General features: G+C 44.6%; 5 protein-coding genes across 12 annotated transcripts in view; all 5 read left to right on the forward strand.

Annotated features, from left to right (window-relative positions):
• The first annotated feature begins 2,592 nt into the window (after window positions 1–2,592).
• Window positions 2,593–10,316, forward strand: LOC121630868. Its single transcript, XM_041971381.1, has 5 exons — window positions 2,593–2,890; window positions 4,839–5,086; window positions 7,269–7,352; window positions 8,576–8,689; window positions 8,978–10,316. Exons 1-5 carry the CDS (start codon window positions 2,593–2,595, stop codon window positions 9,320–9,322), a joined length of 1,089 nt encoding a protein of 362 aa, XP_041827315.1. The 3' UTR covers window positions 9,323–10,316.
• Window positions 10,317–34,159: 23,843 nt separating this feature from the next.
• Window positions 34,160–58,214, forward strand: sgpp1b (sphingosine-1-phosphate phosphatase 1b). Of its 2 annotated transcripts, XR_006008704.1 has the most exons (4): window positions 34,160–35,444; window positions 48,363–48,452; window positions 54,427–56,795; window positions 56,977–58,214. XR_006008704.1 is itself a non-coding variant. In XM_041971938.1 (3 exons), the coding sequence occupies exons 1-3, from the start codon at window positions 34,578–34,580 to the stop codon at window positions 54,976–54,978; spliced, it is 1,509 nt and encodes a 502-aa protein (XP_041827872.1). In that variant the 5' UTR covers window positions 34,160–34,577; the 3' UTR covers window positions 54,979–58,214. The 2 variants fall into 2 exon arrangements, 1 of the variants encoding a protein (XP_041827872.1); XM_041971938.1 differs by having other exon boundaries at window positions 54,427–58,214.
• Window positions 58,215–59,820: 1,606 nt separating this feature from the next.
• Window positions 59,821–61,518, forward strand: wdr89 (WD repeat domain 89). Of its 2 annotated transcripts, XM_041971946.1 has the most exons (3): window positions 59,821–59,907; window positions 60,025–60,050; window positions 60,136–61,518. In XM_041971946.1, exon 3 carries the CDS (start codon window positions 60,170–60,172, stop codon window positions 61,313–61,315), a length of 1,146 nt encoding a protein of 381 aa, XP_041827880.1. In that variant the 5' UTR covers window positions 59,821–59,907; window positions 60,025–60,050; window positions 60,136–60,169; the 3' UTR covers window positions 61,316–61,518. The 2 variants fall into 2 exon arrangements, with proteins under 2 accessions (XP_041827880.1, XP_041827881.1); XM_041971947.1 differs by lacking the exon at window positions 60,025–60,050 and having other exon boundaries at window positions 59,827–59,907.
• Window positions 59,829–183,553, forward strand: ppp2r5eb (protein phosphatase 2, regulatory subunit B', epsilon). 6 transcript variants are annotated; one of them, XM_041971942.1, is made up of 14 exons: window positions 59,829–59,907; window positions 79,133–79,296; window positions 168,579–168,775; window positions 170,243–170,344; window positions 173,903–173,995; window positions 174,091–174,221; window positions 174,650–174,709; window positions 178,236–178,344; window positions 179,737–179,790; window positions 179,995–180,045; window positions 180,129–180,248; window positions 180,340–180,467; window positions 181,191–181,292; window positions 181,635–183,553. In XM_041971942.1, the coding sequence occupies exons 2-14, from the start codon at window positions 79,140–79,142 to the stop codon at window positions 181,732–181,734; spliced, it is 1,404 nt and encodes a 467-aa protein (XP_041827876.1). In that variant the 5' UTR covers window positions 59,829–59,907; window positions 79,133–79,139; the 3' UTR covers window positions 181,735–183,553. The 6 variants fall into 6 exon arrangements, with proteins under 6 accessions (XP_041827876.1, XP_041827874.1, XP_041827875.1 ...); XM_041971940.1 differs by lacking the exon at window positions 59,829–59,907 and adding an exon at window positions 65,494–66,080; XM_041971941.1 differs by lacking the exon at window positions 59,829–59,907 and adding an exon at window positions 65,494–66,080 and having other exon boundaries at window positions 79,136–79,296.
• Window positions 183,554–193,265: 9,712 nt separating this feature from the next.
• kcnh5b (potassium voltage-gated channel, subfamily H (eag-related), member 5b) overlaps window positions 193,266–271,230 on the forward strand; it is a 319,850-nt gene continuing 241,885 nt past the window's right edge. Inside the window, exons 1-4 of the mRNA XM_041971541.1 lie at window positions 193,266–193,338; window positions 226,268–226,391; window positions 234,108–234,214; window positions 256,017–256,145. Of these exons, the coding sequence (XP_041827475.1) occupies window positions 193,266–193,338; window positions 226,268–226,391; window positions 234,108–234,214; window positions 256,017–256,145 (433 nt within the window). The remainder of the gene's footprint in view (window positions 193,339–226,267; window positions 226,392–234,107; window positions 234,215–256,016; window positions 256,146–271,230) is intronic.

Consider the following 271,230-nt stretch of genomic DNA (forward strand, 5'->3'; position numbering starts at 1 on the left):
ATCCATCCATCCATCCATCCATCCATCACCCATCCATCCATCCATCCATCCATCACCCATCCACCCATCCACCCATCCATCCATCCATCCATCCATTCATCCATCCATCCACCCATCCATCCATCCGTCCATCCATCCATCCATCATCCATCCATGCGGAGAAAACTCATTTTGGCCGCTTGTATTCGCGATCTTGTTCTTTTGGTCCTCCGTGGTTTACTCTTCAACTGTCTGATCTACTAAGAGAAAGGGGTCCTGTCTGGGTCAAAGCCAGAAAAACTAAAGCTGAAGCAGATTTTTAAACAGCTCAGAAATCGTTTTGCTTTATTAGAAACATTAAGTCTGATTTTTATTTAGCCAAAACAACCACCAACCCCAATGGTCCAGGAAGTTCAGGAAAGTAATAAAATCTTCAAATGGGACTGAAACTATAACAGATCTGCAAGCCTGCATCTTGACAGATTCCTGGACCGTACTGACAAATCGGAGACTGTTAAGCCTTGAGATGAACATTATTTCATCAGTTTACATGTAAACTCAGTACAGCAGAAGAACAGGGCTCGTCAGCCAACCCAGATGTTGCATTTAGTTTTTACTCCTCTGGATATGATGGATGTTCTAGAGCTTTAAAGCTTATGGAAGCTAACAAGTCAGCGGGTGCAGACATGCCTGATCCTTACTTTACTAAGCTTGCAGCAGACTTGATAGCAGAAGCAGTAACACTTTCTCATGTCCTTCCTGCTGTTTGGAAGTTTGTTCTTCCTGTGCTGAAAGGAGGGACCCCTCAGTTCGTAATAAGTACAGGCCCATTTCTAAATGAGCAAAAGTCCTTGAGAAGCTTATCAGTGAGCAACTCAAAGAGCTTTTAGACACTAACAGTATTCTGTCTCCACATCAGTCTGCTTTTGGAAAGCAGCTGCTTTTAAGGTTTTAAATGACATCATTGAAGCACTGAACTTTTGATTTTTCTAAAGCATTTGACACAGCAGACCATGTCATGTGACAAAGACTCTGTGAGACTGGCTCATCTGAACATGCTGTGGGTTGGTTTTCTAACTGCTTGTCAGCTAGAACCCAGTGTGTCCAGTCTGCTGGGTCTTCTTTTTCCATCCTTCCTGTGTCAAAGGGAGTCCCCCAAGGCTTCATTTTGGGACCATTGTTTTTTTCTATGTATATAAATAATCTCTGTCTGAACCTATCCAATGCTGACTATTATTTCTATGCAGATGATACAGTTATTTATTTTTTCTCGTCTTCAGAATTCAGATCTATGGAATACCTCCTGTCTGCCTTTCATGTTATTCAGATTCACTTGACCCAACTTAAGCTGCTGCAAAATGCAGCGAAATTCAAATATATGGTGTTTTCAAATGGCAAAGGGCAGCCATCTGATCGTCCTAAGCTTTAATCAGTGATGGGAATAACGGAGTTAAAATAAACGCCGTTACTAACGCCGTTGCCTTTTTTAGTAACGAGTAATCTAATTAATTACTTTTTCTATCGTTACAACGCCGTTACCATTACCAAAATGCCGTTACTACAAGTTACTGAGTGAAGCTACGAAGTGGTCGTCCCACTTGGTTTAACGCTAGCTTGGCTCACAGACACAGGAGCTCCAAATGTGTGTGTGTTTTCCCCTGTAGTGAAAACAGGGGTAAGCGATTAAGTAATGATGATTGGAGGAAAATTTTATAAGCCAATCAGAGACACCAGGTGGGCGGATGTTTACACACAAACCCAGCACATAGAAGCACACACACAAAAAATCAGAGATGGCGAGTCCGGAGTCTCAGGGAAAGACGGCGTTTTCGAGGTGGAAATGATGAAGAAAATTCTTGAAGTACAGTTGTACCAGTTGTGGTCTTTTGAGGTGCAATAAATATTAAAACCTCTGTTCAGGTACCAGTCTTTGCTGTTCTACTCTATGCACCTGGCCTGTGAAACCTCTTCTGAAAAAAATCAAACTTCTTTGACATTTTTAAACTTTAAAAAAGTAATGAAATAGTTACTTTCCCTGGTAACTAGTTATTTTTATAGTGGAGTAACTCAGTTACTAACTCAGTTACTTTTTGGGAGAAGTAACTAGTAACTGTAACTAATTACTTTTTCAAAGTAACGTGCCCAACACTGGCTTTAATGGACTGAACTGGAATTAGTTTCATCCTATAAGTATTTATCACCGCTGATCAGAATCTGTCATTAAAGACACACACTGAAAACCTCAAAGCTAAAAGTGGCGTACTGTTACCTCTGCTGGACGATGGTGATCTGTTAGCTTCTAATGCCCCTGGTCAGCAGCTTCAGAAACAAGATCCTGGTTCTCAGTGAGCTCCATGTTTCATTACTGGCTGTGGAAATCGCACCTTCATACGCTGCAGCTACATGCAGCTCTACGTACGCAGGCTTTCACATCGGCTAATTTTTTCCTTTATACCTCCTACATGTCCAAGAACCAGGCTCAGTATAGCCTTCACTGTCATTCTGGTCCACAGATGGCGGTTCTGGTCTACAGACGGCGGTTCTGGTCCAAATACAGCAGTTCTGGTCCACAGACGATGGTTCTGGTCTACAGACTGCAGTTCTGGTCTACAGATGGCGATTCTGGTCAACATACGATGGTTTAGGTCCACAGACGGCAGTTCTGGTCTACAGACGGCGGTTCTGGTCCACAGACGGCGGTTCTGGTCCAAAGGCGGCGGTTCTGGTCCACAGACGATGGTTCAGATCCACAGACGATGGTTCTGGTCTACAGGCGACGGTTCTGGTCCACAGACGGCGGTTCTGGTCTGGTCCACAGATGACAGTTCTGGTCTACAGACGGATGTTCTGGTCCACAGACGGCGGTTCTGGTCCACAGACGACAGTTCTGGTCAACAGATTGCGGCCCCGAGTGAGAACAGAACTTTTAAATATGCTTTCCTTCCACTTGGAATAACTTTCAAACTGGTTTGACATGAACAAGACGGATCTCTCTGGGAGGGTTAAGTCGATTCTAAGGGCTCGAGAAGGAAAATCTCTGTAAATGAATGTTGTTAAACCTGCTTGTATTCTCCCGCGCTGTTGGCTGCAGCCTTTATGGACTTTGTTTTACTTCTCGTGTTTTGAAAGTTGATCTCTCTTACATGGTTAATTGTGTTCTTGTGGTTCTGCTGCCTTCTTGGCCAGGCCACTCTTGGAAAAGAGATTTATTTTCTTAATGAGTTTTTATCTGGTTAAATAAAGGAGAAATAAATAAAAGGTATGTAGGTTCCTTAAATTAAGTTTAGTATGAGTAAATAAAATTTAAATGCTACAACACATAACAGTGCTGTACAGACTGTTTACATTTTCTGTTGCCATAGCAACCTGATTGACACCCACAGTACTGAACAGACAACTTTTTATCAGCGAAGTCTCTTCCAGAAACACGTGGCATGTATCAGTCTGAGATTATTGTGTTTGTTTGTTTTTCTGAATTAATTTCATTTTACATGAAAACTTGAAAAAGAAGCAAATTTCCTTTTTCCTGCCTCAGCTCGGACCCCATCAAACCAGAGCCGCCGGACTGTTTTTAATGTTGATGTTTCACAAATTTCACAAAGAAAGACAGCTTGAAATAGTAATGTGTGGGCGAAGGAGCCGGCTCTGAGAGCCGATGCTTGGTAGTGCATCAGGAGAGCCGGCTCCCTTTTTTTAATTCCCTTTTGCAGTGTGCTTAGCCCCACTCTGCCCACGGCACTGTTGGATCAGCCATCTTATTTTTCTGAATGCCAACCTGAGGACATTAATGAATGAAATGAATGAAATGAATGAAAAATACTTTATTAATCCCAAAGGGAAATTCAATATTGTAGTAGTAGTAATTTTTTAGTAAAACAATCACATTAATTAATTAAGGGCTTTGTTCTTCAGCCTGATAGCTGCTGGAAGGAAGGATCTTCTGTATCTCTCTGTCTTGCATCGGACTTGAACAAGCCTCCCACTGAACACACTCTGTTGTTTCGTCACGGCGTTGTGTAGAGGGTGTGAAGGATCTTCCATTATCTTCGTCAGCTTGTACAGAATTCTTTTTTTGATGATCAACTCCAGCGGCTCCAGAGTTACTCCAAGCACAGAACCGGCTTTCTTGATCAGTTTGTTAATTCTTTTCAAGTCTCTGGTTCTGATGCCGCTGCCCCAGCAGATTGCTGCAAAGCTGATTGCACTTTCAACAACAGACCTGTAGAACATTTGCAACATTTTGGTGCAGACGTTAAAAGATCTCAGCTTCCTTAAGAAGTAGAGTCTGCTCTGACCTTTCTTGTAAATGTACTCAGTGTTGCTTTTCCACTCAAGTCTGTTGTCCAGCTGAACTCCAAGGTACTTGTATTCCTCCACCACCTCCACCTCCTCTCCCATGATGGAAACACTTCTATGTGTGTTCTTTTACTACAATTGCTGCTGCCACCTAGCGGCGCATTCTAGAAAAAATGCTGCTTTTTTCAGTTTGGTTCTCGCTCTGTTTTGTGGATTTGTTTGCTGTTTTTTGTTCATTTATGCAATATAAGATTTTGTTGAAATATTAAACAAAAGAAGTGGTTTCGTATCAGAATAAATACAGGAAAGGAGGTAAATATAAGCCTTCTCATTAAAAAAAAAAGCTGAACACAAAAGGGTTTTCAAAACACAATTCATTCATTTTTGACAACTTAATGTAAATTATGCGGCTGAAAAAGATGCTAAATTAAGAGCCGTTTGGGAGCCAAAAGAGCCGGCTCTTCTTTGGGAGCCGAGCCAAAAGATCCGGCTCTCTGAAAAGAGCCAACGTCATCGCCGTCTCCTAGCAACGGGAAACATCTGCCTGCGCGAGCGCCAATGAGATGGCGCGCGTGTGTCTTGTTGCTGTGAACGGGATATTTTAGGAGCGTTCGGAGCTCTCCGCCCGTCTGTAGGTGTTTACTTCAGGAACCGACGCGGACTCGAACCTGCGACCCGGGAGGAGGGTCGAAATATCGGACGCTGGAGAGGACGAGGTCAAATACAGCAAGAAGAGCGCTGTTTCACCTGTGTCACCTGTTTTACTGGATTTACTGGTTTTACTGGTTTTACTGCACAGGGACGAGTGAAGGTAAGAGGCACATTTACTGGATTTACTGGTGAAGTTTTCTGCAGGAGGGAAACATCAGCTCAGGTCTGCTGAGGAAAGAAAACTAATAACAAAGATTTTCTAAAAACAAAAAACGTTTAAATATAAAGTTGAAGCAGGTGACGACTCGTCTGCTTTCTTCAGTAAAAAGTCAGCTTCAGCTTTAAGAGGAGACGCGCGGAAAACCTGATCTACCCTTTTTATTCTCTCAATGAAAATGTTGCTGCCAAGGATATTTAGTCTGCAGTGCACGCACACACGCATCTCACACACATCTGCACATGCCTCCATCAGCGTGCACAGATGTGAGTCAGAGCAGCTTACAGTCCATGTCATCTCCTCACGGATCATTCATTTAATCAAGCGGGTAAAATGAGCTTTTTCTTCTTCTTGTATTTTTCTGATTTTTTGATCTTTATTGTTGAATGTTCTCCATTTCTGGACCCATTTTCTGAGATAAAAACAAACTGCACCGTTTTACTTTATTTACATTTCTTTATTTGAGTGAACTCTTTTTATTTCCTCCTTTTAACTTTTCTCATTTTCTCCTTTTTCATTATGATAAAATGCTGAAACGTAGTCAGTTTAAGTTAAATCCTCTGCCTCTCGTCTCTTGGTTTTTATTTGACCCACTTGTAAGTCGTGGTCAGAGTCAACTCAGAATTCTTGCAAAAGTCCAGCATTTCCATTTTCCAGACTTTAACATCAGATCAGTGCAGACGTTCAGCTTTTTAAATCATTAAAAACACCTTTTCTTGCTGGCTTTCCCTCCAGCTTGAGCATTTTAATTGAGTTTTATTGTTCTTGTGGTTTTATGTTATTTTATTCTTGTATTTTGTTTTATGGGATATTTTTGTTTATTTTATCTTATTGATGGTCCAGGGTTTTTTTGGCCAGCTGAGGTTGTTTTTAAATGTGCTTTATAAATTAACTTGACTTATTTAATCTGCACCTGAGTCCTGCAGCAGCTTCTACCAGGTCTGGGCCAGTCCCTCATGCTCGGTTTGCAGGCGGTCCGGATGCAGCTGCCTGCAGGTTACTTGGCACTGCAAGACCACATCACACCAGGTTTAGCGTCTTTGCTCCGGCTCCCTGTTAGTTTTGGATGAAGGCTTTAAACGGGCTGGTCCTTCTTCTTTCTCTTTTAACCCCAAGCTTCCTCTGCTGACCACTCACTTCTAAGAGGGGGTGGAGCTTTTTCTGTTGCCCCCAAATTTTTATTTTATCACTCTTAGTCAGCACTTTGGACCACATGCTGCTTTTAAATAAAGTTGACTTGACTTTCAACTCAGACGTTTAATCATGATTATTATCAGACTTTCCTGTCTTCCTTTGCTGCTGGAATGTGCGTGATCAGCTGCGTGATCAGCTGCTGATCAGCTGCGTGATCAGCTGCGTGATCAGCTGCTTGATCAGCTGCTGATCAGCTGCGTGATCAGCTGCTTGATCAGCTGCTGATCAGCTGCTGATCAGCTGCGTGATCAGCTGCGTGATCAGCTGCGTGATCAGCTGCCTGATCAGCTGCCTGATCAGCTGTTTGATCAGCTGCGTGATCAGCTGCGTGATCAGCTGCGTGATCAGCTGCTTGATCAGCTGCCTGATCAGCTGTTTGATCAGCTGCTTGCTGGACGTATAAGTGATGATTCAACCTCCATGTAGAAATTTGGAGCTATATCTTATAAAATAATCTATTCTATAACAGCTGATTAGCTCAGCCGGTAGTGATCAGTGTCCTGAGCGGGAGACCAGAGTTCGATTCCCCCCAGCGATGAGTCGGGTCCTCAGGCTAGACCTGAAGAGTCTGCCTGACCACTGGAAGTCGCTTTGGATGAAAGTGTCTGCTACATGACCGTGATGTAGTCGGTTCATATAGTTTAGTGTAATATTATTTAAAAGGAATTTTTTAAAAGTTTTTAACAAATGTATGAAATATATCGAAATGATCCGTCTGAAAACTCCGTCATTTCATCTTCAGAGAAGTACGTTTCTCTCCGGCTTCCCTGCAACCCTGAACTGGACGAAGAGTTATAGATAATGGATGTTCTCATTCAAATGTTACATAACACATGGTAAAAAAGAAAAGGCAATTATTTTTTTCGTCAGCTCTCTCCTCATCTTCCTCATCCTCCTCATCCTCATTGCTTTCTGTTTAATGTCCCTGCAGCAGCCTGAGGGTGATGAAGAGGCTCAGATTAACGCCGATCTAAACTCACAAAGCTCAGCGTCAGCTTCTGAACACCAGCAGCAGGTAAGCAGCACCTTCTGATTCTGTTTGTCTGAAGAAGGAACCCAAAATTTTACCTGGATGATGAGGATGATGAAGATGATGATCCATGATTAGGCATATTTAGTAGGTGGACATTTTACATGCAACAGAAAAAATGCACAACTACTGGAGAACTCCAATTCCCCAAAAGTTGGGACATCAGGTCACATTTTATCCCCCGTAGAAGAAAACCAACATGTCAGAGGATGAAACAGAGACATTTACACAGTGGAAAAAGTAGTTCCTCCGGGTTTTACTCTGGGTTCTCTCCGGCTTCTCTCCGGCTTCTCTCCGGCTTCTGTCCGGCTTCTCTCCGGGTTTTACTCTGGGTTCTCTCCGGCTTCTCTCCGGCTTCTCTCTGGCTTCTCTCCGGGTTTTACTCCGGGTTCTCTCCGGCTTCTCTCTGGGTTCTCTCCGGGTTTTACTCTGGGTTCTCTCCGGCTTCTCTCCGGCTTCTCTCCGGGTTCTCTCCGGGTTTTACTCCGGGTTCTCTCCGGCTTCTCTCCGGGTTTTACTCTGGGTTCTCTCCGGCTTCTCTCCGGGTTTTACTCTGGGTTCTCTCCGGCTTCTCTCCGGCTTCTCTCCGGCTTCTGTCCGGCTTCTCTCCGGGTTTTACTCTGGGTTCTCTCCGGCTTCTCTCCGGCTTCTCTCTGGCTTCTCTCCGGGTTTTACTCCGGGTTCTCTCCGGCTTCTCTCTGGGTTCTCTCCGGGTTTTACTCTGGGTTCTCTCCGGCTTCTCTCCGGCTTCTCTCCGGGTTCTCTCCGGGTTTTACTCCGGGTTCTCTCCGGCTTCTCTCCGGGTTTTACTCTGGGTTCTCTCCGGCTTCTCTCCGGGTTTTACTCTGGGTTCTCTCCGGCTTCTCTCCGGCTTCTCTCTGGCTTCTCTCCGGGTTTTACTCCGGGTTCTCTCCGGCTTCTCTCTGGGTTCTCTCCGGGTTTTACTCTGGGTTCTCTCCGGCTTCTCTCCGGCTTCTCTCCGGGTTCTCTCCGGCTTCTCTTCGGGTTTTACTCTGGGTTCTCTCCGGCTTCTCTCCGGCGTCCTCCCACCGTCCAGCATGCTGTTAGATTACCTGGTTGCTGTAAACGCTCTCCAGGAGTGAGCGTTTTGTCTGTCTGTGAGGTGTAAAGTTAGACCTCAGCATGTTTACTGGTGCTGATGAGGGTAATGATCCTCCAGCCTAAGCTGTGTGCCCTAATCCCAACAGCTCCTTCCCGGTGAGAGACCTCACCATTCAACAACGTCGAAAGTTGCCTACTTCAAGAGGAAATATGCGGAGGAGGAGGATCTGCACGGAGGTCTACATGGATATTTTCAAAAAGTACAAACGTCCTGTTTCCTTCTTTCTCAGAGCTGAACATCTCTTTTATCCTCCTGCTTTAGCTGTTTACATTTCTCTCTTCTTTCTCTTGCCTTTCCACATTTTACATTGTTTCTTTGTGTGCTCGACCTTTGTTATCCCTTCTATCACATTCAGTTTCATATCAGACCTCCACTTTTCTTTATGGAAACGATGCACGCTGTAAAAACATTCAAGCAAATATTTCTATTAAAAATGAGGTGAATTGCATGACTGTGTGGATGCTTCCTTTGTGCTTGTCGATGGCAGCACTTGATACTGCAGGAGGACCGGAGTTGCATCCTGAAGCTGTCCCTGGAGAAGCTGAGGTTCCTGGAGGACTCCGAGGCTTACCTGAGGCGCTCCGTCCTCATTAACAATCTGTTGAGGAAGATCCACCATGAGGAGGAGGAGCTGGAGACAGAGGAGGAAGAGGTGGAGAGGCGGTACCCGGACAGGAAGAGGGTGAAGGTGCTAGTGACGGACTGCTGCTCCCCAGCCTTCAGCCTGGAGGAGATGCAGCGTTACCGGCTGGTGCCCTGCTACCCACCAGCCACCTGCTTCTACAGCATCTCCCCGAACCACCAGGTCCTCCTGCTGGAGGACAACGACTGACTGCCATGCCTCTTCTCAACACAGAGAAACCCAGTGAGGTTCACAGTCAGCTGTACCAGAAACAGAAGCTGTGATGCCTCCTTTTAACCCTCCAGTGGTGGAGAAACGAGGCCCGTGTGCCCCGCTTGGCGCTTCAGCAGGACGCCACTTCTTGTCAACCTTCTAGGAGGAAGCAGAGGATGAAAGAAGGATTCTTCTGCCTCAGGATTTCTGCTGACTGTCTGTGTGGGAACTGAAGCTTTTCTTTTTATTGAGCTCGTATTCATTTTTATTGTTGCTCATGTGACTGGTGAGCATATCAGGGATTTACGGCCCGGAGGCTGCTTTCAGAGCACCTTGGGCTTGTGAGAGGAACATTCACTGCTTCTGTGATCTTTTTAAGCTGAAATGTTTAGTGTGACATTCCTGGATCTGTGAATTTCATGCTGTGAAGAGACAGCACTTTGCTGCCCTCTGCTGGAGGAAAACAGGCCTTCCTGTGGCAGCTTTGGTTACTGAAACAGAAGAAAACGCCTTCAATTTTAACCTCAATTTAGCATTTTTAAATGATGTGATGAATACCTTTATTTTAAATACATCCTGTGAGGAGATATGCTGTATGGTCCCATCAGTGTATTTGTCTTATCCTGCCATTTTATACACATATTTAAGATAAATAAAAAAGACACTACTCTCATACAAATGGTACAATATATGCTAATTGTTCATGAAGTGGCATTAAGCAGCATCATATTTGATCACACTCAGTACTGTTTCTCCCATAAAAAACAAAATATTTTTATCATTAAAGCTCTGCCCTTTTTTTCAAGCTTAATTTCAGTGAAGAAAATGAGGCCCAGTGGCTGATATATTTCACTGTTTGATGTAGTAAAATGTTCTTTATGGAGCTGTGTGACTCGCTCTTCTTTCAGTCTGTTGTTGCTCCCTTTGACTGTTTACAGACTTACGTCACTAAATATCTGCACTGAAAATAAAAAGAAAAGCAGCTGTTAAAGCGGATCTTGATATTTTAAATGTAGTATTTATATTTTTAGTAAAATGTCATTTTTAAGATGAGCTGTTTAAAAAAAGGGCATAAAACCAGCTGATTGGTTATCAGATAAATTAGTCATGATGTTTTTCATGTTGCTACTGATGCGTTCAGCTGCAGGTCCTCTAACTCAGCAGAAAGGACGTCTGGTTCCAGTCCTGCAGATTTTAGAGGTTTCCTTGTCTCAACACCTGATCCAAATGCAATGGATCTCCCCAGTGACAGGTAAGAAGACTGACCCTGGAGGACTGGGACTGAGGGTCTGCCGGGACCTCTTACGCACCATTAGGAAGGAGCGCACCCTCTTTAAGGTTTTGATTATAATCTTTTTCTTTTTTATGACGCTGATGTGTAAACAGCCTCAGATGAAGAGCTACACATCATTTATGACACCATTTAAAATGTTTATTTACCAGAACACAAAAACTGGAAATGAGTTTACTCATGGGGATGTTTTCTCTTTACCACCTGCTGCATGAAGCGAACGGATGCAGCTCTCTTTCTGTGTTCACTGAATGAATGAGTCAATAGATTCAATCCAACTTTATTTATAAACCACTTTAAAACAGCCACAGGGGACCAACGTGCTATACAGAAGAAGAAATGCGTGACTGAATGAATGAATTAAACCGTTAATTAATAAATTAAAACATTAAATAATTACATTTACATTAATTGATTAAATTAAATACAGAGGTATTCTTCTTTCCTGTCTCAAAACAATGTCGGTCCACAGGGCGCTGTATTCTTTTTTCAACCTTGTCCTGAGCACCAACCCAAGCCCCCCCACCATGAAGACCACCCCGGACCCACCCAAAGGGCAGCAGAGGAAGGGCCCAGCCAGAGCCCCTCGTGGTCATGGGACCAGCCAGGATCAGCAGCCGTTGACCCCACCAGGCACCGGCCACCCAGCCATAAAGACTTATCTTATGTTCTACATTTTTGGCATGGATTCCTTTAATCTCTTTATTTTGTCTTATGGCAGCAGCTAGGGGTTCAATAAAAATAGCAAAGAGTGATGGAGAAAGCGGGCAGCCCTGTCTGGTGCCTCTCTGCAAACAGAAGCTTGGAGAGGTTTGATCATTGGTCTTCACACATGCATTTGGGTTGTTATATAATATTTTTATCCAATCTATGAAAGATGACCCAAACCCAAATTTGTTTAACGTTGCAAATAAAAATTTCCAGTTTACTCGGTCAAACGCTTTTTCTGCGTCTAAAGAAATGACTGTGGATTCCAGGTTATGTAGAGCAGAATAATCTATGATGTTAATTAATCTACGCATGTTAGTAGAGGAATGTCTGCCTTTAATAAAGCCTGTTTGGTCAGGATGTATTATTAGAGGGGTTATTTTTTCTATTCTTCTGGCCAAAGCTTTGCTAAATTTTGAGATCTACATTTATTAATGAAATTGGACAGTAACTGGATGGAAGTGTCGGGTCTTTACCTGGTTTTAATAGTAGAGTAATATTGGCTAGGTTCATATTTGAAGATATTTTTGTTTTTCCTTTATTTCTAATATCATATTGTAGAAAGTGGGTGCCAGCTAGAGAGAGCAAGAGACCTGCTGTGAGCCAGTTATTTTGCTTCTATCCTGATGATATCTGACGATTTTTGCTCTGCACCACGAGGTTTCCATACCAGCCAGTACTACAGAACAGTAAAACAGACTCAATGAAACATCAGTGTCCGGTCTACATTAAGTGTTTAGTCTTTGTAGGCCTTTTTGCAGATTGCAGACATGTTGAGCTCAAAATTCAGGTCTTTGTAGCGCTCTTCAACCTGTGAGCACTTACTAGTGATTGGAAGGGAAGAGGTTCTCCTAAAGTGGCTGGCAGACCTCTCCTCGTCACTGTATTTGCTCCTATAGTCATTGGTAGAGAGAATATGGAATAAAGGGGACAGGGCGCCCCCCTGTGGTGACCCTGGGGATGAAAGTTGCTTCTGGGAAAATACACCATCAGCTCTGAATCCCTGCGGGCCACAAGTTAAAAAATTCAACGTCCATTTCACCAGTACAGCATCAAGATTCAAATCTGACAGTAGTTTAACTAAAACTTGTGGCTGGGTTGGATGAAAAGCTGAGGAGAAATCTGAGAATAAAAGTGCTGTGAGTTTTTTGTACTTTCAAGATGCTTCTACAGGTAACTGAGCAGAGTGCTGGTAGCATCATCTACCTCTCTACAGGCCTCATATGCAGAGCGCACTGGGTCTAGCTGGTTCTCTACCTTCTCCACTAGAATTAGATGGAGCAGTCGCTGTAAGGTCTTCATCACTACTAAAGTCAGGGCCACGGGAACTTTAACAGACTCTGTCCATGGCTTTGGGACCTTGTGGTGAAAAAGCAACAGGTTAAAAAGAAAAATGTCCCATAGCTGATCTGCACAGACTCTCAGAGGTTTACCAGGGATCATGTCGGGCTCTTTCTACCACCGATGCCGCTGACCTCAGGCTGCAAGTTGGCAGGGATCGTCAGTAAAATCATGGTCACCATTAAAAAGTAAGAAGAAATCATTCAAAGCATTTGTCCTGAATTTAAGTCAAAACCACCCAAGATTCTTCTTATCTCGGCCTGTCAGGCCTTCGTACCATCCCACGCTGCCTTCAGGTCATTACTGTGAAACTTTTTTCTCTATTTTACTTTTGTACTGTAGTTCCGCCTTCTTAATTTCAAATCTGACTCCGTTTTTAGCTTCTATCCTGTTCTTGCCATCACATGATGAAAAGCTTAGTGTTTCCTTTACTGTTTTTTTAACCAGGCTTTGTTATTTGGAAACACCTTGACCTGTGTAGTAGGGATGATTGAGTTTTTCAAATAAGAAATAAGCTTCATTCAAAGCTCATTCAGACCACCAGACCCACGGTTTTCAGGGGGAGGACCACCAGTAGCAGTGGTCTCTGACGTTGTCTTGGTCTCTACAGAGCAACATGTTTACAGCTCAACATGTTTAGAACAAACATTTCTTCAAAGACACCTCCCACTCTGAGACATGTTCTGGTTCTTTATTTCCACCTGCTGCAGGTTCGCTTTGCTGGTAAGATGCTGCTGCTGGTGGAACAGAGTTAATGTAGCTCACACACACACACACACACACACACACACACACACACACACACACACACACACACACACAATAATATATTCACAAAATATGATGATGCATATTGATTATGGGGTTATTAATAAACCGAGCAGGGCCAGAACATCTTATACAGAGACATTCAGCTGCTTTATGTAAACAGATTTATAACAAAAGGAGAAATAAATAAGCCAGTACGGTGAATCAACAATTACAATGGAACTCGTATAACTTACATATTTAATCTGTCAGCAGCTGTTTGCTGCTTCCCTCGCTTTATTAATCACAGCTGCATCACCTTTTCTGGTGGATTTAAAGTCCTCATGCATCTCCATCAGTGACGTGCGGTCAGGAAAGGCAAGAAAAAAGATTTTAAAAAGTACATGAAATAAATATTATTATTTTCCATTGATCTGTGTTACAAATACATTTTCAGTAGGACTCTACACAAAAATCTCTGAATGTGAGGATTTCTCGATCAGATCCAGGTCAGAAATCCCTGGTGAGGCCGTGGCGAGCTGGGCCTCCTCTGACTGGTGATCCAGTACAAACTGGGTTCATGACTCATTTCTGTTCCTCAGCATATCCAGCATGAACGTTACAGAAATATGTGTTATACACCATGACTCTCCACCATCTGTGTAATGTCTTTAATGTGTGTGTGAGAGAATTATTCCTGCTGATCTACAATAAAATGCAGAGAAAAGGGGGCGTAGTTGCATGCTGTTGGATTAATACTGAAATAAGAATGTCAACAAAAAGCCCAAACAGAGGTTATCAAGAACCTGTACATTGGTGAAAATCCCACTGAAATGTTTCTACCAGCTTTCTCTCCACCACCCCTCCCCGGCCTTCAGCTGATGAGCTTGTGGATCATTTCAGTGGTAAAATTGCAGCATTATTAATCCCACAAGGTAAAAATGATCGCTGCCAAAAAGAGAGCTCCATGGAAAAATGCCACGCTGGTAAGAGCTAGAAAACCAGAAAGTGGAAAAGCTGAACGCAGGTGGTGGAAAACAAAGCTGCAGGTTCGCTATGAGATCTATGAAGAGAGGCTGAGGATTTCTAACCTGGAGCTGAGAAATTCAGACCATCTTTCTTTCTGACATCATTGCTAAGAACAGCAATAAAACTCAAGCCTTGTTCGTTACTATTAACAGGATAACTGATCCTCCTGGATCAGTAACCCAGAACTTCTAACCAACCGGGCCTGGAATGAGTTTGCTTCTTTCTTTACTGACTACATCCAGAAAACCAGGCAGTCAGTCAGTGCTTCCATGCCAGGGGAGGACATGTGTCCCTGAGTCCACTCAGAGACATGAACACCAGGACACACTTTTCTCCGGTCAGTCCTAAAAACCTGGATGAGATCCTTGTCCATCTGAAAACCACCACTTGCTGCCTTGATGTCCTGCCAACCTGTTTTTTTTTTTTTTTGTTGTTTTTTTTCAGGTCTGGGTGATTCTTTATTTCCATATATATGTTTTTTTTCTCTCATTCTATTTATTGATTTTCTTATTAACAATAAACTGCTATAGTTACACCTATCTTGAAAAAACCTGGCTTGGACCCCACTAATTTCAATAACCTTCGTCCGATTTCCAATTTACCCTTCATTTCCAAAATCCTCGAAAAGTCTGTTGCTTCTCAACTTCATAACCATCTTATCACCAACAATATTTATGAGCAGTTTCAATCCGGTTTCCATCCCCTCCACAGTACTGAAACAGCATTCCTCAAAATCTCCAACGACCTTCTCATAGCTTCAGATTCAGGTTTACTATCCATTCTCATCCTTCTTGACCTCACCGCAGCATTCAACACCATCTCTCACAGCATTCTCCTTGACAGACTATCATCCATCGGCATCACTCACACTCCCCTCGCCTGGTTCACTTCTTACCTTTCTGGCCTCACACAATTCATTCGACTAAAATCCCATGAATCAAACTCTTACCGTGTCTCTGCTGGTGTGCCCCAGGGCTCAGTCCTGGGGCCCCTCCTTTTCATTATCTACATTCTTCCACTTGGTTACATCCTTCGCAGACACAATATTAATTTTCACTGCTACGCGGACGACACCCAGCTCTACCTCTCTACCAAACCATCCTCTTCACTTCCACCAACCTCCCTCACCACCTGTTGACAAGAAATTTGTTAGCAGAATCTAATAATAGCGCAGTGTTCAAAGTGATGAAAAACACAGTACTCCATCAGGCCCATGAGTTAGAGTGGGAGCCCGCACCTGTGGGCACACCCTGTTTTATTAATTGTTGCACGTGTGGAGGATTCCCTCATTAGCCGTGTCAGAAAACAAATACAGGGGCATCATTCATGATGTCAAAACAAAGCAGGTAAAACAAAATGAGAACATATTTCTTAACATTTCTTAACAAAATTCATTCTTGGTTTTCATCCAACTTCCTCAAACTCAACAGTTCTAAAACAGAAGTCCTCTTGGTAGCCACGCCCCCCACTCTCTCCAAATCTAACAGTTTTCTAATTTCCATAAACAATTCAACTGTCCTTCCCTCCCCTCAGGTAAAGAGTGTGGGTGTCATCCTCGACAGCACTCTTTCCTTTCACTCCCACATCATCTCCATCTCCATCCCAGTCATCTCCATCTGGCCTCAGTGATTACCGTCCAGTTGCCCTTACATCACATGTGTTGAAGGTGCTGGAGAGGCTGGTGTTGGCCCACCTGAGGCCGCTGGTGAAACCTCTCGACCCTCTGCAGTTTGCCTACCGGCCACGTGTGGGGGTGGATGATGCTGTCATCTATCTGCTGCAGCGAGCTCACTCACACCTGGATGGTAGTGGAGGCATTGTGAGAGTCACATTCTTTGATTTCTCCAGTGCCTGCAACACCATCCAGCCTTCTTTACTGAGTGGGAAGCTGCGGCTGATGGGTGTCGGGGGGTCCTCTGTCTCCTGGATCGCTGATTACCTGACAGACAGGCCGCAGTTTGTCCGGCTGGGCGGTGTCCTGTCTGATGTGGTGATGAGTGATGTAGGAGCCCCGCAGGGCACTGTGCTCTCTCCATTCCTGTTCACCTTATACACCACAGACTTTCAGTACCACTCAGAGTCATGTCACCTTCAGAAATTTTCTGACGACTCTGCAGTTGTTGGGTGTATAAGTGGTGGACGGGACGAGGAGTACAGGGGGCTGGTGGACGGATTTGTGGAGTGGGCAGGTAAGAATCACCTGCTGCTTAATGTGGACAAGACCAAAGAGATGGTGTTAGACTTCAGGAAGAAGGGATCAGCTCCACAGCCCCTCTGCATCCTGGGTAGTGATGTGGACACGGTTGAGGAATATAAATACCTGGGAGTGACTATCGATAACAGACTGAGTTGGAAGACCAACAGCACAGCTGTGTACAAGAAGGCCTGCAGCAGACTCTACTTCCTGAGGAAGCTGCGGTCGTTCAACGTGTGCAGCAAGATGCTGGAAATCTTTTACCAGTCTGTTGTGGCCGGTGCCCTGTTCTCATCTGTGGTCTGCTGGGGGGGCAGCATTGCAGCCAGTGACACCAACAGACTGAACAAACTGATCAGGAAGGCTGGCTCTGTCATTGGCTGCAGACAGGACACTTTAGAAGCAGTGGTGGAGAGGAGGACACTGAACAAACTGTTATCTATCTTGGATAACCTGGACCACCCTCTCCACCCTGTGCTGGACAGACAGCGGAGCTCCTTTTCCAAAAGGCTCAGACAGCTTCGCTGTCTCAAGGACCGCTTCAGGAAATCTTTCTTGCCACACGCAATAAGACTGTTTAACTCATCATCATTGTGTCAGAGATAACAATGTGAGTGACTGTTGTAACTGGTGAATTTTTGCACTGACTGGATCAACCTTGCACAGCTAAACTCCTCATCTTGTGTCATTGAAAACAACTGTCAAGTATGTAACTGGGTAATTTTGTGTGTAACTGGTTAATTTTGCACAGACAAGCTCAATTTCGCACACCACACTACTAATCATTGCACTGGACTATATTATTTGCTGGCTATTCTCACTTCTTATTGTGTATAGCTAAATACCTCCTTGTATAAGTCTTTGTAGATATTAAAAAAATTTTATACTGTTTTTATTTTGCTACCTTTAGAAGCACAACTGCTAAATGACTGTACCACTGCAACACCTAAATTTCCCAGCTTGGGATGAAGAAAGTACTTCTATCTATCTAGAATAGAATAGAATAGAATAGAATGCCTTTTATTGTCATTATACACATATACAATGAGATTAAGCCATCCCCAATGTCAGTGCAAAGAGAGCAGTATAGAAGATAAATAAATAAATAAAAGATCTAAGGTATAAAATATTTACAGAAATAAACAGATGTGCACACTCTAGTTATTTGCAGATATAAGTATGATGTATATACCTGTATACTATACATGTATATAGTGTTCGAGCTGAAATATATAAATTACACTGAAACATATTCAAGTCAGAAAATATATTGCACATTCAGAGTATTTGTTGCACGTATCATGATATGTTGTATATTTCACATGACAGAAAGTATTTCACATATGTCGTTAGTGTCCAGAGTATTTCAGATTTGAATTCCTACAGGAGTTTAGGGCAGTTATTGCTTTTGGAAAGAAACTGTTTTTGAGTCTGTTTGTTTTAGTCCTGATGCACCTGTAGCGCCTCCCAGAAGGCAGCAGGGCAAACAGATCAGAGCCAGGGTGGGAGCTGTCATTTATGATGTTTCTGGCTCTGCTGAGGCAGCGGGAGGTGTAAATGTCCAACAGGGAGGGGAGAGGACAGCCAATGATCTTCTGTGCTGTCTTTACAACTCTCTGTAGCCTCTCCCTGTCTGCTACAGTGCAGCTGCCGTACCATACTGTGATGCAGTATGTCAGCAGGCTCTCGATGGATGAGCGGTAGAAGGTCAGCATCAGGTTGGAGTTTAGTTTGTGCTTCCTGAGGACTCTCAGGAAGCGTAGCCGCTGCTGAGGCTTCTTGGTGATTGACGTGATATTCTCTGACCAGGAGATGTCGGCTGAGATGATGACGCAAAGAAACCTGATGGTGTGGACCCTCTCCACACACTCGCCGTTTATGTAGAGGGGGGCTGGGTCTGTGCTGAACCTCCTGAAGTCGATGATAATCTCCCTGGTTTTCTTGGTGTTGAGAGCGAGGTTGTTCTCAGAACACCAAGCAGCCAGCTTCAGGATCTCCTCCCTGTAGGCAGCCTCATCGCCCCTGGAGATGAGTCCAACCACTGTAGTGTCGTCAGCGAACTTGACGATGAGGTTGTCATTGTGGGCCGGCCTGCAGTCGTGGGTGTAGAGGCAGTACAGGAGGGGGCTCAGCACACAGCCCTGTGGGAAGCTGATGCTCAGCGTGCGGGTGGAGGAGAGGTGGGGACCTAGTCTCACAGTCTGGGGTCGGTCTGTTAGAAAGTCCTTTATCCAGGCACATGTGAGAGGGGGGAGGCCAACAGTGTCCAGTTTTGTGCATAATCTGTCCGGGATTATTGTGTTGAACGCAGAACTGTAATTCACAAAGAGCATCCGGACGTAGCTCTGCTGCTGCTCCAGGTGGTTCAGCGCAGAGTGTAGAGCTACAGCCATGGCGTCCTCAGTGGATCTGTTCGCGCGGTATGCAAACTGGTGGGAGTCGAAGTCTGGGGGGAGATGGTCCTTGATGTGCTGAAGAACAAGTCTCTCAAAGCACTTCATGATTACCGGAGTGAGGGCCACCGGTCGGTAATCGTTCAGGCTGGTGGTGGGAGACTATCTATCTATCTATCTATTACCAGTATCACCCAGTCTGCATATTTTCACTTGAGAAACATTTCTCGTCTCCGTCCCTCTCTCACCCCCCACACCACTGCCATCCTCGTCCACAGTCTTGTTACTTCCCGGATTGACTATTGCAACTCTCTTCTCTTTGGTCTCCTCAATAAATCCCTCCAGAAGCTGCAGCTCCTCCAAAACTCTGCAGCACGCATCATTACACGGACCCCTACTACTCACCACATCACCCCCATCTTACAACAACTTCACTGGCTCCCCATAAAACAAAGAAATAACTTTAAAATTCTCCTCATTACATTCAAAGCACTCCACAATCTGGCCCCTCCATATATATCTGATCTCCTGCACATTGCAACTCCGATCCGTTCACTTCGCTCCTCCTCTTCTCTCCAGCTTCTTGTCCCCCCTGCCCGCCTCGTCACTATGGGGAGCCGAGCATTCAGCCGCTCTGCTCCCCATCTCTGGAACTCTCTTCCCCCTGACATCCGTACCATAGACTCTCTTCCTCTCTTCAAATCACAACTCAAAACACATTTGTTCAGACAGTCCTATGCCATCTAGTCATTCTCCATCTTTCTGTTGTCCTCCATTCCGTTTAGTTTTGTACTTATTGTTTTTAACTGTTTTAATGTTTGTATATTGGTTTTTAAAGTATTTTAATGTTCCTTTGTACAGTGTACTTGGGTGTTTTGAAAGGTGCTTTTAAATAAAATGTATTATTATCATAAAAATCATACATACAGTATGTTATATAATTATCAACATACAACCATTGTCATACAAATATTTTGGTATACATAAGAGAAAAAACAAACAAACAAACCTGAACACTACACCTGCACAGACGTGTACATAAAAAATACAAATACGGGAGGAGGCCATCTGTCACAATTTATTATTAAAGTGGTCTATAAAGGGTTGCCAAATTGAGTAGAACAGATTTATATTATCTCTTAAAGAAAATCTGATTTTCTCCAATTGTAAATGGTGCATTACATCCCTTAATAGAGCAGAATGAGTTTTTTTATTTTTCCAGTTTAAAAGGATAAGCGTCTTGCTAACAGTGTCACAAAGCTCAAAACATTTAATTGTTTTTACTTAAGTCTTTAGCTGTAGATACATCAAAGAGGGCCATTGTCGGGTCCAGGAGGAGCTGCTTTCCAAAAACGTCAGACAATGTCTTGAATATTTTAGACCAATAGGTGGCAATATGGTGCATGCCCAAAACTTATGTGATAATGAAGCAGAAGCCTGGCCACAACGATCACATTTTGAGTCCACTCCAGGAAACATCTTGGACAGCTTCAGTTTAGACAAGTGTAGCCTGTGTAAGACTTTGAATTGTATTAGTCCATGTCTTGATCAGACGGAAGTGGAATGAACAGGTTTCTGCGCTTTAGTCCATTGGTCCTCGGTCATATCGATGCCCAATTCATCACACCAAGCATCTTTCAGGTGGTCCAATGTGGTTGTACAGTCTATTTGCGAGAAATTATTGTATATCTTGGAAATGGCTCCTTTCTTTAGTGGGTCTGTCAAAAATAAATCATCTGAAGGAAGTCTTTGTGGTTCATTGGGAAAGGATGGAAATGTCTCTAACAAAATTACGAATTTGTAAATACTTAAAAAAATCTTTGTTATCTATGGTAAATTTTTGTTGGAGCTGTTGAAATGTAGGAAAGATATTATCAATAAACAGATCCTTAGTCATGTATACCCTTTTGGAAGTCCATTGCTGAAACGCTGCTCCTGAAAATAATGTGTGTGCTTGATTATGAAATAATGGTGTAAAAATTGAACATTGGCGCCAATGAAAGTGTCTTCTGATCTGAGACCAAATTTTGAGTGAGTTAGATACTACAGGGTTTTTACATTTATATTTACCAAGATCTGAATTTGAATGAACCAATGATTTTAGTGTGTTAGGAAAAAAAGTTTGACTTTCCATCTGTTCCCAATCAGGTCTATGTGCTCCATCCCAAAAGGACATACAACGTATATTACAGGCCCAGTAATAGAGCTGAAAGCAGGGCAATCCCATTCCACCCATGATCTTAGGTCTTTGAAGAAATGCCTTCTTAATTCTGGGTGTCTTCTTATTTCAGATAAATTGAGAAATTAATGAGTCTAATTTTTAAAAAAATATTTTAGTAATTAATATAGGGATGCATTGGAACAGAAATAGGAATTTAGGTAAAGTGGTCATCCTGACAATATTTATTCGACCAACCAGCGAGATGGGTACTTTTGACAATTTTTTAAAGTTCTGTTCGGTTTGTTGATATAAACTTGTAATATTGTGTTTGAACAGGCCAGAAAACTCACGGGTCACATTTATTCCAAGATATCTAAAGCTATTTGAAATGGTGAAAGGAAAGGGAGTCAATGTAGCTCTATTTAGTTTTTCAGTGGAACTAATTGGGAATAATATGCTTTTTGTTAGGTTGACTTTATATCCAGAAACTTTTCCAAATTCTATTAAAGATGCCATAATTTTTGGCAAGAAAGTAGTAGGGTCTGAGATAAATAGCAGCAGATCATCTGCATAAAGAGATACCTTATGCTCCACACCGGCTCTTATTATTCCTTTATAATCATACATAGAACGTGATAAAATGGCAAGGGGTTCTATAACAAGTGAGAATAGCAGCGGGGACAAAGGACACCCTGTCTCGTGGAACGATGGAGAAGAAACGGACTGGAATTTATGCTGTTTGTCTGAACTGAAGCTTGAGGCATAGCATAAAGCAACTTAACAAGAGATATATAATTAGGACCAATAGCAAACCTTGACAGGGTCGAGAATAGGAAATCCCACTCGACCCTGCCGAAGGCCTTCTCAGCATCCAGCGAGAGCAATATTTCAGATTTGTCATTGATATCATGCGTATAAATAATATTAAACAGCCTTCTAATGTTGACAAATAGTTGCCTATCTTTCACAAATCTGGTTTGGTCCTGGGACGCAACTGTAGGAAGAACTGTTTCTAAACGTATAGCCAGGATCTTCGCTAGTATTTTATTATCTACATTCAATAGGCTTATTGGTCTGTAGGAACCAGGTTCTAAAGGGTCCTTGCCGGATTTATGTATTAAAGAGATAGTAGCCTCGTACATAGTTGATGATAAACATCCTGTAGTTAGTGCCTCGTTGTATACATTTAAGAGTAGGTGTGAAATTTGTTCACTGAAGGTTTTATAAAACTTTGCACTATACCCATCCGGGCTGGGGCTTTTTGAGCATTGCATATTTTGAATAGCCAGCTTTATTTCCCCTAATGTTACTTGTTGCTCTAGCAATGTTTTATGTTCAGTACTTATAGACGAAATTTGAAGATTATCAAAAAAACTATTAATTATAACTGGATCATTTTTTGACTCTGAAGAGTAAAGCGTTGTGTAATATTCCCGAAATACATCATTAATTCTCTTTGGATCAGTGGTTGTCTGTCCTGCACTAGTTCTTATTTCTGTAATTAATCTTGATGCTGCAGCTTCTTTAATTTGCCTTGCTAACAATCTACCTGTTTTTTCTCCATGTTCATAATATTTGTGTTGAAGTTGTGTCAATAATTTCGATTTGGCTACTGATCTCTGTGATGATCTGTCAAGACTTGGATCCAAGACAAGATTGAAATCTCCGCCAATTATTAATTTATGGGAATCCATATTAGGTAAAAAAGATATAAATGATGTAATAAAACATTCATCATCAACATTAGGGGCATAAATATTTGCTGGTGTAACCGGATTATTATAAAGTTGTCCTGTCACTATAATATATCGTCCTCGAGGGTCAGACAAGATTGTTGATGCTATAAAGAGAATCCCTTTTCTGATTTTAATGGCTGCGCCTCTGCTTTTTGCTGTAAAATTTGAATGATAGACCTGTTCAATCCATCTGGTATGCAGTCTCTGATGGTCCTGATCTCTCAGATGGGTTTCCTGTAAGAATCCTATATCTGTCCTTCATTTTTTAAGATATGCTAAAATATTGCCCCGCTTAACAGCTCCATTGAGTCCTTTACAGTTCCATGAAACAAAATTCACTAGATTTTGTGACTTATTACTAAGCATTACTGTACTTGTAGGTAAATATTTGCAACACAGTCCTTAATTATATTAAAAGATGGCCTCCAAAGAAATTACAAACGAAAGTGCAGGTAAGAACACAAACAGAAACCCCTACTGAACCAGTCCCTGTTCCCTCTCTGTTCCTATCTGAACAAAACATTCCAATGTAACCTGGACAGAGAAAGTACTTAACACAAAAAAAGGTATTTAACTTCAGCTCAGAGAGATATGTGAACATTTGACTCACCATTAAGCTCCTTAAAAGTTATTTCAAGCATATCTAGACTAATTTTAGACAGGTAGACTCACTGTATCAACATACTCAAGCTTGGTTATTATCGTTAATCATTATTTAGATGGTTTAAACGTGAAAGAAAGAAAAAGTAATAATAATAATAGTAAAAAAAAAGTCTATTAATGCTAATAAAGTGAGAATTATCACATGTAGCATTTTTCACAAGTGAACATATATTAACCTTTTATTTTTCCCTTCCCCAAAGTTTTTCTTTCTCTCAATAAAGCTAGTTTACCTGAGCAAGAGCATATCAGTTCAGTTTGTAAGTATTACCATCCAGTAGTATCTGTTTTGATAAACTACGCCAGTGACAACTATTCCGTTCCTTCCTCCGGTGCGGTCAACGTGTCATCCTCCGGTGTGATCAGCGCGTTGGTCTGGATAAATCTTTCCGCCGCTTGTGGGTTGATAAACGTGTGCCTGGAGCCGTTCACCGTGATCACAAGCTTTGCTGGGTAATATAAGCTATACGGGACACCAGCGCTGCGGAGTTTCTGCTCCTCCTGATTGAAGGCCGCTCGTTGCCGCCCGACTTCAGGGCTCATGTCGGGAAAAATATAAACTGGAGATCCACCAAAATGTAAGCGGCCTTTATTGTGGGACAGTCTCAGGATCTTCTCTTTATCTGAGTAGTAGTGCAGTCGGATGATGATGGCCCTCGGACGCTCTCCGTTGCGTGGTTTAGGAACAAGGCTTCTGTGAGTGCGGTCGATAACTATAGGTGAGTTGAAGTTGCCTTCCCCGAGCTCCTCCTCAAGAAACCTAGCAGCAAAGTCCGTGATGTTGTTAGCCTCTGCTCCTTCTACAATGCCAATTATTCGGATGTTCTGTCTGCGGCTTCTGTTTTCTAAATCAGTACACTTTTCTTGCAGCCTCTTGTGATCCACTATTAAAGATGTGTACGACTTTTCCAGTGCTGTTAGTCTATCCGATGCATTGCTCAGGGACTTCTCCATCTCCTTCTGTGTGTTCGCTGCCTCTGCTTGCATAGTAAACAGCCGTTCGACTTTTCCCATTAGTTCGTCTCGGGTAGCTTTGATATCTGCTTTAGCTTCTTCTCGCAGCACAGATATTTCACTGCTGATCCCTTTGTGCATACCAGCGAGCTGGGTTTTAATGCCGTTCAAACTGTCCTCATACGATTTTAATCCTGCTCGGCTCTCTGCACGCAGTGTTCCCACAGATATAAGGGCTTCTTCCTCCGTCCCCGCGCTAGCATTAGCTTTAGCTGTAGCTGTTTTGCCCCGTTCCCCGGCCGGGGTGGGGGGATCAATATCTATAGTCTTTTGTGTGTATTTTTTGCCTTTCTCAGTTTCCATTATGGTGTTATAGCTGGCGTAGAGCAATTATTCAAAATAAAATAGTCTGGAAAATGCAATATATTAAAATAATAAGCGGAGCTGGACACACATGCAACTTCACTCCATGCTGCCGGAAGTGGAAGTCCCAACCTGTTTTTAAGAATGTTTCAGGATGCATGGCCTTAGATATCTTCCAGGTTGTAAACACGTCTCTGCTTTCAGGCGTCTTCCCTCAGACCTAGAAACATCCGTCATCAAGCCACTACTGAAAAAGAAAAACCTGGACTCGTCCCTCATGAGCAGTTACAGGCTGATATTAGACAGGGACTACTTTGTGTCTATAGGTACCTATAAACCTGAGCGAACCTAAAAACCTGTGGAGTTCCCCAAGGCTCCATGCTGGAGCCACTGCTGTTCAATATCTACATGTTGCCACTCGCTCACATTATGGAAACAACTAAATATGTTACCGCAGTTATGCTGATGACACACACATCTACATAACCATCTCACCAGGAGACTACAGTCCAATCCAGACTTCAGTTAAATGAAGACTAAACTGAAATAATAGGTTTTGGAGCCAAAGAAGAAAAATTAAAAGTCAGTTCTCAGCTTCAAACAGCAAAGTTCAAAACTACCAACCAAGCCAGAAACCTGGGAGTAGTCCTGGACTCAGACCTGGTAGCAGGTCTGGACTCAGACCAGGAAAGTAGATCCTAGAACTCCAGTCCTCACTAAGACCAGGAAAGTAGATCCTAGACCTCCAGCCCTCAGATCTTTACACTGGCTTCCTGCTGTTAGTTTACATAGACCTGAATGGTTTAGGACCAGACTCCATTGAGGATCTTCTGGTTCTTATGAAGCAACCAGATCCCTCAGGTCATCAGGGTCAGGTCTACTTTCTGTTCCCAGAGTCAGAACTAAATGTGGAGAGGCAGCATTCAACTTTATGCTCCTCACATGTGGAACAAACTCCCAGAAACCTGCAGGTCTGCTGACTCAGCAATTTTACATCAGAGTTAAAACTTTTCTATTTGCTGCCTTTTCTCAGGGCAGCTGCTAATTCCCCACACTGGAACTTTATTTCTGTTTTATCTATTTTATTTTAGCTTCTATCTGTTTTATTTAATTTCCTTTATTTCTTGTAAAGTTTGTTTTTAATGCTCGTGTTACTGCTTCCTGCTCTCCACTGTGATGCTGTTAATGTTTTATGTAAAGCACTTTGACTCATCTTCTACATGAAATCTGCTGTAGAAATAAATTTGCCTCGCCTTGTAGGCATTGTTCACTGTGCCATAGCATTAGTTAGGGCTGGGCGATTAATCGATTAAATCGATAAATCGAATTTTGCATTTCTGGAGATTCATTTTTATGAAAATCGGGATTTTTTTTTCTTTTTTTTTTTTTTTTTAAACTTGTCCTGTCCTGGGATTTTTTTTTTTCCATAGTTAGCAGCAGACTTAGCCTTCCCTCCACACCAGAACGGTGTTTGTCTGACAGACCATTCACACCTGGGAATTAGTTGTGCGTAAACCTACAGTGAGAAATGCTGCTCTCTATGAGATGCAGAAGTAGGGCTGGGCACTATGTCGAGATTTTCAAATATATCGAGACTTAATCAGACGCAATATAGAAGAAGGAAATATCGTTTATATCGAGATAGCTTGTTTTGAGTTAGAAACATCTTTTCTTTTGCATTTTGCACAGCTGTATTTTTGTTATGATCATTGAAAAGTGTTTTTCATTCATTTTGTTTTAGCAGCATTTAATTTAATGTAACGCTACTTTAATTTCAGTCAGCTGTTTTAATGCACATGTGCTGAAAATCCTTAATAAAATTGTATTTAGCACTGAAGGCTGTAAATTAGAACTGTCTCTTTATTACTTGACAAAGAAAAATATATTGAGATATATATTGTATATCATGATTCAGGTAAAAAATATCGAGATATAAGATTTGGTTCATATCGCCCAGCCATATGCAGAAGTCAACTTAACCCACAAACCCTAGTTAAGAGACAACCTTCATCAGGGGAATTATTTCTGCAGTGGATCCTGTATGATAAGGATCCAGATGGAAAGAGATCACGGATGCATTGTGTCACATTTTTCTATGTAAGATATGAAGTCATTTATATGATGGAAAAGCTATGACATTATATGCATTATTTTTGCTGGCATTCATCTATATAAACAAGTAAATGTTTTTAATAAGTTTATGTTTGTAAAAGAAAAGAAAAAAAATCGATTTAAATCGGAAATCGGATTTGGTTATAAAAAATCGGAGATTTTATTTTTAGGCCATATCGCCCGGCCCTAGCATTAGTCCATCCATCCATCTATTTTCTGCTGTTTATCCGGGGTCGGGTCACGGGGGCAGCTGCCTAAGCAGGGAAACCCAGACTTCCCTCTCCCCAGCCACATTCACCAGCTCATCCGGAGGGATCCCAAGGTGTTCCCAGGCCAGCCGAGAGATGTAGTCCATCCAGCGTGTCCTGGGTCTTCCTCGGGGCCTCCACTCTAGGGATGTGGAATGTCACCTCTCTGGCGGGGAAGGAGCCTGAGCTGGTGCGCAAGGTTGAGCGGTTCCGGCTAGATATAGTTGGACTCACCTTGACGCACGGCTTGGGCTCTGGAACCACTGTCCTTCAGAGGGGCTAGACCCTTTTCCATTCTGGAGTTGCTCCCGGTGAGAGACGCCGAGCAGGTGTGGGCATGCTCATTGCTCCCCGACTTGGCGCCCGTACGTTGGGGTTTACCCCGGTGGACGAAAGGGTAGCCTCCCTCTGCCTTCGGGTGGGGGGACGGGTCCTGATTGTTGTTTGTGCTTATGAACCAAGCAGCAGTTCAGAGTACCCAGTACCCAGAAGTCCCAGTCTTTTTGGAATCCTTGGAGGGGGTGTTGGAGAGCACTCCTTCCGGGGACTCCCTTGTTCTGCTGGGGGACTTCAATGCTCACATGGGCAATGACAGTGAGACCTGGAGGGGCGTGATTGGGAGGAACGGCCCCCCTGATCTGAATCCAGGTGGTGTTTTGTTGCTGGACTTCTGTGCTCGTCATGGACTGTCCATAATGAACACCTTGTTCAGGCATAAGAGTGTCCACATGTGCACTTTGTAACGGTTGTTTCAGGAAGACCCGGAAATTCAGCCCACACACGATGAACAGTTGGTACAATTTATTAATGCTGGGATGGTTGGAGGCAGCAAGGCAGTCGCTTGGTCCAGGCAGAGGGATTAGGCGGAGATCGGTGGTCGGTACAGAAAAGGGATCTAGAACAAGACAGTAATTTAGAACAGGATCTCACACAATGATAGCAGGTGACCATCTGGTGGGGAAGCATAGACTGGGAAGGGATTAAATAGGGAGCAGAGCAGGTGAGGAGAGTGAGAACTAATGAGGCCCAGGTGGAGCAGATGAGTCTGATTATGGGAGCTGCAGGAAATGCAGACCAGCCCTCATGACACTTGGCACCAGGACACTCTAGGCCGCAGTTCGATGATCGACTTTGTAGTCGTGTCGTCAGACTTGCGGCCGCATGTTCTGGACACTCGGGTGAAGAGGGGGGCAAAGCCCTGGATTTACCGGTCGATCTACGTTCCTACCCTCACCTATGGTCATGAGCTGTGGGTAGTGACCGAAAGAACGAGATCGCGAATACAAGTGGCCAAAATGAGTTTTCTCTGCAGGGTGGCCGGGCTCTCCCTTAGAGATAGGGTGAGAAGCTCGGTGATCTGGGAGGGGCTCAGAGTAGAGCCGCTGCTCCTCCACATCGAGAGAAGCCAGATGAGGTGGCTCGGGCATCTGGTTAGGATGCCTCCTGGACGCCTCCCTGGTGAGGTGTTCTGGGCACTTCCCACCAGAAAGGGTGCAGTGTGAGCTGGACGGCTGCCAGAGGCGGGGACCCTGGTGGTCTGATCCTCGGCTGCAAAAGCTAGAATTAGTCAGTAGTTCTATTAAATCTTGTGGTGGAGGAAACATACTAATAGAAGTTGCTCATCGGTTTCAGATTACAGTGATTAAAATAACTATGAATAAAGCAAGGAGTATCTGGTGAGAAGGATGGGGGCTTTTGTGCTACATTTTGTTGTTACAGCAATTTTTTCCATTGGTTTTGGGATGTATGGATACAACAGTAAGAAATATTTGGTGAAATTCATGGGGGAGATGATAGTGCCGCAAAAATACGACACCAGTGGCCTCATGTCTAAACCTGAGCCTAGTAAAGCAGACTACAGGTGGCGTATGCAGGGAAAAAAGGAAACTTCCAGATTTATAAAAGCATGCACACGCACGTCCCACGCATGTTTCTGTTGGGGTTAGGGTTAATGCACATGAGGGAGCGCCTTGCTCCGCCCACATGGTGGCTATAAAGGTTCTGCACCGCAGCAGCCGTGTCCTCAGAGGAATTCCTGCAGGTGCAGAGCAACTCGATCACCGGTATTAACCATGTGGAAAAGGAGCTGCAGGAAATAAAGGCATCTGGAGGGAAACTGGGACACCACTAAAAAAGCTTTGTGTAAACATAAAAAAAGAGAACTCCTCCTCTGTGTTTCCTAAGCATTACATCACTTCTAGACCTCCAGCCTTTAGTCTGGTCCCGCTCTGCTGGGTCTGAGAATAAAGGACTGGAGCTACTCTTCATTTGAAACTTCATTTCATCTCTCCTGGTTCGTCCTGCAGCCTTAGAGCATCAGCAGCAGTGATTCCATCAGGGAAACCAGAGTATGCTACAAACTGCATTGTTGTGTTTCCTGTTCTCCCCCAGTGTAGGAAAGTTCATGTAACGTTGGAACTAACTGATGATGCCGTCTAACACGTCTGAAGGTCGGCTGTGAGATCCCCGACCTGGCAGCCGGGTCCCTCTGGAAGGTGCCGGTTGCCAGAAAACCCAGTTAGCACCTGCAGAGGGACTGGTGCGGCCTGGTTTCTCCTGGTACGGCCTGGTTTCTCCTGGTACGGCCTGGTTTCTCCTGGTGCGGCCTGGTTTCTCCTGGTGCGGCCTGGTTTCTCCTGGTACGGCCTGGTTTCTCCTGGTGCGGCCTGGTTTCTCCTGGTGCGGCCTGGTTTCTCCTGGTACGGCCTGGTTTCTCCTGGTACGGCTTGGTTCCTCCTGGCATGGCCAGTAAAAATCCAGCAGGACAGACCGAACATGGCTTTATACTTTAAATGTGGGTTTTCTCATTTCACAAGACCAATCACAAATAAGATAATAATAATATTATTAATAATAATAATAATAATAATAATATCAGCTGGAACTAACATTAGTTAGTTAAGTGGTGCTTAAAGATGCGCCACAGGTACTGCTGGCTCCTGTAACTGTTGATGTTGAAGTAAAAGTGTGAGTGAAGGTTCTGACCAAGCAAACATTTTTAAAAGATATTTTAGCTCTTATAGAATAGATTAGAATAGAATAGAAATACTTCATTAATCCCTTTGGAGAGTCCTCAGGGAAATTTGGGTACCAGTAGCAAAACAACACCAACAGTAAAGCAGGATAAGCACAAGATATAATATATACAGGTATAAAGTAAAATAGAGGCAATAAGGTGCAAGAAAAGTATAAATAGAATGCAATAAATAACAATAAGATAAGTTAAATAAAACAATATAAACAAGCATTGCACACAGTAGAGGTGGTACAGATTCCCAGTTCACTATTGCACGTATAAGTTATAGCAACTGTTTGTATGGGTTATTGTGCATGTGTTGTATCAGACGGACTGCACACCTCCCTCTCCCCCCTCCTTCTCCCCCTCCCTCTCCCCCCTCCTTCTCCCCCTCCTGCCTAATGCAGAGTTGTACAGTTTGATGGCTCGGGGGACAAAGGAGTCTCTGAGCCGGTTGGTCCTACTCTTGGGGAGGAGCAGCCTGTTACTGGTCAGGCTTCTCTGTGCACTGATGACAGTGTGCAGAGGGTGACTGGCATCATTCACAATAGCCAGTAGTTTTTTTAGTGTTCTCCTTTCTGCCACTGTCACCAGGGAGTCCAGCTTCATGCCAACCACAGAGCCCGCCCGCCTGATGAGTTTTTCCAGCCTGTTAGTACACCTTTTTGTCATGTTACCCCCCCAGCAGACAACAGCATAAAAAAGCGTACTAGCTACCACAGACTGATAGAACATCCACAGGAGTTTCCTGCAGATGTTAAAAGATCTCAGTCTTCGCAGTAAGTACAGACGGCTTTGGCCCTTCTTGTACAGGTGATCTGTACAGCATGTCCAGTCCAGCTTGTTATCCAGCCACAACCCGAGGTACCTGTAGTTGTCTACAATCTCCACCTTGTCGTCCCTGATGGTCACTGGACGTGGTTGTGGGCTGGACTTCCTGAAGTCAATAACCAGCTCCTTAGTCTTTGAGGTGTTAAGCTGGAGATGGTTCATCTGACTCCAGGTGACAAAGTCACTGACCAGATTCCTGTACTCGTCCTCTCCATCATCCCTGATACACCCCACGATGGCTGTGTCATCTGCAAACTTCTGGATGTGACACAGCTCTGAGTTGTAACAGAAGTCTGAGGTGTAGAGTGTGAAGAGGAGGGGGGCCAGCACCGTCCCCTGGGGTGCTCCTGTGCTGCTAATAACAGTGTCAGATGTGATGTCCTTTAGCCTGACGTACTGCGGTCTCTCTGTGAGGTAGTTACCAATCCAGGACACCAAGCAGGGGTCCACCTGCATCTCCCTCAGTTTGTCCAGAAGCATCAGGGGCTGGATTGTGTTGAAGGCACTTGAAAAATCCAAGAAGAGGATCCTCACTGTGCCCCTCCCCTTATCCAGATGAACTTGGACACGGTGTAGGAGGTAGAGAATAGCATCCTCCACACCCACACCTGCGCGATAGGCAAACTGTAGGGGGTCCTGGGCCGGTTGCACTCGGGGCTTGAGGAGATTGAGGATGAGCCGCTCCATCGTCTTCATCAGCTGGGATGTAAGTGCCACCGGTCTGTAATCGTTCAGCTCACCAGGACGTTTTTTCTTTGGAACTGGAACAATACAGGATGTTTTCCACAGGGCAGGCACTTTCCCCAGCTGTAGGCTGTGGTTGAAGACATGCTGGAGTGGTTCCCCCAGTTCAGCAGCACAGGTCCTAAGCAGACGAGGAGGCACTCTGTCAGGGCCAGCTGCTTTCCATGGGTGGAGCTTCCTCAGTTCTCCCCTCACCTGTTCTGCTGTTATGTGTGGAGGGTGTTGAGATGGGGGGAGGGGTAAAGGTTGGCAGGGGGGCTGCACAGGGGATGAAGTCAGGGAGGATGAGTACTGCAGTGGGGGAGGGGGGACAGTGGGCTGGTCAAAGCGGTTAAAGAAGATGTTCAGCCTGTTTGCTGTTTGTGTTGACACCATCCCAGACCTCCTTCATATGGCTCTCACTCAGTTTATCCTCCACCTTCCTTCTGTAGGTGTCCCTCGCCACCTTCAGGCATTGTTTCACCTCCCGCTGTGCTAATTGCGTTGCCTCCCTGTCATGGTTTATGAAAGCCACCTTCTTCCTGTTGAGGGCAGCTTTGACATCTTGTGTTATCCTAGGTTTGTTATTTGGATAACAACGGACAGTCTTATTGGGGAGACTACGTCCAGCGAGAAGTTGATGTAGTCCGTCAGACAGGGAGTCTGCTCCTCTATGTCCTCACCATGTTGTCTCAGCAGTACATCCCAATCAGTGATGTCAAAGCAGTCTCTCAGAGCATCCTCTGCCTCAGGTGACCACTTCCTGATCGAGCGTGTGGTTTTAGACATCCTTTTGACCAGGGGGGTGTACTGTGGCTGTAGGTGAACCAGGTTGTGGTCAGACTTTCCAAGGGGGTGGCTCTGTAGGCATCCTTCACATTGGAGTACAGCAGGTCTATTGTTCTGTTGTTCCTTGTGGGACAGTCTACAGCCTGGTAGAAGGAGGCCAAGGTAGAGTCCAGGGAAGCATGATTAAAATCCCCAGATATGACCATAAATGCCTCGGGGTGCTTTGTCTGCAGCCTTGCTGTTACTGTGTGTATCTTCTCACAGGCAGCTGATGCATCCGCGCTGGGCAGGATGTAAACACAGAGCACGATCACATGACTAAGCCCCCTCGGGAAGTAATATGGCCGCAGACTAACGGCAAACAGTTCCAAGTCCTGGCAACACAATTCCTTTTTCACTGAGACATGTCCTGGGCAACACCAACGTTTGTTCACATATATGATGAGCCCCCCACTTCTGCTCTTACCGCAGGCGTTCATGTCTCTGTCAGCTCTCACAGCAGTGAAAGCTGGTAGATCCACGTTACTATCCGGTATCGCATCAGTGAGCCATGTCTCTGTGAAGATGTATAAGCTGTATAAGAAAGAAACACTTGGGTGCGTAAGAGACACTGGTAAGGCAGCCGTCTCCTACAGTGCCGTTAAAAAAAAAAATGTCCCCAGCTCTGACATTTTAATCCATTTTTTTCTACTTTTTCTTTCCTTTTCTTGGTGACCATTGTCTGTGTTGTGGCTGGTGGGATGACGTTTTACAATGATTTGTTTTAGTCCATTTCTTTTAATTCTGGTGTCTTTTTCTCACTCGTCTATTGATGCATTTTGCACCATTTGCTGACCATCCTGGCCAAAACGTTAGCACACAAAACTGTTATAAAAATGATTGTACATCAGTTTTTTTTTTTTTTTTTTTTAGCTTTTGTTCCATAACTAACTTTAAGAACTCCTCTTTATTACTACCAAACATTCAATGTATGTTACTTTTATTTATTTATAATTACCAAAAACAACAACCATAATAAACGAACAAACAAGCACAAAACACAATAACAGAATTATTTTCCACATAATAAACTTTAGGGGAATGAGTCTTTGGTGGAGAGTCTTGGTCGTCAAAGGTCAGCAACAAAATTTGATTTCATTAATATTTAATGTGGAGCCAGGCACTCTGCTGACCTTCCTGGCAAAAAAGAAGAAAGAATTAATCATGTGACATTTGAGGAGAACCAACGTGATTATTAAAGCTGTTGCTTAAGATAAGTTGTTTGGGGGCAGTTATTAAACCCGGAGACATCTGGGCCTTTCTTGTGTACTAAGACATGTTGATGGAGAGAAGATGAAAGGCTGGAAAAAGAGAATAATTCATAATCTTTGTGAGAAGATATCGCTGGACTTCCCAATAACCGCAGAGCGGCGGGGACAGGGGCCCCTGTGGAGCATTCAGGTCGTTTTACTGTAGGAAATTTAACACACATAGAAACGACATGCAAGATGAGATCGATTGTTTTATTGTTAGAAAGATACAAGAATTTCTATTTTCCTTGCTCAATCTTTCGCTCTACAATCAAGTAGATTGGTGGCGATGACGCGCCTCTGAGCGGTTTACCAACCGCCATAAAAACACCAAAGAAGAAGAGTATTTTCCAAATTTCCGACAGACCCAGAAGGCAACGGGCAGAGCTCGTGCTGACTGCTCCTGTCAGCTGGTTCAGTTGATAGCTGCGTCCGTGAGAGCGTGACCTGTCCAACAAGACCCCGGCTCGGTACAGTCATAACGATTTAAACGGTCACTTTATTCGTGTTTTTAAAGAATACACGTCGCTGTCTAGAAACGTCCGGGGTTCATCTCTGAACGCCTCTCTGGGAAGATGCACGCGCTAGCCCGCAGACGTTAGCCGGTGAGCTAGCATCCACCGCTTCGGGAAAGTAGCCAAGTCCGCGTTCTGTAACCCAGCTCAACATGGAGGAAATTAAGAAGCAGCTCCGCTATCTTCAGGATCCCCACCTTGTTGCTCGCTTTCAGGGCATCTGCGGGGTACGGGGCACGTTTACGAGCAGCGTGTCTGCCGGCAGTCGGAGCTCCGGCAGCAGGGCAGCGGACCGCGCTCACTCCTGCAACAACGGGGCTTGCCATCGCTTCAGCGGGGAGACGGAGAGTGGACATTCGCCTGCTATGGGAGCCGGGGAAGGGGAGAATATACAGACAGCCCCGGGGGTTAGGAGGAAGAAAGCGGATCTGAAAGTGATGAAGACTCTCGGGCGTGAAAGCGAGAATCCTTCCCAAAACGGGACAACGGTGTCCGCGGCGACTGCAGGGGGAGAAACGGTCGGTTTGGACGGAACCGTCGGCGTGGATCCAGCCACAGCTCGGGGCTGTCACGGGGTAGCCGGGTCGGGGTCGTCTGATTCAGAGGGACGGGGAGCGGAGGACAGCAGCAGAGCCCGGGGCAGCACGGTGAAACCTATCCGCAAAAACTCCCTGACAGGCGAATCTGGACAGGAGTTCGTGATCGAGAACCGGTTCTTATTCTACTTGTTCACTTTCGGAACCGAGTTGGGTAACGAGTTTTTCTACATCACCTTCTTCCCCTTCATCATGTGGAACCTGGACGCGTGGGTGAGCAGGCGGCTGATCATGGTGTGGGTCTGGGTCATGTACCTGGGACAGTGCACCAAGGACGTGATCGGCTGGTCCCGGCCCGCTTCTCCACCTGTTGTCAAAGTGGAGATGTTTTACAACTCAGAGTATAGCATGCCGTCCACACACGCCATGTCAGGGACGGCCATCCCCTTCTCCCTGTTCCTGCTGACCTACGGCCGCTGGGAGGTAAGCACCACCTCTCCTCGCGCTGTTGTAAAAAGCAGAAATGGTCACGAGTACAGGGAAGTGAGGCGGACATCTTTCACCAGCTGTGCAGTGACTCAGCCTCCTGTAACCAGAAACCCTCACAAGTAGGAAGACCTTGTTCTCATGGGCAAAGGGATTTATTTCATGTGTACTAGTTTACTCTTAACAAAATACATCTGTTTTAAGATTACACAACAAAACAATACGCTCAGGCCTGTAATTACTAGGGATGTTCCCATACCCTCTTTTCAGGTTAATACTGATTCTGATACCAGAGGTTTCGGTATCTGCCGATAACGAGTACCAATCCTGTACCTGTGTCATTTTGTTAAGAGGTCTGTTAAACTCATAATTTAAATTATATTTATTATAGACTTTGATGTATGATGTGGTTACTGTCACCGAATGGCCTTGCATAGGTTAAACTATTAAACATTCAATTTGTCATATTAATCACAGTTTATACAGTAAGAAATCCTGATTAATCAGGATTAATCATGATTAATCATGATTAATCAACACCTTAAATAAAAGGTCTCATGTGTGCCCCCTTTTCCTGGTCAGTGCTCCTGCCTGGGCCCCCTCAGAGCTTTTCTAGACCCGGCCCTGCATAGCTGAAGTATAAACCCTGTCTACCACCAGCAGCTACTGTGTTAGAGAAGGTCCTGCTCTGGTTGTATCTCAGAACCTGGTCATAGTGTCTCTCACCACATTCAGGACTAAATGATCAGAGTCTCCAGCATCTGCACAGCAGCAGTGATTCAGAGAAGACGTCTCCTTGCTTCCTTTGCTGTTTCACCCTCTAGATATCTGACCCTGATCTATCTGGTAGATTTACAGCTGTGTCTCTAGCAAACCTCATTATTACTGACAAGTTATAGGAAATAAAGACAAACAACATGTAACTGGAGCAGGCTGCAGTTATGAGCATGTTTCATTCCTCAGCTTCTCATAGTGACGTGGGTCCGACTGACATGAGGCTGATAGATGTAGCTTACTTTAGCTAGCGCGTCCAGTAACAATACTTTGGGTTGATATGAGATGAACCAGGAGCGCTGGCTTCCTCCTTCTCAGATGGACCATAAACAAGAGCAACAAGAGAGAAAAGCCGATCAGCTGATCATCGACAGCCAGTCACAGAACAGCAGGAGAGGGAGGAGGAGGAAGAGGAGGAGGAGGAATATTAGAACAGAACTTTAGGAACGTATTTTTCTTTTCTTGTTTAGGGGCCGTTCCCACGACACCGACCTGCAGTAAAAGTGCTAAAGTATTTTATCAATTCGCCTTTCATCCCAGCGAAGCCAGGGATGAGCCTCCATGAACCCGATCATGTCTGAAACCAGGTACCAGGTGGATGGCGAGACCTCCACCGTCTGGTGCTGTGAGGACAGCGTAGCTAGAGGGCATGATGTCGGTGTGATGAGCTCCACACACGACTGTCACGGCGTCGGTGACCGGCTGTGTGGTCCTGGCTCGTCCTGGTAAACCTGCTGGCATTCATGTCGCCTCTGGAAACTTCAGCCCTGCATACGAGGCGTTTTCTCCCAGAATTCATTGCGCACAAGATGATGGTGAATCAGCAACCAAGCTCAGAAGTACTTTTTAAATGTATTTTTTAACCACACTTTAGTAGAAACATGACAAAACCAAGCACGTCAGAGACACGTTTGTTAATCGGTGGCGTTAAAATTCAGTAATATTTGATATTCGTGTATTTTTAAGGGGTTAATGGAGAGTGGACGGGCTGGACAAAAACATTATCACTCGGTCCATGTTGACTTTCACTAACGTGTCCTGTCTATGCAAACGTCCTTACAGTAGGACCAGAAACTAAGGAGGAGGATGGAGGTTTGTGTTCTTTCTTCTTGGTGGTGCTTCTTAACACCATTTTTTTCCCGTGTCCTGTCCAGCATGGTGGCGGCAGAATGATGGTCTGGTGGCTGTTGGGTCGGTTAGATTGGTACCCCAGAGGAAGGGTCCCAACAAAGTAGGTCAGGTTAGGGTTCCCGTTACATTGTGTGTCCATTATTCATTCACACTGATGGCGGAAGCTACAAGGCACTAACCGTGACCCATTAGGAGCAATTTGGGGTTCGGTGTCTTGCTCCCGGACTCCGGCTGGGGATCGAACCGGCAACCCTTGGGGTTCAGGATGACCACTCTACCCACTGAGCCATGCCACCCCAAACCACCAGATGTGACGACTGAAGTCAGTACTGCTTAAGAACATCTAATAAAACTGGACAAAAAGGTAAAAAAAACTTTGGCGATGGGAGAAAAAATGCGGAAAATAAAAAAATAAATGGCTGACGGCTGAACGCAGACCTGCCACTCGACCACAGACATCATTTAACCGTGACCATGCAAGCGACCAAACTGGAGCGTCGGCGTCCTCCCAGGGCGCAGTAAGCTCTGTGGCGTAGACCCTGCAAAGCGAGGAGGACCAAAGAGTTCTGGTCTGAGGTTAGTAGTGGCAATCCCAGATGGAAAACCGAGCCTCAGGTTTAGATCCTCCACTAACCTCCAGACTCGTGCCCCTTCCAGCTGGCCGGAGTCTGGGTTTGGTTTGCTCTCCACCTCCACAGATGAGCTCTCTGGCTGGTGACTGTGGGATGATGATGATGGTGGAGGTAACGCTTTGATGTGCATCTGTCTGCTCTCCAGCATAGGATTTTCCAGCACCTGGTTGTGCCATCAGGTGTAGGGACCTTGGAGGTGCTTCCAGCGCTCCTTGCCTGCCCACCTCGTAGCCTCCTGCCTTCCTCCGTGACAAGGCCTCGGTGCTGTGTTGGATTGGCCTTGATCCAGGAAGGTCTGCACTCACCAGGCCAAGGCGTCTTCGGCCCTGATGCACAAAAGAATTTATCAATTTTATTATTAATTTTCAGGATGTGTCTGGAAATGGGTTTAAATTAGTTGTGTCCAGCTCATCGTCATCTGTAACAGACTACAGAAACATGTCTGTTCCTCTATGATGGGCTGCACAAACACACCAGATACAAAGCGTTCACAGTGAGGCCATGCTTTCTTGTCTTCATGAATATTCATCTCGCTCTCTGGGAATGTAGACACACCAATCCACTGCTCATTTTTGATTAGCTGACTGTCCGGTTGACTGGTGTTCCTGGTGTGTGTTGGATACACACACTCAGAGACTCCATTATACGTTTCCATCTGGGAAAGGATGAAAGTCCCCAGTTGCTGCCAACCGGGGGAGTAAGCAAAGTTAAAGCTTCATCTCAACCTGGTGCAGGTTTACAAGGAGTTATAAACTCTGTCATAACTGGAATTAATCTGTGTTCAGTTGTAGGAAAAAGACTTTTGCTTTGTGTTGTGCAATTTGAAGCATAGATACAGCGTTCCATCTCAATATTTTATATTTTTACAACACTGTAAACCAAAGTTATGAAATCCTTTGAGAGGAGATAGGATATCTCCAGCTCCAGTGTGGTCCACCCCATGTTGCTATGAGATCTCAGGAGGGTCTTAGTTACAGTTATGTTTAGTTAGACTCAGAGGAAGCTTACGTCTGGGACACTACTGCAGAGGAAGAGTAAAGTAACACAAGTCTGAGTCCAGCTGCATCTCCTCTCCTGTGTAAAGAATAAATACATTAACTCTGGATTTCTCTCAGATTAAAAGGCTACAGGACCTCTACCTGGACCCGGGAGGCTTCTTTCTGTACACCACGTTCTAAAATTCAACCCGAGTAGAGTTTTGAAACCAAGAGAACATGCAGCTAGCTTTGGCTTCCAGCTGTCCTTTAGCTGCTGCTGTTTGTTTGGGACAGAAATAAAACTACAATAAAGATGTATATCTGCAATTAGATGATGTTTCTTCTACAGACTGACTATTTCACACCGACAACCTCTTGCCGGATTGATTATGTTTGAATACCAAAACTATCCGTCACAAAAGACGTATTTGTTTCTTGTTCTCATCTGTATAACGAAACGTTTAGTGAACGCATCACATCACACAACCCAAGTCAGACATGATTATAAAACAGTAGCTGACAGGATAACATCCTAATGCCTCGTTAGATAACCATTAGCGTCATTTATCCCAATTATTTTGCATTTAGCTTTACTGTAGCATAAAAAGCCGCTGGTTATCCTGCAGGTGGTGAAATGGATGTATTTCCTTCATTCTCTGCAACCTTTTACAGCAGTGGTCAGCACCTGTATCTGGCCTGCCACTGATTAAAAGAAACCCCTGATTGTTATGTCTCAGTGTGAAGAGATACTGTGGTATTTACAGCGCTGTGTTAAAAGAACAACGTCGCCCCTTTAAGAGCTGAAAAAGAGGAAAGATGCACAGGGGAGGGGAGGAAGTCGCTGTGAGAAACTTCCTGTTTAGTGATGAATGTTTTTGCTACTAGCTTTAGCAGTAAACACCACACAGCTCTGCAAGTTCCGTTGAAGTGAAAGGAGCTGACCCTAAATAAATAAATAAATATATATATATATATATATATATATATATGTATGTATGTATATATATATATATACACGCACATTTTGTTCTGCTGCCAGCTGGTGAAACAGTGTTCTGGGAAGGGCTGATGAAAGCCAGTGTGTGGTTTGTTTAATTGCTGTGACTAAGAAACTTTTTCCATTGCTCCCTCACAGCAAAGTGTTTCGGTAGATTACAAAAGCTAATATGATCTTTCTTCCAAGTCTGAGCAGGTGGCGGAGGGGGCGGGGCTTCGTGACAGCCAGTCTGTCTGAGCCTGCCTTTTATGGTCTGACTTCAGTTTACAGCAATTTGAACACAGAAATTCTCAGAAATGCAATTTTGAGCTTAGTTTTCTCAAGATATGTCCTCTAGCGTCAGAAACATGAAAAACATCATTTTCATCTGAGTGGGTCTTTAATCACGATCATATGATTGCCTACCGTTATTTCACAATCAATGTGAAACTTGGTCCGTGGCAGGGCGGGGTTGTGCCCGCGGCAGTGTCTGTGTCTTTAATGCCAAACCTGGTGTAAACATAATCCTACTTTCTCAGCACCTCCATCAGCTGTTCATTAAATAAGTCCATAGAAAGACTAGTGGGGGAGAGAAAGAGGAGGCAGAGCAGCAGGAAGCTGTGGCCGACAGCAGAACATGGAGGCCTTCGTTCATCCCAGAGGGGAAGGTTCAGTTCCAGCAGCATTTCACATGACGGACACAAAGACTCAAGTTAAGCTGTAACATGCAAATATACAATATACAGGACAAGGGCTGCAGATAACGACTATTCTGATGGTCAGTTAGTCACCGACTATTCAAACGAGTAGTCGACCAATCAGATTTTGTATCTTCCGGTTATTATATGGATCTTATTTCACTTTCAGCTTTGAAATCTTGCATGAGGTTGTTATGTAAGTCTGATGTTTCTCCTCTTTAGATGTTTGAGTGTTGCAGACGTCCTTCCGTGGTACAGAAGGTCTGAGGTGGTGCATTAACAAAAGAAAGAGAAAAGCCCCCCTCACAGTTTAAAAAGGTCCTGGAGAAATCCCTGTACGGGGGCATCAGTTGTCTCAAAAACCTGTGAAAACAGTTGCAAAGTGATTATTTGTCTTGAAGAAAGGTTGAATATTACAAGACTCAAAGGTAGACCAGAGTCCAGGTCCACCTCTGCACCAGGGAAGGGCCTTGAATATACAAGGAAGAGGAAGGGTTGGTTCTTTACCTTCTATTGTACTCTGGTTTTTGCTGCTTTGTGAAGCTTCCTGCTGACCTGCCTGAGCAAAGCAGGAATGTTTGGATTTGGACGGGCTGTAAGAGCGCGTCGTCCTCCCGTCCCGCCGCCCTCATCTAGCATGCAGTAACACGATCCAGATGTTACCCAGTGGATGATGCTGGTAGAAGATGAGGGTGTAGACCAGAGACAGGACAGAAGGTAGATGAAGAAACCAGTGGGACGGTCGCTGAGGGCAGGTTTCTACAGAAAAATGAAAGAAGGGAAGAAAAACTGACTGAAGAGCAAAACGAGGCTGATGGGTTGAGTGAGAAAAGGTGACAGAGAGCAAGAGAGGTAAAAGGTGGAGTAAGTTATGTGTGTGTGACGTGTTTTCCAGCTGAGCCAGAACAGAAAACCATCTGTAAACAGGCTTTGTGTCAGACTTTAGCAGGAACCTAATGTGGGACTCCGCAACTTCTGCTGTAAGCACAAACGGGTTTGTTGCTCTTTTACTTTTTCTTAAAAGTAGATTTCTTACAGCTGCAAAGCAAATTTTTATGGAAAGAAGCAGATTGTACCCATCTGCTGTGAAAATGTGTAACTTGAGGATCCCAAGTCCACATGAAGTCCAGAAATAATAATCAAAAGCAGGAGCATCTTGAGGGGAACTTTAATCTAGTTTTTTTTCCAGATGAAGCCTTGTCCTCTGGTGTGTTGGAATGATCCCTGCTGCTGAGGAAAAGTAGAAAAGAAAAAAAAGAAAACAGTGCAGGTCCAGCCAGTACTCTGCCCTGATTGTAATCTGAACACAGTAGCAGTGAAACTGTTGATCTCCAGAAAACTAAAAGGTTTACTCACATTTATTAGTATGATAAAAGACTAGAGATGCACCATCCTCTTTTTATCAGGTTCCGATCCATTTCCAATATCTGAAATTTGGATGTCTGCCAATACCAATATTTCCTGATAGATCAGTTTACGAGAACATCGTTGTGATTCTGATCTTTATTGCTGCTGTTACTGTGTAAAGGGGTCATTAGGCTGTAGTAAACCACACATCACCAAGACATCAACTGATCAGCTTCATTAATCCAATTTAAATGTTTTCCAAACTCATTTATGAGAAAAACCTTCAAAGACAAAGACGTCTAACTGCAGACGTTATTCTGCAGTCATGTAGCAGACGCTTTTCTCCAAAGCGACTTACATCTGAGAGGAAGAACAGCACCAGCAGAAACCAACCAGTAGGGACGTCGTCATTAAGTGGTAGTCAGACTGCCGGGAGTAGATGGTTCCACCACCGGGGAACAACAGAGGAGAAGAGTCTAGCTACTGATGTGGCGCCACCTTGTGGTGGGAGCACTAGGCGTCTTTCACTGGCAGAGCGTAACTGTGGAGAGGGAGTGTAGCTCTGGATTAAGGAGTGAAGGTAGACCGGAGCCGTTTGGGTTATTGTTTTGTCAGCCAGAAGCAGAGCTTTAAATTTGATGTGCTGCAACTGGAAGCCAGTGGAGAGCGATTAGCAGCAGAGTGACACGAGCTCTTTTGGGCTGGTTGAAGACCAGACGTGCTGCTGCGTTCTGGATCATCTGCAGAGGTTTAACTGAGCATGCAGGCAGGCCAGCCAGTAAGGAGTTGCAGTAGTCAATGCGTGAAATGACCAGAGCCTGGACCAGGAGCTGGGTCGTGTGTTCAGTCAGGTAGGGTCTGATCCTCCTGATGCTGTAGAGAGCAAATCGGCAAGACCGGGAAACCGAGGCAACATGGTCCTTAAAGGTCAGCTGGTTGTCTACCATGACACCAAGATTCCTGGTAGAAGACGTAGGCACAAGCGTGATGGAGTCAAGCTGCACGCTTATCTGTGGCGGTAAGGAAGGATTGGCTGGAAAGACAATAAGCTCGGTCTTGGACAGATTTAGCTGAAGGTGGTGATCCTTCATCTATGTGGAGATATCAGCAACATGCTGATATTCACATTGAGACGTTGTGTCGTCAGGTAGGAAAGAAAGAAAAAGCTGAGTGTCATCTGCATAGCAGTGGTAGGAGAAACCATGAGAGCTAATGATGCACCGAGTGAGGAGGTGTATAGTGAAAAGAGAAGAGGGCCAAGCACCGAGCCCTGAGGCACCCCTGTTGTCAGACCATGTGATCTGGACACGCCCCCTCGCCAAGATACTCTGAAGGATCTCCCTGTGAGGTAGGACGTAAACCATGAGAGGACAGATCCTGAGATGCCAAGCTCCAAGAGTGTGGAGAACAGTATCTGATGGTTGACCGTGTCAAAGGCAGCAGACAGGTCCAGCAGTATAAGGACTGAGGATTGACCAGCGGATCTGGCAAACCGTAGGGAATCAGTAACTGACAGGAGAGCAGTTTCAGTAGAGTGACCCTGCCTATAGCCAGACTGATATGGATCAAACAGGTTGTTGTCTTGGAGGAACTGTGAGACCTGACTGAAGACGGCACGCTCTAGTAGTTTAGACATGAATGGAAGCAGTGAGACCGGCCGGTAGGGCTGCTCGATTATGGGAAAATTGATAATCACGATTATTTTGATTGAAATTGAGATCTCGATTATTTAACAGGATTATAGATAAGAGGTTTGGGGGGGGGGGGGTGACATTTGAAGTGTTTACTGTGGTAATGCCGACTAGTTTCTTTCCACCAGGTCGCCATAGCTATTGTTTGTCTCAGACCAGCAGCTATGTTCCGCCTGGTGTGATCTGGAAAAAAATAGTCTGGAGACATTTCGTTTTCACGTTGAAATCCTCGTCAATAAAATGTAGCGCGACATTTCTCTACGGCTCTGGTGCGGCTTGACCACAGGTCCGTAGCGGTGGCGAAACCTCGGACTGTAACCACGTCTTTCACACACCCTCACTACACTCATCATACAGAGAAGAAAGAGACAGTCCACTAACATGGTGGTGAGATGGCAGTGATGCCGTTTGTCCAAAGTGTTGATGAGTTTCTTAAATCCCGGATTGTTCACTGTGATAATTGAGAAAAAAGTTCTGTTTGTTTATAACGTTTGTCTCTCTGTGACTCTGGGAGCTGGTGGATTATTTAGTTGCGACTCACAAAAATTGAACATTTTTCTATTTTTTTGTGTTGCGTCGCAAGCCCCCGTGTGCACGTCTGTGTGCACGAACGCAACATTTTACATGCACGACTGTCGCTTGGCTGGAGGAGGGCAACGATTTTCGCTTCCTTGCACAAGTTTACATAGAAAATGATGGAGAAGGAGTGACGCTGCCTCCCGTGTGTCCTGTTGTCTGCAACTCGTTCTGAATAAAACTAAAGCGGTCGGGGCTGTGGGAGGAGTCTGCAGCAGTGGGAGGAGTCTGCAGCAAAGCGCTGCAATGACAGCTGCGCTCGATTTGAAAACAGCACAAATTGAAGGACAAAAAAATAATCGGACCATTTCATTTTTATGATCGTTCAAAACCCAGATCGTAATCGCGATTAAAATTCGATTAATTGCCCAGCCCTACCGGCCGGTAGTTTCCAACCTGGGCTAGGTTGAGTGTGGGTTTCTTCAGCAGCGGGGGAACCCGAGCTTGGTTAAAGGCAGAGGGAAAGACACCGGATTTAAGAGAGGAGGTGATAATGAGTTACTGCAGGTTTGATTGTAGGTAAAATGCTCTGCAGGATGTCAGAGGGAACAGGATCAAGAGGACAGGTCGTGGGTTTAGAGGTGACTAGAAGTTTAGAGACTTGGTCTGAAAGCGTAGCAGGATGTACGTGAACAATAATCTTCTCTAAGAAAGTAGCCGTGGAAAAGATTTCAGCTATGCAGGTCTGGGTCTTGAAAAGTTCTGATGGGGGGCCAGGAGCACTGACCAGGAAAAGGGGGACACAAATGAGACCTTTTTTAGGTCTAGATTTTTTTTAAATATTTAACTGATTATTACAGCTAAAGTGACCATCTAATGTAAGAAATGAATAAAAACTAGTAAAACAAGCAGATACTGGTGTATTTTACCAGCAGGTGTTACTTTGGGTGAAGCTGCTGTAAGACTTTTATCACTGTTGCACAAACACACTTCAACGATAAAAGAAAAAAGCTGTTTTTATCCAGATCATCAGTTTTTTCAGAGTTTCTTCATCAATGTCGGCTGTTTAACTTCAGTCGCCAAATCTGCTGGTTTATTTTTATAATTAATTAAAAACTTTTAATTCTGATATGATAGAGATGTTTTAGAACAACACACATAACAGCATAACATAACATGCTGCATTTACAGACCATTGGACATCTGACGTTTACCCAAGAGAAGCTCGGTTAACAGTAAATATTTGTAGCATCGGCTCGTTCTGGTGATACGATGCAGTAGAAACAGGTAGATTTCAGGCATAGTTGCTAATGGTGATTAATTCATTTCAAAGCTGGGATTAATTTGATTAAAATTTTAATCATTTGACAGCCCTAATACATAGCAAAAAAGAAATATGTATCTCTCTCTCTTTCTATATATATATATATATATATATATATTTAAATTCATCCTGCTGACTTTTTACCTTTTAGTTAGTAAATATGTGATTTTATATATGAAGAAATATTTTAACTGTTTAAAGAGAAAACTGCTGCTAAACCTGTTTATGTGTTTAGTGCAGGGGTCTGCAGCCTTTCCAATCCAAAGAGACATTTTTCCCTCAGCCAGATAAATAAAACTCCTTTAGAGACGCAAAAAGGAAACTTAATATATATTTTTAATGAAGAGCCACCATAGGATGTTTGTTGTTTTTAAAGAACCACATTTTTATTTCCATTTTTAAGGTTTTAAAATAAAGAAAATCATAAAACCTTTATAAAAAGAGGATAAACAGACTTTCTTCTAACGGATGTAGATATTTGTAAAGTAAAAAAAAAAAAAAAGTCCCTGGTTTCCAACCTAATGACAAGAAAGAGATTTAAAAAAATATTTAGCCACGTGTTTAGAGGCATTGTGGAAGGTCCAGAGTCCTGATGTCGTGTTAGTAAACCAAAATTTACTGTATTTTCTGTATATAACTGTAGGAAAGAGTCATTTTATTTAGGGCCACACAGAGGCCGCAGCCTGCCAGCCAGCCAGCCCGTAGACTGGCCACCTGTCCAGGTGTGCCGGCCTCTTGCCTGCTAGTTGATGGGATAAGCTCCAGCTTCCCCGCGACCCTGACGTGGACCAAGCGGTATAGAAAATGAATGAACAAGCAGCAAACAAGCTGCTTCTTATTTAGGACGGGAAGTGATGCGTTAAACCTGACTTTTTATTTTTTCTTGTTCTCTTGTTGAAGTTTAATCGACCATTTACTGTAATGGATGAAATGGAATGATTCAGTTTTAAGTTTCAGCCCTAGTTTTCATCATCAAATGTGCACTAGTTCAGAGCGTGTCTGACACCTGGAAGAGCCTCGGAAATGCATCTCCGACCTTTTCCTGTCCAGCCTCTCAGGTCCTGCTGACTTTCACGCTTCTTAAAGCCGTGGAGCAGAACTCTAAGCTGGTGGACTAAAAACGCTTTTTATTTGAACTGTTGAATAGGGCTGCAACTAATGACTATTCTGATGGTCGATTAGTCACCGACTATTAAAACGACTAGTCGACCAATCGGATTCTGTATCTCATGATTATTAAATGGATCTTATTTCACTTTCAGCTTTGAAATCTTGCATGAGGTTGTTATGTAAGTCCGACGTGCCTCCTCTTTAAATGTTCCAGCATTGCAGACGTACTTCTGTGGTACACAAGGTCCGCTTTACAAACCTCACATGTATTTAATTTATTTTTTAAGTTTAACGTGAGGTTATATCAGACTTTTAACGTTCTCCACCATGGTTTTCCTCCCTGGTCCGACACCATATTTTTCCACTGGCGGACTTTATTGTGCATGTGCAACTCTCAGCAGAGATAGAATTAGAAAACGATGTCTCACTCTGTAGTTTTTTTTTTTTTTGCCAACAATAGTCAACGGCTAAATTCGTTGTCGACTATTTTTATTGTCGACTATTGTCGACAACGTCGAGTAATCGTTGCAGCCCTACTGTTGAATGTATGTTCAAGCCCAGCACTTCGGTTGGGTGAGAAGTTGGGAATCATGATGCTGTCATGCTAGCAGGGTAAACATTTTAACAGCTGTAAAATACCTGTACAGGTGTGATTTCCTAACTCACACCACTTTGTTTCTTCTCAGCCGGTGTGTACACACACACACACATGTGTACATACTGGCTTGTCTGGCTTCCTCTGGAAAGAAATCTGCTTTTCTGTTGGTACTTCAGGCCGTCATGTGAAACTCCTCTGCTGCCCTGTTTTAAAGACCATTCAGTGAAGCTTATTGAAACTTGACACAGACCACGTTAACATGGAAGGCGAGATGAAGCTGAAACTGCGCTGTGGGTTTGGTGGTTAATTATTAACGTGTAACCGTTGTAATGGACATTAATGGATCATAATCTAAAGAATAGACGGCTGTTTTTTCCTGTCCATGTTTTCTGATATTGAATCTGCTGGACTAAAATATACTGTAGAGGTGACAAATATCAGCCGACATGCAGGCGATGGGTTTAACGCTGTTAGAGGCGTTTACTGAAAACACAGAGGAGCCCGGGCTGCCAGGTCCATTTAAAATAAAGCGGTGTGAGCCCTTGTCTCATTTCTTACTGTGTTCCTGTCTCAGACTTAAGGACGGACCTGAATTCCTCCTGCTCGCTGCATGACGTGGCCTTTTGGTGGCGAATTACATGTTAGGTTGTATGTTCACATGACCCAGATATAAACAGTGAAACTTAGGTCAGCTTTTAGTAGCTTACGCAGTAGAACCAATAATCTGAGTCGCATGAGGAACTGAAATCTGCATGGTGAACCCAGCTTCAGTCTTTCAGGTTTAACCCATGAATGAAATCTCGTTCAGCCTCCATGTGAACACGCTGTGGTTATTAAAGGGGATGTAGGAGTAAAGTGGACTCCTCCGGCTGGGCTGCAGCCTCGTGCACCTGACAGATAGATTTATAAGGTCGTTGGAGCCCAGCAGACATTAGCAGATAATCATGTCCTCTGACATTTTACTGAGGACTTTTTAAGCCATGAACCAAACAGACTGTCGGTGTTGTTGATGAGTTATTGGTAAGGAACAGTCAACATGAGCTGATTTTCACATGAAATTTTCTGCGATGCTTTGCCGTTTCTTCTGCTCGGGGAGAAGCGGCCGTCACTAAGCTCTCCTTGTCTCTTGTCACCTCCACAGTACCCCTACATCCTGGGCTTCAGCTTGGCTCTCTGCTGGTGTGTGCTGGTGTGTTCCAGCCGGATCTACATGGGAATGCATTCAGTTCTGGTAAGTGGACCGGCTCGGTGCTGCTTCAGCACCAGTCTGCTGAACGCGAAGCTAGAAACTGGAACAACAGTCACTTTTAGGATAAATATTCTTTTTTATCTGTCTGCTGAACATGTTTTACCTTGTTACTGTTTTCATTAAAAATCTGACTTCTACTTGGATTTCATTAAAACAGGATTTGGAAAAGGACTGTATGATCCCAGATTTCCTTCATTACATGTCAGTGATGACGTCCTGGCTGTTCTCACACTGCTGGTGGCTGCAAGGTGTCTGTGGTGGGTTAATGTTAGAAAAACATGCAGTGTTTCATGTTTTCTTCCTTTCAGCTTTACAGAACTTTGCTTTGGGTTCATTGTTTAGCTGTTTGGTCTGAAATGAAAAGGACATAAAAAGTCGAGGGTGATAGCAAGGAAGGAGAGTTTGTGGCTGAGCAGGTCTCTGTTAAAAGATGGAAGTCTAGCAGGATAGCTTTGATCCGGAGCTGCAAGCTGACCGTTTCTGACCCATCCAGGCCATGTTAGCATCCCTTTCCTACCCAGTGTAACATTAGCATCAAATCCTCACTAGTAGAATAATAACAAGACATAAATATTATGAAAAGATCAATAAGTAATGATCCTGATGATGCTTTACGTTATTGAATAGTTTCTATTTGATTGCCAGGATGGCTGGTTTTTACTTTGACCCAGCTCTGGATGGGAGTTCTAGCTGGTTTATGTACGCTGAAACCATAGAAACCAACTTCATGTCTTTCTATTTCTTGATGTCCTTGTCGTTGTCCAGCCCTGAAAAACTGCCCACAGACAAACTTCCACTTTATCTCCTCTTCATCAAGGCTGAGGAGTCCAGGGTTCAGTGGACAGGCTGCAGGGAAACGTCAAGCAAAGTCTTGGGTCTGAATAGTTTGAAATGGGAAAAGCAGCCTTGGATAAGGGAAATCTGCCAGATGAATCCTTGTGTTGCATGTTTCTTTTTTACAGCTGTGTGTTAGTTGTTCACTGAATCAACCTCGTCAGTATCTGAGTGGATCATCCTCAAAAATCACAAAAGTGGCTAAGATGTGAACCGAACAGAATTAAACCATGCTGGATATAACTGATGAGGGGAGTCCGGCTTTTACCTTGTGCTTTCTACCTGCTCTCAGGCCTTGTACTTCTGTCTTCTGTCTGCATGCCACTACCCTTACATCTCCGTTAATCTGGAGCAGTCATCCACATGCTTCCACCTGCATCTGTCAGAATTCAGTGGAGCACTTCAGATATTTGTGCATGTTCAAACCCACGTCCCTTTGGTCACGTTATCTTCAGTCTTTTCTAGGGGAACCATCATTTTTATCCAGGCCTGTTTCATGAGTTTATTTTTTTAAATAATTCTGTTGAAACATGGTTGAAAAGCAACGTCTGACTTTCAGTGGTTAAATTTCATAGAATTTTTATTTATTACTTTTGTCAGATTTAAGTTATTTCTGTGACTATTGTGAGTTTTTCTTTCATTAACCGAAGGGGACCAACACTTTTGTCCACGTCTATAACATGACTAAGAGGTTCTCAGGAGGCCTGCAGAGCTTACCTGCTGGACTAAATACAGCAGTACTTTCACTTAAATGCAGTTTTCTTTTAAACAGCAGATATCTGTACCACTGATAATATTTACATCTGCAGCACGACTGGCTGCTTTCCAAAGTTACCACATCTTTATGTAAACACACAGCTTCATGTGGTAATAAAACTTCCACACGTTTCTTTGCTTTTATAGAGCTCTTTTTACCACATTCTCCTCCAGGGTCATGACTGACATTATATTCTCCATATTTCACATCTGGTGGAGCAATTTACGGGGAAAACAGTGGAAAATGTTGATCTGTGATGTTTTTGGGACATTTTGTTCTCTAATGAACCAAAAGGCCAGTAAATCGAAGCGATCCACAGAATCTGATTTATCATTAGTCTCTCATTAAAGACGTATTTCTAACGAATACATCTTGTGGCAAATCATTCTTTGAGTAATATGCATGTAGCCTCATTTCTGTTTTCGGAGCATGAACATACTGAGGTTTGTCACTGGGAATGTGCGTGGAGCTGGGACAAGGGAAAAGAGGTTAAATATTTTCAGTCGGCTGCAGGAGATGCAGGCAGACATCGTCCTCTTACAGGAAACTCAACAATAGATCTTCTCTCAACAACCCAGTTTCCACACGTGTATTCAGCTTGTTATAATTCTAGGCAGAGAGGAGTAGCAACTCTTATTAATAGAAGGTTAAATTTTGACATAGATAATACAATCATAGATCCAGAAGGCAGATTTATAATAGTTACATTATCTATTAAAAATGTTAAGTTATGTATTGTAAATATATCTGGTCCAAATGTAGATGATCCTCCTTCTTTCACTCCCTCTTCACCTCTATGGTCACTCAGATAACACACTAATTATAGGAGGTGATTTTAACATTATACTGGACAAACAAAGTACCACAGCAGCTCATCGAGTCTGGAAATCCTCAGAAACTGTAAAACATGAAGGATTTTGGTCTCTGTGATGCTTGGCGCTCTCACCATCCCACACTAAGAGAATACACCTTCTTCTCTTCAGTCCACCATTCCTATTCTAGATTAGATTATTTCTTAACTAGCAGCTCGCTGATGAATGACATGTCAGAAATCAGAATCCATCCTATTAGCATTAGTGATCACGCACCAGTATCATTCACTCTGAGAAGTAAGAGCAATAAACCAGCAACTAGAAACTGGAGATTTAATACGTCATTACTTAAAGATCCTGAGTTTATCAGCTACTTTAAAAGAGAATGGTCCTTATATCTAGAAAACAACCATCTCCCCTGTCAGAGATCCAGAAGGAAACTTGAGCCATGACCCTGACAAGATAAATAACGCTTTCAAAGAATTCTATAAAACTTTATTTAAATCACAACTAAACACAACAGATGACAATGTTGGTTCTTTCTTACTAACATCAATCTTCCAGAAAACATGAAAATAAAACGGCCTTGGATTCACCAGATGTTCCTGGTCCAGATGTTCCTGGTCCAGATGGTCCAGGTCCAGATGGTTATCCAGGCGAATTCTACAAAGAATTCTGGACAATGCTGGCACCCACTTTCTACAATATAATATTAGAAATAAGGGAAAAACAAAAAATACCTTCAAATATGAACCTAGCAAATATTACTCTACTATTAAAACCAGGTAAAGACCCGACACTTCCATCCAGTTACCGTCCAATTTCATTAATAAATAAGTAAGTAGTAATAAACAGGAAGACTTCAGCATATCAGTTGTGTAAGTTTGATGGATTAGCTCTTCGTACCCAGCGCTTCGAGTTCAAGGTCATTCATGCTTCGAAGTGGCACTGATAACATTTAGCTGTCACTCATCCAGTCGAGGCGTCTCCCAGCTGACTGCACCATGTTGTTTCTTCAGGATTGTGAGAAGTCCTCGTTTTGGAGGTTTTTATTCCAAGCTGTACATATTTAAGTTTCCTGTGTCATTGGAGCAGAAAATTACAGATGGCTGAAAGAAAGCCTTCAGTGTGTGTGGTCCATGTTGTTAAAGACTGAGCTGATAAAAGCTGCAGTGGCAGCAATAAAGTCACAGATCCCAGTTATCAGAGAGATTTCCCTGTTTGTTATCTAACTGCTGAGTGTAGTAAGAAAGTTGAGACGATAGCAGGCGGCCAGCTGGACCGTTGCTGATGACCCATGAGCGGAGAATGACGCCAGCTCTTCAGCTGAAACGGCTAATGATTGACTGGAAGATCAGGTTTAAATCTACCGTCACGTGTTTCAGCAGCCAGAGGGGTATTTACTCTGTAACTGGACTTTTGTTTGCTTCATTGTGACTGTTCAAAGTGAAATGGCTGCTGAATAAAAAGTGTTCAGTAACCACCACTGATTTCTTCTGAGAAAACAGACGGTGATTTTTAATCTGTCCAAGCAAAGTAGATGGACGTTATTGGCCCTGAGAGGGAGATTATTCCCTTAACTGAATTCCCTCATCCAGCTCTGCAGAGGCCGGCAACGAGACATTCATTTCATCCAGGTGTGTTAGAGACGGGACGCATCTAAACGTTGCAGGATAGTTGCTCTCGAGGACCGGACTTGGGCACTCCTGTTTTACAGATTCTCTTGATGTTCATTGATAATAAAGCACCTTCAGTATCTTGTTCCATCTCCTGCCACCTTGTAAAATAGCCTCTAGACACCCAGAGAAGAAGAGTTTTCCACGTGAACGCGCCTCATGATGAGCTCAGCTGGAGTTCTCGCTGGGATTCATTGTTTTAAATGTTGTAGATGAAGGAAGTAAACCATCAGTTATCTCTGCTTCCTGTTTTCCTGGTAGAAAACTCTGGTATCCAGACGCCATAAGCTCACTTGGCAGAGCATCCGTCTCCCATGCAGGACACCAGATTTTGATTCCGCTGTACGAATATTAACACCTTCCAGCTGGATGTTGAGGCCCTCGACGCTGCTGTCTGACCACTCTAAGTTACTTTGGATAAGAGCTGGATCTGTACTCCTCAGCTTCCTGTTCCCTTCACAAGGAATCACACCAGCGTAGTAGAAACCTGGCCACTGTGGGCTGAATGGTCTTCTTCGGTCTCCTGGCTGTGTGGACGTTGTCCAGCTCTTTACAGGATACCAGTCTGCTCAGCCAGGATCCCCATCACCTCTGGGGATAAAGTCAGACGTTACAACGAGACAGGGCTCCTATTAAATCTGTTTTCCCAAATTCACAGTTTTTCACATATTTTCCTGAATTCTGATGTCTTTTGGCTCTAGAGGCATTTATTGGACAGCCAATGTAAAAAGAGGGTTTTATTATCATTTTATTAATTTATTTATATAGACTAGAGTTTTTTTCTGGTGGATGTTCTCCAGGACCGCCTCCAGGGTGAGTCTGACGGAGGCTGATGCTGCACCAGAAACAGACGCAGCTTTTTCATGTTCTCCAGAGATGCAGAACGTAGCGCTCGTGTTTCTGTCGACCTCTTAGCCACCGCTGAGCTTCTGGGGAGACCTGACCCCCAAAAGTTCAGGTAACGTCACCCAGACCAGGTCTTCCAGCTGATCCCACCCAGCTGCAGCTTTTCCTCATCAGATGTAAGTCGCTTTGGGGAAAAGCGTCTGCTAAATGACTGTAGAATAGAGTAGAGTAGAATAGAGTAGAGTAGAATAGAGTAGAGTAAAATAGAATAGAGTAGAATAGAGTAGAGTAGAATAGAATTGAGTAGAGTAGAATAGAGTAGAGTAAAATAGAATTGAGTAGAGTAGAATTGAGTAGAGTAGAATAGAATTGAGTAGAATAGAATTGAGTAGAGTAGAATTGAGTAGAGTAGAATTGAGTAGAGTAGAATTGAGTAGAGTAGAGTAGAATTGAGTAGAGTAGAGTAGAATTGAGTAGAGTAGAATAGAATTGAGTAGAGTAGAATTGAGTAGAGTAGAATTGAGTAGAGTAGAATTGAGTAGAGTAGAGTAGAGTAGAATAGAGTAGAGTAGAATTGAGTAGAATAGAATTGAGTAGAGTAGAGTAGAATAGAGTAGAGTAGAATAGAGTAGAGTAGAATAGAGTAGAGTAGAATAGAATAGAGTAGAGTAGAATAGAGTAGAATTGAGTAGAGTAGAATTGAGTAGAGTAGAGTAGAATAGAGTAGAGTAGAATAGAGTAGAGTAGAATTGAGTAGAGTAGAGTAGAATTGAGTAGAATAGAATTGAGTAGAGTAGAGTAGAATAGAATTGAGTAGAGTAGAGTAGAATAGAATTGAGTAGAGTAGAATAGAATTGTGTAGAGTAGAATTGAGTAGAGTAGAATTGAGTAGAGTCGAATTGAGTAGAGTCGAATTGAGTAGAGTCGAATAGATTTTTAGTCTGATTCCGTGTTTCCGGATGGTGGGAATCGTGGAGCCGTACTGAGTTCTGGAGTTGTTGTTGATTCATTTCTGTCTCTGTCTCCTCCAGGACGTCATCGCCGGCGTCCTCTACAGCGTCCTCATCCTCATCTTCTTCCTGCCCGTCCTGGACCTGATTGACGGCTTCAACCTGACTTGCCGCTACGCTCCGCTCATCATCATATCCCTCCACGCGGGCCTGGGCCTCTTCTCCTTCACGCTGGACACCTGGAGTACTTCACGGGGCGACACTGCTCAGATCCTGGGCACCGGAGCCGGCGTGGCCCTGGCGTCCCACGTCAACCACCTCTTGGGGCTGATGCCGGATATGACGCCAGACCAGCTGCCCCTGACTCTGCCTGCCTTCAGCGCCAGCCTGGTGGGCACAGCCATGCTGCGGCAGATCCTGGGGGTTCTGGTTCTGGTGGCCACGCGGGCCCTTATGAAGGCCCTTACCATCCCGCTGGTGTGCCGGGTGTTCGGGGTGCCCGGCGGGGACGTGAGGAAGGCTCGGCAGCACATGGAGGTGGAGCTGCCCTACCGCTACATTGTTTACGGGACAGTGGGCTTCAACGTCCTCTTCCTGGTCCCACTGCTCTTTGTCTTCCTGCAGCTCTCATGACTGGATTCTGGACCAGTACCAGAGGCGTCCAGAGGTAGTTGAGAAGAGGACTGGAGAAGGACGCAGACTTTGTCCTTCTCCTGTTGGCTCAGGTTAGCTTTGAGCTCTGATTCACAAGTGCTCTGCGTTTTGTTTTTAAAGGCCTCGACTTCTCAGGTCAACCTGTGGAAAGAGATCTTCTTCTGTGGTTCCTTACATTTGTTTTTATAGACGGCCTACTTACACATCCACTCCTACCACATTCATCTATTTACGTTCTCAGAAGGACTGAAAATTAAACCTGTTGGCAACTGAAAGACTTCATTGATGGTTATGTAAATGTTAGAATTTACATTTTTATTAATGCTGTCATGAAGAACGTGGACCTGAAGGCTTGTAGCACACAGCAGCATCAGCTTTAAACCAGCACAGATGTCTCATTTCATCAGTCACACTTAAATAAAACAGAGATGCTCTCCGGTGAGGTGGAGCCGCTCCAGGCGATGATTGCTGATCTTCTCCTAGTCTTAGTCAAGTCTCCCGTTCCTTTAAATCAGCCGTCACAGGAAGCAGGAATATCCCCAAGATCTGAAATCGGTCCTGGAACGTCATCCTGATGCAGGGGAGTTGATTCTTAACCCCAACCTGAAGCGTCCAGACACAAACGCGTCAAAAGATGCAGAATTTTGTTTCATGCTGCACTGAAATCCAGAAAAATGGAATTAGGTTTGAATGCACATGCACGTCCCACCAGTTCAGACCCTGATCTCCGCCACCGTGACCCGTTTCCACCAGCAGGTCCGACTGAAGTTACGATTCTTTCCACCAATTAGAGGGCGCAGCATGTCAGGCTCCACCCTTCAGAGTCGAATCAGAAAGGTTGGGACCCTAACGGAAGGGTCTCGGAACAGGACGGCTCTGATCGGATCTTCTGGAAACGGAAAAATACGTACTGATCCAGACCCGTTGGTGGAAACGGGTTCATACCGGACCAGATGGAAGGAGGGGTCACGCTTGTTGGGAAATGTACAGGGTTCATGATGAAGAAAGGAAACCAGATGTTTGTATCACTGAGCTGAGACCGGATCTTTGTGGGAGTTTTCCAGCATATTTTCCTTCTCAGGTTTAATATAAAACTAAATATATGTAGAAAAAATGGGAGCAGTTTGAGTTCCGTCAGTTGTAGCATGAAGAAAATATCTAGAAAGGCAATAAAATGTTCCCAATCTCCTCCTGCGTCCAGCTGGCCGTCGGCTAAACACCGAATGATTACTTCTCTGCTTGTTTGGGAACATCGGGATTCTTGGATCCTGCTCCAGGGCTGAATCCTACAAGTTTTACACAACAGTTTTTATGGATAGAACTGGTTAAAGAAGAGTTGACTGTTTTCACCGAAGTGCTGTAGACGAGAAACATCAGTGGACCGGTCCTCCAGGCCCGTTATGATCCAGATGGGTTGGTTCACTTTGATCCTGTAAAAACTCTTAAAAGTCCTTAAGTCTGCGTTCACACTGCAGGAACGTTGGCTCCAAGTCTTTTTTCCTCATGTGCATCGACTCTTTATGCCCGTCTGAGCAGCACAAACCGGATGTTGATTCCATGAGATCCACATCTGAAGCGGCACAAAGGACTTTAAGTTTTTCCTTCACTGCAGATCATAAAACCTGAACCATGACCAGAGCTGCTGCTGAGACCGAAACCAGCCTGCCGATACATCACCGCTATGTCTGATCCGTTCACAGGGAGCCTGTGTTCCATGTCATGGTCTGAAACCGCGGTTTGACAAACCTGAGCCTGTTAGTTGTTAACGGCACAACCGAAGATCCAGCCCAACCAGGGTCCAGCCCAACCAGGGTCCAGCCCAACCGAAGATCCAGCCCAACCAGGGTCCAGCCCAACCAGGGTCCAGCCCAACCGAAGATCCAGCCCAACCAGGGTCCAGCCCAACCGAAGATCCAGCCCAACCAGGGTCCAGCCCAACCGAAGATCCAGCCCAACCAGGGTCCAGCCCAACCGAAGATCCAGCCCAACCAGGGTCCAGCCCATGAGGACTGATGAGTGACGTGGCCTCTGAAACAGACTGCCTGACCTGAATCTGGGACCAGATATTCGCCGGCTTCTGTAGCAATGACATGAGGTGAAAGTTGGGTTCAGTTTGTTCCAGCTGGGAAGGAGAGCGGATCAGACTGGGATTACTGGGAATGCTATGTACTGCAGCTACTGGACCTTCTGCTGATGCCTTCCAAAGCCACGTTTCAGTCCTGATCTGGTAGCAAAAGAAAAGATGTCTCTCTGCTGCCTGGAGAACCTCTGGAAGGAGGCGCCTTGTTGATGGAGAGATTTCCAGGTTTTCCAGGCTGATGTCCGGCGTGTGAAGTCTTTAATGCTGCTGGAGTTGCAGGTGGTACTGTTCTACGATGAATGCACTGTTCCCCCTCCGAGCCGGACACAGAGGGTCCTAAATGTTCACCTGAGCTCATAAAATGTAGAATTCAGGTTTTACTTCTGCCTGCAGGCAGAGGACAGTTTTAGAAACTGGTTGCACATCATTTCTCCTTAGACTGGTTGTTCTGTTGTGTCCTGATTATTTCTACATTTATACTTGTATATATGAACAGAATGGATATATATTCTTCATAAATATATCATTTATAAGTACCTCCCCTGGCATCCGGTTTGAACCGGTTCAGTTTTTCTTTTACAGGATCAGAAAAGCAGATTAAGATTTATTAATGAACTGATTTTACTCTCCGATGAAAACCAGTCTGACTGGACTGTTGGTGGATTTCTCTTTCTGATCCACCTGTTTGGCTTTTATTGCTGCTCATGAAATCTGACCTCAGTTTTTATTCAAAAATAAAGGTTTCAGACGGCCGGGTTTTGTAATCCTAGTAAACTGAGTGGGTTCGGATTGTTAAAACTGAAGCAAACTGTACATCCTCCTTCCTGAGCAGCTCTTCCCAGACTTCCTTCCTGCTCCGGATTGGCTGCTTTCATGCTCCCTCTGAACGTGGGCAGAGACACTTCCTGGTTAAAATAAAGATCCTCCACTGTCTCCTTCATCACTGAGTTCTCCTGTCCCAAAACATGGCTGAAGAAAAGCTGAATTCCTCCTGAACATCAGGCCAAGACTTCAACCTTTTTATGTGTTTCACTGTATTTTTGATACAAACTTTTTACAGGATTTTCCAGTAAAATCTGAAAGTTTTTATTTCTGCTTGTTTCAAATGAACTAAATAAAATAAGATCAACTCTTACTGCTGTTATTGTTTCTAAACAAGCCATTAATTACACTTTACTACCAGGTCACATCCACCTTTCCCTACGGATGGAGGCATGGATTTAAATAATTATACAATTTCAGAAAAATACTTACAAATGTGTCAAACACAAGCTGAGGTTATTTTTCTATCTCGATCAATGGATGGATGGATGGAGAGTTATAAACTGCTTTCACGGGTGGAGGAACATCCACATGGAGAGGTGGATGTTACATGGTCATGATGGAGAGACGAAACCCGGGATCTGAGCCGGAGGTAACGAGCTGGAGCACCCCTGGAAGAAGTGGATCTCCCTTTTTAAGAGTTTACTGGAACAACATGGTCGACGTCCTGCTGTCTGCTCGGTAATAAACCTGTACAACAGCAACCTCCCACCGTCCGAACGGAAGATTGTGATTGGTTGTTCCAGCACACCTGGTATCAGAAGGAAGCAGTCAGGAGTCAAGAAGCCTCCTGTTCTTTGGTCATGTGCTAAACTGCTACGCTTTGATACCTGCAGCCATTTACCTCTTCAACATTTTCATACTTGCACACAGGAAGGCTGTTAGGACTGGCTGACCTGTGACCCTCCGAGCTACCGTCACCTGTTCTCTCAGGACCAAAGCACAGAGAACTCTTCATGAGACCAGATTAATAACCAGGTGATACGGATGAATAAATGAACAGTCAGATGAAGGAGTCATGAGGCTCTGGGTCCGAAGCCAGTAGACAACGCTGCTGCTGCCCCCTGCTGGACGACCCTGGTACAGCTCAGGGTCACCAAAATAATACACACAAAGACTTTATGGAAAAACTCAGAATTTTTTAGATTTTTCTAAATTCACTAGACAGAAAAAAACATTTGAAATAAATTGCTTCCATACAGATTACAAACATTCAGCTCAAGAAAAACAAAGCAAAACACACACACGTGTGTGTGTGTGTTCCTAATAGTTCTGGACGCTTTTAGGTATTTTCCCCTCCAGTTGTTAAGCAGCTTATCCGTCCTGGTCATGTGTTAAAAATGATAAATCCGGTTCAGGAACATTCTGCAGGATTATTATTAGGAAATAAAGAGCATCCTGATTATTTTATTTTGATTTTAAACGAACTCATTTTTTATGTTTTTTTTTCAAGAGACTTCCGTTTGGAAACGGAACAAAAACTGTGCGGAACTGTTCTTTGAATAGAAGGTTCCGTACGGTCTATAAATACTAAGACACGCAGAGACTCCGCGCGCGTGTGTGACGGACGGAGCTTTTTAATTTTTTTTTGTTTTTGTCCAGAACTTTGACCGGAAACGTTTATTTACAGCTTTCTGTTGACCGGAAGTAGGCAGGTAAACCCACCTGTTCACGTTTTACCGCCAAATGTTTGCTTTATTAGAAGAATTAGATCACATACAATAAGAAATAAATGATGAAATGGGGAAACTCTTCATGTGTGACAGGAAATGCGTGTTTTACATGCTAACTGGATGAAAGTCTGAATGATCCCACAAACATTTAATTTTAAAAACGGTGAAATAAAAGTAGAAAAATCTTCATGAAGATTAGAAAGTTTTGGGGTTAATTGTTTGTGTTTCCACATTTTATTTGAGCAGGAGGATCCTTAGAGCTGATGCTGGTTTACAGAGAGGTCCAGAGACGACAGGAAAACCCATATCCAGCTGGGACTCGAGCTTCCGCAGGTTTGTTATCAGGAGCTTCTTACGATGGAAAAGGTTTTATTCTGTTTTACTGAATCCACACACACACCAGCAATACTTTGATAAAAGTAAGAAACATATTCATTCTGTTTCTGACAGCTTCACTCGTGAGTGTAAATTAGTCGGTAAGTTACAGGTGTAGGTCAGAATTTGATGGAACGGGAACACCATGCAGGTCTCTGATGTGCCATCCATCTTCTTCCCGTCCAGACACAGCGCCGTCGTCTCTTCCGACTCGCCTTCCATGGAAAGTTTGGAGGAAAAGCTCGGCGGTCTGTCGGTGGCCCGGCGGTCCCGTCCGGAGGAGCCCACCTACCTGCTGCACGTTGCCCTGCAGCCGTCCGGCCTGCTGGCGGCGTCCTGCTCCAGCTTCACCCTCCACCTGCACGACAGGGACACTCTGAGCCCGCTGGGGGAGTACCGGGGCCACGGGGCCCCGCTCTGCGGCCTTACCTTTGCTCACGCCTCCGCTCACCTGCTGTACTCCAGCTCTGCAGACGGGACGGTGCGGGCGTGGGACGCGCGGCGCCCGGGAACGGATGCCGTCCAGATGTTTCGGAGCGATGCTTCACACAGTTTCTGCAGCTTTGACCTGAACTGCAGCGACACGCTGCTCTGCGCCGGCACCGAGCAGGTCGACGATGAAGACAGCTTTCTGGTCTTCTGGGATGCAAGAAAAGCAGGTGGAGGGCTTCTGGGGGTCTATTCCGAGTCCCACAGTGATGACATCACCCAGGTGTGCTTCCACCCGCGGGATAAAGACCGGCTGGCGTCCGGCTCCACAGACGGGCTTGTTAACATTTTCGACTTGAGCCGGGGGGGGGAGGAGGACGCGCTGCTGCTGACATGTAACAGTGACTCGTCTGCAGGCTCCGTGTGCTGGTCCGGTCCGGGTTACACCCAGCTGCTGTGCCTGAGCCACGACGAGGGGCTGCAGCTGTGGGACCTGGGCCAGCTGGACACGGATGAGCCTCTCACCGTCTTCAGCAGCTCAGATGCCCGGAGCCTGACGCCGCTCGCTGGTGGGAGGAGCTTGGATTACTTGGTGGGCGGGCAGTGGCTGGAGGAGGCCCAGAAGCTGGTGGTGGTGGGGGGGACGAACAGCGGGGACCTCCACCTGATGGAGTGTGATAACAGGGGGCTTGGTCTGCTCAGGAGTCTGGAGGGCGGCCATGCCGCCACGGTGCGCTGCTTCCTGTGGGACGGAGCAGGGCAGGCCCTGGTCACCGGGGGAGAGGATGCTCAGCTGTTACTATGGAAACCAGGAAGGAAGCAGCTCACCTCAGAAAAAACAGAGCCGATGAAAAGCGAATCGGCTTTGAAGCTCCAGTCCAGACCTCATAAAAAACACAGATACCACAGAGAGAAGAAGGGAGGAAAGAACGACTGAGTCCGGAGGAAAATTCTTCATCTGAAGCGGTTCTGGTCTGAAGTTCATGTGGATGCATCAGAAGCACGAGAAGCTGAGAGGATGCTGACAGAGACAAATTCACTCAAGAATTAAAATAATAATAATGAAGTCTTATTTATTTACCAGCCACTTTATTGGGCACACCTTACCTGTATAATCGGCCAATCACATGGCAGGAGCTGTCATAGAAACACGATCAGCTGACAGGAAGTGAGGCACGGTTACAAAGCAGAAACACTAATAAGTTCATTCGTTGAGGCAAAACAGGTTTATTTCTTCGTCACCTTTCATGTAGAAGACGAGTCAAAGTGCTTTAAATAAAACATCAGCAGCATCCCAGCGGGAGTGGGAAGCATGTCCGGCCTCGCATGTCCGGCCTCGCATGTTCGGCCTCGCCAGCCGCTCAGATCTCTTTTTTTAATGTTTGATTTGGGTTTTAGAAAGGTTTAACAGTGGCTAATGTTTTTATTTTCTTCACAGCTCAGCTTGTTTTTGTGCTGTTTTATATTTTATTTTAAGACTTTCTAGTTCCTCAGTTATTCCGTTAAGGTGACCAAGCCAGGTGTTGGTTCCTGTGCTGCCTCTGGCTTTTCGGGTAAAGACTTGGTATGTTTACGTCGTGTTTGTGTGTGTGTAGGGGAGGGTAATTTTCCTCTTGCAGACCACCCAGAGCCGGTACAATCTGAATTCATGGTGATTCTATTGAGATTATTGTTATTTTTATTTACTTCTTGTTCCTCGGTGTTTATAATAAACACTTTGCTGGAGGCCACGTCTCCGCGCTCATCATTCCACCCTGTAAGGATCCTTCCTACAGGCCTGGAGGTTTAAGCTTGAACTGGAGTGAACCGGTATGCTCCGGCTACCGACCATGCTAAAGGCACCGCCCGATTTGTTCTCTCGTTGTCCAGGCTCGTTCAGCAGTTCCCATGGCAACGGCGTCTGGAGCAGAAAAAGCTAACATCGTTCTGCATCTTCACCTGAAATTGTCCCAAATTACTGAAACTTTCCGGCGCAGCTAGAGCGCTGCAGGCAGGTACGGCATGGGAGTTTCCACATCTTCACACAACTTGTTGCTATGGCGACTACAGCGGGCTGAGCAGGTGACTTCAGGCATGGAGGAGGGGCTGGCTTATTCAAATAACCTCCTGGGATGATGAATCCCAGGAGCAGATTAAAATCCTGCATTAGCGAGCTTCCCTAGTTGGCCCTGACGGAAACCCCACCGTCTTTAAAAGAAAGGCTTTCAGGGAGGTAACGCTTCGGTCCAGCAGCAGCACACATGCTTTAACTTGAAAAAGTTTCCGGGTGATGCTCCGTTAAGAATTAAGCTGTTCCGGTCTGGTAATAAAATGTTTGAATGCATTTCTCCCCTCTTGCTTTAGTTATAGTGGTCCACGAGCCAACCCTAACAAATGTGACTCACTGGTGAATCCTTGTGTTCTGTCTGTATCGAACCGTCTTTTTCTTCGAGGATTTCTGAAGTTCTTCGTTGACCTGGTTTCCGCCCTCAGACCCCGTGCCCCCGTCTACCCACGACCCCTCGGCTGCTTTAGAGAGCTCAGCGGTCCTTTCAGCCTGTTTCTCTCTCCCAACTCACTGAAATAAAGATCTTCGCCCTGCTAGCTTCCGGCCGACAGCTTCCCTTCCGTCTGTTTAAACACGGCTTCTTCTGTGTTTATAAACCTGTCTTAGCTCTAGATGTGTTCCCCTCTGCTTCAAGCCTGTATGGCCCACCGTGAGCCAAACAAGTCTTTTATGGAGCCTGGAGCACTGTGTCGGCTTAAAGCCGCTGCCTTAAAGTGGCTTTAATCCTGCCTCACGGACAGATCCTTCTCTGTTCAAGCAGTTTTCTTCCTCAGTGGCCCCTCTGACCTGCGGAGTTCTCCAGGGGTCGGTTTTGGGTCTGCTGTTCTGTCTTCATATGCTACCCTGGGTGGATATGTAGGAAGCATGGTGTTTCTGTTGCTTTGCGGATGACGAGCAGATGTATCTGCCACTGAAGGCTCCTTCCAAAGACTCCCTTCAGGCTGACATTTCTTCAAATTAAATGAGAACAAAACGGAGGTGGTCTTGTTTGGTCGCCCTGAGCTGGTCCAGGTCCTTGCTAATCCCCTTGGGCCACTAGCAGCTCACAGAGGATCCCATGCCAGGGTCTTGGTGTGGTTATGGACGGTGGACCAACAGGTTAGCTCGGTGGTGAAATCTAGCTTCTTCCAGCTGAGACTTATTACCAAAGTCAAGACTTATCTAAGCAAGAGAGACCTTGAAAAAGTCATCCATGTGTTTATTTCTTCTCACTTAGACCACTGTAACTCCCTGTATGTGGGAATCAAACAGTCGGAACTTCACCGCCAGCAGCCGTCCGCCTCCTCGCTGGGACAAAACTCTGGTTCACTCTTCACTGGCTTCCAATAAATTACAGGATCGATTTAAAGATTCTTTTATTAGGCTGTAAGTGTGAACGGGCCCAGAATCCCCGTCTGGTCTCAGTGGACTGCATCAGCCCTCCAGAGCACTTCCTCCAGTCACTCAGATGGTCCTGGAAGGTCCTGAAAAACTAGAGACCAAGCCTTTGCAGTTGTGCCGTCCACTCTGTGGAATGCTTTGCTTTAACTGCGGTGTGCAGACGGTCTGTCAGCTCTGAATCTTTGCGTCAGACACACCGGGTTGCCTTCGGCTGGATGCAGTTTGGAGTTTTATGTGTTTTCATATTTTACTGGTTTGTATAAAGCAGTTTGGAGGCTTTGGCTGTATAAATATATAGAAATAAACTTGACATTGGAATCAGATCTATTATCTGTTCGTCTGTCTGGATTCATTTCTGATACATGAAATTTTTCTGGTTTTTATAAAAGGAAAAGAGCGAAGTCTGAATACACTGGTTCATTCTTTTAATACATCTGGTTTCAGCTAAAGGAGTAAAAATATGAGGAAATATGTATTTATTACCAAAACTATAGAAAATACCCCTAATCTGGACATGATGTGAGACAAATGAGCAGCAAAACTGCTCATTTGTCCCTGCAGGACCACCAAAAATGGTTGACAGTATCCATCCACCAATGAAGGAGGTGATTCTGTCCTCTCACCTGTCCTGCTTGAGGAAAACGGTGCAGGTTAGTCCATGCAACACATGGAAACCTAAACTGATGATTACACTGACACGCAGGCAGGAACTGGACACTTACATTTACTTGAACAGCGGTATGTTCTCTCTCTGTGGAAGAATAGAAGTCAGAAACTAGCAGATCTACACCAGAAAAGCTCACATCCCTTCATGTGCGTTGGTGGGCGTGGCTTCAAGGCGAGGCCCCGCCTATCTGCATCTGGAGGGAGGGGCTGTGAGATTGTAAAAATTTTCTCGTGACAGAGCAGCACCAAGGACGGGTCTACATGACGAAAAACAAACCTGGTTTTACCCTGTAGGGGGCGCTATGAGCCATTGTTTTACCCACAAAATCCAGTTTTTCAACAGTATAGCTGGTTTTCATCACAGTTTTGCTGAGAAACATTTCCAGTGATCAATACGCTGTCAGATGAAAACATATTCAGTTCTTACTATTGTAAATCTTACTCAGTCAGAGCCTCACCAGCAGGAACCTCTCCACACCTCACCGGTTGCGTCGCGCATTAACCTTTTTAAAAATGTTTCCATAACCGTAGACAAATATCACATTTTTGTCACATGTTTATATTATATTTTTTTATATGTATTTTTTTATAAAGCGGTTTAAGTCAGCAGAAGTAAAAACTGGGAAAATTACGTTATTCAACGCGTCATGCTATCTTTTTGTCCAAAATTAAACACATTTACCGCATATGTGCTGCGGTGAATTTGTATACAATCAGAAATTTATAGTAAAAAAATTAAAAATGGTGCAGTGGAAGTGAGAGGTGAGAGCGGCAGTGCAGGGTTGGGCCTCGGACTACTTTAGCCTCATTCCAGCACGCTGTGCGGCGGAGACTGCGCGCGCACACTGTCCCGATCTCTTCTCTTGTCCCTTCTTCTCCACCTAACCAACGGTTTTAGAGCCTCATTTCCCCCACTGGTGATTGACATGTGTGTTGGTCCAATCACAAACGTTTATTTGGCTCCCAGCACCCAATCATCGTTTTACGTCGGTCTGAAGCCGCCTAGCACGCTACGGTGCGTTTCTGTTATGTGTGCCATGGTCTCGACCCAGCAGTGTTGACAATAGGCTGAAAAGAAGCAGCCCCGAATCAAAAACGAGCAACGGAAAGCACGAAAATTCAAGGGGTTGTGTAAGACGAACAGTTAATTCAAACAGGAATGTAAATGCGTGTGCGTAATATTTTTTATATAGTCGTGTTTTGTTCTTAATGGGAGTTTGAGGGTTATTCCGTTGGAAGGAGAGGTGCTCGTGGGTTTGGCTGGTTCAGGCCGAGATTTTGCTGCTGTTCCGTCGCTGCTGGGGAGAGGCTGTTCGCACCGAGCTGGAGGCAGCCGAACCGTTAGCTCAGATAGGTAACCAAACATAGGAGAACTCCTCGTCGCCGTCTCCGTTGCGAACTGCAGAGGATCAAGGTAAAGTACAACGACTGGAGAGCTCACAACCACTCGGTGGGCTGCACCTTGTCGGGCTCAGGTCGGGACTCGGGACGGTGTGTCTCTCCCAGCCCAGTCGGTCTGTCAGTCTGTGAGCATTAGCTAACAGTAGCAGCATTAGCACTGTCCTGTATTTACATCTGGGATGATGGGTGATCGTCCAAGCCCGCCCAGGTAATGTTATCTCATTAGAACACAGTAAAATATAAATGGAATCAAATAAATGTTTAAGATAAGTTTTTTTTGTGTGTTTTTTGCAGGATGTACCGAAAGCTAGCTGCTGGCGGCTGCTAAGCTAAGGCTGTACGTTTAACTTGAGCTAGCTCGCGATAGCCGTAGCGCTAACGTTAGCTAGCTGTCTAAAATGCCATTTTCTGATATAAAGCTTGGAAACATTTTTTTATTTGGTGAAAATGATCTATATTAGCTATGACTGAAATATTAGTTTTGTGTACTAAGAGAAGACTGCTAACTAACGTCACGTGACGCGTTGTAAGGATTCATTTGGAAGCTAACGTGCTAGCTAATAAACGTAAGGAAGGCTATCGCGATGTCAAGTTGGTTGCTGACAGGCCCAACAGCCAAGCTGACAGTAGCTCTCTAAACGACTTGATTTATGTTTTTTAAATTAAAAAAAAAAAAAACTTACTTTGTTGCTATAGCTGATAACGGCACATCTACAACACTTTGCAAGTTTTTTGTGCTAATCATGCTTTTCGTTGGCTTAGTACTGATGTTTCTGGACAAAGCTGATCTCAAAGAAGCATTCGGTCATAGCCAGGTCTGCAGAAGGTATATGCTGCTGTTTAATCCAAATGAGATGAAATAGCCCTGTGAATCTGATCTGAGTCAAGTTTAGCTTTCCTGTCAAGTGAATCCAACTTTCAAATGTGAGGTGATAATCCAGTATGAACTTTGAATGACTTAGCACGAAATACAGTGTCTCGGTTTGTCTCCCAACCTCCCTAAACCTACTGGTCTGTCATGCTCTTTTGCATAGACCAGCATTGTTTCAACGTGTTGGATAGTGTGTGTACAACCACAGACCACCATCACTACTGTTGATAATGTCTGAGCATAGATTACAGTAACAGATAAGGGGTTAGTGGATGGGTTTTGCTGGATTGAGCAACCAAAAATTCTCATAACTTCAGATGTTTACTTTTATTTGCTTCTGGCCTCCTTTCTGTTAGCCCTGTAAGTGTAGGATTGGGAATAGCACATAGTGGCATTTGCACAGCCTGTGTATTTATGTTTTTTGAAAGCACACTAGTTTTGCTGTTTTGGTGCTTGATGATCTTAAAGGTTTCGAAGTGGCACACTACGCTGAAGGCAGTCCCCGTAGCAAAATGATAACCTAGCATCCAAAGTCTGCTGTGTTTATGGTGACACTGGTGTAGTAACTGCCTCCTTATCAGCTCTGTATGGAGGAGATTGTGAGTTCAAAAGTTGCTGAGTTCATATGTACTTGACGATGTGAGCATAATTATCCCATGAATGATTGTTGGCAATTAGACATGCTGTCAAATTACAGCATTCAGGAATAGTAGCAACAGGATACTTTATGAGTATTCTAAGGAACTGGAATGAACATGAGAAACATTATAAACTGATAATGCATTAAAATATGAGAAATGAAAAGTAGTAACATTTCATGTGTTATCATGAAAGATATATTTTAGCTTTTCTTTGGCAATGAATGTAAACAGTTAGGGCTGTTCGATAAATCGAGTTTTAATCTCAGTTATGACCTGGGTTTTCAACGATCATAAAAATGAAATGATCCGATGTTTTGCTCCTTCTCAGTTTACTCTTGTGTTGTTTCCCACTGCAAATCGAGCACCGCTGGCATTACAACGATCTGCTGCATACTCCTCCCACAGCGTTCTGCTGCAGACTCCTCCAACAGCGCTCTGCTGCAGACTCCTCCCACAGCGCTCTGCTGCAGACTCCTCCCACAGGGTTCTTCTGCAGACTCCTCCCACAGCGCTCTGCTGCAGACTCCTCCCACAGCGTTCTTCTGCAGACTCCTCCCACAGCGCTCTGCTGCAGACTCCTCCCACAGCGCTCTGCTGCAGACTCCTCCCACAGCGCTCTGCTGCAGACTCCTCCCACAGGGTTCTTCTGCAGACTCCTCCCACAGCGCTCTGCTGCAGACTCCTCCCACAGGGTTCTTCTGCAGACTCCTCCCACAGCGTTCTGCTGCAGACTCCTCCCACAGGGTTCTGCTGCAGACTCCTCCCACAGCGTTCTGCTGCAGACTCCTCCCACAACGTTCTGCTGCAGACTCCTCCCACAACGTTCTGCTGCAGACTCCTCCCACAGCGTTCTGCTGCAGACTCCTCCCACAACGATCTGCTGCAGACTCCTCCCTCATCGTTCTGCAGCAGACTCCTCCCACAACGATCTGCAGCAGACTCCTCCCACAACGATCTGCAGCAGACTCCTCCCACAACGATCTGCTGCAGACTCCTCCCACAACGATCTGCTGCAGACTCCTCCCTCATCGTTCTGCTGCAGACTCCTCCCACAGCGTTCTGCTGCAGACTCCTCCCACAGCGTTCTGCTGCAGACTCCTCCCACAGCGCTCTGCTGCAGACTCCTCCCACAGCGTTCTGCTGCAGACTCCTCCCACAGCGTTCTGCTGCAGACTCCTCCCACAGCGTTCTGCTGCAGACTCCTCCCACAGCGTTCTGCTGCAGACTCCTCCCACAGCGTTCTGCTGCAGACTCCTCCCACAGCGTTCTGCTGCAGACTCCTCCCACAGCGTTCTGTTGCAGACTCCTCCCACAACGATCTGCTGCAGACTCCTCCCACAGCCTGCAGACTCCTCCCTCAGCGTTCTGCTACAGACTCCTCCTTCATCGTTCTGCTACAGACTCCTCCCACAGCGCTCTGCTGCAGACTCCTCCCACAGCGCTCTGCTGCAGACTCCTCCCACAGCGTTCTGCTGCAGACTCCTCCCACAGCGTTCTGCTGCAGACTCCTCCCACAGCGTTCTGCTGCAGACTCCTCCCTCAGCGCTCTGCTGCAGACTCCTCCCTCAGCGTTCTGCTGCAGACTCCTCCCACAGCGTTCTGCTACAGACTCCTCCCACAGCGTTCTTCTGCAGACTCCTCCCACAGCGTTCTGCTGCAGACTCCTCCCTCAGCGTTCTGCTACAGACTCCTCCCACAGCGTTCTTCTGCAGACTCCTCCCACAGCGTTATTCTGCAGACTCCTCCCACAGCGTTATTCTGCAGACTCCTCCCACAGCCTACAGACTCCTCCCTCAGCGTTCTGCTGCAGACTCCTCTCACAACGATCTGCTGCAGACTCCTCTCACAGCGTTCTTCTGCAGACTCCTCTCACAGCGTTCTTCTGCAGACTCCTCCCACAGCGTTCTTCTGCAGACTCCTCCCACAGCGTTATTCTGCAGACTCCTCCCACAGCGTTCTTCTGCAGACTCCTCCCACAGCCTACAGACTCCTCCCTCAGCGTTCTGCTGCAGACTCCTCTTACAACGATCTGCTGCAGACTTCTCCCAAAGCGTTCTGCTACAGACTCCTCCCTCATCGTTCTGCTACGGACTCCTCCCACAACAATCTGCTGCGGACTCCTCCCAAAGCCTGCAGACTCCTCTACAGCGTTCTCCTGCAGACTCCTTCCACAGCGTTCTGCTGCAGACTCCTCCCACAACGATCTGCTGCAGGCTCCTCCCACATTGTTCTTCTACAGACTCCTCCCACATGGTTCTTCTACAGACTCCTCCCACATCTTTCTTCTACAGACTCCTCCCACATCGGTCTTCTACAGACTCCTCCCACAGCCCCGACTGCTTTGCTTTTATTCACCGTGAGTTGCCAGCAGAGTCGCGACTAAATAATCCAGCAGCTTCCAGAGAGACGAACGTTAGAAACAAACAGAACTTTTTCTCTCCAAAGACCAGTGCTCAGTTAACAGTGAACAACACGGATTTAAGAACTTCATCACCACTCTGGACCAACGGCTTCACGGCCATCTGGTCTCCATGTTAGTGGAGAGTCTCTCCTTGCCTGGATGATGAGGATGATGAATGTGGCTACAGTCCAATGTTTCACCACCGCTACGGACCTGTGGTCAAGCCGCGCCGTAGAGCCGTAGATAAATCTCACGCTAGATTTCATTGACATTGACTCATATTTTCCACATCACCCCAGCAGAACATTTATTTATTTATTTATTTATTTATTTATTTGAGCGGGACAGTGCATGTTAATGAACAGCCAGGCTTATACAGCATGAATGTAAACATACCGGATTATAGCAAATGCTAATTCCATCCGTTGTCCCGGGGATTTGGGGGGAATGGGAGAACAATATAATATAGAAACAATTTGTATTTACAAACCAATATAAAAATACACGTTCTTATATCTATAGCTGCTGGTCTGAGATAAGCCAGAGGTACTGGGCCCTGGAGGAAAGATGCTGGTCTGGATTACCACGATCTCTTGAAGACACTGCACCGTGTCGGCCGCTGTTGTTCTTAAACAGGAAATACATGCTGGAGCTGAAGCAAACCACCGAAGAAACTCTGCCCTGTAGGATTACCAGCCGATGCAACATGCGCTCCGGTACATACGCACATTTCATCTGTCGGCTACTGACGGCGGACTCGACGCAGATGCCGTGCGAGTATAACTCCAGCCTTAAGAGTCGCAGAAGTGACTTCTAATTGGCTCATCACGAGAGTCCTTGCAGCCTTCTGCTGGGATCACCTGTGCGTTCATTCCCACAGGGAAGCGTTGGGGTGCTTGGATTCTTTCCCCACATGCTTCAAGTTCCTGATTTACAACCCAGAGTTTAGAATCTCTGTTTTCTTTGCCTCCTTTTCCTGATACTACGCGTCGAAATGAGCAGAGTCTTGCTGTTCTGCAGCGTTAAACATTGTTCTGGTGCCTTTTCCTCTAATATCACTGACACGTAATCGCAGAAAAAGAAAATGAAGAAATTGAAGTTTGACAGATGTTAAGTTAGTCTGGTTGACTGATGTCGGCTATCATTTTTAAGGTTTGCCATCATTACTGATGTCTAAAAGCATATAAATGCAGATGTTGAGAGCTGATTTAAGTCTGAAGTTTATTAAAACAAAACCAGAATTTAGAAAAAAACTAAAATAATTAGAAACATACAAAAGGGAAGCGAGTCAGATTTATAAAGAGTAAAGATTAGAAAGTTTTTAGCCGCTTGCTTTGGGTAAACCAGCAGGAAGACCTGCTTCCATACATCCATTTTCTACACCGCATATTCCAGGTCAGGGCTGCAGGAAGCTGGAGTCTATCCCCGCCATGAGCGGGCGAGAGGCAGGGTACACCTGGACAGGTACAGCTGGGCGGGTCACCAGTTCCTCACAGGACCAACACAGAGACCCTCCCATTGAACTCTTTATGTTATGAACTGTTATCTCAGCCATTGTTCGCTGGAAGAAAAAGGCTTAACTGTAATGAACTGTAATGATGGCAGCAGTGGAAGAAGTTTTAAAAATCCTTTTCTAGACCAGAGCTGCTTGGATCCAGATGTGCTCGGCAGTGGAACATCGCTGTGATGACTTTAGCTGATGTTCTTTATTGACTGACACCATTTTCATCCAGACACTGAAGTCAGAAAATACAGTAAATTTTGAGCTTTGTGGTGAATGCAGCTTTGGAACATGGTGACGTTTATTCTTGTGAATGCCTCGTTGTGAACCCCCATGTGTTTTCATACATGTTGTTCTTTCCCTTCACCCGGCTCTGCTGCCGCCTGTTTGACTTCCTGTCATACAGCGGCTCCCTCCTCTTCCTCCTTTTCTTTTGCCCTTACTGTTGCTAACTTGCACCCCCCTCCTCTCCTTCCTCCTTGTTCTTTAATCCCACCCTCCCCAAGCCTGTTTGGATGTCATCTGGTCTCTTATGTAAGACACACGGGAGGCTAATGGCTTTGATGCTTGACTGCCGTCCGCCTGACCAGCCGGTGTAGTCGTGTCTCAGCCGTTGTTGTGCTGTGTTGCTGCCATTAGTTGGGGATTGTAAGTGAGGGACTGATGGTTGTTCAAGGGGATTCCAGTGTGTCTTTGCACAGGTAAGGGAACATAACCCTGGCATGCTTCAGATTCCTCTCACCTGTGGCGAAGCTTCAAAGTCCCGTCTGCTTTTGGCCTGTTCAGCATTAGCATCTGTGATTTAGCAGATTGTAACCTGATGCTTAGCAAGACTGAGCGCTCCGTCACTTTATCCTGGTTTTCTCCAACTCGTTTTCTCTGCCGTCCATGCAGAGAATTAAACTTGTATCAGGATGTCCTGCCAAAAATCTGATTACTGCAACCACTAATGATTATTGAGTTATTCATTTCTTTGTTTGATCAGCTATTTTCTTTCTCTAAGGGTACCTGAAGTTGACGATGATGTCTTTAGATCTCCAGCTTTGTTCGTTTTCTAAGTAAAATGGAAAATAAAGCAGTAAATCCTCAGAAAGGAGCATGTGGAAGCAGTAATGTGGTGAGAAATAAAGTTGTAGATTAACAGTGTTGGGGTAGATGAGGGTTAGCAGGACAAGTCTCTTATGGATTTAATTTAATTGTGGATTAAGTTATTTATTTTTTACAGCAAAGAATAGATTTACTAAAAGGTGTGAGAGTGTACGTCAGAACTGTGCCACTGGAAGGCATTAGCCACAGATAATCCCAGAGTGACGGTGATTTTCAGAGGCTCCGGCTGGTCTGGTCTCTGCAGGGTTCAGTAGCTGAAGGTAAACATGTTGCTGATTTACTTTGTTACTTTAGTAAAGGTAAAAATGGGAGATGCATAGATGCATCTTCCACGCGTTAGTATCGTCTGACATCAGTATTGGTGGATAACTTCATAACCAGCGCATCTCTACTAAAAATGTTATCTGCCGTCCCCATGACGGCGACCTGCAGTAAAGTATTTTATCAATCCGCCTTTCATCCCCACGAAGCCGCACCGCTAGAGGGCATGACGTCGGTGTGATGAGCGCGCTCCAAACACAACAATCGTAGTAGTGCTGGGCGACTAATCGAATTTTAATCGCAGTTGCATAAATGAAAGGATCCGATTATTTTTGTCCTTCGCAGTTTTGTGCTGTTTTTGGTTACAAATGAAGTGCAGCTGGCATTGCAGCGCTCTGCTGCAGACCCCTCCACTGCTGCAGACTCCTCTCACTGCTGCAGACCGCTCCACTGCTGCAGACCCCTCCACTGCTGCAGACCCCTCCACTGCTGCAGTCCCCTCCACTGCTGCAGACTCCTCTCACTGCTGCAGACCGCTCCACTGCTGCAGACCCCTCCACTGCTGCAGTCCCCTCCACTGCTGCAGACCCCTCCACTGCTGCAGACTCCTCTCACTGCTGCAGACCGCTCCACTGCTGCAGACCGCTTCACTGCTGCAGACTCCTCCACTGCTGCAGACTCCTCTCACTGCTGCAGACCGCTCCACTGCTGCAGACTCCTCCACTGCTGCAGACTCCTCTCAGTGCTGCAGACTCCTCTCAGTGCTGCAGACCCCTCCCACTGCTGCAGACTCCTCCCACTGCTGCAGACCCCTCCCACTGCTGCAGACTCCTCCACTGCTGCAGACTCCTCCACTGCTGCAGACTCCTCCACTGCTGCAGACTCCTCCATTGCTGCAGACCCCTCCCACTGCTGCAGACTCCTCCCACAGCCCCGTCTGCTTTGGTTTTATTCAGCTTGAGTTGCAAACACCTCGCCAGTTCAGGGCTGGACACACAGGAGGCAACATCACCTTCTCCATCATTTTCTATGGAACTTGCGCGATGAGGTGAAAATGGCCGCCCTCCTCCAGCCAAGCGACAGCCGACATTCATGCATGTGAAATGTTGCGCTCATTCACGTAGACGTGCACACGGGGGCTTGCGACGTGACACAAGAAAATAGAAAAATGTTTAATTGTTGTGAGTCTCGACTAAATAATCCACCAGCTTCCAGAGAGACAGAGAGATAAACGTTATAAACAAACAGAACTTTCTCTCAATTAACACATAAACAATCCGTGATTGAAGAAACTCATCAACATGTTGGACAAGCGGCATCACTGCCGTCTCGTCTCCATGTTAGTGGAGCGTCTCTCCTGCCAAGGATGATGAGTGTGGTGAAGAACGTGGCTACAGTCCGATGTTTCGCCACCCCTACAGACCTGTGGTCAAGGCGCACCGTAGAGCCGTATGAAAATGTCGCGCTAGATTTTATTGATGCGGATTTCGACATGAAAAAGAAATGTCTCTAGACTCACTTTTACAAGATCACACACCCCCCGCGCACTCTTTCTCTAATTGTGTGAAATAATCGAGATCTCAATTTCAATCAAAATAATCGTGATCATCATTTTTCTCGTAATCAAGCAGCCGTAAGTCGCGGCGGTGATGGTGCAGACAGTCCTGGCTCGTGTGCAGCTTCAGCACCACAGTGCTGCTGTGCCATCACCAGCAGGAGCAAGCAGACAGGTCATTATCTGTGCATGTGCTACATCTGGTTCTGGCTCTGGAGTGTTACTCTTTAATCACCGTAGCGCCCCCCACAGTCTGATAGTATGTACTACAGTGATGTTGAAGGCTTTCTCCTAGTGTTCACACCAGTTTCACACCTGAACCGTCTTCGTGTGGACACAGTTTAGTGCTTTTCTGTCAACACCAGAGTCTGGATCTCAGCAGGACTAAACTGGCTGCTGGAGAATTTAACCCTAGCTGCCATTGATAATACAGGTTGGTGTTTAGCTGGAGGCATTTTCTCTTCAGTTAATGACTCGGATGCCAACATTCACACAGGTGGACCAAGAACTGCAGACAGATGGCTTGTTGTGTAAGAGTGTGGATCTGAGGTAGTAAACTATAAGGAAGGTGTGCCATTTGCTCTTCTAAACACACCTTATTTCTTGTACATTTTCCTTTTCACCGTGGCACCTATACGTGTAGGAATTTCAGAGATAATTTTTCATTCTTTAATATCAGGGTCGTCCAGTTCTGGTCCTCCAGCCACTGCTCTGCATGTTAGAGAGATTCGCCTGCTTCTGCATGCATGACTGGCTCATTTAACCCCTTAAACCCTGACACCTGAGGGCTGGTGTATGCTAGCCGTGCACGCCAACGCACACGTCATCTTTCTGCACTGTCTACGTATATAGCATAGACTGTATATAAAAGATGGGCGGAGCCTCCTTGATGTCACCCGTAGGTTTCTGAAGAGCTGAACTGAAGCTTGTAGGGCGTTCATACCGTAGCCATCTTGGCAGCGTCAAGCCTGCTGTCGCTCCTGGAAAATTAAAAAATCGGCAAAGAGGTGGGAGGGGGACTGTGAGGGTGTGGGTGGATGATTGACACCCATCAAACTCCAAACTGCCTGTAGCTAAGAGCTAACTGAGCTAACCGGGAGCTAGCGTAGGTAACCAGCTAACAGATGTAGGTAGGCAGGCTAAAGCTAAGGCGCACTGTTAGCCATCTAAAAACCGCGGTTGTGCTACACTCTCCCTTCCTTCCATGGATATTTGATACCTGTCAATCAACAGAACACGCCCCTAATTATGCTGAATTTCAAGATTAAATAACATCCAAACGGATGAGTTAGAAAAAAATTCATCCCCCTCACAGTTGTCATGAAGGTAAACTTGACCTTTTAATCCTAAAATGGATTTTTGTACCAGGATTTAAACATGTTTATTTCTGCTGTGAAGTTGGTCTTTATAACATGGGAGTCTATGGGGATTTGCTCTGTTTTGGAGCCCCTAGTGGATGAGGGGGGAACTACAGTTTATTTGTACTTCCATATAGACTTCACATTTTACTGCCAGAGGTTACTGCTTGGTTTGTAATTGCAGTGCACGCCGACTCATACGTTATCGCCATGCACTGTAGCTGTACAGCACCTCGTAGCAGCATCTTCCTCCTCCTCTTCCTCCTCCTCCCTCTCCTGCTGTTCTGTGACTGGCTGTCGATGATCAGCTGATCGGCTTTTCTCTCTTGTTGCTCTTGTTTATGGTCCATCTGAGAAGGAGGAAGCCAGCGCTCCTGGTTCATCTCATATCAACCCAAAGTATTGTTACTGGACGCGCTAGCTAAAGTAAGCTACATCTATCAGCCTCATGTCAGTCGGACCCACGTCACTATGAGAAGCTGAGGAATGAAACATGTTGATAACTGCAGCCTGCTCCAGTTACATGTTGTTTGTCTTTATTTCCTATAACTTGTCAGTAATAATGAGGTTTGCTAGAGACACAGCTGTAAATCTACCAGATAGATCAGGGTCAGATATCTAGAGGGTGAAACAGCAAAGGAAGCAAGGAGACGTCTTCTCTGAATCACTGCTGCTGTGCAGATGCTGGAGACTCTGATCATTTAGTCCTGAATGTGGTGAGAGACACTATGACCAGGTTCTGAGATACAACCAGAGCAGGACCTTCTCTAACACAGTAGCTGCTGGTGGTAGACAGGGTTTATACTTCAGCTATGCAGGGCTGGGTCTTTTTGGTGATTAAACCCACAACACGACACAGTGTCTGTCTCAGCATGCGGGTTAGTAAATAACAGAAATGAAAATTTATCAGTGATTGTGCGAATGCATTCGGGCCACCACAAAGATCAGAGCCATCCCAGGGGGCCCCGGGAACCAGGAGACCAGCTGCCCCCCAAGAGCATGTATCCCAGCTACCCTGCCAAAGGATGACCAGGCATCTGCCTACAGGGTGGCAGAGGAAGGCCCCAGCCAGAGCGCCTTACTGCCTTGGCGCACTGGTCCCTAGAAGCCAGGGACGGGTGCCGCCGCCAGCCACACCAGGCGCTGGCACCCTAGAGATAGACAGAGAGCTGCGTCCCAGGAGCAGATCTATAAGTTCAACATATAGCAACACGTTGTGAGCTTGTTGTTTGGTTATTTTCATCAATAATTAAAGTTTAAAGGCCTGGTTTTAGACTTAAAAGGTTTCCCAACCAACAGCAAATACTTTCTGGTCCACCTAGGACGATGCATTGCACAGATAAAGTTCTCCAAATTACTCCAAAAAAAGCAAAAAGCAACCACATCCTGACTTTGGTAACTGTGGCTTTATTTCTGAGAATATTCTGAAGTGTAAAACACACGCTCAACTTGACCTGGTCTGCCAGTGGAATTATGATGATAATTAAAATATGTCCACATATTGTTTCGTCACTTCCACCAAACCCCTTTGTCGACGCTGCCGCCATGATTCATCTACGAATGAATAAACTGTCTGTGTGCGCTGCCCCCCACTCCCCCAAGACAGAGCCCCCCCCAATGCACAGGAGAATCACAAGTTAGTAGTAGGAAACGCCCCCCAGAGAGTCAGTTAACCAACCGGTGGTGGTAGGCGCCCCCATTCTCCAGGATCCCCCATAGGGCAGGACGAGCTGGGGACAGGTGTCCCCCACCTGGAGGAAGGGCCCTAGACCCCCACCCAGCCCACCCAAGAGGAGCCCATCTGGCCCAGAGCCAGACCCCACCCCACCACAAGGTAGCACCAACCACCGGCCACCCATATCCTCCCACCCAGGCCAGAGACACAGCCCCTGCCCTCCACATGCCTCGCAACCCCACACCCCATCCCGTGAAACTGCCAGACCCCCGCCTCCCCAGAGTGGCGAGTTCACAGCCCACCACCGCTACCACTAAGTGATGGAGCTAACCACAGGGATTCATCCAGCAGACACCATGTCATTACCAATGACAGATTTCACAGGTCATTCCTGCTTAGCTGTGTGTGTTACAGGGGGGTGTGTTAGGACGTGCACGTTTACAATAATGACATAAAAGAAACTAGAAACACAAGTTGGGGTGAAGCGTAAGGAAAAAAAAAAACAAGAAAGCAGGCAGGGAGAAGGATTAGACCAAAGAAAACCATTTAAACCCAGTAAAAACTTGATCTCCATCCTGGACCCCCATGTCTGAGACTAGCACCTCCTTAACACGAGGAGGTCAGCTACATGGACGTTTATCACCTTTAGATCAGGACCAGAATCTTTGGCCGCTCCGGGATCTCCAGGGGAACTGGTGGTTAATGCTGAACTCTTTTCCTTTCAGCTCTCTGCCTCACCTTCTTCACCTGCTCTCTCTACTTTGCCAGGATGGGGCGGGTCTGCAGCCAGCAGGCTTCCTAGATCCCATCAGGTGGACCCGGTGAATGTGAAGGCTTTAATGTGTCACCTGGAAGTTTAAGCTGTGGTTTTCACCATAGCTTTGGGGTCTTCTTAAGCCTGCTCGGGATGCTGGAGAAACCAGATTTTCTCTCTTAACAGTTCCTCTGATGTTCTTGTTGTCCTCTTGGATCGGGTCATTTCCTCAGTGAGAGATTTTTCGGCCTCCTCAAGGGCAGCGTTTTCCATAGCTAGCTTCTGTCGCTGGCTAAATCCTGAAGACTCCCGCAAAGCTCGGAACTGCTTGTGTAAAACCTCTATGAGGGACGACCATGCATCCCGACTAGAAAAGCGCGAGTCGATAGCAGAAGAGAAGCTGGGCGCCTCTCCGTGGAGAAATCACTCCAGGTGAGGTTTCCTCTCGGGATCTTTTAGATACAGAAACTTTGGCCACGGTGGGTTTCCCCATGACAATCGGCTGGTAATGCTCGTCTATAAATTTGTCAATGAATTCCTTCGGGTGGTCCAGTTCTTCGTTTTGTTACAGTGTTTGTGAAAAGGAAAAATATTGTTAAAAAAAGGAAAAGATTTCCTATAGTTGGAATTTATTGGCAGAGTTTGTATGAATGATGAAAATGGCTGACCAGTAGGCCGCTGTGATGTGTTCTGGCGAGATACAGCATCACGCACCGGTCTCCTGACTTACCTGAGGGCTCCGCCTCCGACGCCGCGCACTCACTGAGTGAATCAGTCCAGCATTAAAACCGCTCCACCATCATGAAAGGACCGTCTTAAATGCAAGGCTCTAAATGAAACTAATTCAGCAACTAAGAAACAAAATACTTTAGACTAATATTATTTAGACTTTTGGTTTAAACCCATTTTCCAGGTTCTTGGTTCAGAAATGTTACAGAGCCTGTACGTTGCTGTCTGCTGTGTGTTGGAGGTCTGACTGACTGTTTTATAACGAAGTTACTTTAAAGAGGAATGAAGCAGAAGGGGCGTTTTCCATTTATTAGGAATCAGAGCAGCTGATATGTCGGCGTTTTGTTGGAGTCCATCAGTATTCTGTGGCTATAGTAACCCTCCCTCCTCCTATTTGCCTCTCCCAGCAGGGCTATGTCCTCGGCACCCACCACGTCTCCATCTGTGGACAAAGTGGACGGATTTTCCCGGAAGTCTGTCAGGAAGGCCAAGCAGAAGCGCTCGCAGAGTTCGTCCCAGTTCCGCTCTCAGGGCAAGCCCATCGAGCTCACGCCCCTGCCGCTGCTCAAGGGTAAGAGAAGATGTCTGATGTTGGACTGTACATGAAGCTAATGAAACAAAACCTGGTGAAAGCCACTTTTAAATAAGTGACTTCTTGACTTGACTCACTTGTGCTGGCTGAGCTGAGCAGATGCTGATGTGACCAGTTTGACAGTCTTGGCTTGTGAACCAGCAGACCGGCTGTCCCAGTAAAACACCAGCGGCTTCGTCTGCTGGCACTAAAGTGGAGGACAGTAAATGAAGAATGAAGAATGCTTTACATGTAATGTCTGTTTTATCCTGAGATCTGATGTGTGTTTATTTTTCATCCCAGAGATGATTTAAATTGTGATGAACCAGTGAAGATGTGACCATGTTTCTCCTGGTTGCACAGTTTCATGCTGAGACTTCTTCAGTTTTATTTGAATGTAATCTTTAAGCAGAGCTGCTAAACTGAAGACCAGGCAGACCGTCTCCATGATCATACCTGCCATGCCAGTGTGTTGTCTTTAATCTGCTCCTTCCTCAGCTTTTAATGCTCTCAGGACGTTTCAGCTGCTCAGATATGGGGGTATTTCTCTGTCTTTAATCAGGAGCGTAATTGTTTGCTTTGAGAGAAAGATTTCTGGTTTTCATGCTCAAATATCATCTTGCTCTCTCAAAACTCTGCTCTCACACTCAGAAAGTTCCTCTTACTTTCAAAACTCTGCTCAGACTTGGTCTCTTTCCATCATCAGACACTTTCTCTGCTCTCAAAACTTCTGCTCTTGGATATTTTTGGGTTGCTGAAAGAGCTGTCTGTCAAACCTCCTCCAGCCAATAGAATACGAGATAATTCGAGCAAATCGTCCTCACCTTCTTCAGGGTCCACTTGTTTTACTTCACACAGTGATTCCACACTCTTAGCCCAGATTTAGTTTGAACATAAACTTTTTAGTAGTGACTAATTATCATTTTATCTTTTATATAACAGCGTCTCATTAATAAAACAAATAAGTTGTTTCTAATAGTTTTCTACATTGTGCAGTGTAATAATAATGATTAGCCAAGAAAACTAAACATGTTACGTCTCTGTCAGAGGGGGCGGGGCTATTTTCAAAATTCAACATATCTGGACCACAAAGGCTCATGGGAAACGTTGATGTGAATTATCATCCACAGGTTGTTGGTATGTGTGTGTCAAAGGTCAATGAAACAACTAAACTGTATGTGAAAATCTAAACTAAGAGAATTAGTTCAACATACCTAACCCAACCTACCTACCCACCTACCTACCCTACATACCTGCCTAACCTACCTACCTATCCTGCCTACATACCTACCCTACATACTTACCTACCTGCCCTGCCTACATACCTGCCCACCACCCTACCTACATACGTACCTACCTACCACCTACCCTACCTACCTACCTACCTACCCTACATACCTACCCACCTACTAGAGGCTTTAAAGAAATTTAGATAAGTGAACTAATGGGTGTTAAATTCTATTGTTTGTCCAACTGGATTAGTTGCTTTAAACCATTCTAGTTTTACAAACGCTGAAACATGTCAAGTTGTATCAAACTGGACAAACAATAGAATTTAACACCCATTAGTTCACTTATCTAAATTTATTTAAAGCCTCTAGTAGGTAGGTAGGTAGGTTAGGCAGGTATGTAGGGTAGGTAGGTGGGTAGGTAGGGTAGGTGGGTAGGTAGGTAGGGTTAGGTATGTAGGGTTAGGTAGTTTAGATTTTCACATACAGTTTAGTTGTTTCATTGACCTTTGACACACACATACCAACAACCTGTGGATGATAATTCACATCAACGTTTCCCATGAGCCTTTGTGGTCCAGATATGTTGAATTTTGAAAATAGCCCCGCCCCCTCTGACAGAGACGTAACATGTTTAGTTTTCTTGGCTAATCATTATTATTACACTGCACAATGTAGAAAACTATTAGAAACAACTTATTTGTTTTATTAATGAGACGCTGTTATATAAAAGATAAAATGATAATTAGTCACTACTAAAAAGTTTATGTTCAAACTAAATCTGGGCTAAGAGTGTGGAATCACTGTGTGAAGTAAAACAAGTGGACCCTGAAGAAGGTGAGGACGATTTGCTCGAATTATCTCGTATTCTATTGGCTGGAGGAGGTTTGACAGACAGCTCTTTCAGCAACCCAAAAATATCCAAGAGCAGAAGTTTTGAGAGCAGAGAAAGTGTCTGATGATGGAAAGAGACCAAGTCTGAGCAGAGTTTTGAAAGTAAGAGGAACTTTCTGAGTGTGAGAGCAGAGTTTTGAGAGAGCAAGATGATATTTGAGCATGAAAACCAGAAATCTTTCTCTCAAAGCAAACAATTACGCTCCTGATTAAAGACAGAGAAATACCCCCATGCTCAGATCAAGCTTTGTTTGTGGGAGGTTGGCTTCCTGGACAGGTATTAGAGAGATTCTGTTGAAATTTTTACCTAGAAGCACCAGAAAGACGGATTCCCCGTGAAATGGACCTGCCGGTACAGTTTGGGCCATGTTGCTGTTCCTGTCCATCCTCCAGACTTTTTGGAGGTCCAGACCTTTGGGTTTGAAAACACTGAAATGCTGTAGATAATTTTCTACCAGAGGTCTGATTCTACTGCTTCTACTTTAAACACTGCACTCATATAAGGCGCATTCTGACAGAGAAGTTCTAAGAACGCAGTTCTAATAACTGTCCTAGTTCTAAGAACTACCTTCTCCAGGGGAACTGTTTCATGTTGCATTCGTACATGAGTTGGGGGCGGTAGCGGGACCGATGTGACGCATACGTCTGCGACAGTGACGTGTGACTTTAGCGCCACATAACAACAAAACAAAACCCGCTAAAAACAAAACAACACGGCAAGTTAATATGGAGAAGGAAGAGATCATAGTGTTCATGCTCTGCTTGATGGAGATGTTACTGATGGACGATACAACCAGGCGTCTCACGTCGAGGCTGGAAGGCTCCTGAAAGTCAGAAGATGAAGAATCCAGCGGCAGGAGATCCGCCACAGACAAAGGAGACGACGTGTAAGTTTAACTTATTAAACATGCGCCAATTGTATACGTGTCTTATGAGTAAATATTTCAGACGGTTTTCTACTGTCTGTGTTGAGCAGATTACAATAAGTAAATATTTCAGACGGCGGGTTTATTGTAACTCGTGTTCTGTTTCAGACGTTGCTGCAGCTCATTGAACTCCTCACCGTCCGCCTGGTCCGGAGCAAAGCTGATAACTAGTGGGAAAAGGTTGTTCTCAATTTTACCGATGAGCAGTAGATAGAGAATTTCTGTATGTCCAGGGAGACATTTCAATACATCTGTGGCCGCCTGAAGCTGCACTGGAGAGGATGGACACAACCACCTGCTGCAGATACTGAAGGAGATGGAGAACAGCCTGGATGCTTCACCTCCTGCCTTCCAGCTAATCACAAGACACCTCTTCATAATAAGCATCATGTTGTGGAAGTTCCACAGATAGAACATACATGTATACATGATGTACACATTTAAAGAGAAAATGTTCCATAGAAAATGCATCATTTCATTTCATTTTTTTTTCTTTTTTTTTTTTGTGTTAAACGTGTAAAATAAAGATCTCATCATCTGCTTTAAGCTTTGTGTGTTTTATGGAATCATCAGTAGAAGGTGGAGGAGTAATCCGTCAGTGGAGGGTTGGTTGTGACTGAGTTATGGTTTAGAATTATGAGGACATAGTCACACAGATTTAGCGTAGATGAAGGTAAAAATATAAAAAGGGTGGTGAAATGTTTACAGGTGTGTAATTTGTGTCAGATCTTGGTTAAACATGATAAACTTCGTTCTGTGATATGGAGCATATTATAAAGTTGATAAACTAATGTAATTTACACCCAGGATAAGACTTAAAATGCAGCGACCAAAGATGGATTATTTAATATTTCATAGCTGTGATAAGTTAATAACTACTCAATATTTTTATTAGCTAATATTTTATAGATGTGGCCAAAGCACATCTAACAGACACAAACTGAAAACTTCAGACTCTTTACAAAGTCATTTATTTTTTTATAGTGAATACAGCAGAGCAAAAATAACTATGTACATGTGTGTGTATCCTGCATATCACACTGGCTTTTCCTGCCGCACGCAGGAGTCATTTGCTGCGGCGTTGCCCGAGTAAACATGTCGGTGGTACAAGCTGTCCAATTTACTGTTTGTTCGGTTCGTCCCGCTCCGGTTGTCGTGGTTCTTAATTTATTTGTAGTCTTGTGTGAGTTTTCTACGTGCGCTGCTTCGCGTTATCCCGCGTTCTCTGACTGAGAGCTGATCGTCAGGAATATTTTTATATCAAAACCTCTCTGAAGATCCTCTGTGGCGTAGACGGTCAGAAGAGCTTCGACCTCCTCGTCGGTCCATTTATCGCTTGCTTGTTGTTGTTTTTGTCCGTATGTGCAACCGTGTTTTTTAAATGTGGCGGGGACACAAAATGCGGAAATCTGGCAAGGGGCGGAGCTACCAGTCACCAAACACCTACGTCATGAGGGTTCCTATAGAACCCCGCTCAGACCCTGCCTCGGAGCAGGAGCTAAAATGGTTATAGGAACTAGGGACCAGTTCCTATATGTCGGAATGCGCGAAAAAACGGCCTGGTTCCTGAAAAGGTTATAGGAACTGCAAAAGGTTCCTACAGTCGGAAAGAGCCTATTGTCAGTCATTTTCAGGCTGCTTATTTTCTCCTGTGTTTTTTATGAAAAGAAAGCAAAACTTTTCTAGTTGCCTCTATTCTACCTTTGTTCGAAGGAGGGTGAGATTCTGAGGGGTCAGTCTCAGGTCTTTCCAGGTGTTTTGGGCTTTTTCTATTTGACAGAAAGCTGTCTTTCTCGTTGGAGAGGTTAAAGCAGCTGTGATGGTTTGTAAGTTGTGGTTTCCAGGAGGAGAGATCTGGTTATTTGGTCCAGGAATACCCGGTATCTGTCAGCTGGTCTGTGAAAGCATGGCTTGACATTTTGTTGCTGCATAGCTAAGACACACTGGTTTTACTCAGGTTCTCTTCCAGCTTGGTCCAATAAAAACGTTTTTACACCGGTCAGTATTTTACACATGTCTGGGTGGAAAAAGCAGCTCATCTTGAGAAGCCAGACTACATCCATCCATGGTGCAGGTTGTAGTTCACCACTGGAAGGTTCCCGCTGAAGCTGCAGCAGCTCATCCAGGCAGCCTCTCCTACTGTCGGCATGTCGCTGCCAGCATACAACCACACTCATCGTTCAGCCTCTCCGTTTCATGAAGAATGTGTCCTCAGGACTCTGTTTGACCAAAGTAGAAGTAGTGCTCCTACAAAGCATCTGCTTCTCTTTTAAACACCACCACAGGAAAATGGGCCTGAGAAGCTCCCAAGTTCAGTGTCAAGATTATCATTGTTAGGGGACATTTTTATATGGACCCACTCCAGTTCTTACCTAAAGGTTCATTTAAAGACACTATAGAGATTTCCAGATTTGCTCAGTGGCACCTCCTATTGATGGCTAATCCAGCATCTTCATCCTACCTGTACTCTGAGATCTTCATCCTACCTGAACTGAGATCTTCATCCTACCTGTGCTAGCAGTACTACCTGTACTACCTGTACTAGCTGTACTAACTGTACTGCCTGTACTAACTGTACTAGCTGTACTAACTGTACTAGCTGTACTACCTGTACTAGCAGTACTAGCTGTACTAACTGTACTAGCTGTACTACCTGTACTACCTGTACTAGCAGTACTAGCTGTACTAACTGTACTAGCTGTACTACCTGTACTACCTGTACTACCTGTACTAGCTGTACTAACTGTACTAGCTGTACTAACTGTACTAGCTGTACTACCTGTACTACCTGTATTAGCAGTACTAGCTGTACTAACTGTACTAGCTGTACTAACTGTACTACCTATACTACCTGTACTTCCTGTACTAGCTGTACTAACTGTACTAGCTGTACTAACTGTACTAACTGTACTAACTGTACTAGCTGTACTAGCTGTACTACCTGTACTACCTGTACTAGCAGTGCTAGCTGTACTAGCAGTGCTAGCTGTACTAGCTGTACTACCTGTACTAGCTGTACTAGCAGTACTAGCAGTACTAGCTATACTACCTGTACTAGCTGTACTACCTGTACTAGCAGTACTAGCAGTACTAGCTGTACTAGCAGTACTAGCTATACTACCTGTACTAGCTGTACTAGCAGTACTACCTGTACTAGCTGTACTAGCTGTACTAGCAGTACTAGCTATACTACCTGTACTACCTGTACTAGCAGTACTACCTGTACTAGCTGTACTACCTGTACTAGCAGTACTACCTGTACTAGCTGTACTACCTGTACTAGCTGTACTACCTGTACTAGCAGTACTACCTGTACTACCTGTACTAGCTGTACTACCTGTACTAGCTGTACTACCTGTACTAGCAGTACTACCTGTACTAGCTGTACTACCTGTACTAGCAGTACTAGCAGTACTACCTGTACTACCTGTACTAGCTGTACTACCTGTACTAGCTGTACTAGCTGTACTACCTGTACTAGCAGTACTACCTGTACTAGCTGTACTAGCTGTACTACCTGTACTAGCTGTACTACCTGTACTAGCAGTACTACCTGTACTAGCTGTACTAACTGTACTAACTGTACTAGCTGTACTACCTGTACTACCTGTACTAGCAGTGCTAGCTGTACTAGCAGTATTAGCTGTACTAGCTGTACTACCTGTACTAGCTGTACTAGCAGTACTAGCAGTACTAGCTATACTACCTGTACTAGCTGTACTAGCTGTACTAGCAGTACTAGCTATACTACCTGTACTAGCTGTACTAGCAGTACTAGCTGTACTAGCTGTACTAGCTGTACTAGCTGTACTAGCTATACTACCTGTACTAGCTGTACTACCTGTACTACCTGTACTAGCAGTACTACCTGTACTAGCTGTACTACCTGTACTAGCTGTACTACCTGTACTAGCAGTACTACCTGTACTAGCTGTACTACCTGTACTAGCAGTACTAGCAGTACTACCTGTACTACCTGTACTACCTGTACTAGCTGTACTAGCTGTACTACCTGTACTAGCAGTACTAGCAGTACTACCTGTACTAGCTGTACTAGCTGTACTACCTGTACTAGCAGTACTAGCTGTACTAGCTGTACTAGCTGTACTACCTGTACTAGCTGTACTACCTGTACTAGCAGTACTACCTGTACTAGCTGTACTAGCTGTACTAACTGTACTAACTGTACTAGCTGTACTAGCTGTACTACCTGTACTACCTGTACTAGCAGTGCTAGCTGTACTAGCAGTATTAGCTGTACTAGCTGTACTACCTGTACTAGCTGTACTAGCAGTACTAGCAGTACTAGCTATACTACCTGTACTAGCTGTACTAGCTGTACTAGCAGTACTAGCTATACTACCTGTACTAGCTGTACTAGCAGTACTACCTGTACTAGCTGTACTAGCTGTACTAGCTGTACTAGCTATACTACCTGTACTAGCTGTACTACCTGTACTACCTGTACTAGCAGTACTACCTGTACTAGCTGTACTACCTGTACTAGCTGTACTACCTGTACTAGCAGTACTACCTGTACTAGCTGTACTACCTGTACTAGCTGTACTACCTGTACTAGCGTGTGCAACATCACGTGGCATCCTGGATGAAAAAGTAGTGATGTGGCTTCTCAGCCTTGGTGTTCTGCTGGACGGCTCCAAAGATGTAGATAATAGATGTCGCTGTGGCATCAAAAAAGTCCAAAATGGAGCGTTTTAAGGTTGGAAAGTTTGGGTAATGCATCTTTAACATGCTGCAGAACACTGAAACGAGAGAAAGTATAACATTAAAGACATCAGGACACTCTGCTTAGGGGTTTTGAGTGTAGTGGTTTCTATGACACGGACGATTCTGCATGGATGCAGTAACAAAACATAATGGATTATAATAACGTAATGTGTATGTTCTGCCGCCGCTTGAATAGGTGATCTGCAACAGCTCGGCAGATAGATACCTCTCCCAAGAAAGATCCGAGATTGAACCCGTTTTGAGACATTAATTCAGGAAAATTAAACTGTTAAACAAAGCACACATACACAAAATACATCAATATCCCACTGGAAATACATTCACTGTCAGGGAAATCCTGTAACATTACACATCAAAATGGATCAGTTAGCTTAAAGCTAACATCTATGGAAAATACCATTGGCAGGCTAGCGGTTAGCATGTGCAAATGAACTAAAGGGATTAAAATAACTTTGTCCAACAAATGTACCTCAGCAGTATTCTGTGTTCAGTTACAAACTGACTGGTCTACTTAGAAGCTAATGTTTTCTGGCCATAAAGGTGAACATGAAAAACATCTTCCATATTCTATCTGAACTAACTCATATGATTCAAATTAAAAGGCTCTCTGACAAGCTCTGCACAAGTCTGCTAATGAGCAATTAATTTGAATCAGGTGTGTTGCAGCAGGGAGGCATCTAAGACCTGCAGGATAGTGGGCCTTGAGGACCAGGGTTGGGGCCCTCTGCTGTAGTCTACAGCTCGTCCACCATGTGCCTTTCTCCATAGAGTTGACGATGAAGCTCTTACCAGACAGAGGTTGCACTAGACTTTTTTGTTGTCTTGTCATTTTCAATCAATCATCAAAATGTTATTTATATAGCACTTTTCATACAACGTGCTATACACAACAATAACTAAATATCAAGAAAACAGAACTACAAATAAGCCTTGGCATACCCGAGCATGTAACTCAACCAAATTAAAAACAAAACCACATCCGTCCATTATCTCTCACACAGGAAAAGCAAACACAAGCTCCCACCTCCCTACCTACCCACTAGCCCCAAACCCCACAGACAAACCCCAGTCCCCAGTGTCATGCTTAATGCTACTGTGAGGAAGCGTATCTAGGGAATCCGTCCACACCAGGGGCTCCCCCACCCATGACCACAGAGGTCGCCACCACAGGCCCGCCCAGATCATGGCTGTCTGGGTCCCACACCTCAACCTTTATGATGCGGTGCAGGACGGCGCCCCAGACAAGGCAACCACTGCAGCAGCGAGCCTGCAGACGGAGCAGGCATAGCCCCCCATCCGGAGGATCCCGATAAGGAAAAAAAACTGGAAAAATATGGCAAGGTCAATTTAAAAGGGATCAAATAAACTTAAAATAATAATAAAACTAATAATAATAATAAAATAATTAGGAGCAGCTTGAATAAAAGTATATATGAGTTAAGACAACAAAACAATAAAATAAAATAAAAAATATGAAAAATAAAATAAAATCTGAGTAAAGCAGCAGAGCTAGTCGACTTAATGGGGGCGGGTTTATCAGCCGGGCAACAGCTGAAAGGAGGGATCTCACATTATTGCCGTTGTTGGGGATGAGTCTGGAAAAGGAGGTCCGCCTGGCTCGCTCTATTGTAGGTGAAGAGAGGATCTTTGTATATTTTGTGGTGAACAGGGAGTTCATATTTTCTCCATCTTCTCTCAGCTGACCGGCACTTTCTCTTTGGGTGGCTTTGGATTTGTTCTAAGCTTTTGTTTGCGTCGGTGCCACCTTGTCCAGTGCTCTTATTCTTTTTCTGTTAACCATATAATCAACCGTAGAAGCACGGAGATGAGGTGAAACGTCTCCACCAACTTTGCTGCCACTACACTGGTGAGACATGGCTTCCTCACAGGTCTCTCCAGTGTGTTCTGCTGTACATGTCGAACCCTGGCCTCCCGCATGGGAGACGGATGCTCTGCCGAGCTAACCAGCCATGTTTTGACAGCGATTAGAGAATTCTTCAGGGTTTTGGTGGTCTGTATAAAATTATGTATTAAATAGGAGGACAGCTAAAAACAAACAATATTCAAAAGTCTGAAAGTCACCAAATGTGATGTTTTTAAAAGTGATTGACTTTAAACCACCTGCAGCAGTTCCTCCCTGGGTGTGTCTCTAAAAGAACAGCAGGTGCATTTTGGTCAAGTTTCTGTTAAAAATTAATTAGTTTGACTAGCAAGGTCATAAAACTCCGTCGTAATCTGTTTTTACCCGCCACTTTAATGTTATATATAATAACGTCCTTTTCAATAGCATTTAATTTTCATTCATTTTTAATGAGTCAGAAGAAGCTGAGGACCAGATCCCACCGTCCATCATCCAGCAGATGGAAGCGTGGAACCACTGGCTGTAACCCAGTAGCCATGAACCAGTCGCTGTGGCCTGAACACGCACCACCTCACACCTTCGTCACGGTCTGCGTGGGCTTGAATTACACTCGTGTGCGTGATCAAAGGTCTCAGGTGGGATTGCTGCAGAGGCTGACTGATGGAGGGCTGAGGTGAAGATGGAGGCAGAAAAACATTACGCAGTGTGTTTAGGATTAATAATCCACAAAGACAAAGTGTTTTCTATGAAAGCTTTCAGACTGATGTGGTCCTAAACTCGGTTGAAAACACTCCATCTAGCCGGCAAGATGGAGTGTAATATGGGAATGATGGCGGGGATGCTGTGGTTCATTTCATTTGGCTTTTCTGGGGATTTTCTGCATATTTGTTGTTTGGTGATGGAGCTGGAGGAAAGTCTGTTTCATTGTTAAAGTTTGGGACTCTTTGTCACCTGAATTGAAACGTCACCCAGATTTAGGGGTCAAGGCTGTGCGCATTTTTTGGCTGAATGTAATGTTTTGCGTATTGTAAATTTAATGTATTTGTAATGTAAAAGCCCATCAAGGGACAGACTTTGCAAATGAGCCTTGGCTATGAATGTTTTGGTGTGATATGGTTGTTTGTTTGTCCCTATCAAATAAACAACGGTCTTATCGTTAGCTGCTAATGTGAGAGCATGTGGTCCTAGCAGTAGCTGCTAATGTGACAGCCTGCGGTCTTAGGGTTAGTTGCTAATGTGAGAGCATGTGGTCCTAGCAGTAGCTGCTAATGTGACAGCCTGCGGTCTTAGCGTTAGTTGCTAATGTGAGAGCATGCAGTCTTAGCGTTAGCTGCTAATGTGAGAGCATGCAGTCTTAGCGTTAGCTGCTAATGTGAGAGCATGTGGTCTTAGCATTAGCTGCTAATGTGACAGCCTGCGGTCTTAGGGTTAGTTGCTAATGTGAGAGCATGCAGTCTTAGCGTTAGCTGCTAATGTGAGAGCATGCGGTCTTAGCGTTAGCTGCTAATGTGAGAGCCTGCGATCTTAGCGTTAGTTGCTAATGTGAGAGCATGAAGTCTTAGCGTTAGCTGCTAATGTGACAGCCTGCGGTCTTAGGGTTAGTTGCTATTGTGAGAGCCGGATCAGCTAATTCCACCACTTTTCTGTGACTAAATGCCAAAAAATGCTGAATATTTGAAAGAAGCGTTACCTCTGATCACTCGGATGCAGTAAATTATTCTTTTCTATAAAATTTAAACAATATCTCCGGTTTTCCTTGTTTTATTGATGTCAAACAAAAGCTGGGAGAGAGGTTAAAGTCACCTAGTTGTTTTAAGGTTGCGTGATCATAGACCTCTAAGGGCTGAACAGACCAGCAGGTTTGGAAGAATAAAAGGAAAATCCACTTAAACATTCATATTTCCAGTAAAGCAGCCCTGCTGGGATGCTGCAGATTGCACTAACCCTGAGCTAGTAAATACCGGTTGCGTGGTGCAGCGTTTATAAGAGGAGGAGTGCCTCATTTATTTCCTAGGACTCTGATCAGTACAGCTTCAATAACGACCCTAAGCTCTGAGACCCCTGCACTCCCATATATGTTCACAAAGCAAGTTAAACCAGCAAGCAGTGAAGCTGAATGAATGAACTCTATGAAATCTCTAGCAGCTAAGCTCAGATGAGCAGGAGGCATGTTGGGACTTCAGGTGAACACCTGGGCTGACTGGCCTTTTGGGCTTTCAGGTGAACACCTGGGCTGACTGGCCTTTTGGGACTTCAGGTGAACACCTGGGCTGACTGGCCTTTCTACGTCAGATCTGCTTTACCTGTTAGGGAGATGTGTGTTTTATTAACGGTTGCTACTGCTCCAAGGCTTGCTCAGCCCATTAGCAAGGCAGCTTACTATATCTTGTCATCTTTTATTCCATACAAATGAGTGTTGTTTTTTTTTTATTTCTCCACTGAATGTTGCGATTCTTTTCCTGTTGCGGGGGTCTTCTCCTTGTAGGATGCATATTTTATGTTTTCTTTTTTATTTGACTTCATGTCCATAGCCTCGGTCCGGGCCTGAGGTATGCATGTGTGCTGCAGAGGTGGGCGTAGGCATGGACAGCCGTGTTCTTGTGGGTTTACCAGACTGTGGAAGCACATTGCCCGGATCCTCTCCTCGACTGCTCCTCTGTTCAGGTCACAGGTCAAGAGGCAGCTGAGGAAACTGACTAATGATGAAGAGCAGAAGCCCGAGCTCTGGCTCAGCCCATTTCTCTCAACCATTATTAGGATCACAAAACACCTCCCGTCCCGCAAGCAGGTCTGTTTATACCAAGCTACCTGTTCACAAATATGCTCGTGTAATGGCTCATTAATTCATGCAGGAATAAGTGTTTACAAGTGTGATTAATATTTTTAGGAGATTGATCATTTTTGCAAGTCAAGTCTGAAGTGACTTTTCATTGTAGCAGATCATGTGGTTCACGTGGATCGCAGCATTGAGTTTAAAATCCACCCTTCACCTTTGTTCCAGCTCCCATCCTGAGCTCCCACTGGCCAATATGCCCCCTCTATACTGGACCTTCACTTCAGGAATTCAGTTGTGAGAACTTTTCTAAACTGATGTTAAGAAAAATCTGAATGATCCCAGAAAAAATAGGAACAATAAAACGATGAGCAAAGAAAATATCGTTAAAATTTTAAGAATGCGATAAAACGTTGACTTATTTTTTAATCTTCCACCCTGACTAGGGCTGGGCGATCTATAGAGTGAACTCGATGTTCCCCCAGACCTTTACTAGCATAATATATCGCAGACCCGGAGTATAAACTATCTACGTGGGATTTTCTTGGCTCTGTCTGCTGGTTAGAGCGAAGCTCGCCGCCCATCCAGAAAAGCCTCCTGCACATGCGCGTTGTTTCAGGAGAGAGGAAGAAGCATGCAGCTAGTTTAGCTAGATGCCAGACGTCCATTTGAAGCTGTAATTGGTTTCAGAAATGACGACAGTGAAGAGACGACTGATCGTTCAGCTGTTCGTGTTTCCGGATGGACACCAAGTTCTTCATACATCGGAGCAGGAAGCTCCTCCTCCTGCTTTTATGATTAAATAAGATCAGACGGATTATTAAAGCAGATGATTTACAGCTGGTTGAATGGACAGTTCCCAGCTCTCTCTCTGCAGGTGGGAGTGCAGCTCACCTGTGTGCAGGCGGCAGGTAGAGACATGATGTGAATTACATGGCAACATAAGATAAATAAAACTCTGTGTTTTTTTTTATAATAAAAGGAATGAATCTAAACCTGTTCTCGGGGGAGGGGAACCCTGGATTACTGCGGCTGGGATCTGGTGCAGAATAGAAAAAATATTTCAATAAAAAATTATTGAATGAAAAAATATACAAGATATTGATTAATTCTATAAAATAAACTTGATCTTCTAGGGGTGGCAGGGTTGATGTTGGGGGGGGTGTATGGGTTTATGGGAGCAGGTCCCTGCTTCAGAATAAAGTTTGTTGAAACAGAAAAATCAAGATGAAGAGTTTGTTTAAATTCTACTGGTGTTTTTATCCTGATAATGTTGGATTCATTATTTAGGGTTTTTAAAAGGAGATCAGGATGTAATGTGTGTATTGGGATGAGGTAAAAAAAATCTATGTCGGGATGTCAGTTATAGGCCATATTGCCCAGCCCAACTAAACCAGTAGTTTCCAGTGTGTGTGATGGGTTACTGGTCCCAGTTTAAAGTCGTCATGGTAAACCAACACTTCTGAAGCCAATCTGATGGAGTTAACAGTATTTTAGTACAAAGGCAGCAACAACACAACTTTTACTCTGCCGCGATGCTAAGCTAGTTGCTAACGTAGATGCTGGATTCATGTTACAGTGACTAGCCCTTGCAGGTGTGTTTAAGGTGGATGAAGGTGGATGTGGTGCATGAAGGCAGTTTATCAGGACGACCACAGTGCCAGGAAACACTGGGTCTCCTTTTGTGGACTATGGCTGGTTTGAAGATGGCTGCCAGGTAACCCCACCCCCAACCACCACAGGTTTATCTCTGGGGCCAGCTTAGAACCAGGAGCCGGTGCAAAGAACCAGTGCTTAGGCACGCTCTGGCTCCGAACCAGCACTGGAAAAAGCCCCAGGGAATCCTGGAATCGATCCGCCGACCTTCCGGTTGGAAGCCTCCCATGGTCACTGATTCAAGGTACTAAAAAGTTCATGTGTTGAAGCAAGACTGTCCCAGTGAAAGTAAAGCAAAAAAAAGTTGTGCATATCTGGACAAAACCAGCTTTCTTCTTCCTGCTCCTCCTGAGCTCCTCCCCTCTTTCTGTGCAGATGCTGTGGTATAAATGTGGAGAAGCATGGCAGACGGCCTGTTGGAGACCATAGAAAACGTCAGTAGCAACCCCTGACTAATGTGGGGCCATATCATCCCTTGGTTGAAGGTGCTGTCAGCAGTTTGCAACCAGAATTAGCGTCGTCTCACGTCTCAGGCTCGTGTAGGAGGACTGATCTGTCTCTGACCTCCATGGGCAGCGAGCTTTAAAAAAGACAGGAGCAGAAAATAGACAGGAGGAGATGTACAATGCTGCCCAGCCCGCCCATGTTTTTCTCTGTGGCTTCCTCTGGACTCGTGTTTGGCCAATGAAGCCCACCGACACGCTCCCTCATCTTCCCTCCCCTTCCCGTCCTCCCCTCAGGAGAAACCTGACCTGCTAGGTGTCTTTTTACATGTTACCAGCCGCATTTGCTACAAACAAGCCAGAAGAGGAGCTGGGCTTCGGTGAACCACCGTCATCCACGTGTCCGGCTCAGATCAGCTGACGCGGCGACGTTCGCCACTGTTTGTTTCTGCAGGTGCTTCCTAACGCCGGGAGGAAAGCTGATTAAGTGAGTTACAGCCTTCCTTGCATGACTAGTGTGGGCGTGGACATAACTGCTAGCGTTAAAGTTAGCTGTGTTTTCAGCCCAGTCTGCCCAGTGTGTGTGAACTATGGACTGGAACTGGAACAGAAGAGTTGTATTTTTCCAGCTGGAGATGCGAACTCGTTCACTCTGATTGAAGGTGAGGATGGTGTTGGCTTGTCCCAGAGCTGGAGGAGTTTACTGGCATCCGTCGCTGCTTTAATGGAGCGAATTCTTCCCCAACCTTAAAAATACACAAAACCTGGCGTTTTATTAGAATTACTGGATCATTAATCAAAGTAGTTGCTCCACTGATGTTGTTGTATTTCCAAACTGTTTCAGCTTGTTTTAGTTAAATGGGATGTAAGCCTATCAGTCAGGATTCAGCCAGACCAGGAGCTGGGTCCATTCTGGACCTCTGGAAAGGATCTCTCAGACAAAACGGCCTTCAGGGAACAGATCAGATCAAAATCCTTTCATATGATGGATGATTTCCAGGTTTTCCGCCAAAACTTGGCTCAGCATACGATCAGTGACCCGACGCACACTCGTGCCTGACTAGGCTGCTGTGTGTGGACGTGGCTGCAGGCCGGTGTGGGAGCTGAAGTGGAGGGCAGGTACCTTCTGTGTTGGTTGGGATTACCGGTAGGTGGAATTCCCGCTGTGCAGGATCTGCCAGTGTCACAGGCCGTCCAGCTGGACCGGTGAAGGCAGTCCTTGTGTTAACTGTCCCACACCATCATTCCTGCTTTTTACATGTCACACAACCCCATGGAAACAGCTGCTTCTCTGGAGATGTGTAGAAGGTGGTGGACGCTCCCGCTCACTAACCAGAGACCCTGCTGTAAAGTAGGCCTGAGTAAAGGCAGCAGGAGCTCTAATATGAGCACGGATATGCTCTTCATGACATGAATATGTTGTAGGCCTGGGTAGCCACTAATTTCTTGAATCGATTAATTTCCAGCTAACTGTGTAACACCAGCCATTTCTCTGGAATATTAAAGACCTTCTCAGACAACTATTTTTATAAAACACTGAGTGCATTTCCTGGACAATAAATTCAGTTACCTGGGAGTAATCAGATTACTGTAATAATCTGATCTGAAACATCTACATGCATTTCTGAAACACCAGAACAATCTGGTGTTTCCCAGAATCCCAGCCAGGAACGCTGTGATGGAAACTCTCAGGACTTTTTAAATGTCCTGATGAAGCTTCATCCAGCGGAGTCGCTCTAAATGTTCTTAAAGCTTTGCTCTCAGATACGTGTTGATGCTAATAAAACCTCCAAAGAGTTCTGGATCCATTTAAAGCCTGAATACCACTCAGAAATTCCTACAATGATGTAGCTTGTTCAGCTGTGTATTGCCATGACGGCCGCGATGTTATCGGCGTAACACCGGAGCAGGAGAAATCCTCCATCTCCACCTGCTGAGAGAATCTACAAAACTCTCATCCCTGTATGATTTCCAGCTGGTCTACATGTTTTCTGACACGTGCACTCTGTCCTCTGACGGAAACCTGTGCATGCACATGGAAACAGACGTGTTGTCATGGAAACCAGATAAACATCAGAATGTTTCCTGTTGGATAACAGCACAAAGTGGAAACCTGTTCTAGAAGAAATGTGGCTTTAAATGACCATGTTGGATTTATTTTGAAGTATGGACGTGTGGTGCCATCACTTCCTGTTGTTGAACTTGGAGGCGCACACGGTCTTAGCATTAGCTGCTAATTTGAGAGGCTGCGGTCTTGGCGTTAGCTGCCAATGTAAGAGCATGTGGTCTTACCATTAGCTGCTAATATGACAGCATGTGGTCTTTGCGTTAGCTGCTAATGTAAGAGCATGTGGTCTTACCATTAGCTGCTAATATGACAGCATGTGGTCCTAGCAGTAGCTGCTAATGTGAGAGCATGTGGTCCTAGCAGTAGCTGCTAATGTGAGAGCATGTGGTCCTAGCAGTAGCTGCTAATGTGAGAGCATGTGGTCTTAGCATTAGCTGCTAATGTGAGAGCATGTGGTCCTAGCAGTAGCTGCTAATGTGAGAGCATGTGGTCTTAGCATTAGCTGCTAATGTGAGAGCATGTGGTCCTACCAGTAGCTGCTAATGTGAGAGCATGTGATCTTAGCGTTAGCTGCTAATGTGAGAGCATGTAGTATTAGTGTTAGCTGCTAATGTGAGAGCATGCGGTCTTAGGGTTAGTTGCTAATGTGAGAGCATGTGGTCTTAGCAGTAGCTGCTAATGTGAGAGCATGTGGTCCTAGGGTTAACACTCCAGCCCTGCAGCCCTGCTTCTGCTTTCTGTCTTGACGCCGCCTTTGCCTTCTCTCAGTGGGCATGGTGAGCCACGAAGACCTGGGGGCTCTCGCCACGTCAGCTGGGACGTTGTGTCAATAAACTCAGTTGTTCTGCTAGACATCCTGTCCTATCCGAAGGAGTTCGTGTCGGCTGTAGATGAACTTGTTTCTGTTTTTAAGGCATTACCTGGGAGAGCAGTTTGCTGCAGCTGTATTGAGCGCCGCCATGGTAACCAAAATAATCAAATAACCATATCTGCTACATGCAACAGTTCAGTTCATCTCTAGCGAACAGGCTTTCTGGTCAGAGGAGGCGTCTCAAGTGGCTTCCTGCTGTCTGATGTGGATATTTTCAGACATGCAGCACCGTAGCCTCTCTTCATCAGCCACCAATGACCGTTACCATTACTTGATCTTTACCTGGTGAAATCCAGCTCTAGATATGCCTCATCATGCTATTGTGTCTATTTTTGGTAGATGAAGTCTGTTGTTGATTCATCATCGTTTGCTCGTTGCTACTTTCACACATTTGTCCGCATAACTCTGGCCCCCCTAGTGGACTCGCCCCCCAGTTTGGGAACCACTGTGTCACACAGGTGCCTTGACATCACATTGACAAAATGTATAAAAGCTGAGACAGGCGAGAAACACAAGATTTAAACTGAGTTTAAACTGATTTTCTCTCCCTCTGCAGACATTCTAGATGATTTTCCATCAGTTAACATTTTCCTCCAGAGACACAGAAACACGAGTTATGTTCACCAGACAGAAGAGTTCCTAGTTTGGGAGGTGGAGCAGGAAAAGTGGGGCACAAAGCAGAAATGTTTCATTAAATCTTGATTTCACGTAATATTGAGCTGATGATTACAACTGAATTGATCATCTAATGTAAAGATGGAAGAAAAACCAAGTGAGCTTTGGTTCTTTCTGTCGATAGAATACAATAAAAACAGGCAGATTTTCAGGCATAGTGAGTAAATGGTGATTAATCATGATTAAGCTGTGATTAAGCTGTTCATGTCATCTGAAGAATATCAGTATACAGCAACTTAATCCAGAATAGAAACACCAGCTGAGCCCTGTGCATGCTTCCAGATGAAAGAATGAGACAAACTGCTGTCTTTGTGTTAATGAAAGGGCTTGTTGGCTTTACTGCAGCCTTTCATGCACGAGTGCAGGACAAGGTGTCAGGAAATCTACATTACACTGTGTGTCCTGAAGCACCAGGAGGTGCTGCAGCGAGCTGTGATGTGGACGTTTCGTACCTGCCAGCCTTTGTGGTGCCTCTGCAGTGCTGGATTGGCCTGCAGAGAGCAGGGTTTACCCGGGGTTGATGATTGACAGCAGCCTGGTGCCTCCTCGCTTCAATGAGACCTGACAGCATGGAGATAGGGGTACAAGGAGGTTGCATGTGGGTCATAATATATATTTATGTGGTTCAGTTTTTTTCAGTGCACAAGTCCTACTCTCAGCTTGTGCATGTTTGTGCACTGCAAGCATATGTAAATGCATTTCATCAGTATTAACTAACAGCAGTAGAAAACGTAAATTATATTCTCATAATACTACAGTTTAACTTGAGTGTTGTTGGAAGCCTGTTTTCTGACATCCGGTGCAGTTTCAAACAGGAAATACCACCAAAATGTGTGCACCTGTTTTCTGTTTGCACAGATGAAAGAAGAAAGTCTCCTCCAGTGATGGTGATGTTTTTTGTTGGGTTCATGTTTAGCTTCCTGGAGCTGCAGCCAGGCCAAGGTGACAGAGATATTTCTGGATGGCTTTCTGAAACCAAACTGCTGCTAGCGGCAGCTCGTTTGAGAATGTCTGTCCAGCTCAGCGTTAAGGTGTATTTCTGCTCCCGTACGGTCGTAAACAGCGATGTCTTTTTCAAGCGTAGTCATACGGCGCCGTCCTCATAGTTCATGCGTGCTAAGCGTTGTCATGGATATTAAGTCAGTTCCTCCTCTAGGGGGCAGTGCTGAGTTCAGAGTTCACTCAGCGAGCCGATGTCAGTATCAGACACCGTTTAGCGGCAGTCTTGGTTGAAGCGGGACTCTTCCGGTGCAGCAGTTCAAACACAGAAAGTAGAAGCTGCAGTTTTCATATATCTATGTATATATATATATATATATGTATGTGTATATATAGTATGAACAATAAGGTCATTTTAATGATAATTTTACTAAAGGTAAACTTTAGACTGGTCCGGCTCTTAGCTTGTTCCAGTTTGTTCATTTTGGCCCACTTTGTGTTTGAGTTCGACTCCCCTGGTTTACAACAACGTTATAAGTTTCTTACGAATTTAGAGAAACTGAACAGATTTTGTAGAAATGATCTCATCTTTTTTCACTTGGTTGTGGAAGAAGGTGTGACGCTGTAAAAGCTGAGAACAGGAAGGTCGTATATATATCAGTACTTAGTGGTATTGTGTTGTTGGTTGAGTGCCAGTTCCAGTGATCGGAGTTAACAGCTGATGCAGCCATGTTGCCGGTTACGTCTGTCCTCGTTGTTTGACGGCCAGAGAGAACAGATGTTCCCACAGTCTCGTCTCACAGTAATCCTTTATGTAACGTCACACTTCGTGGCCTCGGGCTGCAGGGAACCTGGAGATGGAAACATCCTCTGCTTCAGCTCAGAATGCGTCTGGTCATCAGTGAGTTGCTGTTGGCTTATTAATTCAGAAAATGATCAACCCTTGATGCTGCTATAAAGCCATCCTCATCACACACAGACCATGTAGTCTGTGTTTTATGTAAAGCTTCTAAAGCCCTGTTTATATCTGATGCTTGCTGGCTGTTGGCGGTGGGTGGAAGAGGTGCTAACAGGCTTATCTCATGTAAATAATGTTAATAAGAAGGGCAGCGGTGAGGAGAGCAAAGGTCTCGCCCACCTTCCTCCATCCACATAACGCTGCCGTTTCCTTATTTCTGGCCTGTTTATAGCTTCAGGATGGCAATCTGCAATGGAAGTGTGTACATACAGTACATAATATCTTCATACCCAGAACAAAATATCCAACAAATTCCCCTTCATACAAGTCCAATCACCTGCTGAGTCCATCTGTCAGAGCTGCTCACTCTCTCTGCTGTAACTCAAGCTCACTCGACCGGTCACACATGTTCACTCCTTTTAGAGATGCGGGGCTTTCCCCTTTACACTCGGTGTGTGGATAGCTGCTCAGCTTACAACTAGATTTGTGTTTCCACTCAGGTCTGCTCTATCATCTAAGAATAGTGAAGCACAGCAGGAACCAGTTTCCATTAAACACCTTTCTTAAACACACTGTTTCCCAGCTGCTGGCCTCACGAGTAAACTCTTATTATAAACACATTGTTTGTTCATTTCTTATACTCAGCTCCTTCCTGTGGGTGACCGGTGTATTGATGATAAAATAAGGGAAACTAAAATTCACATGCAGTTGAATATCCAGAAATGCAGCAGCTGTTACATGTCCTTTTGACATCCTGAACCTGATTGGTTTAGAGATGAGGGAAACCCCGCTCTGCATGCTGGCAGCTGTCTTACTGTAGTATGAATCAGTGGGGGAACAGTAGGTTGATTTAACTATTATCCCTCTAACATTAGCAGAAACAACTGTAAGTACAATATTTAAGCTGGAACCTCTTCATGATACAGAAAATGTATCATTAATGACAGGCAGAAGGACAGATGTCCAGCGGCCCTGCAGGCATCCAAAGCATCTAACTACTGCAAATAAAGCTGGCCTTTCAGGGCTCCAGACTAACTTTTTTACCAGGAGAACGGTAGCCCCTAACTTAAATTTTTAGGAGCGCAAGCAGAAAATTTAGGGGTGCACATTGAAATCACCTTGCCAAGCAAATATTCATATTTCCTCTCATTTTCATCGTATTAGTGATAAATGAACAATAAATTCAGAAATTACAACATTTACAATTCAATTTTTTTGTGCAGCAGTTGACAGAACATAAAAAAAATAAAAAAAATATCTTATTGGCCGCACTAATGCAAAACAACTAGACATAAAACTAGTCAAATCAGATTTGATTTGATTTTCACTTTGTAGTCGAGGCAGGACGGCAGCTTTGTCCCCATCATCCCCCACAGGACATGGTACGACTGGTTCATGTAGTTCCTGGTAATAAACGGCTTCAGGGACTGATGCTCCTCTCCAGCCGAGATGCTCTAGTTCAGGTCTTTAATGACATCCGCCTGAGCACAGATAGCAGGAACATTTTAATCCTGGTACTGCTGGATCTCAGTGCTGTATTTGACTCTGTCCACCAGAACGTCTCACTAGACCGGCTGGAAAACTGGGTCAGACTTTCTGGTACTTTAATTGTTCTGAGTCCTGTTTAAAAGACAGGGACTACTTTGTGTCTATAGGTAACTATAAACCTGAGCGAACATAAAAACCTGTGGAGTTCCCCAAGGCTCCATCCTGGAGCCACTACTGTTCAACATCTACATGCTGCCATTCGCTCACATTATGGAAACAACTAAACATGTTACCACAGTTATGCTGAGGACACACACATCTACATAACCATCTCACCAGGAGACTACAGTCCGATCCAGACTCTTATCACCTACATGGATCAGATTAAAGATCGGATGGGCCAGAACTTCCTTCAGTTAAATAAAGACTAAACTGAAATAATAGTTTTTGGAGCCAGAGGAAGAAAGATTAAAAGTCAGTTCTTACCTTCAAAAAGCAAAGTTTAAAACTACCAACCAAGCCAGAAACCTGGGAGTAGCCCTGGACTCAGACCTGGGAGCAGTCCTGGAAGTAGTCCTGGACTCAGACCTGGGAGTAGTCCTGGATTCAGACCTGGATTTTAGCAGTTATATTAAAACAGCTGTGAAGTCGGCCTGTTTTAAGACCAGGAAAGTAGATCCTAGAACTCCAGTCCTCACTAAAGCCAGTAACGTAGATCCTAGACCTCCAGTCCTCACTAGGACCAGGAAAGTAGATCCTAGAACTCCAGTCCTTGCTAAGACCAGGAAAGTAGATTCTAGACCTCCAGTCCTCGCTAAGACCAGGAAAGTAGATTCTAGAACTCCAGTCCTCACTAAGACCACGACCAGGAAAGTAGGTCTTAGAACTCAGTCCTTATTAAGACCAGGGAAGTAGAACCTAGAACTCCAGTTCTCACTAAGACCAGGAAAGTAGATCCTAGACCTCCAGTCCTCACTAAGACCACAACCAGGAAAGTAGGTCTTAGAACTCAGTCCTTACTAAGACCAGGAAAGTAGATCCTAGACCACCAGGCCTCACTAAGACCAGGAAAGTAGATCCTAGAACTCCAGTCCTCACTAAGACCAGGAACGTAGATCCTAGACATCCAGTCCTCGCTAAGACCAGGAAAGTAGATCCTAGAACTCCAGTTCTCACTAAGACCAGGAAAGTAGATCCTAGACCTCCAGTCCTCACTAAGACCACGACCAGGAAAGTAGGTCTTAGAACTCAGTCCTTACTAATCCCAGGAAAGTAGATCCTAGACCTCCAGTCCTCACTAAGACCACGACCAGGAAAGTAGGTCTTAGAACTCAGTCCTTACTAAGCCCAGGAAAGTAGATCCTAGACCTCCAGTCCTCACTAAGACCAGGAAAGTAGATCCTAGACCTCCAGTCCTCACTAAGACCACGACCAGGAAAGTAGGTCTTAGAACTCAGTCCTTACTAAGCCCAGGAAAGTAGATCCTAGACCTCCAGCCCTCAGATCTTTACACTGGCTTCCTGCTGTTAGTTTACAAAGACCTGAATGGTTTAGGACCAGACTCCATTCAGGATCTTCTGGTTGGTTATGAAGCAACCAGATCCCTCAGGTCATCAGGGTCAGGTCTACTTTCTGTTCCCAGAGTCAGAACTAAACATGGAGAGTAGGGCTGGGCAATTAATCGAATTTTAATCGCGATTACGATCTGGGTTTTGAACGATCATAAAAATGAAATGGTCCGATTATTTTTTTGTCCTTCAATTTGTGCTGTTTTCAAATCGAGCGCAGCTGTCATTGCAGCGCTTTGCTGCAGACTCCTCCCACTGCTGCAGACTCCTCCCACAGCCCCGACCGCTTTAGTTTTATTCAGAACGAGTTGCAGACAACAGGACACACGGGAGGCAGCGTCACTCCTTCTCCATCATTTTCTATGTAAACTTGCGCGAGGAAGCGAAAATCGTTGCCCTCCTCCAGCCAAGCGACAGTCGTGCATGTAAAATGTTGCGTTCGTGCACACAGACGTGCACACGGGGGCTTGCGACACAACACAAAAAAATAGAAAAATGTTCAATTTTTGTGAGTCGCAACTAAATAATCCACCAGCTCCCAGAGTCACAGAGAGACAAACGTTATAAACAAACAGAACTTTTTTCTCAATTATCACAGTGAACAATCCGGGATTTAAGAAACTCATCAACACTTTGGACAAACGGCATCACTGCCATCTCACCACCATGTTAGTGGACTGTCTCTTTCTTCTCTGTATGATGAGTGTAGTGAGGGTGTGTGAAAGACGTGGTTACAGTCCGAGGTTTCGCCACCGCTACGGACCTGTGGTCAAGCCGCACCAGAGCCGTATAGAAATGTCGCGCTACATTTTATTGACGCGGATTTCTACGTGAAAACGAAATGTCTCCAGACTATTTTTTTCCAGATCACACCAGGCGGAACATAGCTGCTGGTCTGAGACAAACAATAGCTATGGCGACCTGGTGGAAAGAAACTAGTCGGCATTACCACAGTAAACACTTCAAATGTCACCCCCCCCCCCCAAACCTCTTATCTATAATCCTGTTAAATAATCGAGATCTCAATTTCAATCAAAATAATCCGAGCAGCCCTAATGGAGAGGCAGCGTTCAGCTTTATGCTCCTCACATGTGGAACGAACTCCCAGAAACCTGCAGGTCTGCTGACTCAGCAGTTTTACATCAGAGTTAAAACTTTTCTATTTGCTGCCTTTTATCAGAACAGCTGTTAATTCCCCACACTGGAACTTAGGTTTTTCTTTGTTTTTTTGTTTTATTTCTTTTACTTTACTTACACTTTTTCTTAGTGTGTTTTTAGTGCTTGTGTTACTGCTTCCGCTGCGATGCTTGCAATGTTTTATGTAAAGCACTTTGACTCGTCTTTCTATTCTATTCTATTCTACAGTCATTTAGCAGACGCTTTTATCCAAAGCGACTTACATTTGAGAGGAAGAACAACACAAGCATGAATTCAAACAAGATAGGACGTCATAATTAAGTGATAGTCAGACCGCTTTTGAGTCCAGTTGGACCCAGGTGCTGTCATGTAGTGCTAGTGCAGTGCATATAATTTTTTTTTTTATTTTTTTTATTTTTTTTTTTTTTTTATTTAAATACAGGATCACGATTTCATCAAACAATATCAACTAGGTCATAAGTGCATGATTTCATCACATAATATCAAATTGGGCATAAGTGCATGATTTCATCACACAATATCATCTTGGGCATAAGTGCACACAGCTTCTTCAGTACTTGGTTGAGCCAAAAAGCTGGACAAATCTTTCTGACTCATTTAGTTAAGCTAAATAAAGTCTTCTACATGAAAGGTGACGTAGAAGTAAATTTGCCTCGCCTAAAGAATTCTTTTCTGGTCTTTGCTTGGACAAACCATGTGAGCTCCTCTTTTTTAGTGACGGCTTTTTATCCAATGCAGCTGTAGTTGGAATAAACCAACCTAGCCTTCCTTGCTAACATCTGTGCTGTCATTTACAACGGTATCAGACATGAAAACAGCACATGCTATTAGCAGCTCTCATACACAGACTCATACACATGGAAGCTGCTGGATTTTGACCTCATCCTCAGTAGGTTGATGCTGTTATGTAATCAGCCTAACTTATGATCTCCTGTGAGGAGACATCCGATTTCTCTCTCTCTCCTGTGCTGTGACTCATCCAGCTTTTTTCCGCCATTAATTAAGAAGCAGCGTTTCTGTCTTCCTCTGCCAAGCGAACCCAGACGAGTCTCTGTTGATCCAAACTGGAGAAGCAGAACAGGGAGGCCAAGCACAGCATCAGTTTTTCCCCAGGCCAAGGTGCGCTCAGCAAGTATCTCTGAATAGTCAGGATAAGGGCTGAGCGATAGGACCTATAACTGATAGCATGATATATTTTACCTTATCCCAATCTGCGATGTATATCTGTCTACATTCTGAAGCAGGAACCTGCTCTCATACACTTAATGAACACCAGAGTTTCCCGACTGTTAGACTAGAGAGGCGCCTCAACCCCCAACATCAACCCTACCACCCCTAGAAGATCAAGTTTTTTTTATATAATTGGGATTAGGAAAATGTAGCAGACTAACTTTCGACAGCTTGGGTTCTTGGTTGTTGAAAATATTCCTGTCCACACTCCAAACCACGTGGTGGCAGTAGTGCACCACCTCGTTTTTGACAGCTGCCAAAAAGTATGAAGAACAAGTGCAGCGATCAGGGTTTACTGAACACATCAAAGGGAGAAAATAAAGAGAGATTGAGAAACTGGGATGAAAGAGTTATCTGGCTCTTGGTTTAACAGTAAATGTGTTTCTTATCACATCTTCCTTACGTCTGAGTTATAAGTTACATAGTTATATAGTTTTGTAGTGATATAGTTACATGGTTACATAGTTACATAATTATATAGTTACATAGTTATATAGTTACATAGGTACATAATTATATAGTTACATAATTATATAGTTATATAGTTACATAGTTATATAGTTACATAGTTACATAATTATAGTTATATAGTTACATAATTATATAGTTACATAGTTACATAATTATGTAGTTACATAGTTATATAGTTTTATAGTTATACAGTTACATAATTATATAGTTACATAGTTATATAGTTTTATAGTTATACAGTTACATAATTATATAGTTATATAGTTACATAATTATAGTTACATAGTTATATAGTTATATAATTATATAGTTATATAGTTACATAATTATATAGTTATATAGTTACATAATTATAGTTACATAATTATATAGTTACATAATTATATAGTTAAATAGTTATACAGTTACATAATTATATAGTTACATAGTTATATAGTTTTATAGTTATACAGTTACATAATTATATAGTTACATAGTTATATAGTTTTATAGTTATACAGTTACATAATTATATAGTTACATAGTTATATAGTTTTATAGTTATACAGTTACATAATTATATAGTTACATAGTTATATAGTTTTATAGTTATACAGTTACATAATTATATAGTTACATAGTTATATAGTTTTATAGTTATACAGTTACATAATTATATAGTTACATAGTTATATAGTTTTATAGTTATACAGTTACATAATTATGTAGTTACATAGTTATATAGTTACATAGTTACATAGTTATATAATTACACAATTATATAGTTACATAGTTATATAGTTACATATTTATAGTTATATTGTTACATAATTATGTAGTTACATAGTAATATAGTTACATAATTATACAGTTACATAGTTATATAGTTACATATTTATAGTTATATTGTTACATAATTATATAGTTACATAGTTATATAGTTATAAGTTACATATAGATAATAGCCCCCCCACACAACGGTTTTTGCTTCGTCCTCTGTGCTCTTACAGAAGACTGTCTTTATTTAGCCTGCTGATTGGTGTCTGGTGTGATGGCTGTGCAGCAGAGATCCAGTCAGCTCCACATCAGCCTGATGTTCCAGATGTGCTGTTACACATAGATGGTCACAGCTGTTGTCCTGGTCCATCAGCTTTCCCATGTTCAGTCCCAGTAATCCTCTGAATCATGAATGGGCTAGCACAGCGCGAAGAGCGAGGCGGACGAGCATCTGTGCTCGGGACTTTCATCCACGGCCTCTGTGGCTGCTGGATTCAGTAAAGATCAGGTTGTTATCAGCTAAATGCTACATGGGACAAAGGTGGGTGGAAGATGAAGGCCCTCAGTGATGTGCATCTCTGTAGTCAGAATATGACAAGCTTCTGCTGTTTAGGTGGACTAATCAGAGTTTTTAAAGAACCTTTCCTGTTTTTCTACACCAGATACCAGCGTTACCCATTGCTCCAGCAGCTGTCAGAGGGTTATTACATGCAGATGAATGACATGGTTTAATTTGTGCTGATTATTAGAAGTTCTGCTTGTTTCTTTGTGCTGCAGCTGAGCAGGGATTTGACACTGTCCTGCCCATTCACATGTGTTCTCCCTCTCCCAGCTCCAACAAGTTTGCTCTGTGCCTGTAGAGGGATTAGTCCTGTGTGATTATCTGTCTAATAATACCTTCCTTGAAGGCTGTCCCCATGCTCTGACGGCGGTAGAACTGTAGGATCCTGAAGCTCCAGGCTCTACAACCCGAGTCAACCCTGAAGCTTGTAGTCAATGATTGTAGTAATGAACGAGAACATACCTTACAGGTTGAAGGATCAATACAGCCACTACACTAAAGGTTGCTTATGAAGCAGCCATGTGCCTACTCAGCCAGCCCAGGTCCTCAGGCCCCTGCTCTGCATGTGTTCCTGCTCCCACACGGCAGGTTCAGGTGAATGAGCGTCCTCATGGCGTCCTGTTAACGAGCCATGCTTTTCATTCAGGGGTGTTAAAGTAGGGTTACCTCTGAGGCACCATCACGTACTGCTCTCTCCTCTCAAACCTCTCTGTATCCACATGTTTAGGGCCCTTTTATTTTTTCCAAAATTACATTTTAAGTTTTTCCATATTCTGTTGTTCCAATTTCAATTTATGAGAATTCAGTAAAAGTAATGAAATATGGATATTTATTCAGTTATAACTGAAAATTTCAGTGCTTTTACTTTGAAACAGATTTAAGAAGAAAACATGGAACTACTTTTTATTGTGTCCAGCTGAAGCCTCCTTTAATTTTTATATAAACAAAAAATGCCTTTTGTTCTTTGTAAGAAATAAATAATTTGAATTAAGCCTTTTAAAATTCAAAAAAATGTAGATGTAAAAAAAGCCAAAGCCCTAAACCAGAAATTCACCCAGACTGGAAACACCACAAGTAGTGAAAACAGGTGTGTTAGGTGCTCTACCTGTTACAGACATGGCTACTGTACTAAGTCAGGCTCTTGGTGTTCAGGTCTGCGAGTGACTCCTCTGGCAGACCGTAGCGGGAGTAAGCCGGAAGTTTCCTCACATCAGCCGGTGTCTTGGGCATTGTTAATGATGGAGGGGGGGATGAAGCCTGCAGCTTCCCCAGCTTTAGTGGCCCGATTCTGTGATGGCGGATTTCGTAGGGCTTTAGATGTTGTGTAGAGATGGAGAACAGGCCTCAGGACCTGTTCCCTACCGGGTCTTCTGCAGAGCTTTATGTATTTGCAACTTAATCTTCCTCAGAGTTTATTAACTTGTATAGAAACGGTAACACTTTGTTTACGTTCAGATGAGATCATTTGGATTTTTTAACTCAATGAAATTTCTAATGTCCACATTAAGACCTTAAGTCTCCATCAGTTTGGCAGTGGAGTCGTTGGGACTGTTATGGTTGTATCGTGGTCCGTTCAAGTACCGGTAGGAATAATTCAGGTCTGCATCTTGGCATTTTTCAAGGTCCTCCAGGGGCTGCAGAGCAGTTCTGTGCTGTTGTGCTGTTCAGTTCTGGGGAGGCAGCTGGCATTAGGGAGTCATGTTGCTGTCTACATCAGAGTAACAGCAACATGGATGTGAAGATGGAAGCGTGTAAAGACACGATCACTGTGAAAGATGGATGCACACCTTCGGTACATTCGCATGAAGATGGATAGCTGCCCTTTAGCTGATCTACGGAAGTTTTCCAGGCATTTCTATCCTGTCCAGGAGATTTACAATCAGCCACTAAATGTAGTTTTTTTTCTAGGGATGGACCGATATGTGCACTTTTATTCGTTATCGATTGCGACATCAGTCTTGGCCAAAGGCCGACACAGTCTGTAGATTTTCTAGAACAGATGTTTTGAGCCGATGCTGCTTTTGTTCCCTCAATTTACATCATAATAATGACAATAATAAAAGATCAAAATCAAATCAAACTTTATTTAAAAAGGGCTTTTCATGCCAAAGGCAACACATGATTAAAAAAACATGCATAATTCAGTTCATGCATGTCTTTACATACATGAAAGTAGATTTACATAACAGTAAAAACAGTCATTAAAATATTTCACACAGTCGCACGCACACGTGTATACACACACACCGAGCAGCCCCAAAGATTAAATAACCTACAAAAAATAAACAAGAACAGCTAAGAATGAATGAATAAAATAGAAAAGTTATACAGTTGAGTAAAATGAATAAATTAACGTAAAAAAAAAATTATGTAAGAGGCATTTAGATCAAATAAAATTTAGTTAAAAGCTAAGCTCAAAAGGTCTTAAGCCTCTTAAAAACATCAAAACTCTGCAGCCCTGAGGTTCTCTGGCAGGTCTGGTCCACAGACAAGGGCCGTAGTAATGAAACAAGTCACGCCGTAGTTCAGAGGTCGGTATCAGAGGACCTCAGAGTCCATGAGGGTTCATCATTTTAAAGCATGTCAGATAAATAAGACCATGAAGACATTTATGTAAAAGTAAAAGAAGCGTAAAATCATCCTGAAATGCTCGGGGAGCCAATGCAGCGATTTTAAAACTGGTGTGATGTGTTCCTCTGGTCCCCGTCGGGACTCTGCTGCGGAGTTCTGGAGTAGCTGCAGGGTAGAGACCAGAGAGCAGGCGTTAGTCATCTGTTCTACTAGAAGTGAAAGCATCAGCACCTCGCTGCTGGTAAGAGACAGAAATGGACAACTCTGACGATGTTTTTAAGATGATAAAATCCAGTTTTTGTTTTATTTCTGATGTGTGGAATAAAATCCAGCTCAGAGTCTAAAGGACACCCAGATTTCTCCCACACTGAGAATATTTAAAGTTGTGGAATTCTAGCAAAGTGGTCTCTCTCTCTTCTCTTCAGGACCAGTCATTCAAACTTCAGTTTTCTCCTGGCCGAGCTGTAAGAAGTTCTCCATCCCTGACTTTAGATCTAAAATTTCAGTCTAAAAGGACGTTAACTGGCTCCAGGCCATCAGGAGATACAGCGATGTAAAGCTGCGTATCATCAGCATAGCTGTGGAAACAATGACGTGTTTTCTGATGACATCCCCAGGAGGTAACATGGACAGGTTAAAAAGAAGTGGGCCTAGAACTGGTCCTTGGGGACCCCACTCTGGATTTTATGGATCTTTGAGGAGCAGGTATCCATACTTACATAAAACTGTCAATCTGTGAGATAGGAGTAAAACCAAGAACAGTACCAGTTAAGACAGGCCCACCAGACTTCTGAGTCTGTCTAATAAAATCTGGTGACCAACTGAATCAAAAGTATCACTTAGATCAGGGGTGTCCAAAGTCGGTCCTTGAGGGCCGCTGTCCTGCAGGTTTTCAATGTTTCCTGCTTCAACACACCTGACTCAAATTAAATAGATCCAACGGCCTATTAAGTTTTGCACAATGACTCATTAATTTGAGTCAGGTGGTTTTGGAGCAGGGACACATCGAAAACCAGCAGGATTGTGGCCCTCTGGGACCGGATCTGGGCACCCCTGACTTAGATCTAGAAGAACCAGTTTCTGTGCATCCAAGTTACACCTGAGGTCATTAACAAGCTTTAAAGGTTGTCTCGGTGCTGTGGTTTGGCCTAAAACCAGATTGATATTTTTCTAAAATATTGTGTTTATTCAAAAGCTCTTGTAATTGCATAAAAACAGTTTTTCTGTCATTTTACTTAAAAAAAAAGGTAAGTTGGCTGCAGGTCGCATTTATCAGGAACATCTGGATCTAAATACCTCTTCTTCAGAAGGGGCCTCACCACCAGCGTTTTAAAGGCGGCAGGGAAGATGCCCGTCTGAAGAGAGTAAAAAACAGAAAAGCTCAGGTTCAAAGAACCATAAAATGTTTTTAGGAGTGATGTGGGAATGGGGTCCTAAAGGCAGGTTGTTGGTTTAGTTGGGAGAAAACTGGACCAAGCATCTTCGGATCAACCAGGACAAACTCTCCAGTGTTTCCTCAGGTAAAGACAATGCCTCAGATCTGTTAAAATCAACAGTTCGCTTAGATAAAAGACTGGATCTAAAAACATTGATCTTACAGATCTCAATTAACAAAAAAAAAAAAAAAAAAAAAACAGGTTAATGAAAGTTCTGGAGATTCTTAATCCTCCCAGTTCCTGGAGTTCCTGGTTATAATGGAGGAAATGGCCTGTACTGGCTCCATAGGTAATGATCCAGCTGCACGAACTCCTCTTCACCAGTCTCCTCAGAAGCAACCAAACGGTCGCATTTTGCGACTGAAATGTGAGACAGTGCAAGTGAATTTTTCATCTACTCACACCTTGGCGACCGATTCGTTTGCCAGTCTTTTTCTTGTAGTACTTATAACTGAATTTATTTATTATATTATAAACGTTTGCCCCCCTCTTCAGCCCAGTAGTTCAGTAATAACAAATTAGCTGCTGGTTTGCCTCAAACTAACTTCAATACGAGAAAAGGAGACAACCAATGTGTGTAAGAGCGGAGACGAACGAGCACTGTGATTGGCTAATGTGTGGAAAGAGGCGGGTCTTGGTGGAATTTATTATTCCTTAGTGTTGCCACCTTAGCGACTATTTACCTATATTTAGCTATTTAGCTATATTTAGCTATTTAGCTATTTACCTGTATTTAGCTATTTAGCTATATTTAGCTATATTTAGCTATTTAGCTATTTACCTATATTTAGCTATTTACCTATATTTAGCTATTTAGCTATATTTAGCTATTTAGCTATTTACCTATATTTAGCTATTTACCTATATTTAGCTATTTAGCTATATTTACCTATATTTAGCTATTTAGCTATATTTAGCTCTATTTAGCTATTTACCTATATTTAGCTATTTACCTATATTTAGCTATATTTAGCTATTTAGCTATTTACCTATATTTAGCTATTTACTTATATTTAACTATTTAGCTATATTTAGCTATTTAGCTATTTACCTATATTTAGCTATTTACCTATATTTAGCTATTTAGCTATATTTAGCTATATTTAGCTATTTAGCTATTTACCTATATTTAGCTATTTAGCTATATTTAGCTATTTAGCTATTTACCTATATTTAGCTATTTAGCTATATTTAGCTATTTAGCTATTTACCTATATTTAGCGATTTACCTATATTTAGCTATTTAGCTATATTTACCTATATTTAGCTATTTACCTATATTTAGCTATTTAGCTATATTTAGCTATTTAGCTATATTTAGCTATTTAGCTATTTACCTATATTTAGCTATTTAGCTATATTTAGCTATTTAGCTATTTAGCTATTTACCTATATTTAGCTATTTAGCTATATTTACCTATATTTAGCTATTTAGCTATATTTACCTATATTTAGCTATTTAGCTATTTAGCTATATTTAGCTATTTAGCGAGTTTTTAGACCTCTAGCGAGTTTTTCTGGTGTGATTGGAGACTTTTGGAGACGGAGGTGAATGAAGGGAGTTTATCTTCCCAACGAGGAGCGGTGCTGTGCAGACCCTCTCATACTAGGCTTGGTCTTCTCGCAGCAGCAGCTGCTGCATTCAGACGACGTTCACCTCTGTTTCATGACCAGGCTGGAAATGAAACGTAGAAGCTGCTGCTGGAGGATCCTGCTGGTTTACCGTCACAGTAACGTCTGTTAATGAAGAGTGACATGTGACATGTTCCAGACTCCTGACTGAAACTGAACTAAAAAAAAATACTGACAGAATTATTTTATTTTATTAGGGTCCGAGCCATACGAAGTATGGCAAGGCCCTATTGTTCCTGAAATGTTTATTATTAGGGTCCGAGCCATACAAAGTATGGCGGGGCCCTATTGTTTCTGCTATGTTTATTAGGGTCCGAGCCATACGAAGTATGGCAAGGCCCTATTGTTCCTGAAATGTTTATTATTAGGGTCCGAGCCATACGAAGTATGGCAAGGCCCTATTGTGGTTGAAATGTTTATTCTACTCCGTTCTTCTTCTAAGCGCTTCGACCCCAAATATGACCCCCTAAACACCCATGAAAAGTTGTGAAACTTGGCACACACGTCAAGCTCGGCGTAACTCGGATATGATAAGGTCCGCATACACTTCAATGCAAAAACGGCTCAACAGCGCCACCTACAGTCACCAAAAATCACCACATGAATGGGGCCCAGGAAGTCTACTTCAACGTAGGAAGACGAAACTCGCCACACACGTGCAACACCCCGAGATGACCAAAAAACTCAATGTAACACCTGTCGCCATGGCAACGGGGCGCCCGCCATCTTGGCGTGTGCGGCCATTTTTTTCCCATTTTTTGCACTTTACACACATCGCATTTGAACGAACTAGTCTGAGGGGATTCGTGCGACTGACTCCAAACTTGGTGGGAAGCTTACTGAGAAGTTGGGGACCAAACGCTCCTCAAATCTTTCTAATAGCAGAAAGCGTGTTACCGTGGCAACCGACGGAAAAACGCCTTCTCGCCATGAAACACGGTTTGCTCATATCTCCATAGAAATACGTGGGATCTGCACCAAACTTCACAGGATTCATACGTGTGACACCCCAAGTCCAGCAAAGAAGTCAATTGAACACCTGTTGCTATGGCAACGGGGTGCCCGCCATCTTGGATTTCACTGCTATTTGAACGAACTAGTCTGAGAGGATTCGTGCGATTGACTCCAAACTTGGTGGAAGCTTCCTTACAAGTTGGGGATCAAACGCTCCTCAAATCTTTCTAATAGGAAGAAGCGTGTAACCGTGGCAACTGATGGAAAATGACCTCGCCATGAAACACGGTTTGCTTATATCTCCATAGGAATACGTGGGACCTGCACCAAACTTGACAGGATTCATACTTGTGACACCCCAAGTCCAGCATTGATGTCAATTGAACACCTGTTGCCATGGCAACGGGGTGGCCGCCATCTTGGCTTTCACTGCCATTTGAACGAACTAGTCTGGGGGGGATCGTTCGACTGACTCCAAACTTGGTGGGGTCCTTCCTGACAAGTTGGGGACCAAACGCTCCTCAAATCTCTCTAATAGGAAAAAGCGTGTTACTGTGGCTAACGACGGAAAACGCCTTCTCGCCATGAAACACGGTTTGCTTATATCTCCACAGGAATAAATGGGAACTGCACCAAACTTGACAGGATTCATACTTGTTGGGTCCTCAACGCGTTACACCACCTGTTGTCATGGCGACATCGGGTGGCGGGGTCCAGGGAGCTCGGACCCGATGGATGCCGCTTGCGGCTTTAATTAGGGTCCGAGCCATACGAAGTATGGAAGGACCCTATTGTGGTTGAAATGTTTATTAGGGTCCGAGCCATACAAAGTATGGCAAGGCCCTATTGTTTCTGCTATGTTTATTATTATACTTCTCCTCCTAAGCGCTTCGACCCCTAATTTGACCCCCTAAACACCCATGAAAAGTTGTGAAACTTGGCACACACCTCAAGCCCGGCGAAAATTGCAATATTCTATGGACTGCATACACTTCAATGCAAAAATGGCTCAACAGCGCCACCTAGAAAAAATAAATTACCCCCAATATAATGGGGACACAAACGTCTACTTCGACGCAGGAACACGAAACTTGGCACACACGTGTAACACCCCGAGTCGAGCAAAAAAGTCAATCAAACATCTGTTGTCATGGCAACGGGGTGCCCGCCATCTTGGCGTGTGCGTCCATTTTTTGGCCATTTTTTGCACTTTACACACATCGTATTTGAACGAACTAGTCTGAGGGGATTCGTGCGACTGACTCCAAACTTGGTGGGAAGCTTCCTCACAAGTTGGGGACCAAACGATATTCAAATCTTTCTAATAGCAGAAAGCGTGTTACCGTGGCAACCGACGGAAAATGACCTTCTCGCCATGAAACACGGTTTGCTCATATCTCCACAGGAATACGTGGGAACTGCACCAAACTTGACAGGATTCATACTTGTTGGGTCCTTAACGCGTTACACCACCTGTTGTCATGGCAACATCGGGTGGCGGGGTCCAGGCCGCTCGGACCCGATGGATGCCGCTTGCGGCTTTAATTATTATTATTTTTCTAAGCATTTCGACCTCAAATTTGACCCCCTAAACACCCATGAAAAGTTGTGAAACTTTGCACACACCTCAAGCCTGGCGAAAATTTCGATACTCTAAGTTCCGCATACACTTCACTACAAAATTGGCTCAACAGCGCCACCTAGAAAAAAATAAAATCCCTGAATGAATGGGGTCAACAAAGTCTACTTAGACGTAGAAAGACGAAACTCGGCACACACGTGTAACACCCCAAGTCGACCAAAAAACTCAATAGAAGACATGTTGCCATGGCAACGGGGTGCCCGCCATCTTGGCGTATGCGGCCATTTTTTAGCCATTTTTTGCACTTTACACACATCGTAATTGAACGAACTAGTCTGAGGGGATTCGTGCGATTGACTCCAAACTTGGTAGGAAACTTCCTGACAAGTTGGGGACCAAACGATATTCAAAACTTTCTAATAGCAGAAAGCATGTTACCGTGGCAACCAACGGAAAATGACCTTCTCGCCATGAAACACGGTTTGCTCATATCTCCTTAGAAATACGTGGGATCTGCACCAAACTTGACAGGATTCATACTGGTGACACCCCAAGTCCACCAAATAACTCAATCGAACACCTGTTGCCATGGCAACGGGGTGCCCGCCATCTTGGATTTCACTGCCATTTGAACGAACTAGTCTGAGGGGATTCAGGCCACCAACTCCAAACTTGGTGAGAACGTTCCTGACAAGTTGGGGACCAAACGCTATTCAAATCTCTCTAATAGGAAAAAGCCTGTAACCGTGGCAACCGACGGAAAAAGCCTTCTCGCCATGAAACACGGTTTGCTCATATCTCCATAGAAATAGATGGGATCTGCACCAAACTTGACAGTATTCATACCTGTGACACCCCAAGTCCAGCAACGTATTCAATCAAACACCTGTTGCCATGGCAACGGGGTGCCCGCCATCTTGGATTTCATTGCCATTTGAACAAACTACTCTGAGGGGATTCGTGCAACTGACTACACACTTGGTGGGAAGCTTGCTGAAAAGTTGGGGACCAAACGCTATTAAAATCTTTCTAATAGGAGAAAGCCTGTTGCCGTGGCAACCGACGAAAAACGCCTTCTCGCCATGAAACACGGTTTGCTTACATCTCCACAGGAATAAATGGGAACTGCACCAAACTTGACAGGATTCATACTTGTTGGGTCCTTAACGCGTTACACCACCTGTTGTCATGGCAACATCGGGTGGCGGGGTCCAAGCAGCTCGGACCCGATGGATGCCGCTTGCGGCTTTTATTATTATTTTTCTCCTTCTTCTAAGCGCTTCGACCCCAAATTTGACCCCCTAAACACCCATGAAAAGTTGTGAAACTTGCCACACACATCAAGCCCGGTGAAAATCGCGATATCATAAGGTCCGCATACACTTCAATGTAAAAGTGACTCAACAGCGCCACCTAGACAAAAAAAATTACCCCAAAAACAATGGGGAGCCGAACGTCTACTTCGACGTAGGAAGACGAAACTCGGCACACACGTGTAACACCCCGAGTCCAGCAAAAAAGTCAATCGGACATCTGTTGCCATGGCAACTGGGTGCCTGCCATCTTGGCGTGTGCGGCCATTTTTTGGCCATTTTTTGCACTTTACACACATCGTATTTGAACGAACTAGTCTGAGGGGATTCGTGCGATAGACTCCAAACTTGGTGGGAAGCTTCATGACAAGATGGGGACCAAACGATATTCAAAACTTTCTAATAGCAGAAAGCGTGTTACCGTGGCAACCGACGGAAAAACGCCTTCTCGCCATGAAACACGGTTTGATAATATCTCCATAGAAATACATGGGAGCCGCACCAAACTTCACAGTATTCATACCTGTGACACCCCAAGTCCAGCAGAGAAGTCAATCGAACACCTGTTGCTATGGCAACGGGGTGCCCGCCATTTTGGATTTCACTTCCATTTGAACGAACTAGTCTGAGGGGATTTGTGCGACTGACTCCAAACTTGGTGGGAACGTTCATGACAACTTGGGGACCAAACGCTATTCAAATCTTTCTAATAGGAGAAAGCGTGTAACCGTGGCAACCGACGGAAAAAGCCTTCTCGCCATGAAACACGGTTTGCTCATATCTCCGTAGGAATACATGCGAACTGCACCAAACTTCACAGGAGTCATGCAGGTTGGGTCCTTAACGCATTACACCACCTGTTGTCATGGCAACATAGCATGTTAGCTAGCATATTAGCATGCAAGCAAAAAATGCTAACTAGGTATATCAACATTTCTGCTTCTCTGCTGCGTGTTTTACCATCTTACCTATGATGTTACCAGGTTACCTACCATGCTAGGAAAAGGTGTATGACATGGGTGGCGGGGTCCAGGCCGCTCGGACCCGATGGATGCCGCTTGCGGCTTTAATTAGGGTCCGAGCCATACGAAGTATGGCAAGGCCCTATTGTTCCTGAAATGTTTATTATTATTATTAGGGTCCGAGCCATACAAAGTATGGCGGGGCCCTATTGTTTTCCAAATGTTTATTATTATTATTTTTCTAAGCATTTCGAGGCCCAATTTGACCCCCTAAACACCCATGAAAAGTTGTGAAACTTGGCACACACATCAAGCCCCACGTAACTCGGATATTATAAGGTCCGCATACACTTCAATACAAAATTGGCTCAACAGCGCCACCTAGAAAAAAATAAATTCCCCAAATGAATGGGGTCCCAAAAGTCTACTTCGATGTAGGAACACGAAACTCGGCACACACGTGTAACACACCAAGTCTAACAAAAAAGTCAATCAAACACCTGTCGCCATGGCTACGGGGTGCCCGCCATCTTGGCGTGTGCGGCCATTTTGTGGCCATTTTTTGCACTTTACACACATCGTATTTGAGCGAACTAGTCTGAGGGGATTCGTGCGACTGACTCCAAACCTGGTGGAAAGCTTCCTGACAAGTTGGGGACCAAACGCTCCTCAAATCTTTCTAATAGGAAAAAGCCTGTAACCGTGGCAACCAACGGAAAAACGCCTCCTCGCCATGAAACACGGTTTGCTTATATCTCCATAAGAATACGTGGGATCTGCAACAAACTTGACAGTATTCATACGTGTGAGACCCCAAGTCCAGCAAAGAAGTCAATAGAACATCTGTTGCCATAGCAACAGGGTGCCCGCCATCTTGGTTTTCACTGCCATTTCAACGAACTAGTCTGAGGGGATTCGTGCGACTGACTCCAAACTTGGTGGGAAGCTTCCTGACAAGTTGGGGACCAAACGCTCCTCAAATCTTTCTAATAGCAGAAAGCGTGTTACCGTGGCAACCGACGGAAAAACGCCTCCTCGCCATGAAACACGGTTTGCTCATATCTCCATAGAAATACATGGGATCTGAACCAAAGTTCACAGGATTCATACATGTAACACCCCAAGTCCAGCAAAGAACTCAATCGAACACCTGTTGCCATGGCAACGGACTGCCCGCCATCTTGGATTTCACTCCCTTTTTAACGAACTAGTCTGAGGGGATTCGTGCGACTGACTCCAAACTTGGTGGGAACCTTCCTGACAAGTTGGGGACCAAACGCTCCTCAAATCTTTCTAATAGGAAAAAGCGTGTAACCGTGGCAACCGACGGAAATATGCCCTCGCCATGAAACACGGTTTGCTCATATCTCCATGGAAATACATCGGATCTGCACCAAACCTGACAGGATTCATACACGTTGGGTCCTTAACGCATTACAGCACCTGTTGTCATGGCGACATCGGGTGGCGGGGTCCAGGCAGCTCGGACCCGATGGATGCCGCTTGCGGCTTTAATTAGGGTCCGAGCCATACGAAGTATGGCGAGACCCTATTGTAGTTGAAATGTTTATTTTTCTCCTTCTTCTCCTAAGCGTTTCAACGCCAAATTTGACCCCCTAAACACCCATGAAAAGTTGTGAAACTTGGCACACACGTCAAGCCCCGCGTAACTCGGATATTATAAAGTCCGCATACACTTCAATGCAAAATTGGCTCAACAGCGCCACCTAGACACCAAAAAAAACACACAATGAATGGGGTCCGGAAAGTCTACTTCCACGTAGGAACACAAAACTCGGCACACACGTGTAACACCCCGAGTCGAGCAGAAAACTCAATGAAACAGCGGTTGTCATGGCAACAGGGCGCCCGCCATCTTGGTGTGTGCGGCCATTTTTTTCCCAGTTTTCGCACTTTACACACATCGTATTTGAACGAACTAGTCTGAGGGGATTCGTGCGACAGACTCCAAACTTGGTGGGAAGCTTCCTGACAAGTTGGGGACCAAACGCTCCTCAAATCTTTCTAATAGCAGAAAGCGTGTTACCGTGGCAACCGACGGAAAATGACCTTCTCGCCATGAAACACGGTTTGCTCATATCTCCATGGAAATACATGGGATCTGCACCAAACTTGCCAGTATTCATACGTGTGACACCCCAAGGCCAGCAAAGAAGTCAATCGAACACCTGTTGCCATGGCAACGGGGTGGCCGCCATCTTGGATTTCACTGACATTTGAACGAACTAGTATGAGGGGATTCGTGCGATTGACTTCAAACTTGGTGGGAAGCTTCCTGACAAGTTGGGGACCAAACGCTCCTCAAATCTTTCTAATAGGAGAAAGCGTGTTGCCGTGGCAACCGACAGAAAAAGCCTTCTCGCCATGAAACACGGTTGCTCATATCTCCATAGGAATACGTGGGAACTGCCCCAAAGTTCACAGTATTCATACCTGTCACACCCCAAGTCCAGCACAGAAGTCAATCGAACACCTGTTGCCATGGCAACGGGGTGCCCGCCATCTTGGATTTCACTGCCATTTGAACGAACTAGTCTGAGGGGTTTCGTGGGACTGACTCCAAACTTGGTGGGAAGCTTCCTGACAAGTTGGTGACTAAACGATCCTCAAATCTTTCTAATAGGAGAAAGCGTGTTCCCGTGGCAACCGACGGAAAATGACCTTCTCGCCATGAAACACGGTTTGCTCATATCTCCACAGGAATGAATGGGAACTGCACCAAACTTCACAGCATTCATACACGTTGGGTCCTTAACGCGTTACACCACCTGTTGTCATGGCGACATCGGGTGGCGGGGTCCAGGCAGCTCGGACCCGATGGATGCCGCTTGCGGCTTTAATTATACTTCTAAGCACTTCGAGGCCAAATTTGACCCCCTTAACACCCATGAAAAGTTGTGAAACTTGGCACACAGGTCAAGCCCGGCGAAAATTGCAATATTCTTAGGTCCTCATACACTTCAATGCAAAATTGGCTCAACAGCGCCACCTAGAGTCACCAAAAATCACCACATGAATGGGGCCCAGGAAGTCTACTTTAACGTAGGAAGACGAAACTCGGCACACACGTGTACCACCCCGAGTCAAGCAAAAAAGTCAATGAAACAGCTGTTGCCATGGCAATAGGGCACCCGCCATCTTGGCGTGTGCGGCCATTTTTTTCCCATTTTTTGCACTTTACACACATCGTATTTGAACGAACTAGTCTGAGGGGATTTGTGCGATTGACTCCAAACTTGGTGGGATGCTTCCTGACAAGTTGGGGACCAAACGCTCCTCAAATCTTTCTAATAGCAGAAAGCATGTTACCGTGGCAACAGTCGGAAAAACGCCTTCTCGCCATGAAACACGGTTTGCTCATATCTCCACAGAAATACACGGGATCTCCACCAAACTTGACAGTATTCATACTGGTGACACCCCAAGTCCAGCAAAGAAGTCAATCGAACACCTGTTGCCATGGCAACGGGGTGGCCACCATCTTGGATTTCACTGCCATTTGAACGAACTAGTCTGAGGGGATTCGTGCGACTGACTCCAAACTTGGTGGGAAGCTTCCTGACAAGTTGGGGACCAAACGCTCCTCAAATCTTTCTAATAGGAGAAAGCGTGTAACCGTGGCAACCGACGGAAAAAGCCTTCTCGCCATGAAACACGGTTTGCTCATACCTCAATAGGAATACATGGGAACTGCACCAAACTTGACAGGATTCATACTTGTTGGGTCCCTAACGCATTACACCACCTGTTGTCATGGCAACATAGCATGTTAGCTAGCAGAATTTGCATGCAAGCAAAAAATGCTAACTAAGTATATCAACATTTCAGATTTGCAGCTGGGTCTTTTGCCATGTTACCTTCCATTTTACCAGGTTACCTACCATGCTAGGAACAGGTGTATGAGACGGGTGGCGGGGTCCAGGACGCTCGGACCCGATGGATGCCGCTTGCGGCTTTAATTAGGGTCCGAGCCATACAAAGTATGGCAAGGCCCTATTGTTTCTGCTATGTTTATTATTATTCTCCTTCTCCTCCTAAGCATTTCGACGCCAAATTTGACCCCCTAAACACCCATGAAAAGTTGTGAAACTTGGCACACACGTCAAGCCCGGCGAAAATCGGATATTCTAAGGTCCGCATACTATTCAGTGCAAAATTGGCTCAACAGCGCCACCTACAGTCACCAAAAATCACCACATGAATGGGGAACAGGAAGTCTACTTCAACGTAGGAAGACGAAACTCGGCACACACGTGTACCACCCCGTGTTGACCAAAAAACTCAATGTAACACATGTTGCCATGGCAACGGGGTGCCCGCCATCTTGGCGTGTGCGGCCATTTTTTGGCCATTTTTTCCACTTTACACACATCGTATTTGAACGAACTAGTCTGAGGGGATTCGTGCGATTGACTCCAAACTTGATGGGAAGCTTCCTGACAAGTTGGGGACCAAACGCTCCTCAAATCTTTCTAATAGCAGAAAGCATGTTACCGTGGCAACAGACGGAAAAACGCCTTCTCGCCATGAAACACGGTTTGCTTATATCTCCATAGAAATAGATGGGATCTCCACCAAACTTCACAGTATTCATACGTGTGACACCCCAAGTACAGCAAAGAAGTCAATCAAACACCTGTTACCATGGCAACGGGTCGCCCGCCATCTTGGATTTCACTGCCATTTGAACGAACTAGTCTGAGGGGAATGGTCCAACCGACTCCAAACTCGGTGGGGACCTTCCTGACAAGTTGGGGACCAAACGCTCCTCAAATCTTTCTAATAGCAGAAAGCGTGTTACCGTGGCAACCGATGGAAAAAGACCTCGCCATTAAACACGGTTTGCTCATATCTCCACAGAAATAGATGGGATCTGCAACAAAGTTGACAGTATTCATACGTGTCACACCCCAAGTCCAGCAAAGAAGTCAATCAAACACCTGTTGCCATGGCAACGGGTCGCCCGCCATCTTGGATTTCACTCACATTTTCACAAACTAGTCTGAGGGGATTCGTGCGACTGACTCCAAACTTGGTGGGAAGCTTCCTGACAAGTTGGGGACCAAACGCTCCTCAAATCTTTCTAATAGGAAAAAGCGTGTAACCGTGGCAACCGACAGAAAAAGCCTTCTCGCCATGAAACGCGTTTTGCTTATATCTCCATAGGAATACAGAGGAACTGCACCAAACTTGACAGTATTCATACGTGTAACACCCCAAGTCCAGCAAAGAAGTCAATCAAACACCTGTTGCCATGGCAACGGGTCGCCCGCCATCTTGGATTTCACTGCCATTTGAACGAACTAGTCTGAGGGGAATGGTCCAACCGACTCCAAACTCGGTGGGGACCTTCCTGACAAGTTGGGGACCAAACGCTCCTCAAATCTTTCTAATAGCAGAAAGCGTGTTACCGTGGCAACCGACGGAAAAACACCTTCTCGCCATGAAACACGGTTTGCTCATATCTCCATAGAAATACGTGGGATCTGCACCAAACTTGACAGTATTCATACGTGTGACACCCCAAGTCCAGCAAAGAAGTCAATCAAACACCTGTTGCCATGGCAACGGGGTGCCCGCCATCTTGGATTTCACTCCCATTTTAACGAACTAGTCTGAGGGGATTCGTGCGACTGACTCCAAACTTGCTGGGAACCTTCCTGACAAGTTGGGGACCAAACGCTATTCAAATCTTTCTAATAGCAAAAAGCGTGTTACCGTGGCAACCCACGGAAAAACACCTTCTCGCCATGAAACACGGTTTGCTCATATCTCCACAGGAATAAATGGGAACTGCACCAAACTTGACAGTATTCATACTTGTTGGGTCCTTAACGCATTACACCACCTGTTGTCATGGCGACATCGGGTGGCGGGGTCCAGGCAGCTCGGACCCGATGGATGCCGCTTGCGGCTTTAATTATAGTTCTCCTTCTAAGCGCTTCGAGGCCAAATTTGACCCCCTAAACACCCATGAAAAGTTGTGAAACTTGGCACACACCTCAAGTCCGGTGAAAATCGCGATATCATAAGGTCCGCATACACTTCAATGCAAAAGTGGCTCAACAGCGCCACCTAGAAAAAATAAATTACCCCCAATATAATGGGGACCCAAATGTCTACTTCAACGCAGGAACACCAAACTCGGCACACACGTGTAACACCCCGAGTCGAGCAAAAAAGTCAATTGGACATCTGTTGCCATGGCAACGGGGCACCCGCCATCTTGCCGTGTGCGGCCATTTTTTTGCCATTTTTTGCACTTTACACACATCGTATTTCAACGAACTAGTCTGAGGGGATTCGTGCGACTGACTCCAAACTTGGTGGAAAGCTTCCTGACAAGTTGGGGACCAAACGCTCCTCAAAACTTTCTAATAGCAGAAAGCGTGTTGCCGTGGCAACCGACGGAAAAACACCTTCTCGCCATGAAACACGGTTTGCTCATATCTCCATACAAATACATTTGATCTGCACCAAACTTCACAGTATTCATACTTGTGACACCCCAAGTCCAGCATTGATGTCAATAGAACACTTGTTGCCATGGCAACGGACTGCCCGCCATCTTGGATTTCACTCCCATTTTAACAAACTAGTCTGAGGGGATTCGTGCGACTGACTCCAAACTTGGTGGGAAGCTTCCTGACAAGTTGGGGACCAAACGCTCCTCAAAGCTTTCTAATAGCAGAAAGCGTGTTACCGTGGCAACCGACGGAATAACGCCTTCTCGCCATGAAACACGGTTTGCTCATGTCTACACAGGAATAAATGGGAACTGCACCAAACTTGACAGGATTCATACACGTTGGGTCCTTAACGCATTACACCACCTGTTGTCATGGCGACATCGGGTGGCGGGGTCCAGGCAGCTCGGACCCGATGGATGCCGCTTGCGGCTTTAATTAGGGTCCGAGCCATACAAAGTATGGCAAGGCCCTATTGTTCCTGAAATGTTTATTATACTTCTAAGCATTTCGACGCCACATTTGACCCCCTAAACACCCATGAAAAGTTGTGAAACTTGGCATAGACGTCACGTCCGGTGTTACTCGGATATTATAAGGTCCGCATACACTTCAATGCAAAATTGGCTCAACAGCGCCACCTAGAGTCACCAAAAATCACCACATGAATGGGGCCCCGGAAGTCTACTTCAACGTAGGAAGACGAAACTCGGCACACACGTGCACCACCCCGAGTTGACCAAAAAACTCAAAGTAACACCTGTCGCCATGGCAACGGGGCGCCCGCCATCTTGGCGTGTGCGGCCATTTTTCTGCCATTTTTTGCACTTTACACACATCGTATTTGAACGAACTAGTCTGAGGGGATTCGTGCGACTGACTCCAAACTTGGTGGGAAGCTTCCTGACAAGTTGGGGACCAAACGCTCCTCAAATCTTTCTAATAGCAGAAAGCATGTTACCGTGGCAACCGACGGAAAAACGCCTTCTCGCCATGAAACACGGTTTGCTCATATCTCCATAGAAATACGTGCGATCTGCACCAAACTTGACAGTATTCATACGTGTGACACCCCAAGTCCAGCAAAGAAGTCAATCGAACACCTGTTGCCATGGCAACTGGGTGACCGCCATCTTGGTTTTCTCTGCCATTTGAGCGAACTAGTCTGAGGGGATTCGTGCGACTGACTCCAAACTTGGTGGGAAGCTTCCTGACAAGTTGGGGACCAAACGCTCCTCAAATCTTTCTAATAGCAGAAAGCGTGTTACCGTGGCAACCGATGGAAAATGACCTCGCCATGAAACACGGTTTGCTCATATCTCCATAGAAATGCGTGCGATCTGCACCAAACTTGACAGTATTCATACGTGTGACACCCCAAGTCCAGCAAAGAAGTCAATCGAACACCTGTTGCCATGGCAACTGGGTGACCCCCATCTTGGTTTTCTCTGCCATTTGAACGAACTAGTCTGAGGGAATTCGTGCGACTGACTCCAAACTTGGTGGGAAGCTTCCTGACAAGTTGGGGACCAGACGCTCCTCAAATCTTTCTATTAGGAAAAAGCCTGTAACCGTGGCAACCGACGGAAAAAGCCTCCTCGCCATTAAACACGGTTTGCTCATATCTCCATAGGAATACATGGGAACTGCACCAAAATTGACATGATTCATACAGGTTGGGTCCTTAACGCATTACACCACCTGTTGTCATGGCGACATCGGGTGGCGGCGTCCAGGCAGCTCGGACCCGATGGATGCCGCTTGCGGCTTTAATTAGGGTCCGAGCCATACAAAGTATGGCAAGGCCCTATTGTTCCTGAAATGTTTATTATACTTCTAAGCATTTCGACGCCACATTTGACCCCCTAAACACCCATGAAAAGTTGTGAAACTTGGCACAGACGTCACGTCCGGCGTAACTCGGATATTATAAGGTCCGCATACACTTCAATGCAAAATTGGCTCAACAGCGCCACCTAGAGTCACCAAAAATCACCACATGAATGTGGCCCCGGAAGTCTACTTCAACGTAGGAAGACGAAACTCGGCACACACGTGCACCACCCCGAGTTGACCAAAAAACTCAAAGTAACACCTGTCGCCATGGCAACGGGGCGCCCGCCATCTTGGCGTGTGCGGCCATTTTTCTGCCATTTTTTGCACTTTAAACACATCGTATTTGAACGAACTAGTCTGAGGGGATTCGTGTGACTGACTCCAAACTTGGTGGGAAGCTTCCTGACAAGTTGGGGACCAAACGCTCCTCAAATCTTTCTAATAGCAGAAAGCATGTTACCGTGGCAACCGACGGAAAAACGCCTTCTCGCCATGAAACACGGTTTGCTCATATCTCCATAGAAATACGTGCGATCTGCACCAAACTTGACAGTATTCATACGTGTGACACCCCAAGTCCAGCAAAGAAGTCAATCGAACACCTGTTGCCATGGCAACTGGGTGACCGCCATCTTGGTTTTCTCTGCCATTTGAGCGAACTAGTCTGAGGGGATTCGTGCGACTGACTCCAAACTTGGTGGGAAGCTTCCTGACAAGTTGGGGACCAAACGCTCCTCAACTCTTTCTAATAGCAGAAAGCGTGTTACCGTGGCAACCGATGGAAAATGACCTCGCCATGAAACACGGTTTGCTCATATCTCCATAGAAATGCGTGCGATCTGCACCAAACTTGACAGTATTCATACGTGTGACACCCCAGGTCCAGCAAAGAAGTCAATCGAACACCTGTTGCCATGGCAACTGGGTGACCGCCATCTTGGTTTTCTCTGCCATTTGAACGAACTAGTCTGAGGGAATTCGTGCGACTGACTCCAAACTTGGTGGGAGGCTTCCTGACAAGTTGGGGACCAAACGCTCCTCAAATCTTTCTAATAGGAGAAAGCGTGTTACCGTGGCAACCGACGGAAAATGACCGTCTCGCCATGAAACACGGTTGCTCATATCTCCATAGAAATACATGGGATCTGCACCAAAGTTCACAGTAGTCATATGTGTAACACCCCAAATCCAGCAAAAAAGTCAATGGAACACCTGTTGCCATGGCAACGGGGTGCCCGCCATCTTGGATTTCACTGCCATTTCAACGAACTAGTCTGAGGGGATTCGTGCGACAGACTCCAAACTTGGTGGGAACGTTACTGACAAGTTGGGAAACAAATGCTATTCAAATCTTTCTAATAGGAAAAAGCCTGTAACCGTGGCAACCGACGGAAAAAGCCTCCTCGCCATTAAACACGGTTTGCTCATATCTCCACAGGAATGAATGGGAACTGCACCAAACTTGACAGGATTCACACACGTTGGGTCCTTAACGCATTACAACACCTGTTGTCATGGCGACATCGGGTGGCGGGGTCCAGGCAGCTCGGACCCGATGGATGCCGCTTGCGGCTTTAATTAGGGTCCGAGCCATACAAAGTATGGCAAGGCCCTATTGTTCCTGAAATGTTTATTATTAGGGTCCGAGCCATACAAAGTATGGCGGGGCCCTATTGTTTCTGCTATGTTTATTAGGGTCCGAGCCATACGAAGTATGGCAAGGCCCTATTGTTCCTGAAATGTTTATTAGGGTCCGAGCCATACGAAGTATGGCAAGGCCCTATTGTGGTTGAAATGTTTATTCTACTCCGTTCTTCTTCTAAGCGCTTCGACCCCAAATATGACCCCCTAAACACCCATGAAAAGTTGTGAAACTTGGCACACACGTCAAGCTCGGCGTAACTCGGATATTATAAGGTCCGCATACACTTCAATGCAAAAACGGCTCAACAGCGCCACCTACAGTCACCAAAAATCACCACATGAATGGGGCCCCGGAAGTCTACTTCAACGTAGGAAGACGAAACTCGCCACACACGTGCACCACCCCGAGATGACCAAAAAACTTAATGTAACACCTGTCGCCATGGCAACGGGGCGCCCGCCATCTTGGCGTGTGCTGCCATTTTTTTCCCATTTTTTGCACTTTACACACATCGTATTTGAACGAACTAGTCTGAGGGGATTCGTGCGACTGACTCCAAACTTGGTGGGAAGCTTACTGAGAAGTTGGGGACCAAACGCTCCTCAAATCTTTCTAATAGCAGAAAGCGTGTTACCGTGGCAACCGACGGAAAAACGCCTTCTCGCCATGAAACATGGTTTGCTGATATCTCCATAGAAATACGTGGGATCTGCACCAAACTTGACAGGATTCATACTTGTGACACCCCAAGTCCAGCATTGATGTCAATAGAACACCTGTTGCCATGGCAACGGACTGCCCGCCATCTTGGATTTCACTGTCATTTCAACGAACTAGTCTGAGTGGATTCGTGCGACTGACTCCAAACTTGGTGGGAAGCTTCCTGACAAGTTGGGGACCAAACGCTCCTCAAATCTTTCTAATAGGAAAAAGCGTGTAACCGTGGCAACCGACGGAAAAATGCCCTCGCCATGAAACACGGTTTGCTTATATCTCCATAGGAATACATGGGATCTGCACCAAACTTGACAGGATTCATACTTGTGACACCCCAAGTCCAGCAAAGTAGTCAACCGAACACCTGTTGCCATGGCAACGGGGTGGCCGCCATCTTGGACTTCACTGCCATTTGAACGAACTAGTCTGAGGGGATTTGTGCCACTGACTCCAAACTTGGTGGGAAGCTTCCTGACAAGTTGGGGACCAAACGCTCCTCAAATCTTTCTAATAGGAGAAACCATGTTACCGTGGCAACCAACAGAAAAATCCTTCTCGCCATGAAACACGGTCGCTCATATCTCTACGGAAATAGATGGGATCAGCACCAAACTTGACAGTATTCATACCTGTAACACCCCAAGTCCAGCAAAGAAGTCAATCGAACACCTGTTGCCATGGCAACCGGGTGGCCGCCATTTTGGATTTCACTGCCATTTGAACGAACTAGTGTGAGGGGATTCGTGCGACTGACTCCAAACTTGGTGGGAAGCATCCTGACAAGTTGGGGACCAAACGCTCCTCAAAACTTTCTAATAGCAGAAAGCGTGTTTCCGTGGCAACCGACGGAAAATGACCTTCTCGCCATGAAACACGGTTTGCTCATATCTCCACAGGAATAAATGGGAACTGCACCAAACTTGACTGGATTCATACACGTTGGGTCCTTAACGCATCACACCACCTGTTGTCATGGCGACATCGGGTAGCGGGGTCCAGGCCGCTCGGACCCGATGGATGCCGCTTGCGGCTTTAATTAGGGTCCGAGCCATACGAAGTATGGCAAGGCCCTATTGTGGTTGAAATGTTTATTCTACTCCGTTCTTCTTCTAAGCGCTTCGACCCCAAATATGACCCCCTAAACACCCATGAAAAGTTGTGAAACTTGGCACACACGTCAAGCTCGGCGTAACTCGGATATGATAAGGTCCGCATACACTTCAATGCAAAAACGGCTCAACAGCGCCACCTACAGTCACCAAAAATCACCACATGAATGGGGCCCAGGAAGTCTACTTCAACGTAGGAAGACGAAACTCGCCACACACGTGCAACACCCCGAGATGACCAAAAAACTCAATGTAACACCTGTCGCCATGGCAACGGGGCGCCCGCCATCTTGGCGTGTGCGGCCATTTTTTTCCCATTTTTTGCACTTTACACACATCGCATTTGAACGAACTAGTCTGAGGGGATTCGTGCGACTGACTCCAAACTTGGTGGGAAGCTTACTGAGAAGTTGGGGACCAAACGCTCCTCAAATCTTTCTAATAGCAGAAAGCGTGTTACCGTGGCAACCAACGGAAAAACGCCTTCTCGCCATGAAACACGGTTTGCTCATATCTCCATAGAAATACGTGGGATCTGCACCAAACTTCACAGGATTCATACGTGTGACACCCCAAGTCCAGCAAAGAAGTCAATTGAACACCTGTTGCTATGGCAACGGGGTGCCCGCCATCTTGGATTTCACTGCTATTTGAACGAACTAGTCTGAGAGGATTCGTGCGATTGACTCCAAACTTGGTGGGAAGCTTCCTTACAAGTTGGGGATCAAACGCTCCTCAAATCTTTCTAATAGGAAGAAGCGTGTAACCGTGGCAACTGATGGAAAATGACCTCGCCATGAAACACGGTTTGCTTATATCTCCATAGGAATACGTGGGACCTGCACCAAACTTGACAGGATTCATACTTGTGACACCCCAAGTCCAGCATTGATGTCAATTGAACACCTGTTGCCATGGCAACGGGGTGGCCGCCATCTTGGCTTTCACTGCCATTTGAACGAACTAGTCTGGGGGGGATCGTTCGACTGACTCCAAACTTGGTGGGGTCCTTCCTGACAAGTTGGGGACCAAACGCTCCTCAAATCTCTCTAATAGGAAAAAGCGTGTTACTGTGGCTAACGACGGAAAACGCCTTCTCGCCATGAAACACGGTTTGCTTATATCTCCACAGGAATAAATGGGAACTGCACCAAACTTGACAGGATTCATACTTGTTGGGTCCTCAACGCGTTACACCACCTGTTGTCATGGCGACATCGGGTGGCGGGGTCCAGGGAGCTCGGACCCGATGGATGCCGCTTGCGGCTTTAATTAGGGTCCGAGCCATACGAAGTATGGAAGGACCCTATTGTGGTTGAAATGTTTATTAGGGTCCGAGCCATACAAAGTATGGCAAGGCCCTATTGTTTCTGCTATGTTTATTATTATACTTCTCCTCCTAAGCGCTTCGACCCCTAATTTGACCCCCTAAACACCCATGAAAAGTTGTGAAACTTGGCACACACCTCAAGCCCGGCGAAAATTGCAATATTCTATGGACTGCATACACTTCAATGCAAAAATGGCTCAACAGCGCCACCTAGAAAAAATAAATTACCCCCAATATAATGGGGACACAAACGTCTACTTCGACGCAGGAACACGAAACTTGGCACACACGTGTAACACCCCGAGTCTAGCAAAAAAGTCAATCAAACATCTGTTGTCATGGCAACGGGGTGCCCGGCATCTTGGCGTGTGCGTCCATTTTTTGGCCATTTTTTGCACTTTACACACATCGTATTTGAACGAACTAGTCTGAGGGGATTCGTGCGACTGACTCCAAACTTGGTGGGAAGCTTCCTCACAAGTTGGGGACCAAACGCTATTCAAATCTTTCTAATAGGAGAAAGCGTGTAACCGTGGCAACCAACGGAAAAATGCCCTCGCCATGAAACACGGTTTGCTTATATCTCCATAGGAATACGTGGGATCTGCACCAAACTTGATAGGATTCATACAGGTTGGGTCCTTAACGCGTTACAGCACCTGTTGTCATGGCAACATTGGGTGGCGGGGTCCAGGCAGCTCGGACCCGATGGATGCCGCTTGCGGCTTTAATTATTATTATTTTTCTAAGCATTTCGACCTCAAATTTGACCCCCTAAACACCCATGAAAAGTTGTGAAACTTTGCACACACCTCAAGCCTGGCGAAAATTTCGATACTCTAAGTTCCGCATACACTTCACTACAAAATTGGCTCAACAGCGCCACCTAGAAAAAAATAAAATCCCTGAATGAATGGGGTCAACAAAGTCTACTTAGACGTAGAAAGACGAAACTCGGCACACACGTGTAACACCCCAAGTCGACCAAAAAACTCAATAGAAGACATGTTGCCATGGCAACGGGGTGCCCGCCATCTTGGCGTATGCGGCCATTTTTTAGCCATTTTTTGCACTTTACACACATCGTAATTGAACGAACTAGTCTGAGGGGATTCGTGCGATTGACTCCAAACTTGGTAGGAAACTTCCTGACAAGTTGGGGACCAAACGATATTCAAAACTTTCTAATAGCAGAAAGCATGTTACCGTGGCAACCAACGGAAAATGACCTTCTCGCCATGAAACACGGTTTGCTCATATCTCCTTAGAAATACGTGGGATCTGCACCAAACTTGACAGGATTCATACTGGTGACACCCCAAGTCCACCAAATAACTCAATCGAACACCTGTTGCCATGGCAACGGGGTGCCCGCCATCTTGGATTTCACTGCCATTTGAACGAACTAGTCTGAGGGGATTCAGGCCACCAACTCCAAACTTGGTGAGAACGTTCCTGACAAGTTGGGGACCAAACGCTATTCAAATCTCTCTAATAGGAAAAAGCCTGTAACCGTGGCAACCGACGGAAAAAGCCTTCTCGCCATGAAACACGGTTTGCTCATATCTCCATAGAAATAGATGGGATCTGCACCAAACTTGACAGTATTCATACCTGTGACACCCCAAGTCCAGCAACGTATTCAATCAAACACCTGTTGCCATGGCAACGGGGTGCCCGCCATCTTGGATTTCATTGCCATTTGAACAAACTACTCTGAGGGGATTCGTGCAACTGACTACACACTTGGTGGGAAGCTTGCTGAAAAGTTGGGGACCAAACGCTATTAAAATCTTTCTAATAGGAGAAAGCCTGTTGCCGTGGCAACCGACGAAAAACGCCTTCTCGCCATGAAACACGGTTTGCTTACATCTCCACAGGAATAAATGGGAACTGCACCAAACTTGACAGGATTCATACTTGTTGGGTCCTTAACGCGTTACACCACCTGTTGTCATGGCAACATCGGGTGGCGGGGTCCAAGCAGCTCGGACCCGATGGATGCCGCTTGCGGCTTTTATTATTATTTTTCTCCTTCTTCTAAGCGCTTCGACCCCAAATTTGACCCCCTAAACACCCATGAAAAGTTGTGAAACTTGCCACACACATCAAGCCCGGTGAAAATCGCGATATGATAAGGTCCGCATACACTTCAATGCAAAAGTGGCTCAACAGCGCCACCTAGAAAAAAAAAATTACCCCCAAAACAATGGGGAGCCGAACGTCTACTTCGACGTAGGAAGACGAAACTCGGCACACACGTGTGACACCCCGAGTCGAGCAAAAAAGTCAATCGGACATCTGTTGCCATGGCAACTGGGTGCCCGCCATCTTGCCGTGTGCGGCCATTTTTTGGCCATTTTTTGCACTTTACACACATCGTATTTGAACGAACTAGTCTGAGGGGATTCGTGCGATAGACTCCAAACTTGGTGGGAAGCTTCATGACAAGATGGGGACCAAACGATATTCAAAACTTTCTAATAGCAGAAAGCGTGTTACCGTGGCAACCGACGGAAAAACGCCTTCTCGCCATGAAACACGGTTTGATAATATCTCCATAGAAATACATGGGAGCCGCACCAAACTTCACAGTATTCATACCTGTGACACCCCAAGTCCAGCAGAGAAGTCAATCGAACACCTGTTGCTATGGCAACGGGGTGCCCGCCATTTTGGATTTCACTTCCATTTGAACGAACTAGTCTGAGGGGATTTGTGCGACTGACTCCAAACTTGGTGGGAACGTTCATGACAAGTTGGGGACCAAACGCTCCTCAACTCTTTCTAATAGCAGAAAGCGTGTTACCGTGGCAACCGATGGAAAATGACCTCGCCATGAAACACGGTTTGCTCATATCTCCATAGAAATGCGTGCGATCTGCACCAAACTTGACAGTATTCATACGTGTGACACCCCAGGTCCAGCAAAGAAGTCAATCGAACACCTGTTGCCATGGCAACTGGGTGACCGCCATCTTGGTTTTCTCTGCCATTTGAACGAACTAGTCTGAGGGAATTCGTGCGACTGACTCCAAACTTGGTGGGAGGCTTCCTGACAAGTTGGGGACCAAACGCTCCTCAAATCTTTCTAATAGGAGAAAGCGTGTTACCGTGGCAACCGACGGAAAATGACCGTCTCGCCATGAAACACGGTTGCTCATATCTCCATAGAAATACATGGGATCTGCACCAAAGTTCACAGTAGTCATATGTGTAACACCCCAAATCCAGCAAAAAGTCAATGGAACACCTGTTGCCATGGCAACGGGGTGCCCGCCATCTTGGATTTCACTGCCATTTCAACGAACTAGTCTGAGGGGATTCGTGCGACAGACTCCAAACTTGGTGGGAACGTTACTGACAAGTTGGGAAACAAATGCTATTCAAATCTTTCTAATAGGAAAAAGCCTGTAACCGTGGCAACCGACGGAAAAAGCCTCCTCGCCATTAAACACGGTTTGCTCATATCTCCACAGGAATGAATGGGAACTGCACCAAACTTGACAGGATTCACACACGTTGGGTCCTTAACGCATTACAACACCTGTTGTCATGGCGACATCGGGTGGCGGGGTCCAGGCAGCTCGGACCCGATGGATGCCGCTTGCGGCTTTAATTAGGGTCCGAGCCATACAAAGTATGGCAAGGCCCTATTGTTCCTGAAATGTTTATTATTAGGGTCCGAGCCATACAAAGTATGGCGGGGCCCTATTGTTTCTGCTATGTTTATTAGGGTCCGAGCCATACGAAGTATGGCAAGGCCCTATTGTTCCTGAAATGTTTATTAGGGTCCGAGCCATACGAAGTATGGCAAGGCCCTATTGTGGTTGAAATGTTTATTCTACTCCGTTCTTCTTCTAAGCGCTTCGACCCCAAATATGACCCCCTAAACACCCATGAAAAGTTGTGAAACTTGGCACACACGTCAAGCTCGGCGTAACTCGGATATTATAAGGTCCGCATACACTTCAATGCAAAAACGGCTCAACAGCGCCACCTACAGTCACCAAAAATCACCACATGAATGGGGCCCCGGAAGTCTACTTCAACGTAGGAAGACGAAACTCGCCACACACGTGCACCACCCCGAGATGACCAAAAAACTTAATGTAACACCTGTCGCCATGGCAACGGGGCGCCCGCCATCTTGGCGTGTGCTGCCATTTTTTTCCCATTTTTTGCACTTTACACACATCGTATTTGAACGAACTAGTCTGAGGGGATTCGTGCGACTGACTCCAAACTTGGTGGGAAGCTTACTGAGAAGTTGGGGACCAAACGCTCCTCAAATCTTTCTAATAGGAAAAAGCGTGTTACCGTGGCAACCGACGGAAAAACGCCTTCTCGCCATGAAACATGGTTTGCTGATATCTCCATAGAAATACGTGGGATCTGCACCAAACTTGACAGGATTCATACTTGTGACACCCCAAGTCCAGCATTGATGTCAATAGAACACCTGTTGCCATGGCAACGGACTGCCCGCCATCTTGGATTTCACTGTCATTTCAACGAACTAGTCTGAGTGGATTCGTGCGACTGACTCCAAACTTGGTGGGAAGCTTCCTGACAAGTTGGGGACCAAACGCTCCTCAAATCTTTCTAATAGGAAAAAGCGTGTAACCGTGGCAACCGACGGAAAAATGCCCTCGCCATGAAACACGGTTTGCTTATATCTCCATAGGAATACATGGGATCTGCACCAAACTTGACAGGATTCATACTTGTGACACCCCAAGTCCAGCAAAGTAGTCAACCGAACACCTGTTGCCATGGCAACGGGGTGGCCGCCATCTTGGACTTCACTGCCATTTGAACGAACTAGTCTGAGGGGATTTGTGCCACTGACTCCAAACTTGGTGGGAAGCTTCCTGACAAGTTGGGGACCAAACGCTCCTCAAATCTTTCTAATAGGAGAAACCATGTTACCGTGGCAACCAACAGAAAAATCCTTCTCGCCATGAAACACGGTCGCTCATATCTCTACGGAAATAGATGGGATCAGCACCAAACTTGACAGTATTCATACCTGTAACACCCCAAGTCCAGCAAAGAAGTCAATCGAACACCTGTTGCCATGGCAACCGGGTGGCCGCCATTTTGGATTTCACTGCCATTTGAACGAACTAGTGTGAGGGGATTCGTGCGACTGACTCCAAACTTGGTGGGAAGCATCCTGACAAGTTGGGGACCAAACGCTCCTGAAACTTTCTAATAGCAGAAAGCGTGTTTCCGTGGCAACCGACGGAAAATGACCTTCTCGCCATGAAACACGGTTTGCTCATATCTCCACAGGAATAAATGGGAACTGCACCAAACTTGACTGGATTCATACACGTTGGGTCCTTAACGCATCACACCACCTGTTGTCATGGCGACATCGGGTAGCGGGGTCCAGGCCGCTCGGACCCGATGGATGCCGCTTGCGGCTTTAATTAGGGTCCGAGCCATACGAAGTATGGCAAGGCCCTATTGTGGTTGAAATGTTTATTCTACTCCGTTCTTCTTCTAAGCGCTTCGACCCCAAATATGACCCCCTAAACACCCATGAAAAGTTGTGAAACTTGGCACACACGTCAAGCTCGGCGTAACTCGGATATGATAAGGTCCGCATACACTTCAATGCAAAAACGGCTCAACAGCGCCACCTACAGTCACCAAAAATCACCACATGAATGGGGCCCAGGAAGTCTACTTCAACGTAGGAAGACGAAACTCGCCACACACGTGCAACACCCCGAGATGACCAAAAAACTCAATGTAACACCTGTCGCCATGGCAACGGGGCGCCCGCCATCTTGGCGTGTGCGGCCATTTTTTTCCCATTTTTTGCACTTTACACACATCGCATTTGAACGAACTAGTCTGAGGGGATTCGTGCGACTGACTCCAAACTTGGTGGGAAGCTTACTGAGAAGTTGGGGACCAAACGCTCCTCAAATCTTTCTAATAGCAGAAAGCGTGTTACCGTGGCAACCAACGGAAAAACGCCTTCTCGCCATGAAACACGGTTTGCTCATATCTCCATAGAAATACGTGGGATCTGCACCAAACTTCACAGGATTCATACGTGTGACACCCCAAGTCCAGCAAAGAAGTCAATTGAACACCTGTTGCTATGGCAACGGGGTGCCCGCCATCTTGGATTTCACTGCTATTTGAACGAACTAGTCTGAGAGGATTCGTGCGATTGACTCCAAACTTGGTGGGAAGCTTCCTTACAAGTTGGGGATCAAACGCTCCTCAAATCTTTCTAATAGGAAGAAGCGTGTAACCGTGGCAACTGATGGAAAATGACCTCGCCATGAAACACGGTTTGCTTATATCTCCATAGGAATACGTGGGACCTGCACCAAACTTGACAGGATTCATACTTGTGACACCCCAAGTCCAGCATTGATGTCAATTGAACACCTGTTGCCATGGCAACGGGGTGGCCGCCATCTTGGCTTTCACTGCCATTTGAACGAACTAGTCTGGGGGGGATCGTTCGACTGACTCCAAACTTGGTGGGGTCCTTCCTGACAAGTTGGGGACCAAACGCTCCTCAAATCTCTCTAATAGGAAAAAGCGTGTTACTGTGGCTAACGACGGAAAACGCCTTCTCGCCATGAAACACGGTTTGCTTATATCTCCACAGGAATAAATGGGAACTGCACCAAACTTGACAGGATTCATACTTGTTGGGTCCTCAACGCGTTACACCACCTGTTGTCATGGCGACATCGGGTGGCGGGGTCCAGGGAGCTCGGACCCGATGGATGCCGCTTGCGGCTTTAATTAGGGTCCGAGCCATACGAAGTATGGAAGGACCCTATTGTGGTTGAAATGTTTATTATTATTATTTTTCTAAGCATTTCGACCTCAAATTTGACCCCCTAAACACCCATGAAAAGTTGTGAAACTTTGCACACACCTCAAGCCTGGCGAAAATTTCGATACTCTAAGTTCCGCATACACTTCACTACAAAATTGGCTCAACAGCGCCACCTAGAAAAAAATAAAATCCCTGAATGAATGGGGTCAACAAAGTCTACTTAGACGTAGAAAGACGAAACTCGGCACACACGTGTAACACCCCAAGTCGACCAAAAAACTCAATAGAAGACATGTTGCCATGGCAACGGGGTGCCCGCCATCTTGGCGTATGCGGCCATTTTTTAGCCATTTTTTGCACTTTACACACATCGTAATTGAACGAACTAGTCTGAGGGGATTCGTGCGATTGACTCCAAACTTGGTAGGAAACTTCCTGACAAGTTGGGGACCAAACGATATTCAAAACTTTCTAATAGCAGAAAGCATGTTACCGTGGCAACCAACGGAAAATGACCTTCTCGCCATGAAACACGGTTTGCTCATATCTCCTTAGAAATACGTGGGATCTGCACCAAACTTGACAGGATTCATACTGGTGACACCCCAAGTCCACCAAATAACTCAATCGAACACCTGTTGCCATGGCAACGGGGTGCCCGCCATCTTGGATTTCACTGCCATTTGAACGAACTAGTCTGAGGGGATTCAGGCCACCAACTCCAAACTTGGTGAGAACGTTCCTGACAAGTTGGGGACCAAACGCTATTCAAATCTCTCTAATAGGAAAAAGCCTGTAACCGTGGCAACCGACGGAAAAAGCCTTCTCGCCATGAAACACGGTTTGCTCATATCTCCATAGAAATAGATGGGATCTGCACCAAACTTGACAGTATTCATACCTGTGACACCCCAAGTCCAGCAACGTATTCAATCAAACACCTGTTGCCATGGCAACGGGGTGCCCGCCATCTTGGATTTCATTGCCATTTGAACAAACTACTCTGAGGGGATTCGTGCAACTGACTACACACTTGGTGGGAAGCTTGCTGAAAAGTTGGGGACCAAACGCTATTAAAATCTTTCTAATAGGAGAAAGCCTGTTGCCGTGGCAACCGACGAAAAACGCCTTCTCGCCATGAAACACGGTTTGCTTACATCTCCACAGGAATAAATGGGAACTGCACCAAACTTGACAGGATTCATACTTGTTGGGTCCTTAACGCGTTACACCACCTGTTGTCATGGCAACATCGGGTGGCGGGGTCCAAGCAGCTCGGACCCGATGGATGCCGCTTGCGGCTTTTATTATTATTTTTCTCCTTCTTCTAAGCGCTTCGACCCCAAATTTGACCCCCTAAACACCCATGAAAAGTTGTGAAACTTGCCACACACATCAAGCCCGGTGAAAATCGCGATATCATAAGGTCCGCATACACTTCAATGTAAAAGTGACTCAACAGCGCCACCTAGACAAAAAAAATTACCCCAAAAACAATGGGGAGCCGAACGTCTACTTCGACGTAGGAAGACGAAACTCGGCACACACGTGTAACACCCCGAGTCCAGCAAAAAAGTCAATCGGACATCTGTTGCCATGGCAACTGGGTGCCTGCCATCTTGGCGTGTGCGGCCATTTTTTGGCCATTTTTTGCACTTTACACACATCGTATTTGAACGAACTAGTCTGAGGGGATTCGTGCGATAGACTCCAAACTTGGTGGGAAGCTTCATGACAAGATGGGGACCAAACGATATTCAAAACTTTCTAATAGCAGAAAGCGTGTTACCGTGGCAACCGACGGAAAAACGCCTTCTCGCCATGAAACACGGTTTGATAATATCTCCATAGAAATACATGGGAGCCGCACCAAACTTGACAGGATTCATACTTGTTGGGTCCTCAATGCGTTACACCACCTGTTGTCATGGCGACATCGGGTGGCGGGGTCCAGGCAGCTCGGACCCGATGGATGCCGCTTGCGGCTTTAATTAGGGTCCGAGCCATACGAAGTATGGCGAGACCCTATTGTAGTTGAAATGTTTATTTTTCTCCTTCTTCTCCTAAGCGTTTCAACGCCAAATTTGACCCCCTAAACACCCATGAAAAGTTGTGAAACTTGGCACACACGTCAAGCCCCGCGTAACTCGGATATTATAAAGTCCGCATACACTTCAATGCAAAATTGGCTCAACAGCGCCACCTAGACACCAAAAAAAACACACAATGAATGGGGTCCGGAAAGTCTACTTCCACGTAGGAACACAAAACTCGGCACACACGTGTAACACCCCGAGTCGAGCAGAAAACTCAATGAAACAGCGGTTGTCATGGCAACAGGGCGCCCGCCATCTTGGTGTGTGCGGCCATTTTTTCCCCAGTTTTCGCACTTTACACACATCGTATTTGAACGAACTAGTCTGAGGGGATTCGTGCGACAGACTCCAAACTTGGTGGGAAGCTTCCTGACAAGTTGGGGACCAAACGCTCCTCAAATCTTTCTAATAGCAGAAAGCGTGTTACCGTGGCAACCGACGGAAAATGACCTTCTCGCCATGAAACACGGTTTGCTCATATCTCCATGGAAATACATGGGATCTGCACCAAACTTGCCAGTATTCATACGTGTGACACCCCAAGGCCAGCAAAGAAGTCAATCGAACACCTGTTGCCATGGCAACGGGGTGGCCGCCATCTTGGATTTCACTGACATTTGAACCAACTAGTATGAGGGGATTCGTGCGATTGACTTCAAACTTGGTGGGAAGCTTCCTGACAAGTTGGGGACCAAACGCTCCTCAAATCTTTCTAATAGGAGAAAGCGTGTTGCCGTGGCAACCGACAGAAAAAGCCTTCTCGCCATGAAACACGGTTGCTCATATCTCCATAGGAATACGTGGGAACTGCCCCAAAGTTCACAGTATTCATACCTGTCACACCCCAAGTCCAGCACAGAAGTCAATCGAACACCTGTTGCCATGGCAACGGGGTGCCCGCCATCTTGGATTTCACTGCCATTTGAACGAACTAGTCTGAGGGGTTTCGTGGGACTGACTCCAAACTTGGTGGGAAGCTTCCTGACAAGTTGGTGACTAAACGATCCTCAAATCTTTCTAATAGGAGAAAGCGTGTTCCCGTGGCAACCGACGGAAAATGACCTTCTCGCCATGAAACACGGTTTGCTCATATCTCCACAGGAATGAATGGGAACTGCACCAAACTTCACAGCATTCATACACGTTGGGTCCTTAACGCATTACACCACCTGTTGTCATGGCGACATCGGGTGGCGGGGTCCAGGCAGCTCGGACCCGATGGATGCCGCTTGCGGCTTTAATTATTCTTCTCCTTCTTCTAAGCGCTTCGACCCCAAATATGACCCCCTAAACACTCATGAAAAGTTGTGAAACTTGGCACACATGTCAAGCCCGGCGAAAATCGCAATATTCTAAGGTCAGCATACACTTCAATGCAAAAGTGGCTCAACAGCGCCACCTAGAAGTAAAAAAAATACGCCATAGAATGGGGTCCGGGTACGTCTACTTCGACGTAGGAAGACGAAACTCGGCACACACGTCTAACACCCCGAGTCCAGCAAAAAAGTCAATCGAACACCTGTTGCCATGGCAACGGCGTGCCCGCCATCTTGCCGTGTGCGGCCATTTTTTTTGCCATTTTTTGCACTTTACACACATCGTATTTGAACGAACTAGTCTGAGGGGATTCGTGCGATTGACTCCAAACTTGGTGGGAAGCTTCCTGACAAGTTGGGGACCAAACGCTCCTCAAATCTTTCTAATAGCAGAAAGCGTGTTACCGTGGCAACCCACGCAAAATGACCTTCTCGCCATGACACACGGTTTGCTCATATCTCCACAGAAATAGATGGGATCTGCACCAAAGTTCACAGTATTCATACGTGTCACACCCCAAGTCCAGCAAACAAGTCAATCGAACACCTGTTGCCATGGCAACAGGGAGGCCGCCATCTTGGATTTCATTTCCATTTGAACGAACTAGTCTGAGGGGATTTGTGCGACTGACTCCAAACTCGGTGGGGACCTTCCTGACAAGTTGGGGACCAAACGCTCCTCAGATCTCTCTAATAGGAAAAAGCGTGTTACCGTGGCAACCCACGGAAAAAGCCTTCTCGCCATGAAACACGGTTTGCTCATATCTCCATAGAAATACATGGGATCTGCACCAAAGTTGACAGGATTCATACCTGTGACACCCCAAGTCCAGCAAAAAAGTCAATCGAACACCTGTTGCCATGGCAACGGGATGGCCGCCATCTTGGATTTCATTGACATTTCAACAAACTAGTCTGAGGGGATTCGTGCCACTGACTCCAAACTTGGTGGGAAGCTTCCTGACAAGTTGGGGACCAAACGCTCCTCAAATCTTTCTAATAGGAAAAACAGTGTTACCGTGGCAACTGACGGAAAAAAGCCTTCTCGCCATGAAACACGGTTGCTCATATCTCCATAGGAATACATCGGAACTGCACCAAACTTCACAGGATTCATACTTGTTGGGTCCTTAACGCGTTACACCACCTGTTGTCATGGCAACATCGGGTGGCGGGGTCCAGGCCGCTCGGACCCGATGGACGCCGCTTGCGGCTTTAATTATTGTCCGAGCCATACAAAGTATGGCAAGGCCCTATTGTTCCTGAAATGTTTCTCCTTCTAAGCATTTCGACGCCAAATTTGACCCCCTAAACACCCATGAAAAGTTGTGAAACTTGGCACACACCTCAAGCCCGGCGTAACTCGGATATTATAAGGTCCGCATACACTTCAATGCAAAATTGGCTCAACAGCGCCACCTAGAGTCACCAAAAATCACCACATGAATGGGGCCCAGGAAGTCTACTTCAACGTAGGAAGATGAAACTCGGCACACACGTGTACCACCCCGAGTTGACCAAAAAACTCAATGTAACACCTGTCGCCATGGCAACGGGGTGCCCGCCATCTTGGCGTGTGCGGCCATTTTTTTGCCATTTTTTCCACTTTACACACATCGTATTTGAACGAACTAGTCTGAGGGGATTCGTGCGATTTACTCCAAACTTGGTGGGAAGCTTCCTGACAAGTTGGGGACCAAACGCTCCTCAAATCTTTCTAATAGCCGAAAGCATGTTACCGTGGCAACAGACGGAAAAACGCCTTCTCGCCATGAAACACGGTTTGCTCATATCTCCACAGAAATACATGGGATCTCCACCAAACTTCACAGTATTCATACGTGTGACACCCCAAGTCCTGCAAAGAAGTCAATCAAACACCTGTTGCCATGGCAACGGGGTGGCCGCCATCTTGGATCTCATTCCCATTTGAACGAACTAGTCTGAGGGCAATGGTCCGACCGACTCCAAACTTGGTGGGAAGCTTCCTGACAAGTTGGAGAGCAAACGCTCCTCAAATCTTTCTAATAGGAAAAACCGTGTTACCGTGGCAACCGACGGAATAAAGCCTTCTCGCCATGAAACACGGTTGCTCATATCTCCATAGAAATAGATGGGATCTGCCCCAAACTTCACAGTATTCATACATGTTACACCACAAGTCCAGCAAAGAAGTCAATCGAACACCTGTTGCCATGGAAACGGGGTGGCCGCCATCTTGGATTTCACTGCCATTTGAACGAACTAATCTGAGGGGATTCGTGCGACTGACTCCAAACTTGGTGGGAAGCTTCCTGACAAGTTGGGGACCAAACACTCCTCGAATCTTTCTCATAGGAGAAAGCATGTCACCGTGGCAACTGATGGAAAACGCCTTCTCGCCATGAAACACGGTTTGCTTATATCTCCACAGAAATAAATGGGAACCTCAACAAACTTGACAGGATTCATACAGGTTGGGTCCTCAACGCATTACACCACCTGTTGTCATGGCAACATCAGGTGGCGGGGTCCAGGACGCTCGGACCCGATGGATGCCGCTTGCGGCTTTAATTAGGGTCCGAGCCATACAAAGTATGGCAAGGCCCTATTGTTTCTGCTATGTTTATTATTCTTCTCCTCCTTCTAAGCATTTCGAGGCCAAATTTGACCCCCTAAACACCCATGAAAAGTTGTGAAACTTGGCACACACATCAAGCCCGGTGAAAAATTTTATATTCTAAAGTCCGCATTGACTTCAATGCAAAATTGCCTCAACAGCGCCACCTACGGACACAAAAATTCCCCAAATGAATGGGGTCCCGAACGTCTACTTCAACATAGGAAGACGACACTTGGCACACACGTGTAACATGCTGAGCCGACCAAAAAATTCAATAGAACACCTGTTGCCATGGCAACGGGGCGCCCGCCATCTTGGCGTGTGCGGCCATTTTTTTGCCATTTTTTGCACTTTACACACATCGTATTTGAACGAACTAGTCTGAGGGGATTCGTGCGACTGACTCCAAACTTGGTGGGAAGCTTCCTGACAAGTTGGGGACCAAAAATTGTTCAAATCTTTCTAATAGCAGAAAGCATGTTACCGTGGCAACCGACGGAAAATGACCTTCTCGCCATGAAACACGGTTTGCTCATATCTCCATGTAAATACATGGGATCTGCACCAAACTTCACAGTATTCATACTGGTGACACCCCAAGTGCAGCAAAGAAGTCAATCGAACAGCTGTTGCCATGACAACGGCGTGCCCGCCATCTTGGATTTCACTGCCATTTGAACGAACTAGTCTGAGGAGATTCGTGCAACTGACTCCACACTTAGTGGGAACCTTCCTGACAAGTTGGGGAACAAACGCTATTCAAATCTTTCTAATAGGAAAAAGCCTGTAACCGTGGCAACAGACCGAAACAGCCTTCTCGCCATGAAACACGGATTGCTTATATCTCCACAGGAATAAATGGGAACGGCACCAAACTAGACAGTATTCACACACGTTGGGTCCTTAACGCATTACACCACCTGTTGTCAGGGAGACATCGGGTGGCGGGGTCCAGGCAGCTCGGACCCGATGGATGCCGCTTGCGGCTTTAATTAGGGTCCGAGCCATACGAAGTATGGCAAGGCCCTATTGTGGTTGAAATGTTTATTAGGGTCCGAGCCATACAAAGTATGGCAAGGCCCTATTGTTTCTGCTATGTTTATTATTATTCTCCTTCTCCTCCTAAGCATTTCGACGCCAAATTTGACCCCCTAAACACCCATGAAAAGTTGTGAAACTTGGCACACACGTCAAGCCCGGCGAAAATCGGATATTCTAAGGTCCGCATACTATTCAGTGCAAAATTGGCTCAACAGCGCCACCTACAGTCACCAAAAATCACCACATGAATGGGGAACAGGAAGTCTACTTCAACGTAGGAAGACGAAACTCGGCACACACGTGTACCACCCCGTGTTGACCTAAAAACTCAATGTAACACATGTTGCCATGGCAACGGGGTGCCCGCCATCTTGGCGTGTGCGGCCATTTTTTTGCCATTTTTTCCACTTTACACACATCGTATTTGAACGAACTAGTCTGAGGGGATTCGTGCGATTGACTCCAAACTTGATGGGAAGCTTCCTGACAAGTTGGGGACCAAACGCTCCTCAAATCTTTCTAATAGCAGAAAGCATGTTACCGTGGCAACAGACGGAAAAACGCCTTCTCGCCATGAAACACGGTTTGCTTATATCTCCATAGAAATAGATGGGATCTCCACCAAACTTCACAGTATTCATACGTGTGACACCCCAAGTACAGCAAAGAAGTCAATCAAACACCTGTTACCATGGCAACGGGTCGCCCGCCATCTTGGATTTCACTGCCATTTGAACGAACTAGTCTGAGGGGAATGGTCCAACCGACTCCAAACTCGGTGGGGACCTTCCTGACAAGTTGGGGACCAAACGCTCCTCAAATCTTTCTAATAGCAGAAAGCGTGTTACCGTGGCAACCGATGGAAAAAGACCTCGCCATTAAACACGGTTTGCTCATATCTCCACAGAAATAGATGGGATCTGCAACAAAGTTGACAGTATTCATACGTGTCACACCCCAAGTCCAGCAAAGAAGTCAATCAAACACCTGTTGCCATGGCAACGGGTCGCCCGCCATCTTGGATTTCACTCACATTTTCACAAACTAGTCTGAGGGGATTCGTGCGACTGACTCCAAACTTGGTGGGAAGCTTCCTGACAAGTTGGGGACCAAACGCTCCTCAAATCTTTCTAATAGGAAAAAGCTTGTAACCGTGGCAAACGACGGAAAAATGCCCTCGCCATGAAACACGGTTTGCTTATATCTCCATTGGAATATGAGGGATCTGCACCAAACTTGACAGGATTCATACAGGTTGGGTCCTTAACGCATTGCAGCACCTGTTGTCATGGCAACATCGGGTGGCGGGGTCCAGGCAGCTCGGACCCGATGGATGCCGCTTGCGGCTTTAATTAGGGTCCGAGCCATACAAAGTATGGCGGGGCCCTATTGTTTTCCAAATGTTTATTATTATTATTTTTCTAAGCATTTCGAGGCCCAATTTGACCCCCTAAACACCCATGAAAAGTTGTGAAACTTGGCACACACATCAAGCCCCACGTAACTCGGATATTATAAGGTCCGCATACACTTCAATACAAAATTGGCTCAACAGCGCCACCTACAAAAAAATAAATTCCCCAAATGAATGGGGTCCCAAAAGTCTACTTCGACGTAGGAACACGAAACTCGGCACACACGTGTAACACACCACGTCTAACAAAAAAGTCAATCAAACACCTGTCGCCATGGCTACGGGGTGCCCGCCATCTTGGCGTGTGCGGCCATTTTGTGGCCATTTTTTGCACTTTACACACATCGTATTTGAGCGAACTAGTCTGAGGGGATTCGTGCGACTGACTCCAAACCTGGTGGAAAGCTTCCTGACAAGTTGGGGACCAAACGCTCCTCAAATCTTTCTAATAGGAAAAAGCCTGTAACCGTGGCAACCGAGGGAAAAACGCCCTCGCCATGAAACACGGTTTGCTTATATCTCCATAGGAATACGAGGGATCTGCACCAAACTTGACAGGATTCATACAGGTTGGGTCCTTAACGCATTGCAGCACCTGTTGTCATGGCAACATCGGGTGGCGGGGTCCAGGCAGCTCGGACCCGATGGATGCCGCTTGCGGCTTTAATTCTCCTTCTCCTCCTCCTCCTAAGCATTTCGACGCCAAATTTGACCCCCTAAACACCCATGAAAAGTTGTGAAACTTGGCACACACGTCAAGCCCGGCGAAAATCGGATATTATAAGGTCCGCATACTATTCAATGCAAAATTGGCTCAACAGCGCCACCTAGAGTCACCAAAAATCACCACATGAATGGGGCCCAGGAAGTCTACTTCAACGTAGGAAGACGAAACTCGGCACACACGTGTACCACCCCGTGTTGACCAAAAACCTCAATGTAACACCTGTCGCCATGGCAACGGGGTGCCCGCCATCTTGGCGTGTGCGGCCATTTTTTCGCCATTTTTTGCACTTTACACACATCGTATTTGAACGAACTAGTCTGAGGGGATTCGTGCGATTGACTCCAAACTTGGTGGGAAGCTTCCTGACAAGTTGGGGACCAAACGCTCCTCAAATCTCTCTAATAGCAGAAAGCGTGTTACCGTGGCAACCGACCGAAAAACGCCTTCTCGCCATGAAACACGGTTTGCTTATATCTCCATAGAAATAGATGGGATCTCCACCAAACTTGACAGTATTCATACGTGTCACACCCCAAGTCCAGCAAAGAAGTCAATCGAACACCTGTTGTCATGGCAACGGGGTGGCCGCCATCTTGGATTTCATTGCCATTTGAATGAACTAGTCTGAGGGGATTCGTGCGACCGACTCCAAACTTGGTGGGGACCTTCCTGACAAGTTGGGGACCAAACGCTCCTCAAATCTTTCTAATAGGAAAAAGCCTGTAACCGTGGCAACCGACGGAAAAGCCTTCTCGCCATGAAACACGGTTTGCTCATATCTCCATAGCAATACTTGGGAACTGCACCAAACTTGACAGTATTCATACTTGTTGGGTCCCTAACGCATTACAACACCTGTTGTCATGGCAACATAGCATGTTAGCTAGAAAATTAGCATGCTAGGAAAAAATGCTAACTAAGTATACCAACATTTCAGATTTGCAGCTGGGTGTTTTACCATGTTAACTATGATGTTACCAGGTTACCTACCATGCTAGGAAAAGGCTTAGGACACGGGTGGCGGGGTCCAGGCCGCTCGGACCCGATGGATGCCGCTTGCGGCTTTAATTATTATTATACTCCTTCTTAGCGCTTCCACCCCAAATTTGACCCCCTAAACACCCATGAAAAGTTGTGAAACTTGGCACACACGTCACGCCCGGCGAAAATCGGATATTATAAGGTCCGCATACTATTCAATGCAAAATTGGCTCAACAGCGCCACCTACAGTCACCAAAAATCACCACATGAATGGGGCCCAGGAAGTCTACTTCAACGTAGGAAGACGAAACTCGGCACACACGTGTACCACCCCCTGTTGACCAAAAAACTCAATGTAACACCTGTCGCCATGGCAACGGGGTGCCCGCCATCTTGGCGTGTGCGGCCATTTTTTTGCCATTTTTTCCACTTTACACACATCGTATTTGAACGAACTAGTCTGAGGGGATTCGTGCGATTGACTCCAAACTTGGTGGGAAGCTTCCTGACAAGTTGGGGACCAAACGCTCCTCAAATCTTTCTAATAGCAGAAAGCATGTTACCGTGGCAACAGACGGAAAAACGCCTCCTCGCCATGAAACACGGTTTGCTCATATCTCCACAGAAATAGATGGGATCTCCACCACACTTAACAGTATTCATACGTGTGACACCCCAAGTCCAGCAAAGAAGTCAATGAAAGACCTGTTGCCATGGCAAGGGGGTGGCCGCCATCTTGGATTTCATTGCCATTTGAATGAACTAGTCTGAGAGGATTCGTGCGACCGACTCCAAACTTGGTGGGAAGCTTCCTGACAAGTTGAGGTCCAAACGCTCCTCAAATCTTTCTAATAGGAAAAAGCCTGGAACCGTGGCAACCGACGGAATATGACCTTCTCGCCATGAAACACGGTTTGCTTATATCTCCACAGGAATAAATGGGAACTTCACCAAAGTTGACAGGATTCATATACGTTGGGTCCTTAACGCGTTACACCACCTGTTGTCATGGTGACATCGGGTGGCGGGGTCCAGGCAGCTCGGACCCGATGGATGCCGCTTGCGGCTTTAATTATTCTTCTCCTTCTTCTAAGCGCTTCGACCCCAAATATGACCCCCTAAACACTCATGAAAAGTTGTGAAACTTGGCACACACGTCAAGCCCGGCGAAAATCGCAATATTCTAAGGTCCGCATACACTTCAATGCAAAAGTGGCTCAACAGCGCCACCTAGAAGTAAAAAAAATACGCCATAGAATGGGGTCCGGGTACGTCTACTTCGACGTAGGAAGACGAAACTCGGCACACACGTCTAACACCCCGAGTCGAGCAAAAAAGTCAATCGAACACCTGTTGCCATGGCAACGGCGTGCCCGCCATCTTGCCGTGTGCGGCCATTTTTTTGCCATTTTTTGCACTTTACACACATCGTATTTGAACGAACTAGTCTGAGGGGATTCGTGCGATTGACTCCAAACTTGGTGGGAAGCTTCCTGACAAGTTGGGGACCAAACGCTCCTCAAATCTTTCTAATAGCAGAAAGCGTGTTACCGTGGCAACCCACGCAAAATGACCTTCTCGCCATGACACACGGTTTGCTCATATCTCCACAGAAATAGATGGGATCTGCACCAAAGTTCACAGTATTCATACGTGTCACACCCCAAGTCCAGCAAACAAGTCAATCGAACACCTGTTGCCATGGCAACAGGGAGGCCGCCATCTTGGATTTCATTTCCATTTGAACAAACTAGTCTGAGGGGATTTGTGCGACTGACTCCAAACTCGGTGGGGACCTTCCTGACAAGTTGGGGACCAAATGCTCCTCAGATCTCTCTAATAGGAAAAAGCGTGTTACCGTGGCAACCCACGGAAAAAGCCTTCTCGCCATGAAACACGGTTTGCTCATATCTCCATAGAAATACATGGGATCTGCACCAAAGTGTACAGGATTCATACCTGTGACACCCCAAGTCCAGCAAAAAAGTCAATCGAACACCTGTTGCCATGGCAACGGGATGGCCGCCATCTTGGATTTCATTGACATTTCAACAAACTAGTCTGAGGGGATTCGTGCCACTGACTCCAAACTTGGTGGGAAGCTTCCTGACAAGTTGGGGACCAAACGCTCCTCAAATCTTTCTAATAGGAAAAACAGTGTTACCGTGGCAACTGACGGAAAAAAGCCTTCTCGCCATGAAACACGGTTGCTCATATCTCCATAGGAATACATCGGAACTGCACCAAACTTCACAGGATTCATACTTGTTGGGTCCTTAACGCGTTACACCACCTGTTGTCATGGCAACATCGGGTGGCGGGGTCCAGGCCGCTCGGACCCGATGGATGCCGCTTGCGGCTTTAATTATTAGGGTCCGAGCCATACAAAGTATGGCGGGGCCCTATTGTTTTCCAAATGTTTATTAGGGTCCGAGCCATACGAAGTATGGCAAGGCCCTATTGTTCCTGAAATGTTTATTATTAGGGTCCGAGCCATACAAAGTATGGCAAGGCCCTATTGTGGTTGAAATGTTTATTCTCCTTCTCCTCCTCCTCCTAAGCATTTCGACGCCAAATTTGACCCCCTAAACACCCATGAAAAGTTGTGAAACTTGGCACACATGTCAAGCCCGGCGAAAATCGGATATTATAAGGTCCGCATACTATTCAATGCAAAATTGGCTCAACAGCGCCACCTAGAGTCACCAAAAATCACCACATGAATGGGGCCCAGGAAGTCTACTTCAACGTAGGAAGACGAAACTCGGCACACACGTGTACCACCCCGTGTTGACCAAAAAACTCAATGTAACACCTGTCGCCATGGCAACAGGGTGCCCGCCATCTTGGCGTGTGCGGCCATTTTTTTGCCATTTTTTGCACTTTACACACATCGTATTTGAACGAACTAGTCTGAGGGGATTCGTGCGATTGACTCCAAACTTGGTGGGAAGCTTCCTGACAAGTTGGGGACCAAAAGTTGTTCAAATCTTTCTAATAGCAGGAAACGTGTTACCGTGGCAACCGACGGAAAACCGCCTTCTCGCCATGAAACACGGTTTGCTCATATCTCCATAGAAATAGATGGGAACTGCACCAAACTTGACAGGATTCATACCTGTGACACCCCAAGTCCAGCAAAGAAGTCAATAGAACACCTGTTGCCATGGCAACGGGGTGCCCGCCATCTTGGATTTAACTGCCATTTTAACGAACTAGTCTGAGGGGATTCGTGCGATTGACTTCAAACTTGGTGGGAAGCTTCCTGACAAGTTGGGGACCAAACGCTCCTCAAATCTTTCTAATAGGAAAAAGCGTGTAACCGTGGCAACCGACGGAAAAATGCCCTCGCCATGAAACACGGTTTGCTTATATGTCCATAGGAATACCTGGGATCTGCACCAAACTTGACAGGATTCATACTTGTGACACCCCAACTCCGGCATTGATGTCAATAGAACACCTGTTGCCATGGCAACGCACTGCCCGCCATCTTGGATTTCACTCCCATTTTAACGAACTAGTGTGAGGGGATTCGTGCGACTGAGTCCAAACTTGGTGGGAACCTTCCTGACAAGTTGGGGACCAAACGCTCCTCAAATTTTTCTAATAGGAAAAAGCGTGTAACCGTGGCAACTGACGAAAAATGCCCTCGCCATGAAACACGGTTTGCTTATATCTCCATAGGAATACGTGGGATCTGCACCAAACTTGACAGGATTCATACTTCTGACAACCCAAGTCCAGCATTGATGTCAATCGAACACCTGTTGCCATAGCAACAGGGTGCCCGCCATCTTGGATCTCATTGCCATTTGAACGAAGTAGTCTGAGGGGAATGGTCCGACCGACTCCAAACTCGGTGGGGACCTTCCTGACAAGTTGGGGACCAAACGCTCCTCAAATCTTTCTAATAGCAGAAAGCGTGTTACCGTGGCAACCGATGGAAAAAGACCTCGCCATGAAACACGGTTTGCTCATATCTCCACAGGAATACATGGGAACTGCACCAAACTTCACAGTATTCACACACGTTGGGTCCTTAACGCATTACATCACCTGTTGTCATGGCGACATCGGGTGGCGGGGTCCAGGCCGCTCGGACCCGATGGATGCCGCTTGCGGCTTTAATTAGGGTCCGAGCCATACGAAGTATGGCAAGGCCCTATTGTTCCTGAAATGTTTATTATTAGGGTCCGAGCCATACGAAGTATGGCAAGGCCCTATTGTTCCTGAAATGTTTATTATTATTATACTTCTAAGCACTTCGAGGCCAAATTTGACCCCCTTAACACCCATGAAAAGTTGTGAAACTTGGCACACAGGTCAAGCCCGGCGAAAATTGCAATATTCTTAGGTCCTCATACACTTCAATGCAAAATTGGCTCAACAGCGCCACCTAGAAAAAAATGAAATCCCCAAATGAATGGGGCCCCGGAAGTCTACTTCAACGTAGGAAGACGAAACTCGGCACACACGTGTACCACCCCGTGTTGACCAAAAAACTCAATGTAACACCTGTCGCCATGGCAACGGGGTGCCCGCCATCTTGCCGTGTACGCTCATTTTTTGGCCATTTTTTGCACTTTACACACATTGTATTTGAACAAACTAGTCTGAGGGGATTCGTGCGACGGACTCCAAACTTGGTGGGAAGCTTCCTGACAGGTTGGGGACCAAACGCTCCTCAAATCTTTGTAATAGGAAAAAGCGTGTAACCGTGGCAACCGACGGAAAAATGCCTTCTCGCCATGAAACACGGTTTGCTTATATCTCCATGCAAATACGTGGGATCTGCACCAAACTTAACAGTATTCATACATGTCACACCCCAAGTCCAGCAAAGAAGTCGATCGAACACCTGTTGCCATGGCAACCGGGTGCCCGCCATCTTGGATTTCACTGCCATTTGAACGAACTAGTCTGAGGGGATTCGTGCGACTGACTCCAAACTTGGTGGGAAGCTTCCTGACAAGTTGGGGACCAAACGCTCCTCAAATCTTTCTAATAGCAGAAAGCGTGTTACCGTGGCAACCCACGGAATATGACCATCTCGCCATGAAACACGGTTGCTTATATCTCCATAGAAATACAAGGGATCTGCACCAAACTTAACAGTATTCATACATGTCACACCCCAAGTCCAGCAAAGCTGTCAATTGAACACCTGTTGCCATGGCAACGGGGTGGCCGCCATCTTGGATTTCACTGCCATTTGAATGAACTAGTCTGAGGGGATTCGTGCGACTGACTCCAATCTTGGTGGGAAGCTTCCTCACAAGTGTGGGGCCAAACGCTCCTCAAATCTTTCTAATAGGAAAAAAGCGTGTCACCGTGGGAACCGACGGAAAACGCCTTCTCGCCATGAAACACGGTTGCTCATATCTCCACAGGAATACATGGTAACTGCACCAAACTTGACAGGATTCATACACTTTGGGTCCTTAACGCATTACAACACCTCTTGTCATGGCGACATCGGGTGGCGGGGTCCAGGCAGCTCGGACCCGATGGATGCCGCTTGCGGATTTAATTATTATTATACTTCTAAGCACTTCGAGGCCAAATTTGACCCCCTTAACACCCATGAAAAGTTGTGAAACTTGGCACACAGGTCAAGCCCGGCGAAAATTGCAATATTCTTAGGTCCTCATACACTTCAATGCTAAATTGGCTCAACAGCGCCACCTAGAGTCACCAAAAATCACCACATGAATGGGGCCCAGGAAGTCTACTTCAACGTAGGAACACGAAACTCGGCACACACATGTACCACCCCGAGTCAAGCAAAAAAGTCAATGAAACAGCTGTTGCCATGGCAATAGGGCACCCGCCATCTTGGCGTGTGCGGCCATTTGTTTGCCATTTTTTGCACTTCACACACATCGTATTGGAACGAACTAGTCTGAGGGGATTTGTGCGATTCACTACAAACTTGGTGGGAAGCTTCCTGACAAGTTGGGGACCAAACGCTCCTCAAATCTTTGTAATAGGAAAAAGCGTGTAACCGTGGCAACCGACGGAAAAATGCCTTCTCGCCATGAAACACGGTTTGCTTATATCTCCATAAGAATACGTGGGATCTGCAACAAACTTGACAGTATTCATACGTGTGAGACCCCAAGTCCAGCAAAGAAGTCAATAGAACATCTGTTGCCATAGCAACAGGGTGCCCGCCATCTTGGTTTTCACTGCCATTTCAACGAACTAGTCTGAGGGGATTCGTGCGACTGACTCCAAACTTGGTGGGAAGCTTCCTGACAAGTTGGGGACCAAACGCTCCTCAAATCTTTCTAATAGCAGAAAGCGTGTTACCGTGGCAACCGACGGAAAAACGCCTCCTCGCCATGAAACACGGTTTGCTCATATCTCCATAGAAATACATGGGATCTGAACCAAAGTTCACAGGATTCATACATGTAACACCCCAAGTCCAGCAAAGAACTCAATCGAACACCTGTTGCCATGGCAACGGACTGCCCGCCATCTTGGATTTCACTCCCTTTTTAACGAACTAGTCTGAGGGGATTCGTGCGACTGACTCCAAACTTGGTGGGAACCTTCCTGACAAGTTGGGGACCAAACGCTCCTCAAATCTTTCTAATAGGAAAAAGCGTGTAACCGTGGCAACCGACGGAAATATGCCCTCGCCATGAAACACGGTTTGCTCATATCTCCATGGAAATACATCGGATCTGCACCAAACCTGACAGGATTCATACACGTTGGGTCCTTAACGCATTACAGCACCTGTTGTCATGGCGACATCGGGTGGCGGGGTCCAGGCAGCTCGGACCCGATGGATGCCGCTTGCGGCTTTAATTATTATTATACTTCTAAGCACTTCGAGGCCAAATTTGACCCCCTTAACACCCATGAAAAGTTGTGAAACTTGGCACACAGGTCAAGCCCGGCGAAAATTGCAATATTCTTAGGTCCTCATACACTTCAATGCAAAATTGGCTCAACAGCGCCACCTAGAGTCACCAAAAATCACCACATGAATGGGGCCCAGGAAGTCTACTTCAACGTAGGAAGACGAAACTCGGCCCACACGTGTACCACCCCGAGTCAAGCAAAAAAGTCAATGAAACAGCTGTTGCCATGGCAATAGGGCACCCGCCATCTTGGCGTGTGCGGCCATTTGTTTGCCATTTTTTGCACTTCACACACATCGTATTGGAACGAACTAGTCTGAGGGGATTTGTGCGATTCACTACAAACTTGGTGGGAAGCTTCCTGACAAGTTGGGGACCAAACGCTCCTCAAATCTTTGTAATAGGAAAAAGCGTGTAACCGTGGCAACCGACGGAAAAATGCCTTCTCGCCATGAAACACGGTTTGCTTATATCTCCATAAGAATACGTGGGATCTGCAACAAACTTGACAGTATTCATACGTGTGAGACCCCAAGTCCAGCAAAGAAGTCAATAGAACAGCTGTTGCCATAGCAACAGGGTGCCCGCCATCTTGGTTTTCACTGCCATTTCAACGAACTAGTCTGAGGGGATTCGTGCGACTGACTCCAAACTTGGTGGGAAGCTTCCTGACAAGTTGGGGACCAAACGCTCCTCAAATCTTTCTAATAGCAGAAAGCGTGTTACCGTGGCAACCGACGGAAAAACGCCTCCTCGCCATGAAACACGGTTTGCTCATATCTCCATAGAAATACATGGGATCTGAACCAAAGTTCACAGGATTCATACATGTCACACCCCAAGTCCAGCAAAGAACTCAATCGAACACCTGTTGCCATGGCAACGGACTGCCCGCCATCTTGGATTTCACTCCCTTTTTAACGAACTAGTCTGAGGGGATTCGTGCGACTGACTCCAAACTTGGTGGGAACCTTCCTGACAAGTTGGGGACCAAACGCTCCTCAAATCTTTCTAATAGGAAAAAGCGTGTAACCGTGGCAACCGACGGAAATATGCCCTCGCCATGAAACACGGTTTGCTCATATCTCCATGGAAATACATCGGATCTGCACCAAACCTGACAGGATTCATACACCTTGGGTCCTTAACGCATTACAGCACCTGTTGTCATGGCGACATCGGGTGGCGGGGTCCAGGCAGCTCGGACCCGATGGATGCCGCTTGCGGCTTTAATTATTATTATACTTCTAAGCACTTCGAGGCCAAATTTGACCCCCTTAACACCCATGAAAAGTTGTGAAACTTGGCACACAGGTCAAGCCCGGCGAAAATTGCAATATTCTTAGGTCCTCATACACTTCAATGCAAAATTGGCTCTACAGCGCCACCTAGAGTCACCAAAAATCACCACATGAATGGGGCCCAGGAAGTCTACTTTAACGTAGGAAGACGAAACTCGGCACACACGTGTACCACCCCGAGTCAAGCAAAAAAGTCAATGAAACAGCTGTTGCCATGGCAATAGGGCACCCGCCATCTTGGCGTGTGCGGCCATTTGTTTGCCATTTTTTGCACTTCACACACATCGTATTGGAACGAACTAGTCTGAGGGGATTTGTGCGATTCACTACAAACTTGGTGGGAAGCTTCCTGACAAGTTGGGGACCAAACGCTCCTCAAATCTTTGTAATAGGAAAAAGCGTGTAACCGTGGCAACCGACGGAAAAATGCCTTCTCGCCATGAAACACGGTTTGCTTATATCTCCATAAGAATACGTGGGATCTGCAACAAACTTGACAGTATTCATACGTGTGAGACCCCAAGTCCAGCAAAGAAGTCAATAGAACATCTGTTGCCATAGCAACAGGGTGCCCGCCATCTTGGTTTTCACTGCCATTTGAACGAACTAGTCTGAGGGGATTCGTGCGACTGACTCCAAACTTGGTGGGAAGCTTCCTGACAAGTTGGGGACCAAACGCTCCTCAAATCTTTCTAATAGCAGAAAGCGTGTTACCGTGGCAACCGACGGAAAAACGCCTCCTCGCCATGAAACACGGTTTGATCATATCTCCATAGAAATACATGGGATCTGAACCAAAGTTCACAGGATTCATACATGTAACACCCCAAGTCCAGCAAAGAACTCAATCGAACACCTGTTGCCATGGCAACGGACTGCCCGCCATCTTGGATTTCACTCCCTTTTTAACGAACTAGTCTGAGGGGATTCGTGCGACTGACTCCAAACTTGGTAGGAACCTTCCTGACAAGTTGGGGACCAAACGCTCCTCAAATCTTTCTAATAGGAAAAAGCGTGTAACCGTGGCAACCGACGGAAATATGCCCTCGCCATGAAACACGGTTTGCTCATATCTCCATGGAAATACATCGGATCTGCACCAAACCTGACAGGATTCATACACGTTGGGTCCTTAACGCATTACAGCACCTGTTGTCATGGCGACATCGGGTGGCGGGGTCCAGGCAGCTCGGACCCGATGGATGCCGCTTGCGGCTTTAATTAGGGTCCGAGCCATACAAAGTATGGCAAGGCCCTATTGTTTCTGCTATGTTTATTATTCTTCTCCTCCTTCTAAGCATTTCGAGGCCAAATTTGACCCCCTAAACACCCATGAAAAGTTGTGAAACTTGGCACACACATCAAGCCCGGTGAAAAATTTTATATTCTAAAGTCCGCATTGACTTCAATGCAAAATTGGCTCAACAGCGCCACCTACGGACACAAAAATTCCCCAAATGAATGGGGTCCCGAACGTCTACTTCAACATAGGAAGACGAAACTTGGCACACACGTGTAACATGCTGAGCCGACCAAAAAATTCAATAGAACACCTGTTGCCATGGCAACGGGGCGCCCGCCATCTTGGCGTGTGCGGCCATTTTTTTGCCATTTTTTGCACTTTACACACATCGTATTTGAACGAACTAGTCTGAGGGGATTCGTGCGACTGACTCCAAACTTGGTGGGAAGCTTCCTGACAAGTTGGGGACCAAAAATTGTTCAAATCTTTCTAATAGCAGAAAGCATGTTACCGTGGCAACCGACGGAAAATGACCTTCTCGCCATGAAACACGGTTTGCTCATATCTCCATGTAAATACATGGGATCTGCACCAAACTTCACAGTATTCATACTGGTGACACCCCAAGTGCAGCAAAGAAGTCAATCGAACAGCTGTTGCCATGACAACGGCGTGCCCGCCATCTTGGATTTCACTGCCATTTGAACGAACTAGTCTGAGGAGATTCGTGCGACTGACTCCACACTTAGTGGGAACCTTCCTGACAAGTTGGGGAACAAACGCTATTCAAATCTTTCTAATAGGAAAAAGCCTGTAACCGTGGCAACAGACCGAAAAAGCCTTCTCGCCATGAAACACGGATTGCTTATATCTCCACAGGAATAAATGGGAACGGCACCAAACTAGACAGTATTCACACACGTTGGGTCCTTAACGCATTACACCACCTGTTGTCAGGGAGACATCGGGTGGCGGGGTCCAGGCAGCTCGGACCCGATGGATGCCGCTTGCGGCTTTAATTATTATTATACTCCTTCTAAGCGCTTCGACCCCAAATTTGACCCCCTAAACACCCATGAAAAGTTGTGAAACTTGGCACACACGTCAAGCCCGGCGAAAATCGGATATTATAAGGTCCGCATACTATTCAATGCAAAATTGGCTCAACAGCGCCACCTAGAGTCACCAAAAATCACCACATGAATGGGGCCCAGGAAATCTACTTCAACGTAGGAAGACGAAACTCGGCACACATGTGTACCACCCCGTGTTGACCAGAAAACTCAATGTAACACCTGTCGCCATGGCAACGGGGTGCCCGCCATCTTGGCGTGTGCGGCCATTTTTTTGCCATTTTTTGCACTTTACACACATCCTATTTGAACGAACTAGTCTGAGGGGATTCGTGCGACGGACTCCAAACTTGGTGGGAAGCTTCCTGACAAGTTGGGCACCAAACGCTATTCAAATCTTTCTAATAGCAGAAAGCGTGTTACCGTGGCAACCGACGGAAAACCGCCTTCTCGCCATGAAACACGGTTTGCTCATATCTCCATAGAAATACGTGGGATCTGCACCAAACTTGATAGGATTCATACTTGTGACACCCCAAGTCCAGCAAAGAAGTCAATAGAACACCTGTTGCCATGGGAACGGGGTGGCCGCCATCTTGGATTTCACTGCCATTTGAACGAACTAGTCTGAGGGGATTCGTGCGACTGACTTCAAACTTGGTGGGAAGCTTCCTGACAAGTTGGGGACCAAACGCTCCTCAAATCTTTCTAATAGGAAAAAGCGTGTAACCGTGGCAACCGACGGAAAAATGCCCTCGCCATGAAACGCGGTTTGCTTATATCTCCATAGTAATACGTGGGATCTGCACCAAACTTGACAGGATTCATACTTGTGACAACCCAAGTCCAGCATTGATGTCAATAGAACACCTGTTGCCATGGCAACGCACTGCCCGCCGTCTTGGATTTCACTCCCATTTTAACGAACTAGTCTGAGGGGATTCGTGCGACTGACTCCAAACTTGGTGGGAAAGTTCATGACAAGTTGGGGACTAAACGCTATTCAAATCTTTCTAATAGGAGAAAGCGTGTAACCGTGGCAACCGACGGAAAAAGCCTCCTCGCCGTGAAACACCGTTTGCTCATATCTCCATAGGAATACATGGGATCTGCACCAAACTTGACAGAATTCATACAGGTTGGGTCCTTAACGCATTACACCACCTGTTGTCATGGCGACATCGGGTGGCGGGGTCCAGGCCGCTCGGACCCGATGGATGCCGCTTGCGGCTTTAATTAGGGTCCGAGCCATACAAAGTATGGCAAGGCCCTATTGTTTCTGCTATGTTTATTATTATTCTCCTTCTCCTCCTAAGCATTTCGACGCCAAATTTGACCCCCTAAACACCCATGAAAAGTTGTGAAACTTGGCACACACGTCAAGCCCGGCGAAAATCGGATATTCTAAGGTCCGCATACTATTCAGTGCAAAATTGGCTCAACAGCGCCACCTACAGTCACCAAAAATCACCACATGAATGGGGAACAGGAAGTCTACTTCAACGTAGGAAGACGAAACTCGGCACACACGTGTACCACCCCGTGTTGACCAAAAAACTCAATGTAACACATGTTGCCATGGCAACGGGGTGCCCGCCATCTTGGCGTGTGCGGCCATTTTTTGGCCATTTTTTCCACTTTACACACATCGTATTTGAACGAACTAGTCTGAGGGGATTCGTGCGATTGACTCCAAACTTGATGGGAAGCTTCCTGACAAGTTGGGGACCAAACGCTCCTCAAATCTTTCTAATAGCAGAAAGCATGTTACCGTGGCAACAGACGGAAAAACGCCTTCTCGCCATGAAACACGGTTTGCTTATATCTCCATAGAAATAGATGGGATCTCCACCAAACTTCACAGTATTCATACGTGTGACACCCCAAGTACAGCAAAGAAGTCAATCAAACACCTGTTACCATGGCAACGGGTCGCCCGCCATCTTGGATTTCACTGCCATTTGAACGAACTAGTCTGAGGGGAATGGTCCAACCGACTCCAAACTCGGTGGGGACCTTCCTGACAAGTTGGGGACCAAACGCTCCTCAAATCTTTCTAATAGCAGAAAGCGTGTTACCGTGGCAACCGATGGAAAAAGACCTCGCCATTAAACACGGTTTGCTCATATCTCCACAGAAATAGATGGGATCTGCAACAAAGTTGACAGTATTCATACGTGTCACACCCCAAGTCCAGCAAAGAAGTCAATCAAACACCTGTTGCCATGGCAACGGGTCGCCCGCCATCTTGGATTTCACTCACATTTTCACAAACTAGTCTGAGGGGATTCGTGCGACCGACTCCAAACTTGGTGGGGACCTTCCTGACAAGTTGGGGACCAAACGCTCCTCAAATCTTTCTAATAGGAAAAAGCCTGTAACCGTGGCAACCGACGGAAAAGCCTTCTCGCCATGAAACACGGTTTGCTCATATCTCCATAGCAATACTTGGGAACTGCACCAAACTTGACAGTATTCATACTTGTTGGGTCCCTAACGCATTACAACACCTGTTGTCATGGCAACATAGCATGTTAGCTAGAAAATTAGCATGCTAGGAAAAAATGCTAACTAAGTATATCAACATTTCAGATTTGCAGCTGGGTGTTTTACCATGTTAACTATGATGTTACCAGGTTACCTAACATGCTAGGAAAAGGCTTAGGACACGGGTGGCGGGGTCCAGGCCGCTCGGACCCGATGGATGCCGCTTGCGGCTTTAATTATTATTATTTTTCTAAACATTTCGAGGCCCAATTTGACCCCCTAAACACCCATGAAAAGTTGTGAAACTTGGCACACACATCAAGCCCCACGTAACTCGGATATTATAAGGTCTGCATACACTTCAATACAAAATTGGCTCAACAGCGCCACCTAGAAAAAAATAAATTCCCCAAATGAATGGGGTCCCAAAAGTCTACTTCGATGTAGGAACACGAAACTCGGCACACACGTGTAACACACCAAGTCTAACAAAAAAGTCAATCAAACACCTGTCGCCATGGCTACGGGGTGCCCGCCATCTTGGCGTGTGCGGCCATTTTGTGGCCATTTTTTGCACTTTACACACATCGTATTTGAGCGAACTAGTCTGAGGGGATTCGTGCGACTGACTCCAAACCTGGTGGAAAGCTTCCTGACAAGTTGGGGACCAAACGCTCCTCAAATCTTTCTAATAGGAAAAAGCCTGTAACCGTGGCAACCAACGGAAAAACGCCTCCTCGCCATGAAACACGGTTTGCTTATATCTCCATAAGAATACGTGGGATCTGCAACAAACTTGACAGTATTCATACGTGTGAGACCCCAAGTCCAGCAAAGAAGTCAATAGAACATCTGTTGCCATAGCAACAGGGTGCCCGCCATCTTGGTTTTCACTGCCATTTCAACGAACTAGTCTGAGGGGATTCGTGCGACTGACTCCAAACTTGGTGGGAAGCTTCCTGACAAGTTGGGGACCAAACGCTCCTCAAATCTTTCTAATAGCAGAAAGCGTGTTACCGTGGCAACCGACGGAAAAACGCCTCCTCGCCATGAAACACGGTTTGCTCATATCTCCATAGAAATACATGGGATCTGAACCAAAGTTCACAGGATTCATACATGTAACACCCCAAGTCCAGCAAAGAACTCAATCGAACACCTGTTGCCATGGCAACGGACTGCCCGCCATCTTGGATTTCACTCCCTTTTTAACGAACTAGTCTGAGGGGATTCGTGCGACTGACTCCAAACTTGGTGGGAACCTTCCTGACAAGTTGGGGACCAAACGCTCCTCAAATCTTTCTAATAGGAAAAAGCGTGTAACCGTGGCAACCGACGGAAATATGCCCTCGCCATGAAACACGGTTTGCTCATATCTCCATGGAAATACATCGGATCTGCACCAAACCTGACAGGATTCATACACGTTGGGTCCTTAACGCATTACAGCACCTGTTGTCATGGCGACATCGGGTGGCGGGGTCCAGGCAGCTCGGACCCGATGGATGCCGCTTGCGGCTTTAATTATTATTATACTTCTAAGCACTTCGAGGCCAAATTTGACCCCCTTAACACCCATGAAAAGTTGTGAAACTTGGCACACAGGTCAAGCCCGGCGAAAATTGCAATATTCTTAGGTCCTCATACACTTCAATGCAAAATTGGCTCTACAGCGCCACCTAGAGTCACCAATAATCACCACATGAATGGGGCCCAGGAAGTCTACTTTAACGTAGGAAGACGAAACTCGGCACACACGTGTACCACCCCGAGTCAAGCAAAAAAGTCAATGAAACAGCTGTTGCCATGGCAATAGGGCACCCGCCATCTTGGCGTGTGCGGCCATTTGTTTGCCATTTTTTGCACTTCACACACATCGTATTGGAACGAACTACTCTGAGGGGATTTGTGCGATTCACTACAAACTTGGTGGGAAGCTTCCTGACAAGTTGGGGACCAAACGCTCCTCAAATCTTTGTAATAGGAAAAAGCGTGTAACCGTGGCAACCGACGGAAAAATGCCTTCTCGCCATGAAACACGGTTTGCTTATATCTCCATAAGAATACGTGGGATCTGCAACAAACTTGACAGTATTCATACGTGTGAGACCCCAAGTCCAGCAAAGAAGTCAATAGAACATCTGTTGCCATAGCAACAGGGTGCCCGCCATCTTGGTTTTCACTGCCATTTCAACGAACTAGTCTGAGGGGATTCGTGCGACTGACTCCAAACTTGGTGGGAAGCTTCCTGACAAGTTGGGGACCAAACGCTCCTCAAATCTTTCTAATAGCAGAAAGCGTGTTACCGTGGCAACCGACGGAAAAACGCCTCCTCGCCATGAAACACGGTTTGCTCATATCTCCATAGAAATACATGGGATCTGAACCAAAGTTCACAGGATTCATACATGTAACACCCCAAGTCCAGCAAAGAACTCAATCGAACACCTGTTGCCATGGCAACGGACTGCCCGCCATCTTGGATTTCACTCCCTTTTTAACGAACTAGTCTGAGGGGATTCGTGCGACTGACTCCAAACTTGGTGGGAACCTTCCTGACAAGTTGGGGACCAAACGCTCCTCAAATCTTTCTAATAGGAAAAAGCGTGTAACCGTGGCAACCGACGGAAATATGCCCTCGCCATGAAACACGGTTTGCTCATATCTCCATGGAAATACATCGGATCTGCACCAAACCTGACAGGATTCATACACGTTGGGTCCTTAACGCATTACAGCACCTGTTGTCATGGCGACATCGGGTGGCGGGGTCCAGGCAGCTCGGACCCGATGGATGCCGCTTGCGGCTTTAATTAGGGTCCGAGCCATACAAAGTATGGCAAGGCCCTATTGTTTCTGCTATGTTTATTATTCTTCTCCTCCTTCTAAGCATTTCGAGGCCAAATTTGACCCCCTAAACACCCATGAAAAGTTGTGAAACTTGGCACACACATCAAGCCCGGTGAAAAATTTTATATTCTAAAGTCCGCATTGACTTCAATGCAAAATTGGCTCAACAGCGCCACCTACGGACACAAAAATTCCCCAAATGAATGGGGTCCCGAACGTCTACTTCAACATAGGAAGACGAAACTTGGCACACACGTGTAACATGCTGAGCCGACCAAAAAATTCAATAGAACACCTGTTGCCATGGCAACGGGGCGCCCGCCATCTTGGCGTGTGCGGCCATTTTTTTGCCATTTTTTGCACTTTACACACATCGTATTTGAACGAACTAGTCTGAGGGGATTCGTGCGACTGACTCCAAACTTGGTGGGAAGCTTCCTGACAAGTTGGGGACCAAAAATTGTTCAAATCTTTCTAATAGCAGAAAGCATGTTACCGTGGCAACCGACGGAAAATGACCTTCTCGCCATGAAACACGGTTTGCTCATATCTCCATGTAAATACATGGGATCTGCACCAAACTTCACAGTATTCATACTGGTGACACCCCAAGTGCAGCAAAGAAGTCAATCGAACAGCTGTTGCCATGACAACGGCGTGCCCGCCATCTTGGATTTCACTGCCATTTGAACGAACTAGTCTGAGGAGATTCGTGCGACTGACTCCACACTTAGTGGGAACCTTCCTGACAAGTTGGGGAACAAACGCTATTCAAATCTTTCTAATAGGAAAAAGCCTGTAACCGTGGCAACAGACCGAAAAAGCCTTCTCGCCATGAAACACGGATTGCTTATATCTCCACAGGAATAAATGGGAACGGCACCAAACTAGACAGTATTCACACACGTTGGGTCCTTAACGCATTACACCACCTGTTGTCAGGGAGACATCGGGTGGCGGGGTCCAGGCAGCTCGGACCCGATGGATGCCGCTTGCGGCTTTAATTATTATTATACTCCTTCTAAGCGCTTCGACCCCAAATTTGACCCCCTAAACACCCATGAAAAGTTGTGAAACTTGGCACACACGTCAAGCCCGGCGAAAATCGGATATTATAAGGTCCGCATACTATTCAATGCAAAATTGGCTCAACAGCGCCACCTAGAGTCACCAAAAATCACCACATGAATGGGGCCCAGGAAATCTACTTCAACGTAGGAAGACGAAACTCGGCACACATGTGTACCACCCCGTGTTGACCAGAAAACTCAATGTAACACCTGTCGCCATGGCAACGGGGTGCCCGCCATCTTGGCGTGTGCGGCCATTTTTTTGCCATTTTTTGCACTTTACACACATCCTATTTGAACGAACTAGTCTGAGGGGATTCGTGCGACGGACTCCAAACTTGGTGGGAAGCTTCCTGACAAGTTGGGCACCAAACGCTATTCAAATCTTTCTAATAGCAGAAAGCGTGTTACCGTGGCAACCGACGGAAAACCGCCTTCTCGCCATGAAACACGGTTTGCTCATATCTCCATAGAAATACGTGGGATCTGCACCAAACTTGATAGGATTCATACTTGTGACACCCCAAGTCCAGCAAAGAAGTCAATAGAACACCTGTTGCCATGGGAACGGGGTGGCCGCCATCTTGGATTTCACTGCCATTTGAACGAACTAGTCTGAGGGGATTCGTGCGACTGACTTCAAACTTGGTGGGAAGCTTCCTGACAAGTTGGGGACCAAACGCTCCTCAAATCTTTCTAATAGGAAAAAGCGTGTAACCGTGGCAACCGACGGAAAAATGCCCTCGCCATGAAACGCGGTTTGCTTATATCTCCATAGTAATACGTGGGATCTGCACCAAACTTGACAGGATTCATACTTGTGACAACCCAAGTCCAGCATTGATGTCAATAGAACACCTGTTGCCATGGCAACGCACTGCCCGCCGTCTTGGATTTCACTCCCATTTTAACGAACTAGTCTGAGGGGATTCGTGCGACTGACTCCAAACTTGGTGGGAAAGTTCATGACAAGTTGGGGACTAAACGCTATTCAAATCTTTCTAATAGGAGAAAGCGTGTAACCGTGGCAACCGACGGAAAAAGCCTCCTCGCCGTGAAACACCGTTTGCTCATATCTCCATAGGAATACATGGGATCTGCACCAAACTTGACAGAATTCATACAGGTTGGGTCCTTAACGCATTACACCACCTGTTGTCATGGCGACATCGGGTGGCGGGGTCCAGGCCGCTCGGACCCGATGGATGCCGCTTGCGGCTTTAATTATTATTATTTTTCTAAGCATTTCGAGGCCCAATTTGACCCCCTAAACACCCATGAAAAGTTGTGAAACTTGGCACACACATCAAGCCCCACGTAACTCGGATATTATAAGGTCTGCATACACTTCAATACAAAATTGGCTCAACAGCGCCACCTAGAAAAAAATAAATTCCCCAAATGAATGGGGTCCCAAAAGTCTACTTCGATGTAGGAACACGAAACTCGGCACACACGTGTAACACACCAAGTCTAACAAAAAAGTCAATCAAACACCTGTCGCCATGGCTACGGGGTGCCCGCCATCTTGGCGTGTGCGGCCATTTTGTGGCCATTTTTTGCACTTTACACACATCGTATTTGAGCGAACTAGTCTGAGGGGATTCGTGCGACTGACTCCAAACCTGGTGGAAAGCTTCCTGACAAGTTGGGGACCAAACGCTCCTCAAATCTTTCTAATAGGAAAAAGCCTGTAACCGTGGCAACCAACGGAAAAACGCCTCCTCGCCATGAAACACGGTTTGCTTATATCTCCATAAGAATACGTGGGATCTGCAACAAACTTGACAGTATTCATACGTGTGAGACCCCAAGTCCAGCAAAGAAGTCAATAGAACATCTGTTGCCATAGCAACAGGGTGCCCGCCATCTTGGTTTTCACTGCCATTTCAACGAACTAGTCTGAGGGGATTCGTGCGACTGACTCCAAACTTGGTGGGAAGCTTCCTGACAAGTTGGGGACCAAACGCTCCTCAAATCTTTCTAATAGCAGAAAGCGTGTTACCGTGGCAACCGACGGAAAAACGCCTCCTCGCCATGAAACACGGTTTGCTCATATCTCCATAGAAATACATGGGATCTGAACCAAAGTTCACAGGATTCATACATGTAACACCCCAAGTCCAGCAAAGAACTCAATCGAACACCTGTTGCCATGGCAACGGACTGCCCGCCATCTTGGATTTCACTCCCTTTTTAACGAACTAGTCTGAGGGGATTCGTGCGACTGACTCCAAACTTGGTGGGAACCTTCCTGACAAGTTGGGGACCAAACGCTCCTCAAATCTTTCTAATAGGAAAAAGCGTGTAACCGTGGCAACCGACGGAAATATGCCCTCGCCATGAAACACGGTTTGCTCATATCTCCATGGAAATACATCGGATCTGCACCAAACCTGACAGGATTCATACACCTTGGGTCCTTAACGCATTACAGCACCTGTTGTCATGGCGACATCGGGTGGCGGGGTCCAGGCAGCTCGGACCCGATGGATGCCGCTTGCGGCTTTAATTATTATTATACTTCTAAGCACTTCGAGGCCAAATTTGACCCCCTTAACACCCATGAAAAGTTGTGAAACTTGGCACACAGGTCAAGCCCGGCGAAAATTGCAATATTCTTAGGTCCTCATACACTTCAATGCAAAATTGGCTCTACAGCGCCACCTAGAGTCACCAATAATCACCACATGAATGGGGCCCAGGAAGTCTACTTTAACGTAGGAAGACGAAACTCGGCACACACGTGTACCACCCCGAGTCAAGCAAAAAAGTCAATGAAACAGCTGTTGCCATGGCAATAGGGCACCCGCCATCTTGGCGTGTGCGGCCATTTGTTTGCCATTTTTTGCACTTCACACACATCGTATTGGAACGAACTAGTCTGAGGGGATTTGTGCGATTCACTACAAACTTGGTGGGAAGCTTCCTGACAAGTTGGGGACCAAACGCTCCTCAAATCTTTGTAATAGGAAAAAGCGTGTAACCGTGGCAACCGACGGAAAAATGCCTTCTCGCCATGAAACACGGTTTGCTTATATCTCCATAAGAATACGTGGGATCTGCAACAAACTTGACAGTATTCATACGTGTGAGACCCCAAGTCCAGCAAAGAAGTCAATAGAACATCTGTTGCCATAGCAACAGGGTGCCCGCCATCTTGGTTTTCACTGCCATTTCAACGAACTAGTCTGAGGGGATTCGTGCGACTGACTCCAAACTTGGTGGGAAGCTTCCTGACAAGTTGGGGACCAAACGCTCCTCAAATCTTTCTAATAGCAGAAAGCGTGTTACCGTGGCAACCGACGGAAAAACGCCTCCTCGCCATGAAACACGGTTTGCTCATATCTCCATAGAAATACATGGGATCTGAACCAAAGTTCACAGGATTCATACATGTAACACCCCAAGTCCAGCAAAGAACTCAATCGAACACCTGTTGCCATGGCAACGGACTGCCCGCCATCTTGGATTTCACTCCCTTTTTAACGAACTAGTCTGAGGGGATTCGTGCGACTGACTCCAAACTTGGTGGGAACCTTCCTGACAAGTTGGGGACCAAACGCTCCTCAAATCTTTCTAATAGGAAAAAGCGTGTAACCGTGGCAACCGACGGAAATATGCCCTCGCCATGAAACACGGTTTGCTCATATCTCCATGGAAATACATCGGATCTGCACCAAACCTGACAGGATTCATACACGTTGGGTCCTTAACGCATTACAGCACCTGTTGTCATGGCGACATCGGGTGGCGGGGTCCAGGCAGCTCGGACCCGATGGATGCCGCTTGCGGCTTTAATTTATTTTGCTATTCTAAACATTTTTAGGTTGTTTTTTTTTTATAATTTTTTGCCTTTCCCACAACATCCTTCTTTAGGCTCTTCCTCTGCTCTTCCTCTACCTCGCCTGCTACAGGTTTTTCCAGCTCTGTGCTGCAACCACTTGTAGACTTAATAGAATTAAACAAGAGGGTTTAGAATTCATTGGAGTTTTTACTGAAACTCTTTTATTTAACTTTATAATCAGTAGACGGTAACTGTTTTCTGTTATATCAGCTGATCACTGATTGATCAGCTGCTGCGTGACATCATTCTGCTGTCAGAGATCGGAAAAGGCTGATGTTGTACAAGATTATTTCAGAACAAATATAATTTCCTTTAGTGTGCTCAGCTTGAAACTTATTGTTTTGAAGCTGGTGCAGCAGGATTTCCAGCAGCCCTCTGCTGGTGGGAAAGAAGTACTGCAGGCTCTTCTCTGACTGCTGTGTCTCCAACACAGAGCTGCCTGTGGACGCCTGTCTGGAAATCACACTGACAGGACCCCACGTTATCAGCTGATTCCAATACTAGTAAAAAAAATGCAAATATTGGCCTGATGTATCGGGCTGATATTTGCCCCCCCCCCCCCACATGGTACAGCTACTGATAAAAAGTTTAATTGAATGTGCTGCAGCCGTCTGACACACTCTTCACCAGATGACGATCTTTCTCTTCCCCTCTGTGTTTGTGTGCGTTTGTTTTGTTAATCTAGACGTGCCGGCACCGGAGCAGCCGGAGCTGTTCCTGAAGAAGCTGCAGCAGTGCTGTACTGTTTTTGACTTCATGGACACACTGTCAGATCTCAAGATGAAGGAGTATAAGCGCTCCACGCTTAATGAGCTGGTGGACTATGTGACCGTCAGCCGGGGCTACCTGACAGAGCAGGCCTACCCTGAAGTCGTCAAAATGGTAAGGAGGGGGTCACATTCAAACTTTTGAGGCTCAAACATCATCCAGTTGGTACAGTAAACAACCAATCAAAAAACAAACATAAAACATACATTATAAAACATATAAAATCTAAATCTAGGAGGGCAATAGGGCACAGAAAGCATAGTTAGCAGGACAGCAGCTGCAGACACCTACTGAGTCGGCCTCCCAGCTCTTTGAGACATTTTTTAAAAAGTTCAGCTCCTGCAGCTTTAAGTCAGTCAGCTGTTCCAGGCTGCAGGGGCGGAACATTTAAAAGCCTTTTTCCAAGTTCAGTGCGAGTTTTGGGGGCTTTCAGTAAAAGAAAATCATTAGAGCACAGACAGTGGTTACTCGACTTAAATGAAATATAATGACGGGGGGTAAGGGAAGCAGGCCAAGAATGGATTATAGATAAATAATACCAGTGTGAAAGTCTGGAGAGGGAAGCCACTGGACTCTGGTATTAGGATGCAGTGGTGGGTGAGAGCTCTGCAGCCATCACAACTCTAAAGGCACCGCGGTTCACTAGAGAGCGCAAGGCCTGAACAAAGGCATGCAGCAGGCCTCCAGCATCAAGGGAGGCAAAGTAGCTTCCACCAGATTTATTACTCAGGACTCCAGACTCTTTTTACAAGGAGCACGGTGGCCCCTAACTTTAATTTTTAGGAGCGCAAGCAGAAAATTTAGGGGTGCACACTGAAATCGCCTTGCATAGCAAACGTTCACATTTCCCCTCATTTTCACTGTAGTAGTGATAAAAACTTGAACAATAAATTAAAAAATTACTGTGTTTACATTCACATTTTTTTGTGCGGCAGTTGACACAACATTAAAAAAACATCTTACTTGCCGCAGTAATACAAAACAAGTAGACATAGAACTTTTCAAACCAAATCAGATATTATTTTTTACATTTTAGTCGCAAAATGTGAACATTTGGTCGCAGTCTGGAGCCCTGATTACTACAAAAAAGCCCAGCTTTGTCATCTAAAAGTTACATGTTCATTATTTAAAATACCTAAATATTTACATTGAGCCACAATCTGAATATGACTACCGTGCAAGGTTTTAATGTTGTCAATATGTCAATAATCTGGGTCAAAACATTTCAAAAACTCAAGTGGACCCCATACAGAACCTAGAGGAACCCCTGACTTCTAAAACTGCAGAGACTACCATCATGTTTGACCACTGAGTTCTCCCAGAAACCTAATTTCACACCAGCCCGCAGCCTGTTCAGACTGTCCAGTATTTTTCAGCCTTTGCTGTAGGATGCAGTAATTAACAGCGTCAAAGGTTGAAAGATTTTTATTGTCTAGTGCCTCCATAACATCATTCATGACCTGTAGCTTTTTCCCTCTGGGTTTCCTGCCTGCAGCTCGTTGATCATTTTGAACACAACCCAACCCATAACTCCGTTTAGCTAGCTTTTTTTAAGGTCTTATCTTTTTTGTTTTGTTCCAGGTGTCTCACAACATTTTCCGGACCCTTCCGCCCAGTGACAGTAATGAGTTTGACCCTGAAGAGGATGAGCCCACACTCGAAGCCTCCTGGCCACACTTACAGGTAAGTTGTGTGTTTCTCTGTGGATGCTCTCTGCTCCCTGTGTGAATGAATAAATTATACATCAGTATTGCTTGACTGGTGCTGTCTGTGACAACAAGGCTTTGTGTCGCTTCACGGTCACCAGCTGTTTGTCTAGAAATAGGTTGTGAAAGAACGACAGGCAGTTTCTGTCTGCGTGTACATTAAGTCAACAGGATGTGGAGTTTACTTTTGTTTTCTGGCCCACTTATTACGTTCAGACCATGCGGAAGTGCAAAAAATTGCAGTTCCCCCCTCATCCACTAGGGGCTCCAAAACAGAGCAAATCCCCATAGACTCTCATGTTATAAAGACCAACTTCACAGCAGAAATAAACATGTTTAAATCCTGGTACAAAAATCCATTTTAGGATTAAAAGGTCAAGTTTACCTTCATGACAACTGTGAGGGGGATGAATTTTCTTCAAACTCATCCGTTTGGATGTTGTTTAATCTTGAAATTCAGTATAATTAGGGGCATGTCCTGTTGATTGACAGGTATCAAATATCCATGGAAGGAAGGAGTGTAGCACAACAGCTGTTTTTAGCCGGCTAACAGCACTTAGCCTTAGCTTTAGCCCGCCTACTTCCGTTAGCTGGTTAGCTACCGTTAGCTCCGGTTTAGTTTGGTTAGCTCTTAGCTACAGGCAGCCCAGAGTTTTATTGGTGTCAATCATCCACCCCCACCGTCACAGTCCCCCTCTCAGCTCCACGTCTTTGCCCATTTTTGGATTTTCCGGGAATGACAACACGCGACGGCAAGTAAAAACAGCAAAACATTAAATAAAAAAGAAGACAATAAAATCATTAAAACAATTAAATCAATACAAAATAAAAACAATAAAAACAATACAAGCAATAAAAGCAAACTCATACTGGATGAAACGCCAATGAAAAGAGGCGTGTCTTTAGAAGGGATTTAAAACTGAACAGTGATGAAGCTGGTCTGACCTGCAGCTCTGGTCCCGCCACAGAAAGACCCGGCCCCCTCCGAGCTTCCTCCGGCCCTCGGCATCTCCAGGAGCAGCTGATCCTCTGACCGGAGGGACCGGGAGGGGAGTACATGTGAAGCAGCTCAGAGAGGAAGTGGGCAGGGCAAGGTCATTTAAAGACTTAAAAACAAAAGAATTTCAAATGAACTCTAAAAAGAACAGGCAACCAGTGCAGTGTGGCTAAAACAGGATAAATGTGTTCTCTCCTTCGTGGTCCAGTTAACAGACGAGCTGCAGCATTTTGCACCAGCTGCAGACGGGACAGAGATTTCTGACAGACACCAAAGTATACGGCATCACAGCAATCCGGCCGTGTTGTGATGAAAGCATGAATTATTGTTTCAAAGTCCTGCTTTGAAAGAATGTGTTTGGCCTTTGCCAGTTGCCTCAGCTGGAAGAATCTAGCTTTCACCGCTTCACTGATCTGCCTGTCTAGGTTAAAATCACCGTCCATTTAACTCCCAAGTTTGTCACGTCAGATTTACAATACTGTGCCAGAGGACCAAAGTCGACAGGAGAGGACCTACTGGCACCAGGACTAAAAACCAAAACTTCCGTCTCCTTTTCATTAAAATGAAGAAAATTTAAGGCCATCCAGGCTTTGACTTCCCTGAGACAGATTAAGAGTTTTTCTAAGGAATAAGAGTCCTTGCGTTTAAGAGGGACATAGACCTGACTATCAAAAGCATACAAATGGAAATCACAATTGTGCTTCCTAATAACTGACCCGAGGGGTAGGAGGTATAATGAAAAGAGCAAAGGCCCAAGAATGAACTCCTGGGGGACACCACAGGATAGAGGAGCAGGCGATGACTGGAAATGGTCCAATTTAACAGAGAATGTCCTCTCAGACCAGTAGGACCTGAACCATTTCAGGGCAGAACCACGAATGCCAACACAGAGCTCCAGACGGGTCATTAAAATGTTGTGATCCACCGTGTCGAAGGCTGCTGTTAAATCCTATAAAACCAAAATTGCATGGTCACCAGAATCTGTAGCTAATAAAAGTGCTATGAAGAGGTTTAAAACCAGACTGAAAAACATCAAAAACAGGTTTTTTTTACCTCTAAAAACTCTTTTATTTGTGTATAAACAATCCTCTCTTGGATTTTTGAAATGAAAGGAAGTTTGGAAATTGGTCGGAAATTACACAGAATGGTGGAGTCCAGGTTGGGTTTTTTGAGCAGAGGTTGGACTATAGCATGCTTATATTCTTTAGGAACCAGAACAGAGGACAGACTGCTGTTAATAACAGCAAGAACCGATGGTCCTAAAGTGGAATCAGTTCAAATGGAAAAAAAAAACAATTAATTCATAAAACTTGGGGATCGATTTTTTATACGTCTTCTTTTCTAGCAACGCGACTCTGCTCTCGCATGACTTACTGAGGCCCAGTGAGATCTTAGCATATATGCACACAACTGGTTTCCTGTGTTGACTCCGTCCAATCAGCTACTCCTGCCCAGATGATGTCACATTTAGATGTTTTCATCCACCAATGTGGATTACATTCACCTGTAGTCTTTTGCAGCATGTGACCTCTCACATTAGCGGCTAATGCTTACACCGCAGGCTTTCACATTAACAGCTAATGCTTTGACCGCACGCTCTCAAATTAGAAGCTAACACTAACACCACAGGCTCTCACATTAGGTGCTAATGCTAAGACTACGGGCTTCGCATTAGCAGCTAATGCTACACTTAATGCTCTGACATTAGCAGCTTACCACTAAGACCGCAGGGGCTTCCATGTTCAACAACTGGAAATGATGTCACCACACGCGTACATATAGTACGTTATTACAGTAATCTGATTACTCCCAGGTAACTGAGTTTATTGTCCAGTAAATGCACTCAGTGTTTTATGAAAATAGTTGTCTGAGAAGGTCTTTAATATTCAAGAGAAATAGCTGGTGCTTGAGTTAGCTGGAAACGATTCAGGAAATTAGTGGTGATGCCTGGAAACAGCAACATGGAAACCTGGAAATGTGGGAACCTGGAAACATGGACACACATTCCAAGTTGCCACGCTGTTTTTTTCCTGTTTCCAGACTAAAGCATCTCCAGATCAGGGCCACGCTGCAGCAGCAGCTCACTCCACCTCAGACCTGCAGGTGACGCTAACGCTGCATCTCCATTAGAAACTAAATCTCATATAATTATTTATTTATACCAGTTCTGATGTAACTGCTGTATTCAGACCAACATTCGATCGGAGAGTCACGCAGATTTTAGAGCCCGGTACAGATTCTGGATCGGCCCCAACTACGTTGATGAGCTGGTTTTTCTTTGTCTGGGTCAGCGAGGTTTGGAGGAAAGTCTAGCGAGCAGCTGCTGTAACTGACATCCAGGTGCTTTGATCTTTGGGTAAATCTAGCCTGAAAGCAAACCGAATGATGGCGCGCTCCCCTCCAATCAGACCAAGCTGCCGCATGTGCCCTAAGTTTAACCTGAAATACTTTACCTGCCAGGTCAAACTTGATGGAAATGAAGCACAGCTGTGTTAACCTCCTGTGTTGCTTCTCCTTTTCTTTCATCCCTCTCTCCAGTTGGTATACGAGTTCTTCATCCGGTTCTTGGAGAGTCAGGAATTCCAGCCCAGCATTGCCAAAAAGTACATAGACCAGAAGTTTGTCCTACAGGTGAGTTGATTGGCTCTAGCATGATCTCCACCGTCTGCGTTCTCTGTTCCTTCTCTGAAAACAACTTTCTTTCATCCCTCTCTTTCTGTGTGCAGCTCTTGGAGTTGTTCGACAGCGAGGATCCCCGGGAGAGGGACTATCTGAAGACAGTCTTGCATAGAATCTACGGCAAATTCCTGGGGCTGAGGGCTTTTATACGAAAACAGATCAATAATATTTTTCTACGGTGAGCAAGCATGACTTGTTTTTGTGAAGACCTGTTCCCCCTGACGGGGCAGGCTTCAGGCGGCGACCGTGTCGCGTGGCGGCACTACAGTTGCTATTTCCTCACAGCTGAAGCAACGACTGTAAAGTAAATACTGGACTCTGCCACCACTCTGTGCCATCATGCTAGCTGCTGTGATGTAAATACATGTTCTTTCAGAGCTTCCTCAACCTGCTGATTCATACAAACAAAGCATACATGCAGTTCACTTTTTGCTTGATAATAGTGTTTAGTATTTTCTTGTTCATGTAGTTTGAATCGAGCTAAAAAAAAGGTGTTTTTTGTTGTTATGCTGCCAGCTGCTTCTAACATGTTTTGAGGTAAAGTTGTTGCTGATCTTTGTGTTTTCTGGTCTGGCGTCTCCTCTGCCCTCCCGTGTCTGCCTGCAGTTTTGTTTACGAGACGGAGCACTTCAACGGCGTGGCGGAGTTGCTGGAGATCTTGGGGAGGTATGTGGAACACATTGACCTTCTGACCAGCTGGAGAGCACCTGCAGAACTAAACCTGTCCTTCAGCGGTTTTCCTTTTCCACACTGTTACAGGGACATTTTAATCCTTTATTACCTTCGTTCAGGCGGTTTCGTGGAAATGGACTTACCTTATTGTCTGAAACTGGGATGCTTGTCCACAGAATCTCCTGACTTCTGTCTTGAATAATAGGGAAACTTAAAGAAATCTAAGGTTATATTCTCAGTACAACCTGAAACATCAGCAAATAAGGCAACCACCACCTCATCTAGAAGATGAAAGAGTAAGGCAGAGCAGGTTTATTTGTGTGCCACATTTCATGTACAAGACAACTTTACATAAAACGTTCCAGCAGAAGAAACATGACAATAGAAAATAAAGAATAAATACCGAACCAGGCAAGATAGCAACATTTTGTGATTAGCCTCTGAGAGAAAAGAAGTCTTTTTCATTCAGTTTCACTCAGTGGGGCCTGGAGTTCTATGATCCAGGTTCCTGGTCTCAGGTTCCTGGTCTCAGCGGGGCCTGGAGTTCTATGATCCAGGTTCCTGGTCTCAGCGGGGCCTGGAGTTCTATGATCCAGGTTCCTGGTCTCAGCGGGGCCTGGAGTTCTATGATCCAGGTTCCTGGTCTCAGCGGGGCCTGGAGTTCTATGATCCAGGTTCCTGGTCTCAGCGGGGCCTGGAGTTCTATGATCCAGGTTCCTGGTCTCAGGGGGCCTGGAGTTCTATGATCCAGGTTCCTGGTCTCAGCGGGGCCTGGAGTTCTATGATCCAGGTTCCTGGTCTCAGCGGGGCCTGGAGTTCTATGATCCAGGTTCCTGGTCTCAGCGGGGCCTGGAGTTCTATGATCCAGGTTCCTGGTCTCAGCGGGGCCTGGAGTTCTATTATCCAGGTTCCTGGTCTCAGCGGGACCTGGAGTTCTATGATCCAGGTTCCTGGTCTCAGCGGGACCTGGAGTTCTATGATCCAGGTTCCTGGTCTCAGTCGGGCCTGGAGTTCTATTATCCAGGTTCCTGGTCTCAGTGGGGCCTGGAGTTCTATGATCCAGGTTCCTGGTCTCAGTCGGGCCTGGAGTTCTATTATCCAGGTTCCTGGTCTCAGTGGGGCTTGGAGTTCTATGATCCAGGTTCCTGGTCTCAGTGGGGCCTGGTCTGCATGGCGTGCTGTAAACGGAGGAACAGATAGTTTCTTTACTGTCAGTCACATTTACGTATAAAAGGCAATTAAAATGAGGCCGAACACGAACAGTCACTCTACACAACGAGGACACATCAAACCTTCCACACCAGTAAGTCTAGAGTGTGTCCTTTAGTGTGTGTGGGCTCTGTTATATGCTGAGTCAGCCCAACGTTTTCCAGACTGTGACTCAGGTCTTTAGTCTCTCTGTCCTGAGGGTTGTCTACATGGACATTAAAATCACCAACGATAACTACTCAGATTGTAGCAGCAGCTCAATAAAACCATCAGAAGATGCTGGTAAATATCAGAAACATTGATCTGAGATTAGCTTTCAGCTGAAGAGCCGCATATTCATAAGAAGTAAAACTTCCAGGAGAAAACTGCTTCCACTGGAAGGATTCATTAAATAAAACTGCCCCCCCACAAAAACATGTTGGTCCTTGGTGCTGCTGAGGGCAAATAAAGACCTTTCCTCTTGCCTCCGTTGATGTTGCTGTCATGGCTGTTGGAGCCGTCACACAAAGTGGGACCCACAGCAGACCGAGGACTGAAGGAACAGGTTATTATTGAGTTGTCTGCCAAGTCCGGTCCAGGAGTTCTCTCTCAGAGGAAGAGAAGGTTAGTGTGGATCCAGTTGAAAAGGTGAAGTAGAAGGAGGAGTGTTTGGCTGTAGGTGGCTTACTGTTATACAGAGGGAGTCCAGTAATGGAGAGGAAGGTCCAAGAAGGAGTTTCCGGCTGTGGAGAGGAATGTCCAGGAAGCTGGCCGGGCGAGCAGGTAGTGGAAGCAGCTGGTGAACGATGTCCGAACGTTAAGGCGGAATCAGCAAACTTGGAATGGAATCCTGGAGTGACCAGGTTGTACTAAAAACAGTGAGATGATCTGGCGACAACCGGAGCACCTGCAGGTCCTGAAGTAGCAGAGCTAGACCTGCTGCAGACTCCTCCTGTCTCCTGAAACCTGCTCAGCCCTCCTAGAAACTGGTTGGGTTCTGGAGGCTGGGTGGGGGCGGATGCGGCTCTTCTGTGTTCTGGTTGGTCTATCTTGGGAGAGAACTCCTCCTGGATCTCAGTCTGGGCACCGAGTGCAGAGGGATGATGGAGGAAGTAAAAAGTTGGAGGTGAACACTCCTGACTTGTTCACATTTAATCCATTTGCCTTAAAAAGAAGCTGCGTTACCAAAACATGTAAAAGTTGTTAATGAAAGCAGTTTGTTGTCAGCACATGTGGATATAAGCCAGTTATTCAGAGCTCGCTGGTCTAACAGTCCAGTAAAGTCCTGCTTGACAACCTCAGATTGGTGCTGGGACACGTCATGTGACCCTGTATGTAGAACCATGGCTCTCACATGTGGGTGATCAGCCACGGCTTCCAGAATCCTCTCCTGCAGGTCACTGATCACATCTTTAGGGAAGCAGAGGACTTTGCTGTTTTTTCTTCACATCCACTGAACATCATTTACAGCAGAATCACCAGTAATCAGAGTTTCAGGCCCAGCCTTTAGCTTTCCCCGCGGCCTTTTCCTTTTGGACCGGTTATCAGTCCTCACCTCGCAGTCCTGGGATAGATGGTCGTCCAGTGAACATCCTCCGATAGCGGAGCAAATCTGTTCTGTAGTTCCACGTTCAGGTGCTTTGGAGGTTTGTTGTTAACCTTCTGGTTTACTTTCTGGCTTTGTACCAGTTCCAGGGAGGGTTGTTACCCGATGACTTACTGAAATTCACAGTAGTGTTATCTGTGCCCTTTAGCTGTCTTTAGCTTCAAAAGTAGTATTCAGAAACTACTGTGGGTGGGTTTGTAGGTTAAGAAAGGGAAAAAAGCAAGCAAGAGCAGCAAGCAAGTGTATAAGAAAGCAGGAATAGAGATTCACTTAGAAAATAGCACCAGTACAGCACCCCGAATATTTAAAGTCTTATTCTCTGAATTTCTGGCAGTTTAAGGCAGAAGTTGGGACCCAACGAAATGTTAAACAAGACAAACATTTTGCCGATGGCAGCACGAGTTTATTTACAGGAATTTCTAACAAGCGACTCCTAGTTTGAGCAAATGTTCATATAATTGTCCAAAAAATAAAAGACTGATTTGACCCATAAAAGGTGGATTTTCTACCTTCTGCATCCAGTAAATCAGAAAGTAAAAGAAACGGTGAGAGTTTTATCTGTAATTGTGGAGTCTGAAAGCACCATGTCCTCCAGGCTGCATCACCCTATACACAGCCTTCTTTTTCTCATTGATCTTACACTTCCTTTCATACATTCACAAAGAAGTTCTTTTACATTTTATCTTTTATCTTATGTTCATTTTTGTCTCCTCTTTCTCTTCTCAGTATAATCAATGGTTTCGCTCTGCCTCTGAAAGCAGAGCATAAACAGTTTCTGGTCAAAGTGTTGATTCCCCTCCATACTGTCAGGAGTCTGTCCCTCTTCCATGCACAGGTATGGTAAACCGCCCATCACATCATTTCTCTTTAGTCATTTCCTTTAGTATTTAACACGCCTGTATGCAAAAATATCCAAATGTCTTTTCTGGTTAGTGTTACTCAAAAGTAAATTAAGATCAAGAAACCCAGAGCTGTGGATTTTTATTATTTGTTAAAACATAAATAGAACAGTTGCATGGGAAATTTTTATCTCTTCATCAGAAGAGCCCCCTCTACATGAGGCAGCATGACATATGTGCAGCAACACTAGCATGTAGCATAGTAACATGACAAGCAGGAAGCAGCTGCGCTAACATGTAGCATAGCAACATGACTAGCGGGTAGCAGCAACGCTAACATGTAGCATAGCAACATGACTAGCGGGTAGAAGCAACGCTAGCATGTAGCATAGCAACATGACTAGCGGGAAGCAGCAATGCTAACATGTAGCATAGCAACATGACTAGTGGGAAGCAGCAATGCTAACATGTAGCATAGCAACATGACTAGTGGGAAGCAGCAATGCTAACATGTAGCATAGCAACATGACTAGTGGGAAGCAGCAATGCTAACATGTAGCATAGCAACACGACTAGCGGGAAGCACCTGCCAGCCGTAGCCGAGCGGCTCCCTTACAGCAGCACAAAGCTGGACATGGCTCACGGATTCGGCATGTAGGTATGTCTAAGGATCAAACCTGTCGGTGCTGGGACAGAATGAAGCGTCTCAGTGCTGGTCGGAGGCCAAATACTTTGTCTGTTTTTGGAGATCCATCTTGCTGCTCCTCTGTGCTCTCGTCTTCGGATGAGTCCTTAGACGGATCTTCAGAGGAGCCAGAGCTGAATTCCAGCTGGTCACCAGGTTCGTCCTGGCTGCAGCGACATAAAAGTACGAAGCGAAAACCAAAACAAAATCCAAATTTGCTTTGGTGGCAGCTGAATGTCTGGCAAAGCACCGAGTAAGAACCAAAACAAGCCCCGATATCGCTGGCAGAAAGACTGAAGTTGGACTTGAAAGATGTGCGTGCACGTGTACACACACACACAGACCTTTATTTTTATACACACACCATTATCCAACACCCATGTGACATTTCAGTCGCACGGCACCTTGCAGGAAACGATAAAGTGACATTTTGGTGCTCGTGTGAAGGAAGAAACAGGGACAGTCTGGTGAGATCTACACTAACCACAAGTTGTCCTTCGAAATAAAAACATGAGATAAATGAAAGAACTCATCTATGTTAAGATCACGGTGGGATAAAAAACACATTTTCAATGGAGGAGTGTTGCCTTAGGATCAGATGTGCCGGCCATTTTAAGCTCCAGGAACTGACAAGTTCCAGCTTTTTATCTTCATTATTTAGGATCTGCTGAGGTTTGTAACCATCTCTCTCCTCTTCCTGCAGTTGGCGTATTGCATTGTACAGTTCTTAGAGAAAGACCCAACATTAACAGAACCAGTAAGTATTGGTACACCAAGTCCTTAGAATCTGTCTCGGACCACGTCTACTTTCTCAACAACCTTCTCACTAGTGGCCACATTCCATTACGGGAGCTTCAGATCAGACGTCCATGTTCTCCTGTAGTCCAGTAAAAGCCTTACACAGGTTTTAAATGATGGTGTTGACTCTTACATAAAGCCGACTTGTCCTCCTCATCCTCAGGTTATCAGAGGTTTACTGAAGTTCTGGCCGAAAACCTGCAGTCAAAAAGAGGTGATGCTGTGTTTGTTTCAGGTGTGTGTGTGAATGTGTGTGTGTTGGTGTATCCTAACGGTTTCCCTCTCGTGGTGGTTTAGGTGATGTTTCTAGGAGAGCTGGAGGAGATCCTGGACGTCATCGAGCCCACACAGTTCATCAAGATCCAGGAGCCCCTTTTCAAACAGATCTCCAGATGTGTGTCCAGCCCACATTTCCAGGTCAGTGACGGTGATCAACCTGAGGTCCCAGTCAGGTTCACAGGGACACGTCTAAGACCGTGTGGTGTAATGTTTGACCGTCTGGTCCTAGGTTGCAGAGCGAGCTCTGTACTACTGGAACAACGAGTACATCATGAGTCTGATTGAGGAGAACTCCAGCGTCATCCTGCCCATCATGTTCGCCAGCCTCTACAGGATCTCTAAAGAGCACTGGAACCCGTGAGTAGATCTGGACCAAACTAGATAAAAACCCACGGTCCACAGGTCTCGAGTCTTGTGTTAATCTGCGAACATACAGACGATCGTAGAGCCCATGTGGGGGTCTGTGCTGGTGGAGCGACTGGGCGGGAATGTGCAGAAGTTGTTGTTTCCAACCTGACGAGGTGTTTTATTTGTTTCTGTGGCTTGTAGACATAGAATAGAAGTAAAATGCGATGATGCAATAACTTGTCCAGCTTTAACCGTCAAACTGTGTCCTGGATACCAGAAACGTACTTCCTGTTAATTCACCGGCCTCCGCTTTGTGGAACAGGGTTGTGCTTTTTAAAAGCTGCCGTAGTTTTTAACTGTAATATTCAGATCTAGATCAGCTCAAGCCTCCTACCAGACCGGCACCAGGTTCTGCTGCAGCAGCTGGTCTGAGCACAGCTTTCAGTCTGGTCCTGGTCTTAATGCCATAGACAGAAAATGAAGAAGTTCCCTCATTTTTCATCATCTGCATCTAATAAATGTTGTCGATGTTAGGCAAGAATTTATAAAGCAGAGGCGTCTTCCATCCACCTCAACGAGTTTCCAGGCTCAGGAAAGGGACCGAAACGAGGCAGCTGTGGCCCGTTTGATGCGGTCCAGGATTCATGGCGGTAGTTGCTCTGGCTTTAAACATGTTGTGGTTTTCTGAAGGAGTGAAGTGAATCCACGTGTCTCTGTCCTCCCTCCTGTCAGGGCCATCGTGGCGCTGGTGTACAACGTACTGAAGGCCTTCATGGAGATGAACAGTACCTTATTCGATGAGCTCACAGCCACTTACAAGTCGGACCGCCAGCGGTAAGAAGCCTCCACGGAGGACTGGTTTATCATGCCTGCAGGAAACCCTTCACACCTCACAAACAACAAGATATTGGATTCTTAGAAGCACAGAACAGACTTTATTTCTTTGAGTTGCAGCTGATTAAACTTGTAAGTTTTTTATTTATTTATTTTTTTCCCACCGTGAGCTCAGATCGGGCTGCAGGAAAGCAGATGACGTCATTTGTGATTTTAAACGTCACACATGAAAAAAAACTAACCCTGTGATGGTTGAATTTTTGTCAGGAACGTTAGGATCACAGCTCAGAACGGACATGATGTCCTGCTCTTTGCAGCTGAATCTTGTTCATGTTGTTTCAGGGAAAAGAAGAAGGAGAAGGAGCGGGAGGAGCTGTGGAAGAAGCTGGAGGACCTGGAGCTGAAGCGAGGCCTTAGGAGCGACGGGATCATCCCGACTTAACAAAGACAACGCTGCGCTCCCCCCTTCCTCCTCTCCCCATCCGACTCCCCCTCTCCTCCTTCCACATCGGCTACGTCTGCCCAGAGCTCCTGATACAGCCGTGGTCTCCGGATGGACCCGGAGCGCCGCTGGTTCCTTCATTGTTTTTGTTTCCTTATTGTTTCTCCTGTGTTTGTGCGACTTACTTTACAGTAGATTCATCACGTCTGTTTTCATTATTTCAACAGCACTGTAAATAATTTTCTTTTTTTCCCTTAAGCTGATATTATTGCAGACAGAAAAACAAAACAATAATAATAATAAAAAAAGAAAAAAATAGAAAATGACTTGTATGGGAGGGGGATTTCAACAAAAAAAGAGAAAACTTTTTGGACTGTGTGACATGAACTGAAAAACAAGAAAACAAAATGAGAAGATGGGTTGAATTTGAGCTTCATCTCACTCCTCCTCTTCACTACAGTCCCACATGTCCGTTTTCTTTTCCTGGTTCTCCTCTTTGCGTTTCCTCTTGTTGCCTCTATCTTTCTGTTCTCCTGCCCTCCTATTGGTCATATCCACCCAGACTGATTAGGAGTAACTTGAAGGACGCCTCCATTCATCTCTTTAGCCTCCGCCTACCCTCTCCACAGGTTCTCCATCCTGTTATAAACAGGCAATAAACCAAACATACAGGGACTTCAACATTTACAAACCATCATCTGAGTGTGTTTACATGCACATTCTGCAGCGTCGCTGCAGATGATAAAACGTGTATATTGTGTATATTTCTCCTGCCTGAATGAGTTAAATATGAGATTAGCGTCGAAGTCTTAATGGGTTGATTTTTAGTTTTAGGGAAGAAAAAGGACCTTAGATAACATTCACCACATTTTCAGTCCACCTGGACAGCTGTGTTCTTACTTCTAAAGCCATGAATGGTTTCCCATGTGAATCCTGATCAAACGTCTCCTCGGTGCCAGTAGACCGGTAGACCTAGCGACGGGAAACTAGGCGAACTTGAACATGGCGTTAGGGTCAGCCTCTCCTGGATTTCCAGATCCTCCTACCACCTGGTTAAATCCTGATGTTGTGCATGTAAACACACTCTGTACATTTCCCCTTCCAGCTTTTATTTCTCTGACCTTTGACCCCCCCCTCCAAACAGACCGGATTTTGTTGGTAACAGTCTGGAACTGGTACCATCCTGCCTAACCAAGACTTAAAACTAGAGGAGCACCATCACCTTCCTCCTCTTCAGTCCCCGCCCCCCATCGGGGGGTGATGGGGGCGCTGCGTTGGTTTCCAGTATTACAGCAGAGACGAAGGACGACCTGTACATTATTGAATGCAGTACTCTGATCTGTATCTTGTAGTATGTTAGCCTTTGTTTTTGTTAGCAAAGCGTGGAGGAGAATCCAGTATATAAGAGGTATTATGGAACAAGACTTCCTGGTATTTATGATCGTGTTTCCCCTTTCAGTCTGTTTTTTCTTTCTGTCTCACTCCTCTCTCTTGGTTTTTATCTTATTTTGGATATTTTGATGAAGTTTCTTTTGACCATTGGATATATTATTATTTTTTAGTTGGGGAGGGAGGGAATTGCCGGGTAGGGGTGGGTAGACGGGGCGAGGGGCAGGGGGGTGAGGAGGGAAGGCATGGAGAGACCACTTTGTCTTGTTTGGGAGTATTTTTGACAGTGACCCCCCCCCCCTCGCCAGAATTACTGTGTGCTGTAGAATGGCCCGAATATAACATGATTTAAAAGCTGAGAAACAGATAAAGGGTTGGAGAAATACAGATGTTTAATTATTTTAAAAAAATAAAGAGATATTAAATTAAACCTGTTTTGTGATGGAGCCCAGATGCTGAATTTCTTCCTGTGCTGGGTTGCCGGCGAGCTGTGGAAGGTCTGCGGTTCAACGCCGCCACTTTGTTCTACGCTGGAACTTTCTGGTAAATCTGCAGAAACAAGTTGGAGCTTCTCCAGCTGTTACTACAAACCAACGGAGGACGTGAGCTTCTGCTTCTTCATGATGACTTTATCTTCATCAGAAATCTGTCGCCTCTCTTGGTGCCAGATTATTGTTGATCCGTGTTCTGGTTTTACCAGAACCCCAGATCCAGATCCACCCTGTAACATGTAAACTATCTTCATTCTTCTTTGATGGAGGTTCGGCTTGTTAATGAATGAAGTTTCAGGTCGCTTCTAACAAATATGACAGGGGCTGGGATCCGGAGCAGGATGAGGCAGGGACTGGGATCCAGAGCAGGGGCTGGGAAGACGGCGCTTTGCTCTGCAGAATGAATTCAGTAAGAAACCCAAGTCTTCAATCTGCGGATGTCTCCGGGTCTGAAACAAGGTCATTAGACCTGGTTTGAAGAGGTCAAACCTAAAACACCTGCCATGGTTTTCCTTCCACAACTAAACCAACCTGGTCAGATTAGACTGGAATAACAGGCGACCAGGTCTGAACAAGCTGTCGCCCCAAAATTTCCCCCTAGAAAACAAACAGCATCGTCCGGCAAACCCAACAAGCAACACCCAAACCTAATCTGGTTCTTGGCTGTGGGCGAGGACCCACTGCATCATGTAGTACAGGGCTACTCAATTCGGTCCTACGAGGGCTGCAATCCAGCAGGTTTTCCATGTATCCCTGCACCAACACACCTCAGTCAAATTAGGTGGCTCTAACAGCCAATCAGGTTCTACACAATGACGCATTAATTTGACTCAGGTGTGTTGGTGCAGGAATACATGGAAAACCTGCTGGATTGCGGCCCTCGTAGGACCGAATTGAGTATCCCTGATGTAGTAGCTTCTAAAGGTGTTTCTGAGCCTGACTGCTGTTCTGGCGGCAGGAAAGGGACTAAACCATTTCTGTCGCACATGTTCTAGCTCCTCTTCCTCCAGTAACAAACAGCTGATGTCCACGTAGAGGACAGCAGGTTTGGCTGTAACACGGGGCGGGTATTTGCCACTATGTCCATCACTTAGGGATGAGCTGGGAGTCGTGATCATTCCAGTCTTGACACACTTTATTGTTCATGGTGGATGGCAGGAAACTGGCGTGTGCATCATTGCTGACCAACACCAGCATTGCTAGCTACCAAGCGATTGAAGGTAAATTAGCTTCAGTGCGTTTGGTTGTTGTCTTTAAGGCAAGCTGATGCATTTTTACTTAAATTTCAAACCACTATGCTAGTACGGTTAGCTAAACAACGGATTTATTCATTTTAAAACAAGCCTATGCAGAGGGAAAGAGACGGGAGGTGTCCCTGCTGATGTTTACTGTAAAAGCTGGAGCTGAAGGTCCAGAAACCTCAGAGAATGAAAGCGTTGCTGATGTCTGTAACTCAGAGAAAAGAAAAACCCTCTGGTAGGAAGTCTGCTGCAGTTTAGTAGGTCATCCGCAGGAGGGCAGCAGAGACCTGCAGCTCCGGGTTAGTGAGGACTTCCATTCACAGTGAATGTGTGCTGAGAATTCCTGATAAGTGACAGTGAAGGGGTCCTAAAGCAAGAAACAAGTCTCCACCTGTGTTTTATGTAACTGTCAGGAATCGGATATCTTGGAGCAATGCAGGAAAACTGGTCCTGATAACCAAGAAAACCTCCAATGGGTCCCAATGCTGCAGCCAGAGGATTTTCCTGTTCGATCCCATAGTGTGAAGGGAGGCCGGGCCTTCAGCTGTCGGATCAGAAAGCTTCAAGATTCCACTGAAAAATGTCCTAAGATTTTAGGGTTAGGACATTTTTCATTAGGAAAACTAACTAGTCTCATGTTCAGCCAGTCTTCCTACCCCTGATCTACACTTCTGAACTGGACCAGAGCGGACTGATTTTTCTCATGTTTTTATTTCCCTTAGTTAGCAAATCCTGAAATGATTTTACATGCGTTTAAATCATGTGACTGTTTGAGATGAAACTGGATCTTCTACACCCGGTTCCCCGTACCAGTCCACCCAGCAACCATGAGCTGTCTCCATTACAGGAAGATCCGGTGTAGTGAGGGTATCACTCCGGCTAAGATGTCCTGAAATAAAATATATCCAGACTTTAGATAAATGATCAATAACAAGTCAAAGTTTCCTTCAGGGTTTGTTTCTCACTGAGAAGTTAATCCAGACTCGAGTTCCAGAGATGTCATCACTTCATTTCACATCTAACCGCGGTTAAACGTACGATTGATTCATGGTTAAAATCCATCAGTTCCAGCCATCAGCTAGTGCTCGTGCTGCTACACTGATGCGACAGAAATATACAGGAGCAGTTTAACATCAGGTCAGAACTCCAGCGGCCACATTTCTAAAGCTGGCGTAGGAACAAAAACCGAAGTACGCCAAATACATTCAACTTGTGGGATTTATAAAAACCAAACTTGGCGGGAGAATGGTCCTACCTCCACGGAAACTCTGACCCAGGCGTACGCACAGAATCTAGAAAAACGGGAAACGATACCAACGGTCCAGAATAAAATCAAGGAGATGATGAGGTGCAGAGTGTGCTGCTAACATTTACCAGTCAGTAAAAGAAGATGAGCAAAGTAAACTTCGGTCATTTATTCTGAGATCCGGCAGAGTGGGACAGACTGGAGGTGTAGAAGTGATGCAACACTCATGAAACACACAAGCTGGATTTACTTTATTTATTTATTCTTACATAATCCTTTCGTAATTGTTCTCCCAGTTTCCTTTAAGACCATCTCCATCTCCATTTCCTGCAGCTCCTTGTCCTCCAGGTTAATAGCGGTGATGATGTCCCTCTGCACCTGCAGGACTTTCTCTGAGGACATGGCTGCTGCGGTGCTGGATGGAGTCTCTGGCCTCACCCTCTCCAACCACAGCTGCAGCTCCGCCCACCCAGCTGGAGCACCCAGCAACTAGAAAGAAATATTATTTAATACTAAATAAACTGCTACCAGTCTCAGATGTATCTGCACATGTTTATTTTATACATCGAAACCAAAGATTACCAGCATCATTACTGTCATTTAGCAGCTTTTCTCCACAACAAAGGCCCCACTTGAAGGTTTACTGTTCACCCGTGGGATTTGAACTTCGATCTCCTGCATGGCTGACGGATGTTCAACCGACTGAGATATCCATCCGTACATTCCAATACCTCTGGCGGCATCTGCGGCGCACTTCAACCTCCAGATTTATAGAAGTGGCGCCCACACACGTCCTCCAACTGTTTCTGTTTATAAACCAGAATCGACTCGAAAGCAGCACAGGTGAGGGAGCGCCTTGCCCCGCCCACATGGTGGCTATAAAGGGTCAGGTGGACACCTATAATACATATTTATCACATCATTTCCATGATGGCTCGGGAGGGAAAAAGAGGGAAGAAGTGGAATTTTTTGTAATGTGAGACAGATCCTGATGGACCATGTTGGAAAAGGTAAAAATGTTACCTGCTGGACACGGCGAGGACATTACTGGTGTCAGAAAGACAGAATAGTGGCAGCAGGTGGAGATGCTGTGATCACCTTGTCAGAAGAGAAGAAACGCAGGAGGAGTCGGATCGTACGGATGGATATCTCAGTCGGTAAGGAACGGAGAGAGTGGTTAAAAAGAACTGAATTGAAAATGAAGGAAAAGGGTCAACCTTTTTCTCAACTCTGTAGCTGAAGATAAAAAGTTTGAGACTCTAGAAGAGAAGAAAGAGTCAACATGCTTTTGTTTGTTTACATCAGGCTGTTTCAGACAGAAAGAATCCACTTTAAACCTTTCGTTTGACTGGAATACATACACGGTGCATATGGGATCAACATGAAACCCTGCAGGACAGACAGAGCTGTGAATAGACCAGAAAGGCACAAACCAACTAAAGATGATGAAACAGCCTACTGTAGTATGCAGACTGGCACAGAAATAAATAGAAAAGCAGGGATACAAAAATAAAAACATCTTTATTGTGGGAGATTTCACTTTTAAGTTTGTTATTGGTAGAAAATCTACCTGACGCATTGTGCAAACCTGTTGTTTCATACGTTTCTTTGTGAATGTGGCTCAGAATTTACAGGAAAAACGTTTATATCTGCTTTGGGAAGATTATTGCAAATCTTTCTGCAGAAATACCACAAAGATAAAAGCAGAGCCCTCTGCATCTCTGCTGTCTACAAGGTTTAATTGGACCGCTGCTCTTCCACGCTCCTTGTGCTGCTTATTTCTGGGGTGTTAATTAAGCCCAATAAACATGGCAGACCCTTAGCCTGTTCATTAGGAGGAAGTGTTGGGAAATTAGGAAGCAGGCCAGAAAAGGTTGGAAATCCGTTGTGGCTGTTTAAAAGCTGCACTACTAAATATTTAACACAGCTTAATGCAGCGTGCTGAGGAAAAGCCCACAACTCCGCCTCCAACTCCCTCACCAGCAAAGAAAGTCTGAACATTTTAAAGACCCGATTTTAGTCTCCTGAAAAAAAAAATCTAAAGATCAGACTCATCTGCCACTTTATTAGGTACAGCTTCCTGTTAACACAAATATCTAACCAGCCAATCACACGGCCGCATGTAGCCACGTAGACGTGGTGAAGACGACCTGCTGAAGTTCAAACTGAGCATCAGCATGAGGAAGAAAGAGGATGAGCGTGGCATGGTTGTTAGAGCAGCAGTTTTCTGGACCAGGATGCAGCAGAAGACACACCGGGTGTCTCCTGCCAGCTAAGAACAGGAAACTGAGGCTACAATTCACACACACTCACCAACACTGGACAATAGAAGATGGAGAAACGTTGCTGGTCTGATGAGTCTCCATTTCAGCTCCACATTCAGATGCTCGGCTCAGAATCTGCTGGAAACATCATGAAAACCAGTGCTGTGCGGTCAGGGGAGGCATGTGAATCAGAGCCATTAATTGTTATAATCACATAATATACTTTTAATATTTGTCCTCTGAACTGTTAGAAGTGTTTTTCTATATGACTCCAATCAGTTTTAACATTTTCTCAAGTAAAATGGCTGATTTCCTGCAGTTCCCCACAAAATACAGGCAGAAACCTGGGATGAGGCAGTGCGAGCCTCACCTCTGAATGATGGATCCTAGACATACCGGGTTGAATAGAACCTGTTTCTGTGTCTCAGCATGTTACAATTATACATTTTACAAAAAGACTCATTAAAAGACTTTCTACATTCCAACCGAGTACTAGAAGGTTGACCTGATGAAGAGGACGACCCGGTACTAGAAGATAGACCTGATGAAGAGGACGACCCGGTACTAGAAGATAGACCTGATGAAGAGGACGACCCGGTACTAGAAGATAGACCTGATGAAGAGGACGACCCGGGTACTAGAAGATAGACCTGATGAAGAGGACGACCCGGTACTAGAAGATAGACCTGATGAAGAGGACGACCCGGTACAAGAAGATAGACCTGATGAAGAGGACGACCCGGTACTAGAAGATAGACCTGATGAGGAGGACGACCCGGTACTAGAAGATAGACCTGATGAAGAGGACGACCCGGTACTAGAAGGTTAGTTTTTTTTGTCTTCATATTGTTATTGCACCAGTTTACTCTTTCCTGATTTCTCCACTTCATTAGAAATGTTCTGTACTCCTTCGTTTCTATTGTTCATCACCAGATCATCCTCCACCCTGCCCCAGCTGGTATGTATGTCTTTACTCTCTGAAGTAAGGAACGTAAGTTTTTCTGAAGGAAAAAGTGAGTCCAACTCTGTACTGACCTGATTAAGTGGCAACAGATGTGCAAACGTGGACAGGTACACTCATGTCAACGTGTGACTGAGATGTTTTGGGGTTTTTTTTTTCTGAAGATGGGTCTATAATAATTTCCTCTCATTTAATTCTTACTGTTGAGTATCTCTAGATTAGTCCTTCACTCATCATAACTCCGACTAGCAAATATGTGTTTCCACCTAAAACAAAGGAAACACTTCTGAACTTACTACTGCGCCTCCTAATTATGGCTAATCCGGCATCGTCTTCGTCCCGTCTCTTCTCTGAGATCTGTCCAGCCAGTAAAAATCAGTCTGATGTTGAATCTTGTCTTATCTCTTGCTCTGCCCCCTCCCTCTTTCTTTTCCTCCCTTCCTCTAATAATTTCTTGTGTTTCTATGATGAATCAGGCACGGTGGGAATTTAAAATGTCTGGTGTGTTGATGCGCCGTGTCTGGCGTGACGCGGTGGGTAATGGAAAACTTGCTGTAACATGATGCAGCGTCCTGAAAGAAAAAGTTGCTTTCTCAGCTTCAGGATGCTGTTGGGCAGTGATGGCTGCAGGAATGTACATAATAAATGTCACTGTGTCTTTAAAACGGGTCAGAAATGCATAATTTTCCGATCCAAAAGTTACGTAGTGCTTCTTTAAAGTTGACACGTTGCAACACAGAGTGCTGCTTGGGGTCAATAGAGGACCAATCAATAACTTTTAGCTCAAAGCCCCCCCTTATAGATAAATCTGGCCCTGAGAGAATTCTTTATCCAAATACCGTAATGGAGTTCTTTTTTTATTGACCAGTACTCCAATTCAGACCTCGTTCTGGTCCCCCGACACACTGCTGGCAATACAACAGAGACCCGTCTATACTGGATAAAAGCCATTTACCACCATGCTGGTAGGGGAATTACCGTCTTTTTCTTTGTTTGACTTGTCTTCCTTTTTCAGGAACACCAATTAATTCCGAGATCAATGAACAGAGATAGAACTCATCCTGCCTCCAGATGTACAGTCATCGATTAGCTTTGGGTGGTTTGTTGCTTTTATCCCCAACTCTTCCTCCTTTCTTTCTTTATGTGAGGCTTCACCGTCAGCGCTCTGCCACCTTTGAGCTCGCCACTGTGACACTTACTCATTTGTACACAATGAGCTAGAAATAACTAATGGCTGAATCTGGAGCTACTCAAACAGAAACTCATCCAAACTCACTACACCCTGCTTTTTAAATGTTATTTATTTATGTATGCATGTATGTATGTGGTTTCATATGCTTCCCAGAGCTGCTGCATCCAGTTATATTATATTAGTGAGGTTCATCAGCTGGCATGTGGCTGGTGGCCGAACCAGGTACCCGATCTGCATGAATAGTGCTGAGGGTTGGTCATGTAGTTCCTTCCTGTGGAGACTCTTCTGTCCAACACAATCATCATGGATGTAAACTGGAGTTTGCTCAGCTGATGCATTCACTGGGTTACAATACTGAGCTGCGTGTTAGATGCATGTTAGATTTCTACAGAGAATACAACCTAACTTCCTCTGCAGCAGGCGGCATTTCTCTGCTATACAACCACAACCTGGCTCTAAGACCAAGCCTCAGTGTGTCCTGTTTAATGGACCTTAGCACAATTTAGCCAGGTAATAATACTCTTTTTCTGGGTGTGTTGGGTTAGATTTCTCTTTCCATCTATCCTATAGACACACAAAGACACTGTACATGTCACGGTTTATGGTTTAGGTTCTGACTCCATGTGTTTAATTTTGGTCATGTTTCTAGTTTTTGTTCTTGGTTTTTGGTGTTTAGGGCTTAGTTGTATTTCTTTGGTTTCTGTTTGTCAGTGCACCTTGTCTGATTGCTCATGCACATCACCTATGTTTAATGAGTCAGTCAGTGTACTTAAGTCCTGGGTTTTCAGTTCCTTCTCGTCAGAGCCTTTTGGTTTATCCCTGTTGTGTGTGGTTGTCACCTGCACTTGACTGCCTCACCTCTGCCGCTACACATAACAGTAAAGTCTTGGCAGCTTTTTAGATTGTACTATAAGCCAGCTGTGGGTGAAGAAGATGAGCAATTGGGTGAGCAATTCAGATAACTGAATTGCAGCATTTTAACTCTGTCTTCTAGAAAATGCATGCATTGGTAAAGTTGGACAATTATTCTTTTTTTATTGTTGTTCTCCCACCTTTCAGCTCAAAGCTGGACAAACGATGTGTAGAAAACACAGATGTGATCTAGTGTCTAGTCTAGAAAAGGTGAGACTGTCAAAACCACATGAAGACCTGCTCCTCTCCGATCTAAAGAACTAATAAAGGCTGAATAAGGTGACATATTCCAGACACATCAATATTAATTACTATTAAATAACATGGGCGCCATGGAAACATGCCAGTGTCATGCTGAAAAAAGCACCCCTACCATGAATATCACCCCCTCTCAAGGAGCGCAGTAACAGCATCTCACCTGTAGCCTGTGAGCTTTCAAGCTCTTAAGCTCTTAAGAACTTACCAAAAGCCTGAACTAACCTGCTGATGAAAAGAAAGTCAAGTAGCAGAGCTTAAATGGTCTGAATATGGTCACACAGTAGGACCAGTAGGGACAGAGTATACCTAGACCATGATCATCAAAAATTGTTGTGAGTTTGGGGGGGGGGGGGGGGCATAATAGGTGTTTATGCAAGTCTGGAAGTTTTTTCCTTTGTGCTATGTGCCATCTTCATTTATTCTTCATCTGTTACACATATACTGATATTTACATGTCTTAAAAAATCTTGCTAGTGTCCTCGTTCCTATGATTGTAAAAGTATTCAGACTTTGTGGTTGAGGAGATATACTTGTTTCACTGTGGCAGAGCCCTTAAAATGGACGTAGGGCTTGAAGGGTTAACTGATCCAACATCTGATTGTGTTGAACAGGTCTTAGATTCAGCTTTAATGTCTGCTGTAATCAGGAAAATAACTAGTCCTGCTTCTACTTAAAGTTATGTTCTCCTAACCAATCATTTCTGAGGTCTCTGGATCATCAGAGCAGATTAGAGGAGTGTGATGGGGTCAGGTCCAACATGAAGCCCTGCAGCCCAGCTGCTTTCGTCACTGCCTTCATCTCCCTGAGGACCTTTAACCCTTTATTCACCACCATGAACATTCCTAAAGGAATCCTGCAGAGGGAGACGCTTTCTTTATGGGGGAAACATGGACACCTCTCTCATGTCTGTTTATTATGAGTTGCATGATGCAAATTAATAACCTTATTTAAAAACAAAAAGCAGCTGATCTGGCTCGTTCAAAGTATAAAACACACTTTAACCCCACTGAAACGTGTCATATATTTGTTCAATTACAATCTGGAAACACAACTAAAGCTTTTTCACTGACGGCCTGTCTCATCATCTAAAAGGTTAAAATACTGGGATTGAGTTATATTGTTCAGTCCCAGAGATGATCATTAATCTGTGATTTGTTGATCACTGATCAGACCTTTGATTACCTAATCATTAAAAATCTCCAGTTCTCCACTCGTGAAAAAGATCATTCATAAAGTCCTTATTTTTCAGAAAACTAATTAAATTATATTATTATTGGTCATCAGCTGCTGGAGTTAGACTTTAAGACACTTTAAAGGACCTGTCAGACTATCTGCACACATTAATGAAATGAGGACGAGGACGGAGCTCCCCGCAGAGGACACGCATGCGTCCTGGCGCTCCAGGCAGGCAGCGGGGCTGCGGCACGCCTCCTCGGCTCAGTGCGCCTCAAGCCGCCCGAGCGCGCAGTTATGATGCGCTTCTCTATCGGTCCGACTGAGAACCAGGGCCAGTCGCGATCACACACCGCCACACATACCGCCAGCGACAGCAGCTCCGGCCGCCCGCCTGCAGCAGGATGCCCGGGGGAAAGAGAGGGCTGGTGGCGCCGCAAAATACTTTTCTGGAGAACATCGTTAGACGTTCAAGTGGTGAGTCCGCGCGCTAAAGAGGGGCTTTTTTGGGGTTTAGCTCCTACGTTTGACTTGGATCTGGACCTTTCTGGAAAATCGTATTGTTTCCTTTTAAAAGGTTTGGAAGGATGTCCAACACAAAGCACTTTGGAGCCTTTTTATGGCTAAATGAAAGTTGGCAGGATTATGGTTTCATGAGGAGAGTTGAACTGACGTGAGATCCTTAGATCCATCAGGATGTGAAAGCATGTGGTTTGAGGAGGAAAGATAAAGAAAACGTTGTGGTGTCAGCTGTTTGTGTTAAAAGGTGTTTATCGGGGACCACGTTACGCACCGCTGCAGGTTATTAGCAGGTAAAAGTTGATTTAGTCATCACGCTGATTAAAAACTGCTCGAGCCAAAAAATTTGGAGCCATCTGATCAATAATCTGTCGAATCAGCCTCTCCCTGAATGTATTAATATTATTATTGGAAGTAATACTGTCTACAGCTGCGTTTCTGTGTGATGAGAAATTAGGCAGGAAGCCTAAAGAATAATTTATTCTGTGTGACTCAGCTTTTTCCATGTATTTATTGATAAATTGAAGTTGTAGCGCATCGGCGGGGTAGGGTCAGGATTCTGGGATGGTTGCTTTCTTTAATCGTCTCTGAGAAGTTGTAGAGAAGTTCAGGCTCGGTGGAGGTGATGGTGTCTGGCTGGACATGAAGTAGACCTTAAACAAGGTTCTGTGTCTGTGTCTGAGCCAGAGAACTGGGTTGCCATGTTTGTCATTCACGAAACTGTTTTATTTTTTTTTCCTCTTTTAAACCAATCATGAAGTCATGTGAAGAAGGAACAGTATCATCCCATAACTTCAGCATGGGCGTTTATAGGATCTTTAAACACTGGGGGCTCGGCCCGGCCGAGACATCTATGACAATTCATCAAATATTTGGATAAATTTAAAGTTATGTAACACTAAAAGGAATGTAAGATGTTTTGTACCAGACATTTTGAGTATGCTTTGATATAATTAGTAAAGGTGTATTTCATCTTGTTAACAGAATGCTGCAGTTCTGGGACAAACCAGCTGTGTCATTTCCTTTCCATTAACCTGAGTTAGTAAATTAAGCTGCTTCTTCAGTCTACCTGCCATCTGTTCCTTAAGAAAAATGTATATGAATACCACTTATCTTTTCATTGTAATTGAATAGGTTATTTGTCAGGAACCATGTCAAGTTAAAGCAACATCAAGAATAAAAAAGATAGAAAAACTAAGAGCATACAAAATAAAACCGAGGGAAAAGATAAACAGACAGAAAATGCTGTATAACGTGTTCTTGTGACAGGAAAGCAAAGCTGATTTGATTCAATACAAAGATACCACCTGAAGAAACATATAAAACTCAAGTATCAACTCAAGATAAACCAGTCTGTAGCAGCTTTTAATCCCAGTATAAACCAGTCTGTAGCAGCTTTTAATCCCAGTATAAACCAGTCTGTAGCAGCTTTTAATCCCAGTATAAACCAGTCTGTAGCAGCTTTTAATCCCAGTATAAACCAGTCTGTAACAGCTTTTAATCCCAGTATAAACCAGTGTGTAGCAGCTTTTAATCCCAGTATAAACCAGTGTGTAGCAGCTTTTGATCCCAGTATAAACCAGTGTGTAGCAGCTTTTAATCCCAGTATAAACCAGTGTGTAGCAGCTTTTGATCCCAGTATAAACCAGTGTTTAGCAGCTTTTAATCCCAGTATAAACCAGCCTGTAGCAGCTTTTAATCCCAGTATAAACCAGTCTGTAGCAGCTTGTAATCCCAGTATAAACCAGTGTGTAGCAGCTTTTAATCCCAGTATAAAACAGTCTGTAGCAGCTTGTAATCCCAGTATAAACCAGTCTGTAGCAGCTTTTAATCCCAGTGTAAAACAGTCTGTAGCAGCTTTTAATCCCAGTATAAACCAGTCTGTAACAGCTTGTAATCCCAGTATAAACCAGTGTGTAGCAGCTTTTGATCCCAGTATAAACCAGTGTGTAGCAGCTTTTAATCCCAGTATAAACCAGTGTGTAGCAGCTTTTGATCCCAGTATAAACCAGTCTGTAGCAGCTTTTAATCCCAGTATAAACCAGCCTGTAGCAGCTTTTAATCCCAGTATAAACCAGTCTGTAGCAGCTTGTAATCCCAGTATAAACCAGTGTGTAGCAGCTTTTAATCCCAGTATAAAACAGTCTGTAGCAGCTTGTAATCCCAGTATAAACCAGTCTGTAGCAGCTTTTAATCCCAGTGTAAAACAGTCTGTAGCAGTTTTTAATCCCAGTATAAACCAGTCTGTAACAGCTTTTAATCCCAGTATAAACCAGCCTGTAGCAGCTTTTAATTCCAATATAAACCAATCTGTAGCAGCTTTTAATCCCAGTATAAACCAGTCTGTAGCAGCTTTTAATCCCAGTATAAACCAGTCTGTAGCAGCTTGTAATCCCAGTATAAAGCAGTCTGTAGCAGCTTTTAATCCCAGTATAAACCAGTCTGTAGCAGCTTTTAATCCCAATATAAACCAATCTGTAGCAACTTTTAATCCCAGTATAAACCAGTCTGTAGCAGCTTTTAATCCCAATATAAACCAATCTGTAGCAGCTTTTAATCCCAGTGTAAACCAGTCTGTAGCAGCTTTTAATCCCATTAAAAACCAGTCTGTAGCAGCTTTTAATCCCAGTATAAACCAGTGTGTAGCAGCTTTTAATCCCAGTATAAACCAGTCTGTAGCAGCTTTTAATCCCAGTATAAACCAGTCTGTAGCAGCTTTTAATCCCGGTATAAACCAGTCTGTAGCAGCTTTTAATCCCGGTATAAACCAGTGTGTAGCAGCTTTTAATCCCAATATAAACCAGTCTGTAGCAGCTTTTAATCCCGGTATAAACCAGTCTGTAGCAGCTTTTAATCCCAGTATAAACCAGTGTGTAGCAGCTTTTAATCCCAGTATAAACCAGTGTGTAGCAGCTTTTAATCCCAGTATAAACCAGTCTGTAGCAGCTTTTAATCCCAGTATAAACCAGTCTGTAGCAGCTTTTAATCCCAGTATAAACCAGTGTGTAGCAGCTTTTGATCACAGCATAAACCAGTCTGTAGCAGCTTTTAATCCCAGTATAAACCAGCCTGTAGCAGCTTGTAATCCCAGTATAAACCAGTCTGTAGCAGCTTTTAATCCCAGTATAAACCAGTCTGTAGCTGCTTTTAATCCCAGTATAAACCAGTGTGTAGCAGCTTTTAATCCCAGTATAAACCAGTGTGTAGCAGCTTTTAATCCCAGTATAAACCAGTCTGTAGCAGCTTGTAATCCCAGTGTAAACCAGTCTGTGGCAGCTTTTAATCCCAGTGTAAAACAGTGTGTAGCAGCTTTTAATCCCAGTATAAACCAGTCTGTAACAGCTTTTAATCCCAGTATAAACCAGTCTGTAGCAGCTTTTAATCCCAATATAAACCAATCTGTAGCAGCTTTTAATCCCAGTATAAACCAGTCTGTAGCAGCTTTTAATCCCAGTATAAACCAGTGTGTAGCAGCTTTTAATCCCAGTATAAACCAGTGTGTAGCAGCTTTTAATCCCGGTATAAACCAGTCTGTAGCAGCTTTTAATCCCGGTATAAACCAGTCTGTATCAGCTTTTAATCCCGGTATAAACCAGTCTGTATCAGCTTTTAATCCCGGTATAAACCAGTCTGTAGCAGCTTTCATTCCCGGTATAAACCAGTCTGTAGCAGCTTTTAATCCCGGTATAAACCAGCCTGTAGCAGCTTTTAATCCCAGTATAAACCAGCCTGTAGCAGCTTTTAATCCCACTATAAACCAGTCTGTAGCAACTTTTAATCCCAGTATAAACCAGTCTGTAGCAGCTTTTAATCCCAATATAAACCAGTCTGTAGCAGCTTTTAATCCCAGTATAAACCAGTCTGTAGCAGCTTTTAATCCCAGTATAAACCAGTGTGTAGCAGCTTTTAATCCCAGTATAAACCAGTGTGTAGCAGCTTTTAATCCCAGTATAAACCAGTGTGTAGCAGCTTTTAATCCCAGTATAAAACAGTCTGTAGCAGCTTGTAATCCCAGTGTAAACCAGTCTGTGGCAGCTTTTAATCCCAGTGTAAAACAGTCTGTAGCAGCTTTTAATCCCAGTATAAACCAGTCTGTAACAGCTTTTAATCCCAGTATAAACCAGTCTGTAGCAACTTTTAATCCCAATATAAACCAATCTGTAGCAGCTTTTAATCCCAGTATAAACCAGTCTGTAGCAGCTTTTAATCCCAGTATAAACCAGTGTGTAGCAGCTTTTAATCCCAGTATAAACCAGTGTGTAGCAGCTTTTAATCCCGGTATAAACCAGTCTGTAGCAGCTTTTAATCCCGGTATAAACCAGTCTGTAGCAGTTTTTAATCCCGGTATAAACCAGTCTGTATCAGCTTTCAATCCCGGTATAAACCAGTCTGTAGCAGCTTTCAATCCCGGTATAAACCGGTCTGTAGCAGCTTTTAATCCCGGTATAAACCGGCCTGTAGCAGCTTTTAATCCCAGTGTAAACCAGCCTGTAGCAGCTTTTAATCCCACTATAAACCAGTCTGTAGCAACTTTTAATCCCAGTATAAACCAGTCTGTAGCAGCTTTTAATCACAATATAAACCAGTCTGTAGCAGCTTTTAATCCCGGTATAAACCAGTCTGTAGCAGCTTTTAATCCCAGTATAAACCAGTCTGTAGCAGCTTTTAATCCCAGTATAAACCAGTGTGTAGCAGCTTTTAATCCCAGTATAAACCAGTGTGTAGCAGCTTTTAATCCCAGTATAAACCAGTCTGTAGCAGCTTTTAATCCCAGTATAAACCAGTCTGTAGCAGCTTTTAATCCCAGTATAAACTAGTCTGTAGCAGCTTTTAATCCCAGTATAAACCAGTGTGTAGCAGCTTTTAATCCCAATATAAACCAGTCTGTAGCAGCTTTTAATCCCAGTATAAACCAGTCTGTAGCAGCTTTTAATCCCAGTATAAACCAGTCTGTAGCAGCTTTTAATCCCAGTATAAACCAGTCTGTAGCAGCTTTTAATCCCAATATAAACCAGTCTGTAGCAGCTTTTAATCCCGGTATAAACCAGTCTGTAGCAGCTTTTAATCCCGGTATAAACCAGTGTGTAGCAGCTTTTAATCCAAGTATAAACCAGTCTGTAGCAGCTTTTAATCCCAGTATAAACCAGTGTGTAGCAGGTTTTAATCCCAGTATAAACCAGTCTGTAGCAGCTTTTAATCCCAGTATAAACCAGTCTGTAGCAGCTTTTAATCCCAGTATAAACCAGTGTGTAGCAGCTTTTAATCCCATTATAAACCAGTCTGTAGCAGCTTTTAATCCCAGTATAAACCAGTGTGGCAGCTTTTAATGCCAGTATAAACCAGCCTGTAGCAGCTTTTAATCCCACTATAAACCAGTCTGTAGCAACTTTTAATCCCAGTATAAACCAGTCTGTAGCAGCTTTTAATCCCAATATAAACCAGTCTGTAGCAGCTTTTAATCCCGGTATAAACCAGTGTGTAGCAGCTTTTAATCCCAGTATAAACCAGTGTGTAGCAGCTTTTAATCCCAGTATAAACCAGTCTGTAGCAGCTTTTAATGCCAGTATAAACCAGTCTGTAGCAGCTTTTAATCCCAGTATAAACTAGTCTGTAGCAGCTTTTAATCCCAGTATAAACCAGTGTGTAGCAGCTTTTAATCCCAGTATAAACCAGTCTGTAGCAGCTTTTAATCCCAGTATAAACCAGTCTGTAGCAGCTTTTGATCCCAATATAAACCAGTCTGTAGCAGCTTTTAATCCCGGTATAAACCAGTCTGTAGCAGCTTTTAATCCCAATATAAACCAGTCTGTAGCAGCTTTTAATCCCAATATAAACCAGCGTGTAGCAGCTTTTAATCCCAGTACAAACCAGTGTGTAGCAGCTTTTAATCCCAGTATAAACCAGTCTGTAGCAGCTTTTAATTCCAATAAAAAACCAGCCTGTAGCAGCTTTAAATTACAGTATAAACCAGTCTGTAGCAGCTTTTAATCCCAGTATAAACCAGCCTGTAGCAGCTTTTAATCCCAGTATAAACCAGTCTGCTGCAGCTTGTAATCCCAGTATAAAATAGTCTGTAGCAGCTTTTAATCCCAGTATAAACCAGTGTCTAGCAGCTTTTAATCCCAGTATAAACCAGTCTGTAGCAGCTTTTAATCCCAATATAAACCAGTCTGTAGCAGCTTTTAATCCCGGTATAAACCAGTCTGTAGCAGCTTTTAATCCCAGTACAAAGCAGTCTGTAACAGCTTTTAATTCCAATAAAAAACCAGCCTGTAGCAGCTTTAAATCACAGTATAAACCAGTCTGTAGCAGCTTTTAATCCCAGTATAAACCAGCCTGTAGCAGCTTTTAATCCCAGTATAAAATAGTCTGTAGCAGCTTTTAATCCCAGTATAAACCAGTGTGTAGCAGCTTTTAATCCCAGTATAAACCAGCCTGTAGCAACTTTTAATCCCAGTATAAACCAGTCTGTAGCAGCTTTTAATCCCAGTATAAACCAGTGTGTAGCAGCTTTTAATCCCAGTATAAACCAGTGTGTAGCAGCTTTTAATCCCAGTATAAAACAGTCTGTAGCAGCTTGTAATCCCAGTGTAAACCAGTCTGTAACAGCTTTTAATCCGAGTGTAAAACAGTCTGTAGCAGCTTTTAATCCCAGTATAAACCAGTCTGTAACAGCTTTTAATCCCAGTATAAACCAGTCTGTAGCAGTTTTTAATCCCGGTATAAACCAGTCTGTAGCAGCTTTTAATCCCGGTATAAACCAGTCTGTAGCAGCTTTTAATCCCGGTATAAACCAGTCTGTAGCAGCTTTTAATCCCGGTATAAACCAGCCTGTAGCAGCTTGTAATCCCAGTATAAAACAGTCTGTAGCAGCTTGTAATCCCAGTGTAAACCAGTCTGTAACAGCTTTTAATCCGAGTGTAAAACAGTCTGTAGCAGCTTTTAATCCCAGTATAAACCAGTCTGTAACAGCTTTTAATCCCAGTATAAACCAGTCTGTAGCAGCTTTTAATCCCGGTATAAACCAGTCTGTAGCAGCTTTTAATCCCGGTATAAACCAGTCTGTAGCAGCTTTTAATCCCGGTATAAACCAGTCTGTAGCAGCTTTTAATCCCGGTATAAACCAGTCTGTAGCAACTTTTAATCCCGGTATAAACCAGTGTGTAGCAGCTTTTAATCCCAGTATAAACCAGTGTGTAGCAGCTTTTAATCCCAGTATAAACCAGTCTGTAGCAGCTTGTAATCCCAGTGTAAACCAGTCTGTAACAGCTTTTAATCCGAGTGTAAAACAGTCTGTAGCAGCTTTTAATCCCAGTATAAACCAGTCTGTAACAGCTTTTAATCCCAGTATAAACCAGTCTGTAGCAGCTTTTAATCCCGGTATAAACCAGTCTGTAGCAGCTTTTAATCCCAGTATAAACCAGTCTGTAGCAGCTTTTAATCCCGGTATAAACCAGTCTGTAGCAGCTTTTAATCCCGGTATAAACCAGCCTGTAGCAGCTTGTAATCCCAGTATAAAACAGTCTGTAGCAGCTTGTAATCCCAGTGTAAACCAGTCTGTAACAGCTTTTAATCCGAGTGTAAAACAGTCTGTAGCAGCTTTTAATCCCAGTATAAACCAGTCTGTAGCAGCTTTTAATCCCGGTATAAACCAGTCTGTAGCAGCTTTTAATTCCGGTATAAACCAGTCTGTAGCAGCTTTTAATCCCGGTATAAACCAGTCTGTAGCAGCTTTTAATCCCGGTATAAACCAGTCTGTAGCAGCTTTTAATCCCGGTATAAACCAGTGTGTAGCAGCTTTTAATCCCAGTATAAACCAGTGTGTAGCAGCTTTTAATCCCAGTATAAACCAGTCTGTAGCAGCTTGTAATCCCAGTGTAAACCAGTCTGTAACAGCTTTTAATCCGAGTGTAAAACAGTCTGTAGCAGCTTTTAATCCCAGTATAAACCAGTCTGTAACAGCTTTTAATCCCAGTATAAACCAGTCTGTAGCAGCTTTTAATCCCGGTATAAACCAGTCTGTAGCAGCTTTTAATCCCAGTATAAACCAGTCTGTAGCAGCTTTTAATCCCGGTATAAACCAGTCTGTAGCAGCTTTTAATCCCGGTATAAACCAGCATGTAGCAGCTTGTAATCCCAGTATAAAACAGTCTGTAGCAGCTTGTAATCCCAGTGTAAACCAGTCTGTAACAGCTTTTAATCCGAGTGTAAAACAGTCTGTAGCAGCTTTTAATCCCAGTATAAACCAGTCTGTAGCAGCTTTTAATCCCAGTATAAACCAGTCTGTAGCAGCTTTTAATCCCGGTATAAACCAGTCTGTAGCAGCTTTTAATCCCGGTATAAACCAGTCTGTAGCAGCTTTTAATCCCGGTATAAACCAGTCTGTAGCAGCTTTTAATCCCGGTATAAACCAGTCTGTAGCAGCTTTTAATCCCGGTATAAACCAGTCTGTAGCAGCTTTTAATCCCGGTATAAACCAGTGTGTAGCAGCTTTTAATCCCAGTATAAACCAGTCTGTAGCAGCTTTTAATCCCAGTGTAAACCAGTCTGTAGCAGCTTTTAATCCCAGTATAAACCAGTGTGTAGCAGCTTTTGATCCCAGTATAAACCAGTCTGGAGCAGCTTTTAATCCCAGTATAAACCAGCCTGTAGCAGCTTGTAATCCCAGTATAAACCAGTCTGTAGCAGCTTGTAATCCCAGTATAAACCAGTCTGTAGCAGCTTGTAATCCCAGTATAAACCAGTCTGTAGCAGCTTTTAATCCCAGTATAAACCAGTGTGTAGCAGCTTTTAATCCCAGTATAAACCAGTCTGTAGCAGCTTGTAATCCCAGTATAAACCAGTCTGTAGCAGCTTGTAATCCCAGTATAAAACAGTCTGTAGCAGCTTGTAATCCCAGTGTAAACCAGTCTGTAACAGCTTTTAATCCGAGTGTAAAACAGTCTGTAGCAGCTTTTAATCCCAGTATAAACCAGTCTGTAGCAGCTTTTAATCCCAGTATAAACCAGTCTGTAGCAGCTTTTAATCCCGGTATAAACCAGTCTGTAGCAGCTTTTAATCCCGGTATAAACCAGTCTGTAGCAGCTTTTAATCCCGGTATAAACCAGTCTGTAGCAGCTTTTAATCCCGGTATAAACCAGTCTGTAGCAGCTTTTAATCCCGGTATAAACCAGTCTGTAGCAGCTTTTAATCCCGGTATAAACCAGTGTGTAGCAGCTTTTAATCCCAGTATAAACCAGTCTGTAGCAGCTTTTAATCCCAGTGTAAACCAGTCTGTAGCAGCTTTTAATCCCAGTATAAACCAGTGTGTAGCAGCTTTTGATCCCAGTATAAACCAGTCTGGAGCAGCTTTTAATCCCAGTATAAACCAGCCTGTAGCAGCTTGTAATCCCAGTATAAACCAGTCTGTAGCAGCTTGTAATCCCAGTATAAACCAGTCTGTAGCAGCTTGTAATCCCAGTATAAACCAGTCTGTAGCAGCTTTTAATCCCAGTATAAACCAGTGTGTAGCAGCTTTTAATCCCAGTATAAAACAGTCTGTAGCAGCTTGTAATCCCAGTGTAAACCGGTCTGTAGCAGCTTTTAATCCCAGTATAAACCAGTCTGTAGCAGCTTTTAATCCCAATATAAACCAATCTGTAGCAGCTTTTAATCCCGGTATAAACCAGTCTGTAGCAGCTTTTAATCCCGGTATAAACCAGTCTGTAGCAGCTTTTAATCCCGGTATAAACCAGTCTGTAGCAGCTTTTAATCGCGGTATAAACCAGTCTGTAGCAGCTTTTAATCCCGGTATAAACCAGTCTGTAGCAGCTTTTAATCCCAATATAAACCAGTCTGTAGCAGCTTTTAATCCCAGTATAAACCAGTCTGTAGCAGCTTTTAATCCCAGTATAAACCAGTGTGTAGCAGCTTTTAATCCCAGTATAAACCAGTGTATAGCAGTTTTTAATCCCAGTATAAACCAGTGTGTAGCAGCTTTTAATCCCAGTATAAAACAGTCTGTAGCAGCTTGTAATCCCAGTGTAAACCAGTCTGTGGCAGCTTTTAATCCCAGTGTAAAACAGTCTGTAGCAGCTTTTAATCCCAGTATAAACCAGTCTGTAACAGCTTTTAATCCCAGTATAAACCAGTCTGTAGCAACTTTTAATCCCAATATAAACCAATCTGTAGCAGCTTTTAATCCCAGTATAAACCAGTCTGTAGCAGCTTTTAATCCCAGTATAAACCAGTGTGTAGCAGCTTTTAATCCCAGTATAAACCAGTGTGTAGCAGCTTTTAATCCCGGTATAAACCAGTCTGTAGCAGCTTTTAATCCCGGTATAAACCAGTCTGTAGTAGTTTTTAATCCCGGTATAAACCAGTCTGTATCAGCTTTCAATCCCGGTATAAACCAGTCTGTAGCAGCTTTCAATCCCGGTATAAACCAGTCTGTAGCAGCTTTTAATCCCAGTGTAAACCAGCCTGTAGCAGCTTTTAATCCCACTATAAACCAGTCTGTAGCAACTTTTAATCCCAGTATAAACCAGTGTGTAGCAGCTTTTAATCCCAGTATAAACCAGTCTGTAGCAGCTTGTAATCCCAGTGTAAACCAGTCTGTAACAGCTTTTAATCCGAGTGTAAAACAGTCTGTAGCAGCTTTTAATCCCAGTATAAACCAGTCTGTAACAGCTTTTAATCCCAGTATAAACCAGTCTGTAGCAGCTTTTAATCCCGGTATAAACCAGTCTGTAGCAGCTTTTAATCCCAGTATAAACCAGTCTGTAGCAGCTTTTAATCCCGGTATAAACCAGTCTGTAGCAGCTTTTAATCCCGGTATAAACCAGCCTGTAGCAGCTTGTATTCCCAGTATAAAACAGTCTGTAGCAGCTTGTAATCCCAGTGTAAACCAGTCTGTAACAGCTTTTAATCCCGAGTGTAAAACAGTCTGTAGCAGCTTTTAATCCCAGTATAAACCAGTCTGTAACAGCTTTTAATCCCAGTATAAACCAGTCTGTAGCAGCTTTTAATCCCGGTATAAACCAGTCTGTAGCAGCTTTTAATCCCGGTATAAACCAGTCTGTAGCAGCTTTTAATCCCGGTATAAACCAGTCTGTAGCAGCTTTTAATCCCGGTATAAACCAGTCTGTAGCAGCTTTTAATCCCAGTATAAACCAGTGTGTAGCAGCTTTTAATCCCAGTATAAACCAGTCTGTAGCAGCTTTTAATCCCAGTGTAAACCAGTCTGTAGCAGCTTTTAATCCCAGTATAAACCAGTGTGTAGCAGCTTTTGATCCCAGTATAAACCAGTCTGGAGCAGCTTTTAATCCCAGTATAAACCAGCCTGTAGCAGCTTGTAATCCCAGTATAAACCAGTCTGTAGCAGCTTGTAATCCCAGTATAAACCAGTCTGTAGCAGCTTGTAATCCCAGTATAAACCAGTCTGTAGCAGCTTTTAATCCCAGTATAAACCAGTGTGTAGCAGCTTTTAATCCCAGTATAAAACAGTCTGTAGCAGCTTGTAATCCCAGTGTAAACCGGTCTGTAGCAGCTTTTAATCCCAGTATAAACCAGTCTGTAGCAGCTTTTAATCCCAATATAAACCAATCTGTAGCAGCTTTTAATCCCGGTATAAACCAGTCTGTAGCAGCTTTTAATCCCGGTATAAACCAGTCTGTAGCAGCTTTTAATCCCGGTATAAACCAGTCTGTAGCAGCTTTTAATCGCGGTATAAACCAGTCTGTAGCAGCTTTTAATCCCGGTATAAACCAGTCTGTAGCAGCTTTTAATCCCAATATAAACCAGTCTGTAGCAGCTTTTAATCCCAGTATAAACCAGTCTGTAGCAGCTTTTAATCCCAGTATAAACCAGTGTGTAGCAGCTTTTAATCCCAGTATAAACCAGTGTGTAGCAGTTTTTAATCCCAGTATAAACCAGTGTGTAGCAGCTTTTAATCCCAGTATAAAACAGTCTGTAGCAGCTTGTAATCCCAGTGTAAACCAGTCTGTGGCAGCTTTTAATCCCAGTGTAAAACAGTCTGTAGCAGCTTTTAATCCCAGTATAAACCAGTGTGTAGCAGCTTTTAATCCCAGTATAAACCAGTCTGTAGCAGCTTTTAATCCCAGTATAAACCAGTCTGTAGCAGCTTTTAATCCCGGTATAAACCAGTCTGTAGCAGCTTTTAATCCCGGTATAAACCAGTCTGTAGCAGCTTTTAATCCCGGTATAAACCAGTCTGTAGCAGCTTTTAATCCCGGTATAAACCAGTCTGTAGCAGCTTTTAATCCCGGTATAAACCAGTCTGTAGCAGCTTTTAATCCCGGTATAAACCAGTGTGTAGCAGCTTTTAATCCCAGTATAAACCAGTCTGTAGCAGCTTTTAATCCCAGTGTAAACCAGTCTGTAGCAGCTTTTAATCCCAGTATAAACCAGTGTGTAGCAGCTTTTGATCCCAGTATAAACCAGTCTGGAGCAGCTTTTAATCCCAGTATAAACCAGCCTGTAGCAGCTTGTAATCCCAGTATAAACCAGTCTGTAGCAGCTTGTAATCCCAGTATAAACCAGTCTGTAGCAGCTTGTAATCCCAGTATAAACCAGTCTGTAGCAGCTTTTAATCCCAGTATAAACCAGTGTGTAGCAGCTTTTAATCCCAGTATAAACCAGTCTGTAGCAGCTTGTAATCCCAGTATAAACCAGTCTGTAGCAGCTTGTAATCCCAGTATAAAACAGTCTGTAGCAGCTTGTAATCCCAGTGTAAACCAGTCTGTAACAGCTTTTAATCCGAGTGTAAAACAGTCTGTAGCAGCTTTTAATCCCAGTATAAACCAGTCTGTAGCAGCTTTTAATCCCAGTATAAACCAGTCTGTAGCAGCTTTTAATCCCGGTATAAACCAGTCTGTAGCAGCTTTTAATCCCGGTATAAACCAGTCTGTAGCAGCTTTTAATCCCGGTATAAACCAGTCTGTAGCAGCTTTTAATCCCGGTATAAACCAGTCTGTAGCAGCTTTTAATCCCGGTATAAACCAGTCTGTAGCAGCTTTTAATCCCGGTATAAACCAGTGTGTAGCAGCTTTTAATCCCAGTATAAACCAGTCTGTAGCAGCTTTTAATCCCAGTATAAACCAGTCTGTAGCAGCTTTTAATCCCAGTATAAACCAGTGTGTAGCAGCTTTTGATCCCAGTATAAACCAGTCTGGAGCAGCTTTTAATCCCAGTATAAACCAGCCTGTAGCAGCTTGTAATCCCAGTATAAACCAGTCTGTAGCAGCTTGTAATCCCAGTATAAACCAGTCTGTAGCAGCTTGTAATCCCAGTATAAACCAGTCTGTAGCAGCTTTTAATCCCAGTATAAACCAGTGTGTAGCAGCTTTTAATCCCAGTATAAAACAGTCTGTAGCAGCTTGTAATCCCAGTGTAAACCGGTCTGTAGCAGCTTTTAATCCCAGTATAAACCAGTCTGTAGCAGCTTTTAATCCCAATATAAACCAATCTGTAGCAGCTTTTAATCCCGGTATAAACCAGTCTGTAGCAGCTTTTAATCCCGGTATAAACCAGTCTGTAGCAGCTTTTAATCCCGGTATAAACCAGTCTGTAGCAGCTTTTAATCGCGGTATAAACCAGTCTGTAGCAGCTTTTAATCCCGGTATAAACCAGTCTGTAGCAGCTTTTAATCCCAATATAAACCAGTCTGTAGCAGCTTTTAATCCCAGTATAAACCAGTCTGTAGCAGCTTTTAATCCCAGTATAAACCAGTGTGTAGCAGCTTTTAATTACCATTATAAACCAGTCTGTAGCAGTTTTTAATCCCAGTATAAACCAGTGTGTAGCAGCTTTTAATCCCAGTATAAAACAGTCTGTAGCAGCTTGTAATCCCAGTGTAAACCAGTCTGTGGCAGCTTTTAATCCCAGAGTAAAACAGTCTGTAGCAGCTTTTAATCCCAGTATAAACCAGTCTGTAACAGCTTTTAATCCCAGTATAAACCAGTCTGTAGCAACTTTTAATCCCAATATAAACCAATCTGTAGCAGCTTTTAATCCCAGTATAAACCAGTCTGTAGCAGCTTTTAATCCCAGTATAAACCAGTGTGTAGCAGCTTTTAATCCCAGTATAAACCAGTGTGTAGCAGCTTTTAATCCCGGTATAAACCAGTCTGTAGCAGCTTTTAATCCCGGTATAAACCAGTCTGTAGTAGTTTTTAATCCCGGTATAAACCAGTCTGTATCAGCTTTCAATCCCGGTATAAACCAGTCTGTAGCAGCTTTCAATCCCGGTATAAACCAGTCTGTAGCAGCTTTTAATCCCAGTGTAAACCAGCCTGTAGCAGCTTTTAATCCCACTATAAACCAGTCTGTAGCAACTTTTAATCCCAGTATAAACCAGTGTGTAGCAGCTTTTAATCCCAGTATAAACCAGTCTGTAGCAGCTTGTAATCCCAGTGTAAACCAGTCTGTAACAGCTTTTAATCCGAGTGTAAAACAGTCTGTAGCAGCTTTTAATCCCAGTATAAACCAGTCTGTAACAGCTTTTAATCCCAGTATAAACCAGTCTGTAGCAGCTTTTAATCCCGGTATAAACCAGTCTGTAGCAGCTTTTAATCCCAGTATAAACCAGTCTGTAGCAGCTTTTAATCCCGGTATAAACCAGTCTGTAGCAGCTTTTAATCCCGGTATAAACCAGCCTGTAGCAGCTTGTAATCCCAGTATAAAACAGTCTGTAGCAGCTTGTAATCCCAGTGTAAACCAGTCTGTAACAGCTTTTAATCCGAGTGTAAAACAGTCTGTAGCAGCTTTTAATCCCAGTATAAACCAGTCTGTAACAGCTTTTAATCCCAGTATAAACCAGTCTGTAGCAGCTTTTAATCCCGGTATAAACCAGTCTGTAGCAGCTTTTAATCCCGGTATAAACCAGTCTGTAGCAGCTTTTAATCCCGGTATAAACCAGTCTGTAGCAGCTTTTAATCCCGGTATAAACCAGTCTGTAGCAGCTTTTAATCCCAGTATAAACCAGTGTGTAGCAGCTTTTAATCCCAGTATAAACCAGTCTGTAGCAGCTTTTAATCCCAGTGTAAACCAGTCTGTAGCAGCTTTTAATCCCAGTATAAACCAGTGTGTAGCAGCTTTTGATCCCAGTATAAACCAGTCTGGAGCAGCTTTTAATCCCAGTATAAACCAGCCTGTAGCAGCTTGTAATCCCAGTATAAACCAGTCTGTAGCAGCTTGTAATCCCAGTATAAACCAGTCTGTAGCAGCTTGTAATCCCAGTATAAACCAGTCTGTAGCAGCTTTTAATCCCAGTATAAACCAGTGTGTAGCAGCTTTTAATCCCAGTATAAAACAGTCTGTAGCAGCTTGTAATCCCAGTGTAAACCGGTCTGTAGCAGCTTTTAATCCCAGTATAAACCAGTCTGTAGCAGCTTTTAATCCCAATATAAACCAATCTGTAGCAGCTTTTAATCCCGGTATAAACCAGTCTGTAGCAGCTTTTAATCCCGGTATAAACCAGTCTGTAGCAGCTTTTAATCCCGGTATAAACCAGTCTGTAGCAGCTTTTAATCGCGGTATAAACCAGTCTGTAGCAGCTTTTAATCCCGGTATAAACCAGTCTGTAGCAGCTTTTAATCCCAATATAAACCAGTCTGTAGCAGCTTTTAATCCCAGTATAAACCAGTCTGTAGCAGCTTTTAATCCCAGTATAAACCAGTGTGTAGCAGCTTTTAATCCCAGTATAAACCAGTGTGTAGCAGTTTTTAATCCCAGTATAAACCAGTGTGTAGCAGCTTTTAATCCCAGTATAAAACAGTCTGTAGCAGCTTGTAATCCCAGTGTAAACCAGTCTGTGGCAGCTTTTAATCCCAGTGTAAACCAGTCTGTAGCAGCTTTTAATCCCAGTATAAACCAGTGTGTAGCAGCTTTTAATCCCAGTATAAACCAGTGTGTAGCAGCTTTTAATCCCGGTATAAACCAGTCTGTAGCAGCTTTTAATCCCGGTATAAACCAGTCTGTAGCAGTTTTTAATCCCGGTATAAACCAGTCTGTATCAGCTTTCAATCCCGGTATAAACCAGTCTGTAGCAGCTTTCAATCCCGGTATAAACCAGTCTGTAGCAGCTTTTAATCCCAGTGTAAACCAGCCTGTAGCAGCTTTTAATCCCACTATAAACCAGTCTGTAGCAGCTTTTAATCCCAATATAAACCAGTCTGTAGCAGCTTTTAATCCCGGTATAAACCAGTCTGTAGCAGCTTTTAATCCCAGTATAAACCAGTCTGTAGCAGCTTTTAATCCCAGTATAAACCAGTGTGTAGCAGCTTTTAATCCCAGTATAAACCAGTGTGTAGCAGCTTTTAATCCCAGTATAAACCAGTCTGTAGCAGCTTTTAATCCCAGTATAAACCAGTCTGTAGCAGCTTTTAATCCCAGTATAAACTAGTCTGTAGCAGCTTTTAATCCCAGTATAAACCAGTGTGTAGCAGCTTTTAATCCCAATATAAACCAGTCTGTAGCAGCTTTTAATCCCAGTATAAACCAGTCTGTAGCAGCTTTTAATCCCAGTATAAACCAGTCTGTAGCAGCTTTTAATCCCAGTATAAACCAGTCTGTAGCAGCTTTTAATCCCAATATAAACCAGTCTGTAGCAGCTTTTAATCCCGGTATAAACCAGTCTGTAGCAGCTTTTAATCCCAATATAAACCAGTCTGTAGCAGCTTTTAATCCCAATATAAACCAGTGTGTAGCAGCTTTTAATCCCAGTATAAACCAGTCTGTAGCAGCTTTTAATCCCAGTATAAACCAGTGTGTAGCAGCTTTTAAATCACAGTATAAACCAGTCTGTAGCAGCTTTTAATCCCAGTATAAACCAGCCTGTAGCAGCTTTTAATCCCAGTATAAAATAGTCTGTAGCAGCTTTTAATCCCAGTATAAACCAGTGTGTAGCAGCTTTTAATCCCAGTATAAACCAGCCTGTAGCAGCTTTTAATCCCAGTATAAACCAGTCTGTAGCAGCTTTTAATCCCAGTATAAACCAGTGTGTAGCAGCTTTTAATCCCAGTATAAACCAGTGTGTAGCAGCTTTTAATCCCAGTATAAAACAGTCTGTAGCAGCTTGTAATCCCAGTGTAAACCAGTCTGTAACAGCTTTTAATCCGAGTGTAAAACAGTCTGTAGCAGCTTTTAATCCCAGTATAAACCAGTCTGTAGCAGCTTTTAATCCCAGTACAAAGCAGTCTGTAACAGCTTTTAATTCCAATAAAAAACCAGCCTGTAGCAGCTTTAAATCACAGTACAAACCAGTCTGTAGCAGCTTTTAATCCCAGTATAAACCAGCCTGTAGCAGCTTTTAATCCCAGTATAAACCAGCCTGTAGCAGCTTTTAATCCCAGTATAAAATAGTCTGTAGCAGCTTTTAATCCCAGTATAAACCAGTGTGTAGTAGCTTTTAATCCCAGTATAAACCAGCCTGTAGCAGCTTTTAATCCCAGTATAAACCAGTCTGTAGCAGCTTTTAATCCCAGTATAAACCAGTGTGTAGCAGCTTTTAATCCCAGTATAAACCAGTGCGTAGCAGCTTTTAATCCCAGTATAAAACAGTCTGTAGCAGCTTGTAATCCCAGTGTAAACCAGTCTGTAACAGCTTTTAATCCGAGTGTAAAACAGTCTGTAGCAGCTTTTAATCCCAGTATAAACCAGTCTGTAACAGCTTTTAATCCCAGTATAAACCAGTCTGTAGCAGCTTTTAATCCCAGTATAAACCAGTCTGTAGCAGCTTTTAATCCCGGTATAAACCAGTCTGTAGCAGCTTTTAATCCCGGTATAAACCAGTCTGTAGCAGCTTTTAATCCCGGTATAAACCAGCCTGTAGCAGCTTGTAATCCCAGTATAAAACAGTCTGTAGCAGCTTGTAATCCCAGTGTAAACCAGTCTGTAACAGCTTTTAATCCGAGTGTAAAACAGTCTGTAGCAGCTTTTAATCCCAGTATAAACCAGTCTGTAACAGCTTTTAATCCCAGTATAAACCAGTCTGTAGCAGCTTTTAATCCCGGTATAAACCAGTCTGTAGCAGCTTTTAATCCCGGTATAAACCAGTCTGTAGCAGCTTTTAATCCCGGTATAAACCAGTCTGTAGCAGCTTTTAATCCCGGTATAAACCAGTCTGTAGCAGCTTTTAATCCCGGTATAAACCAGTGTGTAGCAGCTTTTAATCCCAGTATAAACCAGTGTGTAGCAGCTTTTAATCCCAGTATAAACCAGTCTGTAGCAGCTTGTAATCCCAGTGTAAACCAGTCTGTAACAGCTTTTAATCCGAGTGTAAAACAGTCTGTAGCAGCTTTTAATCCCAGTATAAACCAGTCTGTAACAGCTTTTAATCCCAGTATAAAACAGTCTGTAGCAGCTTTTAATCCCGGTATAAACCAGTCTGTAGCAGCTTTTAATCCCGGTATAAACCAGTCTGTAGCAGCTTTTAATCCCGGTATAAACCAGTCTGTAGCAGCTTTTAATCCCGGTATAAACCAGCCTGTAGCAGCTTGTAATCCCAGTATAAAACAGTCTGTAGCAGCTTGTAATCCCAGTGTAAACCAGTCTGTAACAGCTTTTAATCCGAGTGTAAAACAGTCTGTAGCAGCTTTTAATCCCAGTATAAACCAGTCTGTAACAGCTTTTAATCCCAGTATAAACCAGTCTGTAGCAGCTTTTAATCCCGGTATAAACCAGTCTGTAGCAGCTTTTAATCCCGGTATAAACCAGTCTGTAGCAGCTTTTAATCCCGGTATAAACCAGTCTGTAGCAGCTTTTAATCCCGGTATAAACCAGTCTGTAGCAGCTTTTAATCCAGGTATAAACCAGTGTGTAGCAGCTTTTAATCCAGGTATAAACCAGTGTGTAGCAGCTTTTAATCCCAGTATAAACCAGTGTGTAGCAGCTTTTAATCCCAGTATAAAACAGTCTGTAGCAGCTTGTAATCCCAGTGTAAACCAGTCTGTAACAGCTTTTAATCCGAGTGTAAAACAGTCTGTAGCAGCTTTTAATCCCAGTATAAACCAGTCTGTAACAGCTTTTAATCCCAGTATAAACCAGTCTGTAGCAGCTTTTAATCCCGGTATAAACCAGTCTGTAGCAGCTTTTAATCCCAGTATAAACCAGTGTGTAGCAGCTTTTAATCCCAGTATAAACCAGTGTGTAGCAGCTTTTAATCCCAGTATAAACCAGTCTGTAGCAGCTTTTAATCCCAGTATAAACCAGTCTGTAGCAGCTTTTAATCCCAGTATAAACTAGTCTGTAGCAGCTTTTAATCCCAGTATAAACCAGTGTGTAGCAGCTTTTAATCCCAATATAAACCAGTCTGTAGCAGCTTTTAATCCCAGTATAAACCAGTCTGTAGCAGCTTTTAATCCCAGTATAAACCAGTCTGTAGCAGCTTTTAATCCCAGTATAAACCAGTCTGTAGCAGCTTTTAATCCCAATATAAACCAGTCTGTAGCAGCTTTTAATCCCGGTATAAACCAGTCTGTAGCAGCTTTTAATCCCAATATAAACCAGTCTGTAGCAGCTTTTAATCCCAATATAAACCAGTGTGTAGCAGCTTTTAATCCCAGTACAAACCAGTCTGTAGCAGCTTTTAATCCCAGTATAAACCAGTGTGTAGCAGCTTTAAATCACAGTATAAACCAGTCTGTAGCAGCTTTTAATCCCAGTATAAACCAGCCTGTAGCAGCTTTTAATCCCAGTATAAAATAGTCTGTAGCAGCTTTTAATCCCAGTATAAACCAGTGTGTAGCAGCTTTTAATCCCAGTATAAACCAGCCTGTAGCAGCTTTTAATCCCAGTATAAACCAGTCTGTAGCAGCTTTTAATCCCAGTATAAACCAGTGTGTAGCAGCTTTTAATCCCAGTATAAACCAGTGTGTAGCAGCTTTTAATCCCAGTATAAAACAGTCTGTAGCAGCTTGTAATCCCAGTGTAAACCAGTCTGTAACAGCTTTTAATCCGAGTGTAAAACAGTCTGTAGCAGCTTTTAATCCCAGTACAAACCAGTCTGTAGCAGCTTTTAATCCCAGTACAAAGCAGTCTGTAACAGCTTTTAATTCCAATAAAAAACCAGCCTGTAGCAGCTTTAAATCACAGTACAAACCAGTCTGTAGCAGCTTTTAATCCCAGTATAAACCAGCCTGTAGCAGCTTTTAATCCCAGTATAAACCAGCCTGTAGCAGCTTTTAATCCCAGTATAAAATAGTCTGTAGCAGCTTTTAATCCCAGTATAAACCAGTGTGTAGTAGCTTTTAATCCCAGTATAAACCAGCCTGTAGCAGCTTTTAATCCCAGTATAAACCAGTCTGTAGCAGCTTTTAATCCCAGTATAAACCAGTGTGTAGCAGCTTTTAATCCCAGTATAAACCAGTGCGTAGCAGCTTTTAATCCCAGTATAAAACAGTCTGTAGCAGCTTGTAATCCCAGTGTAAACCAGTCTGTAACAGCTTTTAATCCGAGTGTAAAACAGTCTGTAGCAGCTTTTAATCCCAGTATAAACCAGTCTGTAGCAGCTTTTAATCCCAGTATAAACCAGTCTGTAGCAGCTTTTAATCCCAGTATAAACCAGTCTGTAGCAGCTTTTAATCCCGGTATAAACCAGTCTGTAGCAGCTTTTAATCCCGGTATAAACCAGTCTGTAGCAGCTTTTAATCCCGGTATAAACCAGCCTGTAGCAGCTTGTAATCCCAGTATAAAACAGTCTGTAGCAGCTTGTAATCCCAGTGTAAACCAGTCTGTAACAGCTTTTAATCCGAGTGTAAAACAGTCTGTAGCAGCTTTTAATCCCAGTATAAACCAGTCTGTAACAGCTTTTAATCCCAGTATAAACCAGTCTGTAGCAGCTTTTAATCCCGGTATAAACCAGTCTGTAGCAGCTTTTAATCCCGGTATAAACCAGTCTGTAGCAGCTTTTAATCCCGGTATAAACCAGTCTGTAGCAGCTTTTAATCCCGGTATAAACCAGTCTGTAGCAGCTTTTAATCCCGGTATAAACCAGTGTGTAGCAGCTTTTAATCCCAGTATAAACCAGTGTGTAGCAGCTTTTAATCCCAGTATAAACCAGTCTGTAGCAGCTTGTAATCCCAGTGTAAACCAGTCTGTAACAGCTTTTAATCCGAGTGTAAAACAGTCTGTAGCAGCTTTTAATCCCAGTATAAACCAGTCTGTAACAGCTTTTAATCCCAGTATAAACCAGTCTGTAGCAGCTTTTAATCCCGGTATAAACCAGTCTGTAGCAGCTTTTAATCCCAGTATAAACCAGTCTGTAGCAGCTTTTAATCCCGGTATAAACCAGTCTGTAGCAGCTTTTAATCCCGGTATAAACCAGCCTGTAGCAGCTTGTAATCCCAGTATAAAACAGTCTGTAGCAGCTTGTAATCCCAGTGTAAACCAGTCTGTAACAGCTTTTAATCCGAGTGTAAAACAGTCTGTAGCAGCTTTTAATCCCAGTATAAACCAGTCTGTAGCAGCTTTTAATCCCAGTATAAACCAGTCTGTAGCAGCTTTTAATCCCGGTATAAACCAGTCTGTAGCAGCTTTTAATCCCGGTATAAACCAGTCTGTAGCAGCTTTTAATCCCGGTATAAACCAGTCTGTAGCAGCTTTTAATCCCGGTATAAACCAGTCTGTAGCAGCTTTTAATCCCAGATATAAACCAGTGTGTAGCAGCTTTTAATCCAGGTATAAACCAGTGTGTAGCAGCTTTTAATCCCAGTATAAACCAGTGTGTAGCAGCTTTTAATCCCAGTATAAAACAGTCTGTAGCAGCTTGTAATCCCAGTGTAAACCAGTCTGTAACAGCTTTTAATCCGAGTGTAAAACAGTCTGTAGCAGCTTTTAATCCCAGTATAAACCAGTCTGTAACAGCTTTTAATCCCAGTATAAACCAGTCTGTAGCAGCTTTTAATCCCGGTATAAACCAGTCTGTAGCAGCTTTTAATCCCAGTATAAACCAGTGTGTAGCAGCTTTTAATCCCAGTATAAACAGTCTGTAGCAGCTTGTAATCCCAGTGTAAACCGGTCTGTAGCAGCTTTTAATCCCAATATAAACCAATCTGTAGCAGCTTTTAATCCCGGTATAAACCAGTCTCTAGCAGCTTTTAATCCCGGTATAAACCAGTCTGTAGCAGCTTTTAATCCCGGTATAAACCAGTCTGTAGCAGCTTTTAATCCCGGTATAAACCAGTCTGTAGCAGCTTTTAATCCCGGTATAAACCAGTCTGTAGCAGCTTTTAATCCCGGTATAAACCAGTGTGTAGCAGCTTTTAATCCCAGTATAAACCAGTCTGTAGCAGCTTTTAATCCCAGTATAAACCAGTCTGTAGCAGCTTGTAATCCCAGTGTAAACCAGTCTGTAACAGCTTTTAATCCGAGTGTAAAACAGTCTGTAGCAGCTTTTAATCCCAGTATAAACCAGTCTGTAACAGCTTTTAATCCCGGTATAAACCAGTCTGTAGCAGCTTTTAATCCCGGTATAAACCAGTCTGTAGCAGCTTTTAATCCCGGTATAAACCAGTCTGTAGCAGCATTTAATCCCGGTATAAACCAGTGTGTAGCAGCTTTTAATCCCAGTATAAACTAGTCTGTAGCAGCTTTTAATCCCAGTATAAACCAGTGTGTAGCAGCTTTTAATCCCAATATAAACCAGTCTGTAGCAGCTTTTAATCCCAGTATAAACCAGTCTGTAGCAGCTTTTAATCCCAGTATAAACCAGTCTGTAGCAGCTTTTAATCCCAGTATAAACCAGTCTGTAGCAGCTTTTAATCCCAATATAAACCAGTCTGTAGCAGCTTTTAATCCCGGTATAAACCAGTCTGTAGCAGCTTTTAATCCCAATATAAACCAGTCTGTAGCAGCTTTTAATCCCAATATAAACCAGTGTGTAGCAGCTTTTAATCCCAGTACAAACCAGTCTGTAGCAGCTTTTAATCCCAGTATAAACCAGTGTGTAGCAGCTTTAAATCACAGTATAAACCAGTCTGTAGCAGCTTTTAATCCCAGTATAAACCAGCCTGTAGCAGCTTTTAATCCCAGTATAAAATAGTCTGTAGCAGCTTTTAATCCCAGTATAAACCAGTGTGTAGCAGCTTTTAATCCCAGTATAAACCAGCCTGTAGCAGCTTTTAATCCCAGTATAAACCAGTCTGTAGCAGCTTTTAATCCCAGTATAAACCAGTGTGTAGCAGCTTTTAATCCCAGTATAAACCAGTGTGTAGCAGCTTTTAATCCCAGTATAAAACAGTCTGTAGCAGCTTGTAATCCCAGTGTAAACCAGTCTGTAACAGCTTTTAATCCGAGTGTAAAACAGTCTGTAGCAGCTTTTAATCCCAGTACAAACCAGTCTGTAGCAGCTTTTAATCCCAGTACAAAGCAGTCTGTAACAGCTTTTAATTCCAATAAAAAACCAGCCTGTAGCAGCTTTAAATCACAGTACAAACCAGTCTGTAGCAGCTTTTAATCCCAGTATAAACCAGCCTGTAGCAGCTTTTAATCCCAGTATAAACCAGCCTGTAGCAGCTTTTAATCCCAGTATAAAATAGTCTGTAGCAGCTTTTAATCCCAGTATAAACCAGTGTGTAGTAGCTTTTAATCCCAGTATAAACCAGCCTGTAGCAGCTTTTAATCCCAGTATAAACCAGTCTGTAGCAGCTTTTAATCCCAGTATAAACCAGTGTGTAGCAGCTTTTAATCCCAGTATAAACCAGTGCGTAGCAGCTTTTAATCCCAGTATAAAACAGTCTGTAGCAGCTTGTAATCCCAGTGTAAACCAGTCTGTAACAGCTTTTAATCCGAGTGTAAAACAGTCTGTAGCAGCTTTTAATCCCAGTATAAACAAGTCTGTAACAGCTTTTAATCCCAGTATAAACCAGTCTGTAGCAGCTTTTAATCCCAGTATAAACCAGTCTGTAGCAGCTTTTAATCCCGGTATAAACCAGTCTGTAGCAGCTTTTAATCCCGGTATAAACCAGTCTGTAGCAGCTTTTAATCCCGGTATAAACCAGCCTGTAGCAGCTTGTAATCCCAGTATAAAACAGTCTGTAGCAGCTTGTAATCCCAGTGTAAACCAGTCTGTAACAGCTTTTAATCCGAGTGTAAAACAGTCTGTAGCAGCTTTTAATCCCAGTATAAACCAGTCTGTAACAGCTTTTAATCCCAGTATAAACCAGTCTGTAGCAGCTTTTAATCCCGGTATAAACCAGTCTGTAGCAGCTTTTAATCCCGGTATAAACCAGTCTGTAGCAGCTTTTAATCCCGGTATAAACCAGTCTGTAGCAGCTTTTAATCCCGGTATAAACCAGTCTGTAGCAGCTTTTAATCCCGGTATAAACCAGTGTGTAGCAGCTTTTAATCCCAGTATAAACCAGTGTGTAGCAGCTTTTAATCCCAGTATAAACCAGTCTGTAGCAGCTTGTAATCCCAGTGTAAACCAGTCTGTAACAGCTTTTAATCCGAGTGTAAAACAGTCTGTAGCAGCTTTTAATCCCAGTATAAACCAGTCTGTAACAGCTTTTAATCCCAGTATAAAACAGTCTGTAGCAGCTTTTAATCCCGGTATAAACCAGTCTGTAGCAGCTTTTAATCCCAGTATAAACCAGTCTGTAGCAGCTTTTAATCCCGGTATAAACCAGTCTGTAGCAGCTTTTAATCCCGGTATAAACCAGCCTGTAGCAGCTTGTAATCCCAGTATAAAACAGTCTGTAGCAGCTTGTAATCCCAGTGTAAACCAGTCTGTAACAGCTTTTAATCCGAGTGTAAAACAGTCTGTAGCAGCTTTTAATCCCAGTATAAACCAGTCTGTAACAGCTTTTAATCCCAGTATAAACCAGTCTGTAGCAGCTTTTAATCCCGGTATAAACCAGTCTGTAGCAGCTTTTAATCCCGGTATAAACCAGTCTGTAGCAGCTTTTAATCCCGGTATAAACCAGTCTGTAGCAGCTTTTAATCCCGGTATAAACCAGTCTGTAGCAGCTTTTAATCCAGGTATAAACCAGTGTGTAGCAGCTTTTAATCCAGGTATAAACCAGTGTGTAGCAGCTTTTAATCCCAGTATAAACCAGTGTGTAGCAGCTTTTAATCCCAGTATAAAACAGTCTGTAGCAGCTTGTAATCCCAGTGTAAACCAGTCTGTAACAGCTTTTAATCCGAGTGTAAAACAGTCTGTAGCAGCTTTTAATCCCAGTATAAACCAGTCTGTAACAGCTTTTAATCCCAGTATAAACCAGTCTGTAGCAGCTTTTAATCCCGGTATAAACCAGTCTGTAGCAGCTTTTAATCCCAGTATAAACCAGTGTGTAGCAGCTTTTAATCCCAGTATAAAACAGTCTGTAGCAGCTTGTAATCCCAGTGTAAACCGGTCTGTAGCAGCTTTTAATCCCAATATAAACCAATCTGTAGCAGCTTTTAATCCCGGTATAAACCAGTCTCTAGCAGCTTTTAATCCCGGTATAAACCAGTCTGTAGCAGCTTTTAATCCCGGTATAAACCAGTCTGTAGCAGCTTTTAATCCCGGTATAAACCAGTCTGTAGCAGCTTTTAATCCCGGTATAAACCAGTCTGTAGCAGCTTTTAATCCCGGTATAAACCAGTGTGTAGCAGCTTTTAATCCCAGTATAAACCAGTGTGTAGCAGCTTTTAATCCCAGTATAAACCAGTCTGTAGCAGCTTGTAATCCCAGTGTAAACCAGTCTGTAACAGCTTTTAATCCGAGTGTAAAACAGTCTGTAGCAGCTTTTAATCCCAGTATAAACCAGTCTGTAACAGCTTTTAATCCCGGTATAAACCAGTCTGTAGCAGCTTTTAATCCCGGTATAAACCAGTCTGTAGCAGCTTTTAATCCCGGTATAAACCAGTCTGTAGCAGCATTTAATCCCGGTATAAACCAGTCTGTAGCAGCTTTTAATCCCGGTATAAACCAGCCTGTAGCAGCTTGTAATCCCAGTATAAAACAGTCTGTAGCAGCTTGTAATCCCAGTGTAAACCAGTCTGTAACAGCTTTTTAATCCGAGTGTAAAACAGTCTGTAGCAGCTTTTAATCCCAGTATAAACCAGTCTGTAACAGCTTTTAATCCCAGTATAAACCAGTCTGTAGCAGCTTTTAATCCCGGTATAAACCAGTCTGTAGCAGCTTTTAATCCCAGTATAAACCAGTCTGTAGCAGCTTTTAATCCCGGTATAAACCAGTCTGTAGCAGCTTTTAATCCCGGTATAAACCAGCCTGTAGCAGCTTGTAATCCCAGTATAAAACAGTCTGTAGCAGCTTGTAATCCCAGTGTAAACCAGTCTGTAACAGCTTTTAATCCGAGTGTAAAACAGTCTGTAGCAGCTTTTAATCCCAGTATAAACCAGTCTGTAACAGCTTTTAATCCCAGTATAAACCAGTCTGTAGCAGCTTTTAATCCCGGTATAAACCAGTCTGTAGCAGCTTTTAATCCCGGTATAAACCAGTCTGTAGCAGCTTTTAATCCCGGTATAAACCAGTCTGTAGCAGCTTTTAATCCCGGTATAAACCAGTCTGTAGCAGCTTTTAATCCAGGTATAAACCAGTGTGTAGCAGCTTTTAATCCCAGTATAAACCAGTGTGTAGCAGCTTTTAATCCCAGTATAAAACAGTCTGTAGCAGCTTGTAATCCCAGTGTAAACCAGTCTGTAACAGCTTTTAATCCGAGTGTAAAACAGTCTGTAGCATCTTTTAATCCCAGTATAAACCAGTCTGTAACAGCTTTTAATCCCAGTATAAACCAGTCTGTAGCAGCTTTTAATCCCGGTATAAACCAGTCTGTAGCAGCTTTTAATCCCAGTATAAACCAGTGTGTAGCAGCTTTTAATCCCAGTATAAAACAGTCTGTAGCAGCTTGTAATCCCAGTGTAAACCGGTCTGTAGCAGCTTTTAATCCCAATATAAACCAATCTGTAGCAGCTTTTAATCCCGGTATAAACCAGTCTCTAGCAGCTTTTAATCCCGGTATAAACCAGTCTGTAGCAGCTTTTAATCCCGGTATAAACCAGTCTGTAGCAGCTTTTAATCCCGGTATAAACCAGTCTGTAGCAGCTTTTAATCCCGGTATAAACCAGTGTGTAGCAGCTTTTAATCCCAGTATAAACCAGTGTGTAGCAGCTTTTAATCCCAGTATAAACCAGTCTGTAGCAGCTTGTAATCCCAGTGTAAACCAGTCTGTAACAGCTTTTAATCCGAGTGTAAAACAGTCTGTAGCAGCTTTTAATCCCAGTATAAACCAGTCTGTAACAGCTTTTAATCCCGGTATAAACCAGTCTGTAGCAGCTTTTAATCACGGTATAAACCAGTCTGTAGCAGCTTTTAATCCCGGTATAAACCAGTCTGTAGCAGCTTTTAATCCCGGTATAAACCAGTCTGTAGCAGCTTTTAATCCCGGTATAAACCAGCCTGTAGCAGCTTGTAATCCCAGTATAAAACAGTCTGTAGCAGCTTGTAATCCCAGTGTAAACCAGTCTGTAACAGTTTTTAATCCGAGTGTAAAACAGTCTGTAGCAGCTTTTAATCCCAGTATAAACCAGTCTGTAACAGCTTTTAATCCCAGTATAAACCAGTCTGTAGCAGCTTTTAATCCCGGTATAAACCAGTCTGTAGCAGCTTTTAATCCCAGTATAAACCAGTCTGTAGCAGCTTTTAATCCCGGTATAAACCAGTCTGTAGCAGCTTTTAATCCCGGTATAAACCAGTGTGTAGCAGCTTTTAATCCCGGTATAAACCAGTGTGTAGCAGCTTTTAATCCCGGTATAAACCAGTCTGTAGCAGCTTTTAATCCCGGTATAAACCAGTCTGTAGCAGCTTTTAATCCCGGTATTAACCAGTCTGTAGCAGCTTTTAATCCCAGTATAAACCAGTGTGTAGCAGCTTTTAATCCCAGTATAAACCAGTGTGTAGCAGCTTTTAATCCCAGTATAAACCAGTTTGTAGCAGCTTTTAATCCCAATATAAACCAGTCTGTAGCAGCTTTTAATCCCGGTATAAACCAGTCTGTAGCAGCTTTTAATCCCAGTATAAACCAGTGTGTAGTAGCTTTTAATCCCAGTATAAAACAGTCTGTAGCAGCTTGTAACCCCAGTATAAACCAGTGTGTAGCAGCTTTTAATCCCAGTATAAACCAGTCTGTAGCAGCTTTTAATCCCAGTATAAACTAGTCTGTAGCAGCTTTTAATCCCAGTATAAACCAGTCTGTAACAGCTTTTAATCCCAGTATAAACCAGTGTGTAGCAGCTTTTAATCCCAATATAAACCAATCTGTAGCAGCTTTTAATCCCAGTATAAACCAGTGTGTAGCAGCTTTTAATCCCAGTGTAAAACAGTCTGTAGCAGCTTTTAATCCCAGTATAAACCAGTCTGCAACAGCTTTTAATCCCAGTATAAACCAGTCTGTAGCAGCTTTTAATCCCAGTATAAACCAGTCTGTAGCAGCTTTTAATCCCGGTATAAACCAGTCTGTAGCAGCTTTTAATCCCGGTATAAACCAGCCTGTAGCAGCTTGTAATCCCAGTATAAAACAGTCTGTAGCAGCTTGTAATCCCAGTGTAAACCAGTCTGTAACAGCTTTTAATCCGAGTGTAAAACAGTCTGTAGCAGCTTTTAATCCCAGTATAAACCAGTCTGTAACAGCTTTTAATCCCAGTATAAACCAGTCTGTAGCAGCTTTTAATCCCGGTATAAACCAGTCTGTAGCAGCTTTTAATCCCGGTATAAACCAGTCTGTAGCAGCTTTTAATCCCGGTATAAACCAGTCTGTAGCAGCTTTTAATCCCGGTATAAACCAGTCTGTAGCAGCTTTTAATCCAGGTATAAACCAGTGTGTAGCAGCTTTTAATCCCAGTATAAACCAGTGTGTAGCAGCTTTTAATCCCAGTATAAAACAGTCTGTAGCAGCTTGTAATCCCAGTGTAAACCAGTCTGTAACAGCTTTTAATCCGAGTGTAAAACAGTCTGTAGCAGCTTTTAATCCCGGTATAAACCAGTCTCTAGCAGCTTTTAATCCCGGTATAAACCAGTCTGTAGCAGCTTTTAATCCCGGTATAAACCAATCTGTAGCAGCTTTTAATCCCAGTATAAACCAGTGTGTAGCAGCTTTTAATCCCAGTATAAACCAGTCTGTAACAGCTTTTAATCCCAGTATAAACCAGTCTGTAGCAGCTTTTAATCCCGGTATAAACCAGTCTGTAGCAGCTTTTAATCCCAGTATAAACCAGTGTGTAGCAGCTTTTAATCCCAGTATAAAACAGTCTGTAGCAGCTTGTAATCCCAGTGTAAACCGGTCTGTAGCAGCTTTTAATCCCAATATAAACCAATCTGTAGCAGCTTTTAATCCCGGTATAAACCAGTCTCTAGCAGCTTTTAATCCCGGTATAAACCAGTCTGTAGCAGCTTTTAATCCCGGTATAAACCAGTCTGTAGCAGCTTTTAATCCCGGTATAAACCAGTCTGTAGCAGCTTTTAATCCCGGTATAAACCAGTCTGTAGCAGCTTTTAATCCCGGTATAAACCAGTGTGTAGCAGCTTTTAATCCCAGTATAAACCAGTGTGTAGCAGCTTTTAATCCCAGTATAAACCAGTCTGTAGCAGCTTGTAATCCCAGTGTAAACCAGTCTGTAACAGCTTTTAATCCGAGTGTAAAACAGTCTGTAGCAGCTTTTAATCCCAGTGTAAACCAGTCTGTAACAGCTTTTAATCCCGGTATAAACCAGTCTGTAGCAGCTTTTAATCCCGGTATAAACCAGTCTGTAGCAGCTTTTAATCCCGGTATAAATCAGTCTGTAGCAGCTTTTAATCCCGGTATAAACCAGTCTGTAGCAGCTTTTAATCCCGGTATAAACCAGCCTGTAGCAGCTTGTAATCCCAGTATAAAACAGTCTGTAGCAGCTTGTAATCCCAGTGTAAACCAGTCTGTAACAGTTTTTAATCCGAGTGTAAAACAGTCTGTAGCAGCTTTTAATCCCAGTATAAACCAGTCTGTAACAGCTTTTAATCCCAGTATAAACCAGTCTGTAGCAGCTTTTAATCCCGGTATAAACCAGTCTGTAGCAGCTTTTAATCCCAGTATAAACCAGTCTGTAGCAGCTTTTAATCCCGGTATAAACCAGTCTGTAGCAGCTTTTAATCCCGGTATAAACCAGTGTGTAGCAGCTTTTAATCCCGGTATAAACCAGTGTGTAGCAGCTTTTAATCCCGGTATATACCAGTGTGTAGCAGCTTTTAATCCCGGTATAAACCAGTCTGTAGCAGCTTTTAATCCCGGTATTAACCAGTCTGTAGCAGCTTTTAATCCCAGTATAAACCAGTCTGTAGCAGCTTTTAATCCCAGTATAAACCAGTGTGTAGCAGCTTTTAATCCCAGTATAAACCAGTCTCTAGCAGCTTTTAATCCCAGTATAAACCAGTCTGTAGCAGCTTTTAATCCCAGTATAAACCAGCCTGTAGCAGCTTTTAATCCCACTATAAACCAGTCTGTAGCAGCTTTTAATCCCAGTATAAACCAGTTTGTAGCAGCTTTTAATCCCAATATAAACCAGTCTGTAGCAGCTTTTAATCCCGGTATAAACCAGTCTGTAGTAGCTTTTAATCCCAGTATAAACCAGTGTGTAGTAGCTTTTAATCCCAGTATAAAACAGTCTGTAGCAGCTTGTAACCCCAGTATAAACCAGTGTGTAGCAGCTTTTAATCCGAGTATAAACCAGTCTGTAGCAGCTTTTAATCCCAGTATAAACTAGTCTGTAGCAGCTTTTAATCCCAGTATAAACCAGTCTGTAACAGCTTTTAATCCCAGTATAAACCAGTGTGTAGCAGCTTTTAATCCCAATATAAACCAATCTGTAGCAGCTTTTAATCCCAGTATAAACCAGTGTGTAGCAGCTTTTAATCCCAGTGTAAAACAGTCTGTAGCAGCTTTTAATCCCAGTATAAACCAGTCTGCAACAGCTTTTAATCCCAGTATAAACCAGTCTGTAGCAGCTTTTAATCCCAATATAAACCAATCTGTAGCAGTTTTCAATCCCAGTATAAACCAGTCTGTAGCAGCTTTTAATCCCAGTATAAACCAGTCTGTAGCAGCTTTTAATCCCGGTATAAACCAGTCTGTAGCAGCTTTTAATCCCGGTATAAACCAGTCTGTAGCAGCTTTTAATCCTAATATAAACCAGTCTGTAGCAGCTTTTAATCCCAGTATAAACCAGTCTGTATCAGCTTTTAATCCCGGTATAAACCAGTGTGTAGCAGCTTTTAATCCCAATATAAACCAGTCTGTAGCAGCTTTTAATCCCAGTATAAACCAGTCTGTAGCAGCTTTTAATCCCAGTATAAACCAGTCTGTAGCAGCTTTTAATCCCAGTATAAACCAGTCTGTAGCAGTTTTTAATCCCAGTATAAACCAGTCTGTAGCAGCTTTTAATCCCATTATAAACCAGTCTGTAGCAGCTTTTAATCCCAGTATAAACCAGTGTGTAGCAGCTTTTAATCCCAGTATAAACCAGTCTGTAGCAGCTTTTAATCCCAGTACAAACCAGTGTGTAGCAGCTGAAGCTTTTGGTCGTTGGTGTGCAGTCGTTGGTCAGCAGGGGATCGAGCACACCTCTTTCCGGTAGGGCTGCTCGATTATGGGAAAAATGACAATCACGGTTATTTTGATTGAAATTGAGATCTCGATTATTTAACAGGATTATAGATAAGAGGTTTGGGGGGGGGGGGGGGGGGGGGGGGGGGTGACATTTGAAGTGTTTACTGTGGTAATGCCGACTAGTTTCTTTCCACCAGGTCGCCATAGCTATTGTTTGTCTCAGACCAGCAGCTATGTTCCGCCTGGTGTGATCTGGAAAAAAATAGTCTGGAGACATTTCGTTTTCACGTTGAAATCCTCGTCAATAAAATGTAGCGCGACATTTCTCTACGGCTCTGGTGCGGCTTGACCACAGGTCCGTAGCGGTGGCGAAACCTCGGACTGTAACCACGTCTTTCACACACCCTCACTACACTCATCATACAGGGCAGAGAGAGACAGTCCACTAACATGGTGGTGAGATGGCAGTGATGCCGTTTGTCCAAAGTGTTGATGAGTTTCTTAAATCCCGGATTGTTCACTGTGTTAATTGAGAAAAAAGTTCTGTTTGTTTATAACGTTTATCTCTCTGTGACTCTGGGAGCTGGTGGATTATTTAGTTGCGACTCAAAAAAATTGAACATTTTTCTATTTTTTTGTGTTGCGTTGCAAGCACCCGTGTGCACTTCTGCGTGCACGAACGCAACATTTTACATGCACGACTGTCGCTTGGCTGGAGGAGGGCAACGATTTTCGCTTCCTCGCACAAGTTTACATAGAAAATGATGGAGAAGGAGTGACGCTGCCTCCCGTGTGTCCAGTTGTCTGCAACTCGTTCTGAATAAAACTAAAGCGGTCGGGGCTGTGGGAGGAGTCTGCAGCAGTGGGAGGAGTCTGCAGCAAAGCGCCGCAATGAGAGCTGCGCTCGATTTGAAAACAGCACAAATTGAAGGACAAAAAAATAATCGGACCATTTCATTTTTATGATTGTTCAAAACCCAGATCGTAATTGCGATTAAAATTCGATTAATTGCCCAGCCCTACTTTCCGGGACTCCTGGCTCAATAAGATGGAGCTAGCAGTGTTATTGCTAACCCGTACTGCTAGTGGCCTCTCACTGAGGAAGTCCTGCAACCAGCTGCACATTGAGGTGTTGAGTCCTAGCTGGTCCAGTTTGGTGATGAGCTGCTGTGGGATGATAGTGTTGCTGAGCTGAAGTCTATGAGCAGCATTCATACATATGAGTCCTTGGTGTCCAGATGGGTGAGAGTTTCTATAGAGACTAAGCATTTTGCAGCCTGTTAGATGCTGATGTTTCTCTCTTGTTCATCTGACAGAGACCAGCTTTCTCCTGGGAAATGCCCAGATCGTGGATTGGCCTGTAGTGTACAGCAATGACGGATTCTGCAAGCTCTCCGGCTTCCACAGAGCTGAGGTTATGCAGAAGAGCAGCACATGCAGGTAAATATAATCTTTCTGCTCACAGTTTTTACTTTTTCACAACACTTCCCAACTGTTTTTAATTAGCTTTAGCTAAAGGAAACCTCATTAAATCTATTTAGTTTTGTCAGCACAAGCATCTTTCTGACTGCACCAAAATGGCAGTTTCAGTTAAGATGCTGTCTTCCAGGGTTTTAATCCAGTACACCAATCCATTATTTGAGCTCCAGAGTAGAAAAATTAAAAAGAGATGTTTTGCGCCTCGCTGACTTTAATCCTGCTGTAATTTTACTGTTAAATATTTGAGTTGCTTGGACAATATTCTTACAGACATGAGGCGCTCAGCAGAGTCACAATGGAAAAAAATAATTTAAAAAGACTGGTGACCATTCAGTTACTGCCTGAAATTGCCCAGTCCTTCTTCAGGACAGTTTCTTGCTCGTCTGTCCGTCAGAACGCTTTAAGCTGTGACTCCAGAGGGTGAATCGTCTCCCAGGCGACTCTCAGATCTGACCAAGGGTGATGGCCCTGCATAGCCTTCAGCCTAAAAGGTTGTCTCAGAACTGGGAGGATAAAAGAACCCACTGAGAGCTGGAACTTTTCCTGTTCCCTGCTTCTGTCCCCCACTGATACTTGCTGCTTCGCTCTCCCCTCTGCCTGCATTTTTCTGCCAATATTCTTATTTTTCTACTCAAAAAACTCATGAGCAACGGTTCCTGGATACTCATTAATCACTGGGACTGTATTTGTGGTAGATTTGGTTGAATACTGCTATTTTTTTAAGACTCTTACAATCTTGTCAGTGTTACGTCAGCGTGGCCTACAAGTAGCAGAGGCCTGATCTACAGTTACTCAGGAGCTAAAGCTAACTAGCTGCGAGATGCCGCCCTTCTCTACAGATGACTATCACACACTTCTACAGAGGATCAACATGCTGAAAACAAAGATTCAACAGCTCGAGGTGAATGTGGAAGTGAATAGATTGTGTGGAAATGAAACAACCTTGCCTTTAATAAAAAACAGCAGACAAGATTGTGCTAACTAATTAAAAAAAAGCTAATTAGCACAAACTTAGCTGGAAAGAAAAGGAGGACAATGTACAAGGTAATAACTCTTTCACTGATAGTCCTCCCTGGAATGCTCTTGGTGCAAAGCCAAAGAGTAAATCATCTCACAGGTAAATGGGAGGACGAGTAACAGGCAGGGCCCAGTTTGTTGAGATTAGCGTTGCGACCGGCTGGCCTGCTCTGCCATCCAGACCAAGCACATCCTCAACCCCTCTCATTAGCAAGACACAGTCGTGGACAGTTATCAGAAGGAAAACTAATAAATCCTCTCCACAACAACAGGACATGCAACTACAGAACAGGTTTGCTCCACTGCTGCAGGATTCTGGATCTACATCCGATGACCAAAATGAAATCTCCCTACAAACCAGGGTAAGACCGAAGACCAAGTCAGAAAGTAAATGGCTACAAGAAAAGCGTGTGAAAGATGTGAGAAATGTGTGTGGAAAACATACAAAAGTACTGTGCTTTCCCAAGGATATGGTATCAGATGTGAGAGGCAAAATTATGCAAATTGTGGCGGTGCACCCAACTGTGGAAAACCTCATCCTGCATGTGGGGGCGAATGATGTTGTGGAACAACAATCTGAGGTGCTGAAGCAGGATTTTACTGAATTGCTGGATACGATCAGCTGTCTGGATGCCCAGATATTCATCAGTGGCCTCTCCCTCCCATCAGAGGAGGTGTGGAGAGATTCAGTAGGCTGTTTAGTCTGAACACATGGCTGTCGGCTGCATGTACCACACATCCAGTTCATTTCATAGACAATTTCAACTTCTTCTGGGACCGCAGGCACTTTTTTAGACGGATGGATTCTGGCTGAACAGGTCAGGAGTGAAGCTGTTCGCCTCCAACCTGTTTTATTTTCTGAACAGACTCTGTTCCCTCGGACAAGGACAACAGACAAGAGAGACCAAAACAACGTGATAAGACAGAGCCTAGAGGAAACCTTAAGAAAAAACCACCTCAGCCCCCTCCCGAAGAAAGCCCCAAAGCTCTCAATGAGGACCCACCCCCTTCATCTCATCATACTCCATCCAATTCACCTTCCCTCTCCCCATCCTCCCTATCCCTCCTGGACTTCACCTCCCAGATGAAAGAGCTGGTTACTATTGCGACCAAACTAACCCCATGCCCCAGTATGTTTCTGTCCCCCATAAACCCCCCACCGGGGCAGCTAAAGGGGGGGCACCCAGCCCCTCCTGTACCACCATGCCAGCTTCATGTTTTGGATGTATGATGTGTGGAGGGTCCAGGCTGTGTAGATAACGGCAGTGGTGATTTTTCCCAGGTCCAGCTGGATCCCTGTTTATTAGAAGGTTCAAAAATATCTGTACTGTTTGGCAACAGAAGGAGAAAAGCAGCTCGGTCAGAACACAGAGAGCTGCTTTCTAAAAGGTTTCTAAGTAGAGTTAACATACCCTGAGAGCCACAGCGTGCCCCCAAACATAGGGTAAACAATTCCAAACCCATTAAGTTAGCTTTATTAAATGTTAGGTCATTAGCAGGGAAAACATTTTTAATTTATGATTTTATAACTGAGCACAACCTTGATTTTATGTTTTAACAGAAACTTGGTTAAACCAAGATAACAACACAGCCGCTCTGATAGAGTCAACCCCTCCCAACCTTAGTTTTATCAGTGAGGTCAGACTGAACAGGAGAGGAGGAGCAGTTTTATTTAATGAATCATTCCAGTGGAAGCAGTTATCTCTTGGAAGTTTTACTTCTTTTGAATATGTGGCTCTTCAGTCGAAAGCTTGTTATAAAATAATATATCTAAATTTCTATAGACCACCAGGGCACTGTGCAGAGTTTTATGATGAGTTTAGTGAACTGCTGCTACAATCTGTTTGGATTTTGACTGTGTAATTGTTGTTGGCAATTTTAACATCCATGTAGACAACCCTTAGGACAAGGCGACTAAAGATCTGGGTAACAGTCTGGAGAACTTTGGGCTGACTCAGCATATAACAGAGGCCACACACACTAAAGGACACACTGTAGATTTACTGGTGTGGAAGGGTTTGGATGTTTCCAATGTTACTGTGTGTGATGTGGGCCTGTCTGATCATTATTGTGTTTTCTTTGAGTGTACAGTTTCTGTTCACACTAATCTCTCAACAGAGATGATCACAAACCGCTGTATAACTAAAAACACGACTGGGATGTTTAACCAGGTCTTCTCTTCAACACCTGCCCTGTCAGGCGGTTCAGCCAATGAGCTTGATGCTAGTTTTAATGCTAAAATGTTAAGTATTATGGATGCTGTTGCTCCTATTAAGGTGAAAGTTGTCTCTGGAAAGAAAAAGTCTCCATGGAGAAATTCCACACTGGTGAAACATGGAAAAAGAGAGTGTCGGAAAGCCGAGCGCAGATGGAGAAAAACAAATCTACAGGTTCATTATGACATGTATAAAGAGAAACTTCACTCTTATAATCTACAACTGAAGAATGCAAGAAAGTCCTATTTCTCTGACATTATTAGCAAAAACTATCATAATGCTCGGGTCTTATTCGCTATTGTTGACAGCTTAACAAACCCTGCTGTGTCAGTAGCACCTGAACTTTATTCCACCAAGGCTGCAATGAGTTTGCCAAATTTTTCATGGAAAAAATCCAAAACATCAGACATGTAGTTGGTTTATCAACAGCAGCTTCAACAGACATACTGTGTCCATTGAAAACCAGTTTAAGCACCATGACACAGTTTAATCCATTAACAGCAAAGATCTGGGCGACATCTTATGTCAGCTGAACTCCTCCTCTTGCTGCTTGGACACCCTGCCCACAGGTTTCTTCAAAAAAGTCTCAAAGACTCTGGAGCCAGATCTGGTCCAGGTTGTGAACTTGTCCTTAATTTACGGCGTCTTCCCAGAACTTTTAAAAACAGCTGTAATCAAGCTTCTGCTAAAAAGGGACAACCTAGACACAAATGAGCAACTACAGGCCGATCTCAAATCTTCCTTTTCTAAGTAAGATAATTGAAAAAGCAGTTTTTCATCAGCTAAACGACTTTTTAACACAAAACAACTGCTACGGTGTCTTCCAGTCAGGTTTTAGACAGCACCACAGCACTGAGATGCTCTGAACAAAGTCATTAATGACATATGTTTTAACACAGACGATGGAAAAATGTCAGTCTTAGTCTTACTGGACCTCAGTGCTGCATTTGATACAGTCGACCACAATATATTACTCCCGACTGGAGAACTGCGTGGCCTCTCTGGCGCTACACTGGTTTAAATTTTATTTAGAGAATAGAAAGTACTTCGTGTCAATAGGTAACTTTATATCTGAGCAGACAAGAATTACATGTGGAGTTCCCCAAGGTTCCATCCTGGGGCCTCTTCTGTTTAACATCTACATGCTCCCACTGGCACAGATTATAAAGAAAAACAAAATTAGTTACCATAGCTACGCAGATGACACACAGATATATATTACAATGTCACCAGGAGACCGAGGCCCCGTACAGGCTCTTGGTAAATGTATTGAGGAGATTAATGACTGGATATGCCTGAACTTTCTCCAGTTAAACAAAAACTAAACTGAAGTGATGGTTTTTGGAGCCAAAGAGAAACGATTAATTGTCACCACAGAGCTTCAGTCTATACAACTAAAAACCACCAATCAGGCCAGAAATCTGAGTGTACTGGTGGACTCAGACCTTAACTTTGAAAAACACATTAAGGGAATTACAAATTCAGCCTTCTATCGTCTTATGAACATATCAAGGGTAAAAGATCTGATGTCTCAGCAGGACCTGGAAAAACTAGTCCAGCTTTCATCTTTAGTCGGCTTGATTATTGTAACAGTGTTTTTACAGGTTCTACATAAAACATCAGTCAGACACCTGCAGCTGATCCAGAACTCTGCTGCTCCAGTCCTCACTAAGACCAAGAAAGTGGACCACATCAGTCCAGCTCTGAGGTCTTTACACTGGCTGCCGGTCCGTCAGAGGATAGACTTTAAAGTTCTGCTGCTGGTCTAGAAAGCTCTGAATGGTTTAGGACAAGCATACATCAGAGACCTCTTGATCCAGTATGAACCTACCAGAACCCTCAGGTCATCTGGATCCAGTTTCTTATCAGTTCGAGAGTCAGAACCAGACATGGAGAAGCTGCATTCAGCTTCTATGCTCCACATGTCTATTCTCTGCTGCTGGACTAGTTTTTATTTAGAAGTCAAAATCTACATCTGGTTCTTTAAAGCTGGAATCATGTTTTAATATTGTCTTTAACTTTATTTCTTACATTTTATCTATTTTATTTTAGCATATTCCTTCTGCTTTTATTTCATTAATTGCATTTCTTTTAATCTTTCTTTCTTTTTTTATTTTTTTAATGCACTTGTATAGCTTTCTGCACCCTGCTGTAATGATTTATGTAAAGCACTTTGAACTGTCTTGTACATGAAATGTGCTATACAAATAAATTTGCCTTTGCCTTTGAACTTACAGTCTTCTTGCCAAAGCTTGGCTGAAAGGAGCCTGTTGGGATTCAGGAGGATCCAAGGCCAATTTTGGGGAATCATTTTTGATCTCTTGACCAGCTTGTAGCATGTCCAGATAGATTGGCAGTTCACATAACTGCAACAGTCACAGGAAGACATGCAAAAAAAAAAGAAACAGACAAGAAATATGATTGTTTGATCCCTTTCGGCTACACTACAAACATTGGCTGCAAAAACTTTTGGATTTACAGCCAAAAAGCAGATCAAACAAAGGGGAGAAAAAAAACTTACAGGCCAAAGAATTGATTACAAGAATTGATACAAAGGCCCCAGAAGCCAAGGAAGGCAGATAATTGTTACTTGTACACGTATTACCTGACAAACAGTGGGTGGGACCACATTTCTGTTAATGCAGGTCAAGGGTTGGACTTACTAACTAGCAAACTAGCAACACAACACTCACAGGGTGTGTTGTTCTGTGGATGAGCTTCCAGCATCGAACTCATCTACCAACATGGGTGCACCCGGCTTATTTTTAAAAAATGACCAAAGATCAGTGAAAATGAAAATAAAGTAATAAACGAGCAGAGCTGTTGATCATCAGGAGCAGCTAATTCCCCAATAACAAAGGCATGCTTTGTTTCTTCTGCAAACACAATAGAACACATAAGCATGGCTCTTATTACATCTTGTCCCTCCTTTACCTAAACATGCAGCTTCTTCCAGCATCAAGCGGAAATTTTAAGGCATGTTTGTCTCCAGTATTAAATAAAAAATGTTTAGAGATCAGAACAGGTTCATTTAAAGGCATCAAGGCTGAAACCAATATTCACCCATCTTCTTTTTCCGCCTATCCAGGATCAGGTCGTGGGGGCAGCTGCCTAAGCAGGGAAACCCAGACTTCCCTCTCCCCGGCCACATTCACCAGCTCATCCAGAGGGATCCCGAGGTGTTCCCAGGCCAGCCGAGAGATGTAGTCCATCCATTGTGTCCTGGGTCTTCCCCGGGGCCTCTTTCCGGTGGGACATGCCCAGAACACCTCACCAGGGAGGCGTCCAGGAGGCATCCTAACCAGATGCCCGAGCCACCTCATCTGGCTCCTCTTGATGTGGAGGAGCAGCGGCTCTACTCTGAGCCCCTCCCAGATCACCGAGCTTCTCACCCTATCTCTAAGGGAGAGCCCGGCCGCCCTGCAGAGAAAACTCATTTCGGCTGCTTGCATTCACGATCTTGTTCTTTCGGTCACTACCCACAGCTCGCGACCATATGTGGGAGTAGGAATGTAGATCGACCGGTAAATCAGGAAATGAGTCCAACCCGGGCCCATGGGCAAATGCCCGGCCACCAGGCACTTGCCTCCGTGCCCCACCTCCACCCCTGGCTCCGGATGGGCCCTGGTTACCCACGTACGGGCAAGGGAAACCTAGATCTGTTGTTCTTCTTCATCATGAGAGGTCTATTGAAACATTCTTTGTCTGATCCTCCCCTAGAGACCTGTTTGCCATGGGTGACCCTACCAGGGGCAAAAAGCCCCCGACAACATGGCTCCTAGCTTCTTCACCTTACCTCCACCACGGTAAGGTGGCGGCTTAGGGAGGAGTATGAAACCAGTAGAGCCAGAAAATGTTATAAAACTGTTCATGACTTCATGTCTCGGTAGCAACAGTCAACTCTGCTTCATGATTTCAGCTACAACTCAGACTGCAGCAGGGAACCCTCTAAAACCCACAGGAACCTGGTCCTGGAGGGTCAGGACTGAAGAGCCCTTACTTTGCTAGTTTGAGTTAGTATTACTTCCTCCCGCCTAGTTTCTCTCTGGTCCTGATTACCTCTCATCTACACGTTTTCCGGGTTTCTGTCCTCCAGTGCCAAATTGTTGTTTTGCTGCTTTAGTCTTTAGCTGCAGTCAGTATGTCTTTCTGACCTTTGCCTGCATCCTTGTTACAAAAGTTTAGTTTATTTTAGCTCTTTCTGTTAACTCTGAAAGGAAATCTCTAGATTTTTCTCCCTCCTTGTGGTCCTACCTCCTTGTATTCCACCATGGACTGTGACACATTCACACTGTCAGAATCCAGTCTGTGTTTTATTGAACGAGGCTTTAAAATGCTCGGAAGCGTCCACAGCGAGCAACCCGAATAAAGATGTCTGAGCCTGAACAGCCCAGGTTTGTGTTGACTGGTTCTCATTCTCACATTCATTGTTTTTCTTTTTCAGTTTTATGTATGGAGAGCTGACGGACAAGAAGACCATCGACAAAGTCAGGCAGACGTTCGATGGCTATGAATCCAACTGCTTTGAAATCCTGCTGTACAGAAAGAATAGTGAGTGTTCACTTTAAAAAACATAGCTCAACTATCACTCCACTAAAACCTTCTGACATTTATATTCTATATATATGAGATTCTAGATCATTTTTCAGTTTCATCTTTTCATTTTTCTTCTTTGATTAGACTCTAGTCTGTAGGGAGGACTGTGCACCACACAGTCTTTACTGTTTGTTTTAGAGATTTTTGTCCTACGTGATGGAGCAACATTCGAATTAGCACATTGACAGTAACACTGAACAAAGTGCAACCAAAAACAATCCCAAATGTTCCAGGAAAGAAAAGAAAATGCAAATTGGATGAGCACAAGGAGGGAAGCGAGAGTGAAAATCCTTAAAATGGTCCTACAGATCTGACTGTGTGCATGAATATGACTGGGAATATCTTGTATCCTTGGATGTATGTTGTTAACGTGTGTGTGCAGCTGTCGGAAACTTTAGAAGATTTAACCAGACCAGAACATTATGTACACAGTAGCATGGCTGTTTCCTGGGAAGATTGCTGGGTGCACCAGGTGAGGCTCCTGGCTTCAGCTCGGCTCCTCTGCTGGTTTTATCTAGTGGATCCTGTGGTGGTGGAGTTTCTTCTCTAACTGAACACAGCTTGAGGTACTGATCTTCTGGTGGTTTTCTGTTTGATGCTCAGGCTGAGCCGGCTTTGGATACAGTTGATCCTGTTTGTCCATACAGTGTTTCATGTGGTTGATGTTGATGTGCAGTGATGTAGAAAAGTATTTTCCCCTTACAGGTTTTTTTTTTTGCACATTTTTAACACTTAAATCTTTCAGCTAACCAAACAAATGTTGATGTACAGTAAAAGACATTTTTAGATGATTTAATTTGGGAAAAAAGATGATTCAAACCAAGTTGGTCTTATGTGCCTCTTTTGGTGGAAACAGCTGCAACCAAGTGTTTGCAGTAACTGAAAATAAGTCTTTCACGTCATCATGGAGGAAGTTTGAGTCAGTCTTTGCAGCCACACTGCAACGACCTGTTTAAGGTCACACTACAGCTTCGTAGGCAGATTTGAGTTGGGACTTTGAAGATGGCGCCGCTATTGTCAGCAGCTGTCGTACCTGCTCCTACACTTTTTTTGTACATAGTATTCTTTTTCCTCATTTTTAACTTTCTAAGCTCTCCTGCACTCTGTCATACCACTTATGACAGGCAGACACTGCTTAACCTTGGATTACAGTACTCAAACTGTATTCTAAGACCCTTTTATGTTGACCCGGCTTGGCCTCAAGACATCTTGCGCCAGAGGGCCGACACAAACAAAGGAGGACGCGGGGGGCCCAGGTCACGGAGTAGGCCTCGGGGGAAAAGAGCCGGCGTAAGAGAAAGGTTGAGGCGTAGAGCACACCACACGCCACTGCCTAGCATCTTACTGGCAAATGTCCAGTCACTGGAGAACAAGCTGGACGAGCTCAGAGCCCGGCTAAAGTACCAGAGGGACATACGGGACTGCAACATTATTTGTCTCACTGAGACATGGCTGACTCCTCTCATACCTGATCACGCCGTACAACCAGCGGAGTTCCTATCCGTTCATCACATGGACAGAACGAGTGAGTTGGGGAAAAAGAGAGGCAGAGGGGTGTGCTTGATGATCAATAATAAATGGTGTGATAGTAAGAACGTGGTCACACTGAAGCAGTCCTGTTCGCCTAACCTGGAACTCCTGACACTTAAGTGTCGTCCCCATTACCTGCCCCGTGAGTTTACTTCGGTTATCATCAGCGCCGTCTATATTCCACCCCAGGCGGACACGAATGCTGCACTATCTGAGCTACATGAGGCTATCTCCACCCTTCAGGCTAGTCAGCGTGAAGCGGCTCTCATCGTAGCCGGAGACTTTAATAGTGCCAACATGACAAAGGTGATGCCGGAGTTTACCCAACACATCAACTGCCCCACCAGAGGAGAGAGGACTTTAGACCACTGCTACTCTCCCTTCAAGGAGGGCTACAAAGCCAAGCCCCTTCCCCCCTCAGACCACACCGCTGTTCTTCTCATGCCAAAATATAAACAGAAGCTCAAGCAGGAGCTACCTGTGGTGAGAGAAGTAACGCGGTGGACTGACCAATCAGAGGCCGCTCTACATGGTGCGTTGGAATTAGCCGACTGGGACATGTTCCGCAGCAGCGCGGGCGGAGACATCGAGGAGTTTACGGAAGCTGTTATGGGATTTATTGGAAAGCTCGTGGAACGCCTAAGAGGATCATCCGAGCCTTTCCAAACCAGAAGCCGTGGGTGGACAAATCTATCCGCGACGTTCTGCGCTCCCACACAGCTGCCTATAACTCCGGCCTCGCCACTGGGAACATGGAGGAATACAAGGTTGCTTCATACAACGTCCGGAGGGCGGTGAAGGAGGCCAAACAATGCTACGGACGTAGACTGGAGCATCAGATGGAACAGTCTGACTCCAGGGGACTCTGGCAGGGACTTCGTGCCATCACAGACAATAAAGCAACACACACACATCCTGTGAGTGCTGACGCTTCTCTGGCTAACGAACTGAATATCTTCCTCACACGCTTCGAGTCGGGAGACCGACCACCCGTTGCGCTCCCAGCTGGAGAGGAGGAGACATTCACCGGGACAGAACGTGACGTGAGGAAGGTGTTTAAAAGTGTAAACATCAGGAAAGCGGCCGGACCAGACGGCATCAGAGGACGTGTCCTCAAAGCCTGTGCTGATCAGCCCCTGAAACTGTGTGTGATCCCCACCTGCTTTAAAAAGTCTGTGATAGTCCCGGTCCCTAAGAAACCAAACCCCAGCAGTCCCGCTGACTACAGGCCCATAGCCCTCACACCTGTGGTGATGAAATGTTTTGAGAGACTGATAAAGACTTTCATCACCTCCACACTGCCCTCCACCCTGGACCCACTACAGTTTGCTTACAGGCCAAACAGATCCACGGACGACGCCATAGCCCTCCTCCTACACAAGACCCTCTCCCACGTGGACACTGGTAAGGGGAACTATGTGAGAGTGCTGTTTGTTGATTACAGCTCAGCACTTAATACCATAGTCCCCTCCAGACTAGTGTCAAAGCTGTATGACCTAAGAGTGAATCCTTCACTATGCAGGTGGGTCCACAGCTTCCTGACCGGACGACCACAGGTGGTTAGGATGGGACACCACTCCTCATCTCCCCTCACCCTCAACTCAGGATCCCCCCAGGGCTGTGTGCTCAGCCCCCTGCTGTACTCACTGTACACTCATGACTGTGAGGCCACTTCAGACTCAAATGTCATCATAAAGTTTGCTGACGACACAGCCGTTGTAAGACTGATCTCCCACAACGACGAGACTGCCTACAGGAGGGAGGTCTCCCACCTGGAGGTTTGGTGCCAGGAGAACCATCTCCTGTTAAATGTCAGCAAAACAAAAGAGCTGATAGTGGACTTCAGGAAACAGCAGAGGAGCCTCCATCCACTCCTCATCAGTGGCTCTGAGGTGGAACGTGTGGACACTTTCATACCTGGGAGTGACCATATCACAAGACCTGACCTGGACTCAGCACATCACAACAACTGTGAAGAAGGCCAGACAGCGTCTGTAGCTCCTCAGACGACTGACAGACTTTAAGCTCCCTCTCAGGGTGCTCAAGAACTTTTACACCTGCACCATTGAGAGCATCCTGTGTGGGAGCATCACCACGTGGATGGGGAACTGCACAAAGCAGGACCTGCTGGCCCTAAAAAGGGTGGTCCGAGCAGCTGAGCGGACCACCAGAACAACTCTCCCCAACCTGCAGGACATTTATGTGGAACGTTGCAGGTCAAGGGCTAAGAGGATCCTCAGTCAGCCCAGCCACCCCGCACACTCTCTCTTCTCTCCACTGCCATCAGGCCGGCGCTTCCGCTGCCTGAGGACTAAGACTGAGAGGCTGAAGAAGAGTTTCTTCCCCCTGGCTGTCCGCTTGCTCAACTCTATATATAACTGTGCATGTGACAAATAAACCTCTTTGACTTTGACTTTGACACCTTCGTTAGAGGTGGACTTGCTGGTGTGTTCACCTCATTGTCCTACTTCATTATTCAAGCATTTGTGGGCTGAAGGCTAGAATAAATAAATAAAGACTAGAATAAATCTATAATCCGAAGTATAGGTGATAACAAGCAGAAATACCAATGAGGGAAAATGCATTTAAAAAGCTGAAACCAACGTCTGTGGGTTGATCACTTAGCTGCAAGTTGCATCTGGGATCAAAGACACCTGTAGCCGGCAGAAACCTGAGTCTCCATCCTGACTTCAAGACCGATGATGATCTCTGTCTGCCAAGAAGCTGATATGTAGAGCGAAGAAGCCGTCGTGTTCACGCTCTGCATGACAGGAATATTAGTGATGCACGATCAAATCAGGCGTCTGGCGTGGAGGCTGGAAGATCAGAGAGCCAGGAGACAAAGAATCCAGCAGCAGCCATACTTCTTCCGTTCATGGAGGAAGGAAAGAGAGACGACGTGGAAGTTTAGCTTATTGAACGCCATCGTATGATGTCAGGTGGTTTTCTACTGTCTGCATTCAGCAGCTTACAATAAGTGAATATTTCAGACGGCGGGTTTATTGTAACTCGTGTTCTGTTTCAGACGTTGCTGCGGCTCATTGAACTCCTCACCGTCCTGCTGGTCCGGAGCAAAGCTGATGATGGTGTGAGAAGGTTGTTCCCATTTTTACCAATGAGTAGTGGATAGAGAATTTCTGTATGTCCAGAGAGACGTTTCAGTACATCTATCCCCTCCTGAAGCTGCCCTGGAGAGGATGGACACGACTTACCGTCTGGCTGTACAGTTCGAAAAAAGAGCTGTTGTTGGCCTGTGGAAACTCACCACTAACTCAGAGAACAGGAGCATAGCACACCTGTTTGGAGTTCGTATTTCAGCTGCCTGCTGGAAGGAGTTCTGCTCCTTTGTGGAAGAAATCTTGTTGCCTGAAGTCATCAGGATGCAGAAACACTAAAAGGCTTTTCCACACACAGATGCTCCACTACAACCACCTGCTGCAGATACTGAAGGTGCTCGATGCTGCAGCCTGGATGTTTTACCTCCTGCCGTCCAACAAATCACAACATACCTTTTCATAATAAGCATCATGTTGTGGAAGTTGGACAGACAGAACATACATGTATGGCTGGCAGAGGGTGTAGTCTGGCAGAGGGTGAAGGCTGGCGGAGGGTGTAGGCTGGCGGAGGGTGAAGGCTGGTGAAGGTTGTAGGCTGGCAGAGGGTGAAGGCTGGCTGAGGGTGAAGGCTGGTGGAGGGTGTAGGCTGGCGGAGGGTGAAGGCTGGTGGAGGGTGAAGGCTGGCGGAGGGTGTAGTCTGGCGGAGGGTGAAGGCTGGCGGAGGATGAAGGCTGGTGGAGGGTGTAGGCTGGCGTAGGGTGAAGGCTGGTGAAGGTTGTAGGCTGGCAGAGGGTGTAGGCTGGCGTAGGGTGAAGGCTGGTGAAGGTTGTAGGCTGGCAGAGGGTGAAGGCTGGCTGAGGGTGAAGGCTGATGGAGGGTGTAGGCTGGCGGAGGGTGAAGGCTGGTGGAGGGTGAAGGCTGGCGGAGGGTGTAGTCTGGCGGAGGGTGAAGGCTGGCGGAGGACGAAGGCTGGTGGAGGGTGAAAGCTGGCGGAGGGTGTAGTCTGGCGGAGGATGAAGGCTGGTGGAGGGTGTAGGCTGGCGTAGGGTGAAGGCTGGCAGAGGGTGAAGGCTGGCGGAGGGTGTAGTCTGGCGGAGGGTGAAGGCTGGCGGAGGGTGTAGGCTGGCAGATGGTGAAGGCTGGCGTAGGGTGAAGGCTGGCGGAGGGTGTAGGCTGGCAGAGGGTGAAGGCTGGCAGAGGGTGAAGGCTGGCAGAGGGTGAAGGCTGGCAGAGGGTGAAGGCTGGCGGAGGGTGTAGTCTGGCGGAGGGTGAAGGCTGGCGGAGGGTGTAGGCTGGCAGATGGTGAAGGCTGGCAGAGGGTGAAGGCTGGCGGAGGGTGTAGGCTGGCAGAGGGTGAAGGCTGGCAGAGGGTGAAGGCTGGTGGAGGGTGTAGACTGGCAGAGGGTGAAAGGCTGGCAGAGGGTGAAGGCTGGCGTAGGGTGAAGGCTGGCAGAGGGTGAAGGCTGGCAGAGGGTGAAGGCTGGTGGAGGTTGAAGGCTGGCGGAGGGTGTAGTCTGGCGGAGGGTGAAGGCTGGCGGAGAATGAAGGCTGGTGGAGGGTGAAAGCTGGCGGAGGGTGTAGTCTGGCGGACGGTGAAGGCTGGTGGAGGGTGAAGGCTGGCGGAGGGTGTAGACTGGCAGAGGGTGAAGGCTGGCGGAGGGTGTAGTCTGGCGGAGGGTGAAGGCTGGCGGAGAATGAAGGCTGGTGGAGGGTGAAGGCTGGCAGAGGGTGAAGGCTGACGTAGGGTGAAGGCTGGCGGAGGGTGAAGGCTGGCGGAGGGTGTAGTCTGGCGGAGGGTGAAGGCTGGCGGAGAATGAAGGCTGGTGGAGGGTGAAAGCTGGCGGAGGGTGTAGTCTGGCGGACGGTGAAGGCTGGTGGAGGGTGAAGGCTGGCGGCGGGTGTAGACTGGCAGAGGGTGAAGGCTGGTGGAGGGTGTAGTCTGGCGGAGGGTGAAGGCTGGCGGAGAATGAAGGCTGGTGGAGGGTGAAAGCTGGCAGAGGGTGTAGTCTGGCGGACGGTGAAGGCTGGTGGAGGGTGAAGGCTGGCGTAGGGTGAAGGCTGGCAGAGGGTGAAGGCTGGCGGAGGGTGTAGTCTGGCGAAGGTGAAGGCTGGCGGAGGGTGTAGGCTGGCGTAGGGTGAAGGCTGGCGGAGGGTGTAGGGTGGTGGCGGGTGTAGGGTGGCGTAGGGTGAAGGCTGGCGGAGGGTGAAGGCTGGTGGAGGGTGTAGGCTGGCGTAGGGTGAAGGCTGGCGGAGGGTGTAGGGTGGTGGAGGGTGTAGGGTGGCATAGGGTGAAGGCTGGCAGAGGGTGAAGGCTGGCGGAGGGTGAAGGCTGGCGGAGGGTGTAGGCTGGTGTAGGGTGAAGGCTGGCAGAGGGTGAAGGCTGGCGGAGGGTGAAGGCTGGCGGAGGGTGTAGGCTGGTGTAGGGTGAAGGCTGGCGGAGGGTGTAGGGTGGTGGAGGATGAAGGCTGATGCCACAGCTGGCTCTGGTGTTGTTACTGAAGGGAAAACACAAGTTATAAACATGAAGGAGGCTAGTAAATCCAGCCTCTCATTATAATTTATTGTGTAAAATTCTCAATTGTCCAGAAGTGCACAAGTTGCAATAGCAGTCATTTCAGCTGGAGTTAAACATGAAAAAAAAGTTTAAGTTAAGTTCAAATGCCTGATCCTGCTATTACAATCAGTTCTGTGTGGTTCTATCTGCTCCCCTTTTCCATTTAAACCAGTATCTGTATATGAGCACAGGGTCTGTTTACATTTGACTTTATCTCCATTAAATCAAGAGCAGATATTTTTTTATGCATTAAAGCTGTTTTATTTACCTGATCGATGCAGCGAGGGCAGCTGGTGGCAGCAGGAGCATCCAGGATGCTCTTTGATTCCGTCTCTGATGAAGTAAACATGGACCAGAACCAGATTATATACAAAAAAGATGGAAAACATGTGCAGTAGATCAGCTCAGCTATCTGGGTGGTATCTGATAACAACTCATAGGTCTATACAGAAGCTTTAATGCTTCTTGTCCTGTTTACTAACCCCCAAACTCCTCTGAAGATGTGGTGTTTTCACTGCGGATGATCACCTCCAGAAGTCCCGCCCAGGAGTCCTTTGCTGCAGCGTTGCCTGAGTAGGCAGGACGGTGGTCCAAGGTGTCAAATCATTTTCTGGTTTTTCGGTTCTTTCCACTCCGGTCCTTATTTTATTTCTAGTCTTGTTCGAGTTTTCTCCATGCGCTGCTTCGCGTTATGATATATCCTTCGTTTTCTGAGAACTGATCGTCACGAATATTTTAATATTCCTCTGTGAGCCTTCAGAACCTCTCTGAATATCCTCTGTAGACGGTCAGAAGAGCTTTGACCTCCTCGTCGGTCCATTTATCGCATGCTCTGCTGTTGTCGAAATCTGGCAGGGGCGGAGCTACCAGTTACCAAACACCTACGTCATGAGGGGTTCCTATGGAACCCTGAAAAGACACTGCCCCGGAGTAGGAGCTAAAATGGTTCTAGGAACTGAGGACCGTTACCCCTACATCCTATATGTCCGAATGCGTGAAAAAACGGCCTGGTTCCTGAAAAGGTTACAGGAACTACATAAAGTTCCAAAAAGTCAGAAAGCAGCAAATGAACACTGAGCTTGACTTTGACTTTGGCAGGAAGCCCTCTCATCAACTTGTTACCATCAACGGGGAGGACATCGAGGGGGTCAGCACCTACAAGCAGCAGGCTGGTTTTCCTGATGAGGCTAAGGGCTTTGGACGTGAGCAGTGACATGCTGTACATTTTCTATCAGTCTGTTGTGGTGAATGCTGTTTTCTTTGGGGTTGTCTGTTGGGGCGGCAGTATGACCACAAGGGACGATAACCGACTGGACAAGCTGATTAGTAAATGTATGTTTGTGATGGGGAGGAAGGTGGACTCTGTTGGAGCAGTGTTGAAGAGGAGGATGATGCTCTGATGCAGGACAACCTGAACAACTCCAAACATTTACTGCATGATACAGTGTCAGAGCAGAGGAGTAACCGTAGCAACAGGCTCCTCTCGCTGCGCCGTAGAACCGAACGGTTCAAAAACTCCTGCATCCCTTCAGCTGTGAGGCTGTTCAACTGAACTGGATTTTATCTGTGCGCCTAATCACTGTTGTTAGTAACTTTTATCCTTTTAGAATTTAATTATAATTTTAATTATATGTGATTGTGTTTGCTGCCAGAATTCCCCTTAATCCATCCATCCATCCATCCATCCATCCATCCATCCACCTATCCACCCATCCATCCATCCATCCATCCACCCATCCACCCACCCATCCATCCACCCATCCATCATCCATCCTGGACGGGTATTGAAGTTTTAAAATATTATTTGTTGGTTTTAAAAGATTTGTTCACCACCTGTAAATAAATCATCAGAAGGAAGAGTGTTCAAAAATCCACATTTTTAAAAGAAGGCAAGAACACCGGAGATTGAGTAGAATTGACAATTCTTTGTTAAGCCAGTAATAAAATAACAATACATATCTCTTAAGAGGAGGCCTGTTAGCTTAGCTTCTGGTCAACTAATACATGAAGTGTCGGGACCCTTCGGTTCAGCCAAAAGACCCGCCTACCTAAATTATCCTCCTCATTTATAGTGATACAAAGCATTGTGGCTATGTGCGTGCATGTGGTGCGCATTCATGTGAATGTGTATTTTGCAAGGTGGTCCCTCCTTCTTCCGGGTCCTCCTTTTGGGGTACGTCAGAGCTGAAAGGAAAGAAGATGCTTCGCTCTGCCCTGTTATCTGTCTGCCTTTCTGTGCTGACTCCCTTATACTTTTTCTCACAGTTTCACACAAAGGCTGCTCTTTTAATAATTTCTCTGAGTTACTGTGAATTCCGTTCTGCTAGGAGTGAATAGATAAGTAAGGAGATATACAATATTTACAACCACTCCCTACTGGACATCCAGAACATTTTCAAGGTCCCTGTTATTTTCTCAGTATTGAACTCAGTAACCCTGTATGAGTTTGTGTCCTGTTTGTGAATGCATTATCTGTAAGCTGTGAAGGAATAATAATAATTAAGCTGTTTTCACCCCAGCACCACTATATAATGTAGCTCTATTAATTAAAATCAGAGTCTAATGAATGCTACTAAAATCTAAGGATAAAATGTAAATGAATAAATGAATAAGAATGCTTAAATGAGTAAATGAATGAGAATGCTTATAAAATATTTGCAACAGTATTGATAGCCTCTTGGAGTAACTTTGGCTCACGGATAAAAGCTCACCCTGTTGTCTCCTGAAGTCCCAAAACTTTAGAAATTAGTTTATAATTACTGACACAGGAACAGGCTGTTTTGAACAGAATTTTCCCTTCAGTAAAAGAAATTGCCTCTACAGACTGCGTTTGTCTTTACTGAGGTTGTCTCTGTTTGTTGATCAGAAACATTTCAGTGTGGAACAAAAACCAGTGCAAGGGACCAATGGCTTTTCCACAGCAGTGAATGCACAGCATCACATTCAGATGCTCAGAAAAACAGCCTGACTTCTGACATTTCTAGTCTTCATGCCACATGTCGTCTGAACTCTGCCTGAGAAGTAGAAGAAGAAAATATAATCTTTTGTACAAAATAGTCAAAGGTAATCTGCTTCAAAGAAAGAAATAACCTGAAATTTTACTTCTTAATCCTTCACAGGTTGTTTGAAAATTAGTCAACTCCTTTGTTTCAATGTTAATGGAAGAGCCAACCAAGACTGTGTTTAATAACCTTGTCAACAAGACTTAGTTCCTTTTTGCATATGAATATACCTTTAGTAGCCAACTGTACTGAAGAATGAAGGCGTCACAACATATTATTGAGGACACTGCTGCATAAAAACACAGACTTGTTCTTTCCTCAGTGCAGGGCAAAACCTTTTTACTTCACAGTATCAGAGGAGACTTTTAAACCCTTAAACCTCCATCAAATCTCCCCGAAGTCTCTCTCCTCCTCCACCAGGAGCGGTGGTGTGTAGCTCTGTGGGGTAAATGTGACGGATAGCTACCCTTTAGCTGTTCTACGGAGGTTTTCCAGGCATTTCTATCCGTCCAGGAGGTTTACAATCCAGCCACTAAATGTAGTTTTATTCAGAGACTCTATCTGGTAAATCCACCATGATCCATGATAACAGCATTATTTATCACATTTCACCATAAAAACATCACCATCACTACTATGTTGCTAAGAGACCTCTATTTAGACCTGGACATGATGATGAAGCCACTTCCTGTCAGACTTTCCACCAATCAGAGAGCTTAGATTGACGGTAACGTCCAATCAGGAGCAGCCAAAGATCAACCAGTGAGCAGAAAGTTCTATGTGTGTGTGAAAAGAAGAAAAATAATGCTCCTCTATGGCTGGAATAAAGCCAAGAAGACGTTTCTGATGCACGGTGGCGCCACAAAGCAGCTGAGCTGGAGTTGGTTTAGTGAGGATAGCAGGTAAATAGTAGCAGGAATAACTGGAAATGAGGAAAAAGTGGAAACATGGAAATAGTTTCTGTTGTGTGTTTGTTTCAATAACAATATTTGTTCTCCTGAAAGCCAAGACTTGAGAGAACGATGAGATGAGAAAAGGTTTGGTCACTGTTGATCTGTGTGTTATTTCTACAAAGTTCTGTTAGTAATAAATTCTGCTTTCTTCTTCTGGTCGACCTTTATGCTGCTAAATCTATTCATACATTCATTTTACATCATTTTACCTCCCAGTCTGACAGGTGAGGAACATCATGTCTGATACTGACTGGGTTGAGGTTTTACATGCGTTTTCACATAGAAGAAAGAGGCAGAACAAAAACAGCATTTACAAAAGGTTTGCAGTTTTATGGCTTAAAAGGCGACTCCTCACACTGTAAAATGTAAAATTGGTTTTAATAGAATAAATCTAGTGGATATAACTTCATTAGAATCTAGTTAGAAATACTAATCTTAAACATGTTTTTTGAACTTTGTAGGGGAAATTGTTGAAAAAATGAAGGTACTTAAGTTATTGAGTGTTTGCAGATCTGTAAAAGTTAAAATTACACAATGCTTTTCAAAAGAACTTTTTTGCTTTTATGTTTTAATTCTTTTATTTATCAGTACTTAGCTGACACAAAAAGGTTTAGATTGATTTCATATTAAAATAAAGACAACCTTTAATCCCAGAGGGAAATTGCAAATTGTAAATTCACTGTCATTAACCAAAGTCTTTTAATTCTCTAACATTCTAGAACAAACATCTGTTTCGACTGTAAACGTTTTGTTAATCTGGATTTTTGTGTGTGAGCACATGCGCTTGCAGGAGTATTAATATCAAACATGCCTTGGTGAGGTCACATGACCTGGGAACCCTTTAGAGCTCCTCCGTGCTATCCCCTATGGATTTTCATTGATAAAGCAGCCTGCTAAGCTGTTGAATGGTGAGAAGCCTTGCGACTCGCCGATTAAAAACCCACCAGCCAAGAGAAGACAGCAAGATTCTAACGAGGGTAGCGCTAGCATAAAGGAAGCTATAGCACTAGTTAGCCAGCAGCACCAAATTGAGGAGATGATGACCCGCGTAGTGGACAAAGCGATTGAGAGACTAAATCATTCGATTGTTAAGCTACAGGAACATTTAGACGCTTTTGTGGTGGATGTGCGGTGTCTAACTTCCAAGACCAAACATTTACAAGCTGAGATGAGAACTATAAAACATCAGGTTCTGGATAACACTTCCAGGCTCAAGAAAACGCAGCTTAAGCTTGTATTTGGAAGACTACAACAGAAGGAACTACGTGAGGATCACAGGTATCTCTAGCAACAGAGAGGGAAACAACGCAGCTGCCTTTCTTCAAGAAATGCTTCCTAGTGGATCCCATCACTTGGTGCCAGGAATATCGAAATAGAACGGGCACATCGGGTCCGTAGCTTCAGACCAAAAGGGGACTTTCCCTAAACTATGATTCTTCGTTTGTTGTGACACAGTGACCGCAAGACAATACTCAAGGGGGCCTGTGAAGCAGCGAGGAGTGGACCCATTCAAGATGCCGGCAAAATACTGCATTTCTATGCAGATTATAGTCCTTACACCAGCCAGAAGAGGAAGGCTTTCTCTGATACTCAGAACAAGCTACACGAAAAATGCATCATGTTGTTCATGATCTACCCTGAAGGTCACTCTGAACGGTGAACTGCGCACTTTGATAACCCCTGCAGCAGCTTAGGACTTCTTCCAGGAGTCTGAGCAGATGGAGGAGGGGATGGACGGCCACTGACCTCCACCTGCGGCAGCACGGCAACGGTATGAAGCTGAGCAGATGGAGGAGGTGATGGACGGCCGCTGACCTCCACCTGCGGCAGCACGGCAACGGTATGAAGCTGAGCAGATGGAGGAGGTGATGGACGGCCACTGACCTCCATCTGCGGCAGCACGGCAACGGTATGAAGCTGAGCAGATGGAGGAGGTGATGGACGGCCACTGACCTCCATCTGCGGCAGCACGGCAACGGTATGAAGCTGAGCAGATGGAGGAGGTGATGGACGGCCACTGACCTCCATCTGCGGCAGCACGGCAACGGTATGAAGCTGAGCAGATGGAGGAGGGGATGGATGGCCAGCGACCTCCACCTGCGGCAGCACGGCAATGGTATGAAGCTGAGCAGATGGAGGAGGGGATGGATGGCCAGCAACCTCCACCTGCGGCAGCACGGTGACGGTATGAAGCTGAGCTGTTCATCAGTGTTGGAGGTTCTGTGTGTGCGTGGATCAGTTAACAAGAATGGTTGTTTTTTTATTGTAGTGTAACTTGTGGCTGTGAGGTCAATTTAATTAATAATGGGGATGGACCAGAGTTTTAGATTTTTCTACGAACTGTGTTATGCGGCTGTCACATAGAAATACACATTCAGGGGTTTGGGGAAGGTGGCAATGGGAGGAGGGTGGGGGGAAATAGAGACTTCCTTTTAGACTACAAAGACTGTCTTTGATAATGGTTGAACTCACTATTTTGAATGTCTCACTAGTTTGAATGTCCGGGGTTTGAATGAATGTCAAGAGAGTAAAGTGCCAACAGTTGATACGCCGGCAAAAAGCAGATACTGTGTTAATTCAAGAATCTCATTTAAGACAAGCAGATATTTCTAAAATGCAAAGTGGACAATACAGAGTGCTTTCCTGCTCTAGCAGCTGCTCTAAATCTGAAGGAGTCATTGTCGTGTTTAAGAGGAATCTGCCTGCTAAAAGTGAGAAAGCTCACAGCGACGGCTCGGTGTGGCTGACGTATGTTTGTTCATCAATATATGACACAAAAGTTGCATTTTTTTTTTTTTTTTTTTTTTTTTAATGTCCTGTCCAGCATCATAGCAGCAAAATGATAATCTGGTTGCTGTATCGTGCTGAACAAATTTGCTCTGCCAAGGGGAGGCCTATGGGTAAGGCTCCTCCATCTGATTCATTTATTTATTTATTTACTTTGAATCACGGAATCTATGTAATCTTGCTGGACCTGACCGGAGGGGACAGAAAAAGATGGAAAATAGCAAAAAGATGCAAAAGGGAAAGAAGAAAGGAGACAAAAAGATCACAGACAGAAGGAAAACGACCCTTCAATCCACACCATCACCAGACAACAAGCTGTTACACCTGTACATGAACACACCAGAAAATTTCCTACAACTTTTACAAAAACAGAAACACACACACAGAAAAAACAGGGCTGCCAGTCATTAAGAGTTTTTAAATAATAACCAAATCAAAAAGACATAACAGCGACCAGATACTAACTTACAGGAAAAAAAAAATAATAATAATTATCACTTAGTATTAAAACCCACTGGACAACTCAGTGACTGTGTCAGCATGCAGAGCATGAGGAAGAGGAGTGATCAGTGATGAAGAATGGTGAGTGAGATCATGCAAATACGACCACGCCTCCACGGAGGCCAGAGGCAGACCAGGGCCAGAGGCCCGAGCCCCCAGCAGCAGACCCGGAGCACCAACCCAAGCCACCCCACCACGAAGACGACTCCAGCCCCACCCGAAGGGCGGCAGAGGAGAGCCCCAGCAAGAGCCCCCCACGGTCCCGGGGCACAGGTCCCAGTGGGCCAAGATCAGCAGCCGCCGGCCCTGCCAGGGACCGGCCACCCAGGACAGCCCAAGCGAAGGGCCCAGGGCCCCAGGGGCCCAGAGGCGGCCGCCCCACCCCCCAAAGGCAGAGGCCCCGCAACATGCCTTGGAGGACCAGGCCCCCCCAGACAGCCACCCGGTATAGGCCAGCACACACCCCGATGTTCCAGCCGCACACCCCGGGAACCAGGGTGCTATTGGCCCCCTCCCCCCACTCCTCACCTACTCCAATCTGCACCCTATATAACCCCACAATCACACCCTCCCCCACGCCGCATTTAATGCATGTAATAAAGGGTTCCAAGCAATTACATAAGCCATGTGCTATTCTGTCTCTCAGAAAAAAGCTTTCAAAAGGCTTGAATGGCAATATTTATGGGCTATACTGAAGAGACTTCAGCTGGGCTAGGGGTTATTAGACTGGTCCAACTGTTACACGTTAACACCTCTGCATTGATTAGCACTAAAAGTTTAAACTCTGTCCCTTTCAAAATCTTTTGAGGCACAAGACAAGGTTGTGGGTTGTCCTAGAGTTTGTTTATTCTTTCTCTTGAACCACTGGCCCAAAATTTGAGACAGAACCTGGTAATACCTCCCGTTTGCATTGGGCAAAGCTCACATATCATATCGGTTTTCGGATGATATACTTACATACCTGACAGACGTCAATAAATCCATTACCTCTCTCTTGACTGTGATTGAAGACTTTAATCAGCAGTCAGGATACAAAGTAAACTGGACAAAATCTGCTCAGATGCTGTTAAAAATATTACAATATCTAGCCCAATTTTCATATAAAAAAATATTGCATATTTAAGAATACTCATTTCTGCATACCCACAGAGCATAATGAAAGACAATTATGAGAAAACGTTTAAAGAAATTGAAAAAGATCTCATCACTTGGTCGAGACTGCCTGCTTCTTTACAAACTCGAATATCTGTAATAAAAATGAATGTACTCCCTCGCATTAATTTTCTAAGTATGATGATCCTGCTATCTCCCTTTGTGGACTTCTGGTGTAAGATTGACAAGTTAATACACTATTATATATGGGGCGGTGGCCGGCCCAGGCTCAAACTGACTGTGTTGTAGAGGTCTAATAATCAAGCGGGGCTTTTGCTCCCCAATTTTAAAGTCTATCATATAGCTTTTTAACTATACCTATCAGGGCCTGGCTTAATAAAAGCCCTCCAACTTCATGGTTGAATATAGAGAAGCATACGACTTATCCCCGAAGGCTAGAGGACATTTTGTTCTCTGGTGTTAAAGAGAAATGTTATAAGTCATGTCTTGGACCCATTATTTCCAACACAATTAGTAACTTCAGATCGGTAGAAAAAAAATTTGAAAGGGAATCTAAAGTGGCGCTGTGACTCCCCCTTGTGGCACAACCTGAATATCTTTGTTGCAAACAAGCCCCTGGAATATAAACTTTGGGATTCTAACATTATTTATAAGATTGGGGATTTGTATAATGATGAAGGAATGTTTAACTTTCAGCAATTAAACCACGTCTTTAATCTGCCCAGTACATAATTTTTCTTTTGTTTGCAAGTGAGGTCAGCTCTTAAAGCATACAATGTACCATTAAGGACTAAACCTCCCTTCCACCCTTTCATAGACTGGATGGACTCTCCAGGAGATTTGTACCTGCAATATATTCTAAACTGATGTCTAGACAACAGAAGAATTTGCCAGCACTCAGTGTGTGGAGGAGAGACTTTGATCTAAGAGACAATGACATACTCTGGAAGAAGGTGTGGGACAATATCAGTTACTTATCCAAAAATCCAAACCATTAACTCATACACTTTAAGGTCTGACACAGACTTTATTACACCCCTGCCACAATGTTTTGTATGGGACAAACTCAGAGCTCAGGGTTCTGATTTTTGTTCATGTTTAAAACTTTGAAATCTTTACACTGGCTTCCAGTCAGTCACAGAATAGATTTTAAAACCCTTCTGCTTGTTTACAAATCCCAGAATGGTTTAGGCCCAGAATACATCTGTGATATGTTCAGAGAATATAAACCTAGCAGAGCTCTTAGGTCCAAAGACTCTGGTCAACTAGTCCAGGCCAGAGTCCAGACTAAACATGGAGAAGCAGCATTTAGCTGTTATGCTGCAAACAAATGGAACAAACTGCCAGTGGAGATTAAACTTTCCCCAAATGTAGACATTTTTAAATCCAGGTTTAAAACATTTCTTTTTTCATGCGCCTATGCATGAAATCTGCACGGTAACTTTTTTTTTTAACTTGTCTTGCTTTTAATCATTTTAATGTAATTTATTATTTTATTGTGATTATGTGTTGATGCCTTTCACTATTCTAAATATCTGTAATATCTTTGTTTTATGTAAAGCACTTTGAATTGTCCTGTACATGAAATGTGCTATATAAATAAACTGCCTTGCCCTTATTTGTGCTTGCAAACAGCTTTAATGTCTAACACGTGGTGTGAAAGGTAATATCGGATTCTTATTAATTTTTATAGGATACTTGGTGACTTGTAAAGAAATTAATGCATAAATAAAAATATAAACACCTCAATAATTGCATGTTTTTCAACATCTACATATTAAAATATTTATTTAATCATCAATTAAATCAATTAAGAGGGATTAATGTTATTGTCTTTCTAGCATATTAAATATTTTTCATTGGTAAATTTTACTTTTCAAAAACCCACAATGTCTGTTTTACTGAATATTTAATGAGACAATCTCTGCAGCATCCTGACCTGCTGAATCCAGGTCCAGACCAGGGACACATATCACTCAGAGCTGGACTCATACACATATTTAGAAAATATTAGATAATATCCCTCTTATCAGCATAAAGTTGGATTGGATTGTTAAATTTTTAATGGCCTTTAAATTTTTTAAGTTGATATGAACAGTAGAACCATGAGTGAGGTGTGTAGCCTACTGTCTGAGTTCTCAGATCTTTCAAGTGTGACATACTCAAAATAGTTTTGATATCTAATTAGCGGGCCAAATGTAACGGGCTCGCTGGTCAAATTTGGCCCGCAGGCCCTACTTTGGGCACCCCTGCTTTAGAACGACGGGAACTCCTGTTCTTGAAGCATCAATACATTTATCCCTCTAAATAGTGGTTAGTATTTGATAGTACCTGATAGCACCAGATAGTCCCTGGATAGTAACTGACAGTAAAGCTGCGTTTCCATTGAGAGGTTCGGTTCGGGCCGGTAAGCTATTTTGTGTGTTTCCATTATAAAATGGGCCCATACAACCTAACCATACCGCACCATTTCTGGACCCCCTCAGTTGTAGGTCCATGGGAAAATTTCTATGGTATGGTTAAGGCATCGCCGATAAAATCTATTGGTTGTAGAAGAGAAAAATGTCACTGCCCACGACAAAAACAAGTGCAACACAAACAAAGCTGCTGTTCAGTTCGTGGTTCAGTTGCATGTTGTATTTGGGTGTTGGAAAGATACTAGAAAAAGCATGCCTGCAAATAACAGTAAGGTCTGGTCAACTCTGGAACTACAAACTTTCCTGGCTATAGTTGGCGATAGTGTGATTCAGAATGAGCTGGATGGAGCAGTGAGAAACGAAAAAGTGAACAAAGAGGTATCTCCACGGATGGCAGCCGAGGGATTTGAAAGGACATCCGAGCAATGTCGGGTAAAGCTTAAGAAGCTAAAAGGACATTATAGAAAAATTAAGGACGACAACAGCCTTAGTGGAAACAGTGCTTGGAGGTGGTTCGATGCCATGGATGACATTTATGGCCACAGACCAGCAAACAAAGGCAGAGGGAGGGCTGGACTCTAGAATCCATAATAGATCCTGTTGGTAAGTATTTTCCCACTTGGGATGAGTGTTACCTATGCTAACTAGTTAGGAAATCACAGCACATAACCATTCAGTCTTTGCACAACTTTTTTGTAAATTCAGATGAAATGAAAGGCTGTAGTTAGCATCGCGTCGCTTACTAGCTTAGCATGCCATTGTTTCCTACCTGATGCTAACAGCTATTTAAGATCGCTAACCGTTCACATCCTGTGTATTATTCTTGTTGTTTGTGAATTAAACTCGGGATATTTGCATTTTCAGATTCAGTTGAGGGACTTGACACTGATGCCTCCTCCTTTCTTGACGAGGGTCCATCCACTTCATCCAGTATCCCCAGTACCCCTGCGTTACCACCGACCCAACCAGAGATGAGTATATTTTAAGCTATGATTGCAGTCTGACCTTATCTTAACTAATGTATATCCATTTTTTTTACTATTGCTTAAAACCCACTATTCTGGTCTTTTGTATATTCCAGTAGAAGATGGTTGCAGCTGGATGTGCGCACAGTCATGGAGGACATGCGGGCTGCAGATGAAAGGCAGCTGGAGGGAATGGAGAGCCTTTCAGAGCGTCAGTTTCAGGAAGCACCAGGAGGTAGAGCTTACCCGGCAGCAGATGGAGCGGTCGGCTACCTTCAACCAGGCCTTCCTCGGTGTCCTTGGGCAACTAATTCAAGTGCAGGGAGGCAGTCGTGACCCCATGCCACTGCCTAAGCAATAGTGAGATAGTGGCAGAAAACTTTTATTTGGTTTAGCTTCTGTTTCTGTTTTTATTTTTTTATTTTTTTTTAAATAAAGGTGGTCTAGCTAGTACATTTTTTGTGCATTTCTTATTTCTAGTAAGTAAAATATGTAATCTGTTCTTTGTCTACCATATCTATAATAATTTCTGATTATATAAAAATATATTTATAAATCATTACATATAAACACAAACATGTAATTATAATCATAGATCAAGTTATTGACCTTGCTATTGGTAAAACAGGATGTAAAATAACAAGGTTCTGTACAATCATTCCAGTTTCATTATATCACTTATTAAAGAAAGATTTTAGTGCCTGTAGAAGCACCACATGCATCTGCTAAGCTGATATTTCACATTCTAAAGGTTTAATAATAAAAAACTCAAGGAAATGAAGAAGGTAACAGAATTTATTAAATCAAATGATCACGTAACAAAATCCGTAGAGGCCGTGTGTCGGCTTATGTGTAACATTGAAAAAGCTTATTAAGTGTTGAGGTGCTGCATCAGAGCTTCACGTACTTCACTCCCCTCTTCTTCAGCATCCCAAGCTCCTGCTGGTAGTCTTCTCCATGACTTTCATAAAGATTGTGAAGAGCACAGCAAGTAAGCACCATGGATTTGACAAGTTCAATGTCAGTGTCATTCCTCTTTAAAAGACATCGCCACGACCCTGCTGTCAAGCGGCCATTGTCTGGAAATGGTTTCAGAAGCCAGTTCTGTAAAAGGTAAGCAGAGTCCCCCAACACATAGCAGCCAACATTCACCCCCAAATGTTCTTTGTGCAAGCAGGGTACAGGCCTCCCTGCCCAACCAAGTCCCACAATGTGGACAATCGCAGAACCCGAGCATCATGCAAACTCCCAGGCTTTCCTGCAGTCACACTGCAGAACAGTTCTTTCCCATCAACAACTCCCTGGAGGATGATGGAACGCCAGCCTTTTCTGTTAAAGTAGTCGGTGTGTTCTTCTTCTGGTGCTATTATTGGTATGTGTGAGCCATCAATAGCACCAACACACTGTGGAAGACCCCACCTTTTCTCAAAGTATTCAGCCATGTCTTCAAGCTTTTCCTGGTCCAGAAAACAAATCACTTCAGGAACTAACAAAAGCCTTCCAGAAGTCCTGCACACACCGACACACTGATGATTGACTGACACCAAAAACTGACACGGTTGGTCGCCAGCTTCCACAGTGCAATGGTGACTCTTTTCCTCAGAGGCAAACAGGCTCTGAAGTTGGTGTTTTGCTTCTTCATCGCTGAAAGTAGCCGTGCAAAAAGGTATGAGGTGTTTCCTCTGACATGGGAAAATTGCGGATCCACTGCATGGGAACGCCAGAACTGTCACATCCCCCTGCTTATTGGCCCGGCTGAAAGCCCAAATGACTGGTCGGAGGCGCTGCTTCAACAAAAGAAGAAGCATCTAAAGAAGAAAAAAGAAAGAAACATAACTTAATACACTATTAAGTCAAATGTAATACAATATAATATTCCTTTCAAAAAAAAGGGGGCGTGTATAAAGAGGAGCAACATAAATAAGGAAATGTGATTTAATATAGATATATTTGAGACCAGTATCTTGTTAAATCTTGTACATCCTTTCCATCTTGTTTCTTTTTTTTTTCAAAGTTATTTATTTTTGTGTTTTCATAAATACAAGAAGTAAACACAAAGACTGCAGCATTGAAAACGGAGGCGTTGAAGAATGTGTCCAGGGACATGCACGTCTCCTTTTCATTACAGTGCAGTTCATATTTAAGATACCCATGTAATTTTTTGGGGGTACAGCAGTTCTTTTGTACAAGTTAGTAAACATATGAGTACAACTACATGACAAACATGATAACATGGCATGAAGCTGCTCATGCTCTGGTGCCTCTGTCTTTGTCGCACAACGGTGTATCTCTCGTTCCACCGCAAGACCCAGAAGTTTTCTTCTCTTTCCGGCCATCGTTCTCTTTGCGGCTGCAACCTTCTCTCGTACGATGCGGCTGGTGATGTTTGTACAAAGAACCACAAGCTAAGTAGAACAAAAACAAGCAGCTGAATGGCCTCCATTGTTTCTTCAGTAGCGTCACATTTGCTATCGTCACACTAGTATGACGCCATGCTAGGCATTTGGTCTAAACACCGCCACCTAGGCAGTCCAACTTGCAGTGGAAACGCTCACCAGAATTGGCTGGACCGTTCAATAACGTACCGGCCTGAATCGGCCCAAACCGAACCACTCAATGGAAACGCGGCTTAACTGATAGTACCTGAATAGTACCTGATGGTACCTGGATAGTACCTGATAGTACTATTTATTTAATTGTATTCAATCACTAAAATGAACAAAAACTTAGTTTTTTTAGGCAACAAGTGTGCATATATTTTTAAAGTAAAGTCAACTAGTTAGATTTTACAGTGCACATGGTCCACATCCTTTCAACATAAATAAGAAATCCTCTTTTTTAGTTTGTTAAAACATTTGTATGTTTTTGTTGTTTTGCAGGAAGTCCAGTGTGGTTCTACATGCAAGTGGCTCCCATCAGGAACGAGAATGACAAGGTGGTTCTGTTCCTCTGCACGTTTAAGGACATAACGCTGTTCAAGCAGCCCATCGAGGATGAAGCCACTAAAGGTGAGTTTGTTCACTGCTGCCGCCACAAGGGTTGGTTCCGATACAGGTGGGTTTCCTGTACAGGTTTTTTCTTCTGTGACAGATATTTTGAGGGAACAGTTGTTTTAATCATTAGATAACCCACAATAGAGTTAATTAAGAAAGGAGTGAGATATGTAGAAGTCCCGGATGGGCGTGACATCCAGATGTTTCCATGGTGCTGTGTGACGTCCATCTGTGTAGCGAGCTGTCTGAAGAGATGCTTTTCCACAGCATTTGTGTTGTAAGAGGGAGTGATGCAGGAGATGCTTTCAATGGGATAAAGTCTACATTTATACAAAGCTTGAACGGTCCAGTTGCTCCATGAGTTATTTACATTTCTCATCTTCCTTTTTCTTTCTATCCTGTATCAGCATTTTCTCTATTTGGCATGTTAATCTTCTCTTTCTTCTGTGGTTTGTCTTAATTTTATTCACCTTGTTCTGCATTTTCTCCTGCTATCAAAGACTTCCTTGACTAAAGCCATATTTCTGTAATGGCTCTGTCATTTTTTTCCCCCTCAAATTCCCTTTATTCTATAACTTTCTTCTTCTTTTCCCTCTCACTGTCATTTTTTAAATCTTTCTCTCCATTTCTGTCTTTTTATCAACATTTTTCTTTTTCTACTAGTTTTACCACTTGTTTGATCAAGTTCTTCCCCTTTTCTGTCTTTTCTTCTATAACTAACTTATTTCTCCCTATTTTCAGACTTTATCCTCAGAGATAAAATCATTGTTCTTTGACAGCATGGCTCTGAGAAACACACCATCTGATTGTCTGGTTCGCTGGTCCAGATCACAACATCTTGACAAACAATTCTCTCTCCTTGGAGAGAATTCTGGCTTCATGTCCTGTAGAACTACTGAAAGGCTGTTTTTAAAAAAGGTTGCTTACATCCGTCTAAAATCTGGTTAGTTTGTTTTACACACCTGTACTTTCTAATAGGCTACATCTTCAATAATTGTACCCAAGGCTATGATTCTTCAATTATCATCAGCCACACTTAGCGCTAGTTAGCTAATTTTAGCATACATTTTGTAATGTTAATTAATTTGGTGGCTGTGGAATGTCAGTAAACTAGCTTTAGGCTACAGCTCCTAGTTTAGCTTTTGACTTTTAACACTTTAGGCTGGAAGTGTTTACAGATAAGTTCATTCTGTAAATGAGCAAAATGTTGAACATGAGCCAGAGTTTATGATGAATCTCACACCGTTAGATAAAGTTAACTTGACCCTCTCGGAAGGGTTAGACTTGCCTTTGGAGGGGCAGGGCACTTTTTCTTAAATCCGCCCTGTCTTAGTTCCTCATCATCTCAGGGTGTCTTTCAAACTCTATTCTGATTATACCCCCCCTTTCCGAACGAGAAAAGGTAAGATTGTAGATACACGTCTGCCATCTAAATAGATTTTGGCTGACATGGCCTGTTTCATTCAGTTACTTTGCCTGTTGCATGGTTGGGACTTTGGCACTTAGAGGGTTGAAGCAGACCTATTTCACTTTCCAAAACGAAAACTCTGTTTTTGACAGCGAAGAGAAGAGACAGGATGATGAATAAGTCATTGTTAGGGGGTGCCAAAATCTTCCAAAGTCCAGTAGTGCCGCTTTAAGCCTTTTCTTTACACTGGTCACCAGCTAACACCTGGCTTCTGATTGCAGTTGGAAAGTATTGATCGGCTTTCAGTCCCACAACAGATGACTGCAGAAATTTGGACCATAAGTGAGAAACGGTGATATGGTCAGAGTACACAGTTCACGTTTTCTTCATGGAAACACAAACCGTAATGTTGCATGGAGCTCTGACACTGACAGCAACAGTTCAGGGACAAAAAGGCCAAGCTGAGCCTTTTTTGAAGACAGATGGTGGCTCATTTTCAGTCCTGTTGTCAAGTCAAAAATATAAACTAATTATCTCAGAAGTTTTCTTATTAAAAATGTGTTTCAATAGCCTGCAACGCCATCCTTCCATGTTGTCATAGTTACAGTTTTACTCCGGGTCTTGCTCTGAATATGCTTTACTCTTTGTAAAGTATTTCCCATGCCCCCCCTTCGTCTCTTACTTTTACTTTCTACTCATTTTTATTCTGTTTTTCTGCGTTTTATTTAGCTTTTATTTCAATTTCCATCTGTCATCCTCTTGACATCCCTATATTCCTTCTGCTGCTCCTCTGTCCTTTCCCCTCACACTGAAATTCTCGGGACATTTATGTTAGCTATGCATCATTCCTCCGTTTAATCTAATCTTCAACTCTGGCTGCATGTCTTGTTTCTCTAAAGCTGTCAAGTTGTGTTTGAGGAGGCTGTGATGCTGTCAGGAATCATGGCAGATGTGGGTGGTGGTGTTTTCTTTATGCCCTGACTGATGCACAATGTCAGCTTCTCGCCGAGGGAGACTGTCCCAGCGCTGCTGAACGGCTGATCTACCCCCAACCTGCCCCCGTTCTTTTTCATGTACATACAGAAACATATGAACATGTGATAGACAAGCTGCCTCCTACCTCCTGCTGTTGAGAGCTGATCTAATAATCCCTGGCTGCGGATTGCCAAATGAGGTGGGGCTGATTAGTAGGTGGGGTTGGATATTCAGTGGGCGTGGCCAGTAAAACGCATAAAAATAGCTCCATTTTTTGGACAAATGCAAGAACCCCATAGAATCTTTCATTTAAAACAACACACAATGAGAAAAATATGCATTTCCTTTAAACTGTTATGTGTATGTAAAATTGTAAAAAGATAAAAAATAAATTACTATCTTTAAATTTATATACACTACTTACTAAAAATTAGGAATACTCAGCTTTTTGTATGTCAGAATGAAACGGTCAGGGTACTCCAAAGAGAAGCCGGACACAAGCGCAGGTATGAAATAAACAGACTTTAATAAAGTCTCGAAGATACAAACTAGAAAGCAAAAGAAATACTGGAATACGATTCAATAACACACAATGTGACAGTATGGAGGTGAAGCTTATATATGGAGATGAACAGGTGATGCTGATGAAGCTGATGAAGATTGGGATCCGTAACAGGTGTGTCCAAGATGTCAACTGCTGAGGGATGATGGTTATTGTAGTGTGTGACCAGTGATCAGTACTCTGGTGACCTGGAGCACACCCGAGAGGAGGGTGCAGGCATGACAGAAACTAAAATCCACTACAGCCTTCACTTGTGATCTTAGTTTGACCTCTAAACTTTAGGGTGCACACATAGAACTGTTCAGTGGTACAGTATTTACGCTACAGCATGATATTCTCTAATGAGATGATTTACCACAGACACCAAAAGATGTGTCTGAACTGTGAAGCTGGAAGCACTTCGGTGCTGTCCAGCAGGCTTTGCTGGTGTAGTTCCACATCGCTTCACCAGCAGCGGGTCAGTGCTCCAGCTGAGGTACTAAATGATCCCAGTCATCAAATAATAATGTGTAATAATGTGTACAACAATAATAGAGGTGTTATGGTCGTACTGTGTAATAATAATAAAATATATATATATAAAAAATGACAAACTTAATCTGGATAACAATTATTCCATTAAATAAAATTGTTTGTTTTTTACTTTATCAACTAAAGGAGCATTTAATTTATATCCATAAAAAATGATAGTGCAGACTCCTCCCACAACAATCTGCTTCAGGCTCCTCCCTCAACATTCTGCTGCAGACTCCTCCCACAGTGTTCTGCTGCAGACTCCTCCCACAGCGTTCTGCTGCAGACTCCTCCCACAGCACTTTGCAGCAGAGTCCAGACTCAAGAAAGTTCCCAGATGTTTTTAACCACCCATTCCCTGTAGACATCTCCATGTCTCGCCATCAAAAATGATGGATGCCGTACATGCATTAAAAATTTCAAAGCAATTAATTACATAAATTAGTTACCACTGTTAACTGTTATTTTTGACAGCCTAAAATATAATATAATATAATATAATATAATATAATATAATATAATATAAATTAAAATAATATAATACAATATAATATAATATAATATGGCAGTGACGCTGGTGGCAGGTAAGTGACGGTAATGCTGTAGGTGACGTAGCTCAGGGGAGACGGCAGATTCAAACTAGGCGCGCCCAAACATTTATGCTTTCATTCAAGCGGGGAGGATTTGGCCAGCCTGACAGATTTTATAGATCGTTGTTACGACAGAATCGTCCTGGAGAAACCAAGCAACACGTCCACCCCCTCCACCTCATCCAAGTCCAAGAGACAGCGAAATGAGGATTCACCTGGAGCTATTTCACCACCGGGGAACGACTCAACAGATGTTCTGATCTCTATAGATAAGAAACTCAGTAGTTTTGATGCGCGTTTGAGCCTGGTAGAAATTCTCCACAAGGAGTTCCAGGCGCTATGTGAATTCAGCCAGAAGCAGGTGGAAACTCTGGCTGTAGAAAAGGCCGGTCTTAGAGAGTCGGTAAAATCCCTCACCGAGGGCTTGACCCGTCTCTCGGAGGAAAATAGGAAGATGAAGGAAACGGTGATCGATCTGCAGGCGCGGAGCATGAGAGAGAACCTGGTATTTGCAGGGATTCCAGAGCAGACGGAGGAGGACCCCGAGACCACGGTGAAAAACTTCATCAAAACCCACCTGAAGCTCCCGGAGGAAACGGTGAAAAACATCTCCTTTCACAGAGTCCGTCGGCTCGGCGGGAGGAAACCCGGGTCCAGCAGACCAAGACCTATTGTAGCGAAGTTCGTCAGCTTCAAACAGAAGGAGCAGGTGAAGAACCAGGGCCGCGAACTGAAGGGAACCAACTTTGGAGTAAACGACCAATATCCCAGAGAGATTCTGGACCGACGGAGAGTCCTGTTTCCCATCAGGAGGAAATCCATCACTGAAGGTGCTTGCGCTGTCATCGCGGTGGATAAATTATTTATTAATGGACAGCTGTACCGCGACCCGGACATCACTCCGTGGCTCTACTGACTTGGTGTGTGCTTTAAGTTTCCTGTTTTCTCACTAGATCATGTTATATCCATAAAACTGCCATAAAAGATAATTTAGTTAACAGTAAATCCACTGCCCGTCTCCACTACACTGTTCTCAGCACAGATGCGTTTTTTAAATGACTTTTTTCTTTGGCACTGTCGCTCTTTTCACTCTTTACACTTCTTCTCTCCGACCCTTTAACGGTTAACGGTAACACTTGTCATTATATTATATACACATCAGCACTTTTCATGATTCACAGGAACACACACAGAACAGCACAAGCGCACACACATCCCTGTCACAACCAGCTGGCAGATACACATGCACGCGGAGAAGCAGTGGGATGCACGCACACACGCTTCAGTAATATGCATATAGCCTCATTTCTGTGGTTGGTTCATGAACGAACTCACATTTGTCACTTGGAATGTGCGTGGAGCTGGCACAGGGGAAAAGAGGTTAAACATTTTTAATCGTTTGTAAGAAATGAAAGCAGATATAATATTACTCCAAGAGACTCATTTATCAAACTCAACAATAGATCTTCTCTCAACAACCCAGTTTCCACACGTGTATTCAGCTTGTTATAATTCTAGGCAGAGAGGAGTAGCAACTCTTATGAATAGAAGGTTAAATTTTGATATAGATAATACAATCATAGATCCAGAAGGCAGATTTATAATAGAAAATAATGAAATAATAGATAAAAAGACGCAATTCTTGGTGCAAAGACTTCTCTTGGAGAATTTTGAGCATGGCAACAAATCTGGAAGGTTCCTGGCTAATCAGTTAAAAACATACAGGAGAAAACAACCATCTCCTCTGTCAGAGATCCAGAAGGAAACATCAGCCACGACCCTGACAAGATAAATAACACTTTCAAAGAATTCTATAAAACATTATATACATCACAACTAACTACAACAGATGACAATACTGATAAATTTCTTAGTAACATGAATCTTCCAAAATTAAAACATGAAAATAAAATGGTCTTGGATTCCCCCCTTTCAGTCGGCGAACTCCATGAAGCTCTCCAGCATATGCCCAACAATAAAGCTCCAGGTCCAGATGGTTACCCAGCAGAATTCTACAAAGAATTCTGGACAATGCTGGCACCCACTTTCTACAATATGATATTAGAAATAAAGGAAAAACAAAAAATACCTTCAGATATGAACCTAGCCAATATTACTCTACTATTAAAACCAGGTAAAGACCCGACACTTCCATCCAGTTACCGTCCAATTTAACTAATAAATGTAGATCTCAAAATAATTAGCAAAGCTGTGGCCAGAAGAATAGAAAAAATAACCCCTCTAATAATACATCCTGACCAAACAGGCTTTATTAAAGGTAGACATTCCTCTACTAACATGCGTAGATTAATTAACATTATAGATTATTCTACTCTACATAATCTGGACGCAGAAAAAACATTTGACCGAGTAAACTGGGAATTTTTATTTGCAACGTTAAATAAATTTGGGTTTGGGTCATCTTTCATAGATTGGATAAAAACATTATATAACAACCCAAATGCATGTGTGAAGACCAATGATCAAACCTCTCCAAGCTTCTGTTTGCAGAGAGGCACCAGACAGGGCTGCCCGCTTTCTCCATCACTCTTTGCTATTTTTATTGAACCCCTAGCTGCTGCCATAAGACAAAATAAAGAGATTAAAGGAATCCATGCCAAAGATATAGAACACAAGATAAGTCTTTATGCTGATGACGTATTACTTTTCCTCCAGAACTCACCGACATCTCTCCCCCAGACAATCACACTTATTAACACATTCTCATCAATATCTGACTACTCTATTAACTGGTCTAAGACTATTATTATGCCCATCAACTGTGACCTACAAAACACACCCAATACTACAATACAGTCTGGAACCATTAGATATCTGGGCATAAACATTTCCCCCAGGTTATCAGAACTAACAAAGCTAAATTATGTCCAGCTACTTAAAGCAATAGAGGATGATCTCTCACGGTGGAGGCGCTTACCCATATCACTCATGGGGAGGGTTGCCACAGTTAAAATGATGGTTCTATCTAAAGTAAACTACCTGTTTTCAGTGATATTCACTAAACCATCCTCCAGCTGGTTTAAGTCACTGGACTCACATATATCTAAATTTTTTATGGAAAAGTAGGCTATCACGTATCAGTCTAAAAACTTTACAACAGACTAAAGATAGAGGCGGATTGGAGCTACCCAACTTTAATCATGTTTTCTTAGCTAACAAGCTGCAGTATATCTCCAAATGGCTTAAACCTAGCAGTCTGGATGAAACATGGTTAGATGTAGAGCAAGCATTGTGTGAGGATGTGTTTATCTCTGACCTGCCATTCATCAGCTCAACCATCAAAACACATAAGTGTTTTAAAAGCATCAATATCAGTTCCTCTTTAGTGGCTTGGTGGGATTTTCTAAAAATAACCAAATCCTCACTTTTCCCATGTAAGTTTACACCCCTCTGGAACAACCCTGACATCCTGCAAAATAAAAAGCTGATCAATTTCACTCAATGGAAAAATAAAGGAATAAAACAGTTAGAACATATAATAGAAAATGGAAAGTTCTTGTCATTTAATATTCTCACTTCACAATATGGAATCAGTAGCAAAACATTTTTAGAATATCACCAGCTTAAATCTATTATATGTAAAAAATATACCATTAATCAATTAAACTTACAGCTACCTATTAGGGTGGCAGAATTCATGAATCTCAATGCCCCAAAGCTATTATCAAAAACATATAGACTATTATCTAAACTAGAAGACTCAATCTGTCTTCCAACTTCAAAATGGGAGGGTGACTTATCCAGTAACTTCAATAAAGATAAATGGTCACAAATATGTTTAAACATCTCTAAAATGACTAAGAATTCAAATATGTAACTAATACAATTCAAAATTCTGCATAGAACTCATTATACAGGACAAAGGATGTTCAGGATGGGTCTGTCACAATCAAACATCTGCACACACTGCAATGAAAACACACCTGACACTAGAGTAGGTAGAGGACTGTGACCTCGTTGCTATGGGGTTTTGGGAAATGGCAGGGAGTGACTGGTGGTTGCGGGTTCTTTGTGGTTGCCCGTGGTGTGGGACCTGGCTGCTCTGCGGTGGGGGTGGCTCTGGGTCTGGCCTCGTCAGGGGCTGTGGGGCCAGCGGTTGGAGTCGCCTCGTGGCGGGGGGTGAGGCCACTGGTTGCACCTGGGTTGGTGGGCGTAGGTCCTGGGCCGGGGCGGGCTGGGCGGGGGTTCTGGGCTCTGGTGCCCATGGGTGGTCCTCATCCTTCCGGGGTGGTGGGGTCCGTGTGTGCCGGGGGTCTGGGCCTGCCCGGATGTGCTGTCATGGTGTGGGTTGGTGCATGCCCTGGTGCCTGGTTGACGCCCTGGGACCCAGGGTATGGCCCGGGGGCAGGGGGGGTGCAGGGGTTTGAAGGAGGGCTGAGTGGGATTCGGGGGATTATAGGGGGAGGTGCTGGGGTGTGAGACAGGGATGCTTGTATGTTGTGTGTGTGTGTGTCTGTACTTTGGATGATGTTTGTGTGGATATGGGGGTATGTTTGTGTGCGTGTGTATGCATGTGTTAGGATGAGTGGGGGTGTGTCTGGGGAGTGAGAGTGGGAGGGTTGGATGCTGTGTGAGTGTTTATGTTTTTTGGGTGGGGCTGAGAGGGCATATGTGAGTTAGGATGAGCGGGAGTGTGCAAGGAAATAGGTGTGTGCATGTGTTTCTGTGTGTGGTTGGGGCGGGGTTAAGTGTACTAGAGGCAAGTTTGCTTCGCTCTGGACATACATCCCTGGACCCCTCTTACTTCCCGCTCTCTCTGTCTCACACACACACACACACACACGTAGGGAGTTGGGAGACGTGGAGCCATGCGGGGTGGAACGGAGGAGACCAGTCAGTGGTCTCCTTGGATGCACCCCGTGGCGACCCGCCTCTCAGTTTTAATTGCACCAAGACACCAAAACACAAGAAACACAACACACAATCAACACTTGGGGGGCATGGCATGCGGTGCATGTCGGGCGGGGCCACTTAGGTGGCCCAACTCCCGGCTCATTGTGGTCACTGCCCCTCAATTTTAATTGCACACAACACACACTACCTAAACAGTCAGGAGCGGGGAGGGAGAGGGTATTGGGGACCTCTCACACTCCTGTTCCCCCTGTGTGTGGCCGGGGGCGGGCGGGGGGAGGTGGTTGCCCCGGGGCCGGGTCCCGGGGTGGCAGCGCTGGTTGGCTGCTGGCTCTGTGGGTGTTGGGTCAAGGGGGGGTGCTTGGGGTTCGCTGTCCTCTGGTCCGCCTGCGGTGTCCCCCACGGGGCATAGTGGGTGGGTTTGTGTGTGCGTGACTGTGTGGTGGTGAGTGATTGTGGGTGCGGCGTAGGGGAGGGTGTGAGTGTGGGGTTATATAGGGTGCAGGTGGGGAGTGGGGGGAGGGGGCCGATAGCACCCTGGTTCCCGGGGTGTGCGGCTGGAACATCGGGGTGGCTGTCTGGGGGGGGCCTGGTCCTCCTAGGCATGTTGCGGGGCCTCTGCCTTTGGGGGGTGGAGCGGCCACCTCTGGGCCCCTGGGGCCCTGGGCCCTTCGCTTGGGCTGTCCTGGGTGGCCGGTCCCTGGCGGGGCCGGCGGCTGCTGATCTTGGCCCACTGGGACCTGTGCCCCGGGACCGTGGGGGGGCTCTTGCTGGGGCTCTCCTCTGCCGCCCTTCGGGTGGGGCTGGAGTCGTCTTCGTGGCGGGGTGGCTTGGGTTGGTGCTCCGGGTCTGCTGCTGGGGGCCCGGGCCTCTGGCCCTGGTCTGCCTCTGGCCTCCGTGGAGGCGTGGTTGCATTTGCATGATCTCACTCACCACTCTTCATCACTGATCACTTCTCTTCCTCATGCTCTGCATGCTAACACAGTCACTGAGTTGTCCAGTGGGTTTTAATACTAAGCGATAATTATTTTTTTTTATTTTTCCTGTGAGTTTGTATCTGGTCGCTGTTGTGTCTATTTGATTTGGTTATTATTTAAAAACTCTTAATGACTAGTTTTTTTTCTGTGTGTGTGTTTCTGCTTTTGTAAAAGTTGTAGGAAATGTTCTGGTGTGTTCATGTACAGGTGTAACAGTTTGTTGTCTGGTGATGGTGTGGATTGAAAGGTTGTTTCCTTCTGTCTGTGATCTTTTTGTCTCCTTTCTTCTTTCCCTTTTGCTCTTTTTGCTATTTTCCATCTTTTTCTGTCCCCTCCGGTCAGGTCCAGCAAGATTACATAGATTCCGTTATTCAAAGTAAATAAATAAATAAATTAATCACATTATCAAGAGGAGCCTTACCCATAGGCCTCCCCTTGGCAGAGCAAATTTGTTCAGCATGATACAGCAACCAGATTATCATTTTGCTGCTATGATGCTGGACAGGACAAGTAAAAAAAAAAAAATAAATATATATATATATACATATATATATTATAATATAATAAAATACAATATATTATAATCGGGGTCTTGTTCAGCAGTAAGGGAAGGATGGAGCGGGAGATGGACAGGTGGATGGGTGCGGCCTCTGCAGTGATGCGGACTCTGCATCGGTCTGTCGTGGTGAAGAAGGAGCTGAGACATTGGTAGGTTGACATGCAACATCTATGGTCATAGTTGGGCCCTTTCCACAAGTTTGAGAGCTCCTCACAAGAACAAATGTTGCTTTTGGGTTGCAGTGCTGCTGTCTGTGGGGCTGATTTGCTAAAAGTGTTGCGTGAGTAAAAATGGAAACTTGAAAGCCCACGCAAAACATGTTGCAGTTGATTTACTAACCGGGTGCACTGTCTGTTAAATGATCAAAAGAATACATGCAACATATTTAACGTGTCTTCCCTTGATGTATATGCAATATGGGCATTTCTACTGGAACATGCATAATATTGGGAGGAGCAGATGCAATTAGATCAACATAGCGCACACAGTGTGATTTACCAAGCATGAAACTGGCAAATTTTTCTTCTATATTTAGCACGTCTGAAAGGCAGGTGTTAACTGGCACAATTTTTTGCAGAAATGGCTGCAGTTATTGTTGTGAGGAAGAGGCTAGACATCTCATAGATGAGGGAGAGAGCACATCTTTTCTGATCGTATAAATATTTCTGGAATACCAGAGGCAAAGATTATTGAAACATACAGCTGTTGTTGTGCTGAATGCTATGTTACACAGCATGGGCTGTTGCGGCTACACTCTGGGTCTGCTGGCATCAAGAGCCCTCACCACCGCCTGCACCCATGTTCATCAGCCCAGATACAGCACTGAGCAGCTGCAGAGTGTGCGCTGCAATGCGCCCTCATTAGTGCACACAGTATGCACCTTGTGCGTAATAAAAGGTGCTACAGGAGGCACATTTATTTAAACAAAATGTCTTGGGCTGAATGTTTTAATTTGTCACAAAAATAAAAACTATTGTTATGTTATGTACCTTGCTCTGCAATCAACTCTAGTGCATCACACCCACTATTTCCATCATCTGCTCTACCCAGTAAATGAGCTGTACCAGTTGCAAAATACTAGCTGGCATCTGAGGCATCTCTTGTGCCAGCCTCCACCTGTCTTATTAACTGAGGTTTTATTATAAGCAGTTTGCTTTGGAACTTGGTCTTATATCTTGTCTCCTTGTTCATCCTCATCTGGTGTTCTTCCATGTTGAAGTCATCCAGGAATTTTTAAACCGCTCTGTTACGCCTGCAGGCAGGAAGTTGTTACGCTGCAGCAGAGAGTTATGATGTTTTTAAATATTTTATCGTTGCTAAGTACCTAATAGTTGTTCATCATACAGTGAGGAAACAACAAGAGAAACTTTTAAACATTTTAGTTTTTTTTTTTTTTTCAAAGAACATGACATTAGAGTGCCCAGACTGGCCTTTGGAGGAGGTCCGGGAGGCTGCGATGACAGGGGCTGGATGTCTGGAGGACAGGCCAGGGACCCAGTCAACCAATGGCTAGCGAGACAGATCAACCAGAAGTGGCCAGCGAGGCACAGCCCCCACAGGTGGAATGTCAGAGACCCAGGGGAGAGGGAGTAGGTATAATTCCAGCCAGCCAAACTGGACACCCAGTGAGCTCAATCCCCTTAGACAGAAGAGCAGGAACCAAGGGTGGTGGACGAGCAACCTCACTGGGTGCAGGAACCAGAGGCAGAGGAGGAGCGTCCCAACCAGGAACCCCCTCGGAGGCGTGGACCATGGCTGGGAAGTGGACTCCTGAAGCACTGAACAGGATCTGGGCGCCGATGTGGGAAACTGGCAGGGCTGGTGGCACCACAGGACACTGAAGACGTTGTGGCCCAGGAGGTTGTCCCTGAACCCTGCAACCCCTTCTTGAGTGTCTCCTTAGTTTTGGCAGCTTTGGGAAGAGTGGCCACGATTGATTGCCCCCAGAGGCTGGATAAAAGGCGTCAAACTAGACCCCCTTTGTGACAGAGCACACAGAGACATGACAGGCTTGGCCATCTGGGTGGATGCGTCCTATAAGATAGTTCAGTTCCCTGAAAAATGCAACTGGTCAGGATACTCCACCAGCTCTGTGTCCAGCCCAAGGAGCAGTCCCACCAGTTAACCAGGACGTCATGCACTCTGGACCATTTGATTTATGGGGCTGGAGGGCCTTCCCCTTGTGGACCTTCTGTGAGGTCGCTTGTTCATCACAGGATCTGGTTCTCTCAATGCCGGGAAGCTCTTTGCTGCCTCTCTGGTAAAGATACAGTGAGAATTTCATCCCGCTGGGTCCATGGTTGGTCAGGGTTTGTGGGATGTGAGGACCAAAATGGAGGATGAAAAGCCAGGAGGCCAGATGGGTGCAAGGATAAAGGTTTTAATTAAGAATCACAAGGTTGGAGTCGTCGTGGTGGGGTAGCTTGTGTTGGTGCCCCGGGGCTGCTGCTGAGGGCCCGGGTCTCTGGGCTGCCCCTGGTCTGCCTCTGACCTCCGTAGAGGCATGGTCGGCAATTTGCACCTGATCTCCATCACCACTCTTCATCATCTGATCACTCCTCTTCCTCATGACACAGTCCACTGGAGTTAGTATCCTGGTGTTGTTGTGCTACTTTTTTATGTCTTTTTGATTTGGTTATTATTTAAGAGCTCTTAATGACTAGCAGCTCTGTTTTCAGCTAAAAGCCATAGGAATTTTTCTGGTGTGTTTATGTACAGGCAGGGGTGGACTGGCCATCTGGCATACAGGGCATCGTCCCAGTGGGCTGTTGACCAAATGTGGGCCGGTCCAGCCCTCAAAGTTTCTCTCTCTCTCTCTCTCTCTCTCTCTCTCTCTCTCTCTCTCTGTGTCTCTCTAAATTCCCTCCAATTGGGCCGGCCATTTGGCTACAGAGGGCTAGCAGCGTGTTGCCAGCATCGACACATATTATTGGTCTATGTTTGTCATTGTCAATCAATCATATGCTAACAGGTTCAGAGAGCCCTGACAGTGCTGTCAATTACAATACAAACCAGGGTGGGTGGGACCTCATGGCATGGGCTGGAAACGCCGGGACGGACTGCTGCTGAGCCCGGGTGGTGCTGAAAAATTGCGACTTAAAAAGCTGAAGTCTCTGGAGGTGAAAGTTGCTAAATATTCAAAACTGACAGACCTGTTTGGTGCCGGTCATGACCCAGCAGGTGCTGCTGCACCAGGAGACGAGCGAGTGGAGACAAACATGGTAAGTAACGTTAGCCCGTGGCTGGCCTAGGCTGTCATTCCGAAACAAAGTAGAAAAAAGTTTTTTACATTGAATGTGATGTGACCTAAATAACTGAATACCTGTGACAACATATTTGCCCAGAGTTGAAGGGTTGTGACTGTTGGTAGTTGTGGTTTCTTTTTTTAAAATTGTGATATATGGGTTATTTTTGTTTAGATGCTTAGCTAAGCTAACTAACAGCTGCTAACGTCAGCGGTCTCTTGTTGCCATAGCACGGAAACATTGACATGGACTAATGAGCTGTAAATAGAGATGCAGAATCAAGCTGTCTTGTAAATACAGCTGAGATACTTAGAATTTTAGCACAAAATACAAGTACCACCTATAGGAAATAATTAATTTAATTGTAATATTACCATTGAATTTATTGTAATCTTTAATAATCTATTGTTTTACTGAGGAAGCTAGGTATACTTTATGTAACTTTAATTTCTGAGTAAACATGCTACTTTTACTATAGTTTTAAATGGCTGTGTATAGTGCTGTCCTGAGCATTTTCCGGTATTGTCACACAGATCTGACTTTTTCGTACTGAAGAACAATAATAAGTGTCATAATGAAAACATGACAAAGCCATTAGTGTTACCCTCGTGAACTTTTGGTTCAATATGAACTAATGTTTATCTTGTACATTATTCTGTGGGTTTGAGTTTATTCCCCGTTCCAATGATAAATGCTTTTCCTATGTCCAGCCCCAGGACAGGTTCAGGGAGAGAGCCAGACCAATGCAGGCAGCCTAAAGACTGAGAGGGAAAAGGTTGTAGAGAGAATCTGTTAAAATATGTAGTAAAAAAAAAACCAAAAAAAAGCCGCAGACACATTTGTCAACTGGACAAACACAGAAATCAAGAGAGAGTTGACATGGACATGGAAGTGGAGGCCACACCTGCCAACGAGAGGAAGAGGATGAGAAAGTCTTGTTTGTAGAGATGGCTCAGGATGAGACCCTGGATGATGCAGAAAAATACTATGAGTTAAATGTGCATCACTGGATCATGAACACAGCAATTTAAGCCTTTCAGAGACGCTTTTTATCATGAATGTGTGAAAGGCTTGATCAAGTGATGTTACTCAAACAGAAAACAATAGTCAGCAACCAGTCAGCATGAGGAAAAAAACAGAGCAATTTATTATTAACCATTTATTATTAACGCTGCTGGAAGGAATGGCTGGAAAAGTATTCAGAGTGGAATCGAATGCTTATATTTTTTATGCAGTCCCGATATAAGCCGATACTGTTTTTCTTGGCAGAAATCAGACCTATTTCTGATATCATATGGGGACGCCCCTAGTTTGATTATGTTTACTTCCTGGTTGATTTTCATATTGATGATTTTAATTTCAAACATCTGCATATCTTTTCAGTTGAATTAAGGGTTAT

This window comes from Melanotaenia boesemani, chromosome 20 (assembly GCF_017639745.1).
Source record: "Melanotaenia boesemani isolate fMelBoe1 chromosome 20, fMelBoe1.pri, whole genome shotgun sequence".
Lineage (NCBI taxonomy): Eukaryota > Metazoa > Chordata > Actinopteri > Atheriniformes > Melanotaeniidae > Melanotaenia > Melanotaenia boesemani.

Excerpts from the sequence above, each read along its gene's own strand:
- LOC121630868 (XM_041971381.1), top strand. The coding sequence starts at position 2,593 with ATGGCGATTCTGGTCAACATACGATGGTTTAGGTCCACAGACGGCAGT. Across the intron at positions 2,891-4,838 it reads TCAACAGATTGCGGCCCCGA|ATGGCGCGCGTGTGTCTTGT; the intron begins GTGAGAACAGAA and ends AGCGCCAATGAG. Across the intron at positions 7,353-8,575 it reads CTTCTGAACACCAGCAGCAG|CTCCTTCCCGGTGAGAGACC; the intron begins GTAAGCAGCACC and ends TAATCCCAACAG.
- sgpp1b (XM_041971938.1), top strand. The coding sequence starts at position 34,578 with ATGGAGGAAATTAAGAAGCAGCTCCGCTATCTTCAGGATCCCCACCTT. Across the intron at positions 35,445-48,362 it reads TGACCTACGGCCGCTGGGAG|TACCCCTACATCCTGGGCTT; the intron begins GTAAGCACCACC and ends TCACCTCCACAG. Across the intron at positions 48,453-54,426 it reads TGGGAATGCATTCAGTTCTG|GACGTCATCGCCGGCGTCCT; the intron begins GTAAGTGGACCG and ends TGTCTCCTCCAG.
- wdr89 (XM_041971946.1), top strand. The coding sequence starts at position 60,170 with ATGGAAAGTTTGGAGGAAAAGCTCGGCGGTCTGTCGGTGGCCCGGCGG.
- ppp2r5eb (XM_041971940.1), top strand. The coding sequence starts at position 66,052 with ATGATGGGTGATCGTCCAAGCCCGCCCAG. Across the intron at positions 178,345-179,736 it reads TGTCCCTCTTCCATGCACAG|TTGGCGTATTGCATTGTACA; the intron begins GTATGGTAAACC and ends CTCTTCCTGCAG. Across the intron at positions 179,791-179,994 it reads ACCCAACATTAACAGAACCA|GTTATCAGAGGTTTACTGAA; the intron begins GTAAGTATTGGT and ends CCTCATCCTCAG.